The 283,396-nt window shown below is 36.7% G+C and overlaps 2 protein-coding genes and 1 pseudogene across 3 annotated transcripts; 1 reads left to right on the top strand and 2 right to left on the bottom strand.

Annotated features, from left to right (window-relative positions):
• Window positions 1–24,551: 24,551 nt before the first annotated feature.
• On the bottom strand, window positions 24,552–26,160 carry LOC123647449 (annotated as a pseudogene).
• Window positions 26,161–37,166: 11,006 nt separating this feature from the next.
• On the top strand, window positions 37,167–50,627 carry SRI (sorcin). The gene is made up of 8 exons (XM_045564911.1): window positions 37,167–37,262; window positions 38,221–38,304; window positions 40,523–40,592; window positions 45,926–45,969; window positions 46,761–46,908; window positions 47,451–47,564; window positions 48,335–48,393; window positions 50,380–50,627. Exons 1-8 carry the CDS (start codon window positions 37,221–37,223, stop codon window positions 50,404–50,406), a joined length of 588 nt encoding a protein of 195 aa, XP_045420867.1. The 5' UTR covers window positions 37,167–37,220; the 3' UTR covers window positions 50,407–50,627.
• A 7,055-nt stretch (window positions 50,628–57,682) lies between these two features.
• On the bottom strand, window positions 57,683–267,241 carry ADAM22 (ADAM metallopeptidase domain 22). 2 transcript variants are annotated; one of them, XM_045564912.1, is made up of 32 exons: window positions 267,083–267,241; window positions 266,465–266,625; window positions 234,815–234,891; window positions 168,838–168,904; window positions 141,718–141,800; window positions 136,323–136,386; window positions 134,630–134,699; window positions 128,978–129,048; window positions 126,100–126,174; window positions 124,385–124,456; window positions 123,394–123,560; window positions 121,886–121,970; window positions 120,770–120,860; window positions 118,483–118,534; window positions 114,044–114,143; window positions 112,011–112,082; window positions 111,702–111,794; window positions 108,100–108,180; window positions 105,275–105,325; window positions 104,985–105,048; window positions 103,195–103,300; window positions 100,430–100,549; window positions 97,680–97,848; window positions 96,757–96,871; window positions 94,304–94,394; window positions 90,887–90,904; window positions 83,716–83,823; window positions 81,241–81,341; window positions 80,817–80,883; window positions 78,450–78,560; window positions 70,817–70,940; window positions 57,683–60,214 (listed from the first exon to the last, which is right to left on the bottom strand). In XM_045564912.1, exons 1-32 carry the CDS (start codon window positions 267,165–267,167, stop codon window positions 60,194–60,196), a joined length of 2,832 nt encoding a protein of 943 aa, XP_045420868.1. In that variant the 5' UTR covers window positions 267,168–267,241; the 3' UTR covers window positions 57,683–60,193. The 2 variants fall into 2 exon arrangements, with proteins under 2 accessions (XP_045420868.1, XP_045420869.1); XM_045564913.1 differs by lacking the exons at window positions 70,817–70,940; window positions 78,450–78,560; window positions 83,716–83,823.
• Window positions 267,242–283,396: the final 16,155 nt, after the last annotated feature.

The following is a 283,396-nucleotide window of genomic DNA, read 5'->3' as shown; positions in this document are numbered from 1 at the left end:
CATCTGAGCATACTACCCCACGCTCGACCTTTATGAGAATTAGAAAAAAAGGCTTTCCTTCCCAGGGTAGATGTCACCAGGACACAGCTAATGGCTTGACAAGCAGACTTCAGGTTGGATTCAGACTACATGAGCAGGCATTAAATGCCCTACACAACTGGACACAGCTGCAGCCTTAATAGGTGTTATCATGCTTTCAAAAACAAAATAAAAATTGATAAAGAGAGGGCTGGCAACCTGGAGGAAACCAGAAGCAAATGGAAAAGCCTCCCCTCAAAAGCTACTTCAGTTAGAAATTTATTCGAGAGCCCTTCATGCATTTATTGTTCAGGTTTCACAAAGGAGCCATGATAACGATGAAAGTATATAATTCATTTCGCCTCTGGGAGCTCATGAGATTCTGGAACTCCTCCCAAAATCAAGGTGGAATGGCAGTCAAGGTGCTGGGCACAGAGCTTGCAATGTTCAGTCTTTATCACCACAGACAACATCCCCACCAGCACCTGTCCAACACACACACACACACACACACACACCATGAGAACCCATAAACCCTACAGGCTCCTACTCCAGTTTTCTACAATGAGTTAAGATTGCTCTAGAAAAATCTAGATTAATCAAGAAAAATCCTCTACTCTTCTAAAGATGTGTTCAGTAGAATTTAGGAAAAGAGAATAAACCACTCTTCTAAGCATTACCTTTCCTCAAGCTCCAGGCAAAGCCCTGAACTCTCAGTTAAGACCCCAAGGAGGGAGGAGAAGGATCAAGGGTGAAGGGGACAGGAACTGGTTTAGAGAACAGGGGAGTGTGGAAGAGCATCACAGTGCCCCCCGCCCAGCCAGGGAGAAAAGCACCCAAGCTTCCTCCTGCAAGGGAATCTTGACAAGCTTTTAATATTCATTATATAATACTATGAGCACACCCCATGCTAAAAACTTGACACACATTATCTTATTTAATTCTCATAATTTTCTAAGGTACTCTAATTATCTCTATATTTCCAAAGAAATTGAGCCTTGAAAAGGTAGTGCTTTATCTAAGTTCACAAAACTACTAAGAGGTGGAGCTGGGATTTGCATCCAAGCAGTCTGTCTCCAGGGCCATCCCCTTTCCACACAGCAACATAGTGGAGGACACCCATGCCACCCTCTAAAATGTCCCTTTGAAGCCACAAAGTAGCATACATGAACTGAATCACTGGTAACCTTTTTTTGAACCATTTTTCAAAACAAGCTCATTAGCATTTTAAATATTCCTGATATAGCCCTGTGCTCAACACTCCAGGTTTGCTTATATAGATTTCAGTGCATCCTCTAAGATCGTAGAAACTTAGGATCTATGGTTTCTACACCGAGTTCAACCCCATTACAAATGCCATTTTAATCTTCCCACTCTAGTCTGGCCGCAAGCTTTCCTAAACTCTGGTGGGAGCTTTGTTCAGGTGGAGGTAGGCTAACTCCCCAGAAGGGAGGACTGACACGGGCCAGGCTGTGAGAGCCACAGCCCTTCTCCAGAGCTTAGAGGCAAATGTTTTCTTTCTCTCTGGTTTCACCTTCGTGCTTTGGGTACTGAGCAAATGTATTTGTGCTTGAGATCCAGTGACTCACATAGGAAATTTCGTAATACTTTTCATTTAGTACTTTAATACTAGTTGAGGAATGTTAGGATTAGAGGGAAAAAAACAGGTTTAGTTCCATTACCTATAAGCTACAGCTGCCAGTTTCTCAGTTTTATAAAAGTAAAGGGCTGCTGGGCTGGAACTCAGTACTGCATATTAAAAACTACCAGAATGTGATCGACTAGAATTAAACTTGCCTCTGTGATTTTGAGAGAGTCAACAGGTTTTGAAGGAGCACAACCAGTGCGTTAGTTTCATTTTTACATCCTTTCTTTCTTGCTAAGATAGAAAGAGATGAAAAAGAATAGCAGAGTTGCTGTTCTCATTTCATTAGAGCAGAGTAGTAGAATCTGTTAAAATAGAAGAAATCTGTCACTAAACACAGGAATTTTCTATCAAGTCTCTTACAGACAGACTTCAAGTATGCCTAACTTTTCTCTTGATAGAGCACTGATCGCCACCAGGAGGAAATCTCTTTCATTTTTAGGTAGTCCAGGCAATTATTAGGAAGTTCTCTCTCATATCTAACCAAAGCTTTCCTAGTTGTACTTACACCCATTTTTCTTAGTGCCATGATATAAAGAAGTGCTTCACCCACTATCAGAGGTGAGGGCCAGTATTTTTTGTTTTGTTTTTGCCAGTTCATCACAGATCAACATGTATGTCTGTAAGACACAAAATCACACACTTAAATACCATGGCAATGTCAAATTGCCATAAAAGTTTCTAAACTTGTAATCTCTATTTCTGAATTTATCACAGACTGGTAACACACAGCTCATAAGACAGCACCATCTGCAGACCACACTTTGAAGGGCCCTCAAAGACAGGCCTAACAGCCTGGCTTGGCCTCGTTCCTCCAGAAACTGATCCAGAGGCAAGGATTCTAGTGCAGCTAGTTTATTCTGGAAATTAAATCATTAAATATTGGGAATGGAATGGTAAGGTAGACAGAGCAGGGAGGGACTAAAGTGTGGATTTTCAAGCTAGTTACCCCTGTGTGCAACTGGAGATCAATTCTACTGAGAAATTCCGGAAGACTATTAAATATAATTCAGAGTTATCACCAACAGGGAGAAAGGAAACTACTGTTTTCATCCACAGAATCCCTGCTTATCATTGGAAGAAAGAAGCTTCCAGGGCATTAACTTTCCAGCACTTCTGACTTTTCCTACGTACTCACTGTCTATGCCACCACGGCCAGCAAAAAAGGCCCACAGGCACAGTGTTGCAAGTGTTCACACAAGCAGCTTTCAGCTTGCAGAGGGGAACGCCAAGAGGAAGTTTGGTGCAGCACTAACAACGGCTGCTATGCAACCACATAGAAAATTGTGCAAAAGGTATGAACAAAGTTCACAGAGGAAACAAGGCTCTTCCACATATGAAAAGATATTCTACTTCGTTCATAATGAGATGCATGAAAAATTGAAAGTGTATTGAGATGCCATTTCTCACCTAACAGATGGGCAAAAATCCAAAACTTTGAGGGCACACTCTGTGGGTGAGACTATGGAAACACTCATTGTCATACATTGCTCTTGGATATGCAAACTAGGGCCACCCCTGTAGAGAACAATTAGCCAGTATCTTTCAAAATTAAAAATGCATAGATAAGTTTTGATCCAGGAGTCCCCCACTTCTGAGAATTTATCCTATGGATGTGCCTGCAAGCATTTGAGATGAAAAATAGGCATTGCTATTTGTTTTTCTTGTTTTTCATGAATAACATTGTAACAGCAGAACGTGGGCAACAATTCAAGCATTCATCTTTGGGAGTGGTTAAATAAACTATGTTGCTGTCACAGAATGGAATTCTTTGTGGCTGTTTAAAACAAATGAGGCACCGTCTTTTCCATACATCGAAAAATGTCCAAAATATATTAAGTAAAAAAAGGTACAAAATAACATATATGGTATGGTTCCTTTTGTATATGTGTACTTGCTTTTAATTGCTTAAAGAAACTCTAGAAGGATTCAAAAGATCCATATCTAAACAGGATAAGGGAACAGAGGAGAAGAAACAGGAGTAGAAGCATTGCATACCTTTTTATATCATTTTGATTTTTTAATTACATGAATGGTTCACCTAATTGTTAAAATAAATTTAATTTAAAAAGTAATTGGGGGATAGGGAGAGATTTGTTAAAGGATATAAAACTACAACCACATAGGAAAAATAAGTTGCAGTGTTTTATAACACTGTAGGATGACTACAATATATAGTTAATATATAGTTAACAATAATGCATAGTTTCAAATAGCTAGAAAGAGGATAATGAGATGATAAATGTTTGAGATGATGGCTATGCTAATTACCCTGATCTGATCACTATACATTATATGTAGTCTATAAACTCGTATAATTATTGTGTCAATTAAGAAGCTTTAAAAATTTGTTTTAAAATTTAAAAATTAAAAACAAAAACAAACAAAATCTAAAACAAAAGTCATTGATTACATATTCCTGCTAAGTCTTCTCTTATTCACACTAAACCTCTCCAGCTCATTCAGTCTTTCCTCTTGTAAAATAATTTCCAAATCTTTCATCATCCTCTTCTTTAGATCTCCTATAAACATTTCAATTTTCCCTTTAAAATGTAGTTCCCTAAATCAAAAACAGAACTCCAGCTGAGGAGTAGCCAGATTAGAGTATCATATGATGGTTGCTCCCTTATTCTGAATCATGAGTCTCTATTAATGTAGTCTAAGCTTTCACTACCTTTTTATTTATTTATTTTTGATAGCCACATAATATCAGGATCACATCAAATAATATGCCTATGTTCTTTTCACATAAAGCGTTAAGTCCAGTCTGTCTACAATCTGCCCCACTTAGCCCATCCACCTACACTGATTACTATTAATATTTTTAAACTTAAGTGCAAAGCAAAAACAAATAAGTACTCTGCACTATCTTTGCCATAATTCTATAAATCTAAAACTGTTCTAAAATAAAAGTCTTATTAAAAAAAACCCTATCCTTATTAAAGTTTATTTCATAGAAATTAACCTATCCTCCATCCAGGAATATTGTTTTAAACTTTAATTCCATTTTCCAAAATATGTGCTGTCCACACATTTCCTAAATATGTTTCCATGTCTTTATTTTATTTTCTGATAACAAATACAAAAACATTTTATCCATAACCTCCAACTTCAACTACAATATTTTATAGACTAGATGAAGCCTAGAGATTATCTAATCTTATAAACTCATTTCACAGATGTGGAAACTGAAGCCCAAGGGGGTGAAGTAATTTCCGCAAGGGCACACAGCTACATTGCAGCAAAGCAGAATTAGACCACAGATGACCTATTTCCAGGCTAGGAGTTTTTCTGGTCCTTTTGGAAGCAGGTGATTCGGTTGAAAACAAATTGGTTGTAGATAAAAATCGAAAGCATCAAAAGGACAGGCTGATCAGAAACAGGTATATCCAGTTACTACGTTTGGACTTTTCAATCAGTGATGAGTACTTTACATTTAAAAAATGACAAGACTAAAGAAACAGCATTATCTAACAGTATATTTATATTTGCCTATGATTATTGGAACTTTAAATAATGATAAATGACATTTTTCCCTCCTTTCACATTCTTTAATTAAAATATTTAAATTCTTAGTAAACATTTTAGGAATATTCAACAACAAAAGTCCATTATTTCATCTCTGTTGGAATTTTTTCTCCACACGAAAAAGACTTTGACAAAACTGCTTTAATATAAAATAAATGTACAATAAATGTAGTTTGATAAAACTGGCTAAATATAGCAAGTAGGCATCAGTGGCAGTCATGGAAGGTCACCTATTCATATGACCCTGCACGAGAACCTGCTACAAGGAAACAAAGTGGATAGACAACCTCCAACTGCAGCACCCTAGAATGCACGACATTATTCACACGATCCACGTTGGCCCTGGGCTTCTCCTGGCCAATGACTGTGCATGACAGAGATACCAGAACCAAGCCATCACTGCCTCATGCAAGCTTCTTTTCATGGACATTTGCTTGAGTATTTCCCGCTGGAGACAGCCAAGAGTTTTTCACAAATGCGCTGTGATCGGAATCTCTTCCTACCCAATTTTTCCCTCATCTTCATCTTTTGCAAGTGTAAGACCTGCATTGCAATATGAAGGCACCATCCTCCTTTATCCTTTAAGGCATTTCCTCCAATAAACCTCTTTTCCTATTTTGGTGTCTGCTTCTTGGAGGACCTAACCAACAAAGCATCATTGGCCAAAAAGTTACAAAATAAATCATTTTCATTAATAATATAATGATCATAATATTCATTGTAACTTTTACCCAAATGTACCCTTCAACAGTTTCACTAATTATTGTGTATTAAGATATTAATAAGTTATGCATAAATAAGTGAAAGTGCACATAACAGTGTGTTAGGAAAGTATACTTCCTTTCCCATCGTCCAATCCCCTACCTATAAAAGAGAAGACAATATGCATTTCTAAAGGTCTAAAGATATAAAATGCCCTTACAAACACATATGCAAAAGAAAAAAATGTGCTTCGGTCTCTCTGAACATTACGAAGCTGATAGTCTCAAAGAGGGGTGAGAAGTGGTGAGGAGGAAGTGAAGGGAAGACACCTGAACAACAAAAGCTGACAATGGTTGAATCTGAGAGAAAGGTCTGAATTTAGCCCCTTTACCACCCTGAATCTGAGGTAGACAAAGGAATGAGGATTGGGGAATGAAGTATCCCAAATGCTGAGAGATGTATTGCCATGTTTTAGTAAGACACAAATGTTTTACTAAGAATCTTCAGTCAATGTAGTGAAGTGCTCTGAGAAACATCTCTAAGGCCACCCAAAGCAAAGTGCCTAAATTGAGCCAGCAGTGTCGCTAGCCAGAGCAGCCAGAATGAAGATGTCAACCACCCTCTGGGCACAGGACCAGACCCTCCTTCCCCCATCTTCTAGCCCCAAACAATTCCTGGATTCTGCTCTGATGAAAGGGTGAGGGAGAATAAGCCACAAAAAGTTACTTAAATTGAATGTGAAATCGGCTAGGTATGGAGTAGCTCCACAAACAGCTAATCTGATTTAGAGAATTAAAGGATTGTAGCATTTCTTACACTCAGCAGTTGTGCAACAAAATTTATTGAAGGACAGAAAATGAGAATTGACAGATGTCAAGAAAGAATTAGGGAGGAAAACAGCAAACAATGAGAAACAAGGACTATATTAAAAGAAACAGATAAATGTGATGAGTGCATAGTAAGAAAAATGGAGGATGAAAGGGGGAAAGTAAAAGAACTCAAACTAAGATAAAGATTTTTTTTTTTTTTGAGATTCAGGAGAAAGTAATAGAAATAGCCAACAGAAGCTGGACACAGCGGTTCACTCCTGTAATCCCAGAGATTTGGAGGCTGAGGCGGGAGGATGCCTTGAGGCCACGAGTTCCAGAAATAGAAAGCAGACAAAGGAAATCCAATCTAAGTGTGACTGGAGAACCATAAGACAACATCTAGGAAACGTAACAAAGGAAACATTTAAAACTGTAATTTAAGAAAGTCTCCTGAATTTAAAATGTTTTAAGTCTACATACTAAGGAGGAGTAATGCAAACTGGTTAACACTAGACATAATCTTGTAAAATTACTGAATTTTAAAGTTAAGGGGAAAAAACCCATTAGACATTTGTGAAAGATGAAAATCATATTGGCATCAATCATCTAACCAGCAACATTTTATGAGAAAACACTGGAGCAACATTTTTAAGATTCTCACAGAAAATAAGATCTAAGGCATTTGTATGTCTCTGCTTCCAATATGGCCCCTGGAATACAATGTCCTCACATAACAGAAGTCAAAAGGGCAAAAAATGAATGCTGTGTCCTCACATGGCAGAAGAGAGGGAACCAACTCCCTCAAGCCTTTTCATAAGGGCCCTAATCCCACTTTTGAGGGCTCTGCTGTCAAGATTTAATCTCCTCCTACAGGCCTCACCTCCTAATACTATCATATTGGCCATCAAATGTCAACATATGAATTTTGGAAGATACATTCAGCCCATAGCAGCCTTATAATCTGGGCTGAGGAATATATTATTAATAACTCAAAATCTAGAATCTATGAGATAAAGTTGATAATAAATTATGTAAATTTCCTTAAAATATTGTCATGAAACAGAAACAACATAAGCAAAGTCAAAAGACAAGTGATAAACTAAGAAAAGATATTTCCACTTAAATGGCTAATATTCCTAATATATCATAATTTCTTACAAATTAAGAAAAAACAGACTAAAACCTGATGGAAAAGTAGCAATATATATGAGCAGACATTTCTCAGAAGAAACGAAAAGGCACCTAAATATATGAAATAATGCTCAAACTCATTATGGGAAACACAAATAAAAACTACAACAAGCTACAATTTCTCACCTATCTGATTGCCAAACGTCCAAAAGTCTGACAACATATTCTATCGGCAAGGTTGTGGGAAACGGCTGATGGGAACACAAAATGGCACAACCCTTAGACAAAGGAATCTGATAATGTCTAGGGCAAAAAAAAAATACTAGCAATCTATCTAGTAATTTCACGTCTAGGAATATACTGTCAAAAATATTGAGTATTTCAAAATAGCTAAAGAGGAAGATTTTGAATGTTCTCACTACAAAGAAGTGATAAATGCTTAAGGTGATGGATATGCTAATTACCTGATTTGATCATCATACAATGCATACATGTATCAAAATATCACATTGTACTCCATAAATATGTACAATTATTATGTGTCAATTAAAACTTTTAAAAAAGAGCACCAAATGTATGTTAATACTGCTAATGATAGAAAAACTTCATGATAGGAATAGGAAAACAAACTACACAATATTCATGAGCATGTAGATGGAAAGATTTAGACCTATAAAGGATACAGTAGGAATAAGAAAGAGTTAAAAGGATACATAGAAGAAAAAAATGAATAAAAAGAAATATATGAAGGTATATATAAACTATATGGAAGGACATACAGAGAATAATGGTTTTGTCTACAGGATAAAATAAGTTATTTCTCCAATTTAGGAAGACAAAGGTACAAAGGAAATAAAATCTATACTAAGATTGCCCAAATGCTGGAAATATATTATACAAGTGAAATTCTTCATATATAATTTAAAATAATTTTTAGTGCTGATGGTTTATTTAGTTGAATAATTCTTTTCCTTAAAAAATTAAAAGTCACAGATAGCCTGCAGGAAGAGATAGTAGTACATATGACTAACATAAAAGCATTAACTTCTAAAAGATAGTTACAGAAAGAAGTATGCTGTCTCCAGGGTGTCTAATCAACCAGATATCTCAGGATAGACTTTCCAAATACCTGCTTAGAAATTGGCTTTTTTTTTTTTCCAGATTGGTTCCTGTGGTTTTAATTAAGCTAAAGATCATATCAATGTTTATACTTGATATAAGCTATTCCATTTCCAACTGCTCTCTAGATCTCTAAATAGCATATGCATTAAGGGTAGAAGACACTAAAAGTTATATATCATTTCATGCAGTGAAAAACTTACATACCAATAATAAGAGATGATAGGGAAATGGGAGACGTGAGAAAATGAATACAAAATATGGACCTGAAAATCCGTGATGATTTTTCTAAAATATCTTCACACTTGACTAAATATATTAAATACTTTGAAAATAAGAATTTTTAATTAGGCAGCACCAATTAACAAGTATTTGAACAACGTACTATAGACAATACAAAGAAATACAAGAAATGACCAGTTTATAACCACCTGATCTACAACCAACAAATTGTACAGCTCACATTAATGTAAATAATCTGAATTACCTAACATTTTCTGAATATCTTACATAGGCCATAAATGAAAACAAAAATATATTAATATAAGACTTTCCCTCTTCAAGAATTTTATAAACGAGTGATTATTTTCTCCCTTACTCCAAGGCAAGACCAGATTGAAATTGCAGACTGAGATGAAGGGAAGTTAAGCAATTATGCAGCAAGTCAGCCTTGGGGGTTAGGAAAGGCCCTTCATGATATCCCTGGAGGGAGGAAATGAGAGCAGCATAAGGTTCATTTTAAGAAAAATAAAGGGGAAACACAATGCATACTGGATAACTGGGTTAATTCGAATATAGACTGGGTATTATAATCATTCATAATTATTAATATTAATTTTGCTACATTTTATAACGGTATTGTGGTTATGTAGGAAAATGTTCTTATTGTTTAGAGATGTATAATGGTATATTCAGGTGCAAAATATCATGAAGTTATTTATTTAAATCATTTCAGGAAAACAAAAGAAGTGAAGTGAAAGAGCACCAGATACTTTTGCCTATGCCAAATGTTTTTCTGGCGTGGAACTTTAATACATGAAATTGGAGGAATCTTTTGTCTCTGTCTACACATAGTTGGGTGCTGTACATATCCAACTTCTGAGAACCACAATGGCAGGTTGGAATTATAATTCACCTAGGAATTAAAGATGTTCTTAGGCTCCCATTCCACACTAAATAGGAAATGTTATAATATAATCCCATATTTCTCTTATTTGCAATATTAGTTTTTATGATGAGATAGATCACACAATTAAAAATGTATTTTTGTCTCGTATACAGCCCCCCCCAAAAGCACCTGGAATGAGATTGAAACTGTACAGTATATTAATTTAGACAAAAAATGACTTTTCAGTCTTCCTATTCTTGAAATTGGCATGGCTCTGCTTTTTATGTTTTGCTTTAATTTCTTTTTATAACATTTTATAATTTGTTACAAAAAGGTCTTACACTTAATTTGTTAAATTTATTCCTAGGCATGTTATTCTGTTACATGAATAATTTTTAGTTTTTAATTTTATATTTGATGAATATTAGTCTATACATGTATGTAGTTCTGTACATGCATCCAATGTATTATGTGAATCTTATATCTGGGAGCCATGCTAAGCCCTATTACTATCTTTAGATTCTTTAGGGTTTCTACATAAATAATCATATAATCTGTGAATCCATCCAAGTCTTACTGCACTGGCTAACATCTTTAATGTAATGTTAAATAGAAGTAGTAGTAGCAGGAATCTTTTTATGGTTCTTAATTTTAGGCAGAAATATTTCCTGAAGTACCTGAAATAAATACAGCTTGTAATGTATTGTTAATATTTCCCTTTTTATAGATACCCTTATAAGTTAAGGAAGTTACTGTCTATTAATAGTTTTAGAGCTTGTATCACAAATTAATTAAATTATGTTGACTATATAATTTTTATCCTTTACTACTATAGTGACTTAAACTAATAACCAACTAGATGTTAAACCAATCTTACATTCCTTCAACTTGGTCAAATTGTATTATTTCTGCTATATTTGCTGAATTCGATTTGCTAAGGATTTTCGCATTGATGTCATGCATGAGGTTAGTCTAATGTTCCTTTTTTATATTATCATTATCCAATTTGGTTTTCAAAGTAATGCCAACCTCATTAGATGAGATGAGGAATGTTTCTTTTTTATTGATATATTATGTAAATGGTTTTAAGATTTGAATTTTCTGTTCCTGATATGTTTGTAGAATTTGCCAATAAAACCCACTGGCTGTTTATGTATGGGATAATTTTTGACTGTTGATTCAACTTTATAATGCCTTTTGCATCCTACAAGTTTTCCAATATAATACTTTTATTTTCCAGTGTTAACTATTTTTTAATGACTCTTATAATCCCTTTTTTGATCAAAAAGTTAGTTTAAAATGTCTTTAACTTACTAAAAATACATTAGTTATCTTTCCTACTATTAATATTAACTTCTAATTCAATTACTCTGTGGTCAGAAAATGTGGTCTCCATGATATTAGCTTTTTGAAATTTGTTGAAACTTGCTTTATAAACTGACACTCTGTACACTTTTGTTAAAACTTCCATGTATGTTTGAAAAGAATGTGCGTTCTCATATAGGTAGCAGCAATGTTTTGCATATGTTCATTAAATTAATCTTGTCAATTTTGTTCTCTTAAATCTTCTGTTTACTTAATCATATCTGTACCCACTTGATCTAACAAATACTGAGAGAAGTGTTTTAAAATCTTTAACTAGGGTTGTAGATTTGTCTATTTTCCCTTGTAATTCCATTGGTTTTTACTGTATATAATTTGAAACCATCCTGATGGGGCATACACATTTGTAATTACATATTCTTGGTACATTAAACCCTTTATCAAAATTCTTCCCAACTGCAGTAATGTTTGTTTCTGAAAGTTAATTTGTCTGATCCTACTATAGCTACACCAGCCTTCTCTTTGTTAGTAGTTGCTTTTCACTCCCTGCCCACATCTTATTTTTAACTTTTAGCCTTTCTGGATCTCACTGTTTAAGATGTATATATTATCAGAGCATATATAGAAACTTTTCACATCTAATCAATCTTTTCTGATACATGTGCTTTTTTTCAATTGACAAATAAAAATCATATATATTTATGATATACAACATGATGTTTTAATAGATGTATATACACATTGTGGAATGGGTAAATCACACTAATTAAAGTATGTATTATCTCAAATATTTATCATGTTTTTGTGGTAAGAATACTTAAAATCTACTCTCTTAGCAATTATCAAGAATACAATATATTGTTATTAACTATCACCACCATGTTTTACAGTAAAACTCTTGAACTTGTTCCTCCTAACTGAAATTTCATATACTTTGACCAGCATCTCCCCACTTCCAGCCCCACCCCTGGCCCCTGGTATCCATCATTCTATTCTCTGCTTCTGCAAGTTCAACTTTTTTAGATTCCATATGTAAGTGGGATCATATGATATTTGTCTTTCTTTCTGTGGCTTATTTCACTTAACATAGTGTCCTCCAGGTTCATCCATGTTGTCAAAAAGGGTAAGAGGTCTTTCTTTTTTAAGGCTGAATAGTATACCCTTTGTATATATATATACCACATTTTCTTTATCCATTTAGCCATTGATGGACACTTCAGTTGGTTTCATATATTGGCTATCGTCTATAATGTTGCAATCTCCTCAACATATTGATTTCATTTCCTTTGGGGGGGGGGTGTATATCCAGTGGTGAGATTGCTGAATCATATACTAGCTCTAGTTTTAATTTTCTGAGGAACCTCCATACTGTTTTCCATAATGGCTGTACTAATTTACTTTCCCACCAAGAGCGTTCAACGGTTCTCTTCTCTCCATGTCCTCTCCAATACTTGTTATCTTTTGTCTCTTTGACAATAGCCATTCTAACAGGTGTGAAATGATATCTCATTGTGGTTTTGATTTGCAATTGCCTGGTAATTAGTGATGTTGTCCAGCTTTTTATATACCTATTAGCTATCTGTATGTCTTCTTTTGAAAAATATCTATTCAGGTCCTTTACCCATTTTTTAATCACGTTATATGTTTTCTTGCTATTGAGTTTTAGAGGTTCCTTATATATTTTGGAAATTAATCCCTTATCAGATATATGCTTTCCAAATATTTTCTTTCATTCCATTGGTTGCCTTTTCACTCTGTTGTTTTCTTAATGTGCAGAAGCTTTTTAGTTTGATGTATTCCCATTTGTCTATTTTTTATTTGTTGCCTGTGCTTTTGGGGTCATATCCAAATATCAGTGCTCAGACGAATGCATGGAGCTTTTCCTTTATGTTCTCTTCTGGCACTTTTACAGTTTCAGGTGTAACATTTAAGTCTTTAATCTATTTTGAATTGCTTTTGTAGATGGTGTCAGGTAAGGTCTAATTTCGTGTGGAAATCTAGTGCATGTGGATATCCAATTTTCCCACCATCATTTATTGATGAGATTGTCCTTTTCTCCATTATGTGTTCTTGGCATCTTTGTTAAAAATCAATTAAACATAAATGTGTGGATTTAATTTTGGTCTCTCTATCTTGATCCATTGGTTTATGTGTCTTTTTATGGCAGTACTATGCTGTTTTGATAAATCTATATATTTTAACTGAAAAGTTCCATCCAATTAAATTGATTGTGATTATTGATATATTTGGATTTATTTCTAATTTCCTATTTTATTCATTTTGTTTACGTTGCTTTATAACAATCCTTTTTTCCCATTTCTTACCTTCTCTTGGATTGATGGGCTTTTCTCCCTCATTCCATGTTTTTCCTTTTCCTGCTTTGAAAGTTATGCAGTCTATTTGTGTCCTTATTGTAGGTACCCTGGAGATTATAATATGCATATTTAACTTTTAAAAAGTTTAAAGATAATCGTTTGTTTTTACTCTCCTTCTAAATAATACGAGGACTCCAGCCACCAACCCATTCTACTTATATGGTATTGTTGCCTGACATATTCGTGCTGCGTATTTCCTTATTTTAATCCCTGTCAGCTCCAAGCCTTCTCTTTTCTACTCTGCTCTGTGCTGAAACTCTACAAACTGTCTTTCCCATACTCTCTTGACCACAGAGTTCCCATGTGTTCTGTTACTAGGGGCACAAAGCAGGGTGACAGATAAAAGGAGAAACGCATCCCTTCCAACTGGTCCAGCTCTGGTCAGCATTGCCCATCAGTAGTTCATTAGTCCAGCCCTCAGCTTTTTACAGAACTCCCAACACCAGCCTTGTCAATTTCCCTCAGAGCAACTAGCAGCCTCCAGCGGCACCTGCTCTGAGAAGTCCAAGAAAGTAAGAGTGAAAAAGCAAGAAAGGTTCCAAACCAAATATTATGTTACAGTGACACCTTGTGGATATTGACAGTATAATACGGACCTAAGCTTCAGTGAAATGTACCGTTAGATATACATACAATCACGAAAGATAAGATGCTAAGTATTTTGGAACAGAAAGGAAAGGAAAGAAAGGAAAGAAAGGAAGGAAAGGAAGGAAAGGAAGGAAGGAAGGAAGGAAGGAAGGAAGGAAGGAAGGAAGGAAGGAAGGAAGGAAGGAAGGAAGGAAGGAGGGAGGGAGGGAGGGAGGGAGGGAGGGAGGAAGGAAAGAAGGAAAGAAAGAAAGAAAGAAAGAAAGAAAGAGAGAGAGAGAGAGAGAGAGAGAGAGAGAGAGAGAAGAAAGAAAGAAAGAAAGAAAGAAAGAAAGAAAGAAAGAAAGAAAGAAAGAAAGAAAGAAAGAAAGAAAGAAAGAAAGAAAGAAAGAAAGAAAGAGAAAGAAAGAAAAATAAAGAAAGAAAGAAAAGAGTGTGGTGGGGGGAAGGAGAGAGAAAAGAAGAGAGGGGATAACAAATACATATAAGACAACAGAGAGTACAAATTGGTGAAATCTTTTTCATGTTCTCGTGTGAAACAGCAGATCACTCTTTAAAGACTGATTTTCTCCAGTTCAATTTACTGCCATTTTAACTTTCCCAAGTTTAAGGATCTCATTTATCTCTTCATATAAATCTGTGGACCTCATTCTTTTCTCAGAATTAAATTTTTTTCCCATTTATTGTATATTTTTTCTAGTGTCTTGCAGATTTGTACCATTTTACATTAAAATTTTCACTTTTTCAAAAAAGAAAAACTAAGCTTTTAGCAATATATCCTAGTAAATTAAGTCTGTCTTTGTGTGAGGTAATAAAATTAGCCCTGATATAATCATAGTGCATCCATAAATTTTTCTAATTTTTAAAATTTTCCCTTTTTTAATAACTCTGTCTTTAATAACCTTCTCTATTACTATTCATGATATTTGTGCCAGTAATCACTTTAGCAGAATTTAATCACTTTCATGTTTTGTAATTAAGTTAGTAAGGAAAAAAAATTAGTATACCATATAATATATTGGAAAACAAGAGATTTGATTTGAGAAGACCTAGATTCAAGTCTAGCCTTGCCATATATTAGTGAGACCAGGGGCAGATTACTTCAACTCAGTAAGTCTCAGCATAATCATCTGTAAAATGAGGATTACAAACATGACTCCCAAATTTAAAAATATTCAGTAGTAAAATGTATATAAAACATTTGTATACTGTAAATCATACAGATACAAGTAATCGAAGTAATGTATGCATTATGTTCAGTATTTTCACTTACAAGGGTCTACTTACTTTCAATTTTTACCTGAAACAGACTTAAAGTAGTTTGTTCTATGCATCAGACAAACAATAATCACATAATTACTGAGGATCTACTTTTTGCAAGATACCCTGAAAGATGTAGAGGCAAATGTTACCAGTGATTGCTTTTAAAGTTTTATAATTTTTTCAGGATTCACGTACTTGCTAAGCTGTTAATTAAGAAGCAAGAGTTGTGCTCTTGGATGACATCACTAAAGACATATTCAACTGGAATTGGGATAGAACATGGATGAGGAGGGACATTTAATGATGGAAACATGGCATGAGCAAAGGAATATTTTGATTTTCCCTGTCTTAGCACTGTTATAGTATTTACAGTTAATAGAATTCATTTTGGCTCCTAAATATAACTTGTATTGATAGTTTTATATGTGTAATACATGTGTAGATGTCATGTTTCCCTGTCTAGATTACATATTCACAAAGCACACAGATGTCTAATATATGCCAAGAATTGTGCCAGGTACTAGAAATTAATGGTATATTTGGTAATTAACTATAATACTATCTGAAAAAGCTGTACCAGAGCATGTATAAAGTACTTCAGAATCCCAGAGGAGAAGTGATTAATTGTAAGCCTCAGAAAAGCACAAAGCAATTCTTGCATTTTGTTTGCATCACCCCATAGCACCAAGATTTATATTAGCTTTATAACAAGTACTCAATACATGAATGAACAGATTAACTAATGAACAAGCAAAAAATTCAGAAAAGTTTTTGTTATATGGCAATATTGGAAAAAAAATTGTTTTAATTCAGACAAGAACAGGCTGACAATCCCATGGATATTACCCAGACTAATGGTTGGAAGGAAAAATAAGAAAGCAAATTCTTGCCCAATTTTTGGAGAAATGGGATCCCAGATGAAAAAGATTGGACTTGATGTTCTTCAAAGTCTATGGTAAGCACCACTTGCTTTTATGTACCTCAGAAGAAACAAGAGGTGAAAACAAGAGGATGATTCCAGAGAACCATCCCTCATGGAATTGAACTTCACAACAGCCCCGTACTCTGTGCCTGACACAGAAAAGACAGCCAGTAAGTGATTGTTTTAATTAATTAATTAGTGGATGGATGGATGGATGGATGGTTGGATAAATGAATGAATGAGAGCAGTTTAGACAACTGAGAAACCCAATCACTAGGTCACTGCAGAACGTTTACTCCTTTGAAAGCAGGAAGACTTCTATTTACCAGGGATGTTGTCACTTGATTTTTTTTAATTGATAACAATGGCTGCGTTTTGTAAAAGATTATGTATTTTATTCCAAGGAGCAATGTAATTTAAGATTGAATGACTGTACTCTTAAAGATGGTAACATTCACAAAACAAAGAATATGAACTGGGAAAGACAAATGTATGTACAGTTTACATCTTTTAAAATAGCAGTTGTGTCAAGAAAGCAGCTGGCCACCTCATGGGCAAAAAATATAATTCCTAAAGAAATTCAGTATTTCCAAATAATTTAGACCCTGGTGGGAGACTAGCTGATTATCTATCTCCCTTGAAAACATTGAGATCTTACAAATATACATCTGTTCAATGCATAGATTTACAACCATTAAGTAAAATAATAAGTACTAAATATTTAAAAAACAAAAGAATTCTTTAAAAATCAAAATATAACTTCTTATAAAATAGTAAAAAATAAAACAATTCAGGGGAAAACTTCTTGAAGAATATTACTAAAAAATATATATTATGCAAGTATAATTACTTCTAAAAGCCAGCCCACAAATTTCAAATTATTTTCAAAGTTAAGCAGAATAAACAGTGAGGAATCCAGTTCTATGTGGTTTTTTTCTTGTTTCCACCTTTATTGACTACTAGCTGTATAAGATTTAGGCACACATTTAATAAAATTATCTCCCTCAAAAAATGGGGATTGAGAGGGTGGTGGTATTCTTCATAAAACTCAATAAAAGCCAAGTTGGTTGGAGCTACCAAAGCCTTCTATTTCATGTAATGGAAGCACATCTCAGGCTACTATGTCCCATAGGTGTCCCTCATTTCAACAACTGCATTAATCAAGGTTAATTAAAAATTTTCCACTTCTAAATTAGATAAAATGAAACTATACTATACAGAGGAGAAAAGCTGCTTGTGCTTTAGCAGGCATAGTTGGAGAATAATTAAACATTGACTTAAGCAGGTGGGTGTAAGAGATCATTCCACTTAAAGAAAGAAAAATATATAAATATTTTGAGATTACCCTGTGAATTCCATTTGGTCTCTTCTATTAGAAAATAATACTTGATCATGGTCATTTGTGTTTTTTTTATTTTTTCTAATTTGGGCATATTATGGGTTACAAATGTTTAGGTTACATATATTGCCTTTACTCCACCCGAGTCAGAGCTTCAAGCATGTCCATCCCCCAGACGGTGTGCACCTCACCCATTAGGTGTGAATATACCCATCCCCTCCTCCCCCTCGCACCTGCCCGACACCCGATGAATATTACTACTGTATTGTGCACATAAGTGTTGATCAGTTAACACCAATTTGATGGTGAGTACATGTGGTGCTTGTTTTTCCATTCTTGTGATACTTCACTTAGTAGAATGGGCTCCAGCTCTATCCAGGATAATACAAGAGGTGCTAGATCACCATTGGTTTTTGTGGCTGAGTAGAATTCCATGGTATACACAGACCACATTTTGTTAATCCACTCATGTATTGATGGGCACTTGGGTGCTTCCCACATCTTTGCAATTGTGAATTGTGCTGCTATAAACATTTCAGTGCAGATGCCTTTTTTATAGAATGTCTATGTGTTTTTTTTTTAGCTGCTATTAGTGATTCTTTGGGTCTGTAATTAAGTATGTACACTTTCATTAATAGAGATTTGAAATGGATTAAGTTGTATTCAGTAGAATTATAGTATAAAGTATGTTGCATTACAATTCCATAGATTCTGCTAACCAAATTAAGCAGAACATTTTATTTCTTGAAATTTCCTGATAATATTATAACTTTGCTGGAGATACGATGCAATTCATGGTTCACATCTTACGTATTATCTTGACTTCTTTCTTCACAAATGTAAATATTTTTCCACCCAGAAAAGTGAATTGAAAGTAGTTTTTCTCCCTACAAATTGTGTAAGGTTTATGGGTCTTTTATTCACATCTCAATAGATCTTTTAGTTTTTTAAATACAAGGTAATACTGCTACATCATAGTTTATTTAGAAAGTAAAGAAAAACAAATAAAAAGCCACTCTTAACTGCATGGTCTTCACCCAACCATTATATTTTTGACATATTTCTTTTCAGTCCTCCCTATGTTTGTATTTTTCACACAGGTGTACTCATGAATATTATTTTGTATCCTGCTTTTTTTGCTTTTAAGTATGGTAACCAGTTCTTATGGTGCTGCTTAGGTTTCATAACCATATATATTAGTGGCTACATAGTATTTCACTAAAGAAATGTACAGCTGCATTTAATACCATCTCTTTAACCATACTCTCAATGGTTGGCATTCGATTGTTTCCAATGTTTGTCAAATAATGCTTTAATGTACATTTTCCTGTGTGGCTTCTAGATATGTGCTATCTGACCACACCAAACATGATATAGGGACTTCCAACAAAATGGACCAGCTAAAAAATCTTTTCGTGGCATTTGTATTTATATGAAACATAATTGAGGTCCAGTTTTCCTTCAGGACATCAGGGCCCCAACTAATTATCTTTTCTTCCCCCACCTCCCAGTATCCCTACATATTAATATGTACATATTAATATAGACAAACTGTTACTTCATAAGACATGCTCATTTTCTTTTTTTTTTTATTTCAGAATATTACAGGGATACAAATGCTTTAGTTACATAAATTGCCTTTGTACCGCCTGAGTCAAAGCTACAAGCGTGCCATCCCCCAGAGAGCACACACCACACGTTAGGTATGAGTTTACGCATTCCCTCTTCCCCACTCCCACCTGCCCGACACCCGATGAATGTTACTTCCATATGTGCACATAAGTGTTAATCCATTAGTACCCTTTAATGGTGAGTACATGTAGTGTTCGTTTTTCCGTTCTTGTGATGCTTCACTCACAAGAATGTGCTCCAGCTCCATCCAGGATAATACAAGAGGTAATTCACCATTTTTTATGGCTGAGTAGTACTCCATGGTATATGTATACATTTTCAACTTTACCAAATATGGGCAAATTGCTTTCCAAACAGGTTGTTAAAAATTATAGGCCCACTAGCATCAAATGGGAGTTATTTCCCCACATCTCTCCAATACTTGGTATAATATTATCAGATTTATTATTTTTGACCAATCTGATGGCAGAAAATAACTAATTTTTAAACTAGTATTTCTTTGATTACTAATAATATTGAATATTTTCAGGTTTATTATCCTTTTGTATTCCCCATGAAAATAACTGCTTACATGTACGCATTTTATTCCACTGTCAATGGTTTATACAAGTTTTTAAAAAATATACTCTAGATACTAATTACTTGTCTATTACATTAAAATGTCTATACATTAAAATGTTTTTCAGAGTTTGGCATTTTTCTCTTAATGTTGTTCATGCTGTCGTCTATCAGAAACAAGTGCCATTCTTGCACTTGTTGTTCTTTCAGTTCACTGCTGGATTTGATTTGTTGCTATTTAATTTGGGATTTCAGGATAGAGGTTCATTAAGCTTGGTCAATGATTTTCTTTTCTTTTTTTTTTCTTGTCTAGTCTGGCTCTGTTATTAATGTTATGTTACCTTTTCAAAAATGAATTGGATACTCTCTGACCTTTTTTCATGTTCTGTAATAGTTTGTATAAGATGAGAATAATCTGTTCTTAGAAGACTTAGTAGAACATGCCACTTGGTGATGGAAGAACTTTGCAATATCACTGATTTTTGTTTTGTGATAATTCCTCTGTTCAGATTTTCTACTTCTTCTTGGGTCTATTTTGTCAAAATAGTTTTCAAGAAAAATAATCTGTATTTTCTGATTTTTCAAATTTACTGGTAACATAGTGTACCACTTGGTATAGCTGCAGTAGTGCTGTGTAATAAACTACCCCAAACTTAGTAGTGTAAAGCAATATTTAATTCAGCTCAAGATCTACAAGACAGTTGGGCATTGGCTGAGCATTGGCTGGGCTTGGCTCCATAACTGAAGACATGTCTCATATTCTTGAACCAACTGGCTACCCAAGACATGTTCTTCTCATGGTGATGGCAGAAGTACAAGAGGGATAAGTGGAAATATGTGACATCCCTTAAGGCCTAGGTTAATAACTGGCACACTGTCACTCTGCTCCTGGTCAAAGTAAGTCTCATGGTCCAGTGTAATATTTTGAATGGAAGTGGACATACTCTGCCTTTACCAGGAGAAACGGCAAATGTACATGACGAAGGATATTGATATAAGGGAGGTAGGAATCATTGTGAACAATTATGCATTCTACCATAGATTGTATTGTGTTAAATGTATTTTTAAACTTACTCTGTGTCCCTTTTTTTGCTCCTATTGCTCTCTTCTTTTTGATAAATCATGCCAAACATTTTTCTATATTATTGGACTTCCTAAAGAACTAGCTTTGGATTTTGTTAACAAACTCAAATTGACTTTTTGTTTGTTTTATACTTCTTCAATATTTATTTCTGAAATTCCTTCATTCTACTTTATTCAGGTTTATTATGTTGTTCTTTTTCCCAGTTTCTTTGCTCATTTATTCTCAATCTTTCTTTAATGCAGACATTTAAGAATACAAATTGCTCACTGAACACTACTTTGTGTGCATAAAAATGTACTGCTTTCATTATCTTAGTTCCAAATTTTTAGAGTTTAATTTTTATATGCTATGTTTAACTAAAAAGTCACTTAAATCTATACTTTAAGTTTTACAGCTATGTATAGATCATTTAACAAATTTTTATATTGTTGATTCTTTTGCAAGTCCATGTGGTCAGTGAACAAGGTATGTATGTATGTACATATTTGTGGGTGGGGGGTGATTTGTGGACAACTTCCTTTGTAGTCTATTGCATGGTAAATTTTCAGAGATACCCTATGTTGAAAAGAATGTGCATTTCTTTTCATTGGTTGTATGGTTGTACATATGTCCTGCTTGCTAATCATGTCATTCTAGTCTTTATTCTTATTTTCTGCCTAATTGATCTTGCATTATCTGAGAGAGATATGTAAATGTCTCTCAGTAAGATTGCGGATTAATCCATTTCTCCTCATAGTTCTTCTACCAGGTTTTATTTTATAAAGTTTGAGACTGCGCTATTCCTGTATAAAGATTAATGACTCTTATGAATTCTTGATAAGCTGGGGTTTTTTTCAACGTCAAATGTCTTTAATCTCAGGCAATAGTGAGTATATAAGTTGGCATTTACTTAGAGGAACAAACCCTGACATCTGTAAGCATCTGTATTGAAAGCTGTGAAGGGTGCAGGGGACTAGGAGATGACAAATAGTGGCCTGGAAAATCAAGGAAGAAACTTTTCAAAGAAAAAAAGATTTAATAAATGAGACCAAAAAAAATCAGAGAACTAAAAGATAAGTCCAAGAGATCTAATACGCAAACAGATGTTCCAGAAATAAAGGAAGAAACAAAGGAACAGATTACAATTAAAGAAACAATAGAAAAATTTTTTTCAGAGCTGAAGAAAGACCTAAGATCCAGGAAGGGCTGGTATAGATATAACACACACACACATGCATGCACGCACACAACAAGGTACATTCTAGAAACTCCTAAACTCCAAGATAAAGGGAAAACCTTTTAAGAATTTGGACAGAGGCCAGGTGCGGTGGTTCACGCCTGTAATCCTAGCATTCAGGGAGGCTGAGGCCGGAGGATCGTTTGAGCTCAGGAATTCAAAACCAGCCTGAGCAAGAGCGAGACCCCGTCTCTACTAAAAATAAAAACAAATTAGCTGGACAACTAAAAATATATAGAAAAATTAGCCGGGCATGGTGGCACATGCCTGTAATCCCAGCTACTCAGGAGGCTGGGGCAGAAGGATCACTTGAGCCCAGGAGTTTGAGGTTGCTGTGAGCTAGGCTGATGCCACGGCACTCACTCTAGTCCGGGCAACAGAGTAAGACTCTGTCTCAAAAAAAAAAAAAAAAAAAAAGAATTTGGACAGAGGAAACAAGTTTCCTATTAATGCCATTGGCAATAAATGTCTCATCTGCAACAGCAGAAGACAGAATGGTGTCCATAGATGAGTGAGAGAAAAGACCTATAGCCCAGTTACCCCATGTTGACAACAGATTTGTGCATATGCAAGGATTCAGAAAATATATCTGATTTAAGGGATGACTTAAGGAAAGATTCCCAACAATGAATGAATGTGAACAGAGTGCTCAAGATAAGGGTCTATGAAGAAGAGAGGAAAAGACTAACGAGCAAGGAACTTTGTAAGACAAATGTATTTAAATTAAAATTAATAATGATAAATTGTCTGAGCATATGGAGAATATGTAAAAATAAGGAACATCGAAATAGAAGAGACTTAAAGCCAGGGATATTTTAATACTAGTCCTGAACTAAAAGCACTAAAGGTGTTCAGCAATTCCTAGGAGCAGGTGGTTGGGGATAGGAAAAAAGTAAAAGCATCTGGAAGGCCATCAGAGGAAGCTAAGAGAAGAGCAGGGATGGAAAAATATTCTAAAGATCTTGTCTTATTGGGAAGGGACAGTGAGGAAATTGAGCATTCTTGGTGGGAGAAATATTGGGCATAGTGTTTTCAAATAATAGAAGAGAAATAGATATTTAATTATAAGTGCTGAAAATTGAAAAGTATCATGGGGCTTACAAATTAACTGGGGGGAAAGAAACAGTAAACAATCAAGTAAAAATAAATAATAAAGGATTATGGAAGGAATATCAAGATATCGATCAGTACGTAAGACTCCTACAAATACTGTCACGAAAAGACACACTGCCAGACTCAACTGAAACAAAACCCAGCTATAGGCTGTTTAAAAGGTAGACAGGAAAAAAGATAAAGAAAGCCTGAAAGTGAAAGAATGGGCCAAAAGATGCCAGAAAAATACAAATGTAAACAAAACAAGGGTAGGAAGGACAATATTACAATAAGGAAAAATTAAATTTTTCAGGGAAGATGTTTCTGTGCTGCAAGGAACAAAACACTCTGCTGGATTGAGTAATAAGGAGATCTATTTCTCAGAAGTATCGCAACTTCAGCACGGGAAGTCAGTGGTCTGGTTTGTTTCCTATGAGTCTGTTGTGTGTTAATCCTCCGATTGGTAAGAAAGCAGATGCAACGGTTCCTGACAACCATTTCTTAAATCACTTTCCCAAGAGCAGGCAAAGATTTCCTACCCACCTGGCTGACTTCCCTTCCAATCTTACTGGCTAGAATTAGGTCACATGCTCATTCTTTTTTTTTTTTTAACGTGGAAAAAAACACAACATAAATTTATCCTCTTGACAATTGTTAAGTGTACAGTTCAGTAGTGTTAATTATACGCACGTTGTTGTATGACAGATCTCTAGAACTTTTCCAGCGTGTATGACTGAAACTCCATACTCATTGAATAACTCCCTTTTTCCTTCTCCCTCCACACTCAGTAACCACCGTTCTACTTTCTTGTTTTTGTTTTCATTTTTCTGTTTTGTTTTTATAATAGCACAATGATTTTATTTATGGCAGAAGAAAAAAATTCTTCATTTGTAAAAGGTATTTGATTTATTTCAGTATTTTTTTTCCCATTCTCTGTGGGTTGAACCTTTTTTCCACCCTAAAATCTGCTTTTTCTTTCTTCACATAATAATATCCATTGTGTCTACTTCTTATTCTGAAGGGAGAATAGAAAGTCTATCAATAGGTTTCCACCAGGATATTTCAGTCAATAGCTCCTTTCTTCACAAAGACTTGTTTCATACTAGTTCCAAGTCTGGGGAGGTTGGCAAAATGGCTAGGTTGGCTGAGTCTTGGCCGGCCATCACCTCCTCTATGCAACTCAAGTCAGAGGTTGGTCGCAGGTGCCTTCTTCCTCCCATGTCTCTGTTTGAATGGGCTTGATGTTGCCTAGTAGCACCTCTTCATAGTTTCCATAATCAATGAATTTAACATCTGCTGTCATACCCAAAGAATGGAAGGCTTAAACGTCTTCCTGGTAAAACTTGTCTTCCCAATAAAGTGCAAAATGTTTCATCTCCAGGTTTTCACATTTTTGCATACTCCACAGGAACAGATGATTCTAGTACTTTTTCTGGCTTAATGGGCCCGGATCTTCTTTTGGGCCCAGTATTGTAAAATATTTTATCATCACAGGGTACAGCTGTGACGGGCCCTGCTGGCTTAATAGGTCCTACTCGTTTCCTTTCAGTGGCATTTCTGTCTCTCTATTTGGAGCACCAATGAAACTATTACTTCAAACAGGATTCAGGCAGTCAGTATTTATATTTAAATGTTTTTCAATTTTTATACCACTGAAAGCTTCATTACTTATTGTTTGCGATTTCCTATCATAAAAAATGATCAGGATTAGCTGTTTGGTTGTCTCTTTTTCCACGTTTCTGATTATTATAATCGATGGATTCTTGAGGAAGTAGACTTTCTTTTGCCTCTCCATAGGATGGACCTTTTTCTGATCTGCTTATCATAGAGTTATCTCTTTTTCCAAAAGCACCATCATTGTGCTGAGAAACTAAAGGATAAGAAGTATCTTGAGTTCTGTTATATCTAGAATATGGTCTATCACACTGGACTCCCTCAGTCTATACTTCAGATCCTAAAGAAGTATTCGGTCTCTCAGAACCTCTATTTCTAGGTAGTCTGCTGCCTTCTAAAATTGACTTTGAGTGTTGGGAGTCTCTTTGAAAATGAGGAGGTTTTTCATTTCTTGACTGCCTGGTATAATTTTGAGGAAGATGTCTTGGTTGATTATTTTATTTTACTCCATTTTGATCAGTATTTGACAACCTATGCTGTCCCTGATGAAGCTTCTGTGGCTATGACTTAGGTTCTTCCACACTCAAATTTCCCATTTTAGATTCCAAGAAATCAAATAACGTGCTTGGTGCTGATGGCCTGGCATTTCCCAGGTCGTCTTCATCTTCAGATCTTACTCACTCCTGCCTTTTCCTCTACCTCTCAAAGGTGGACCCCATAACAGGTTTCTGGTTTTTGCCGTTAAGAAGTACATTCAATGCTGCTTCTAAGTTGTTGCCATTATCCATAAGAGCTTGCCTAGATGCTTCCTTGCTGAAGCCCATTTCCGTTATGTGCTTCCGAGCCTTCTAATCAACCAGTTCATTATAAAGGCCTTCATATTTCCCCTCTGATTTGGTTGACTTTTCTTTCAGTGAAACTTCCCTATTTCAGTTACCAGCAGCACTCATATTGAGAGTACCTCTAGCACCACTACCACCTCCTCCAAATGTCTTGGTTTGTTTGCTCTTTGCAACATCTGCAATAGCAGAAGTTCTTTGTTTTTCAAATTCATCATTATCATTTTTAGGTTTGACAGGCATCATAACTTGCAATGTTTTTCTTCTATCATGTTCTCTCCTATCTAGTTGGACATGAGATACACACTTCTGTTCTACTTTCTAGCTCTGTGAGTTTGATTACTTTAGATACCTCATATAAGTAGAATCATGTGGTACTTGCCTTTTTGTGATTGGCTCATTTCACTTAGCAAAAAGTCTTCAAGGTTCATTCATGTTGTAGCATATGACAAGAATTCCTTTTTTTTTAAGGCTGAATAAGATTCCATTGTACATATATACCATATTTTCATTACCCATTAATTCGCTGATAGACATTTGCGCCACTCCTACATCTTAGCTATTGTGAATAATGCTACAAAGAACATGGGAGTGCAGATATCTTTTCAAAATCCTGCTTTCAATGCCTTTGGCTATATACCCAGTAGGAGACAGTTGGATCATGTGGTAGTTCTATTTTCAGTTTTTTGAGGAACTCCCTACTGTTTTCCATAGTGGCTGCACCATTTTAGAATCTCATCAACAGTGTGTAAGTGTTCTCTCCATGTCCTCACTGATGTTTGTTATTTTCTGTTTTTTTAGAGTAGCTATCTTAACATTCTACCAGGTGTGAGGTGATAACTCATTGTGGTTTTAATTTGCATTTCCCTTGATGATTAGTGACATTGAACATCTTTTCTTCTGTGTGTCAGCCATTTGTATGTCTTCATTGGAGAAATCTCTATTCAAGTCCTTTGTCCACTTTTAACTGTTTTGTTGTTGCTGTTGCTATTGAGTTGTAGGAGTTCTCTACATATTCTAGATACAACGGCTTCCCTGATATACAGTTTGCAAACATATCTCCCATTCCAAGTAGGTTGCCTTTTCACTCTGTTGATTGTCATGCTTATTCTTAAACCAGTCACTAGCAAGGCAGGATGGGATTACTAGTTCTAGAAAACCATCATCATCTAAGGGGAATGGTTGTTGGGAAATCTATCACTTTGGCAATAAGAGGATCCATCTGCCTCAATTTCATATTTCACATCAATTTTATATTGAGAGAAGAGTTTAGGTTTTATTCAGATAAATGTTTGTAGACAGCTGTGGTGTGAATGAGAGGATATTGGACAGAGCCCCAGGTGACCTGGGTTCTTTTTAGGACTATTAGAAACTGCTAGTTGTGTGACCTTGTTCAGTTGCTTCACTTAAAATTTTATCTGTAAAACCAAAGGGTAGTTTAATAAGTTCAGACTAAATCATGATTGTTTTTTAAAGTAGGGTGTATGAACCCTTCTAAAGTGTGGCACCAGACTGCTGGGTAGGTAGTTGTGGTCGGGTATGGATATGTGTGGATGTAGGTTTGTGGGTGAGAGTGGGTATGCATGGGTAAAAGGTGTATGTGTGTGTGTCTGTGGGTCTGTATGTAGGATTATGGGTGAAGGTAGGTGTGAGTGCGTAGGACAAAGGTTTGTGTGTGTAGGATTATAGGTAAGGATGTGTATGGTGGGTGAGAGCAAGGTTTGGAGTGGAGGTGCAGGGCTGTGAGGATGAGTGTGAGTGAGTGAGGGCAGGTGTGTATGAGTGAATGGGGGTGGATACCGGATTGCAGTAGGGGCAGCAGTAGTGGTGGTGGGCTTAGAGAGCCTGCCCTTAGGGCATATGCCAGTGTGTGTCTGCTGCTGGGGAGGGCGAGCTCTCTCTGTTTCTCTCAGCAGCACTGGTGGCTGCAGGTGGAGGATGTCAGTGGAGCTCCAGGAATGTGGAGGTGCGAGTGCTGTTGGGCCCCAGGGCAGGATGCAGTCTGGTGGGCTTTGGGTCCTTGAAATGGTGCTGTACTGTAGCTGCTTAGGACTGTGTAGAACCTGGCATGAGCTCTCTCTCTGGAACAATGCCATCATGAAGTCTCCAGGAAGCTCTCTCTGTTTCTCTCAATGTCTGTGAGGGTCAAGGGGGTCTCCCACGGCTAGGATTGCAAGAGTCTCCAGTGGAAATCTGGACCACTAAGGGCCTTTCACTTACCCTTTTCCCACACTGGGGAATCTCTCCAGGCTCCCAGCCCATCCTGGCCAAGCAGGCTGCATTCCTTCTCTCTCCTTTCTTGCCTTAGAGATGTTTCCTCTCACTTTTGTTGAATTCCAGTGTTCTCTCTTAGATGATCTCTTCCAAGTGTGATTATCTACTTGCTATTTTGGTTCTTTTTTGTGGAGGAGGCGAATGCCAGACACATCTAGTCAGCTATCTAAGCCCCTTCAAAATATATGGCCCTTTTTATTGTCAAATTCATATAGTCAATTGGTTCTCACAGAATACTTTTGTTGCAAAACTTTTGTATCCATAACCAAACTGTGGTTGGAATTTAACCATAATTTGACAAATGGAGTTGCATCCCAAACCACCAACACTTTCCAATAAATTTGTTGGGAAATTAAATCTGATATGTAATTTACTGTTAAACTATTTCTCCACTTCAAAGTACTTTCATTAAACTAAAACCTTTCAACTTCGAGACTACTGATTACAGTTGTGTTTTGTTTTTAGCTTTTTGCTGAGATTGGAACATGTTTGATTCTATATTAGTATCTGTAAACTCTTGTAAGTTATTCAAATCAACTTCGTGTTTTAAAATTAAACTTAAATAATATCATTTTTTCACAGCTAGTTATGGTGAAATTACGTCTTCATAAAGCCAAGTAGATGGTTATAATAAATCAAAATAATTTAAAACACTGGAAGAATATTTCCTCGACTATGCAATTAACAATGTTGCAGCTGCAGACACAGCACACTTTTAACTCTAATCTGTATTTTTATCATTTTCTCCATCTCAACTCTAAGTTTACAGTACACAATGAACAAAACAATAAATCAATCTCTTATTTGTAGTGCAAACTGATTTCAATGGTGTAAATATTCCCACGATGGCGGGATAAGCTACTAACTTATGGTGAGTTCAAGCTTCTAACATGGTGTGACTGGGTCTGGAGTTGGGAATTCATGTCCAGCAGCACACAGTCTCAATGTCACAAAATCCTTAAAAGTTGACATAAGATTTTCAGTAAGTTTTTAAAACAATCAAGTTATAATATTAACAGCGTTTAACAACAAGCTGGAAAAATTCCTGAAAATTGGCTTTCACTGGCTAGTATGAACCAGCTCCCACACACCACTCATGCAACACACAGATCTGCAAGTCTTCAGAATCCCTGGCAGAGCTAATAATGTCAAAAGAATGTCAAATGACCTGTGTGTGGGTTTGATATTGTTGCTGTTGGCTCCTGGCTGCCTTAGCCAAGGTCATTCTTTCTAATAATTAAATAAGCACATTTCATAGAAGGCCTCTCTGGGGCCTACTGGAAATCTGCCTACACTGTTGAATATGTTTATAATTGGTTATTGGATTGCCAAGGATCAAGAGGGCAACGTGATTCATCGGCTATTACAGTTTATCCTTCTTGATTCTCCTTTCTGGCCACCCTGCAAGCACACATTCCTCCAAGAATCACCAGCTCCTACCTATAAGACTTCACTTAAAGATGCAGGCAAGTCAAAGATATATACGTAATGTTAGACAGTTTCATACAACTCTAATGTTCTAATTCTACTAATCAGAAATAAAGTTCTTGGCCAGGCGTGGTGGCTCACACCTGTAATCCTAGCACTCTGGGAGGCGGGAAGAGGGCGGATCATTTGAGCTCAGAAGTTTGAGACCAGCCTGAGCAAGAGGAAAACCCCATCTCTACTAAAAATAGAAAGAAATTAGCTGGACAACTAAAAATATATAGAAACAATTAGCCGGGCATGGTGGCACATGCCTGTAGTCCCAGCTACTTGGGAGGCTGAGGCAGTAGGATTGCTTGAGCCCAGGAGTTTGAGGTTGCTGTGAGCTAGGCTGATGCCACGGCACTCTAGCCTGGGAAACAGAGTGAGACTCTGTCTCAAAAAATAAAAATAAAACAGAAAAGAAAAGAAAAAGAAAAAGAAATAAGAAAGTTCTTAATCTGTGCAATTCTACTGACCCATTGTTTTTCAGGCTGAGAATATCTGTAAAGTTTATTTTTTTAAAATATTGTCTGAATGCTTTTTTAGGGGGGGCTACAATTTGAGAGAAGTCTAGACATTAATACATTTAGTAAAGGAAATTACTAAAAATGGAAAAATATGTTCTTAACTTTGATATTTTTAAAGAGTATACAGAAATGACAATTGGATTTCCCCATTGAGAATCTTAGTATAGACTAATAGAATATTAAGCTCTTACGTATAGCTTCAGCTTCCTAGAGAATTCAGTTCCCCCAAAATTTCTCTCATTTACTGAGAGAAAAGCCTCTCTTTTTTTCTCTTTTGATCTGATAAAATCAGATCTAATTTAAAGTTATCTGCCTCCCCATATTTTAATAAAATGTAAACAGTACAGTTTGCTTCATAGAACAGCAATTCCAGAAAATTCAACAAAACATGTAATATAAAGCTAAAATAGCTATAGCTCTTCTGATAGTATGTTTTAGACTACGAAAGATTGTGGCTCCCATATAGAGTTTTAGATACCTGATAAACCATTGCTTTTTAGTATAAAATAAACTCGTTTTGAATAAAGCATTAAAATATAATATAACTAATCCTTTGCTTACCAGAATGGAATGTCACAATTTGTGGATTCTCAGACAAAATACAGAAGTGGGAATTAATTAACCCAGTTTCCTTTCTCACCTTTGCCACTGACTTCTCATTATGAAAATTGGCAGGTAATTTCCTAGGGAAAAAAAATATATGAAGTCCCTGATCATCACCTAAGTGCACATTTGGGAATAACACCAACTGGGTATCGGACAGAGGTGGGGGCTGGAGGGAAGGGATGGGTGTATACCTACTTGATGAGTGAATGCGCACTGTCTGGGGAATGGACACGCTTGAGGTTCTGCCTGGGGGGGATGGGGGGAGGAGATGGGTGCATACCTACATGATGAGTGCGATGAGCACTGTCTAGAGAATGGACACTCTTGAAGCTCAGACTTGGGGGGATGGGGGGACATGGGCAATATATATAACTTGAACTTTTGTAGCCCCATAATGAGCTGAAATAAAAAAAAGAAAAAGGGGGAAATAAGAATTACATATACACATATTTGCTTGTTTTTGAGGAAAAAAAAAAGAATGATAAAAAAAAACTCTTGCATTTATCCTTCTTTCTTTTGTTTTGTTTTGATTAAGCCTTTTTGTTCTTGCAACCAAACTTTACTTTTAATCCAGTGCAGCTGCCAAATTCATTATTTACCCCCAACCTTGTACTTCCTTTTCCTTTTTAGGCTCAATATCATGGAATATTTTTTGGCATCTCTTTTGCCCTGAGCTGGAAAGAGTAAGCTTTGCTTGTGTTGGGGGAGGGCAGAATGCATCTATGTTAGATGACTTAGTCAGGTTCACATAGTGAACTGTGAATCAAATCCAGGTCTTCTGAAACACACTCCAAAGTTCCCTTCACGTGTCTACACATTGTATCTTTATTTTTAAATAAATTTTATTAGGGTATCATTTATATAAAATGAAATGTACACAACTTAAGTGAACAGACTGATGAGCCCATGTAACCACCCCTATATTAAAGATATAGAACATTTTTATCACCCCATGGCACCATCCAACCACTTTGCAGTCAGTCCTATCCCCATTTTGGCCTCAAGCAACCAGTGATCTGTGGACTTCCACCTCTTATTCAGGTCCTAGTGGGAAATTTCAGCAAGCCGAGGTCCCTGCAATGTTCTTCTGGCACTTTTTACTGAGAAAACTTAACACTGTGGTCACTTCATTTTTATTTCCTTTTTACCCTTAATAAAAACTCCTTTATTCTGAATAAGTCAATTCACAATTTGTCTTATTTTGGCCTGAGCTGAACTAAAGTTCACTTTTTTACAGTATTTGAAGGTTAAGTTTGCTCAGTATTATTATTTGTACAGATATGTATAACTTACATAGAAGTATTTCAGTGACATTTGCACATGAATATGTTAAATTGATACTGTTACAAATGAATCATTTGTTTTAAATATGAGTGCATTTTTCACACAATAAAATCCTGTTTATAATAAATTCCCAAATAAAAAAAAATATATATGAAGTAAAAGATATCTTACTTTTAATGGAGAAGTTGCTAATTTACATATGACTAACTTATGTAAAAACTTCATTCGGTTTTGGCTTTCTAGAGTATCTAAGTCATCTAGGTGCCTAGGAGACTAGAATAGTCTTATTCTTTCTTCCCTGTGGCTAAGTTGGAATTTTTCTTATTTTTCCTCTTCCCTGCTTGTTGAACAGATGCAGACTGTATCAGCTTCTCCTCCCTTCTCCCCCAAGCTGGCTGCCCACTTCACCTCTGGTTCTGTGTCCACTTTGTGACATAGGAGTAGCAAGATAAAGGGACTGAGATGCAGATGAGGATGGGCAGAAAACAAGCCCTAAATGATTCTTCCCTACCCTACTCTACCCTGGTTCCAGGATTAGTTCTTTTCAGAAAACTGAGGGCCTTAAAGAACCTTTGAGGGCTTGCCTGGGAACTAGTCATAAGGTGACTTTTATGGGAGAATATACCCAGGTTGCAAACAACCAGCTTCTAGAGTTGAGGACACCTTGCAATATACTAATCCAATGTTCTTAGGAATATTCATCCTCAGAGAACTCTGGTGCTGAACATGGGTGATTCTCTACCTGGGAAGACAGGCCCAGTATTCAACATTTTCCTCTCTAACCTGTCACAAGTAGAAGTTGTGGAGGCTTGAGAATCAGTGTAAGCCTCAGAAAAGACTAATTGCAGCCAGTTCTTGCATTCGTATCTTGACCTCCCTTTAGCCATGCATATTTACACCTTGTTTGTCAAAAACGTTAATTGTGCTAAAGTTAACCCTTATAACTGATATTCTGATTTCTGAAACACATTCTATTTGGGAATAGAAAAAAAAAAAGTGTTCCCGGTTTCCTGATCCAGTGGAATTGCAGAATCTTAGAAGGAAGAGTCCTGAAATAACAGTGTGAGATTCAGAAAAGATTTGAAGTGAGAAGATGAGCATTTAATACTTGGGTTGCTGCTATTAGTCTGGTAACCTAGAGCAAGTCACAGAGCCTCAATTTTTTCATCCAGCAAAATGGGAATAATCTAAGTGGTATAGCTGGGTAAAATCAAAAGAAGAGTATTAGAAAATACTTTGTAGCCTATAGTATTAACTCATCCAATGCACTACGCAAAGTAAAAAGTTGCTCTTTAGCATAACTGACAGCTTTTTATGATCACCCCCAGTGACAGGGAGTTCATCTCTGGAAGGTCATTTTAGACAGCTCTAATGACTAACAAGTACACACACACACACACACACATATCCTTCAAACTCTGCCTCCTGGTTAACCCTGATCATCCATTCTAGCTAAGAGCTTCCCTAAGGGAAGGAACTTCTTCAGTAGGAATAGGAACATGGGAGCATTTGCCACAGTACTTATGACCAACTGCCCTTGATGTGTTTTGTGAACTGATTTATTTTGCTTATCATGCCTACTCTAGGCAAGAAGAGTGAATTTGCTTTCTCTGAGATCCAGGGAGGAGGCAGCCAACACAGATAAGCAGTTTCCTACACTGTGCAATAGGGTAGCCACTAGCCACATGGCTATTTAAGTTTAAATTAAATAAAAATTTTAGTTCCTCATTTCACGTGCTCAATCGCCACATGTGATCAGTTATTGGATGGCACAGATATGGAAAGTTTCCATCATGGCACGAAGTTCTACTGAATAGCAGTCATTGATGATTCATTATCCACTATAATGAGTCAGGAATTGATTAAACACTTTACGTATGTGCATATCAATCAATAATGAAAGTTTTATTATCCTTTTAAAATGATTTCATAATAGTATGATTAACTGAACTCTTACTCTGGACAGTTAGAGAAAAAGAGTGTCTTTTATTCCCAAATGAAGATCCTAGTCCTCACACTCCTTCCCAACAATCTTAAGAAAATAGAGATAGTATATACTGGTAACCTATGTGGTTATCAAACACCCATTTCCACTCATATATGGAGGTATGAGCATCTCTCTAAGGCAGAGGTCTTTAAATTATGAGGTGCAACACTGAGATCAGAACTAAAAGAAAGTTGAAACCTTCATCTGGCAAATGTTATTGCTCATTTCTTCCTAAAACATAAAGACTTCTCATTAATTCAACTGCAGGACATGGTGAAATAACTGCAGTTAGTTACACTATTTCTTTTACCACTTATCTGAGTAAGGAAGTTCTGCCTGGATACGATACAATATGTACTTCTTTGTATTAATTTTTCTCCAGGGACAAGAAAGAGTGTCCACACTGCCTGTCTTGAAAATAGAGATGGACTGAGGAGGGTGTACCACAAAACAATGAGATTCTCTCTGAGAGGCATATTCAGATAATGTCACAGCTTTAATTGGGAATGGTGAAACATTTATATCTGGCTAGGTTTGCCCTTCAGGAACTTAGGCCGGTCATTTGCCTTCTTGGTTTCTTCATTTATAAAACAGCATCATTGGTCACAAAGGTTTTTGTGATTCCAATGACTTCCCAAAATAACTCTGACCCACATCCTATCTATAAACCTGGTATAGCTTTTGCCCTAACCCACGCTTCTGCCACAACCCTCAATCATCGCGGCATGACTGTGTCACTCCTGCAGTCTTTTTCTGGGACTTAGTAAATTGTTAGGACAAATAATAGTATTCTATCCATAGGCTTTCTCTTAAAGCCAGCCAATCATTTGCTAAAGTGCTAAAAAAAACTCCCAGAGTCATAAGCTAGCATCCTGGAGGGGTTTCCAGCAGTGGTTGGTAAACTGTTAAACAGCCAAATCTAGCCCCCCAGGAGGTGTTTTTGTACACCCAGGAGCTAAGAATAATATTTACATTTTTAAATGTTTGGAAAAATAAAGAATAATACTTCGTATCATATGAAAATTATAGGAAAGTCAAATGAGGAACCCAGCCACACCCATTCATTTATTGTCTACGGATACTTGTGGGTTACAACAGCTCCGCTAAGCAGTTGCTATAGTGACTATATGGCCCACAGTCCTAAAATATTATATTTACTATTAATATTTGGCCCTTTACAAAGTTTGCTGGCCCCTGGTGTAGAGCACAGATGGCTTGGCAATGTATCTTAGCTCGTGTTCCTTCCAGTTTGGCAAATTCTCTGAGATCCTCTGTTCTTCAACTGTTTAATGAGGATGATAATAGCACCTATCTCATGGGGTTTTATGAAGATTAAGCAAATACATAAAATGCTTAAATGAGGATCTGGCATATATTAAGTACTATATATGTTTGTTATTATTATTTGCCAGGATTTTTTTTCATAAACGAAGGCAGCAGCAGCTAACCAATTTGTTACCAATAATTGTAAGAATTTCATTTGCAGCACTCCATTAAAATTTAATTTCTTTAGCAGTAGAGCAGTAGAAAGATCTTTAAAGAGAAATGACAATTAGCATAGTCGTTTATCCACAAAGCTACTTCTGTATTACTTAAAAATATTTTATATGCTATATGCTTCTTTCAAACTTGAGTCTTGAGATTATGCTGAACTTTGAGGTTACCCCTCACCATCTATTCTTATAGTTGGTTACCTCTTTCTGAAGAAACAGGCTTCAAAACAGAGGCTAAGGGACTCATAAAACGCCTAACCTACCTTGATGAGTGTTACAGCATTTGAAAACAATAACCTACTTTCTGAATCCAACACAAAACAGGCAGCACATTATTTTTCTTTGCTGTGAGACAACAGGAACTATTAGAATCTTTCTCACAATTTAGGACTTTCATTTCTGGAGTTTGGGTATCCAAAATGAGGACTTGAGAGGGAAATTACACATAAGAGGAAAACAATGAACCACATAGCCCAGGAACTTGGAACACAGAGGGGCCCTTTCTACCGTAACGAACAAGTACAGCACCACACTGGCAGGTGCGCCAGTATTTCTTAAATGCTGATGCCTCTTTCAATGTTTCTGAGCAACCTCGACAGCAAATACTGTGACTCTTACTTATTAATCCATTTCTCAAACGTTAAAATTCAGGAAATCAGTAAGCCTAGTCCTTAACAGTCAAGGGCAAACTAAAAATTTTTGTGCGTGGTTGAAATTACACAAAACCAAACGAAAATCTCACACCGAATTGCTTCACACCGTTCAACTGAATGAAAAAGAAAAATGTCTGAAGTAAAGAAAAACACGTTCTGAGTCATCTAAGTGAAGTTCCGATCCCTCACCTTCCTAAATTTTTACCAGCACACAGTTTGTTCTAAACTTTCCTTGTATAAAAAGCAGCTGAATAATTTGGGGGGAAAGAGATTGCTTTTGCCTGAATCATCCAGATAATTCAAACAATTCATTTTGCAAACAACGACCTGGGCGAGGCCGTCCTGCCCAGAAAACGCCGTCCATCCCGCGCAGGCCGCATCTGAGCTCCGCCCGGATTAATCAGGCGACCAACTGTCCCCTGGCCAAGAAATACGCTGCTGTCGTTCAATGAACTGTGCAACCGACCACAAGCCAAACCCCGCCTCGCACACAGTTCCTCAAGTTTATTCCTGTTTTCCAAGGGCGCTTTCCTATTTTTATCTTTCAATGTTTCCTTCGCCCCCCGGCGTCTGAGACTTGCTCTAACGCATCCAGCCCCTTCTCCGCAGTACCGCGCTCTGCTCGCGGAGGGTCCGCCCTGCCCAATAAAGTTGTATAAATAATAAATGTGCCCGAAAATAGCCAAGGAGGAAGGAAAAAAAGAATTCCCGGGGCGCCGCATTGGTGTTGGAACGTGCCACTAGTTTCGAAGGGAGGAAAGTCCCTGGTGTGAACTGCGTCGCCGCTCACAGGCCACGACCGGACCTTCCCTCACGCCCGGCCCGGGCACAGGACAGGCAAAGACCCGGAAGTGCGCGGGCCGGGCAGCGGCGGGCGGGGGCGGAAGCGGGGCGGGAGGCGGCGGCAGGCGCGTCCCCCACCGGCCGGCGTGGAGCGCTCGGGGGCGGCGCCCTCGCGGCGGGGCGGGGCGGGGCGCGCGGCCGGAGGCTGGGCGCGCAGGGCGGCGGCGGCGGCGTAGACTGCACCATGTCTTACCCGGGCGCGGGCGGCGGGTACTATCCAGGCGGGGTAAGTGCTGCCCACGCGGGCTCGCGGCCCGGCGGCTCCCGGGACGCTGAGAGGTACCTTCGGAGATGCAGCGGCCAGCGGGGCCGAGGCGGCGCCGAGCGGCTCCTCCTGGCTCGCTCGCGGCTTCGCCCTAGGCCCTGCGCTTCCGCCTCTCGCCTCGTCTCCCTCCGTCCTCTCTCCCCTACGGGTGGGCCGCGGGGCCGAGCGCGGGTAGATCGGGACCCGGGAAGGCCACCCTGTGGCTCTCGGATACGCGAACTGAAATAGTGCTAATTGGGTGCTGGCTTCCTCCGCTTCCCTCTCGTTTTCCCCTCAAAGCAACAACAGTTATTTTATTCTAGAATGGTTCAGCGATCTACCTACCTCCCGTAAAAAAAAAAAATTAAAGGAAAGAGGTCGCGGAAAGTCCGCTAGAGTAAAAGTCCTGTAGGAAGGCCGCCTCGCCGGGCGTCCGGGATGCGCGTTGCCGTGGGAACTGTTTCCCAGACAATGTCCCCTCGCCACCCACGGTGTACAGCTGGCCAAGGCGCCTTACTCTCCCCTAGCCTACACCTGTCTCAGTATTTTACCAACTCCTGCCTTCCGTGGTACTTAAAGCGCTTTTCAAATACCCTAAAAGCTATAAAAACAAAACGAAAACATTTCTGAGCTCTGCCCTTAAATTGCTTGCATAGGTTGCTTTTCACCTCAGTAATCTGCAAGTTAGTAGAAATTTGAACAGTTGCTTCACCAGTGCAGATTTCGCTTTCTTGACTACTATTTTTGGTCCAAGTAGCCAGTTTTAAAGTACAGTGTGAGAAGGGAAGAAAGGCGTGGGGTGATGGCAGTTGGAGAGTGCCGGGTGGTGGGGAGGTAAACTTTGCTGGGTCGGTTGCCTGGCTTTGCACAAAAGCCCTCTGTGGTGAAAGAATAAAACTCGAATCAGCAGATTGATGCGTTTGTGTTTCTTTTTTCGCAGTATGGAGGGGCTCCTGGAGGGCCAGCCTTTCCCGGACAAACCCAGGATCCGCTGTATGGTTACTTTGCAGCTGTAGCTGGACAGGTTTGTTTGTCCTTTAATATTAAAGAGTTGTCATATTCTGCATTTGTGTTAGCTTTTGATACAGTGACACAGAAAAACGGAAAAGAGTCCCTTTGTGTCTGCAAAAGAAAAAGAGAAAGAAGGAAAGTTCTTTATTATTTTAGTTTTTATTTTTGAGTATTCAGAACAAATTAGGACAGAGTGTTATCTGTATTGTGTTAGTCCGGTTCAAAACTAAACTTGTGATTGAATTAGGGTTAGATTGAACAGAATAGGGGATTATAAGTATACATCGAAGATCTGTAAAGTAGAAAGATGTTTTTAGAACAGAAATGTCAGGGCTAGGGTGGTTTCAAAAGAAGGAAGTCGAGATCTGGTGAACATAAACTTCTGTTTGTACCGCTTAAAGACATGTACTAGTAATTCTGTATCCAGATTCTGATGGACACTTTCTTCCAGTTGAATTTGATTGTTAATCATTTACTCCTCCTAGAAAATAGGTATGTATGGTAAAAACCCACTATTCTCTTCTTGGTATAAGGAAGTTAATCTTGTGAACAATTTAGTTTCTCTTTGATGCAGATGCTGTTACTAGATCAGTTCTTTCATGTCCATACTAGGTGTTGTGGCCTGTTGATCCAGAGAAAGAATTAAGACCACCTCCCCAAGACCTTATATTTTTCTACATTCTGAGTTGAATGACAGGTGCTGACTTACCTTGAGGGAGGAAACTTCCCTAGCTTATGAGGTCTCTGTGTGTAGTAAACATACTGTTGGTATAACCCAGACATGTCCAAAGGGGATATTTATTCTTTTGAATTCAACTTAATCTTGTTTTGATCAGAAGCTAGAAATAGCAAAATCTTAATGTGAAAACTCTTTAGAATATTATGGAATAAAAACCTAAGACCACGTTTTAAAGTAGCACTCTAAGAAATACAGCTTGAGAAATTGAATGGAAAATCGAGTCTAAAACTGGAAGACTTTCCTTTTACGTATCTGCTTCATCTATTAAAGATCTGTATCTTTGAAACCACAAGACATGGCAAACCTCAAGACTAACATTATTAGATTGCTGTGCCTCCAGTGTGTAAGTGACCCCACCTACTTAGCTTTCAGCAGCCCTGGCCTGTATTCAGCATACCCATCGTCTTTCACATTATTGATCCTGCTTCTCATTTATCATTATAACACCCATCAATATGAATATTTAGGTATTTGTTTTCTTTTTTATTTTTTTAATAGATACATCATGATAAACGTATTCAAATGTCATACAGCCTCAAAAATGAAGACATTATGGCTAGTCATAACAAAATAGTGAATCTTACAAACATAATATGTGAAAGAAGATACAAAAATACATTCAGATTTAGTAAAAGGGGGGGGAATAGTACAGTTATAAAGCGTGGTACACAGAAGACATTACCTCTCCTGCTAATATGCCTATATGATACCCATACTGCTTATTCAAGAGGTTTTTGTTACACTATCAAAACTACAATTTTTGAATTTCATCCAGCCTACTTTTCTAGCCTCAGGAAGTCATATTACCATTCACTAAGTTTCCAGAAATTAGGGTTTTTAAAGGCTATGCTGTTTAAGTTATAACTTGATTGTGTTGTGGTCAGACAATAGTCTGAACTTTTTATACTTTATTTAATATATAGGTACATTTTTCCTTTTATTATTAGTTATAGATATTTTATTTTAAAATCCCTAAAAATAACATGTATCTAGTTCTTACCTAGTTTAGCCAATGAATGGGTTTTGGGAACCCAACCTGTATCTTCAGATATAATTGTGCTCTGAAAAAAAAAAAAAAAATTGACCATATCATAAGAAATGTTGACCAAAGGAGGCCTCTTTCTGCTTGAACCAAGCCTTCTATTTACTGATGTCTACTGTGTACCTATTCTCTTTCTCCCTCCCCCCCCCAAAAAAAAAAAATAGAGGAATATGATTTTTAAGCAACTCCATAAGTAATTTAAAATGCTTAGCTTTGGCAGTTTCCTAGCTCAGACTAAGAGAAGAGTAGTTGACAAAACAGACTCTTTCATCATTAAATTATTTTTGGAAGTAGGATGAGGAAAAGAATGCCCACTTTTGGAAAGCATTCTTAAAAAAAAGTCTCATGCATGATACTCATGTTCTTTGTTACTATTGCTGCATTGAATACAAGAAATAACTTAAAAGTACAAATCACTATTGTGATTCATATTCCTATTTTTTTCAAAAGGATGGTCAAATAGATGCTGATGAACTGCAGAGATGTCTGACAGAGTCCGGCATTGCAGGTGGATACAAACGTAAGTTGACAGTCCCAGAGCTCTCTAAAAGTACTCTTGTATTTCATATTTTAGCTGTTACGTGTGATTATAGCCTTCAAGGAAACAGCTTTTCTGACCCAGCAAAATCTAAAATTTCAAAAGCTAAATTAAGTTATTATTTCCAAATGTTGATTTGAAAACAGTTCTTAATATAAATCATTCCACTCTACTTGCCAGCTTAGTGGATTTCTTGGATTTGGATTTTATGTATCTGGAAGTATTTGAACCAGTGAGAGACAGTTTGGGTGGCCTCCTTCACAGAGGACAAGTAAAGTGCTGAAATGAAATCTGCCAGGTCAGGTGTCATTAATGATAGGAGCTACATTTACTGCTATTTGCCAAGAGCTTACTCTGCCGTGGACCTGGTGGCACTTAGTGCCTTGAGTGGCCATTCCTGCACTCCTGGTCCTTGGAGCCCTGGGTATACTACTAGCAACATGGATGGTTGTCATGACATTTCCCAGGTCTTCCCTCTTTCTTTCCGCTTACCATTTCAGAGAATGTGTTCAGGATAAGTAGGAAGTACACTTTCTACTTTCTGAAATTCCTTGCACTAGTAGTTCTCCTCCCCTTTCTCAGTTCCTGGCAGGCTAGACTTGATGCCTTATAACTCAGCGTTTACCCCCTTCCCTGCCCCCCAGCCTGCTCTTCAGCTCTCGGCCATGAGCTGCAGGTAGGGAAATAGTGCAAAGATGCTGCATCCCATGCACACCACATTCCCCCCACGCACACCACGGGGGCTTTCTCTTCACATCAGATCTTGACCACGATGGAATTCCAGGGTAGAGAATAGTGTATTACCTGCCAACTTCTTTGCCAGTTGTTTCGGGACAGAACATCGCATTGAAGCCCCAATTTCATGGTAAGCTAAGGATTAAAATGCTCAAACTAGAATTCACACCTAAGAAATTATAGTGGCATTTTTTGACTGTTTGACATTGACATATTTACTAGATGGCTGTCTTTGAACTATTTGTGTTTCTATTTTTATCATCCTTTGTTTTATGTGACTTCAGTATCCTACTACTGATTCCTAATTGGCTGAATTAATACAAAAGAAGAAACTTTTGTGTTTCTGTCATTTAATCTGGTCCTAAACAAAAGCAGCATTTCTAGACTAGGGATTTTTTTTACTGTTGTAGGCAGTACATTTAAATTGTTAATTGTTACTCTTAGGCAGTTGAGATGGTGAATGAGAAAATTCTAATGGCAGGGTTTGCCAGAATGAGGTGAGGCCATAACATAGACTATTATACTACAGCCTTTCAGTAGAAGAGGTGTGGCAGATTTTAAAACCTAAGTGGGTTACATATTCTTAGAGTAGTCCTTTTAAAAATTTTATTTGAGAAAGCCACTTTAGTGATGGCCTTAGATGGATGCATTAAAGAGAAGACACTTCCTGAGTCATGGGGACCATGCCATTGAGTTGACTTGCTTAATCTCTTCTAGTGACTGTAATGAACCACAGAACCACCCTTCTTGTGAGGTGCCAGAGTTTTGTAAAACAGAAATTATACAGCCATTAGTCTTTTAAACCCGGTCCCAGCTTAAAAACCAAAAAGTACAGATCCAAAGTGGGTGGGTGGGTGGGATACTCCAGCCTAGTACCTACAGGTCCCTTCTTAACCTGTTTAAAAGGAAGCAGTTACACCTAGAGGTAGAGTTTATGAGAGAAGTTGCTCTAGTCTACAGGATAGTAATTCAGCTTCTCTTCTTCCCTTGAATTTAGTTGTTCCCCTGTGGTAAGGTTGAGAGAAACAACTAGAGATAGGGCTTTCCTGCTAGGCCTATTATGTTTCTACTAGGAGAAAAGATGTTTGAGGCATTCTAGTAGAGTGAACAGAAAAGAGGAGAAAGAGTAAAGGTAAAATTACAGCAAAGATTCTTCTGAAATTATTTAAAATAGAAATAGGGCTAATAAAAGCTATTTGGGAGGGGAATACAATTAACAAAACTGAGCAAGAGGTTTCCTCATCCAGACTTATTGGGCATGTGTGTTGTAGTTCATTAGAACTGTCTGGAATGATAAATTGTCTGTTTCTTCCCTTTTGTTCACTGTCCATTGCCTTCCCTCCCTTTTAGATCCTTCTCACAAAAAGTGACCATATTTTGATCTTCCTGACACACAGCTCTAACCTGTCTCTCTCCTCCCCCAACAGTCTTTACTTGGTGCCCATAAAAGAAAGGGTAACAGCTTAGAAGAAATTCAAGATCCTCTGTAGTGCAGGCTGATCTAACCAGCCATGTTTCCTCCCACTTCCTCTATGCTCTCTGCAGGTCGCATTGAGCCGTTCATATACTCTTTGCCTGCCCTGGACCTTCTGCTTCTCTCTTACATTGGTCCTGAGCTGTCACCAAATGCCCCCTCCCCAGTCATTTTTGTCATTCAGGGCTTGGCTTAAATGATACCTCTTTTATGAAATCTTCCTGATTTCTTACCTTCCTGAAATCTTAGCTTCTTTTTATGGATTTCCTGATTACCAGAAGGAACCCAGTACCTCCTGGTGCTTTCTGGTACCTCCGTTAGATTTACCGCTCTCTGCCTTCATTAGAGTTGTATGGTGTGTATGACTTACCTTTTCCCTAGACTATCAGCAGGGCAGTATCCAATTTCACATTTATATCTCCAAAGTTCTTGGAACCCTGAGTCCTGTACCTAGTAAGTACTTAATGGGTGGCTGTTGAGTTAATTTGGGTATGGAAAATTTTCTAAAATGCAAAAATCGTTGCCCTATGCCCTCATTGGTATTTTGATTTCAAATTATCAATTACTTTGAAGTATCAGTGAAAATCAGAAAATTTTATTCAAAAAACATTCCTCCTTACACTGAGAGGGGTATACATATAAAATGCAGGGTATACAGCTTCCTGCATAGCGATGAGAATTCAGTCTCATCAGCACATTCATTTGTCCAGCCAACAAGTTTTTAATGGGCACCTTCCATGTGCCAGGTCCGGGTGTGCAGCCACAAACAATGCCCGCGGGGCATTATAAAAAGCACTCAGATAAGCAAGGATAGAAGCTGTGGGACCACATAGGACGGGCACATAACCCAGACAGGAATCAGGAAAGTTTTCCTTGCAGAATTGATACCTAAACTGAGGAGAAGTGAAAGTAGAGCAGAAACGAGGCCAACTGAGAAGTGAGTGGGATGGGGAAGTTTTGTTCCAAGCAGATAGCGCAGCACATGTGCAAAAGACCCAGAGAGAGCATGCTTCAGCCAAGGAACTGAGAAATTCCTGTGCAGATAGTATAGGCAGTTGCATCAGTAAGAGACTAGCTGGATGGTTAAGTAAGTATATGGCCTTATGCCAGTCAAGGTGTTTGACTTTATCCTGAGGACAGTAGAGCACTGACACTGGGTTTCACGTAGGACAGCACATACCACTCCTGGCTGTGGGGCAAAGACTAAATTGGGGACTTGGGAGTCAGGGATACCCACTGGGAGCTGTTGGTGTCATACAGGTGAGAGAAATGCTAACTTAACTAGGACAGTGGGTCTATTTAGAGGGTGATTTGATTATGGGGTGGGGAGGGAATTGAGGATGTTTCCAGGTTTCTGGCTTGGGTGACTGTTGAGTGGATGGTGGTGCCATTCATAAAACTGGGAGACACTGAAGCTGTCTGCCTCACAGCCTCTCGAAAACCTTGATATGAACCAAACAATCGGCTCTGTCCTGTGATTGTCAAACCTCCTCGAGAGTGGTTCTTAAAACTTGAGCAGCATCAGCATCACCTGGAATGCTTCCAAAAACCAGATTGCTGGGACCCTCCCTAGAGTATCTCATTTAGGAGGTCTGAGGTGAGACCTGGGAATTTCACCTCTAACAAATTTCCATGTGATGCTGGTCCAGATGCTTGAACCAGCTGCTTTAAAGTGAATATATATCACTTTAAAGGGATCTTGTTAACATTCAGATTCGGATTTTATTGGTGTAGTTTAAGGGCTGAGATTCTTCAATTCTCACAAGCACCCAGGTGATTCTGATGTGGCTGGTCCAGGAATCACACTTTGAGTAGAATGGTGTTCTCAACTTTGGCTGCTCATTGGAATCATCTGAAAAGCTTTTTAAAAATACTGATACCTGGGTCCCACACTCAGAGATTCTGATATAATTGTTCTGTGGTGCAGCACAGTGTCAGGATGTTTTAAAGCTTCCAGGTGATTCTGATAAGCACCAGGGTTGAGAACCACTGGTCTAGGTTAGAGGGACTTCATGCCTCCACACAACTTAAAAGAAGGAAGAATGGACTAGCTTTTTACCAGTGTAGAAAAGTATTGCCTCCTCCTCTCACCTCAGAGAATATTATCTGTGGATCACATAGAGATTGAGAGACCAAATTAGAAATAGTCCCCAGTCTTTTATTTCTGGTAAAGAATATGCCAAACACAGGAATCTGTTAAATGTGGAAAACCTATAGTTTGCACTATTTGGAGACATTTCAGTAATTAGCTAGCTCCGCTGTGTTTTAATTTCAGTTTCATCAGAGAAAAAATATGAAGCTAGAAAGAGCCATAAAAAATGTTAGTTCTGTGTGCATCTTAACTTAGAGAATTTATACTATTAATAGCTTTTCCCACATGACCCTTGTCACATCTGCCTTTTAGCTTCTTTGTACCTATGCAGTATTTCTTCTTGATTTGCATTATTACAATGTAAGATACAAAGGGATCTTTATTTTTAATTTCTTAATGCTTAGACAACCAGTAGGCTACAACCATTGGATGTGTTCTGGTTTGGTTGCATAAGTGGGGTACACAGATGCTCTCAGAATGCTCCCCAGCTATAGGTAAACGAAAAAGGCTTCTGAACAATGGCCACCACTGAATTGGTCATTGGGTCTCACTCCAGAGTGCTCTTAATTAACACACGATTCTAACAAGCATATTTGTCTGGTTTCATATACAAGTGAAGAGGAGACTATTTGAGGTAGAAGGTCACTGCTCAGTGCCTGACATTAAAGGGAAAAGACAGAAAAACAAATGATTGGTACAAAATTAGCAAAACCAGCTATTTATAGTCATTTATGAGCAGGAACAAAGCAACCCTACTTTCCCATCCACCATGGTGAATATAATACATTATGGTGAATTAAAGATCTCTATGTCAAAATCAAATTTGGGTTCTAGAAGGAATCTTATTTAAAAAATCTGAAAAAAATCTACTTGGAAGCTCCATATAATTTAGTCACATGTAAATTGAGTAGTATATAAAAATAAAAGTATAAATAATCATATTTCTAATTAATTTGAATGTATCAAATGTGAATTTTTGAAATTAATATGTATGTACTTTTCTTAATTTAACAGCTTTTAACCTGGAGACTTGTCGGCTTATGGTTTCAATGTTGGATGTATCCTTTATCTTGATTGTTGTCTAGAATGTTTTTTTCTTGACAAAAAATTTCCTAAAGGAATTAATCTCAGCAGTAATACCTGGTAAACACAAAATGACCACTAAAAAGCCTTCTGAAAATAATTAGCTTTTAGATTGTAATTTGGTGTGAAAAAAGGAAGTTTAGTAAGTGGAATGTTAGTTGCTCAGGAATTCAAGGAAGCACCAAAGTAGAACGAGTATAGAAACCGGAGTGTAAGGGAAGCTTTTTCTTTAACATTGATTGCACTGCATGACTCACACCTGACCTTCAAGTGATGGGCTTTTTCACTTCCCAGTTACTAGACTCAGTTTAGCTAGTGCTGACCCTGTGGTGTATTCCATCCCACCTCTTTCTCCAAAAGTGAAATCCTTGAGTCTTGGAGGACTAACCAAGAGAACGTTAGTGCCAACGATGACGCTAGGAGAGAAGGGTAAACAGAATAGCCTGGGGCACCCAGAAAGTGCAGCCCAGTTCCAGTAACCAGACTGCTTTTTACAGGTGGCTTACAGTGGTGATGTTATTTCCTTGTAATCAGATCACATAGGTTATATTTTATTCACAGTAAAAATAGGTACTCAGAGCTTTTTCTCCATAGCTGCTTTTTATTTTTTTTGTCATTGCTCTTTTTATTGTATCATACAAAGAATACACAGTAACTACTTTTTGACTAAAAAAAAGAACATTAAATTCCCCTTACCCTTGATCTTTCACTTAATCATTAGGAAATGTTCCAAATAAAGAAGCTCTGATCCTTGATCCTAGTTCAGAGAGATATGTCTGGCACAATGGGTTTCAATGAATTTAAAGAACTCTGGTCTGTACTGAATGGCTGGAGACAACACTTCATCAGTTTTGACAGCGATAGGAGTGGAACGGTGGATCCTCAAGAATTGCAGAAGGCCCTGACAACAATGGGTGGGTATGGCCAACTAGAACTGTCCATCCATTGGTAGAAGTCAGTTTTTTATCTCTAAAAGTAAATGCTACTTGAAGGCAGTTTCTGTTTTCTTAGAAGGTGTATATGTTCATAAAAATTATTTCACAGTCTTAAAAAATTGCATTTGGGCCGGGCGCGGTGGCTCACGCCTGTAACCCTAGCACTCTGGGAGCCCAAGGTGGGTGGATTGCTCAAGGTCAGGAGTTCGAGACCAGCCTGAGCGAGACCCCATCTCTACTAAAAATAGAAATAAATTATCTGGACAACTAAAAATATATATAGAAAAAATTAGCCGGGCATGGTGGCGCATGCCTGTAGTCCCAGCTACTCGGAAGGCTGAGGCAGTAGGATCGCTTAAGGAGTTTGAGGTCGCTGTGAGCTAGGCTGACGCCAAGGCACTCTAGACCGGGCAACAAAGTGAGACTCTGTCTCAAAAAAAAAAAAATTGCACTTGATTCTTTTTAATGGTTTGGTTTTTGTTTGCAGTCCTTTTTTGCTGGATGATTGTTTTTCTTTTCAGGATTTAGGTTGAGTCCCCAGGCTGTGAATTCAATTGCAAAACGATACAGCACCAATGGGAAGATTACCTTTGATGACTACATTGCCTGCTGCGTCAAACTGAGGGCTCTCACAGGTATGTTCTGTGGGATCGTGTCATCACCACAAGCCAAGAAGATAGTTTTTATGACACCCATTTCATTTTTCAAGGCTTCTGAACTTGTACTGTTTCCATTCAGTTTTTTTCTGCTTTGTAGATTTTTAACATTACTGTTAAGCATAGATAGCAAAATAATTGTTTTTTCAGAATTTACTTTAGGTTAGTTATTAATCTGCCATTAAAATAAGCTTAACTAAATTTTACTAAAATGTTCCAAAATGTAACCAGGTAATTTTGTGCATTTTGGTCAGATTATGATTATGAGTGATTTCTCCCTAGAATGTGAAATATTTGAAAAGAGTGAAATTAAAGTAAATCCTTTTCAACAGGTCATAGCTAAAATGGGTAGGATATTTGATCACAGCCCACTTGTCCTATTAGGGACACTATCCAACTATTTCCTAAGTAAGCAATATCTGTGTTATTAAGAAGTTTGAAATCCCATATTTTCATCACAAGTAATGGCCTCAGAAATTGCACAGCTTTTACTGACTTTAGGATAAGGTATTTTCTTCCAGCTCCACATTGTAAAAGATAGCTGGCCGACTTCTGCCTATATTACTTTGTTGCATATTGAATCTTTATTTATATAGTTGGCTGCTTTGCTTTGGTCTTTTGTTTATGTTGACTGGTTATACAATTTAAATGTTACTGCAATTTCAACCCAATGCCAAAATAATTAACTATAGTGATTTTAGAAAAGCTATTTAAAGAAAAACCATACATTTTTCTGTGTTGTTTTACAGACAGCTTTCGAAGACGGGATACTGCTCAGCAAGGTGTTGTGAATTTCCCATATGATGATGTAAGTCTCAGTAAATTAAGAGCTAAGTAGATGGATAAGATGCACACAAGAAGGGCATTCCTTTTGAAGTTAGCTGTTAAGAACATCTAAAAGATGCCAGAGAAATCAGGGATTAAATGATCAGAAGGACTTATCATCCAAAATTCGTTAATCTCATTCATTAATCTTACCCAAAGTTATACCACTATTTGATTTGTACTCAGAGACCTGGGTTCAAGACCCAGCTTGTCATATTTATTAGCTGGGTCATTTAAGCAGGTTTCTTAACTGCCCTGACTGTTTGATTAAAGAGGATGTAGTAATAATATCATCCTCGCTGGCCTGATATAAGATTTCTATCAGAAATATCCTTGAAAAACACTATGCAGATACTGTGTCTGCTTTTGCCTTCTATAAACATACCATCTCAATCATTGAGAAGCAGTTTTAACAGCTCAAAGCTGTACTTTGTACAACTGTGTTCTTCATTGATAATGTAAGGCAGGTACCAACTTAAATCCCAATTTAAACCAAGTTACATACTAAACAGCCATGCTAACTATGGTAGGTTAAAGCCAAATAGCCAGTATGAACATAACCAAGTGCCATCTTTAATGGCATTAGTTGGACGTACATAACAAAACTAGGGAGATATTTAGTCATTTGGTCAGTTTTTGCCTAGCCATTGATTTTAAAAAATAACCTTTAGAATTGAAATCACTGTAATCACTGAATATTCTAAAATGTTTTTCCATTGCAAAATATTAAAATGCACATATTTTCGGTTTAGCAACTGCTGCAATTTTAAGTACACTTTTAAAAGGCTTAGTGTGTGTGTGAGTATGCTTATTTCTTCTGCTTAAGGGTGTGATCTCTTTAGTGTTACTTCTCAGTTGACAGTCCCGTCACTGTTTCCAGAGATCGAGAGGCTGCCTGGGGAATAGAAAGAGCATGGGCTTCAGCCTCAGATGGAGCCACTTAAAAGATTTCTAAACATCCTGATCCTTAGTGTCCTTTTCTCTAAAATAGGAATAATCAGCTTGGCCTTGTGGAAGAGCTGCAAGGATTAGCAGTACCTTAAGAATTTTACGAGTGGCCGGGCACAGTGGCTCATGTGTGTAATCCTAGCATTCTGGGAGGCCGAGGCGGGTGGATCGCTCAAGGTCAGGAGTTCGAGACCAGCCTGAGCAAGAGCGAGACCCCGTCTCTCCTAAAAATAGAAAAAAAAAAAATAGCCAACTAAAAATAGAAACAAAAAATTAGCTGGGCATGGTGGCTTGTGCGTGTAGTCCCAGCTACTTGGGAGTCTGAGGCAGGAGGATCATTTGAGCCCAGGAGTTTGAGGTTGCTGTGAGCTAGGCTGATGCCACGGCATTCACTCTAGCCTGGGCAACAAAGCGACTCTGTCTCAAAAAAAAAAAAAAAATCTTACGAGTATTGGGGAAGTAAAAAAAACTGATACAAAGTGCAGAATCTATTGCTGTGTGCTTAGTGGGGAAGCCCATATTTCAAATACCAATGCTTCTAAACTCAGGTTTCTGAGTTGCCAGTGACTGGTCAGCTGTTCTTTTTCTGTGCATACATATGTTTGTATGGCAGGATTTAATTTAATAAAGCAGATTTGAAGAGAAGAAACTGTTTAAAGATGCTTCATTAGAGTAGTCGGGTAATACCGTACAGTTTGGAAGTCCTCATGTGATACAACAGTATAAACTCCAGTTAATTGTATTTTGGGTACCTTTGACCACAACCATTTCTAGAGTCTTAGATATTATTTGGAATTTAAATAATTCTTTATCCATTGCATTAATATCTGCTTCCAGTAAGAAGTTTTGATGTGAGAATCCCATTGGATTTTATATTAGACTCCTTCCCTAAAAGAAACTTCCCATCTATCATTTACTCCTACTTTAGAAAATTGTTTTTTTCTTACCCACAATTCAAATGAGTAAATCAAAACATAAGTGTTTTGAGGTCAGTAGAATAACACTGACTTTTCTCTTTCAGTTCATTCAGTGTGTCATGAGTGTTTAAATCAAGAAGCTGCGTAAATATAATCGACATTCCAACTGGATTTCTCCTTCGCCCTTACTCTTTGCCTTGAGTAATGTGTGTAAACTTGCATTGCCACTTTCCCTTAACAGCTAGTGTAAAGGTTTATTACTTTATGTACAACTGAAGTTTTGTTGTTAGTTTTGATAATAAATTCTTTGGAACTTTAATACTATAAGATTAAAGGTCTTTTACACCATTTAGAACTTCCTTGAGCCATGATCAATCAATCATGCATTTTCTTGCTAACCCTATTTTATGTAAATTTAAGTATGCAAAATGTTTAAGGCACATTTTTCACTGTGAGATACTAATAGAAACTTTTACCCAGACTACAGCTGTTACCTTCCCTCTCTTGGAGGGGCTCTAATGTGGTATTGAAAGTTTTATGTGTATTCTTATGTAAATGATTTAGACTCACTTGGATGAAAAAAAATGGTAATCTCTGTCAGGCTTCACCTTAGTAGCCATTTAGCACAGGCTTTAAGACTTACAGGTATTTTAATGGCCTTATGAATGAACAAGGGAATGTGAACGATTGTTTTCTGCCTCTCTAAAAATCTGTTGAATGCTTTGAGTGGCAGATACTGTCACCAGGGCCCTCTTTGTCATCATACATTTAAATCTTTATTAACTATACTTAAAAATTTTGTACATTATAAACTATATAAAAAGAAAATGAGTAAGAAAAAGACTAAGGGAATATATGAAATATTAACTGTGGTTATTTTTGGCTAATGGTATTCTAGGTGACTTTAATTGCCTTCTAGATATTTCAGCATTTTCCAAATTTTCTTTAATGTGTATGTTTTCCTTTTAAAGTTAAAAGATGTTAATTTTTAAAATACTAATACATTTTGATATGCCATGTGTTCACAAATTAAAAAATATACACATCAGGAAGACTGGAAAGAGTGTACCAAAATGTTGATGTAGCTACCAGTGGGAGTCAGGATCATGAGTCCATTTTCTCCCTTCCTGCTCCTCTTCCAAATATTCTTTCATAAGCAGGTATTACATTTGTCATGAAAAATTTTTTAAAAAGTTTAAAGTAGGGGTTTTCAAGTAAGATCTGGATTCTAATGCTGGCTGTGCCTCTTACTATATGGTTTGGTCACTGTGGATAACCACAAGAGACTCAGTGTCCGCATCTTTGAAAAGGAGAAATACTTACCTCTTGGGGTATTTCTGAATTTGAAAAAGTGTGTCAATATGGCAAGCACCAAAAATGTTTCAAAACTCGCCTGGTTTGGTTTTTGTTTTTTTTTTTTTGCAAGAGTTTAACAGATAAAAAATAAAATTAGTCTGTTAGTCTGTTTTCTCCTTGCTAGCAGTGTCTGTCTTACTCTAGGACACATTGTGAGTTACCATTCATATGAACAATTAGCTGTGAAGCAATGAAAATAAAACATTTTTCTAAGCATTTTTAGCATCATTTCACTAATATATTTTTTCAAATATTGCTAAAATATATTCATTGAATATTTATTCAGCCCTAACATATAATTATGTAGTTAATCCCAGAGTATGTATCAGCATGTGAAGCAGCCTGCTGTATATTACACAGTGACTCTAGGTTTCATACCTGTATATTGTCTGTGAGGCCACAAAGCTTTGCTTAAGCCTAGGCTGTCCAGAAATGGGCCACAAGGGGCTCAGAGGATCAGGATGCAGAGAGCTCACCTTCAGAGTCCAGCACCTGCTGTTTGGTTTCAACTCACCAGGATCCTCTGAGGAAATCATAATTTAAGGAAATGGTAATTTCCTGGATGAGGATACGTGGTAGGGAAGGAGGCCCTTGCTGATCCAAGGTTATGGGCCATATTGGAACTATCCTAATGCTCTGATAAGTCCCAAGGTATGCTGCATCAATCACGGTTCTGAATTCGCTTTTGGGTAAGTGCTAAAGTATTACAAAACCATGCCTCTCAAATCATTCAGTTAATTCAATTTAATTATTGAAACCTTGAAACAAACCTCTTTATCTCCTCCACGTCTGCTTTCAGTTTCTTTCCAAAAGCATGGAACATAGTCTTCAGTAGGTTTCTGCAGTTAGTTTCCTTCCCCTTTAATTTCAGCCAAAGTCTCCCTGACAGGTGAATCTCATGTTGCCTTATTTCTATTTTATGCTAGGTTCTGTGTTTCATTCATTGTATACTTCTAGTGTAGCCTTGCTGGCTACATTAAAACCGTTTCCGGTCTGTTTATTTTTTCTTAAGGCATCTAGTTGGAGCATGATAAAGCTGTGAGCTCAAACTTGAATACTTCAATTATTTAAGAATTAAGTTCCTCAAATCATTCCAACTTGGGATTTAATTTTATCTTGGAGATGTGTGCTTTAGTCTTGTGCTTCAAGAGAATCATGATTTATAAAGTACTTACAGCACGTTGCACGCGCTTCTGAAGGAACGTGGCTGCCAGAGGCCTGGTGCTTCCTGGGCATAGTTGGCATACGTTTGTCCCACCACAGTCCTATTGGATTAAAGCTCTCGCCCCTATTGAGACAAACTGGAGTTTAGACTGTACTTCAGCATGATGTTCCAGGGGTAGGTACCATCAGTCCGTGAGATGTCACGTGAGCTAAAACTTCTGCTATCCGTGAAGTAGACTTTGCTTTGGCACAACTGAGTGTATTGCTGTTTCAGTGTTCATTAAATTATTATATGCCTAAAATATTATAAATACAAGAAATGGAGCTATACGTAATCACTATAAGCTTTTTAAATCTCATAATAAATGTACAAACCCTTCGTCAATGACTTCCTTCTATTTTTCTCACATTAAAACAGCACCTTGACTACTTTTGAGCTGAAGGCAAGGAAACTGCAAATACCAGAATAATGACTGGCAGGCGTGTTGTTCAGGCAATGAACTCAAGAACCTAATCTGAACCCATCCAGACTCAGTGCTTTAGAATCCAGCACAAGTGAGCTTGTTAATTAAGCACTGCTGCCTGAGCAATAGGACAGGATATAGGAAATGAATCCTCCTTAGAATGAGGGAGAAAGTTTACTAGGAGAGGCAAGTGGGTAAGTGGAGGAAACTACTTTTGCCACTCAGATGAAGAAACTGTTCAACAAATTGAGCACTCAGACTTTACTAACGTTTATATTTCTCATCATGTTAAACAGTCCCTTCTGGAACAATGTGGAACAGAAAAGAAGCCCCAAATAGGCCCCCCACAAAGCTTCTAAAAGAGAAACTGGCTGGGAGAAAAAAAAAGAAAGGGAGTCATGCATCAAAATAACATAAATCTTTTATTGAAAGTCACTTTATTGATGTTATAATGAGAGTTACATAGAAAACTGTGTTATCTTATTAGGGAATACTAATAAAATTGTGCCAGAAATTTGAATCTCAAGATACAGTGACCTTTAAAAACAGCAAGATTTTGTTTACTTACAATGTGAGAACAGTTTTATAACTTGAACAGCCATAAAACAAATCACGCTCAAGAAAGCAGTTACCATATACATTTCTGTTGGTGTTTGCCAAAACCCACTAATTTTTAAAATAGCTTAAGAATCTGAAGTGCAGAGTAGCAGAGAAATGTTAAAATGGTGTGAATCTAAATATATACACATGATTACCTGATTACCGAAAGCGAAACCATGCTACAAGGAACACTTCCATGGGGTGGCTTCCACTACCTGCAGATGGACATTGCCTGTTGAAGGTGATCTGATCTACGTGGAAAACACTAGCACAGACTTACACTGGCCAACAGAAACTGGTAGAACACACAGTTTCTGAAAGAAGTCTTTTTGAGGTGCTAGTTCGGAAGGGCAAGTCTCCCAGCAAGTTAAAAAAGGAGTTCATGCTTAGTTATTTTGAATAAACCTTTTGTTAAGCATTTTTGTAGTGTTTTTAAAAAAAACAACAAAAAACAAAAGTTTTCCGTACAAAACAAAGGTGCTGGGTCATTATTACACTTTAAAAAGACTGGCTTTAGAATCACAGTTTTTTTTGTGCTGGATTAGAAAACAAAAGTGGGGTTTCTAATCAGGCAGTGATAAACATGTATAATTTAGCAGGAGCTCTTGTATTATTACTAAGCATTAATTCATTTCAGCACTTTCTATATTGAGTTATCTGGTATAATTTAGCACCACTATATTTAAAGATTTGGGGCTGTTTGCATTATGTTAGAGCTTAACCATCAAAACACAAATCATAGTCGAAAATTCTTAAGAGGCTAGGCCATAAGGTGAATGCAGATTAGTACTGTACATGCATTTTCTAACAAGAGAGGAAAATACCCTCCATAAACTCTTTGAAACTTTATTGATGATTTTGTATGTGCATTAATTATCTTAACAAGATCACTTCGTCTCATTGTATGCCTTTTTCTAAAACAAAACGCAACACACATTTTTGCCTGGTTTTGATTTCAAGAACATGAAATGATGATCACCTGACCAAAACCCTGCCAGCCTTGAAGCACCTCTCAGTATTATACAGGTTCTATGAACAATGCAACAGGGACACTCGAGGAGGAGTGACTGGCCCATCATGGACTGCACCATGAAGTATTTACAGAGCCAACACTCAGTGAAAATGCAAAGCACACAAGTCTGTCTTAGGCACCCAGCACCTCTCTCCCCACCACGCCCCCAGTGACATTCACTTGGCTTCAGAGACCTTCATGTGGCTGTCTACCTTGTGCCTATGCCAGGACTAAATGCCTCACGACCTCTCAAAGGTTACTGCTTCTTATCTCCCCCTCTGAAATTCGCACTCTTAGAACCCCTCTGTCAGTGACTTCCAAAGTTGCATAATCCATGCCAACGTGCCAATTGGAGAAGACTAAAGATGGCTGCCACCCCTCCTCTGCACCCCTAGGGTCCTCCCAAGTGCCAGTTTAGCCAAAGTAGGGACTGGTCTCCACAACAGTGAAAATTCCTAATTAGGAGGAAAGGGCTGCACAGTTACTGAAGGGGGAGCTACTTTAAAAGTAGGAAAGTTCTGAAAGCATCTCTCAACTCTCATAGTGAGGATGCTTACTGTTTATCAGGCTATGGATATAAAGGTCCCAAATACTAATGCGTCAGGTTTTTGTTTTTGAATGTTTGTTTTGTTTTTCTGCTTACAACCACCCACAAGATAATCCATTTTGGGGAATCTAACAAAGCAATGAGTACAATGTGAATAGAAATACTATATTCTGTTTTCTAAAGTCTTGTTGCATCTTTGGTCTGCATCTGCAGGTGTGGCAGAAAAGCTCCTCTTGGAATTAAAAGCACCTGCCCCACAGAGCATATGCTACCAGCATGTGCCAACAATTCCCAGCAGGGGTACGTTAACAGCACAGTTGCTCACATAACATCAGGATCGGCCACTGCCTCTCAGCTGATCTTCCTAAGAGCAGACTGGGCACCTCACAATGCAGTAAACAGAGGAAGCCTTAGTTCTCTGACGCTGGGAGAAAAGCTGCTCATCCAAAATTAGAGTACTCTTTTGCATTTGGAAAATATCTCAGAGAAGGGAAACAAAGTGTGAGCCCCAAATTAAGCCCTATTATTTCATAGAAGTGTTTGCTTCTTATACAAAGCTAGTAGAGCAAGAAGGAGAAATTCATCTTGACTTCATATATTTAAGGGGGGGACAGCAATTTTGGAGGAAAAGATAAAAGGAAAAAGATACTTGAGCATAAAAAGTAGACATTATATTGCAAATGGGAGTCAAAGTGTTTTATGGAAAATTCATGCCAACTTACCAACTGGTGGGATGGTATTTACAATATGCTGCCCATGTAGGGAGTCCAGTGGCAGCAGCCAGTGGTGCCCTAATCAGGCCATGCAGGCAGCTGTCTTGCCTCTCTCATTCCTGTTGGTTCCAATCTTCATTCTCCTTTCCCATATACTCTGCAAGCTACTCAATAACCTATCAATAAATTCCCTTTCCTTTAAGTAAAATAAAGTAAATTAGTCTTTTCTTTAGATAAGGATTTATTATCATGTTGAATATAATAACATAAAGAAATATTTAAAGCACTATATATATAGGTTAAAATAGAACTACATGACAACGGGAAATGAATGGATGAAATGAATAAATGAACAGTTTTGAAGCACTGAAAGAAGTGAATAGAAATACCATATTTCCTCCGGCTCAAAGGTAACTGTATAAAGTAAAAAACAAAATCCAAAGAAAGGTAATAAATAGGTAAAGTAGCCACAAGAGATTTGGGACGATGGGCAGGATTGAATTATGCAAATATATAAGGGAATCAACAGAAAAGAAAAAACAATTAAGTCTGTTATGAAATTCTAACATAACTAGTCCTCTGGAAATGCACAGAATATCTACTTTTATCTTTCTAGCAACTTCTTTTAGAAACCCTATTAATCCTATGTTCAGAAATTCTTTGCTGGACTAACTATGTACAAACACAATTTTAAAAGCCTTTTTAAAGCAAGAGGGAAAAAAAGAGAAACTAGCATCACTTAATAAAGCAAAGTGAAATTATTTTGCAATATCAAACTGAAAAATAAGTTTGGCATTTTAAGCCTATATTTGCTTTATTAGTCAACATTTTTTTAAGGAACAACTCTAATGATAGGTTATTCCTAACTGAGGTGCTGGGTTACTTTAAAAATACATTTTCTAGCTTGCAAAGTTCAGAAAAGGATGCCACTTCCCATCTAAAGAAAGAGTGGCTTGATGTGGAGGTCAGTTAGTCCAGCTAATCTGTTCCTTAAGGGATCCCTGCTATCCCACACCTCCCTTGTGGACACTTGGGATGATTAAATGTTCCTTTAAGTCAGGGTATGCTGCACTGTAATGACTGTGGATGAATGGAACAGCTCAAGCAATCTGCAGTTTTATGGATGCACAAAACTTTAGAAAGAGGAAGAAAAGGCATACAATGGAACATAAAGGCCAAATAACTGCTCTGCTCTCCTTATTAATGATCCTGTAGTGGATTGGGAAATATAAATATTAGTTGCATGATACAAACTGCTATGTGGCCTCAAAGTTTCTCTCCAAAATAGCTATTTATAAAGAAATAATGCTGTGCTTATATTTAGTGCCATGGGTCCATTCTATCTATCTCAGTGGATGAAAAGTCATTTCGATATAATGCCTCTAGGACACCAACCATGAGTAGACATATAGACACTTCTTGAAACTATCCCTTGAAACTATCAATCTGTGAAAGAATTCCACAAATGGCTCTAAGAATGTTTAAACATGGGAGAATAGATTCCCAGAATAGAACATTAAAGTGACTGTATTTCTAAAATCATAAGCTCTGCAAATAAAACAAAAACATTTTTCATTCGGGTCCATATGAAGGTTATTAGCAAGGAGGACAATTACAAACTGTTAATATATACCTCTAGAGCAACCATGTCTCCCCCAAAAGGCACATGATAATGATTTTCATTTGAAATAATAACTTCATGTAAAAGATAACTGAAGTGAGGAAAGACGGATGGATGGATGGATGGATGGATGGATAGAGATCTGTTGACTACTTAGCTAGCCATTCGTGGATTCTTTCAAATTAGGGCTTGTGTAAACTACAACTAGGAAGCATATTTACATCAGGCACCTTACATTCAAATCTATAAACTCTTTTATAGTCAAAATAAACCTCATAACATTAGCCTTTTATACACTCAATACCAGAAAACATTCAGTGCACATTAAAGTGTTCTTGGCCAAAAGTCACTTTATTTGCTACATCTTTCAATCTGTCTGCCCTTCTGTCCTTGGCTTGAGCTATGTGGCAATGTGGTCCAACACTCACCCAAACTTCGGTCTGATGGATTTATTGTTGTGTCAACAATCACATCCCTTCCTGTCATGAAAAATGCTGTTTCATAGTGTATCATTTTGGATGATTAAATTGCTTTTCAAACATTTTCAAAGACTTTCAGAAGAGAGGTCCATTACAGAAGACATCAACACACAGAGTGTAAAATGCTGCCTTCTAATGTGGCTCTTCAGTTTGGGCATCTAAGATGATTACAGATGGAGATGAAATGGATTTTGTCCATGGACACCACTGGGATAGATCAAATTTAGAGAGTATTTCTGAAATCTTGTCTGCAGATTCCATTTCTCTCAAGAAAAAGCAGAGAAGAGGAGGACATCAGAAGTACATTTCACAGCAGATCACATGATCGATCCCATCAATTTCAGACCTCACTAGGGTAGTTTTCTTTCAGAATGATAGGGCTGCATTATAACTGCTATCAAACTTTGGTTTTAAAGAAGGGGCTTTGAACATAGAATTCTCACTTTCCTATGGGTTAAAAACTACACAATATATGGTTCAAAACATCAGATTCTTTCCCCTGTCAGCAGTTTGTGTAACTTCACAGTTGCTGAACCTTTGTGGCTTTAGATTTCATTTAACCCTTTAAGAACTTTTAAGGCTTCCCAGCTCAGAAAGAACCTTCCATCGTCTTCATTCAAAGTCAGTGCAGAATGACTTGCTGGGACTCACATCCCAGTGATAAGTATACTTAATCAACAATGTAACAGTTGTTTTTGTTAAAACAAGTCATTCATTTCACAGATAAGGGTGGCTAAAAAGGTTCCTTGAAACAGTTTTGTTTCAAGGAACAAAACTTCAGGCCACAAAGGGTTAGAGTATTGGCAAGTTGGAAGCTACCTGTTCACCAGCATCCGTGGTTTCATGTGTCTTTGGTGCACTTGCTTAATCTCAGCAGGTCACACCGCTGAGGGGCTCAACAGCCTCCAGGGTGAGATTAGCAGATGCGCTCTGGTACTGAAAGGTAATAGCTGCTGAGGCAGGCACTGTATGCCCCAAGAAAGGAAGGGGGCAGGCTGGATGATCCCCAGGGAGCAGCTGCACTACTGGACTCCTGCTTCAGCAAGCTGTGGGAGCCAGAAGTTTTGCTGGGCATTTTGTTCTCTCACTCAATTACTCAGTAAAACTGCCTCCAGACTGTGCACAGTTTAAAGGGATATCACATGTTTTGGACAAATACCAATTATAAAGAGACACATTGACAGCACTGACCACTATATTTACAACATCATCTGCTTAAAATCTTTGAAAACCATTGGATGGATGACAATGATGTGATTGTGACTGACTGTTTTTAGGCGTCTGGCAAAATACACTTGTGTGTAACAGCTGCTTTTTTTTAAGATTTAAAAATGTTTACATATATACAATTGTCCTTGTATGCTGATATAAATATGAAAAGTAAAAAACAAAACAAAAATAAAAATACATGTTTAAAGTTAGCATTTGAGATATTGGCCTCTCAAAGCTTTAAAGTCCTGCAGAAGAATCCTATATGCCTTAGCCCTGCATGCTAGTTTCTATTATAAGATGTTGTTTCCTTAAATATGGAAAACAATAAACAGAAGCTTCATGCATATAGCATTACTGTTTACAATGAGGATGTGCTTCAGAATGTCAAGTTCTGAATCCACTACTGTCCCTTAGGAAACTTGCTACATGTGGGTCTTGTGAGTTAATTTTATTGATATTTCTACATATTATCTGTCATGCAGATTATCCATTAACATACCAGTACCTTTACTGTTCCATGTTATAGTGTAACATTTCAGTAGTTCTTTTCATGGTTCAGTTAAATCCTAAGCCAATGACAAAAAGAAAATGGTATCTGGATGTGAGGTTTGGCTTCCTCTCCTCTGTGGCATCTCAGAGGGCCTTCGTATTGTCTGAAGAGCAGATAGATTTGCAGTGATTCCATGAGGCTGGGTTTCTATAAAAGTTGAAGTAAACAGTTTCGATTGGGTCACATGTAAACAGTTGATCTTAAATGGATGTCTCCCATAGCTGCATAACAGAGAAAAGCAAAATTGCAAAATGTAATATCAGGAAGCAGATGTATTCTGAGCTATAAAGATGAAAAAGATTTGGCAACTCCATCTACATATATGTGACATGGATGAACACTCTTGCAAAGTCTGATAAATGGATAAAATAAACACTCCTACTTGGAGCTCTCTCTTTGCTCTAAACCTGTGTCTCAACTTTTTTAACAACTGCCACCATTTGATACAAAAAACATCACATTCTCAGAGCAGTAGTTCTCAACCCCAGCTACATATTACCCTGATCTGGGGAGGTTTTTAAAATCCCACTGCCCAAGCAACACACCAGACCAATTAAATTAAAACCTCTCTGGTGGGACTCAAGCATGGGGATACTTTAAAAGCTCTTTAGATGATCCCCTTGTGCAGCCAAAGGCAGAGAACCACTGACATCAGGCAAGTGCGATTCCGTCAACACTACCACCACCCACTTAAAAATCACTGCCCTGGGCCTATGACTAGGCCATGTACGCCAATTCCATCACTACCTCCTAGAAATGGTTCTCTCTCAGGAGCTGACGTATCAGAGTAGGATGCATTCAGGCAGGAAGTCTCTTCTTTAACTCCCTCACCTCTACCCTCTCCTTGCTTCTGCCACCAGTTCTTTATACTGGTCCTGTTCAGACCTAATTTCTATAGTGTTCAATAACCACCTTAATGGACTGAAAACAAGTTTGGCATAGTAAGATATGAACACAACTCAGTTCACCAGAGTAGGAAGGCCAATCTTTTCAAAAAAGTCAAGCTGATGAAACATGTTTCCAGGCAATATATCTTCGGTGTAATTATGATAAACATGAACACAGAAAGCCTATGACCAGGGTGACTTAGGTTGTCTACTTTCCATTCAAATCCCATTTTTACTGGACATTTGGGGCATGTCACTGTATATATAATGAGTTTCTGGCGGGATAAAAAGGAGAAAAAGCCAAGTGACTAGGTAGATGTTTCTACATAGGTTCCCTTAATATTTCTCTCAAATCCTCATGGAAATCTTATTCTGAAGCCCCATGTTGGCTTACCCCACAGGACTATGGTGAAGCCACCTGTGCTATCTACCTTAGCTATGCTTTACAATGTCCTTTTCATTAAAAAGACACCCATCTCCTTGTCCTTTGGAAATCAAAGGGATCTCTCAACTGTAAGGATTTTTCTCTGTGGATGACACCTGTTGATGGAAAGGAGTTAAATGGGGAGCTTGCAGGGTGTCTGAAGCAAGGAAGATCCGGATTGATGCTCAGATAGCAGCTGGAATGGTAAACGGATTGAACTTTGGCCTCGGAGAGCCAGAGTTTCCTCACTATGGTTATGATAAATATTAATAATAAGTGACAACCTGCCAAAAAAAAGGAACAAATGAATGACATTGGGAAAACTTGAAAGTCCTGATTATGCAGTTGATAAAAAAGGAGCAAAGAATTGCCAAGCCACTACTTTTAGTACTAAGCATGACTTTGCCTATGTTCGTGTGGCTTTAATGGGGGGGGCTGCTGAGAGGAAGATCTGCTTGTTCTATTCTCCATGGCCCACAAAGACAGCCCAGAGACAGGGGCCTCGTGCTCTGCAGGATTCTGCCACATGCTTATGTGGCTGTTCCACTGTAGGTGGAATAAATGAGACCTTTCACATAACTATCCCAGCAGCCCGAGTATCTATTGTCACCTGCTCAGAGCAGGGAAGGGGCCGTGGGCCAGCCATTTCTTCCGGGGAACTGTCATGTTCATGAGCTCTTGCACAGTAACATCTCCAATAACCCACACCCTGGCGTGACAATAGCTGAAAGAATGTCCCTAACTTGATGGAGCAAAACAGTGATGCAGCCAATTTAGCAGGGGAACAGAAAGTGGGTGCTTTACTTAGACAATTCTCTGAGGAAGGGAGGCATGACATCAGCCTAAGATTTCATTATCACATTCACATCATGAACAACCAGATATCTATAAAAAAAGTCTTTCGTTTTTTAGGCCAGAAAGCTGAGAGCTGGGAATCTGAGTTAATCTTCTTTTCTTCTTTTCTATCTCTTATCATTTCTCATATTAATTTAATCACATTAAATTAGAAAGGTAATTTCCCACAATTAATAAAACAATACTGATTGTTTTTAAAGACTTTTTGGGTATAGTGATCTGATCAGCTTTTAATGATTTGTGTTTTCTTCCTGAGTCTGAGTTGACTGAGTTAAACTCTGAATGGTCCATTTTTACCTTGAACCTCATGAGTTAGTTTTAGGACCAAAGAGGCTCTGAAACATTTTTCAACACCCAAAAAGTCTAGGAACCCAGGATCCACCAGTAGCTAAATCTGCCCTGGCTTTTAAAGTTTTATTTTTTTGAAACATTATTTCTGAGAAGATCAACATTACAGTGTAACTGGCCACAACAGAGCTTGGACATCAATGAAGGTAATTATTCTTTGGTTGTATCTTTCACTAAAGCCTCTGAGGGCTGGTCTGCCTCTCTAAACTCTACTATATCTCAAATTTCACACAATGGACGTATTTTAAGAATGTTGTGAGACAGAGTGGTAGTGTGATTAAGATGTAAAAGGTGACAAGATTTAAAATAAAACTTTTGGTGCATTCTATTTTTACAAAAATACTCAATATCTCCATATTTGTTTTTAAATTTGGCTTTTTAAAATATAAATATAAAAGGCTGTGAAATTGTGCCAAACCTTTTGCTATATTCTTTTTTTTTTTTTTTTTTGAGATAGCATCTCACTTTGTTGCCCGGGCGTCAGCCTAGCTCACAGCAACCTCAAACTCCTGGGCTTAAGCGATCCTCCTGCCTCAGCCTCCCGAGTAGCTAGGACTACAGGCATGAGCCACCATGCCCGGCTAATTTTTTCTATATATATTTTTAGTTGTCCAGATAATTTCTTTCTATTTTTAGTAGAGACAGGGTCTCGCTGTTGCTCAGGCTGGTCTCGAACTCCTGACCTCGAGCAATCCACCCGCCTCGGCCTCCCAGAGGGCTAGGATTACAGGCGTGAGCCACCGCGCCCAGCCTATATTCTTTTAATATCATAGATTTTCAAGTGTCCTTTCCTTGTATCTGAATTCCACCCCCATCTCCAAGACACTGATCTGATTTTCTGGCACAGGTTCCTATTGCTAAAATCCTACTGGGTCCTATAAGCCAGTGAAGGCCTGAGTAAGCACACTAGGCATGGAAAAGACGCTAATTTACTTAATGTCTGGCATTTCCAGGTATGTTAAAAAAAACTGACATGAGGGGGCAGAGCAAGATGTCCAAGAATTGAAACGTTCAGCCATTAACCCTCCTCAGGAACACCAAATCCAACAACTATCCACACAAGCAAACACCTTCAAAAGAACCAAAAATGAAGTGAGCGATCATACTACCTGGTTTTAACGTTCTATCAGGGAGAGAGGCACTGAAGAGGGCAGAAAAGACAGTCTTGGTTGCCTACACCACCCTTTCCCCATCCCCCGGCAGAGCCACAGCCTCCAGTGGAGAGAGAATCTGTGTGCCCAGGGGAGGGAGAGTGAAATAATTGTGAGACTTTGTATTGAAACTCAGGGCCACCCCATAACAGGGGAAGATAGCGCAGGGTAGAATTCTGCCAGTACCCACAGAGAAACCATTTAGACCAGCTGAGCCAGAGAGAAATTCTCTGCACTGAAACTCAAGTTATAGCTAGCCCCACGACCGGCTGACAAAAAGCAGCTGAGGGCTTGGACTAAATTTGTAAAGCACTTGGGCCACAAAGGCTGCAGTCTGGGCAATTCCTACAGCTGTGCTGGCTCAGAGCCAGTAGACTTGGGGTTCATGTGACCCAGTAAGACACCAGCAGTGGCAGCCAAGCCAGTGCCTATGTCACCACCACCGCCCCCAACTCCAGGCAGTACAGCTCAGGGAGTCTTCCACTTAGGGAAAGGACAGGGAAAAGTTCAGGGGACTTTATTTTGCAACTTGGGTACCAGCTCAGCCACAGTAAAATAAAATTCCAGGCAGACTCCAGAGGCCTCTGAGTACAGGCCTTAGTTCCTGGAAGGCCTTTCTGGACCCACTCTGGGCCAGAAGGAAACATGTGACCCTGAAGGGAAGGACCCAGTCCTGGCAGGATTCACCACCTGCTGACTAAAGCGCCCTTGGGCTTTTAATAAACATCAGAGGTAGCCAGGCAACAGTCACCGGGGGCTTTGGGTGAGACTCAGCTGGCTTCAGGTGTGACCTGGAGCTGGTAGACACAGGGGAGTGCCCATGTCACTCCTCTCCCAATTCCAGCAGCCCAGCACAGAGGGTGAGGGAAGAGAGTGAGAGACTCTGCCTGGTAATCCAGGGAATCCTCCCATATACCCAAGTCCACCAAGGCAGTACCATCGAGAGTCATCATTGGGCTTGGGGCACCCCCAGTGCTGATACTGCTGCAGTGACCAAAGACTTAGATCACAATACTCAATTCCCTCTGAATACCTGGAAAGCCTTCTTATGAAAACTGCAAAGATTAAAATAAATCCCTAACTCTTCAATGCCCAGACATCAATGAACATCCATAAAGCATCAAGAATAGCCAGGAAAACATGATCTCACCAAACAAACTAAATGAAGTAACAGTGACCAATCCTGGAGCAATGGAGACATGTGACCTTTCAGACAAAGAATCCAAAAGAGCTGTCCTGAAGCTCAGTGAACTTCAAGGCAACACAGAGAAGAAGTTCAGAAGCCTATCAGATAAATTTAACAAAGAAAATTAAATAATAATTTAAAAAAATCAAGCAGAAATTCTGGAGCTTAAGAATTCAATCGACAAACTGAGAAATGCATCAGAGTCTCTCAACAGCAGACTTGATCAATGAGAAGAAAGAATTAGTGGGCCTGAAGACAGGCTATTTGAAAATACACAGAAGAGAAAAAAGAGTAAAAAAGAATGAAGCATGCTTACAAGATCTAGAAAACAGCTTCAAAAGGGAAAATCTAAGCATTACTGGCCTTAAAGGTAGAGAGACTGGGGTAGAAAGTTTATAGTTTATTGAAAGAAATAATAAGGAACTTTCCAAACCTAGACAAGGAGATCAATATTCAAGTATAAGAAGTTCATAGAACACCAAGCAGATTTAACCCAAACAAGACTACCTCAGGCATTTAATAACCAAGCTCCCAAAGGTCAATGATAAAGAAAAGATTCTAACAGCAGCCAGAAAAAAGAAAAAAATAACATATAGAGGAGCTCCAATACGTCTGGCAGCAGACTTCTCAGTGGAAACCTTACAGACCAGGAGAGAGTGGCATAACATATTCAAAGTACTGAAGGAAAAACACCTTAACCTTAGAATATTATATCCTGCAAAAATATCCTTCAAACATGAAAGAGAAACAGACTTTCCCAGACAAACAAAAACTGAGGGATGTCATCAACACCAGACCTGTCCTATAATAAATGCTAAAAGGAGTTCTTCAATATGAAAGAAAAGCACATTAATGAACGATAAGAAGTCATCTGAAGGTACACAACTCACTGGTAACAGTAAGGAGACAGAAAATATTCTATTGCTGTAATTTCAGTGTATAAACCACTTACAACTTGAGTATGAAGACTAAAAGAAAAACCTATCAAAAATAACAACTTTTTGAAAGATAGTTTAAAAAGATATGGATGGAAACAACAAAAAGTTAAAAAGCAGGGGTGGGGGATGTAGCAAAAGGGTAGAATTTCTGTTAGATTTCCCTTTATTCATTTATTTATTTGCTTGTTTGTAAACAGAGTTGTTATATGCTTAAAACAACTGGTTATAAAATGTTTTTTGCAAGCCTCATAGTAACTTTAAATCAAAAAACCTACAACAGATATACAAAAAATAAAAAGCCAGAAACTAAAAAACACTACCAGAGAAAATCACTTTTAACAAAAGACAGAAATGAAGTAAGAAAGATGAGACCACAAAACAACCAGAAATCAAATAACATGGCACTAGAAACTCCTTTCCTATCAATAATAACAAGCAGGGGTGGGGAACCAGTGGCCTCAAGGCCATATGTGGCCCTCCAGATCCCCAAGTGTGGCCCCTCCACCAAATCCAAACTTCACAGAATAAAAGGATTTGTTCTGCAAAATTTGGATTCGGGTCTCGTCAGAGTGGCCAAATGGATAAAAAAACAAGAGCCAACTATATGTTGTCTGCAATAAACACACTTCACCTATGAAGACACATATAGACTAAAAATAAAGGGATTAAAAAAGATACTCCATGCAAATGGAAACCAAAAAAGAGAAGGAGTAGCTATACTTCTAACAGATAAAATAGATTTCAAGACAAAAACTGTAAAGAGACAAAGAAGGTCATTATATAATGATAAAGGGGTCAATTCTGCAAGAAGATGTAACAATTCTAAATGTATATGCAGCCAACACTGGAGTACCCAGATATACAAAGCAAATATTATCAGAGATAGACCCCAATATAGTAATCGCTGGAGACTTCAATACTCCACTTTCAGCATTGAACAGATCATCCAGACAGAAAACCAACAAAGAAACACTGCATTTAACCTGCATTATAGACCAAATGGACCTAATAACAGATATTTACAGAACATTTCATCCAACAGCTGCAGAATACACATTCTTCTCCTCAGCTCGTGGATCATTCTCAAGGACAGACCATATGTTACACCACAAAACAAGTCTTAAAAAACTCAAGAAAACTGAAATCATACCAAGTATTTTCTCTAACCGCAATGAAATAAAACTAGAAATCAATAACAAGAGAAACACTGGAAGATATACAAACACATGGAAATTAAACAATATGCTCCTGAATGACCAGTGGGGTCAATGAAGAGATTAAGAAAGAAATTTAAATTTAAAAATTTCTCAAAACAAATGAAAATGAAAACACAACATATCAAAACCTATGGGATACAGTAAAAGCAGTAATAAGAGGAAAGTTTACAGCAGTAAGTGCCTACATCAAAACAGTAGAAAAGCTTCAAGTAAACAACCTAACAATATATTTCAGAGAACTAGAAAAATAAGAGCAAACCAAACCAAAATTAGTAGAAGAAAAGAAATAGTAAAGATCAGAAGTTGAAACAAAAAAAAATACAGAAGATCAATGAAACAAAAAGTTAGTTTTTTGGAAAGATAAACAAAATAGACACACCTTTAGCCAGACTAAGAAAAAAAGAGAGCAGACCCAAATAAATAAAATCAGAGATGAAAAAGGAGACATTACAACTGATACTGTAGAAATCCAAAGGATCATTTAGAGACTACTATGAGCTACCATATGCCAATAAATTGGAAAACCTAGAAGACAGGGATAAATTCCTAGATACACACAATTTACCAAGATTGAACCAGAAAGAAATCCAAAACCTGAATAAACCAATAACTACTAAAGAGACAGAAGCAGTAATAAAAAGTCTCCCATCAAAGAAAAGCCCAGGACCAAATGGCTTCACTGCTGAATTCTACCAAGCATTCAAAGAAGAATTAATATGAATCCTACTTAAACTAATCCAAAAATCAAGGAGGAGGGAATACTCCCAAACTCATTGTATGAGGCCTGCATCACCCTGATACAAAAACCAGTCAAAGACACAACAAAAAAAGAAAACTACAGGCCAATATCTCTGACAAACATAGATGCAAAACCCTTAACAAAATATTAGCAAACCAAATTCAACAACACAGTAAAAGGATCATTCATACTGATTAAGTAAGATTCATCCCAAGGATGCAAACATGTTTCAACATATGCAAATCAATCAAGGTGATACATCATATCAACAGAACAAAGTACAAAAACCATATGATCATTTCAATTGATGCTAAAAAGGTATTCAATAAAATTTCACATCTCTTCATGATAAAAACTATGAAAAAACTGAGTATAGAAGGAACTTACCTCAATATGTAAGAGCCATATATGACAGAACCACAGCAAGTACCACACTGAATGGGGAAAAACTGAAAGTCTTTCCTATAAGATCTGGAACAAGACAAGGATGCCCACTTTCACCACTGTTATTCAACATAGTATTAGAAGTTCTAGCTAGAGCAATCAGACAAGAGAAAGAAATAAAGAACTTCCAAATTGGAAAAGAAGTCAAATTATCTTTCTTTGCAGATGATATGATTTTATATCTATAGAAACCTAAAGATTCTACAAAAAAAACCTATTATTAATAGAACTAATAAAAAAAATCAGGAAAGTGGCAGAATATAAAATCAATATACAAAAATCAGTAGCATTTCTACATGCCAACAGTAAACAATCTGAACAAGAAACCAAGAAAATAATCCCATTTACGATAGCTACAAATAAAACAAAATACCTAGGAATAAACTTAACTAAAGAAGTGAAAGATCTCTATAATGAAAATTATAAAACACTGATGAAAGAAATTGAAGAGGACACAAAACAATGGAAAGATATTCCATGTCCATGAATTGGAGAATCAATACTGTTAAAATGTCCATGCTACCCAAAGCAATCTGCAGATTCAATGCAATCCCCATCAAAATATCAATGACATTCTTCACAGAAATAGAAAAAATAATCCTAAAATTTATATGGAACGAGAAAAGACCCACAATAGCCAAAGCCATCCTCGGAAAAAGAACAAAACTGGATAAATCACATTACCTGACTTTAAGTTACACTACAGAACTGTAATAACCAAAATAGCATGGTACTGGCATAAAAATAGACACATAGACCAATGTAACAGAATAGAGAATCCAGAAATAAATACATACATCTACAGCAAGCTTATCTTTGACAAAGGTGTCAAGAACATACAGTGGGGAAAGGATAGTCTCTTCAATAAATCGTGCTGCCAAAACGATATCCATGTGCAAAAAATGAAACTAGACCCTTATCTCTCTCCATATACAAAAATCAAATCAAAATGGATTAAAGGTTTAAATCTAAGACCTGAAACTATGAAACGAGTAAAAGAAAGTACTGGGGAAATGCTTCAGGATATTGGTCGGGGCAAGGACTTCTTGAGTAATACCCCCATAGCACAGGCAACCAAAGCAAAATTGGACAAATGGGTATCAGCTAAAAAGCTTCTACACAGCAAAGGAAACAATCAACAAAGGGAAGAGACAACCCACAGAATGGAAGAGAATATTTGCAAACTACCCATCTGACAAGGGACTAATAACTAAAACATGTAAGGAGCTCCAACAACTCAATAGGAAAAAATCAAATAATCCAATTAAAAAGTAGGCAAAGGATCTAAATGAACATTTCTCAAAGGACAACATACAAATGGCAACTGGTATATGAAAAAATGCTCAACATCATTAGTCAACAGGAAAATGCAAATCAAAACTACAATGAGGTATCATCTCACCCCAGTTAAAGTGGCTTTTATCAAAAGGCAGGCAATAATGAATGCTAGTGAGTATGTAGAGAAAAGGGCACCCTCGTAAACTGTTGGTGGGAATGTAAACTAGTATAACCCCTGTGGAGAACAGCACGAAAGTTCCTCAAAAAACTGAAAATAGGGAATGTAAACTAGTGTAAACCCTGTGGAGAACAGCATGAAAGTTCCTAAAAAAACTGAAAATAGAACTACCATATGACCCAGAAATCCCACCACTGGGTATATATCCAGAAGAGGGGAAATCAGTATATCAAAAAGATATCTGCACCTCCATGTTTATTGCAGCACTATTCACAATAGCCAAGATTTGGGATCAACCTAAGAGCCCTTCAAAAGATGAATGGATAAAGAAATTGTGGTACATATACACAATGGAATATTATATAGCCACAAAAATAATAAAATTCTGCCATTTGTAACAATGTGGATAGAACTGAAAAACATTATGTTAAGTGAAATAATCTAAGCACAGAAAGAAAAATCTCGCATGTTCTCACTCTTATGTGGGAGGTAAATATTAGAAACAATTGATCTCATGGAGACAGAGAGTAGAATAATGGTTACTAGAGTCTGGGAAGGGTAGCGGGGAGGGGGGATAAAGTGGGGATGGTTAATGGGTGTAAATATAGACACATACAATGAACAATATTTGACAGCACCAACAAAGTGACTATAATCAACAATAAGTTAGGGTATACTTTAAAATAACTAAAAGAGTGGAATTGGGATGTTCCTAACACAAAGAAATGATAAATGCCTGATTTGATACCCCAATTACCCGGATTTGTTTAATTCACACTGTATGCCTGTATCAAAGGATCACATGTACCCTATAAAGATATGCAACTATCACGTATCCATAATAATTAAAAATTTTAAAAAAAAGAGCAAAATACACTCTTTGTTTTGCCTACTCCATAGATTTACTATATTAGCCACAGTGCATAATAAAAGAAATAAGTACATAGCAATGAATAATTAATATATAACAAATACCTCCAGAATATATCAATGCAGATTAAACTATTTTGCAAATATAAATCTGAACCCAAAAGCCCCAAGAATCTTCTAATATTCAAATTTAATTTTTTTCATTTTCTTATAAACAAAAAAAGGAAAAGTGGCTCTTTTAAAACATGAACTCATAGATAAATGATAATGACCGAGTATGTAAGCACATGACAGATGTTTCCACATACCCTGGCACTTTGTCGGTTCACTTTCTTCTCCTCATCGGGAAGTGGAGGCATTGGGTAAGGGTATTTTCTGCTGGAGGCAATAGACCCAGTTGATGAAGAAGGAGACTTGGCAGGAGATAAAGTCCTGAGATGTTGAGAGCATACAAAATAAATATCATGTGATTGCCTAATATCTTTTTCAAACATCTGAAAAGTGGGTTCAGAACAAATCCTCTAATTTCTACTTTCATAAGCCACTACTACAAAGATTCAGCTACTGGGAAGATATTGTCATTACCAACACTGGAATGCTGGAATTTTATCTTCCTAATTTCATGACTGCAATGGATTGTTTAAATGTTAGGACAAAGAATCATACTTTTCAACTAGACAGCCAATAACAAAATCTCCTATAGAAGAGATGAAAAGCTAAAATGGAGAACAGATAAAATTATTCTAAGAGCTCATAATGGTAAAGGAAGTGTACAAAATATCAATACTCTGCCTTATTTTTATCATTTAATGTAAAAATGTTTTTTAAGTATAATTCCAATTATATCTTAAGATCTTAAATTATATTACAACTGATATATTTATTAGTTGCTAAGTCACACATCAGTTTACACAAAAACTCATGCATTCAGAGGCCAGTGTGTTAGTTGTGAAGAAACAAAGGCAAATATAGGGGTTTTAATAATAAATTAGTAAACATGCAAGCAGTAAGGAGTGCAGAGTTCCAGCCAAACAAAGTCTGATGAGAACATACAAAAATGGTCTGATTAGTCCCTATAATCAGCATTTCTATGTAAGCTACTGTATTATTCTGTACTTGATTTTGCATGTGCAGTGGTAATATTTGAGTAAGCTAGATTCACTAAAATATCTCATACTTACTGCTAACTTGTCTTTAAAGTGAAAAAAAAACTGAGTAAAAAATATCTACTCATATCAATGGAAAACAGATGTGATAACTGCAGCAGCTATTCCATTCACAAAGGTCACCACTATACATCCATGACTCCTTAATTCCTGGTGCAAGGTGCTAATGACCCACATCGCTGAACTGGTTATGCGCCACAGAGAGCACAGGTACTTAATGGTCCAGTCAGATTCACTTCATCTGCTGTGACTGTCTCAGCCTGGGAGTGTTGTTGGGGGAGAGGATGGTGGCACTGGATAGATCAAGATCCACTGCTTACACTGCATTCAGCATGTAGATGTCTTTTTTCCTCCCTTGTTTTAAATTTTGGTTCCCATCCACAGAATACCCTTTCCTGTGGTTCTGCCACAGTTTTCAAACTAGTTTCCATTTATGGACACTAAATTCAAGATAAAGTTTGAAAATAATTTTCCTATCCATCCTGAGATCCATTGTGACCATTCTTGATGGATTTTAAGACTCAAGAGTGTTTCAGTTCACTTTTAATTTGTAACTCCTAACATTTCCTCTATTTTTGAGGAATGGCCAGGACTACTCCTTAGCATGAACATAGCAGCTGTTTGATTTCTCTTATGTTAATGCTCTCCATTGCTGAGTGGATGGGTTAAATAAGATTATCATTATTTCAAAGCCTCTAAAGTTCTATTAAAGCAACGTACTACTCTAATTCAGAAATGAAATTTATTTTAGAAAAGCATTTTAAATAGGACTATAATCTTTAAAAAACAAATTCAGTATGTGTAAAACAAGGGCAAACTTTTGCATTTAGATTATTTAAATGCATCTTTCTAAAATGAGAGATATTGGCCCGGGTTCAGCTTTTTTAGCCTGATCATTACTGACAAAATATTCAAGTTCAGGAAAGCTAGTCAAGGTACACAAAACTTGTTAACTTCAGAGGGATCACACAAAACGAATCCTCTTCTTAATTTGCTGTAGTGTGTGTGTCCATATGACCAGCCTGGGACATAGATAAAGCCGTTCTAATGAGGCGTGCTCAAAGTCCAGTCTTCCCCTCACATATCTTTTCAAGGGCAAAGCCAATCATGAGTTAAAACAAAAACCAGAAGTGTTCTCCAGAACCCCAAAGGAACTGTACATATACTCCTCCTAAAAATTAACATGCTAGGTAATTGACACCTTGGACCCTGAGGGGAAGCTGAGCAGGAAAGTTTTAGTAGGGGAAAGGGGCAACCGGTCCTGGAGGTCGGGTGCTGTGTGACAGCATAAAGGTGATTATCTTGGGGGATGGAGAGCACCAGAGCAGGAGTCAGAACAGGAGTAGACAACAGGATAAGTCAGTTTAGGGAAAATAAACTCAAAAGTGTCTCCAAAATCTCTAAGGAAAACATTTCTTCAAAACTGCCTCCAGACTCTTTTCTGACCCTGGCTACTTGCTTGGCAGTTCCAACCCAGCTTTCACTTAAAGCCAGGCACTAGCTCAGCTCATTCACTAACAAAGTGAAGTGTGCCTTTGGACACGTTAACCAGTATCGTTACTACATTTTAAGAAACTATAATAACCACAGTGGGTGCCATATTCGAACTACACAATAAAGGTATTTCTGGTCCCAGTGGACTGTGGCACATCAGACTGGGGCTACATCAGACTTCCTGGGCTCGCCTTTTGTAGACAGGTCTGTAAGGCCAACCTCAGTTCAGTTCTGCCCCCCAGGACAGGCTAGACCCAGGTCAATCACATGAGAGGGACACACCTTATTCACTTTTGTTCATGTGCAAATTTTTAGTAGGCTGATACAGAAGGATTTATTAAGTGTCCTAGGATAGGATTTAAGTAATCAATACCTATTGTGCTACTTTTAAGCAATTACAGTGAAATGGAGAAGGAACAGATTTTAGATTAGAGTCTAAATCAGTTAATTCTGATTCTGACTCAAAAACCACTGATGAAGTGAGTAATCAACTGGATAATACCCAAGAGTAAGGATACCTTCTAAGAGCTTGTAAAGGACTTTCAGCAACAGAATGGCACCCAGATGTGGGTGTGGTGAAATAATGCTCTTGCCCTATCTTGCTTCTTCCTGATAATCTGACACATGCTGAGGACAATTTGAGCAACCACTGTCACATCAGAACTGGACAGGGAGCAAAATGGGACACTCCGCTCAAAATTTTTAGGCATTTGCCTGGCTCTTTGTAGTGATGTGGACACTGTATTTCAAATGCTGGGCTATATTTTGGACCAGTTTGCCGCAGTCACAAAGTCCTGATTGCATTTTGATAAGCATGTCACAAATCCAACATCACATGGGTGACTAATATGGTGACCTTTGCCCTCATTGATGTCTTTGGCAGGAGAGGTAATCTTAAATGATCTGGCTACGATGTAGCAGATCTGAGCTTAAGCATAGGGTTAGCAAAGCATAGGCCAAGGTGTGGATGCACGTTAGGCCTTCTATGTGAGGCTTGGCTTGGATGGAGAGTGCATGAAATTCTGTTGTATTGGAGTCATTGTGTTAAAAGCTCTGGGCCATCTCAATTATGCACCCACTGCCACAGAAATTTTGTGTTGATTTTCAAAGTATTACCAGCATTACCCTTATAATTCCAAAAACAACAGTTAAATTATAACCATCCACTTAACTTTAGCTTTTAAACATCAATATGATTTTTAATAATTCGTACTGTGTCACCTACTGTAGGAATCGACATCTCACATTAAACGAGGAGATAAAGAAACCCTCTAGAATTGCCCTTGCAGCTTGGCACGTGCAACCGGGGGTGCTAAAGCATTTCCCCATCCAAACTGCACTTAGTCATGCAGCTTCTGGGCAGACCTGGGTGCTGACTTTAAGAAAGGTGAACTCTTCTCTGGGAGCCACATAAACTACTCAGCTCACCCAGGGGAGGTGAATCAACTCTTCCGGGGTACCATTTCACAAATTATTGCTGCAAAAATGCTAAGTCCATTTAGGAATAAAAGCCCTAACCCACACAGGACCAAAGTCATTCTGTTTTGATTCTATGGCTGGTACAAATTACAATCTGCCCACAAGCCAGAGGAAAACAGAAAAGAGAAATAGGACTGCAGGTGAGCCAAGATTCCAAATAACATTCAAAATCATCTTACCTGTCTTCCTGACGTTGGCCGTCTTGGGAGCTACAGGTGAGGGTGGGATGTTTGAATGTGAGTGTATGTGTATGAGGTTCAGTGTGGTAAAAAGTGTGGGACAAGCAGAGGGACAGGGCAAAAGGGCAAGATGGGGTATAAAAGCAGGATATATTTTTGTGAGCAGGCAGGAGTTACGCTTTCCTTAGGGTATATGCAAATGTTATGAATCAAATCAAATAAAATGCAGGTAGGTCTAATCATTTTCTCAAACTGTACATGACTAAACTAAATGGTACACTGGAAGAGAGAGTCCACCTTATATGGGTGCTGAGAGTTAAATACACATATATATTTTGATATCTGTTCAATGTTGACCCAAGTCATGGCAATAATATGAAAGCTTATTGTTAAATTATGTTCAGAAGAGGTAGTAACTGAGTCTGTATTTCTTCTTCACGTTACTTGTCCACAAAGTAGTCAAGGAAAAAGTGGACATTTATCTCTAGGAAATCACTGTGATACTATAAACAGTGAAAAAATACCATTAAGAACTCTTGGAAATTCTCTCTGACCCCTAATATTACACAGACCTACAGTGAATTGAGTAAATTTGATCATTTCTAAAATGTAGGAATACCCTTCTCTTTTGTGAGTCAAAAACAGCTGTTTTCTGTTCTCTTTGAAGTATTAGACAACATTTTTATGAGGATAGAAAATTCTTTAATGCTTTGTTGAGAATCTGTAAAACACTCTTCTCAGCACAGCCCTTCTCTGGTAGCAAATGATTATTCTGAACAAATAGAATCTAAACTCATTCCACATACTCTCATGTGGTCAGTATTATTTCAAGGATTTTCCAGTTAGATCAAATCATTATTTCTACTTGAAGTAAAATTCCACTACATTTCATTTAGTTTCTTTATCCGTTTTTCTTTGAGTTTTCATATGCACTATGCACTCTTAGGCAGTAAGTAAGAAAAATGCATTATGAAACTGCTCAATTCTGGAAATTAAACTGTTTGGGTTAATAGTGCTTCTTTATTAGTGGAAAGTATGTTTCATGCCCATAGAACACCACACAGCATAAAATGAAGAGAAAGCTACTAAAAAGCTCAAGATGGTGATAGGGACATGCACTAAATGGTGACCCTTTCAAATGGCTTCATTTGAAACATTCAGAAAAGAACTAGACTTGCTTATGAAGCCAAAAACAGATCAAAAGGCAGCAAATAAACAAGGACCTTTCCACCTATGGGAACTTGTATTGGGAGATACAAGATAGAGAGCCAGTCACACTACAGTATTTGTATGTGCTGGGAGAGTTTGAAAAGGATATAAAATTAATTTATAAAATACCTAAAGTATGGTCCTTCAGTGTTTTTATTCACATCTTCTACCCACTTAGCTACATTATAGTCTCTTTTGAACCATGGGTTTAAATACCTGCAGAAAGCAATGGAAGGAACAAAGAAAGCAGAACAAGATAGAAAATCTGAAAATACACAGCACAAGCTTAGCAAGGATGTCTTCACCCTCCAAATGCAAGTGACCATGGCAAATAAACCAGGAAGGATGCTGGGTGATTATGAGGCAGTCTATACCATGACATGAAAATAATCTGAGCTACAACAAAGCTCAAGGCATTCTAGAATGTATTCAACACTGCTGGGAAAGCCTTTTCCAGTGGCTTCCCAAAGTGAATCAGAAGTTCCCTTTCAATCACAGTACTGTCAGCAGTCCAATTCACCCACCTCCATAGTGGCTTTTTCCAGGCCACCTCTCATTTGGCTCCTTGGTTTTTAAATGGTAACAGTGCTTTTCGAAAATATTCAGTTGGCTCCAATTCCAAGCTATATTTGGGCATATAACATCCCAAGAACTTTTAAAAGGAGCAAAGTTCTCTCCAATACGAGAAGGCTTTTACATGGCACCTGTCTTACTCCCAGTAGTGTATCCCAAACTGGAGTCAACAATAAAGTATGCTCCAGTTGGCTCTGTAAGGAGCAGAAAGGTTCCCACCCTTCTGATCCTGGAGCCTCAATGCCTATTAAGTGTAGTCCAAACAGGTCTCCATGACTGTCATGAAGCTGGGTTTAGTAATTTCGTTGCAGCTGTAATGTTCCTTCCTTCTCTTTGTGCACTCCAGACTAGAGTGTTTGTGTTTCCATTAGGAAAAGACCCTCAGAAGTTGCCTTCCAAGTGTTTGATCGTGAATTTTGTGAATGACTGCCAGAAAGGTAATGACCTTAGTGAGCTTTCCCTGATGGATCTGGCAAATTCTCCATCATAATTATTGTGCATTTTTAAAGGCAGTAAAACTGGAGGTGAAAATTGTTATTTTTTCCCCCAATAATTTTTCCTTTGATTTTTTACTCTGGGAGCCAGGCAAAAACATATCCCTTTAGAATGTGCCCTTGTAAAATAATACAGATTTAACAAAGCAGTATTGGAAGACTTTAGAGGTTTTACTGGGTTTTCCCATTTAAAAAATAACTTTCAGAGATATCATACACAATGAAGAACAAGCTCTATAGAACTTATTTGGAAACAAACCAGGGAAAAATATAAAATACATTATTTGTTTTTGGTTAAAGTTTGCTTCTTTCCCCTGTATTTAGTTTTCAAGCTGTTCATAAATACATTTAAATCAAGGCTACATTTCCACAGTGGCATCAAAAAGTCAGGTTAATTTTTCCATAGCCCTTGCCTTCATTTTTAGTCATAACCAAGGCACTCTACAAAATAATATCATGAAATTCCCCCCTGAAAGAAGAGTTTAGTTGCTTTTTATGCTTGTAAGACCATTTTTGCTAAGACGATGTGTCCTGACTCAGGAACAACTCACACTAGTTTTGCCTTTAGCCACAATCATTGCCAACTTGTGCTTTCACAGAGATAGCCAATTAAAACTTGCATAAAGATTTCCACTGAGACTCCAAACAAAAAGAAAAAAGTCAAAAAGCAAGTGCAGCCGCAGATGAAGGCTAGTGGATGCTCCGGCCTGGGGAGAACTGTAGAAAAAGCCCATGCAGCTGTAATCGGGTGAAACGTCGCCACACAGCAAACTGAGTCACCCACAGGCAGACTGCCACTTCCAGGAGGGGACATTTGTTCCTTTCACTGACAATCTTAGAAACTCAAAGGACTGGTGCCACGGAGGCTCCATGACAGCTTACAACCACATGGCGTGACTTGCACCGGATGGACTTTTTCCTCCATTTCAGGGAGCACTTCAGAAGGCTGTGATCACGTCACCAGAGGTCACTGAAGAGAGCTCTCAATTGTTTGCTCCTGCTGGGGATCTGCGCATGAAAATATCTTCACAGTGGGCTTCCTAACATCTCAGGGTTGTGGTGGCTGGAGTGACGGGATTTTATCAAACTACAGTAAATCTGCGTATGTGGCTTAACTTGGCTTATAGCGCGACATGCAAAAAAATGCATTAGACGGGAGAGGGGAGCTCTTTGTGTTCTCCAGGATGGAAAGGCAGAGGAAAATTAGCTGGTGCTGGCTGGACCAGGAGCATGTCCAAGCAGACATGAGGCTTGGTCAAAGATCATATGACCCTGTTCTCAGCCAAGGAAGGGACTTGGAGGGAGATTAAGTGGCAGCCCAGAGTGAACGGGCAGGTGGAGACTGACCTGTGATCCAGACTCCCTGTCTGGGGGCTGTCAGAGCCCCCTGGGCTTATGCCTTGGGATGGGACTGTCTGGGCGAGGGAGTGCCCAGGCTCAGGTGCTTGGGGCTCCCTCCTGTAAAAACACAATATATAATACACAGTCTAAGCCAAAAAAATTTTTACATCATGTACAACAGTGAGGAAGATGCAAAAGCTTTGAGTGGAAAAACAATACAATAAACAAGGACATTTTATTTTGTTAATTAACAGAGCATGCATTTGTGGTGCATGTTTTAATTCATGTCCTGATTTTTCATCATCTGTTGGGATGATGAAGTACTAGAGGGAATATTGAAATAATGGACCTGAAACACCTGTTATTCTAAAAAAAAATAGATATGTTTGTCTGTGGTCATTCTGCTCCTCTTATAGTCACACAAGTGGTATTAGTACATCAGAAGCAAATGGGATTACTTAAATATGAAAAGTATAAAAAATTTGCCAACATAATTCTTGACATGCTCTGTATCAGGAATCCTTATAAGAAAATGTGTGTGTGTGTATGTGTGTATGTATATATACAGACAGTTTCTATACAAGGTGGTATATGAGACTAGCGATCAGCTTCACAGGCTTAGCTTCATTTAATTAACATGAGTCATGTAAATAAAATCAGAAAAGCCTAAAAAATCTGAGGGAGTCCTTAATACTTCTCCCTCACAAAGATGATTCTATTGTGATCTTATTAAATATAACTTAGTTATCTCACAGGCAAGATTTCTCAAAGTCTATCTGTGGTATTATAATTTGTATTACATGATGTGTATAGAAATTTAATGTAAAATTAAAAATAAGTGATTGCTCTAGAAAATATTGTGTGAATATTAGAACACCAAATGTTCTTTGGGTCCTAAAATCATAGCTTTAACATAGTACTGAATTTTTTTTTTACCTAGGAGTTTTCAAAGCTTTGTTATAAGAAATACTATCAGAACACTAAACAGTAAATAAATGACTGCCATATGTCTTATTACACGGTATTTCAAGGAATATCTAAAGACCATTTTACAGTTTTATTTGTACTCTTGTGAGCCACTAAGTTAAGGAGCTTTGACTAGGTGACCTCATGCAAAACAAACCAAACAACATTCCAAGAAGAGTTTATCAACAATGAGCCTTAAAGCATCCAAGCACTTTGGGAATGTTTAAGATAAACTCTAACAGATAAGTTATTTAGGATGGAGTTCTAGGATGCCATTCTGGACCATGCAATGTTATCTCTTGAAATTGTCTATTGTCTCTAAGGTAAAGTACCCTCTAGAAAGCTTTGACAAGCCACTTACAAAACAATACCACTCAGGTGGAAGGTCCAAATTTCAGGGCAATGAATGCTATTATTCCTGGATTGGAAAAGGCAGGGTATATGATGGAAAAGCTAACATAAGTTTTTGACAGGCAGTTGATAAATACCTACTATTCAGACTTTTTAAGTGTTAAGGCATGAAGAAGCAATAGAGATCCTGAAAATAATAACCACCAGTATAGTGAGAAATAAGTAATAATTTTTAGGTGGGTTAAAAAAGTATGGGTAATTAAAACCAAGTGGCAGGGTCAGTCCAAAAGGATACTAAGAGTGTGGAAAGGAAAGGAAATTAGGTTTGAGGAGGTTTTGTTTTGCTTGTAATTTCTTAAGTGGAGAAATAAAAAAAGTGCCTGGCATTTACTTTATTATTAAATGTAACTTCTGACCCCAGCCCCACTAAAAGAAAGGTGTGGCTATCATTTCAAACAGATAATGTTGCATTTAGTGACAATGATTCAGTTAAAGAGCAAGTTTAGATAAATGCCCTTTTAAATGTTCTCAGAAGGAAAATTTAAAAGGGAAACTTATTCCGTTAGTCTGAGAGAATGCTTAGATTGCAGCTATGAAGACTTCGGAGTGGTGGTTTTAGATTGTGAGCAGTTCATGCTCTAGTACGATGAGAATTTTTCCCTGATGCTTCTAGGCTGTGTGAGTATTGGGGAGCGGAAGGGTGACCCTTTGAAATGGCTGGACCCAGTGATGAGAAGAAAGGAATGTTATCAAAATTCCCTTCAAAAGGAACCAAAACACCGCAATGGCAGGTGACTGGAGGAAAAAGCCTGCAGCAAGGGAGCGACCCCCACTATCAGTGAATATTGGTATGGGCACAGTTGCGGAGATGCCTATGTAAAAGAGAAAAGCCATGGTTAATTTTTAAAGGGCAAAAAAGAATTAAACAAAACAAAACAAAACAAAACCAAGACTGGAGGCATGGTTTATGGTTCTTTGACTATCTGCTTAATTAACTTTTGACACTAATTGCACAGGACCTTAGAGTGCCTTTTTCCGTTAGAGGTTCAGACTTACTCAGTTGAATTAGACCGAGGTCTAAATCTTTTCCCTCTGATTTTCTTTCTGTTGCCTCCCATGTTACCTGAAAAAGACGGTTTAGAGCTAGATTTCCAAGTAAAGAAATGATTGCCCTTTGTCTAATTACATGGTATTTCAAGCGGGTGTAATGCACAAGCAGCAGCACCCTGGAACACTGGGCTTTCCAGCACCGTACAGCCTTCTCAACGTGTCTAATGTGCTGGTGCTACCGAATCCCATCATTTCCCATCCAAGGAAAAGACAAAAAAAAAAAAAAAAACCTCCTATTCTAGATATCCTCCTCTCTGTTGGGAGAAGAGCTAAATAGCTTTCCAGAACGAACAAGGCTTTTAACACCAGGGACCGCAGAACATAGAACTTGGATTGTGTGGATAGATGGATTCAGAGTGCTGGCCTCTACCTTGCCAAGAGTTACTTCGAGGTCGCCCATTTTCACAGATGTCTGAAATATGTTTTGTGTCTGGAATCCTTTCACTCCAAGAATGAGAGAGCCCATTTGACCTGAAATTGAAAATATTGATATACTGTTCAAAAATGTAATCAAATGGATTTTTTGAAATCAGTAAGCAAAACTTCTAAGCATTACTTGCATTAAATAAATCAAAGAAAAAATCTGAAATGAAAGAATGAAGAGAACATGAAAGTCTTCATGAAGAAGGCAGAATTACACAACATTCAATTTAAGAAAAGTCAAATACAATGGAACCCCATTACAATAGTCTATAAATGAAAAGTATCAGGACAGAATGCAAGCCAATTTACATTCCCCAGAACAGAGCAAGCACATGGCAAATTCACTGTGTATATCGTTATATAACCCCAATGCAGCATCATAATGGGGTCCCACCATAGATGTTTCTTAATTGTAAAGCAATGGTTTCCATTCAAGTACTATGAGAACATGGACTTTCAAGAGATTACATTACGATTACTTTATCAAAGTAATATTTAGGTTTTCTTAAATAATAAAGTTATTTTCTGAGAATTGGCATTTTTCTCTACAAATATGGTCCAATAAAGTGTAGTACATGTTAGTTAATTGTCCAATAACTGAACTGAATCAGGAGTTTTTCAGGGAAGTGTCTCTCACAAAGCCCATGTACCATTGAGCCCCTCTGCTATTTATGTCCTACCTCCTTCACATGAATTATGTACAAGAAGCAAAATTTACACACCTACCTTATATCACACAAGAAATGAATTTTGACAAATTACATATACTTAGGAGTCTAACAGTTTGATAGAATTTTTAACTGTTTAAAATCATAACCCACTGAGATTTTTCTAAAGTCTGGAAATTATTCAAATGGATATTTTAATCTCTTTTTTAAGGTACTTTAGAAAATAGCACTATACTTAAAAAATCTTTTCCAATATCATTTTGGTTGATTACTAATAATGTCTATTTTAAAAGGAACCTTCCACTGATGAGTGCAAATAAATGGAACTCAGCACAATTATTTCATATTCATTCCTTAGGCTGGAACTTTTTCAAGATCATTTGCTACTTACAGAATGACTCATATTTTGTACAAAAGGACAACAGAAATTCTGCTGGAACCCATTGAATTCTCCACTTATTTGCTGTTACTTGACAGTTTAATATTTGATCAAGAAAATATTGATATGAGAGAATTCAAGTAGTTCCCCTAGTTGTCTTCCTCTTTCAGCCAACAAGTCTTCAATAAATTAAAAGAATAAACTTTTAAAACATCCTTCTACAGAACTGTACTCCTTGGCCAAAACTAGTATTTCCACTTTTGCTTTAAGCTTTGTTTTCTAAGTGAAAACTATCCTTCACACTTAAGAAGTTCCACATAGAGTTCCTAGATCTCATTAATTCCTTATATTCTCCTTTCTGATTAACATTTATTAAGATTGAGAGCCATTGCAGAATTTTTACAGATGATTCACTCTCTACAGAACACTAGAACTGACGTTTCCTCTCAATAAACTAGCAATTTCTCCTTCACTCTACAAAGTAACTAACGTGTCCAGTCATAAGAAGGGTCACCAAAACTTTTTTCCTATCCATTATACCCCATTGGCAACTTTAAAGAAATTTTTCCACAAGAACATTTTAGCTTCCTTCAATATGAATATAGGTCTCATTCCCTAAAATATTCCAACTATTTATTTCTTCTATCCATTTATTTTATCAAGCGATTATAAAGCATGCAGAATTTTAAATGGTGTGAAACACCTTAAGATGCTAGAATAAGAAACAGTATCAGAGTTTAAGACATATAAATATCAATCCCACCTGTACTATTATAAAACTCAGGCACATATTAAGCGTACCTAATTTGTCAACTAAGGTGTAAATTATAAAGTCTAAAAACAATCATCCTCCCCAAAAAGGCAAAATCATAATGTTCAAATATATGATTCACAGAGAAGCAATCTTTGTCTCATAGCAAGCTTAGCTTTAATATATATAAAATTAAAAAAAATATTCAATGCGGCACTTATGTTACGACTTTATGTTAACAACTGCTTTTACTGAAGCATGACAGTAACCTTTTTCTTTGACTACCAAACATGACATAAAGCTCACCATTTAAAATACTATTAAATACTATGATACTTTCTTAAGCCATATAAGAGCAAGACTGGAAAACTCTGGGGTTTCTATGTAGATTTAGAGTTACTGTTTGTTTTGTTTCAATTTTGTGGCCTGATTTGTACAACAAGTGGTTCTGAGCATATGGCATTTTGAAGTAGAGTAATCAAAGAACAAAGGATACTATTTTTCAACATTCAAGAAAGAAGGAAGAAGTAATCAAACCTGCTGCAAAATAATGAAATGTTCTGACTAATGGAATAATGTGTGATGGAACAGGTAGAAATCTGAAAATGCGACAGAAAAGCAGACCTCTTCTTAGAACTAGATGCTGAGTTTGTGCTGACTCCAGGAGGAATGTCGCTATAAAAAGAGTCACCATCTCCAGGCTTTTTTACATAATCTCCCTGGGGTAACTGTCTAAGGCATAATAAACATTTCAGAGTCAGAAAACAAGACACACACATGAACACAGACATATACAAACATTATATCAGAAAAAAAGAGAGGTAGGGATAATGATCTACATGAATCCAATCTATAACAACACATAAGATTATTAATAAATGTGGCAAGTTAAAGTCATTCTAATTCTAGAGGTTGAAAATGCAGTCACTGAAGTCTATAGTTTGGATGAATAAAGCCTTGCTTTGGGGGAAAAATACGGAAAGGTGAGTGTTTTCACTGTAATTTCATTATACTTGGAAATGTTAACTGTAGTTTTGTCTTTAAAAAAACAAACAAAAAAAAACTTGTGTAACAGGACATGTGTTAGGATATACAGTTCTTGCCCAGATAAAGCATAGTTTTGTTTCGCTGTGGGGAATAAACTATTCATGATTTCTAAACATTATATAATATAACCTTGATTTGGTCTAAAGAACTGATTGATTTCTAAACTATTCTATAACTTAATCCAAATAAATCCTTATTCGAGCGTGGTGTTCAATTTGGAACTTCATTTAACAGAAATATGAAGAAACTGAGAAAGATTCCAAGTTGAATCAAAAAGGTAATTTTATAGCTGGTCCGTTAAGGAAGATAATTTAGCAAGAAGAAGAAAGGGTTCAAAAAAGTAACTGAATTTTTGTTGAGACTATAAATAACAAGGGACAATCTATTTAATCTGCACTGTAACTGACCTTTACTCATCTGATTTTGAATTAACTAAGATTGGAACAGATATTTATGACTTCTCTTAAGGTAATCAGATAGAAACTTCTAGATAGGGTCCCCATTCAACCCTCCTGCAGTAGCTAATCTGATCATTTGTCAACAGTGTGGCCCCCAAACAGCCAAATTCATCTAAAACTTGATTCAGTTCCATTCAGTACTATTGTTGGAAGTGCCACAAATTTTAAACAGAGCTACATTTAATTAAATCTCCAACATAAGCAAAAACTTGCTAACTTTTTTTCTTATGTGGTTTCTCATTTACCATTATATTCTTGTTTAATTGCTGATGCTAAAAATTTTATCCAAAAAAATGCCACTTTCAGATGTTTACTTGCATACTGATTCCACGTTGTTGTAAATGTTTGAAATGCTTTGTTACTCATTCTTTTGAATGACTGAATATCCTCTCATAATATTTCAATGCTATAATATATATTCACAGATCTCTACAAATCTCAAAAAAAATTTCAATTCATATAAAGCACATATTTTGTGTGACTTAATCTACTTCTCCCCTTTATTTTAACTAAAGAAAGAATATCTCACAAAATTAGTATGTAAGACTAATTTTACCTCTAATTCTTTGATGTAGGTTTCTCCAAAATATTTTTAATTCTGTTAGTGACTTCAGCTCATAATAGGTATCTTTTATTTTTCCCAATCTATTATGAAATGTTAATTTTTACAGAAAAATAACATAATACCTCTATCATTTATAGTGTTACATGACAAGGATATATTTGCCTATGCAAAGAGATCTTTGATCTCTGTAATTGTATTTTCTGTTTTCTCACATCAATAAAACATTCCATCAATGCTTGGAAAAATATTTGCAATAAAATCAGAGTTCTATATTTTGCCTCAAGGAAAAAACTTCCCTTTTGTATCATATTAATATTTGTAAGAGAATCCCATCAATACTGCATTTCCATTAATGATCTTTATGGTTAACAAATCCTTTTTGTCATTACTACCTTTAATGATAATCTTCATAAGCTGATGAGATATGCCTCACCAAATTCAAACTAAATAAAGACAAGCTCTCCAAACTACACATGACCTTTCCCATTACTCTATTCCCCCAAATGACCTTCTCTTTACATAGTTCTGGCATTCAGGCATGTACTCTGGCAATTACCAAGGCCTCATGTAACCGATACCAAAGATGTAAATGCACTGCCTTGCACAATGGATGGGTGCCAGTTTTGTTTTTGTTTCTCAACAGAACACGTTTTACCACTCCTTCAATGTAACTTCTCTGTAGCCCAAGGTCATTTTTCACAAAGTACCCAAACATCCTAAATGCTAAACATTCTAAACTGTGGGCTTCAGTCAAGGGGTTGGAAGGGAGTTTCAGTTTAAGGTACCTCTGGGGCACCACTTCATTTTTATCACTGTGGGCAGATTAGATTCTTACCCATCTCCATTGCAAATCTCCAAAATACAGAAACTATTTCACTGCATTCTCCTTAAAATTCAACAAGAAATGCATATAACTTTCTTCACATAGTAAATGTCAACGGTAGATAATGAATTTTGTTAAAGATCTCTTAAGAATAACATTTAATATCCTTCATTGTCTAGAAATTTATCCTTTTTATAATATTTACTACATATTATAGCAAACCTATTTCTTCTTGCTTTAGTGAAAATGGAGAATATCAGGTCCCTGTGATCAATAAAATAACATTTCATCATTTGTTACCAAAGATCATAAATGACCAACTAGATGACCCCTTTAAAATGTTTAAATTGAACTTCTTTTTCTAGTCCTTTATTATCTTCATGGCTTTATTCTTAAATCTTGAGTGTTTTTATTTCATCAAATTTTGGACACTAAAAGTGATTACTATGGTAGGTGGCCTGACCAGTGCTTAGTTTTATAATGGTAATATTACCTTATAATTCTCAAAATATATGCAAATACTTTAGACATGTCCATGATTTTTTTTGTAAACAGTAACCAAAAGAAAAGAAATACTTATGTAACTAAATTTTTTTTTTCCTCAAAAAAGATCCCTTCCTATATTAATTACACGTTGTCTTTTTCTTCCCTACACAACCTTGGCATTTCATTTTGTATTCTGAATTAATACACTCTATTGAATAACATTCTTTTGAAGGTAATGCCTATTCTCTAAGACAAGGACTACTCCTATAACTTAATGACTCTGGAGGAGTTGGTTCATGCAAACTGTAATTACTATTTCTCTCCAGGTCTATAATACCCATGCTTATTGCTTGCTTATTCTTATTCTACTTCAGAACACAAAGTCAGCCCAACTCCTGATGTGTTCATAATTACAAATCATCTAGTTGGTGTGTTAGCACTCTAAATTTAAATATTAAGTAAGACTGTTTCTTGGGTCACCCCAAAACCCTTAGGGAAATAAATAGTTGGTCCTGTTATGAGAGATGTCTTATCTTTCCTAAAAGTATCCATTGTATTATAATATTTATCTTAATGATCCTTATGCATACTTAGAATGAGAAAAAATTTAAAAACCGCATTTAACCAAGTCTTTAATGCTGAAGGAGGCATTTCTCCAATGCTTGGTTGGTGTCTGGGCTGTCTCATATTGGAACTCTTATTTTACTATTTTAAGAAATATTGAATAATGTGTACCAAGTCACATGGACAGATGCAATGAATATCACTGAAATAATAATATAAAAACAAACTAAGAAAGGCTTGAAGAAAAGTAGGAAGTTCACAAGCAGAAAATAAAGTGGCTAAAACAGGTGAGAGAAAAGAAATGGAGGGAAGAGGATTCTGCTTAAACCCACAGATCAGAAAGATATGATCTCATTATTTATTCTATTTCTCATTAGTCATAATGGTGTGTGTTCATTTCAGACAAAGGAAGAGAATAAGATATCAGCTGAATGTGGGTGTTTTATAAATCTAAATTCAGTTAATGTTTCTTATTCTGTAGCTATTTGTGAACCTTCTCTGAAAACTAAAACCCACTTAATAAGTCTTGTTACAAACCACACAGCTGCTAAATCTGAAAGCAATTATGTTATAAATAACAACGTCAACTGAAAAAACTGTGGAAGTTTTCTTTCCTGAAGATTTTAAATAAAAGGATAAACAGCCCTCCTCATTACGGGATGTCCAAGGCTTCTCCATAGCTCCTTGGTTCCATGGTTCTACCCTTCACAAGATGACACTGGCAGATTTAAAGTCGTGTCTTATCTGTGTGGGGTTCTGCCTCATCTATGACACAGAATGGGGCTTCCATTTTTTTTTTTAAATAAGAGTTTGTGAACAAAAAGAAAAAATGAGTTTGCTTCTCATCTATCTGTCAAACTTGCAAGTAAACATATAACATAATCCTTCAATATACTGAAAACCTTGAGGACACAGTCTCAGGAGGGAAAATTTGCCTGGTTATCAGATTCAGTCACAGAGTTACTTGCCTGTCCTCTCCAATAATTTGAAAGTTATGCCCAATTTGGCATTTCAAAGCCATTACAACACTAATAAGAATCGGGTAACTAGCTACATATTTATTATCTGCATTTAGTGTCAAAGCAAAACTTTATGTTCACCAACACTTTCACCAGCTCAACCACTTGTCTGGGCCTCATTCATATCAATGTATGCTGCCTTCCTCTGGGAGAACAACCACATCCACCTCTTTCATCCGAAGATTAGAGAAACACAGTCTTCAGAGACCACAAGCTAATAACCTTCCTTCACCATAATGCTTTACAGAATACAAAGAACCTTATTTGATTGATAGTTCAGGAAACTTAAGTGATTTCTCAACACCACATTTCTGATTCCTTGTCGATTGGTCCTTCCACCATAGACCCTTAACGGAAAACCTAATTTAAAGGCAATAACAACTCAAAATTCTTAATTCTACTACCTGGCATCTTTTGGAATTGAGCAGATCTTTGTTTGAGTGTCTGTTGATATTTTTATAAAACTAAACATTTATTAATGCATGCTTTGCTCTGTTGGCCTTACCACTTTCACTATAATCACTAACATATTTTTAAAAAGGAAAATCTTTTAGAAGATACTTACACATTCATGACTTCCTTTTTTTTTTTTTTTGAGACAGAGTCTCACTCTGTTGCCCGGTCTAGAGTGAGTGCCGTGGCGTCAGCCTAGCTCACAGCAACCTCAGACTCCCGGGCTGAAGCGATCCTACTGCCTCAGCCTCCCGAGTAGCTGGGACTACAGACATGCGCCACCATGCCCGGCTAATTTTTTCTATATATATTTTTAGTTGGCCAGATAATTTCTTTCTATTTTTAGTAGAGACGGGGTCTCACTCTTGCTCAGGCTGGTCTTGAACTCCTGACCTCGAGCGATCCACCCGCCTCGGCCTCCCAGAGGGCTAGGATTACAGGCGTGAGCCACCGCGCCCGGCCCTTGACTTCCTGATCTAAAGTCTATTCTTTGTTATTTCTCCATTTTGAGAACTATTGTATAAACCTAACATAAATTAGCTATGGGCAAGGGCAAAAAAAAAAAGGTTGTGTTGAAATATATCAAAATATATAAAATAAATATTCTGAAGATGTGACAACTCTCAAAATATGGACTAGATTCCAAAAGAGTCGCCAGACTAATGAAATGATGACTCAGTAACACCAGGAGACATGAAATTATATAAGGCACATAAAGGAGATTCTTAGTGTGAAATGTTCTTAACTATATCTACACATATATTGAGTTAGAATAAGAAATTAGTATACACTTTTAAATATTAATCAGTTTTGTATAGTGTGGGCAATTCCCTTATTCTGGATAGTATCTCCAGCGAGAACGCATCTTACAGCACTGTTCTAGCTTTGCTTATGTTACATATTTGAGATACTTATATTCAGTAATATTACATTGTAGCCTTAGCACCTATGGACGTGGAGCTGAATCATTTATTTTTTTATCTTATTCTCCTAATTCCATTTTTCACTAAAGAAAGCCACCAAACTTAGATTTCTGACATGACTACTAATCAACTTCCACCCAACAGAAAGCCTAAATGGCTCTTGTTTTTCTGGACAAAAGACTTTAAAACATGTCATAAAGAAATCTAATTGTTTTTAAAATGTAATTAATTTTGTCTCAGTTTTACTTTTTCCCTTAATGATGAGTTAGTTACTCTAGGGCAAGGTCAATTTTTCTGATATCCATACTGACCAGGATTTCAATTGGTACCCCATGGGCACCAGACATTTACAGAGATTCTCTAGATTCTTAAGGCTGAAGCCTTGTAGAGATTTTGAATTATAAACAGAAAAGTTTAAAGTTTTGATTTGTGAAAAAATGAAAGTTGTGGTTGGGACCTGAAGAAGTATCATGTTTATATCTTATTCATAACCAGGCATGTAACTGAACAACGGAGAAAGCTAAATAGGAATCTGCATAAATACCTTGAGTGTAGGACTAAATACTATGTGATGTGCAAGACCTGGTCTGTGCTATCAATTTCCAGGGTAATATTTTAATTTTTTTTTATCAATAGCTAATAGCATTAGTAACTTTTTAAATGTGAAAAGTGCAGGGTGAATCCCAGTATTATGTGCCAATTTAGATTTAGATAAAAATAGGCAATTGTTATAGAACAACACGAATGTTTGTACCTCTTTTTATGCTGTTGGTTAAACATGGATTTTAAGGTTATGCTGAACAAGATGCCTGACTTTCTCTAGGGGCATTTTTATTCAAAAAAAGTACACAAGACAATCAGAGATTCCAACTATGCAAATTCTTTAACTACCTGTGTGATTAACTAATCAATAAAAAATTTTTTTCCTTTTGTAGAGAGAAACAGGCTCATCAAGTGCCAGAACATTCCCTGATAGCAACACTGCTCTAATAGACTTTGTCACTTATGAATGGAAGTAATATAACTGCTGTAACAAATAAAAAATAAATTCCCTCAGAAAGTAATAGGCAATAAGAGTGTTATAAACATAAAGAAATGTCAATACTAATGTAAACAAATGTGACACTTTAACATAGAAGAAGTTTGTTTTGGATGGAAAAAAATCAATTCCTACATACATTACTATAAAATAACACAAATAAGAACCTGGACTAACTGTATTATTGGATAAAGGAATCATTAAAATTAAATAATGACAGATGTATTTTAAATTAATATAATTCACAGCACCATCACTAAAATCATTATTTCAAGATCATGAAAAACCAAGATTAGTGTATGATCATTGTAACAGAAAAACAAAGTGAACTTGATTTATAATCACATGTATGAATTCCAACAATGATGATAGAAGTTAAACCTTTCAGTTATGTGTTCAGTTTATTCTTATCACATACCTCTGTTCTCGATAGTTTCTTTTCACGGACAAGAGAGGGGGGGAAAAGCACAAGAATTAGTTACCTATAGAAGGACATTAAGAGGGAGCACTAAATACCTAAATAGCAAAGCTTTAGCATTCATCGAAAAGGCTTTCCTAGAGGATTTTGAACTGAAGAATTAAAATAGGGAATACACATAAAAATTTCACTTCATCATTAGGACAAGTGACAAAGAGTTAGTGACAATGTTATCGAATAACTATCCCCATTTTAAAAGTATAAATAAGCTGTAATCATTAAAGAGTAACTGTCTTCTCAACATCAATTGTATTGCACTAAAGTCAATCTTATTTCAAATACGAGTTTTCAGATATATGCATTGATTTAAGTAATGAAATTAATGAATTAAGTTCCTTATACATATTAATTGTGTTTTCATAGAAATAAAATCAATTCATCCGTATTGGAATATAAACCCCGAACTATAGCTGTTCCTAAGAATATCAAATAGGAGACTATAAATGCACATCAGAATGTTTTATTTCATCATTCGTGATTAAAAAAAGTGAATTAATTCACGGCTGTCAAGGACCTCCTAAGTTATTACTACTTACTCACTGAAGCTCCACATTGGAAATATTTGTTCAATATTTAGTCTCTGTTTTTTATTTGACCATAAACTAAAATAAACTTAAATAAGTTTTAAAATAAACTGATTTTAAAAAATATTTTGCTCTAAAGGGTATGATAGTACAGTACAAGTGACTTTTTTCAAGAGTTAACTGTTAACTTTCTATCTTTACATAATTGTTAATATTTTGAAGACATATTAGGAAGGTCAAGCAACTGAGTGGCTTTGGGCTCCTTCCTCTAATATCAAGGATAATGTTTCCATATATGGAGTTCATTTGTAACACCTTCACCTTCCAATCTATTCCATCCACATTGTAAAGTATCATGTTTAACAATAGGCACATGAGGGTAAAAGTGCCAATTTGTTATTATTTTTCATTCCAGAAACTATCAGATGGGGGAAACTAAACCTGGTATCTTTCTATTCAACAAGTTTTACTTTTTATTACCTCAATCTGATTACTTGGGCCATACAGTTGCAAACAAACGTTCGTCTTTTCTTATTCCTGCTACTTCCCACCACAAGGTTTAGAGTAGGAGTGGAAAGTTTAATTGGGAGACTAATGGAAAATGAGCTCTCTCGTTCTAAATCTGCTTTTGAACTTCAAATAAAATATGTGAAACATCATATTCATGAGTTTAATTTCTCTACTAAAATTTCCACATTTTCATTCTATTTTTAAACATATTCTGAATAATGTTAGAAACACTAAAACTTTAATCATGTAGATCCACATTATTTATCAAGAGGATACAGAAGCATGAACAAGATTTGCCTTTTTCGTTAATCAATCTGCAAAGTATACATATTCAGAAATGAAGAACCTCAAAAGAATGTCATAAAAATAAGAAATCACGTAAAGAAGTACTTTTAATTCTAATCATTAATTTCATAAGTAACAGGAATAAGTGTTTAGGTTTCATATTTTCTGAAAAGTAAGGTCCTCCAAGATTGTAAAAATGAAATATCCACTTGCATCAGTAGGTGGCAGAAAATCACACACTCCAGAGGTAACAATTTTCCTTTCAGTTTTCACGTGACCAAATGAAACCACTGAGCTACTTCAAAACAACAAGGCTTGTGATGGCAATTACTATGTAAGTCCTGCATCAGCGAAGTTGAGAAAATAGCGTGACGCCAAGATAGAGCTAATTTGCCTGAGGTGTGAGATGAAATCAAATTATAATCAGAAAAGCCTTCCTTCCTTACTTCCTTCCTTTTCTTACTTACAACTTTATAAGTCCATATGTTATGCTAAAATCAGACTCTGTGAATCTAAGTGTGCAATATACATAATAACCAGCACACCAAGGAGGCCCATAGGTACTGAGCATCTGCTATGGACTGCTACAGGGTACTAGGTACTCATTTAATCAGGGCAAAGCTTACTTCCATGCTGTGTTCTCCTTCACTACGTTATGCCATGTCAGCTATGCTATACTAAACTGTACTATGCTGTCTGCGCTACTTGTTAATATGGTTTTTGACAAATGTCTCTATTCTTATGCTTGTAGCATACAAAATTTATCCTGGCAATAAACTAACTGTTCTCCCTTTTCAGTCAAAGACACTCTTTCAAGGTTTTGATTTCACAACAATTGGCTTAAGACCACATCAGGTAATAATAACGGCAAGCAATTACACAGTTATGTCCCGTGGGCCAGATACTCCTCTGAGTGTTTGACATACAGTAACTCGCAGAACTAAGATGAGTCTACTGAAAGGTTTGGGGTAATTTTAAAGTCGAAAATATTCTAATTCCCAAAACTTTTAGCGACCTAAATTTGATCCACGAGGAAAAATATGCCATGGGGCAGTGCCCAGAATGCCTAGCAAAAGTTGCCTTCCAAGTGGAGAAAAACCCTAAGCCTGCAGACTACAGCACCATCATCAGAGATCAGAAGAATGTGACTTTAGGTTTAAGGTTTACCATATTTCTGTTTAACTTATTAAACTTAAATTACTTATTTGAATGCTAATGAAAATTTTCACATCATAAGATTGAAGTACTTAAAAAGGAAATTGTACACATTAAATATATAAATAAGTCTAGAATGTTCAAAGGCATTTACTTAGTAAAATGTTTAAGGGTATAAAATGTTATACAAAAGTTACATAACATGATTTTTTAAAATTTATATATGGAACCAAAAAAAGTTGTAAGTTTAACTTAGAAGCTTAAGAGAATTAGGCTTTTAAAATTTGTAACTTGAAGTTGAATTTTAATTTTAACAAACAAATTAAATCTTGCAACAGTCTTTTCTTCACACAAATACACTCACATATTTAACAAATAATAATGCCTCCTTCATACTGGTTATGAAAATAAAGAGGCTTTGCCCTCCCTGTGCATGATATATGACCACAGCAAACACTCACTGACAGATCTGCTGCCGCTGTTCTTGTTAGTACTGTTATTACTGCCATTGTTATTAAAGTACTAAGTTCTCTGTCTTGTCTAGATTTTGGGATACAGGTTTAAGTCAACCCTGTGTCACGTAAGGGCAAACCAACTCAGCCGTTTTGTAAGACATGATTTAGATTGATTTTAATTCACTTCAACAATTTTAAAACAATATTCAGTACTTTTAGAATAGAAGGGCATTGCCTCAAAATTTTAAAAAATGGTCAATTATTATTATTTCTAATCGTGCCAAAAAAAAATCACCGATTGCTAAACAAGACCGATTTTCATTGCAAGTGTATTTATGGAATGATACAAAACTTTCAAGAAATTTTCATTTAATGAAAATATTTAGAAGTCTATTTTGATAGTAAAAAGACTGAGACATTTCACTTACTTATAACCCCACGCAGTGATTCCTAATATGAGGGCCAGCACTAAAATGGTGCCGGCAATTATGCCTATTATGATATTGGTGCCAGCAACACCTGCGAGGAGAAAAAGAAACAAGGACGATCAGTGATATAAAATTCTTTCAGGAACTTTACTTTTCAGATTTATCATCATCACACTAACATTATTTGTTTGTTTGTTTGTTTTAAAAATGGGTATTTTTCAAAGGAAAGAAAAATCAACCATAATTCAGCAGTCCATGCCAATTTTTTAAAATGACTTTTTATATATGTTCCTTTTTAATTCTTGTCCAAGTACATTTTGCACAGTTGTATTTTCCATCTATTTATCTGGAAATTATGATGTCATTGAACAAAAAGAGGGAAAAGTAATGATACCAAAAAGCAGGGGAGGGATGCTAGTATATTTATTTGCATAGTACCCTGCAGGGAGGAATTTGTAGAAAATCTTTGTTCCTTCTGACTCTCACCACTTTCTCAGAAACTCTAAAAATGTTACTGAGCATATCACTCCATTCTGACAACTAATGCAAGGTCCATATTGCTCTTACTGTCGTGTGTTTGTGTGTGATATTTTGTCTCTCAAAGTGAATATAAACTACTTAAGGGGGAAAACATGTCTACAGACTAATATGACCAGTGCTCAGGTGGTATAATGATAAAAGCACTGGGCTTGTAATTCCCAGTCTGGGCAATGATGGCCGTGGCATTCTAGAAGAGGAAAACCCAAATGAAAAAAAAAAGTCTGGTGAGCTGGAGATTGGTGCTAATACAGCATGAGAGAGAGGTGGTGCCAGACTGGCAGAGAGACAGGCAGGCAGAAGCCAGGGCAAGGCCAAAGCTCAGGACTGTGGGATGGCACTGTTATGTCAGCATCCCTTGTCAAGCAGGCTGAGATACAATCCTTAAGGGGATCACAGCAGTGAGAATGGTGCAGTGGGTCAATTAGTCAATAAGCTCAAGTGAAGGCCCAAGAGCAGAAAAGGCTGATCTGAGTGAGGTCTGGCTTTGAAATCAGGAGGCCTGTTTTGTGGATAATGATTTACACCACATGTTTAATTGCAGGGCTTTCATCCAGAGCCGCTCAGATCCTTCGTCTGCTCCACTCCTGAGGCATTCTGCTAGACATCAAAGGTCAGTAATTGTGGGCAACTGAAGAAAGACTCTAGGTCCCCATGATGGAAATGGCAGTCTCTCTGTCCCTTAGTAGTCATGTCGGACAGTAGAGCTAGGACATGAGCAGACTGGTGGCACTAACCTGCCAGGTCCTCTGTGAGATGGGTGGATGCAGATGCCAGAGGATCTCCTGGTTACTAGGATTTTCTTACTCTAAAATCTAGCATGTCTGGTCCTCTCTTCCTTTTCTTCCAGGGATTTAACAAGGATCAATAAACTTAGATGCTAGTCTTAATTATTTCTAAGTAATTGTAAGTGACTTTTGACAAGTCACTTAAATCCATGTACCTACATATCCTCATCTCTGCATTAACTGCTGCAACAAGCTCCATACTGCTGAGACTTGGGGACTGCAAAATCTAAGTCATACTCTTTCTTTATTAAAGTTGTATTAGATGTTTTTACCTGTCTAGATGGTTAGAATGAACATATTCCTCTTTTCTCCGCCTTTGGAAGTAAATAGACTTCAGGATTTGAGTATTATTTCATGTGAAAGAACTCAGTAATAAAATGGTGAAATAGTTTAAAAAGGGGACATTTGCCTCCAACATATGAGTTCTTTCAATTATCCGCATTTAATTTCTACTTCTCCACTTGGGCCACCTTAGCTTTTATTTATTTGTTTTGATTTTTTAAATATTTTAATAGATTTAGGGGGTCAAGCTGAATTCCATTACATATATATATAGTATAGTAGTGAAGTCTGGGCTCTTAGTGTACTCATCACGGGAATAGTGTACATGCTGTTTCTTATCCATGTCCTTAAAGTCCTTCCAGTCACCTTGGCAAAGATCACAACTTCTAGTTCAGGCTATAAAATTGGGGTTGAATATCAATGAGAGTCTATTAAAATATTTTAAAAATTCTTCAATTGTTTCTTTTCATATTTGTTCAGTCCCAAAATATAAAATTCTCCCTTTAAATTCACACAGTTAAGAATTATTACTACTTTCTTCATTTGAAACAAACGGAGTTTGTTGACAGCCCTAGATAAGTACAATACTTGAAAAATCTCAGTCTGAAGTAGGACAAGATAAGGCCAAATCCGTAGACTACGTTATACACAGTATTATAGGTCATTACATTTTAATGGAAACGATCAGTTTCACAAAGTGGACCCCAGTTGTACATTAAAATTCATTATTATGAGGATATGATTTATGAGTTATCATAAAAATAATTCAAATAAAAATGTCTGAAGGGCAGTTTTCTTTTTCCTTATGTATAAAGACCACACAATGATACCAAATTAAGCACCCACCATTGCCAGACAGAGTGATACCAGTCTTTTCATCATCATTGTGAGGGAAGTAAGTGTTGCAGTCGGCCCCTATCCAGTGTCTGTTACACACACACTTCAGCTCATTACTGCAAACCTGAAATCCAAAATCAAGCTAGAGTAAACATCAACCCTCTGGTACAGAGACATGAAAAATAAACACTAATTTATAATTATTAATATTATATGCTTAGAATCTGATAATATTAAAAAACTGGTACTTTCTTAATAATACTAATTACGTTATTTCTCACTCCAATACCTAAAAAAATATTTGTTGACCCAAAGGGAACAATGAATCTCAACAGAGGAATTAATCTATATGTAAAAGAAATCCATGAAATTATTGTTTTGATTTTCATTAACTTAAATTTTATGAGGGAGATTTTAAAAACTAAGCAGAAAAACAATCATCAGTCCATTATGCAATAGAAAGGGCTTTTTTCTTCCAAAGTAAGGGTCTTTAGGCAAAAATGGTATTAATTTTTTTAGGAAGCAAAACAAGATAAAGAGAAGCCCAACAAACAAGCGGGAAGGCCTGATGTTCTGCAGCAGTCTGAAAAGAAAGCTTCACAAGGCTGTAACCCTGGCTCCTCGACCCAAGCCACAGAAGCTAGCAACCTCAGGGTCACAGGAACTAAGAACTCCCACAGATAAAGCATAGAAAAAACTTCACATAGAAATAACAATTTTTTTAATTATATGAAAATAGTCTCTCTTCATTCGTCTACGCAGGAAATAGAATCTACACCCCCGATCTTATAATTCAAAACACCTTTGAATGTAGTAAGAAGTAGGAGAGTGTTAGGTTTCCATTATTAGAGAGATAGCTGTTTAGGGTCATATCTATTTCTATGCTATAAAAGAAATGAATACTTCCCCATGATGAGGTACTGAATACTTACTCCATTTCCGGAACAAATAGTGCCTTCTTTACTGCTTAAGCAAGTACTAAAGTTGAAGGAAGCCATGGGAAGACACCTGTGTTCTAAACACATCATTTGGGGACCACAAGGTGTCCCATCTTCCACATAGCCAAGATCTACATCTTCTTCAAGCCTTACATGCCCGCCACTAAAAATAAATAGGGAGCAAAAAGAAAATGAGATTCCATTAATTCACAGTCATCTTGAGAACATGCTCAAAAACCTAAAAGTGGGCAATATCACTTCCCCCATTTTCTACCTGTTATTTAATAAAAACCAGTAGCATAAGCATGTTCAAACTCTAAATGGAGAAAGCAATTGAATCTTTTAATCTAATTCTTTTTGGAAAAATTGATATAGCTTAATATTTAATATCAACATGATGATTATAACAAGGGCCTGAACTGAAATAGCTTTATCATTTTGCCTTGGCTACCACATACAAATTAAGCCATTATTTCCAGTATTTGATTTGCTAAGTCGGTTTTAAGATTTCAAATGTGTTTCAAACAAGGAGAATTGGTTTTGGTTTACATTACCCAAAAAGACTGCATATGTACAAATTATATTTGAGAATGACTAAACTATTGTAGCTTCACTAGTCAAAAGAGCAAGCCCACACATTATGGAGATGCTATGCTCTCCTGGAGTCTCTGACCTGCCATCTGTCCTGATTGTCTCCATGTGCCTGGCATCCTAGAGCTACAAATCTTGGAGCTCCCCTATCAGTTGAGGAGGATTGCTCTCTCTCCATGATGGAGATCTTGTTTTCTGTATTTCCTGTATTTCTCTTCCTTGGTTTACTCCTTCATTTTGGTAGAGTGCAATTTCTAGTAGCTTCCTGAGAAAGGGTAAATTTTGGAGAAACTTACATATCTAAAAATGTCCTTATTTCCTACCCTCACACGTGACAGATATTTGCCCAGGGTACAAAATTCTAGTCTGGAAATAATGTTCTCCATTGTCTTCTGACTCCAGGGCTCCTTTTGAAAAATCCTAAACCATTTTAGTTTCTAAGTCTTTGCTTTTTTCTCCTCTCTGGAAACTTTCAGGATTCTTTCCTTTGTCTCAAGGTTCTAAAATTTCATGATGATATATTTAGATGTGCCTCTAATGTCACTCCTTGTACCCAGTACTTGGTGATCCTGTTAATATGGAAACTCAAGCCTTTCAGCTCCAGATAATACTTTTGAGTTATTCATTGATAATTTCCTCCCTGCTATTTTCCCCACTCTTTATTACTTCTAATTTGGTGAGTTTTTCTCTCTGTTCCATTTCTTTGCTTTTTTAGCTCTACTTTCTGGAAGATAATTTCAACCTCTGTGTTTTATTTGTGCCATCATATTTTTAATTTCCAACACATATTGGAATGATCCCTGTTTCTTTTTTCTTCTCTGAATGTTCCCTTTTTTTTTGTTTAAATAGCACCTTATTTTCTTGTTTGAAGTCTCTTCTCACTCATAAATATTGAGAGGTGGTTTCCCTTTCCCCCTTGTTGTTTTTGTCTCCTTTTTCATGTTTGAAACTTTCTTCACATGTCTGATAATCTGCTCATATTTGAGGTAAGGAACCAAATAGATGATTAGAAATTCTAGGGCTTTCTGACTGAACATCACTGAGGCTGGACCACTCCCATTCAACACTGTCTGCTGTCCTCCAGCTTGGAAACGTTCTCTATTATTCTCTGCAGAGTATAAAGCTCACATCTGCCATAGGAGGGTGGTCATCTTCCAAACTCAGTTTCCCAGTTTAGCTGAGTCAGGGAAGTAATCTGTGTATCTAACAGCTTCTTTAGCAGACTTTCACTTACTTTATTTTAGCCCCTTCACCACCACACCTTCCCTCCCCCTTCCAAAAGTAGATGCTGCTGCCAATTTCTGAGTCGTTTGAGAAGTGACAATATATCTTGGGTTGCTTCTCAGTTTTCCCCTTTGCTGACTTAGGAATTCAGCTTTCTTTGCTAAGTCATGTGCCATACATTCATTTGCTTTATACATTCCAAAATTTCTTTACTATTGTCTCTTCTCCCTTTCTATACTTCCCTGTGGATACATGAACTCTAAAAAAGATCCATTTAGTGTCGTTTTAGTGGGATTTCAGAAGGGAGCAAAAGCAGATGCATATATTTAATATACTAATTTTACCCAGAAGTCCTCATTCATTTTCCTTAGTAAGAATGAGCTAGGCTGGGCACAGTGGCTCACGCCTGTAATCCTAGCACTCTGAGAAGCCGAAGCCGGAGGATCACTTGAGATCTGGAGTTTGAGACCAGCTGAGCAAGACTAACACCCTGTCTCTACTAAAAATAGAAAAAAATTAGCCAGGCGTGGTGATATGCACGTGTAGTCCCAGCTACTTGGGAGGCTGAGGCAGGAGGATCACTTGAGCCCAGGAGTTTGAGGTTGCTGTGAGCTAGGCTGACCCCACGGCACTTTACTCAGGGCAACAGAGCAAGACCCTCTCTCAAAAAAAAAAAAAAAAAAGAGCTAAACCCAACAAGATTTTACTGAACAACTACACATAAATCTATCAACCACATAATATTCCACATTCTTCTATTTCTTATCTTCTTTTTGTCTCTTTTCTGTCGGGATTTACTCAATCACCTCTATGAACTATATTCTATTTTGACTTACTAAATGCACATAAACTGAAAACAGATGTAGTCCTAAGCTGCATTCCTGGTAAGTAAGATGACTAATGTTCTCACAAAATGGTTAGATAATTACCTGCAGTTTAATGTTCTTCCCTGCTGCACAACTAAAGTAGATGTGATTTCGCCATCGAGTTCTCCAAGCCTTGGGATATTACCAATATTGGTACATAAAAGGTAGCCACATAGTACATCCCTGTGTCAAAAGAGTACCAATTATTTATTTTTTTCTCCAAAGGTTTAGCAAACCACACATATAGCTGAACGATGATCTATCGTTTTAGCATTTGTTTTTCATCAACTATATTATTTACTCATATGCCAAACAAAATAAAATTATTTTAAACTATTACTGGTACACCCAAATCCCAATTGTTTTCTCGCTTTTCCTTTACTGTCCATTAGTTCAAGTATTTAAAGAAAATTATCCATCAAACGGACTTCTATCAGAATCTGTTTTTCCATAACACATCACTAGATATGCCCAACTATTTTTTAATATTTGTTTAAGTGAATGAATGACCTTTGGATGAGCATTTTTTTCTGGAATCCAGATGTTGCTTCAACCTGTCACCCCAGAATTAAAGAAGAAATTATATATTGTGTATATTTTATTGATTTCCAACTACAAAGGCTCAACACCCTTTTTCAATATATTTCACTACTCCCAACTATCACATATGCTTCTAATTTAACTTATAAAATATTTTTACAGGTCTTAAATACTATCTTACATATTCTTTATTTCTAATACATTTTAATTATTAATAGTGATAATGGTTAACATATATTTTAATAAATGTCTTATGAAGACTAATCAGTAGGCCAGAAAGATTAGATATGGAAATATCAGACTTTATCAGATGAAGAAAAGAGAAAAATTAAAACCTGCATCTATCACCAATATAGAAAAATATTTAGATAAATAGAAATTTATTCTTTAAAATAATTTTTTAAATTGTATCATTTTACTGTATCTATCATAAACAAAAGTGCTTTCTCAACACAGAAGAGATATTCATTCAAAATTTTTTTGGGGCCGGGCGCGGTGGCTCACGCCTGTAATCCTAGCACTCTGGGAGGCCGAAGTGGGTGGATCGCTCAAGGTCAGGAGTTCGAGACCAGCCTGAGCAAGAGTGAGACCCCGTCTCTACTAAAAAAGCAGAAAGAAATTATCTGGCCAACTAAAAATATATATAGAAAAAATTAGCCGGGCATGGTGGTGCATGCCTGTAGTCCCAGCTACTTGGGAGACTGAGGCAGGAGGATCGCTTGAGCCCAGGAGTTTGAGGTTGCTGTGAGCTAGGCTGACGCCACGGCACTCACTCTAGACCGGGCAACAGAGTGAGACTCTGTCTCAAAAAAAAAAAAAAAAAAATTTTTTGCATTTCATTTATGTATATGAGCTTACTAAGTAATTTAGAATATATAAAGAAAATTAGACAAGCTCTTTATCCTCAAGGAAATTATATTCTGGATGAGAAGATGAATCACATACATAAACAACTTTAACTGAGGACAAAGGCCATAAGTAAACAGGGCTGTGGGAGTTCAGAGGAGAAGGGAAAGATGATTTATTTCTAGAGTAAATCAGGAAATAATTTATAGAGAAAGTGCCTTCCACTTTTTTTTCTGCTTTGAAGAATGTGTAAATTTTTAACTGCCAAAGGTATGAGTATAAAGGAACCTTCCTGAGGAATAAATAGCACAAACACAGGCATAAAGGTAGGACAGTGTAATGTACATATAAGGAACGGTTAAGGTCTGCTAGATTTGGAAGGAAAGAGAAGAAAAGATAAAAAATGTAGTTAGGGGCAAATTGTGGAAGAGGTATAGAGTCAAGCTATTTTATGTATTAAATGAGACTATGTCATTCAGCAAACTGGTGAAGAGAGAGTTCTCAAATCAGACTGCCTGAATTCTAATTTGACTTATTATTAACATCCTATGTATATGACCTTGGATAAATTAACCAACTGTGTCTCAGTTTCCACCTCCCTAAAAATGGGAAGAGTGCCATAAAGATTAAATGACATAGCTAGGCATGGCAGTTCACATCTGTAAGCCCAACACTTTGGGAGGCTGAGGCAGGAGGACTGCTTGAGGCCAGGAGTTCAAGACCAGCCTGAGCAACATAGCAAGACCCTGTCTCTACAAAAAAAATTAAAAAAATAAAAATTAGCTAGGTGTGGTGGCATGTACCCATAGTCCTAGCTACTTGGGAGGCTGAGATGAGAGGAGAGTTTGAGCCCAGGAGTTTGAGGCTGCAGTGAGCTACGATCGGGCCACTGCACTCTAGCAATGGGCAACAGAGCTATACCTTGTCTCTTTTTTAAAAAAGAAAAATAAATATTAAATAGCATAGCTTATTGTGAAGTGTGATACAGTACTTAGCACACAGTGTGTACATATGAACAACGTGCAGAGGGAAGACAGAGTAAGGATCACTCTGAGGCTTCTAAAGAGAAGGACAGTAAGATATTGAGACCTTTGGCAAAAGCAGGTGGTTTAGGAATGTTAGAGCCAGTTAATTCAATTCAACAGCACTGAGTATGTGTTCTGGTAGCTTCATTTCTGTTGCTTTTGAGATGGGCTAGAGAATGTCTTCTAGGTAAGAAAGTCCTACACCTGCTACAGGTGTGACCTGGGCCTTAGGAGAGAGGTCAGGATACATGCTAAGATTTGGAAGCCCTCTGTGTGGGTGATGCTGGAGCACTGGGAGGAGATGAGGCAAGCAGGCAACGCACACTTCGTGGGATGCAGAAAACACGATCTTCTGGCCACTCAATACTTATGCTTATAATTGACTGAGGTATGAATTCCAGGCTAACTTCACCTCACCGTTTGTTGCACTGTATCCACGTGTCTTTGTCCTTCCCACAGTTACCCTTCTCGGTCCCTTCGATATTCAGTTTCTCATAGCAGTATTTGTCTGATGCTGTCACCTCTGCAGCAGAATAAAATTTTCTATCAGTGAGGGAGGTAATGTGTGGACTGCTCAAAATGTTTTCAGGAACGGAAAACTGCAACTTAAGAACACTTCTTCATTTCAGTATAACCGACTGCAAAAATTGTACCCATGGTTCACAAGAGTTTTCTTATATCATAGACATTCACAACGCAGGTACAGTTTTCATGAATGCTCACTTGAAATTTGGAAAAATAAAATATATTTAGATCTGATGAGACTCAGGCTATAAAAATAACACTCCTCAGGATCTGGACAATAATTAGGGGAAGATGATACCAAATGGTTCCTTAAATAAATATTCTGTGCTTTAAACTCAGTGCCAAATATAATGCATGAATTTCTCAGCAAATTTTAATTATAAAGACAATTTTATTAAAATAGTTATGTACTATAATTAGATTCAAGAAACAGTGATATGATTTCTACTTTGCTCACTAATTCTTAACAGCTATCAAAAACAATTTTATTTTGCTTTTAGACAAGCTTGAATTCATGCTAAATCTCTGAGAGTCAAATAACATTTTAAGGTATGTCAGCATCTTTGTCAGGTGTTTATCTTTTCTGAAGCCAGGTTGGTTGATAGAGTTATCTAAAAATTAAAACAAAATGACTTTTCCAAGCTAATCAAAGGACTGTGTGTGTGTGTCTGTGTGTGTATTTAAAAACCAATTAATTATGTTGGTAGTTTCTTTATCTACTTCGTGTTGTCAGCTGATACTTTTGCACAAGTGGAGGAAACAAAAGCGATATGTCATTGTTCAGAGTACAAACCTGTAGGACTAAATTTTTGCCCCAACTAGTATTTCTAGTTGTTTAAAGAGGGCATACACTTCCCCTCCTAAAAGGATTGTAGTCCCTACCTATGACTATAGGAATTATTATTATTTTTATAGCTTTTTTTCTGATACAAATTGTTGAAAGAGTTTAGAACAAAAACTGCTTTTAAAAGTTTGGGCCAGTCATACTTCCATTATAGAAAACAATATATTACTCAAAATTTACATATAAATTTAAATAGAGTATAAATTTAAATATAAATGTTATATATTTTCTTCTGAAAATCTGACAAACTTTGAAGGCAATAACATTAAACTTTCTTTCCGATATAAGAAAGTAACCTCAGCAGAAGTTCACCTGCAACTAGGAAAGCCAGCTAGAGTTTAAGAAAGACAGCTGAGGAGGAAAAAACAACTCTAACTAAAATGCTACAGTTCTAAGTCAAGGATGCCCTATCCAGGGTCCACGTCCATCCCATATGGTTGTACTGGTCTTGCTTAAGGGCACTCAGCTGAGGAGAGTATATGTGGAGCTGAAATCTAGGTTTGTCTATTCTCCAAGCTGTGCACCCCAGCATGGGCTTCACCTGCCTGGCAGCGAAGGCACCTTCTGATTTGTCCACAGGCACCATCTACTGGTGAAGATGTGTGAGGCTGTGTCTTCTCAAAGGAGGTGAATTACTCTAATTTCCAGAAACATGTCCCTTCTGAGACCTGCGGTGCCTTTAAGAACCTCCCAGTCATAAAGTAGTCAAAAATTTACTTCTGTGCTGGTTTCAAGAATGTATTATATAAAAAAGAACATTTACGTCTAGTATACATGCCCATGAGAAGTCTGCCTGATGGCACATTTTAAAAATTATTAAGCCACACTATTTACTTACTTTGCCCCCAGATGTATTTGCATTGTCTATCCCTGGTTTTACATCTTCCTCCAAAGCAAATTCCCTAAAATGGAAAACCAAATACCGGTTATCGATGCAATGGCTGCTTGTGTCAGATAACTGAAAAAGAAAATATGATTGGGTAAAATAAAAGATCAATATTATAAAGGCCTTTAATCTGCAGAACTGATTACAGAACATTTACAGTGATCCTCCTATTTTGGTAAGATTTCAGTATTTCTTTCATGCCAGTACACATGAAAAATTTTCGTAAAAATGAAGTGACCTACCTGAACACCATCACATGAATATCCATCCATTTTATGAATATTAGGGGCACACTAGGGAAAGAGAACAAACTATGAACCAAACACAGAGCAAAATATCAGGCTGAGCTAATCTCTTCAATGCTTTCATTTTAAAAATCACTTCTGGTAGTATGGCTAGTCCCTTAAACCATCTAAAAATAAAAACAAAGATCAAGAGAAAGCAAGAGGAACTACACCAATTGGTGTACTTTTCCCTAAAAATGGGTAAAAATAGTTGATTACATAGCAGCAAATAAAAGAACTGACTGCAATAGACTCAGCTAATGGTTCAATTAAGAGCATCTTGCTTCATACAGATACACCATTCTTCAGAGCAGGGAAAAGAAGAGCACAAAAGCAAAGAGTGTGTCCACATACATGGACAAACAACAAGTTTTCTCTCTTTTGCCATAAAAAGCAATACAGCCCTTATGCTTAAAATAGTAACATTGAAGCAGAAGTCTACTTTGAGAATATTAGAAAAGGACATGCTTTATAACCCCATTTTTTCCCTTGCAGCAATTACAGAAAGTTACAAAGCATTATTGTTTATGAACAGACAGTAATTTTCAAATTTATTATACATCTTTTCCTATCATTATAGTAATTATATAGTCATTTGAGAAAAGTTGGGAAATATGAAAAATAGAAAAAAAATGAAAGACAGAAGTCATTCATATTCCCACCATCCAAAGGCAGCTACTTTTTATATTTTGGTACATTTTTCTCTCCACATTTTTCTGTAAAAATTGGTATTTTTAAACACAAGTATGATCAAATTACAGATAATATTTTATATTCTGCTTCTTCCTTTTATTGTCAGCACACAAATTCCTCAAGTCATAATTTTTTGTAGTACCATTTTTAATGGCTGTAACACAATGCATTGAGCTAACCATATACTAAACAATCACTTCAATCTCTAATTATTAATAATTTATGCTGCTATAATAATGCAACAAGAGTATTAGTAGATGTGCACAAACATCATCTTTGGATTTAGGACTATTTTAAAATTCCTGCTTATTTATAATCACATTCCAAAGAAGTTGCTCTGAACACTTTCTGCCTAGGAGCCTTAGCGGTAATCATTCATTGAATCCTCATCATCACTAGGTGTTAGCTTAGAAAACATTGCCACTTAGATAGCAAGAAAGGAAAAATACTTCAACATGGAAGACCTTTAACCTCTTAGGATGACTAATTGAAAAATAAAGCATTTTTAATGGTCAAGAGAGGTATACCACTATTGAATCCCTCTTCTCTGAAGAAAAAAATATGTAGGCAGTCCTCACTTTGCACAGCGCTGGTATGCATGAATTTCAGTTTTCATGGTTTTGTTAAAAAAACACCAGTCCCCCAGCAACACAGTTCCAATTTCAGTTACCACAGTTATTAACTGAGAGTAACTGCATAAAGCCCAGCTTTGCTTCAGTCAACTGATCCCTAGGCAAATAACAGGTGCCTCTCATGATCAGTGACACATCTTGTCACTTCTTTCAAAGTTGGTCAGTGATTGGTCACTCCCCATTTGTTTATCCAATTCATGCACAGACAGCAAACTGTGTAGCTGTGTTGCCTTTTTGTCTTCCAGTGACATCATGTGACATTTTACAAAAATGGGTAAGCAGAAAAGGGAATAGCCAACAAAGGTGGAAGTGCAGCAAAGACATGAAAAATGGTGACACCAGAAGTGAAATTCAGTTTGGACATAAATGGAGTTATATGAAAAAATAGCTGCCTGTGGGAACGTTGACACTGTTGTTCAAGAGACTCTAGATATGCAGACAGAGGAACTTAGTGACGGAGGACTTATTGACAAAAATGAATGAAGTAATTGTGAAATAATATAAATGAAGATGTCCCAGAGGAGGTGATGCCGGCAAGAAACTTCACCTTCACATCTTCACATCTCTCAGAGATATTGCATGACATTGAAAGCACAAAGAATAAAAAATGTTGAAAGCTGATCCAAACTTAGAAAGGAGTGTAACAATTCAACAAGGCATAGAAAAGATGCTTGCTCTGTATCATAAGGTTTAAAACAAGAAGGCAAGCACAGTTCAAACTACTGATAAGTTTTTTACAAAAAATAAAATATTTCAGTTCTCAAGGTTTAGGTTTTAATTTATAGCATGCTAAATAAATATTAGTTTATTCTTTTCCTGTGCATTTAAAACTAACAGTAAGAGAGCTTTTAATAGTTTGACAGCATTTTTTAAAAGATATAGAACAACTACAATATTTTTCTTTGATTATTAAGACCACTTTGCATGGTTTTAGCTTGTACGATCATTTTTATGGTTTATCATTACCATGCAAAGCGAGGACTGCCTGTATGTACACCGATCCTTCTGAAATCTGTGAACACTAACCAAAGTTTATACAATTTCCCTATCTTTTCTATCTATAACTAAATGCCATTACATTCAAGAAGAGCCATTAACCGCTGAGGTGGTGCAAGCAAGAGTCAAGAAAGAGAAAAGGGTCCCTTCTCTTCAACCAGCTGAAGAGAAAGAATTTGTGTTTCTTCCTTCACTGAGTAGATAAAAAGAAAAATATGTTATACTCTCTACCTAAAAACAAAATAGTTAAAGGCATGCATGCAGTCTTAGGTTAGTTCAACATTGAGACAAGATGATGCTGATTATTGAAACTTAAATTCCTAAAAAATAAAAAGAGAGTGAGAAGTGATGTGAAAGAGAGCCGTGAGTAGTTTGTCCATTTACATGTCTCCTGGCAGTCAGTGCACTGAAGATTCCCCCAATTTTTCCCACAGCATTGAGAGTAATTATTTTATAAATTACCTGGCTTGAATTTCCTGAACATGTTTCACGAATATCACAATCATTTACTGCTTCTCGGCACACAGTGCCCATAGGCTGAAACTAAAATGAACACAAATCAATGTTTAAAACTGTAAAAGGGGGAAGAAAAAACAAAGCTTACAATATCGCCTTTAAAAAACCAAAATGAAAATTGTTTGGCTATAAATACCTTAAAAACTATTTTAAGATGGTAGTCTGTGAAAATCACAGTTACTGGATAAAATGTTATTTTAACAATTGTAAGAGAGTTTCTTGTGTATGAAGTACATTCCCTAGTCATCACACATAAACCCTACAGTATCCTGCAAAAATCGGCTAGTGCTTGATGGTGCCTCTCCACAAGGACAAGCTAGTCCAAGTTCTATTAATAGTAATGCTTCCTTCCAAACAGCTTTTGGATTTACACTTTACTCTTCATTTTTACTGACACCTTCATCATGTTACTACTCATTTTTTGTCTTATCTGCCAAGAATTTGAAAGTTATATTTCGGGCTGAATCACACACACACAAAAAGTTAGATTTACTGGCAAAGCTATTTCCTCCCATGCTTTCCCTTCTTTTCTTCTGCCTCATGTTCAGATAGACTTAAATGTTGGTCTTTTATTCTTTTCTAATGTTTCTCTCATTTATGATGTATAGGAGTTTCGTTTTTTTTCTTTTTTCAACTATCTCAAATACTTCTAAGTGTGGGAGTTGCACAAATTCATTTTTAATCTCATTAGATTTATAAATTGCAAGAGTGCTCATTATAATAATATGGAACAGAGATTCATAGTTATTGTACTTCCCCTTCCCTCTTCAAGCCCTCTCTTTTTCCCTCTCCAACATTTGGAGCTGGATGCTACTATGCTTGTGTTTCTGCTCACAAAAATGTACATATTATTCAGTTTCCTCAACTTTCTGTATAAACAGCATCTTCTCTCCCTGCTCAGAACCCTCCAGTCATTTGAGTTTCCTGCTGTTCCTAGAACATGCCCAGCCCACTGACAACTCCAATCAGGATTTCAGTGGACTGTTTTTTTTTTTTTTTTTAGGAGATTTGAACAAAATCTGTGTTCATTCACCCATTTATCAAGCACTTACGAAGCACTGAGATCGTGCCAAGCACTGTTCTAGCCACTGGGGAAACAATGGAGAATAAGACAAGAACCTTGTTCACAAGAAATTTGCACCTTAAGGGGGTAAATTGACCATAAAAATAAAAAAATAAGCAAGACAATTTAATTGTACATGTTCTCATTCTCTTCTTCCTTGAGATTCGGACAAGCCACAATTTTAGAACATCTAGGGTAGAAATATGAGCAGATTTGGGGTAGAGTTTAGAGGAGAGCATAAATGTACAGGAAACTACTGAAAGAAAACATAATGAGGGAGGACTTGCTCCAAGTGCTGGGATAGAATGGTACATGAATAGATCAAAATCCTGGCCCTAGTGGAACTTACATTATAATGGGAGGAGAAAAATAAACAAGTAAACAGGCACTATTTTACAACAGGGGTTGGTAAATTACAGCCTGATGGCTAAATCTGGCTTGCTGCCTATTTTTATTAATAAAGTTTTATTGGAACACAGCCATGCCCATTTGTCTCTGTATTTTTAATGGCTGCTTTCAAAGGCAGAGCTCAGTGTGACAGAGTCTTCATGATCCGCAAAACCTAAACTGGCCCTTTACAGATAAAGTTTGCCAACCCCTGGCTTATAGTCATATTATAATAAATATATGTAGAAAAAATACAGATACACATGAGTTCTAATCTTGTTCTTCTAATTCCCTCCCCTCCATTCACTATCCTGATGCTGGCCCCCCTAGGAGTCCAAGGTGGTAGTGCGATTTGGGGATCTGTGGTAGAGGACATGGCAAAAAAGATCTTACTTGACTGGGACAGTTATAACTTATTTTGTAGGATAGCAGTTAATCATGCCATTTTATTTTATGTATTTTAGTTGTATTATTTTGTACTTGTTCCTTCAAATGATTATATCACGAGGAGTCCGATTCTATAAATAAAATGAAAAAAGGTGTCATTAAATGCATTTTGTAGATGGGCAGACTTAAAACATCGAGGACTAAGATAAATGAGTCACCATCCCTTGATGTGGCAGTGGGAGAAGCTGAGAGAATAAACAGTTGTGGTAGCCAAAATGAAAGAATGTCTATTTCACGTTTAGTTTAATCTTCCTTTTTAGAAAGTGCTTTCGGAGATTTCTGCCAGTGCCTGCTTGTCTTAAAAAGCTGCCAGGAGTCACAGTGGTAGAATGGAAACAACAGAAATGGCAGCCAGCAGATCTGGGGTACAACTGCACATCCATTCCTTACGAGCGGAGTGAGCTTGCACAGGTTATTTCACTTCCTTGACACTGGGATGTTGCTTAATTGTAAAAATGAGGACAATAATGCCTATCCAAAAGTGTGCTATGGGAGTGGTTAAGATAGTCTCAACCAAGGGTGATTCTGCCCCCAAGAGGACATTTGGCAATGGCTGGAGACATTTTTGGTTGTCGTGACTAAGAGGGGTGCTGCTAGTATCTAATGGGTAAAATCCAGGGATGCTGCTAAATATTCTACAATGCACAAGACACCCTCACAACAAAGAAATATCCAGCCAACAGTGCCAGGATGGAGAAATTCAGATGTAAGATGATATAAATTAAAAGTGCTTAGCACAATCTCTGGCACACAGTACTTTTACTGTGATAGTTGCCCATTCAATCCTCCTCTAACTCATTAGACTAAAGTTACCCAACCAGAAAATCATCATTAAGAGAGTGCCATACACATTTATTCATTCATTCAACAAATATTTACTGAGAACCTGTACCAATTACTGTGTAGGTGCCTAGCTCTGCTCCATGGAATGTACAGACTGGAGGAAGAGACAGATATTAAGCCTTAGAAATAATGTAGAATATTATACCAGATTTTATATGAGAAGAGAAAAAAAGAATTTGATTTCTTTACAGAAGGTAAGTCCCAAATAATTATTAGTCTTGATGTGAAGGCTTAAATACTTGGAGACGGGTATCAGGATGCTGGGTGGGAGAATGAAAATAAATAAAGTGTGTAAAGATGCATTCTAAAACTTTCATGCACAATAATGTAAGCAAGGTATTACCATGCCTGAAAGTATACTCTTGCTCCTTTAACAACTAATGCAAGAGATATACTAAGCAGAGAAATAAGAAAAAAAGATCTATTGAATATCTGCTTGGCTTTACAAAGAAAATTAAACATCAGTCAAAGATTAGTAACACCTAGTTTCATTTAACTTGCACGCTCCTCAGGGAGGCAGTATGGAGGGACAGCCTCTCTGGATTCAGAGGGTTCCGGCCCTAGACCTCCCTGACTCACCTGGTGTAAGACCTTAGGCAAACTACTTAACCACTACAAGCCTCAGTGTCCTCATCTGCTAGATGGAAATAACAATAGCAACTACACCCCACAAGCTTTAGTGAGGATCCTGTAAACTACCTGGCCCTCAGTCTTTTAATACGTGTTAGATACTAGTTTCATTATTAGGCTTAATGATTTAATCTAGTAAGTCCTTCTTTCTGTCAAATGGTCATTAATCAACGTTTACCTTGCACTTTTTACAGCAAAGACCATCACTGCACTGAGAGTCTTGAGTCAAGGTGCATTTCTTACAACACTCTGCTCCTTCAAGGACACATTCCTAAGGAATATAAACATTTGCAAAACATCAGTAAGTGGTGTCGTTTTCCTGAAAGTACCAGCATATTTTCTTAAATAAATATACAAATTCACAATAATAATCTTTCTTCCATAATCTTATAAAATGTCTAGGCATGACACTCTGTACGTCTCAGTGTGTGGAAATGGAATGACCCTGAATTAGCTAAAAACCATCATCATGTGTCGAAACACTTACAGCAGGGGTCCCACAGTCACACTCCTCTCCAGTTTCAATGAACCCATTGCCACACTCAGGAGGATCGAGAAGCTGTGGGAAGAAATAAAGGGAAATGTAGAAAAATCAACATCGAAGACTGTGAGAGACCGTAAGTGCCACACGTTGTCATACCAGCTAGTCATTCCAAAATATATTTTTATTTTCCTAAACAAGAAAGTATGACTTTAGAACTTAGAACTTCAGAACAAAAGTGTCTACTTCTGTTTCTATTTCATATTTAATATACACAGTATATAGCTTTACATACGTATTTATATAAATATATAATGTACATACCAGGTAGGGTCTGGTAAATGTCACCAAAATAAAAGACGATCTAGCTATTGCCCAAAACAAAGCCAGACTGATTCCTAAAATTTCATTTCAAATAGTAGGCAAGAGATTTAGAGTCAGAATGCCTAGATTAAAATCTTGGCTCAACTATTTATATTGGGAAAACTACTTATTATCCCAGAGACTTTATCTAAAACAGGAATAATAATATTAGCTATTCATCCACATCAAAAAATTGTTGTGAGGATCAAGTTTAATCATCTGTGAAAAGCCCTTTATTAACTATATCTCCTTTTGAAACAGAAACTTATTTCATAGACAATGAGGAAAGCACCACAAAAACTAATATATCCATTGATCTATTTAATATAAAATATAGCTCCTCCTATTAACATAGCTTTGCAGAGAGCAGCAACAATAATTTTTCCCAGAGATCAAAGCTATTTTTGGCCTGTCCAAGAGCACATTTTAGGTCTGTTTTATTTTTTAACTCTCCATTAATTTTATCTTTTGAGTATAATTTATCCTATGGTGACTGGCAAAATTAGTAAACAGTAAATAATTGCTATGTTCCAGATACATGATAGTTATTCAGAAGTTAATCAAAGATTACATATTATAGAATGGAAGTGTACAAACACCTGTAAATAGATTCTCTCTCTCTCTCTCTCTCACTCATAACTCACTAGAGAAGAAAAAAAACAAAATAAAGGAAACAAACAAATAAAAAACCTCCACCAGATTTCAAATACCCTCTCCTCTCCTACAAAAGAGTTAATTCTTCTCTGTATTTCATTTGCAGCTGAAAGTGATCATGGCAAATGAAAAAAAACAGAATGGAAACTTATCCAGATGAAATACAAATTTATTCCCTTACTTTGGGTTTAGAATAATCAATTATTTTGGTAGAAAGACTTGTATTATTATTATGGCAGCAGTGATTTAGTTCAAGTATCTCTTCCAAGCTTTTGCAGAGACTTAAAATTGTCAGTTTGCTTTTCAATGCAATATGACACATTTCCTGAATTTCACAGGAGTGAACAGAGAATGAAACGAGGTAAAATTACAAAGGCAATGCCAAGTATCACTGTGGTGCACAGAAGCATTTCATAGTTCACATAACTAACAAGGACAAAGCATTCTTTAACATGCAAAGGCTTCAAAATGCAGGAGGAAGACCTGCTTTCTAGTCAGTAACCAGAGGATGCCCTGCAACTTGTAAAAAGCCTATGCACAAAGTCCAAGTACAGAAAGATTTTCTCCTTTTCCACTTTAAGAAGTCTTGCTTTACAAACTGAGAAGCCTCTATAATTTTAATCACACTGCTAATTCTGAAAGGCAGTAGTAGAGAGTGATGAAGGGAGATTCGCGCCCCCCTTCCTCCCTGTATGAGTTGTGATTAGGTAACCAAAGGGAAAAAAAAAGCATCAAGAAAACGAAAAAGAAAGGTAAAATAAAACCATTTTTGTATGCTCACTCAGGACTCACCATTTCACCATATAAAAAGAAAATGGAAACTTTTCAGACAGAAACACTCTTATTTCTACTTGCTTTCTATCCCCATCAAAATAGCCCAAAATGACTAACATTAAAGCCGACTTTGAAAATGCAGATACTTAGCATACTTACAATATGTACCTATAGGCCAAGTTGAAAAGTTCTCTAAGATTCAATGGCTGGAAATTTGATAATTAGTAACTCTTGATCACACTTATTACCTTAGAAGGTTTGTTGAAAAGGCAGGCACCACCTCCACTATTGAGGAAATCATGATACTCTTCAATATTACACTGGGTGAACTTTTTAGGAAGATAATAGCTATAAGAGAAGAAAATCAATAGCTGGGTAAAACTTGTCTCCCTTGCTTGTGAATTAGTCTTAAAACTGAACTTTGTTAAAATTGTATATTATTCTTTAAAATGAAATTTACTTATGCACAACATTTATATACAATCCATGAGTTTTATTCAATCAGTGTATTTCTAAATTGTTGATTTGCTGACTAACAGTGACTATGGGATGTTCATTATTTGCATATGCATTCAGAGGAAACACACATGTACAGTACCTGTAATTTTAATCAAGGAAAGTCAGGAAAAATTTAGTTCATAATGGGTCATTCCTAAATATTAGAACTGGGCTAGAATCCAAACTGTAGAGAATTCTATGAAACAACTGACCTATAATCTATAAATATGTTAGGTCGTGAAAGTCATAGAAAGACTGAGGAACTGTTCCAGACTGAAAGAGGCTAAAGAGACAAAAATGCAATGTGATGCCTGATCTTGAACCTTTTGCTGTAAATCACATTATTGAAACACAGGGACAATCTCAAATGAAGGCTAAGAATCAGATGATTTTACTGTTTGTATGGTGGTTATGTAGAAGGATATACTTTTTTTTAGAAAACGCATACTAAGGTGTTTAGGAATGATAGGGCACACCAAGTTAGCAATTTATGATTCAGGAGACAAAAAGATTCTTTGTTACTAATTTTGCAACTTGTCTTCAAGTTTGAGATTGTAAAAAAAAAAAAAAAATGTATGCCAAAAGAGTCATAAAAGGTCAAAAGAAAAAAGGAACTTGGTTAGAGAACAATTTGGCAATATGCATTAAGAACCTTCAACATGAGCACACTCTTAGATCTAATGCTTCTAACTTGTAGAAATTTTTCTTGAGGAAATAATTAGCCATGTGCACAAAAATGTACGAACAAAGATAAGTAGGATAGCACAATTTATAATAGCAATAACAAGAAAATAACCTAAATGTTCAATAGTGAGAGAACTGTTAACCGATGTATTAATAATACAATACCATGTAATCATTAATAATCATACTGTTGAAGAATAGACTAAAAAATGCTGACTATATATAGTGTTAAGTAAAAAAATAAATATTCAATAGGAACCAAATTTTATAAAACAATAATAAAATAGAAAGAGAAAAAATACTGGCGTAAATCTAGCAGTATTATATACCTACCTATCATGTCAAAAAAGCAATAAAAATTTTTTCTACATCTTTCAAAAACTGTTTTACATTGAACTTTGATCAAATGGAAAAAACAATTAAAATAATAATGAATAGTTTTTATAAAGTCTCTCCCACTAGCCTGCAAAGACTGTGTCTATTTATATCACCATTTCTTTCTCACACAGTGGTTAATACTTCCTTTATCAGTTACTGGAATTTATAATGATTATTTATCCTAACCTCATTTTTGAAGTGCTTCATGTCAAACTCTCCTTGTAAAGCTAATGTGGGTTTAAGTTGCCTGAACTACTTGACTTACTTAACTTGCTTTTCTTAAACAAGAAAAAAACTTCATTTGAAAAGTTTCTTACATACATTACTGCTATTTTTCTTTCCAATGCCTACATCCCACCCAATGTCTTAATCACCTTCCCCTCTAATCTATCCTACATATCTCTGCCAGAGTCATTGAATTTAAACTGGGCTTTCTTCAAGCTCCTTTCCTTATTACTGGTCAAAATCTGAGATGGTTCCCTGCTGCCAAAGTAAAAAATCACTAACCCTTAGTGTAGAACCCTTAGGAGTCAAAGTCTCCTCTGGCCTCCTACAAAGGCACCCCACCACCACCACCACAGGTGCCCTCAGGGGTCACAGCCTAGCCCAGCCTCCAGCTCACAGCACAGGTAGAAGGAACTCAGTCTGTGCACCAACACTTGGCAGTGACAGTAAACTCACTCCCCCATTGGAAAGCTTGTTTTGTACACAAACAGTTGAAATTTGTGGACTGCTCTTTCCTTTATTTTGCCACATCTTATTTCCTACAACTTCTACACACAGTTCTGTGTTCTTAACTGTATCAGATAAGCCTTATTCCTCTACCTTAACATAGCCCTTCAAGCATCTGAAGGCAGGTATCATGTCTCTCTCCTGCTTCTGCCCCCACAACTTTTGCTTTATGGAGTAGCGCATGTATTGTATGCAGTTAAAAAATCTTAGTTTTTATACTTTTAAATAGGACTGAAGGTATTAATTTCAACCACGCTTTCCAACATTTAGCAGTACAGAGGAACTTTAGAAAACAGAAATGGGAGGGAATGTACCCATGGAAACATATGTCCATAATTAGTGCTGTTAGGTGGTATTTGGCATAGATCAAATTTAGTGTTATATCAAAAAAAGTTGCATATAAAGTGCTTTTCTCTCTCATGCATCTATTTATTATAGGAAGAGTTTCAATGCATACAGCTATACATAGGTAAGGGTAGCCATTTGATTTCTCTGTATATTATGCTTACTGCTATGAAAATTATCTATAAAAAATGTAATAATCAGAATAATCAAATATAGTAAATAGCTTTTAAAAGAAATTTAGTAATTACTGGGAAATTGCAAGCACAGGACAAGAATGTTTATCATTTTCTCTCATTACTGAACAGAAAGTCCAAGGATATTTTGAAAAATATTTTAAATACATACTTGCATATACATTCCCTCTATCACTTATTTTCCTTGTTATACCATATCCTGTGAGTTCAAAATTCAAATATAATCAGTAAATATTTATTGAAAATCAAGTGTGTAGAAAGGATTATGATGTGAGGTCTGCAACACAAGTTAGTGTAATACGTAATCCCCCAAAAATTTACAACTATTGGGTCAGAGGAAGCATAAGAATTAATACCTATAGAATAAAATTATAATGCAGGAGTTAAAAATTATAAAAATCTCAGATAGTTAGAAATATGGTTAGAGGAAAAGGGGAAAGACATTCCAGATGAAGAGAATATACTGGGGAAATCAAAAGAAGTTGGAGATTTATTTACAGTTATAACGCACAAATTTTTAAGAAGCTGAAAATCTACGTAGGTAGGTTTATAGTTAGCAAACCAAGAAAGGTGAAAACTCATGTACAATTATGGTAAGCTAGAATAGTAGGGGAAAACAAGGTTGCAAACTAGGATGAAGAAAGGTTATGGACATATATGTATTAGAATAAAGAATGTGAACCTTATTCTTTAGACAGTGGAGACACAAAAGTTCTTAGCAAGCAAATAGCATTTAATAAACTAGAGCTACATATTAACTGAGGGATAAATCTCACAGATATCATGTTGATCAAACAAAGCAAATCACAGAAGACTACATACATTATGATGCCTTTCAAATAAACTGAAATCATGCAAAGCAATACTATGTTTTACTTCAACACACAAACACATAAACAGTAAATGTATAAAGAAAGACCTGTGAATTTGAATCAAATTGAAGATAGTGGTTACCTTGGCTGGGGATCAATAAGGGAGAACACAGGAGGATTTAACCAGGTAGGCAGTATTTTAATTTTTATAAGCTACATAATAGGAAATAGCTGTACAAGTGTTTGCTGTTTTATTCTTTACACCTTTGTGATGATGATGGAAGTGGGGCTCAGGAAGAGAGAGAGAGAGTCTGCAAGTTGCCTGAGTATTTGGAATGTTACCGAAATAGTAACAGCACAAGATGATCAAAGGTTAAAGTAGGGCAGTCGTGAGAAGCTAGGAATAAAAGGATTGATTATCAAATTTATTTAGACCCCAAAAAGGCAAGAACTGATATCTCACAGTGTGTGACGGGTAGGATGGTATGAAAATGAAAACTGTTCTCAAGAGAGCAGATTGTACAGTGCTCTTCCCAACGCCTTTTTCAGTGACACCACAATGTGAAGCCATCAGCGATGGTGTGAAATCAGCCCCTGTGGGAGTATTTACACCATGGAAATCTGAGAAAGCTACAAATCCAGGCTGTTTTCTTATTTTTGTTTTTGAGAGTCAACTTACCAGCACACTACTGTTTATAACCCATTTAATTAGAATTGAAGGAGATAAAAGGAAAGAGAATTAGTAGGTATGCCATCAAAAACAAAGTTGTTCCTCATTTCTCATATTTCTAGGTTAGATTCAAGGCTAAAAAAAAAATCTCTGAAGTCTACTAATTTAATTGACATCAACCGTTTTCATAAATAAAAGACTATTTTTGTGAAAATATTTTATATACAGGGCCATTAAGAATATTTACTTCTGATTTTCTCATAAATGCCTGTGCTGATTTTCCATGCACTAAGTTATCGAGTGTCATATTCCTAAGAAGACAATGCACAGCAGGGAAAGGAAGAGGGGGTTATTTTCAAACAGAAGTGGCTCACCCGGTGTCTCCCATTATGCATCCGGACCACGTGTCCTCACATTTACACTCACCTAAGGGAACATGAATACACATGCCTTGTTATAAGGTGAACACAGCCACAGTAGTTTCTATTTTCAAAATACTATCTTTACTTTGTTCCTTGAATACCTTTTAAAAGGTAATACCTGCTTTCTAATTCTTCTTACACTTGAAGTTTTTTCTGCAATGTATCACAAAAATATACTTTGAACCTATCAAGACTATATAATTTTTACTGAAAGAAAAGTCTTCTGATGTTTTAACAAATGGCCATATTTAAACCACTGAAAATGACTTAAATGAAAGAAAACCAACTACCAATGAAATAATGAAGAACTTATGGCACAATTGTAAGAACCCAGTTACACAGGCCTTTATCGGAATTATTAAAATTTCTTGTCCATTTTTAAAAGCCTCTGCACCAAGGCTTCTGGCAGAAGGCAGTTTAGGATTTTGGTTAAGCAGAAGGGCTTCAGAATCATAAATATCTAATAAAACCTGGGCTTGGCCGGGCGTGGTGGCTCACGCCTGTAATCCTAGCCCTCTGGGAGGCCGAGGCGGGTGGATCACTCGAGGTCAGGAGTTTGAGACCAGCCTGAGCAAGAATGAGACCCCGTCTCTACTAAAAATAGAAATAAATTATCTGGACAACTAAAAATATATATAGAAAAAAATCAGCCGGGCATGGTGGCGCATGCCTGTGGTCCCAGCTACTCGGGAGGCTGAGGCAGGAGGATCGCTGAAGCCCAGGAGTTTGAGGTTGCTGTGACCTAGGCTGATGCCACAGCACTCAGTCTAGCCCGGGCAACACAGCAACACTCTGTCTCAAAAAAACAAAAAAACAAACAAAAAACCTGGGCTTGCCACTGAATATATGTATAATCTGAGAGAAATTATCCTTTTAAGATCTAGTCACTTCATCTATAAAATGAGACTAAAAATGAGTACCTTGTAGAATTATCTTGAGAATTAAATGAGACCTAGATGTAGGTAATACTGGCATTCAATCATCTGGCATATAACGGGTACTCTATAAATAGCAATAGTATTATTTTAAAAATCATATTTATAATATTACTAGAATAATGAAATAAATGTTTATAATCAAATTTTTACTCCAAATAGATAGTATTTGACCATTCATGGTGAAGTAATAACTTCACCTATTTGGGAGAAGATCTTCTTCCCAGATGCTAAACTTTGCATATTTTACCAGGGTATTTTACTAGGCTTTTTATCAGGTCTGGTCCTGACAGGGAAGTTCTACTTCTGTGGCCACATTTAGAAATGTTTTAAATAAACCATGATAAAAGAGAATGCCTGAAACCTATATGCCTAGGATTCTCTACTAGACCATTTAAAATCACCAAACTGGGCTTATTTTGCCCCTTTTTAGGTTAAATTCAATGATGAATTTATTATTACATAGATTTTGTTGTTCTGTTTTGTTTCATTTTGTTTTTCTTCTTTTGAGACAGGGTCTCACTCTGTTGCCCAAGCTAGAGCTCAGTGGCATCATCATAGCTCACAGCAACCTCAAACTCCAGGGCTCAAGCAATCTTCCTGCCTCAGCCTCCCAAGTAGCTGGGACTATAGGCGTGTAGCCACCATGCCCGGCTAATTTTTCTATTTTTTGTACAGATGGGTTCTTGCTGTGTTGCCCAAGTTGGTATTGAACTTCTGGCCTCAAGTGATCCTCCTGCCTCAGCCTCCCAAAGTGCTAGGATTACAGGCATGAGCCACCACGCCCAGCTTGTTGTTGTTTTGGTTTTAGTGACAGGGTCTCACTCTTGTCACCCAGGCTGGAGTGCAGGGGCACGATCATAGCTCAACGAAGCCTCAAAGTCCTGGACTCAAGAGATCCTTCTGCCTCAGTAGTTCAAGTAGCTAGGCTATAGGTACACACCACCACATCTGGCTATTTTATTTTATTTTATTTTATTTTTTAGAGATAGGATCTTGCTATGCTGCCCAGACTGGTATCAAACTCCTGGCTTCAGTCCTGCCTTGGCCTCTCAAAATGCTGGGATTATAGGCATAAGCCACTGCACCTGCCCTTACCAGGCTTTAAATGGTTATTATACATGAAGAAATTTTCATGTATAATGTAAATATTCCCTTGTATTACTTTTAAAGACAGTATTTTGTGCTCTAGCTCTTTACTTGGTCATTCTTGTAAGAATCTGAATCAAAGAATCTCATTCGCCAAGACATTTCCAGATAGTGTATTTTAAATACAACTAAATCACACATGTACTAAAACTTACCACTTGCTAGCTTTCTTTTGTCTGAGATAATACCAATATTATGGGCTAATGATTGGGCAAGTGTAACTGCCATTAAATCAGTTTTCCCAAACTGAAAAACAGAAAGAAAATATATGTAAATGCAAATTGTATTTCACTTAAGATGGGCCAGAGAAAAATGTCACAATATAATTGAAAGTAAGAAATTTCTGAACATTTTCTTTAACAGAGGCTAAACATATTGTATCTAGAGCTGAACATGCAGTTGGGAAGAAGTAGTAAGAAATAAACCCACGTTTGATTAGGCCTTATAGGGAAGACCAGAAGCCAGTGAATCATCAACTTTTGGGTTTGGTAACTTAAATCTAATTCTGAGTCCAAATTTCACCAGTGACATTCCTGAAAATCTTAATTATTATATATGATTAAAACATTCTTCTAGTTAATACAAAATAAAAATACATGTGTAAAAATTATTTGCAACTTATTCATCTTTATGTGTCTACTTGCACTCCTGAGATTCCCTCCAAATGGAATAGAATGTGGCTTCAAAAACAAATGGAATGGGTAACAGCAAGTAGTGATGATCTTTGGCCAATAGAAACAAAAACTGAGGGTATTTCTTTCTTCGTAGCCTTCCAAAGATTCAAGTATTTTTCTTTTAGATCACTTATATCATGTTTAGTGCATTAGGAGTAAAGGGAATCCTTTGAAAAACTCATGCTATTTCTCCTTCCCAAAAACGTTGTCAAATACTGAGGAAAGAAGAAAATATCCAATTAGGTTGTAAGGTGACAACCCAATGCTTCAAGGAATTGCCCAATTCTCTGGAAAATCGTTCAAAGTAATAAATAGGATCTATTTTCAATGAAGGTAAAGATTCTCTCTATATAATCTGTAAATAGCCTACTCTGGAAATTGTTCTGAGTAGAACATGAACAGAATTATCACATATTATCTTCCATTATTTCCCTATCCTGTCCTCTGGTCACTTATAGTATTAGTAACTATATTGATTGTTAATAAAACAACCTAATATCTGGAGTTATGTGGCATACTGAGAAATGAACTCTTAAATATTAGGAAAACATTTTCAGCCATCATACCACTTGGTATTGTACAGATGTTCACACCTACTTCATTCACGCCTCCTCCTTTCAGCAACGAGCAAATCCCACCAATATAAGCTGCCCCGCTCCGGCTACTCTCAAATTGACTTCCCCTTTTAGAAAAGGAAATGAAAAATGCTTACTGCTCACAGCTCAAACACCATAGCACCTGTCATTATTAATGTACCACATTTATTTTCTCAATATACATAACATTTCTACACACTACATTCATGAAAGGAAGAATGTGAAAATTGTTTCCACACATAACCAAAGAAAAAGGTTTGTGAGGGATGTTTTCCCACATAATAAATAATTTAAATTGAAGTGTACTTATTAAAAAAATTGTTGACATGATATACTCTGAGTAGAGACAAAAATAACTTCTATGGTATCAAAAATACATAACTTGAATCTCATAATGAGAAGACATCAGACATTCCCACAATGAGGGGCAGTCTATAAAATAACTGGTCTACACTCTTCAAACATATTAAGTTCAAAACAGATAAAGTCTGAGGAAATCTTTCAGATTAAGGGAGACTAAAGAGACATGATGATTAAATGCAGTGTGTGATCCTCAACTAGATCCTGGATGGGGGAAAAATTAGCTATAAAAGATAACTGGTGAAATTTGAATATAGACTGTGAATGACATGAAAGTGTTGTGTTGATTTTAAATTTTCTGGTTTTAATAATTTACTATGGTTAAATAAGAGAATCCCTTTATTCTTAGAGAATACATACTGAAGTATTCAGTAGTAACTGCACAGTAAGTGTCTTCAACTTACCCTCAAAAGCTTCAGGAAAAAAAAAATCGATAGATATATCAACGGATAGAAGGAAGGATGGAAGGGAAGGAGGGAGGAAGAAAATCATAAAAAAAATGAGAGAAAGTGTGAATAATTGATAAATCTGGATAAATGACATATGTAATTTTCTTGCAGTATTCTTGCAACTTTTCTCTAAATTTGAAATTATATGAAAATAAAAAGTTGCCCTCAAATTACATCTTTCCTTCATTTATTTCTTCAGTAGCTCTCACTTTAGACAATAACTTTTAAAAATGCCACTATATATAATTTGCAATTATAAATATGTATGTTACAAAAAAAAAAAACTCTAAGAGTGAGAAAAAAATTAAAAGTAAACTCCAGAAATACTAAGCTCTCACCTGAGAAACAAAGACAGAGAAAATGTAAACATTTAAAAGACGGCAAGTTTAAAGAATATAATTTATCTGTTGTTAAGAATATGCTATATGAGTATTAGTAGTACTTTTATTCAGTAAATGTTCTGATTAAATCTCTCGAAAAATTAAAACAGGTATGAGGTAATAAAATAAATCAGAATTAAATCTCTTAAATTTTCATGACAACTTCAAAGGATCTATACTTTAAAACTTCTTCCAAATGTATCTGCCATGCCAAATCCTAACTGTGTTATGTAGTAGAAAGGATACATTTCAGTAACAAGTAACAGAGCATTCAACATGGAATCCAAAAAAAGTGATAAATCATTGCAAAAGTTACGTACGAAAAAAGGTGAACTGCATCACTTTTCTCTTTGATAAAATCCCTCCTGTATTTCATAAACTCACGTAGGGTGATCAATGGATTTTCAGATATGGCAAACTTGTTGTCAGCCGCCCAGGTTTCCATGGCAACCAATACTATCCTGGTCTTAAGTTGGTCTTTATATATCTAGTATATTAATAAAATGAACATATCAGCTGTACATGTGGTAAAGTTAAATCATTTATGAACAGGACTATAAAGCTCCTTTCATGGGAACTTCTTGAGTTTTAGTTAAAGGTAGGAAACATTACTGCTTTTAAGGGAGATAAAATTATTTTTCTAATTTCCCTTGAGTAACAGAATCAAATTGTTTTAGGAGTTATACCCAAAGAACAGAGTGCTTTTTAGAAACAAATGATCCCTTTTTGACAAATATTTGCACCCTACTCAAGGCTCCCCCAACTCCATTTTACGGCATCCTGGAAAAAGAATTGGTACGTGCTTGGTTCCCCTAGCAAAATATGAAACGATTTCTCTTTATTATTTTTATTTTCAGTACATCCTGACTAGCTCTGATTAAATTTGTGGAGAAGGTACCGGCACAGCTTTGTTGAGGGAAGATTTGGAAAATATGGAAGTACAGTGGAATTACTTAGTTGCATCATTGCCATAGCACCAGACACTCTTGAAAAAGGCACAACTATAGTACTGTTTCACCAACACTAAAAGGCACCCTGAGTATCTTCTGGGGGAGGATATGGCTCAACCTTTGTCTTTACAGTATAAAAAACACAGGAAGGAATTTCAGGCAAATCTGTGGATAACCTTCACCACTTCCTCTTCCCAGCCAGAGATCAAAGTCAATAAAGTCTACTTGGCACCAGGGACTTAGAATATCTTGGCTAAAGTGAAACTTAGAGCAGTGAAAATATAAGAACCATATTATCATTCTATTAACAACCAGGAGATCAAATTCCTCTAGGGCAATATTGAATCGGGTTGATACTTACTACATCTGCCATGTTCACCACAGATTTCGCATAGGTATTAGTATGTACAACAGAAAGCCGATGTTTTTTAAACTGAAAGCGAAAGAAAACAAGTGAAGGGCTTTCAAAGTTATCAGGAAATCAGGAAATAATCATCTCAGCAAAGAAAACATGGTATAATTGAAAGATTCCTAAAAATGTAAAAAATGTTTTTTCTGTAAAAAATGTCAAAGTTGAGACCAAGTTCATTTGCTGTGTAGTTTGAGGCAAGGCTCTTAAAAGCTTGAGGCCTCAGTTTACTCATCTGTGAGCTGAAGTAAAACATACTCCATTTCACAGGTTTATTTTTATCAGGATTACTATTCAAAATGATAAAATATATGAAAGTTGTCTATGAATTGCAAGACTCACAAATCTAAGTAGGAATCTAGCCAGAAAAAGTGAAAGTGAATACTGCTAAAAGTATAAAATTTGTAAGTTCTACAAGACTTAACCTAAGATAAAGGTCACAAAGGGGTGGCCTATAGGCTAGATGTGGACCACATAAGTATATATCTTTTGTTTGGCCTCAATAGTACTTTAAAAATGGAAAAACATCATCATTTGTGGCCTCACTTAAAATTGGCATCCCCACATGGTATAACTGGCAAGTACTGAGAGGCAGCTGCTCCCTTTAGGCACCATGTACCTTCCCTTTCACCATAGACCTCACTCCTTCCTATTGTCTTATACTTACCTGGTTCACTTCACTTGTGTTACCTGTTTACAGATGTCTATAGACATATGAATTTGTGACTATCTGAAGTGTTCAAAATGTGTATCAATGTGTATTTTTATAGCTTATTTTATAAAAATCCCAGGGAACAGTAACATTCACTGGATTCAAATAGGTAGAACAATAAAACTTAAACTTAGACTGACCAAGGAAGCAGCACTCAATCCTGATTGTATTATTATTATGAGCAATACTAAAGATCAACATTATTTATTTGATTATATATAAATAAATGATACATTTTCCCTCAAATCATTCAAAGTAAATTAAAATGCATTTGTACTTGAAATTAAGTAAAATTCAGCAATGTGCATCACTTGAACATTTTTAGTTTAAAACTCTGGTTACGTGGAACAATTAGCATTATAATTCACTGCTGTGTTATCAATGTAACCATACTGACTGCAACATGCCCATGAATTGAATATACATACTATGGGTTGAAATAATTTGACTCAACAAGAAAGAAGTTTTGCTAAATTCTTATCCTAATCTTCACTGCTTAGCCATGTGAGCATTTCCACATGGTTTTTTGGGTGGCAAGAAAGAGAAAAATTGCTTTTACTAGGATAAAGATGTACATTGCAAACTAAATTGGCACATAATTGGTGCCTCACTTAACTGTTTCAATATAAAATAGAAATTTCCACTTTTCTTAAACGTTGTCATTTTAGTAATTAGAGATTCAAATATTAGTACTTATGTTAATCAAGCAAATTCAAAGAGTTATTAGCATTATGAGTCACAAAAATATTTTTGGAACCTCAAAAATTATTGCTAGTTACTTCCACCTAAGAATGTTTCCTACTTGCAGGTTGCCGCTGGTTAACAAATGTGTTTGGTTACACAAATACCTTCCCCAGGGTGCAGCTTGATGGGCTTGTGTCTTCTAAACATATTTTTGCACCCACCAGTTTTACTCTAGGCATGGACAAGTTAAAAAAGCAAAAGTAAATCCTACCATGAGATGATCATTCACAATCATCAGTTCAATGTATTTGGTTTCTTCTTCTACGTTACGAGGATATCGACGAAGCTGCAACATAGTAAAGGAAATAGCACCAAAATAAGCCCTCTAAACTGGGCTATGAAAAACTAAAAAATACCTAAGAAATCAACAAAACTTCCCTTTTTATTCCTTTGGCATTTTAAAAAAAAATTTCAATTTACTTAGTTTTTAAGGTAATAAATTTACACATTTCAAAAAATTAAAGAAGTATAAAAAGGCATAGGATGAAAGGTTTCTTCTCACCTCTGTCTCCCCCATATCTACCCATTTCCTACTCCTTCCCTCACAATGGGTATAGCGAGTTACTGGTTCCTTCCAGAAATATTTATGCATATAAAATTAAATATGAATATATACTTTATGTTGTACTTTCATTTATTTTACTATCTTCTGCATCAGGCTATTTTCATTTAACAGTATATCTTGGAAACAGTAATACATGAAGAGTATTCTTTGAGTTTTATTAGGTCCTGAGTATCTCCGAGAGGGTACCAGGAGTGAGGTGACTGGTACCTATATTCTACAATCTCCAAACTGGGAATGAGACATGCCCTTCCTCTGCTACAGTTCAGGGCATCCTCCACATGACAAGGGGGCTTTGTTAGGATAGCTTTGAGAACCCTCAGGCAGTCTTGGGTTAACCTACTACAGCTAGGTTGCTCCTGCTCAACAACAAATATTCTCCACCTTCAAAATCATGACCAATGAATGTTACAGGTAAGAGCCACTAAGGCAGCCATTCCCTTTGTTCTTTGCAGTTAGTCTAAAACACAATCATAAATAAAGTTTGTAAAATTAACATTTCCCTTTATGCCATGGTTCAATACATATTTTTTCAGTAAATCTTTGGTTCCCTTGTCTAAGGGCCATTTTTGTGATGAGGGTATAAAATCAAACCTAAATCAATACATACATATGTCTTGAATGCTACATGTAAAACAAACTAAAAAAAAAATGTTCCACATGGATTTGTCTTGTTGCTAATTGCATTCCTAAACTTAAAAAACTTTTTTTCTCTAAAAAAATCTCTTATGACATTAAGTTGATAGGGAATAACAGACTATAATTCTGAGGGTGGAAACCAAAAAGTATCAGTAAATTGCATCCAATGACAAGAGTCTTTTTAAAAAACAAAAAGGAGGGGGATTTTTTAAGATGATAGGATCTGCTTTGCTAACTGTGCGAGAGACTTTACTAGTTAATATACTAAACTTCCCAACAAGTCCCAACATTTTCTCAATGTCAGAGAGTTGCCATATCAGCCACACAGTTTTATAGCACCTCACTTCCATGTGTCCACAGCTATTTCGGAAAGAGCGATCAAGGGTTTATCTGCTTAGCAAATGACTGGATGTCGAGATATTTATGAAGAACTTCAAGGAACACATCAAAAGAATATTATCCTATTCTCTCAGTTAATACTTCACAAAAATGGTATTTCAAATTAAATCCTGATTATAATGATTTTTATCTAACTGGGCTTTAAGATATATATGTCTCTGTATCTATTTGTGTGTGTAGGGTATTCACAATATATGTAAAGTTCATGGCAATAATCTGTGGAACACATGGGCTTCTGAGAGGCAATATATAGAGCGAATGTGATTATAAACACCTGAGACCAGACTTCCTAGTTAGAATCCCAGCTCCACCACCGGTCACCCTATATGACCATGGGCAAGTTTCTTAAGCTTCTTAGGCTTCACTGCCCTAATCAGTAAAATGGGAATAAGATAGGTTGAGTATCCCCAATCCAAAATCCAAACTGCCCCCAAATCCAAAACTCTTTGAGCATCTACATGATGCTCAAAGGGTAATTTCATATTTTGGGTTTTTGGATTAGGGATGCTGAACCAGTAAGTATAATGCAAATGTTCCAAAATTCAAAAAAATTCAAAATCCCAAACACTGTAATAATACCTTCCTCATAAGGTTTTTATGAGGATTAAATATATTAATAAAGTTAAAATTCTTACAATAGGGCCAGGCATGTGGTAAGTATTCAATATAATTTAGCAATTATTATCCACAATAAAAATCTGTAATTTTATTTCAAAGTCATAAAAAGAAGATACCTGGTTCCTTCAACTGCTTGATCTTACTACAGATTTCCTTCATCTTGTGTTTTTGAGGTTTTATGCACCCACCACAATGCACACAAACCACTACTACAGTGGTGATGACATCTTGATTCTGACGGCCAGAGATACTACATTGTCAAAGGAATTTACCAGCTCTATGATTCTGGGTAAGTCACTGTCACATGTCAGAGCCATCAGTTTTCTTTCTGTGAAAGGGGAATAATAGTACCTACCTCATTTGATTTAAAGCACTACATATACAGTTATTATTATTACCTAGTCCAAGATCCAGTTGAATAATCATAAAACTTATGTCCTGATTTTATATCCTGGACTCCAAAGTAGTTCAAGTGAGGCTTTAAAACCTGACATATTCACTCTTAAGGCGTTATCTTCAAGGGGATAAAGACAAGGCTATGTCCCATACAAGATTCCATGATGTGGGGCATATCTGGGCAAGAAAAGAGGCCTACGGTAGAAAGAACTTGAGATGCCACAAGCAGGAGCCTCTTAATACATAATATGATGATGAGACATGGTATCTCCACTATCCTGAATCCTTTTTGAGTTTATGAAATAATATGTTCCCATTTCTAATGTTCCTACAGATCTGCCGCCCTTTGTGTTTTCCACACCTGACAAACACCTGAACTAATATTCATCCTCTCACAGAGACTTAATGTAGATTCAAATCATCAGCAGTTGCCAAGTGTTTTAAAATATTGTGACATATACCTGTGAACACATACCTGCCGTTTACTCCTTTTTGGTCTTGGCTTCAAAATGAATTTTGGTGGAGTGATATTTACTTGTTGGAATTCTAAAAGAAAATTAAATTTAAATTAATTTAACTTAGTGCATTTGCCAGATTTACTTAATATAGGGCAATTAAAGTTTTACCTGCCCTTCCTGCTTATGAATTGTATAATATATAATGTTGTACTTAATGCTCACATAGAACATTAATCTAAGTAACTATATTATATTAATACTAAACATATGGTGATTAATTATAATTAATAAATCCCAAACTTTCTTTTTGTTCTAATTTATCTCAAATTCTTTTTCATATTTCTCCTATAAATACCATCACATTGTTTATCAAGAATGGCAGCACAATTCACTATTACAAGGATGTGGAAACAACCCAAGTGCCCGTCAATTCATCAGTGGATTATTAAAATTTGGTATATGTATACAACAGAATATTACTGAATTATAAGAAACAACAGTGATCTAGCATCTCTTATATTTTCCTGGATAGAGCTTGAGCCCATTATCCACAGTGAGGTATCACAAGATCAGAACAATAGGCTCCCCACATGTACTTGCCATCAAACTGGCACTGACTGATCAACACTATGGTGTTCACACGGTAGTAATTTTCTTCAGGGATTAGGGGGTTGGGAGGGGGTAAATTCACAACTAATGGACGCGGTGAGCATTGTAGGGGGAAGGGAATGCCTCTAATCCTTGCTTGGGTGAGGCAAAGGCATAAAATGTAATCAAAATGTTTGTACCCTCATAATATCCTGAAATAAAAAAAAAAATCTCCTAAATAGCCAACTTGACCTTCACTTCCATTACTTACCTTCTAGGGGCGGCAAAGTAAAAGCAGCAATAAGTAGAATAATCACACATTTATTGAGATATTATTATAGGGCACCAAAGTTTTGAGTTAATTTTTTCCAATTAGTTAATATACCCCCTTGCCAATAATCAAATTTATCTCAGGCTTTGTCTGCTCTTAGAAGCAGGTGTGAAAATCTGAACTCCTCTTAACCTGCATGTCAGAATTATACATCAAATGTTTATGCATATAGATTCATCTCTGGATATATGATTAGATTACTTGTAAGGGAGGACTTTTCTACAAAGTGAAAGAAAAACTGCAATTATTCCCTGTAGTACAGATTTTCTGAAACTCTGATGGTTGATTAAACAGCATGAAGGAGTCTGATGTGGTGCTTCCTATGGGAGTAATGCTACACAACACTAAGGGTGAGCCATTATCAATATTCTTAGGTACTGTTTATATAAACTGAAAAGTGCTTTGAAATTACACCACTGTCCCAAAATGTGATAAAATGTATTTGCTTTTCACATGAATGAGTTATTATATTAGTAGGAAAATCACCTTATATTATCAACCTATGTAATTTCAAAAAAAATTATGAAGGATTTGACAATATACAAAAAATACCATAAACAAGTGGGCTTCATCGAAGAATGCAAATTAGTTCACATTCAAAAAAATAAATGTATACAATTTACCATGTTAACAGAGTCAAGAAGAACATTACAGGATCATCTCAATAGATGCAGAAAAAGTATTTGACAAAATTCAATGCCTATTGAGCAATAAATATCATCAGGGGAAAAGAACACTATTTCATTATGATAAAAGGATCAGTTCATCAAAAAGACACAACATTTTCTCTTTCTCTCTCTTCTGGAACAAGCTAGCTGCCTTATTCCAAGGGAGGCAGTGCGGAGGCAGGCAGCCCTATGGAGAGGCCCAAGTGGTGAGGGAACGAGGCCTGACAACAGCCCTGTGAGTGAGCTTAGAAGCAAATCCTTTCCCGTTGAGCCTTTGGATGAGATTATAGTCCCAGAGACCTTGGGCCAGAGGACCCCAGCTAAACCAAAGCCAGGTTGCTGACTCTCAGAAACTGTGACAGAATAAATGCTTGTTGCTTAAAGCCACAAAGTTTTCGAGTAATTTGTTACACAGCAATAGGTAACTATTAAGAATACAGCCTCTACACTAAAAATGATCAAACACTGGGAGAAATTTTAAAGGTCCTAAATAAATGAGGAGATATGCTATGTCCATGAACTGGAAAAGTCAGTACTGATAAGATGTCTCTTTTCACCCAGTTAATCTATGCATTCAATACAATTCTAATCAAAACCCCAGAAGAATTGTAGAAGTTGACAAGCTGGTTATAAAATTTGTATGGAAAGGCAAAGGACCTGGAATAGCCTTAACAAATTTGAAAAAAAAAAAATTGGAGGATTTAAGATATTTGACTTCAAAATTTAATATAAGCAAAAAAGCATGGTAAGGGTAGCCAAATAGAATAGAGTTAAGGAAGAGACCCATATTATTAATAATACTTTTTGACAAAGACATCAAAGCAATTCAATGATGAAAGGAAATACTTTTCAACAAATGATGTTTGAATAACTGGATATCCACACACAAAAAATAAGATAAAATAAAAAACTCAATCCCTACTTTTCACCATGCACAAAAAGTAATTTGAAGAGGACCATAAATCCAAATATAAAAAATAAAACCATAAAGCTTTTAGAAGAAAACATTGGAGACTATTTTCATAACTTGGGGCCAGGCAAAGATTTCTTAGGACAGAGAAAGCAGTAATCATAAAAAAAGATGTTAGACTTCATCAAAATTAAAATGTTTGCACATCACAAGACACCGTTAGATAAGTGAGTAAGCAAGCCAAAGACTGGGAAAATATTCATAAAGCATATCTGACAAGGCCTTATACCTTATATCCAGAACACGTAAGTACTCCTACAACTCAGTAACAAAAAGACAAAAATTCTGATTAATTGCCAATAAGCATATACTACACATCATTAGCCATAAGGAAAATACAAATTTAAACCAACATGAGATCCATAGCACCACACGCAGCAGAACAGCTGAAGAATGACACAGCTAATTGCTGGTCAAGATGTGGCACAATTAAATCTCCCACATAGTGCTGATCAGAGCATCCAATATAACCATTTGGGGAAAAGGTTCAGCAATTTCTCATAAAACAGTGGTTCTCAAAGTGTGATTCCTGCACCAGCAGCATCAACATTACCTGAGACTTGTTGGAAATGCAAATTCTCAAAACCCACCCATGACATACTGAATTAAAAACTCTTGAGATGGGGCCAGCAATCTGTGGTTACCAGCCCTCCGGGTGATTCTGATACATGCTAAAGTTTTCGAACACTCTTACACAGCTAAACATAGACCCACTCTATGGCGCAGCAACGTCATTCCTAGGTGTTTACCAGGAGGATGGAAATAAGTGTCCCCCAAAGACTTGTACAACAATATTCATAGTTGCTTTATTCATAATAGCCAAAAACTGGAAACAACCCAAATGTTCATCGACAGAATGGATAAAAAATTGTGGTGTACTCATACAATAAAATATACTCAGTAACTTAAAAGAATGAACTATTGCTATTGCTGGCAACATAAATCTCATAGGCATATGCTAAGCACAAGGAGAGCTGGACATAATATATGATTCCATTTGCATGAAGTTCTCCAACAGACAAAACTAATCTGCAGTTAAAAAAACAAAAAAAGTCAGAAAAGGGATTGCAGAGGTGGAAGGCAGTGATTGCGAAAGGTATAAAGGAAGTTACTGGGGTAATGGAAATGCTCTGTCTAAAAATAAGTGTACATAAGTCAAAATTCATTGAGTAGTACACAAGATTTATGTATTTCGTTACATATAAATTTTAAAAAACTAGGTGCTAAGGGATCCACAGGAAATAAGATTTTCCCAAAATCTGTTCTTAGAAACACTAGTCCTGAGAGATGTGCCATGTAAAACAAAAGGTTCTACAGGCAAACAAGTTTGGGGAACACCTGATCATATTTCTATCTCTGGGAAATACATAACCTATAGCAAGATAATTGTGCTGATATTGCATAACCCAGTTAAACTATTTATCCTAAAATAAATAAGCTTACTATAGAGTATATTTCACAAAAATTGCCTTTTATTTGACTATTTGACATTAATCTATTTCTTATTTTCTTCTAATTCATCATGGTAAATCATAAGTCATCTTGGGAGACAAATATCACCTTAAAAATGACAGTGCCAATTTCTATGAGAAAAGAAAATTAGAAACTAATTCAGACAGATCCGAGTTTTCAAAGAATATCTCTAAAAATCATTGTCTAATAATAGCAGCAAAACTGCCGAGTCATCTTTAAGGTTTCTACCGAAAAGGAATCCTGAACAAAGTCTTGAAAAAATTATAAGGTTATACAATAGCAAGCCTACAATCAAGTCCTTAGAGGGGATCTTTATTTATTACTTTAAATATTAATTAATGTTGATTGCTTCCTGTAATACCTATTAAATTGTAGCTTTATTCCCATACAGCTAGTCATGATTTATTTTCTTCCCATAATAGGGATTGTAAAAAGTTTCATAAGGTCACTGTAGAAACAGTCTAAAAAGTCTGTGAGAAGTAAAAGCACCTAAATGCCAATTTGCAGATTTTTCAAAATAGTGAATTCTATAAAATCTTCTATCCCTTTGGCAGCAAGAGACAGGAGAAGAGAGTATTCGCTTCTCTTTAGGGGCACTGCAGGAGAACAAGAAAGTTATAAACTTATTTCAGAGAGGAAGGGACATTAGAAAATACTTATTCCATTTTCTGATGAAGAGACAATGTAAACTTCTAAGTGATTTTCTAAGCAGTAGTTTAGGATTTGCTCTCAGGCTAGCATTTATTCCATTTCCCCTTGTTCCTCTTTCCCAGAGTGTATTCTCACAGTATCATAATCCAAAACTCAACTTTGCCCCTTACTGGCTGTGGGACCTTGGAAAGGACAAACTAGCTGAGCTTCTGTTTCCCCATGCATGAAATGGAAATAATATCAATCTTACAGAGCAGTTGCAAAGATTAAAGTGAGATTCAGAATTAGTATAATCAAGCTCTCTAAATAGGGGAGGAAGCATCTCCACACCAGATATTTAGTGTGCCCTGTCTTCAGAAGGAGAAAATGAATGAGTTCAGGAAAGTCAAAGACAAATGCACCCTGCACAATCACGGCTCCACTGAGGCCAAAGTATTAGTGCACTGCTCTTCTTGTCATGTGAAGACTTGGATGCAACCCTCAAATCAGTGTCTATATATAAACTGACCCATAAACATACATGAGAAGAAAAGACTAACTTTGCAAACAGCACATAATAATAACAAAGGTAAATCTAGAATAGTTTTTTCTTAAAATGCTGAAGCAAAAAAGATGACGAAAACAAATGGGGAAATGATTGAGTTCATCCCTCAGTGAACCAGCATTTCACCAAGAGTGAATTTTTACATTTTTATCTATATAGACCAATTCTTACTCTAACATTGTTTCTCTAGTACCTTACTTTTAATCTTAAAATTTATGAAAGTTTTCTTTCAGTGTGCTTAAGCCATATCTTTCCGAACTCATCCACTATAAAGATGAGGCCAGTTTGCATTTTATTCTCCCTCTTGATATGACTTGGCTTTCCCTCTAAAATTGCCATGAGCAGATGTGGGCTAATAATATCCCACATATAGATTAGTTCTAAAGCACTAAAGGAATTGTTGAAGTTGTCCTTTAAAGAAAAGCCACTATATGAACATCATACCAGATGGAAGATCGTCCAAGGGAAATTCAAACAGTCTGGATTTGTAAACCGAATGAAAATGGAAATCCTCCTGAAATGACACAAGCAACAGGGATTAAGCATGTACAGCCAGATATCTCCAGCCTCAGGCAATCATAGCTGGAGACCCTTAAGAGAACTGTAGCTTGACTATGTATTCTCCTGGGTTCAGAGAGGCAGTGAGCCATGTCACAACCCCTCCTACTCACTGCTGTGTTCTCCCAGCACCAGAGCAATATCCAATTAGAAGCAAAATGCCTTCACAGACGGAGAAGCCAAAGCCTGCAGTAATGGAAAATAAGTGAGTGGATCTATTCCCCCTAGTGGAAGTAAGACATCTGGGAAAATGGGTTAATGTTTCTTATGAGTGGTTCCTTTCACAGATTCCTGCCCCCTTTTAAAAGTCAGATAGCTTTGGTAGGCAAAGACTACAGCACTAACGATCTTCCTGGTATTGGGAAGCAGGATGTCTGATAGAAGCAGATGCCCAAAGTGGACCCTGCTCCAAAATTCAAGTGTCATACAAAGTTCTATTAAAAAGCAACAGATAAAAAGTCATATTTTTCTTCTAAGAAGAATTAATAAACATTTAAATAATGTAATCTCATCTGGCTTCATCCAATTACTAAAAACCAATTAGAATATCATAAATAGTTAAGTTTCATGATATTATTGTAAAAAAAAAAGTCACACTGTCAAGCAAAGTGACAGGACATATCACAATGGGTACTCAGAAAATAATGTACAATAACAGATTCCCAGACAAGATTGTTTACGGGTGACAAAACAATATGCATTCCCTTAAATTACTTGCTTAAGTGTTTGACCAATGTTACATGATAAGAGGAAAAACATTTGTATGTGCAGAGTTAGAATAAAAGTGTATTATATTTTTCTGTAGTCTGTAATATTAATTTGATCTTTTGTTTTTTGGGTTTTTTTTTTTTTTTTTTTTTGAGACAGAGTCTCCCTCTGTTGCCCAGGCTAGAGTGCCGTGGCGTCAGCATAGCTCACAGCAACCTCAAACTCCTGGGCTCAAGTGATCCTCCTGCCTCAGCCTCCCAAGTAGCTGGGACTACAGGTACATGCCACCATGCCCCACGACTGGCTAATTTTTCTACATTTTGTAGAGACAGAGGTCTCAACCTTGCTCAGGCTTGTCTTGAACTCCTGGCCTCAAGCAATCCTCCCACCTCGGCCTCCCAAAGTGCTAGGATTACAGGCATAAGCCACTGTGCCCAGCCTTAAACCTTTTCTAATACCTGGAAAATGATGTTTCACCCAAAGTGAGGGAGAGAATTAAGAAGACCTAGGTTTCCCTAAACTTCATTTGCATAGGGCCTTAAAAGCAATGAACAATAGAGAAAAATCTGAAATCTGGAAAAGAGAGGATGGGTGAAAGAAGCATCTGGACATATGATGGTTCAACGTAACAATTTTTTTGACTTTAGATAGGTTTATTGGGATATTACATGCATTTCTGATTTGAGATATTTTTGACTTATGATGGGTTCATTGGGACGGAGCACCATCGTAAATCAAGGAGCATCTATATGTATATACTTACTATTCTCATCTTAAGAAATATGAAAGTAAAAGAGAGAAAAAAAGAATAGGAAAAAAGCTCTCAGAATAAACATTTCCATTTGCCATGACAAATAGAAGGAGCACTTACTTGAGAAGTGTCATTTTCTTCTGGCTCAATGAGGTATGTGTGGTTCCCATCATAGAACATCCCACTGCCAAGGACAAGAAAATAATCAGGCATGGCTATCAATGCTCAACTCAGAACAGGATCGTTTTAAACTCAGCAGCAGCCAGAGGACCAGTTTACTTCTCAATGCACGTTTCCCAGCCCCACTCATCACCACTGAACACACCACACACCACACACACTGCTGACACAGCAAGACCCCTCCCTCTGATTCCCCATAAATTGGGTCCCCTCCTCCTTTCCCAGCCCCATGCTCAGGACTGCCATTCTCTAGCTGTTGTCCATTACTCCCTCTAACATATAATTCTAACATTTTGATGTGCAAAAATCCATCTGGAAAGCATGTAAAAATTCAGGACCTTTTCAGATTTCTGGGCTGTGCCCCCAGGTGATGCTGATGCAGGCTGTCAAGAACTGTACTGAGAATGGCCCTACCTACCACACACCTGACAGATGCTGAAGTAAAACAGTTAAAACATTAGAACAACCATGCCATGAACTAAATACCTTACACTCATTTAATGTTTTCTAAAAATCTGTAAGGGAGATACAATGACTATCCTTATTTTACAGGTAAGGAAACTGAAGTCCAAAGAGATGAAGTAAGATGAAATAACTTGTTCAAATTATATACCCAATAAGAGGAGAGGCAGGAGTGGAGCCCAGGCTGCTGGGTCCATGAACTGCTCATTTGCAGTCTGCTACCCATTCATTCATTCATTCATGCAGCAGGTATTTATAAAGCACCTACCATGCACTGCTCTAGATGCTGGGGATACAGTAGCAAACAAAACAGACCAATTCTATGTCCTCATGGTGCTGATGTGCCACAAGTAAAGCGATAGGACTTGTTGATGGATTTGAAATGGAATGTGCAAGAAAGAGAAGAGTCAGTGAGGACGCCAAGGTCTCGACCTGAGCAGCTGAAAATATGGAGTTGCCATTTAACAAGATGGGCCTAACCAGGTGGGAGGACAGACAATAAATATATAATAAACAAGTAAATACATATTAGACAGTGATAAATTCTAGGGAGGAGAATAACATAGGTTAAGGACAATAAATAGTGTCAGAGGACAGAGAACCAAAGAGAACTGCTGATTTATACAGCAGGCTTCACAGAGAAGATGACATACAAGCAAAGACCTGAAAGAAGCAGGAGATTAGCCCTGAGGATACCCACACAAAGGGCATTTCAGACACAGCCCAAGGTAAGAGAATCTTGGCATGCTCCAGGAACAGCAAGAAGGCAGTGTGGGTGGAGTAGAGCCGATGAGGGGCAGAGTGGGGGCCACAGTAGGTAGGCTACCCTGAGGGTCTTGGCTTTTGCTCTGAGAGAGATGAGGAGCCACTGCAAGGGTCTAAGCAGAGGGGAAACACAATCTCCCTTAAGTTTTAGAATGATCACCCCAGTGGCTCTGTTACAATAATCTTTAGGACTACAAGGATAGAAGCAGGGAAGTTATTGTAATAATCCAGGCAAAAGAAGATGGTGGCTTAGATCAGAATGGTTATGATGGAGGTAGTGAGAACTGGTCAAATCTGGAATACATTCTGAAAGTAAAACGAACAGGACTTGTTGGTGGATTTGAAATGGAATGTGCAAGAAAGAGAAGAGTCAATGAGGACGCCAAGGTCTTGACCAGAGCAGCTGAAAATATGGAGCTGCCATTTAACAAGATGGGCCCAAGGAAGCAGGGTGCAGGGCGCAGGATGCAAATCAAGAGTTCAGTTTTGGACCTCTCAGGCCGGAGGTGGCTATCAGCCATCTGACAAATCCTCTGGAGAGCATTTAAAGCTACAAATGGCCTTGGCTTCCACTTGGAGAAATCCTGATAGTCACTCGTTGTAGGAAAACATGATCCTTCTACTGAGATCAGGCCCTTTACAATGCTGAAGAAACTTATTCAGGCATCTAAGGGTAGCAAAGGTGTGATCTTCTGTAGTAATTTTTCAGTCTTAGGTGGAAGTGACTGCATGACAGGTCAAGCTGTTAGACACAGAATAGTATTTGTCTTTCATTCATGCCTTAGTGAAATGTTGGTTTCCCTGGGCTATAATTATAATGGCCTCCAGTTCCGCCTCTATCCAAATTCTTTCATTCCTGCTGTAACATCTTCCACATGTCCACAACTTTTATATATGCATAGAATGGCTATTCTCACATCTGCACAGTTTTAAACCACATGTGCTTTCTGAATCTGGATGACACTGCATTTGAAATTTAAAGACAAACAGATGCAGTTTGTAAGATATTACTGACAATATAGCATATGCCTAAGGAATCAGAGGGGGCAGCCTCTTCAGAACAGTAGACCACATATGGCAGTGACATTATCTCTACCCCTGCTGAGAATGGGCCAGATTCATCCAGAAAATCATAAATAACCTTTGCCAAAGTTTACATGGCAACACCAACAAAGTAGCAAGCAGATTATTTTGTTTAAATAGTACTGGGTGTTATTCACCCTTGTGTTAGGTTAATGTCCAATGGGAAAATCATTTCTTTTTATTGGGTTTAAACACCATGTACATAGTGTAAAGAAAACATATTCTGACACCATCTACACCTTGGAAGACTCTGGATTGCTATATGGTAATATGCCATTATTGCTTAATAATTAAAAAATACACGCTTTATTTACTTTAAGAATTGACAACTTGTTATATTTATATAAATTATAATATACTGAGTCCACAATAGTGTGTACTTCATAAAAACCTATAACTAGAACCAAGTCATCACAGACCAATTGAGTTAAAATTTAAAAAGGCTGCATCAAAACAAGATTTTGAAAGGAAACAGCCATTCTCAGACATTTCCACAAGAGGGCAATAAACTCACATTTGATTCTTCAAGGTTCCCATAGTTACAGGATTTTGTCATAACATCAAACATATCAGGACCAAAATATTGCCTGTTAGTCCTTTGAATCTAAAGAAATATGCCTTTGCAGGTTCTTTACAGAAAATACATATGGACCCAATTTTTCCCCTTTTATGTCCTTCAACTGAATTCAATAAATCAGAAAAATGGAAAAAACCTCAATATGCATTTGGTAATTTGTAAAAGATGAGTCATGGATGAAATTATATATATATATATATATATATATACATATATATATATATCATATCATATCTAAATCACTGTAAATGAGACAATATAAATTATTTAATAACATACCCCAAAATATTTCTATCAGCAATTTTTGTTCAGAAGGTCAAATCAAGATGAGAATTAAAATATAATAAGAGGTTCAAGAATTTATTTACCCAACATGCTCATGAAAGTCTAAGAAAGCCCAAAATGGCTGATACAATTCTTAGTGTTCCTATACACACAGTAAATTTTGTTTGTTTTTGTTTAAATTTTAAAAATAAAAGTAACATTTACTTAGTTAAAACAACTGAGGCAGGATTCTGAGTTCTACTCCTGATCCAGTTACTATAAATTTCCTAAAAGTTATTTTTCCATCCTTCCTTAAATGACTATATTAGGATTAGTAGCAAGGTATCACTCTTAGGTTCTCAGGTCAATTAGAACCCTCAGAAGGCACTAATATCATCTCTCTGATTGTCACAATACTGATTCCACTGGGAAAACCAGAAGGCAAATTGGAACAAGTACTGAGCAAGATGCCCACATTCTGACTTTGGATTGAGATTTTAAAAGGAAGAGAGAGGAAGAAAAATAAATCTTATTTTTTATCTCATTTGTCTCCCAAGTATATATTTGCTGTCACAAATGTCAACAGGTACAGCTGTACTATTCCTAGGTGACAGCTGTGCTTGTCTTGAGATCAGATAGAACAATTTGACTGCTGAAAAGGATATCAATGTTTCTTTTTCCTAATAAGAAAACAGAAGCTGTCAGATATTAAGCATGGATTCTAAATTTGTAAAAATCTCTGTATTCAATGAATTTATTTAAAGTAAATAAATTTATACATTTATTTGAAGTAAGTAAAATTGTCTTTTAGAATAAACAACAAGCAAATGGAAGTCTTCCATGCTCTTAGGCACATGGCCTCCCTTCTCTGGTTATTTACCAAATAACTCATCCTTATACTCTCTGTGGCTAACATCCCTAATCCCAGATCCTGGCCAGAGGTGCCACTTAGGCAGTCTAGCTAGATTTTCCAGTCTTTCCCAATAGATGTCTTTTCTAGATTTAAGATCTGCCAATCTATCCTCCCTCTCTTGGGTAATTCTATCAAAGCCTGTTGTATTCCACCTTCTTTAGGTGACATATCTTGAAAGCTCTCAAGTTCCACTTCTTCAGTGCCAATGCTCAGCTTGCATTTTTTCCAGTTTTTTTATTCTCTCTCAAAGAAAACAAATATACCTGTCACATTCCATAGCAGGAAGCTAGGCTACATTTGCCCCCACCCCATGAAACTGACAGCTCTCAACACTCATGTTTCAATTGCCTTAATATGCCTAGTGGCTGGCAAACGGCAGACGCTCGATAACTGCTTGTTGGATGAAAAAACACATCTCTAACTTGGTAACAGAAAGGAAGTATTTAAGTTCCCCAACAAAAATTTAGCAGAACTAAAGAGCTGGCTTGTTCTGTAACAAAAAAGTAAAACAAACAAGAAGGAAATGAGATCATTTAGTCTACTAATAGAATGCTGAGGAATGACACAGTAGCTTCATAAGAGGTTACAAAACAAATAAGAGACAGCCACCTGTGTATCACCATTATCGACAAGACAGAGGAAGTAATCTATTCCCATGGTAAACATCAGCAAACATTTTTTGATAGTGAAGGTTATGAGAAAGGAAGCAAGGCCCCAAGGAAGGATGAACTCTGTGCCTTGGAGAACTCTGAGAATAGACAGATCCTCCCAAAAATTTGCTGTGAGTTAGGTGGGATTCCAGCTGACTAAAAGGCCTAAAACACATGAGCTCTTAAGGTCACTTGTAGCCTTTTGTCCTTGTGCAAGAAGCCAAGAGTTTCCACCTACTGAAATTTCTACTATTCCAAGAAAATATAAAAATGAATATCAAGGAGAAGTAGGAGTAGAACTGTTATCAAGGGGCTAAACATCCACAGAAATAGAAGCTAAAGTTATCCAAACCGCTCCTTTCTAAATTTGGATGAAACTAGAAAAGTGCTTCGAATATCACTGTAAGATATCATATTAGAATTCCAAAGCTTCTGGTTTCTGCAACTCTAATTTAAAAATCTTCTCAGTTTATAAAACATAAAAGAGAAACAAATCAGATCCATCACTGATTTAAAATTATTCTTGACACAAAATAGGGATTTCTATTCTAGTGCATTAAATATAAAGAAAGTTAAGTTATTGAAAGAATGAATGGTACAAATAATTTTCTAAACACTTACTGAAGTCCATGGCATGTTGACAATGCAACAAATGAGGCAGGGTTTCCTCGGATATGGCCCTGGTAGTAACAGTGCTCTCCTCCCTGAAAGTAGAAATAGAGGACATAAGCCTTTGTCATCACAAGAATTAGCCACATCATTTCACAGGAGGTTTCTGCTAACACTGCATCTCCATATCTAAAGCTCTGAACAATATTTCATTATTCAGATTAGCGTTATCAAATCATTTCTAACAGAATTATTCATAAATACCTCAAGTGAGCTGAATCCAAATCAAAAGGCAGGAAAATAAAAGTTGACTTAACTTTCCTTTTATGTAGGTGATATTAGAGGAAAAAAGAAACAGATATTGAAACAGGCATGCGGTCCTTGCATAAGAGTAAGTTGAATCATCTATTTCCCTAGTTATAAGATACTCAACCTTGAGCAGCAGCAAAGCAATGCTCTCTCATGTAGAGCTAAGTAAAAATGAATATAAATCCCTAAATTATACTGATGGAGGAAAATGCCTGTTTTTACAGTGTTGTATCAAAACTTGACTGTCAGACAGAAAAGTTTATACTATTCTTTTTTCAAACCAGGAATGGCTTTACTGGTAAGCAGGGTAAGCAACCTCGGGTAGGGTTTGAAATTGTGAAGTATCTTATAGCAGCCAGTCATATTAACTAAATCCTACTAAGAGAAACCCAGTGTTGTTTTTTAATTACATATGCCTGGAAAAGGAAATAAGGTAAATCCTCTGCCATCTTAGGGTGTCACTTTTTAATACTTGCTACTCAGAGTGTGGTCCACAGACCAGTAGCAATGACATCACCAGGAACTTGTTAGACATGTAGGATCTCGGGCCCCACCCCAGACCTACTCTACCAGAATCTGCATTTTAACAAGGTCTCTAGGTGATTCATGAGCACATTAAAGTTTGAGAAGCTCTGCTTTAAATGGCCTTTTCCCATTCTTCCACTAATCTTCTATTTCTTCAGTAGCTGAAAGCTTCTAATTAAATTGACTCACTGAGATGTGAAAGTGAGATAGGAAGGGCTGATAGAATGGGTGGTGTAAAGGGGTAAATGTTACTTACTTCAGTTTGGCTTAAGGATTAACACTACTTAAAATATTCAGTGCTTCACAAATGGAGGGGAAGGAACAGGAAGACATCAAGATGTATAAGGGCCAAAGACATTTTCTCCACCAGAATTCCAAGGAAAGCAGCACGGCCTAAAGCTGCTGCTCCTCATGAGATAATCCCACAGAAGCTGGTGAATCTCAGCTTTGGGGAGGAGGTAGAGAGCATGTAAAATGGTATACAATGTAATCCCTAACCTTATGCCACCCCTCCCAAATTCCCAGGGGAGTCACTGAACACTGTGAACTGAGGACTGTGGGTAGATTTGATGGAGGAGGAGAGGATATGATGGTACTTCACGTTGGAGTTGGACATGGGATGGAACCCAGAAGGCTGCAGGGACTTGGGGGCAGAAACAAGTCTTGGACACCAGGACATGGGGCACTGACTTCATGGAGAGGGTCACCGTAGCATAGATGTTAGTGACGCATGACCTCTTGGCTCCTTCCTTTACTAGTGTATAATCCCAAGCAAGTTAGGGAATTTGCCTGTTTGTATTGGTTTCCTCATCTGTGAAATGGGGGTAATTATCTCATAGGGTTGCTATGAGGATTAAATGAACTAATAGGCATACAGGGTTTAGAATAACGCTTGGCCCTTGGGAAGCACTCAGTAAATGCTCACTGCTGTTATAATTACTCTGTTGTTCTACTCAATTTACATAGATGGTCACATTAAATCCTCACATCAGTCCTACAAAGAAATATGTTATCCATCCCTATTCTACATAGGAGGCCACAATCTCGAAGTACCTGGGAAGTTTACGAGTAGAGATGAAAACTTTCTGAAATGAACACAAGGCCTGTGTCCTTTCCCCTACACTATTTATGAGTTTAACCCAGACCTGTGGGTTATGCAATGCAAATCTAAATTTTCCCCTAAGCAGATGTGTTTTATTATTTTATTCTATTCTGTTTTGTTCTATTCTAGTCTAGTCTAGTCTAGGTTACTAAGTATGAAATGTTCGATTTCCTTCAGTACTAAGTTTGACAGTTAAGATATCCCTTACATTTCACTTTGACACTTCTTATTTTACTTTTGTTGTTAAAGTACATCCTCAGTCTTACAAACACACATTTTGGCTTGTAATTATCTGTCAAATTTTTTTACAGCAATTTTTGTGAAACTAAGAATAAGTCAAAAATTCGTGTTATTTTCGAATATGAGTTCCATCATGGAATCAATGCAGCACAGACAGCTCAAAATAGCAACAAAGTGTTTGGGAAGGATGTGGCTAATGAACACACAGTATATTGATGGTTTGAGAAGTTCCGTTCTGGTGATTTTAATCTTGAAAATGAGCCCGATGGGTAACCTGAAACCAAGGTGGATAATGATGAGCTGAAAGCTATAGTGGAAGCAAATCCATCTCAACCTACATATGAATTAGCAGCAAAGTTTGACATTACTATTCCAACAATATTGGACCATTTGAAACAAATGGGCAAGGTAAAGAAGTTGGATAGATGGGTTCCACATGAATTAAACGAGCGTCAGAAGAGAAGTTGTCTCAAAACTTGCCTTTCTTTGCTGTCATGACATAAAGGTGAACCATTTCCACACCGTATTGTTACATGTGATAAAAATGAATTCTTTTTGACAATTGCCAGAGTTTGGCACAATGGCTGGATAAAGACTAAGTGGTAAAACACAATCCAAAACCAAATATCTGTCAAAAAAACCCTAATGATGTCTGTTTGGTGGTCTAGTGCTGGTATTATCCACTGCAGCTTCATGAAACCTGGTCAATCGATTACAGTGGATGTCTACTGCAACCAATTGGATGAAATGATGAGGATGTTTATGATTAAGCAACCGAGATTTGTCAATAGAGACAGGTCAATCCTCTTGCAAAACAATGCTTGACCACATGTCACACAAACAACACTCAGACTACAGAGGCTGGACTTGGAAACTCTCTGTCATCTATCATATTCACCGGACCTTGCACCAACTGACTACCACCTTTTCCAGGCTTTGGACCACTTCTCACAAGGAAACATATTCAGTTCTCAACAAGCTGTGGAAAACACCTTTCATGATTTCATAGCCACTCGCTCTCCAGGCTTCTTTGCTGCTGGCATAAACAATCTACTGTTAAGATGGCAAAACTGTGTCAATAGTTTAGGCGCATACTTTGATTAACTGAACTGCTTCTTGTTTGAGATATATTAATAATAAACTACACTTCTGATTTGAAATCGGACATTTCATATTCAATCACCTTTTTTTTGAGTAGGGTTAGGGGTAAATTTAACAGAAGTTAAAATATCTTCTGTTGGGCTGTTGGACTCTCAAACTGTGCACAGATTAGATTCTAAGTGCATGAGTGAACATTATGATTCAGATGACCCTGATTTTCTGGATACATCTGATTGAACCAGATATCAGCTTTTTATGGGCCAGGCATGAAAGATTAACAGTCAATGAGGTGACATGGATAGAGAGAGAACTATGTGTTTCCTTATACTGGACAGTGACTGACCCAATCAGACCTTCTCCTCTCAGAAGTCTAGGACTCATAGTGAACACTAACACATAACGATAGAACCAAAGATAAGAAAGTAGAAACAGAGAGAAATAGCAACAAAGAAGATAACTGCAAGAAATATGGTATCAGATTAGGAAACAATGGAGGTTGACGGTCATTGAATGTGGGGGAACTTTGAGAGTGGCAAAACTACAAGAATTTTTATAAATTACTGAAGTTTTCTGTAAAAAAAAAAACAACTCCGGAAACATGTCATATTAAATCATAAGAAGGACAAAGAATTCATTTTTTAAAACATACCTCCATTATATTTGGGAGAGTCAAATAGGTGATTAGATAATCTTTGTGAAAGATTAGATAATCTTTAGTGAAAACAATCTTTCACTAAATTCCAATTCTGAAAAACAGGAGTCAATCCAAACACAGCATATATGATCAGGAGCCATCTGCACAAAAGCCTAACACTGCAAATGAAGAGCTCAATGTGGTTGAATCAGTATCAAATGTTTCCATGACACTTCATGAGAAGCATAAACACCAGGGGGAAAAAAATCTCAATTTGGGCTACTATAATTCAAATTTTGAGCTTCTCAACTGGTGATATAAGTAATTCTTATAAATAATGGAGAAAGTTCAATGTTTGTATTGTGATATTTTTCCGGGATTATTCACCGTAAGTCAGTAAGTATTTAAACTAAGCAGTAATGAAGGATTTTTTCTTTCCTTTAACATACCTGGAAATATTTTTTAGTCTAAGGTAGAGGCTTTAATGTTAAAGGGCTTCCTTAATTTATTTAACTATTATTAAATATTAATGTAAATAAAATAAATTTAAAAGATTTTTACATAATTATTTTACTTATTATTTTAATACACACAAGCAGTAAAATTTCTACAAACTGACAGGGCAGATGGTGAAGAATAAAACTATTCCCCTCATACATATCATTCAACTGTAGTTTCCTTCTAAAAGATAAGAAATTTTGACAGATTTTGTGCACCATGTCAGGAATGGTCTGCATATTCGAGTAGATGTGCATATATCTTGAGAAAGTTGGTTTTAGCGGTCTTTATTGAAACATATAATTTTTAATAAAATTCAGTTTATTACTTTCAAATGCAAGCCATATTTTAAAACAAATATAAAAGCAAAGAAATACGACTATATTTGTCCCTTTAACTATCTATTAAAATTTAAAATGCACCTATTTCACTTGCCAGGTCCATGTTTAGTAGTCTCTCCTACATGTATACTGACGGAATAACACATATACCCTTTTCAGTGTACAACTGGTTTCACACTATGCACACTGGCTACTTGATTTTTTTTCCCTTAAGTTTAGCTTGGCATCTTTTCTATGTCAGTACCTTATTTTTTCTATAATGGCATAATATTATATTATAGGGGTAAACCGTAATTCATACAGTCCTGTACTACAGGACATTTAATCTTTTTTTTTTTTTGCTGTTATAATGTTGCAACAAACATTCTTTCATATGTTTCTGTGTGCTTCTGTCAGTATACATGTAGGAGAGACCACTAGACACGGACCTGGCAAATGAAATAGGTGTATTTTAAATTTTAATAGATAGTCAAAGGGACAAATATAATTGTATTTCTTTGCCTTTATATCTGTTTTAAAATATGGCTTACATTTAAAAGTAATAAACTGAATTTTATTAAAAATTATATGTTTCAATAAAGACCACTAAAACCAACTTTCACAAAGTCTTATCAATTATAAAGTTTCTCCATATCTTCATATGACTTTTGAGGAAGCCAAAAGATGCTGTATGGAAGTAGGTATTATATATAATAATCTAAGACTAATGCTGTAGGAAAAGAGAAAAGCCAACACCTCCTAATAGAGTTGGGCTCTTTATTAGGCTGCCAGTCATAGCTTTATTCCTTATTGTCTCCTTTGTTCCAGAAATAAATCCATGTCCTTGAAACTTTCTTCATACTCTTTGATTTAATAACATAGTCATAATAGTACAGATGCTTATTTTTAGCTAATTAGTTATCGCTAAAAGAACATCCACCTCTATAAAAATGAACTATATGATAGTTCATATGTCTATTTATTGGTTTATCATCTCAGTGGGGGTGAAGAAGCTTATTGCAATTTTTATTCTAGGGAATTCAAAACAATCATTTATTTGTACAATTCAAAGACATACCACATTCTTATTAAACAGCCAGCAAAATCTCAAAAGAAAAATGGAACTTAATACAAATATGAGATGATAACACAAAGTCAGTTACACAATCTGGACTATAAAATGATGAAAATCCAGTAAGGGGAACCAATTGGAGTAAAGCTGTGAGGCCACAGTTATTTGCCCCTTATCAAGATCCTCAAAGGAAACTCTGCAACTTTAACAGCTCTAAGCTAGGCCAGGACCACTTCCTCCAAAAAGCCTTCTCAAATTCCCTCCTTCTTACAAATTACTTCCCACTAACCCCTCCTTTGAATTTTCATACTATTTTTTAACTGCAACATCTCTCTACCTGCATGCCTGTTTCCACCTTATTTCTAAACTAGACTATGGTCTCCTTTCAGAGAAGCACATTTGCCTGGTTTATGTTCATATACTCGCATGTTCTGTTGGAGAGAGGGCCTCTCTGAATCTCAGGTTCCTCATCAATAAATGGAGATAACGTCTACCCAAGCTGCCTCACAAGGGTATGCAGGAGATTCCATGAGATAACAAACTGAAGTACACTGTAAACTGCCATAAATACTTGAGGGGGTGCAGTCAGGCAATATTTACTAAATAGGGATGCTATAGTGTCCTCTAAGCTATGATTCTCATACTTTGTTCAGACTAACAATTCAGGGCATTGATTTATCATGTAGATTGCTGTATCTCTTGCCTAGAGAGTTTGTTTAGGCAGCTCTGAGGTGAGACCCAAGAATCTGCATTTTAATAAATATTCCATGTTTTTCATACTCCAAGAATACACTAAAGCAGTGTTTCTCAGCCTGGGAGCTTTTAAAACCCCAGGCTATACTCCAAAACAATTAAATCATAATCTCTGGGGATGGGACGCAGGCATCAGCATCTTTTTAAGTCCTCCCAATGATGATTCAATGCAGCTGCAGTGCTCGAGAACCCCTGCACGAGAGAACTGCTGCTCAACAGCAGTTTCCCTAAGCTGGCTCTCAGCATCCCCACGGAGGGCTTTCTAAACCGACCGATTCCCAGGTTTTCCCTCAGACCTACTTGATCAGAATCACCAACAAGACAGGCCCCCGGGTTTTTTTATAGTTGCAAAAAGTTCCCCTGGTGATTTTGATGATCGTATTTGGAATTGTTGAACCTAACAATGTTCAATGCCAAACCATCCTTGTGCAGACGAGACCAGAAAGATCGCTCTTTCAAAGAATGAGAGTGTCTGCCATATCCTGGGCATTCTGCTTGGTGAACTATGTGATAGTTCATGATGACTGATGAGGTGAATATTATTTTCTCCATTTTACACGTGAGAAGACATATTTAGAGAGGTCTTTCACACCCAGGTATGCCTGAAGCAGAGTCAAGCCTCTTTACACTGGGTGGTTCTCAAAGGGTGGTTTTCAGCCTAATAGCATCACCATCAGCTTGTTAGAAATGCAAATTCTCAAGCCTCACCCTAGACATCTTCAGAAGCTCTGAGGACATGGCCCAGCCACTTACGGGTTAGCCAGCCCTCCAGGTGATTTCACTGTACTGTAAAATTTGAGAACAACGCTTTAAACTTACACCTGCCTCGCATTCTGAAGCTCCTCACGCCTGAGCCCACTGAAATCCTCCACTAGTTCCCGAGCTGATCCTTCTTGGAGCAGAAAGGATATAAGCAGCCAAAGCTGTTCTCTACTTTTTCTCATGTTCCTCAAAAACCAGTGGGCTTCATCAGAAACAAAATGAGAGGTAAGAGGTGAGATAAGAGTATGTATGAATTTTGCCTCAGATACAACCAGGAAGAGCAGGACAGTTTTTTGTAGGTGCTGGTCATAGGATACCATACAGGATGCTTTGGACTGGATTAAACGGGCTAGAGCGATCAAATGTCTGGTTTGCCTGCCTAAGGGGTTTCCCAGGATGCTGGTCTTTCAGTGTTACATCTGTGAAAGTCACAGGCAAACAGGGATGATTTGGTCATGCTAAAAGGGCAGAGCCAGTGAAGATACCTCCAGATCAAAACAGCCCCCTGCAACCCTTATCCTCCTACTCTGCTCCCTGAGTTACAGCCCTCTCACCCTCCATGGGCACAAGTCTTAGAGCCAGGCTTTTGCCATGCAGATTGGGGCTCATGCCAGTTACCCTTCTCAAGTGGGACCGTTTCTCACCCTGCTCTGGTACCATAGTTCTCAACCCTGGAAGCACATTAGTATCACATGGGAAGTTCTCAGAAAAAAATACACAGCCTCACCCCATACCAATTACATCAGAACCTCTGGAAGGTGAGACCTGGGCATTTGTTGAATCTGCCCAGATGATTCCAATGTGCTGCCATGGCTGGGAACCTCTGCTCAGCCAATGCACCTTGCAGGAACTCCAGCCCCACCCTTGAACACTACTGCACCTGGATTCCTCCCAGGGTTATGCACTGCCCAGACTTATGTCTGTGGTTGTACGGCTGCAGTCTATTCCACCAGGCGCTTGCCCATAATCCATTGATCTATACTAATACCTGCCAAAATCTTTACCAGTGTATGCCAAAATGAGAAAAGTAAGTACAACATAGTCACTTTTTCATAAAGCTACATGTATTTAATTTTTTTTAACTGTGTGTCATTCTAAGATTAGTTCCTTTGATTACTAAAAATATCCATTTTTTCTTTTTTAAATAGACTTTTTATTTTGGAATAATTTTAGATACACAGAAAATTTGCAAAGATGGTACAAAGAGTTACAGTGTATCTATCACCTAGTTTTTCTAATTGTTATTGTCCTATATTTCCTTAAGTACATTTGTCAAATCCAAGAAACTGACATTGGTATGTTACCGTTTACTAGACTCTGAACATTTAGATTTCACCAATTTGCCTATTAATTTCCCCTTTCTATTCCAGGATCCAATCCAGGGTACCATATTGCATTAGTTGTCATATTCATTTTTTAATTGGTTGCAATAGTAAATATTATAGTATTTAGATGTTTTGAGAGGGTTGTTTCCATATATGGCAAAATAGTAAGACTGGCAACCCTACATTAATCCTCAAAATCTGTTTTGCTAGTATATTGATCTATGAAACATAAAAGTCTAAGACCAAGAATACAAATGAATACTTTCTAAACTTTAATAGAGCACTATAGATTTTCAAAAGACTTTAAAAAGAAAAACTACCCTTAGGTTTAATTTAAATGACTGATTAAAATGTAATTTTTAATATAACCTGTGGAAATAAATTCTGAAAAATTATTCAATAACATTTCACTATAATAAAAATCTAAAATCCCTTGTTGCCTGAGATTGTTCTGGTCTATCCTTTCAAGAATTTTTATATAGTGAACAGCCTTGAAAGATAGAGATAGTCTCCTTCCAGAGCAAAGGGAAGGCATGATTACTCCTCATTATGAAAGACTCAGGTTGCCTAAATTCAGAATTTTTTTTCTAGTAACACAATGCATGGTATGTGCAGGTGTCTCCTGGCTCTTTCCTCTGTTACCTTCTGGGAATCAAGGCTAACAGTACAAGTGTTAAGAAAATGTTGATACTCTGGCTACTGATAATGCCATGAGTAATTAAGTCCTCTGTTTCTGACCTAGTAGTCTCCTGTCTTCCCCCAGCATAGAGGAAATAGCAGCAAGCTAACACTTTTTAACTTGCATGTAGGATATAATGCCAGACCTTCACAGTTCTTGAAACTTGAATTTCCATTCTCCCCTAAAAATTTCGAGATTTGTTAAAACGCAGGCTCTATTCCCACATTTCCATTTTCCTACAGGACAAAAATCAGCTTAAGATAAATAAGGCAAATATTTTTCCATTGTATCACAGCTACCCTAACCCTCATTTATACTACTGCTTGACATCTTTGGTATCTGTGTTTGCTACCCCATTCCGGTGTATAATTGCTCAAGCAGCCTCCAAACGATCCTCACTCCAATATCTAAAGCTAAATGGTCATCCAAAATCTCCATACTATTTTAACATTCATTGATGAGCACTGGGATTTTATAGTATAGCCATCAATCAAAAGGACATCTTAAAAACTAAAAAAAGATAAATCTAGCCAATTAAAAAGAAAATACTTTCATTTAAAAGATGCATAGTTTCTAAGAGAAAAAAATGTGTAAGAATATTATTACAGCAAAAGTTTCCACAAGAAGAAAAAAGAACTAGTAAACCACCGGATATAAAGAAAAGTGATAAGAAAAGAGTTAATCTGATGAGAAAATGGTGAACACCACAAAATATAGATGCTATAACTTTTTGATGAACTCATGAGTTAAAAATAATAATACTAATAAGCCCACCAAGAACACAGTGAGCTTACAAATCTGTTTTTATTGTTGTACAGGAGTCTTTCCTTACTGATTTCGCCTGGGTAATGACAACTGTGGAAAACAAAGTATGAAAAGTGATACGGAGGTTCCCAGGAGTTACAGCTCACAGTACCCTAAGTGAGCAACTGTTAAAGTCTTTTGAGACGCAGTGCATTTCCAAAAGGTACAGACTTTCTCTCCTCTTGTATGTAGGCTTAAGTACCACCAGCAGATACTCTAATGGCTTTTATATTAGTTATAATAAAATCAAATGCTTTCTGTATTAGTTTCCAGGGGCTAAAGTAAAAATTATCAAAAACTGGGTGGCTCAAAACAACAAAAATTTATTCTCTCATATTTCTGGAGGCTAGAAATCTGAAATCAAGGTGTTGGCAGAGTTCCTTCTAAAGGCTCCAGGGAAGAATACTTCCTTGCTTCTTCCTAACTTCCAGTGGTTGCCAACAATCCTCAGTGTTCATTGATTTATAGGCACATCCTTCCAATTTCTCCTTATGTCTGTCTCTGTGTCTCTACATCTAAACTTCCCTCTTATAAAGACACCAGTCATTCGATTAGGGCCCACCCTAATCTAGGATGACTTTGTCTTAACTTTATTACATCTGTAAAGACCCTATTTCAAAATAAGGTCATATACACAGGTACCAGGGGACATGAATTTTGGGGGAGACATTATTCGACCCAGTAAAACCTCTCATCACTTTAAACATGGCTAAGTGAATTTTCATAATCACAACCCCGGGATTTTGTTTCCAAGAAGCTTGACTCAGTGGTATAAACTGGAGGTATCTACCATGGCATCATTCATTTAATAAGATTAACCTGTATCTTAATTACCTATAACCAGCCATTCTAGTTTGCTACCAAACTCATTTGAAAATACTCATTATTTTTACACAAATAATATGGAAAACCTGATCTTCCACTTTATTATTAAGTTAAACAGAGGTTCCCAAATAGTATTTTTTTTTTTTTTTTTTTGAAACAGAGTCTCACTCTGTTGCCCGGGCTAGAGTGCCGTGGCATCAGCCTAACTCACAGCAACCTCAAACTCCTGGGCTCAAGCGATCCTCCTGCCTGAGCCTCGAGTGAGTAGCTGGGACTAGAGGCATGCACCACCATGCCCGGCTAAATTTTTGTATATATTTTTAGTTGTCCAGTTAATTTCTTTTTATTTTTTAGTAGAGATGGGGGTCTTGCTCTTGCTCAGACTGGTCTCGACCTCCTGACCTCAAGCGATCCTCCCAGAGTGCTAGGATTACAGGCATGAGCCACTGCACCCAGCCCCCAAATTGCTTATTTTTAAGCAAAGAATAGTTAAGAGAAACTATTTTTCAGCTGTCAGGTAATCATTATATATGCATTAATATAACAAATGTCTTATCAGATTACTAAAAAAATTTAGGTTCTCACAAAATGTTCTTCAGCAATAAATTACTGTAATGCAGAGAGTATTTATCAGGTTCTCTGAGATGTAGTTCTAAATTGGGAGAATGGAAAATCAATGTGGACCACATACAGTGACTATGTAATTACAAACTCATAAAATTATAACTCTTTCCAGGAAACCACTACATCATTGTACCTTTTTACAAATAATAAAATTTCAATGTGTTGCTCTATATGGATTTTTTTAGCATAAGGAATGTATATTACCTAAAAGTAAGAAATATAATTGACCAAAAGACAGTTGCAGAAAAAGAAAACATTTGGGCATCCTTAAAATGAAGAAAGAATAAGATTTTTGATATAACTGAAAAGATTTTTTGTTGTTTTCTTTTTTTCCTTATTTATTTATTTTTCTTTTAGCATATTATGGGGGCAATCTTACTTTTTTTTTTTTAAAGAAAATATAACTATATGAGGGTTTGAGGTAAGGAAAAAAAGAAAATTGTTTTTTCCTCCACCTTTAACATAAACTTCTTCCTATTTAATTTCACTTCCATTCTATCACACTTCCATGTATGTTTTTGAAGAAGGATAAACAAAATTTCTAGCTGCTAAAAGAAGATCCTATTGCAGCATCTCTCTTCTCTTACACTTTGAGAGCCTTGTACACTGTGCTTGAGAACTCAATACTAGCTAGCATTCAGTGATCATTTTTATCTCTCCATGAATGCTTTTGGATTAGACCAGGACTGATTAAAAGGTACAAAGAGTTATCTTACTAAAAAGGAACTTTAGTAAACAACATCCTTCAGGGAAGGCAAATTTGCATTTAAGGTTCTATCTGATAAAAAGTGATGCTAAGCATATAAAAATGAAGTACTTTTTCTTTCACCAACTGTTTCTGTAGGCATAAGCTGATCATTCACCATTTCTGTTACTTATTTTCCTATAAAATAAAGGAGGGAGTTGAACCAGAGTCCCTTCTGGTACTATTATTTTGCAACCTACTTTTTTAAAAAAATCCAAGGTTGCCAACTTTCTTTTTCCTTTTAAATACCAGGCCAACTTCCAAAGAATCAATATCATGTACATGGCACTTATCACAGAGGAATAAAATTTATAACCAACAACAAAGATGCACATAGTTTGGAAATCATTTAATGCTAAATATAAACATTTTTAAACAAAAAATTATTTCTAAATATTTAAATAATTTATGAGTCATATAAAAGTCATAATATAAATTACAGAATATATATACCTACACAACAAAAAAAAATTTGTGTAGCGGAACTTCTGGGATGCTGCTAAAATGGTACTTAAGAGTAAATTTTACATTCTTAGATGCTTATAGAAAAAAAGAAAGATTGGTAATTAGTAAGTTAAACATGTAACTCAATGAATTGTGAAAAGAACAGCGAATTTTTTTTAAAAGTAGAAGAAAGGAAATTATAAAGAGAAGAGTAGAAATTATTGGAAAATAAATAGTAAAGAAAGGAAAGCTGGTTCTTTGAAAAAATGTATTTTAAAAAAACTCTAGGCTGGGCGAGGTGGCTCACACCTACAATCCCAGCACTTTGGGAGGCCAAGGTAAGAGGTTAGCTAGAAGCCAGCAGCCAAAAAAAAAAAAAAAAACCACACTCCAACAAGATTTATTGATCAAGTAAAAGACTGAAGACACAAACAAGGCAAAATAGGAATGAGATAGGAGCCATGCTGATACAGAATAAGACTTTAAAAACCACAAAAATATTTAAAGCAAATATAGCAAAATAGTAACCTATGTTAAATCTACACATGGATGTCTGCTTAAGATATTTTACACAATTTTTGACCTGTTTGAAATATTTCAAAATTACAGAAACTTTTATTACAGATCAGTTGCTGGTATTTTGTTAACTTAAAATTTAAAATTGATTTAGAAGTGGCCCTAAAATATCTTAGAAAGGAAACAACATGAACGTGAGCCTCTGCACAGAGGATAACTTACCATTAGGTGAGCAGATATAAGGCTTACTATCTGGTTTTTATTTTTCCTATTTATATTTAACACACATTTTTATAGCAGGGAGAATAATATGCTCTCCAGACCTGTCCAGACTGGACTTACCCCTACACAGTGACACACTGTTGGGTGCACAGGAGAAACCACTCCATTTCCTCACATCAGGATTAATTCGTTCACTTATTTTGTCATTCAACAGATATTTATGTCTTCTAGAAACACACATTATGCTAAATGCTGAAATTAGAGTACAAGTTCCCATGGGAGTGACTCTTGGAATAACTTCTTACGAAATTTATAGTCTGAGGGCATAGAAGATTGTCTTATGAAGCAGAGAACGAAGGACTGCTGTTGGTGATCCTGACATGATTCCTGTGTTATGAACAGAATCAGAAACTAGCAGTAAGAACAGGCAGAAGCCACCAAAGACCTAGCCAGAAATTCTTTACAGAGTGCCACTTTACCTCAATAATGATATCAGAACCCATATTTATGGTGTACTTCCCATATCCAAAGCTCTAGGCAATGTGTTTGTCTTGCTTGCCTAACAAATGAGGAAAATGAAGCACAGAAGACATAAGTACATTGTCTAGGACCACATGGATATTAATTGGCAAAGTCAGGATTTGAGTTTAGGTGTGTCTAGCCCTAACAATATTCTTGGTCTTTCAACTTTACTGTCTCCAAGTCACAAATCTGTCCTGGACTTAGAAACAAAAGAAATGACTGGTCTCATCTCTTAATGCTACTCAAGAAATTTTTAAACATTTTTATTGAATCTGAAAGGTAGCATGACCTCAAGAAGACAGCATTTACTCTGTCTAAAAATCTAATTGCTACGGGGAGTATGTATTGACCCCAATCAGAATTACCAAAGCAACCACTCTGCCTTCCAGAGAAAGTTACAAATACATTTCCAGATTTTGAAGACTATTGAGAGAGAACATAGGCAGAAAGTAATCAATGTGTGAAGCCCAAAGGCTTTATTAGTCTTACTTCGTTTAGGTTGTACCAGATTTTTTTGAGTTGAGGCTCTGGTCAAAGACTGTACTCCCTACTTTCATCCCTCCTCCTCCTGTGCCACTTGCTCCACCTCTGACTCTGTCTACCCTCCCTGGTTTTTCTCTGTTCATTTCACACAGCAAGATCCTGCTTCAGGGGGATGCCTTTACACATGCTAATTCCACCCTGAAAAGTTGTTCTGCTCCCATTTCACCCGCCTGTTAACTTCTTTTAAACTTCAGAATCAATATTATTTCCTTAAGAAAGTATCCCCTGACCAACCAGATGAAGCTGGATCTACCAGCAAATGCTCTCAGGGCAATACGCAAACATTCTCTTTTTGGCACTTATCATTTCTGTAATTTACAAAGACTTTTTGGTAGTTACTTGCATCATGCTTGTCACTCCTACTAAAGGACAAGCTTCATGAGGGCAAGAATTCCATCATCTATTTTTTATAGCTGTATCTCTATTCCTGACCCATGGCAACTGCTCAACTCGTATCTTTTGAATGAATGAGGGTTGAGAACACAAATAGGGTATCTGAGACTTAGGGCTTTTTTCTATTCCACCATAAATCCATAATGTCAGATCTCTAGCCACTTAAACTCCACATGCCTGAGTTTTAAGGAGTTTCCCATAGGGATTAACCAAGCCCATCTGCATTATCCCCTTTCCTAATTCATAGGTGCAAAGAAAAGGCTATGATAAAACATCAAATGGAAACTTGATGAATTCCCCCCCTCCCAAAAATGGCTGTAAACACTCAAACTACTCAATACAAAGGGTACTTATTCTATGGTCTTTATTATCTGTCTTTATTTTTATAGTGGCCACTTATTTACTGGAAAGAATTTTTATTAATGAATAAGAAAATACTACCATTTGGGACAACACCAAGGAATAATTTATGATTTGTTTGTTTCAAACCAGTTAAAACTTGTCCAGAACAACATTTATACTACTTCCTGTTCAATTATAATTACTCTAATAATTCACTCTGATTTCAAAAAATATTCAGATCATAACTTGGTAAGAAAAACAATTTATAACTGTAGATTTGGAAAAGACATTATATAACTAAAAAGTTAGTTCTATAATTAGAATCAAAATAGAAAAGATATTCTATTATAAAATAGTTAATTCATTCCATACACAGAAATGCCAATAGTTAGTGCTACTTTGATTTTTTAATTTATGGCTAACTATGTCTTTTAAGTTTATGGATAACATCTTGAATATTAACAGATTAAATAACCCTTTAGGTACTTAATTGGGAGAAAAAAATTTATACCAGAAAGAAAGAGGATCTTCTACTGAAATAGGTTACAAACAGAGCTTAGGAAAAGAACTCATGCTGACAGCAGCTGTCACTTTTCATTTTTCCTTACTCCCAGCACTAAGATCCCTGACCTGTATAAACTGGTAATGGGCCAATGTATTTTCTTCAGAGTTAAGACCACTTGCAATCTTAGTGCCATTAAGGCAGCTGATGCATTATACATGATGATGGACCTAGAGCAACCTTGCTTCAATCCCAGGGGAAAGCAAAATTTACTTAATCCCCAAAGAATTTTTTCCTATAACGCAAAGAGAATTAAATGATGAAATGTGAGACCTGCCTGAAACCACGCTGATTACAAGATGGCAGAGGAGCATATGTCTACATAAGCCTGCCAGAGTGAAAATGCACACACCATCAAGCTCATCAAGAAGGTAATAAACAGATTCCTAGTGGTGGATAAAAAATAAAGTTAGGTGGCATACCTGGAATAACTAATGTTACATGTGAGGAAGAAATACACATTTTATCAGTTTGTTTATTAGATTTGTGTAGTTCCTTTACTGTCTTCCTGTGGGAGGGAGGGTGAGGAGAGAGGAGGAGAGGAGGATGGCGATTTTTAATCACCTTGGCAAGGATACAACCAAATATCTTCTACTCTTTTGACAGGATGATGGTATGTTTCAGCTTAGTTACTCTTGCCCATAAAACTTCACATTTCCTCCAGATGCAGATAAATTTATACATAGGCATATGATGGGCATAAGAGCTGAGCCATGTGTTTGCCATGTGCAAGACAGCAGCATATTTCAAATGCTAATAGTTTAGAAGCCATGGTGCTCCCCTGTGCTGAACCAATATACAATCCAACTTCTATGGAGAACAAAGAAGGACTGAAAATAAACCTCAAGAGAAAATGGTTGAAAAACAGGGCATCCTCAGAAGGCACTCCATCTTTTTTGGATTAAAGGAAATTTTATATTGGAATAATTGAGACTCACCTGAACAAAACAATTACATCTTCAATTTACAGCTTATTAAACAGCAGCTAAAGGAGATACAATTGCAAAGGGTAAATTGTAGGAGTGCTATAGTTAAAATATTTGCATTCTAATTCCTCTGCTATTATGATTCTTTATTTCCATACAGAGGATAGACTACAGTGGATAACAGCACAAATTCTGGTGCCAGACTTTCTGGCTTCAAATTCTTGGGCAAGTTAGTTGTGAAATAAAACTGTAAAATAAGATCGCAGGCTCTCCAGACAAGATGAATTCCCTATGGCTGGTAGAAACATTCTAAAAGCAAAGCTGGCGGGTCGCGGTGGCTCATGCCTGTAATCCTAGCACTCTGGGAGGCCGAGGTGGGTGGATCGCTCAAGGTCAGGAGTTCCAGACCAGCCTGAGCAAGAGCGAGACCCCCGTCTCTACTAAAAAAATAGGAAGAAATTATCTGGCCAACTAAAATATATATAGAAAAAATTAGCCAGGCATGGTGGCACATGCCTGTAGTCCCAGCTACTCGGGAGACTGAGGCAGTAGGATCGCTTAAGCCCAGGAGTCTGAGGTTGCTGTGAGCTAGGCTGACGCCACGGCACTCACTCTAGCCTGGGCAACAGAGCGAGACTCTGTCTCAAAAAATAAATAAATAAATAAAAATAAATAAAAGCAAAGCTAGGCAGCTATGGCAGGGTATGACAGAGCAGTAACATGCCCTGTGTTTTGGGGTGGGGGTAGCTCTTGACAAACACCGAGCATTGTGCCCCTGGGCCAGAGCACTCCCTGTGACTACAGCCAGGAACTTACCCTCGACCCCTTTTACCTCCTCTGCCCCACCCCTGCCCACCAGCGCTATGAAAGAAACATCTGACAGAGACTTCTGGTTTTGGGCTTGGAAACCAACCACCAATAAAGACCTGACTATTTCAACCAAGCAGAACTGAACGTGTTCGAATCCTTCGTGTGCCTAAATGGACCTGACTGAGAACCTGGCCGGGACCCTTCCCAGACCCTCCCTTCCTTCTTCAGTGAGCACTTTCCTCTTACAGTGAAAGCTGTCTCCCCAGTCCGCAGTTGTTTTTTTTTTTTAAATAGAAAATAAAGTTCTCTTTTTGCTGCCACACATTTCATTGGTCTTTTGTTAACATAAACTTTCTGTGCCTCAGTTTCCTCATCTGCAAAATGAAGGTAACAATGGTATTACTGGGGGATAAAATGACTTAGCATATGTAAAACACTTCAGACTAGTGCCTAGCACACAGTAAATACCATACAAGCGTCTGCTATTACTCCAATTACGACCCAGTGTTTTTACCCTTATTATTCCTCCGTCCTATCACTAGTATTGATCCAATGAGGGTATCATATGATTCAAAGAGGTCCAAATTGTGTAAGACAGGAAATCCTTGGTAGTAAAAGAAGCATCTATGGAGATATACTATTTATTTGTAAAAATACAAAACTTTTAAGAATGGTGTAAAACGGAAGTGCAGCAAGTCATATTTTGATTACATTAAGATGAGTGTTTCATTAACTGGAAAGAATATTCCACCAGTATCCTTAAGGAAGAAAAATGAGTTTGAATTTGTAAAGAGGAGGTTAACTCTTCCAAATGACTAGCATTAGATCACTGGCAGCAGTTATTTGCCCCTAAGGCTTGGTCATAGAGCCTGAGTTAATAGCATATTAACTCAGCATAATCTTCCTATAGGACAGCAATATATAGTAATTATCAATCAATGAAACTAGCTTACTAGGACTCCATATCCTAACCATCAAAGGTATGGCTTTTCCAGCTATACTTTTGTGTTCATGATTTAAAATACCTCTGTGAGAATATCATGGCTCCTGCACTATAATGGAGAAAATTAATGAGTCCTCTTATAATACAATTCACTATTTAAAAATGAAAGTATTTAAACATGCAGTAGTTCAAACCCACAGGACTCAAAGGACAAGGTTTCCTGTGCTGGCCCTATGTGCAATTCTTATTTAGAGATGAATCTAAATAAGAAAATTCTAAAATTGACTCCTACCACTAAACCCAAAATTCAATTATTTCTTATTAAATTACCGTAAGATTAACCCTACTTGCATATTCATTTTTTGAAAGTCTAGATCTCGTTCTTGTAGGATCTTTATATCCTGAGGTTAAAAAAAAAATCATTTTATGTCAGTAACTAGGGGCTAATGAAGTCATTAAAATATAATAGAATTTAAAGCTAGTCTAGCTACAGCTAATAACTATGTATGAAGAAAATATATTTATACTTTTTTAAAATCATTTTTGTTTTATTACTTGTCAGATTGGTATTAAATCATGGCTAAACTATTTCAGAAAATGGACTTGAGAAGAAATTTTTCCAAGTCATCTAATTTTAAAATTTGTGTATATGTGGTTAACTTGGCTTTAATTAGCATCCATAGCTATGCAATTTGAAATTTTCTCTCCTGTCAAAGAGAACCTATGTGAGGTACCCGTATGCTCACTCATGCTACAACCTGTAACACCTGTGCCTGAAGTGTCCCTTCATGCTGCACCAAAGTTTCTGCTCTCAGAGTTCAGGTTCAGTGGCAAGAGTCCTTAACCTAAATATCCCAGAAGGCAGCAAGAAAAACATAAATACAGATTCTAACATATAGTTAGTTTCATCTGCCAAATATTTCTATCACTGCTTCATTAATTGTTTGTGAATATTTTAAAAAACTGTTTACACATACTCTGTTAAAGAATCTGTGTTCCCTAATGGACAAAATGGTGAACAAAACCCATCTCAGCTTATAGTACGTAAACTATACCTCAACAAAGTTGTTTTTTTAAAAATCCCGGTTACCATGGCAGAAGGAGACCCCTCTGAGGACTGGAGGTCTTCAATTGACACTGCCCATCAGCAGGCCTTAAAATGCACATCACTGAGTTTCTTTCCTTGCATAGAGGCTTCCCCATCTCCACAGAGCCAAGGAAAATGCCTGAAACTTGGATTTGAAATTTGGTGATAAAATTAGGAGCTTAAGTGACAACTTCTATAAATAGATCCATTAAAAAAAAAAAATTCCTTTCTAAAGCCATCTCCCCAGGCCATGTGACTTAATTAGCTAGCATGTAGGTGACTAAGTATTATCCAAGAGCCTTATCCAAGAGTCTCTGGAAAAGGTACTCTTGTGAGAACTGGAGACAGAAAGCATGTTTCTAAAATGTAAGGGAAAGCTGTAAATAAAAAAGGCATTTTGGAAGAGAAATGCTGTTGCTGAGTTGTTCTACTAAAAAAAAAAAAAAAAAGGAAAATGAGACAAAAAGAAATAGCTTTAGTATAGATTACCTGGCAACAGTTGCTGTTGCTTGCATTTATCTCAAAGACAACCTCCAAAACAAAAAGATAGCCTAAAAAGCTACTTGAAAAACACACAAATCTCTACTTAAGAAGATTCATCATTGATGCAATGGTATAGATTGCTCTGCACTAATGCATGCAGCAAAATGTACTGTCCACCAAAGCCTGGTTTTTCTTTTCTTGTTAATCCCTTATTCTTCTTGCTCCCATAGAAAGAACCAGGATTCTGTATGGTAATGAAGTTTTAAAAATCAATAAGGAAATTTGATATCCAGGATAAGCAAAAGATTAACCTCTGTGTTCATCTTTACTACTGCAAGACATACAAATGAGACACTTTGGCAGTTTAAGAGCTATTTGTGTTCCCCTTGGCCAAAAAAGGGAAAATTCAAGCATTTCTGTGCTATTCAATTATTTTGCAATGGAATTTGAGAAAAATATGTTTCATAGTAGGGTATGTTATTAAAGGTACCATCATTTTTAAAAAGTAGAAGAAACAAAATGCAATCACTGAACTATAACCTACATCTTAGACAAACTAAATTCTATCACTAATAGCAAACTGAGAACATTTTTTTACTTAAGAATCCACAATATTATATAGCACCATATGGTTATTTGTGGATGGTGTTTTGTTTTTTACAAAAAAAAATCTTAAAAGGTATCTTAAGAAACATTATTCCTTAACTAATTGTGCACCTTTTTAATTATTCAAGTCTAGAGAATTGTGCTCCTTGTGGAGAAATCTAGAGAAGATGACAAGAGAAATCTTGAATACAATTCAGATCACAAGCAATTTTCTATCAATGCTGTTCAGGTTCACAGGAACTACAAAGTTAGCCATGGAGTTAACCGTTGTCCTGACAGTCACCATTATTTAAAATTTTCTAAGTGATTTCTTACAGCTGTCCTCTACTAGGATTTTTTTCCCCTCATTGACACATTCATTGGGAAACCAAAAAGATTAAGGCAGGATTTTTAAAAAGTATCCCTTTTTTAAGAAGAAAGAAATGAGCTGGAAATCTGACTTAGACAAATGAGTGCAAAGGGAATCTAGAGACTGCTGTAGCACAGGTGCCTGCTGGGAGATGGGACTGTGCTAGGTCAGAAATCTATCATGGAGCTCCATCCCCAGGGAGGGAAGACAGATGTGAACAGCAGGAGAAAAACTGCTCTGTAGCAAAACTCAGGCTTTCTCCTTGCTTGCAAATCAACTACCCTGTTACTTTCTTTCCAGAAATGACAGTGGCCATTTCAGTTTGTCTACAAACTATGTATTTTTTAAATGTAAATTCCATTACCATTCCAACAGAGTAAAAGTTTCCCGAGTCACAATAAGCTCTCCCACCTTAAAGTAGACACTTTCTCCTCTGACGCCTGCTCCCCAACACACAGCACTCTAATTCCTATAACCATTTCCAGACTGCAACCTTGACCCACATTCCCTTGCTTTCTTATCCATCTTCTTACTGCCACTATGAACATAATTAGACTTTGAGACAATGATTTTTGAGTGTACTCAATTCAATCAAATGGCGGGCAGTAACCAGTTAATTGCCAGTCAAAAGTCAGTACTGTATAATATATTTCTGTACATACTCATCCTCAAGGATTAGGACCCTACAAATTGGGAATGCTCTAATACAGTGGTTTAGAAATAATTTGAGATAATAAAAAGATAATAAGTAGCCATTACTTCTAATTATTATCATAAGAGATCAAACAATTTAACAAAAAAAATAGCTATAAGAACTATTGCTGACTGGTCATGATCTTTCTATTTTTACTATTTGACCCGAAATAAATCTGCTCCCTTCTCCATCTATACATGTTCCTTACATGTGTGAAGGTTTTACCATTCCTCTTTTAGTGTTATAAAATTTATACCACAGCTAAATTCCTGAGATGTTCATTCAAAGAAAAATAAAACAGGCTTTGGACTGGAGTATGTCTTTACCACTTTTGCCCAAGGCAACTGATATTACAGAAAAACAACCCAAATGCATAACCAAATCTGAGAGAAACACCTAAAGGGTCTTTACGTAGACCACCATTTCACAGTTTAAGGATTAGAGACTATAAAGGAGAAATTGTTAGGTACTTCCAAAATGAATTAGATATGTATACAATAAGTATAAATAAACTATATTTCAATTTTTATGCCTATCTTATTTTACATAATATAGAATGTATGGTAGATAATATGGCAAAAGAGTCAGCTCTGGAGTTAGATAATCTAGATTCAAATTGCAGCTGCACTACTCCTTGTGTTACTTTCAGCAAGTTAGGTAACTTCTTTGTGCCTCAGTTTCTATAAAGTAGAATAATAGTTATAGTTACAGGATGCTCTGAGGCCTGAATAGTACAGATAAATTCATGTGCCTATCACATCATGCATTATATATTGGTTAATACTAATATTAGTAATAAATGTTGATTACTATTATTAATGTTATAATACTGATTAACGAAAGCCTATCTAACTGGAATTTCAATTAACCAGAATACTGTCAGCTTTCGGTTTCAAGACCAAAAAAGCTAGCTAACTATAAAATATGGAAATGCACGGTTTAGTCTCTGTTGACATTATTCATCAATTCCAGTTTCCTTTGTCTGAATCCAGAGCCATAGTCCTCCACAATCAAAATTAAAAATTGCATTCCCAAGGTATTCTTATTAGTTGAGGTTTAGATCTGAAATTATTTTTAAATTCCATATCAAACACATAAAAGTACTCCCTAAACAGGGGTAAATTTAGAATTTCATTTTTAAATGAATTGAAAATTAATGTAAGATGAGATTACTATGTCTTACTAAAGGAACAAAGAGTATGTCTCTTTTTTCCCCTGCATAAAGACTTTATCTTCATATTCTTTGAAAAAAAGGTTTAAAAAAAACTTTTAATAGAACTTTAAAATCAGTATTATGCACATCTATCTGAATAGGGTAAAACTGACTTGAATGAGGCATATAATGTCCCTGTACATAATACAAATTTTTATGCTAGGGAACAATCACTAACATATTTGTTTTTACTCTAAATACAAAAGTGCAATCAACATCAAAATCCAGATTATAGGAAACTGCATAGGATAAACAATCTGGTTTCTTCAACAAATAAATTTTAAGGGGGAACAAAAGAAAAACACAATTTTTAAAACCTACAGGTAAAACAAAACTACAGGGGTACATGCTCTGGTGACAAACCTATAAACAAATTAAGGAAGGGATTACCACAAAACTCAGGAGAATGTAAGTTTTAAAAGAAGAAGAGGGAGGGGCTTGGGCTTAGGCAGCAGCAGCAAGTGGAAGAGATGACCAAGCTCTATTTCTTGAACTGCATGGTGGTAATGAGAGTGTTCACCATTAGTAATATTTCATCAACCCACACATTGTTTTATGGGAGTTTCATGTCCCTGGTCTAATTTACAATTTAAAAGGTTTTAAAAATAAAATTGCATTCTAAAAGATTCACCAAAGCAACTATTTAAATTTTTTTTCCTGCAAATGTATTCCTTTTTCCCACATTCACACTCACACCCTTAAATCAAATGCATTACACCTGAATTTTCACAAGTTAAAAAGTTCAATGGCACCTGGGGAGAGCCATTTATGGATTAAACAGTTGGTAGCCATTGTTAAATGTGGCATAATGATTTTGATTTTAATTTTTCATCCTTAAGATATATATGACCATGTTTGTGCCAACTGACACAAAAAAACGTAATTTTTAGAGTTTAGATTTGATTTCATATACTTTTTTGCTTACTTCTGTCCCAAGAGAAAAGACAACTTTAAGAAAAAACAAAGAAACTTTATAGGGCTCTTAAGGAAGGTGTCACTGGCTGGATTGTGTTGCCCCAAAATGCACATGTTAACGTCCTAACTCCCAGTACCTCAGACTATAACTGTATCTCTAAATAGGCAAGTTAAAAGGGTGGGCCCTAATCTAATATGAACAGTGTTCTTACAAGAAGAGATGATTAGGACACAGATATGCACAGAAGGAAGACCATGTGAAGACAGAAAAAAAAATTTACAAACCAAGGAGCGAGACCTCGGAAGAAACCAACCCTGTCAACATCTTCATCTTGGTCTTCTAGCCTCCAGAATTGTGAGAAAATAAATTTCTGTTGTTTAAAGCAGCAACCCAGTCTGTGGTACTGTGTTATGGCAGCCCTAACAAACTGAAAGATATGTTAATATATCTTTGTATCTTTTAGGGTTTCTTTTTTAAAAGGTAGTGGAGGGAATGGAAAGAAAAAATATGAAATACTGCAATTATATTTGATTCATAATGTAATAGTGAAAAGAAAAGCTTAAGAAAATTCTGAGTCATTAATAAAGAAAGGAGAATACTATCAGATTTCACGTAAAAAGAAACATTCCAAAGAGCTAAGCACAGAGGGCAAGACAAGAGGGAATCTGCAAGAAATAACTGGCTACCAACTTTGGATTAATGGGCAGGATTCAACACTTCAATGTAGTTTCTGGAAAAAACTCAGGGGGGAATTTTGAGTTAGATTTTTAAATGGACTGAAACAAAGGGAGGTGATAGGTGAAATCAAAGTGGTTTTCTTAAAGGTAGAAAGAAATGTCCTCTGCCCCTAGAGTTTGAATGAAATCTGTATTTATCATTTCCCTAGCTTGACAGGCTTATGAGTTAGGAAACCATCAACAAGGAAATGCAATTCTCAGGTTGGAAAATCATCAAACATTGTGTGGCAGTCGCTGCTCTGTGTATTCTGTATTCCTATGGAGCATATCAATCTCAGAGCGGAGAACACTTTGCTGATTAAGTACAAGTTTTCTGAAAAGAGATATTACTATAGAGATAGCAGAGAGCTGTTTGCTTCATCCACCCTCCATGCTGGTATTTGCATTCCATCATTCCACTGACAGACACAGATGCAAACAGATAGTGAGCTGCCTATTTCCCTCCTTCTTTAACAAAGGAGTAAGAGATACTCTGTATTCAGAAAAATATTATCATAAAAAATAGAGAAGCAAAGCCAAATAGACAGGGATGAGAATAAAACGAGCTGGAAATTCTAAATCTAGGTAATTTTTTTTCACAACTATAAGCAAAATGACTCCATTCTCCTGTGTCATAACTAGAAGGATCCTGATATCCTTTTTTCAGGAAGGTAGTAACATAAATCAATCAACCAATTAGTCTTAGGTTTAGAGTAACTTTCTGAAGGAACTGGAAAATTTTTATATCTAGATCACTTATAAAAATTAACAGATTTTATTTTAAGTCTCTCTCAACGAAAGATGTATAGATATACAGAGATGTATTTATTGGAAAAACATCCTAATGTCTCGGATTTGCTTTAAAATACCCCCCCCACACACACAGACACTAGTAAAGAGAAAGAGAAAAGATAATTAAAATGTTGATAACTGTCAGTGCTGGATGATGGGTATGATGGGGTTTATTACAGTATTCTTTTTATTTCTAATACATGTCTGAAATTTTCCATAATAAAAAGTTTTCTTTTTTAATTAATATATATATATATATATATATATATAATTGAAAAGCCCAATTTTCTTCAGCTTGTCATTTGAATGGGGATAATGTAATTTATTTTGGTTATTGATAAAATTTAGCTTTGAACAAAAAGCTTTATTGCAGTAATATAGGTATGTATGAAAACAATGAATACAGGCTTTATGGGAAAATAACTCAGAAAAATGTTTACAATATGATAGCAGATACAATTTTATAGATATGATATTATGTAAGATACAATTTTATAGATATGATACTATGTAAAAAATATATAAATATATGCATATGATAAAAAACACTAAAAGGAAATACAACCAAATGAAAACAGAGTTTAACTTTCAGGGATGAGTTTAAGGATAATTGCTCCTCTTTTGTTATACTTTTCTCTGTTTACAAGTTTTCTAAAATGAGAAATTTTATGAGAAATGTATCAAATTTATAATTGGAAAAAGGAAATAAATATGAACAAATGGTATTATAATTCAGATGAGGTAGAATAGATAGTCTGAACACTATTCAGAAGAAAATTTAAATGCTTGGCCAAAACTCACTACACTAAACACTGATCAACAAGAAGCCCTATACTTGGGTGGCTTTTAATCTTGTATGCTCTCAGATTACATCATCAGCAGACTGGGAAAAAACACACATTCTTATGCCTATAGTTGGAGGAGGCTTTTATTTGTGTTAATATTTTCAGAGCGTACCCTGTCACGACCAGTATCCAAAGATTTCTGTCTCTAGGTTTTTGTTTTGTTTTGTTTTTTTGAGACAGGGTCTCACTCTGTTGCCTAGGCTGGAGTGCAGGGGCACAATCACAGCTCACTGCAGCCTTGAACTCCTTGGCTCAAATGATCCTCCCATTTCAACCTCCCTGGCTACCACAATTGCACGCTACTGCGCCCAGGTAATTTTTTTTTTTTTTTTTTTAATTTTTTGGCTCGTTCTGTGGCCCAGGCTGGTCTCAAACTCCTGGTCTCAAGTAAGCCTCCCAACGTGCTGGGATTACAGGTGTAAACCACTGTGCCCAGCCTGTCTATAGGTATTTTAAACTCCCTGAGACTTCCCTGTAGTAGATCTAATAATTTTTACATCTTACCAGGGGAAAGTCTTTCACAACTGAATGCAAAGTCACACACCTATCCTGGACACAAGATTTCACCTCTTAGTTCTCAGTGCTAACCTTAAAGGCAAATTTGAGAGACTATTTTTTGTGACATAATCTAAAAGGAACTATTTGTAGCTGTATCAGTCCTATAAAACCTAAGTCCAGCAATTCCTATAGGACACTAAAAATTCTTTTTCTAATAACTAAAGTTTATTTTTCACAAGTATGTGATAAACTTTCATAATAAATTATAAAATATTCTTTTAAAGCCCACAAAACTGTACATTAGAAGTATCACTGAAAATTAAAATCATAATCAGTGGTATTTAAAAGGTTCTCAATTAAATTTCCCCCAAAGGTAGGAAAATTTCACTTACTTTAACTTCCACAGTCTTGCCTCCACGTTCAATATGTCTCTCTATATACTCAGAGGACAGCAAATCACTGCAACAGCAAAAAGAAATGATGATTAAAGAGGACCCTGAAAATGTAAACCATTTACACGTATCTGTTTTAACAATTCTTTAATCCCCCAAATCAACACTTTATAGGTCTCTCTCTCTCTCTCACACACACACACACACACACACAACACACAACACACATACACACACCCCCAGTATTTCAAACAGGATATGAGGTTGAACTGACTACACCTCCTGCCACCTTACTGCTTAGCAGAGCTGATTCCACTGATCCAACCAACAGTTTTAGGAAACTATCATAAGCCTATAAGCACACAATTACGTTTAAGACATCTTATTCTTAATTTTCTTACTTTTAGCCTTTTATCCAATAGTTTTAGTTGTCTATCATACTTTATCATTTCTTCGTGTGTTATTTTTATCTGAGAAAATATTAGTTCCCATCATAAAAAGGGTGCAAAGAAAGTTAAAAGAAATGAAGAGGAATATATCATCAGCATTTGAAAATAATTCTCTTTTGAAATATCTCCTAAATAATAACCTTTTTATATTAATTTTAAATGTTTCTACAATCTTAAATGTTTCTCTTCAATTTCATATATATGAAAAAATTTCCCCTTTAATGGAGGTGCCTCAAGACACAACTTCCATAAAATGTCTTTAATCTTTTAAAGCACTAAAATATAAATCAAATTATCATTAATAAATAAAAATACAAGAAGCTATAAATTTCTAATTTTACTCTATTAATAGACATTGAGCCAACTGAAAAAATCTTTTAAAGTGCACTGAAGTTCACCAAACCAAAATTGTCCCAATCATAAAAAACGTGAATTTCTGAGCACATTGACCCATTATGATAGACACCATGCCTACAGCTGCTTGAATGTAAACAGAACAATCAGACAAGCATAATATTAACGTAGGCACCACAATCCTGTAGTCTCTGATGCTTATATTACCATTTAGGAAACTTATAACTGTAGTCTAAGTTCATGCTTCATTTATCTTTAGAATACATTTTCCTATTGACTTTATGTGGGAACCAGCTAGGATATTCTAAGCTGCAAGTTAAGGAAAATACAACTGAAAGTAGCTCCAATAATCAGGACATTTATCATTTTATTTCTTGTTAGAAATTCCAAGGCAAGTGTAATATGAAATTGCTTTTGAGAATATTCAGTCCTTTCAAGATGTTTTAAGTATATATGAGTTCAGTAAGCAAAATTTTGTTAAACATGCAGAATTCATAAGCTATGCAAGTATAAGAAGATTGTGTATGTGTTACACATTGATAGAAAGACATGTAAGATCAAGAAATACCTAATATTTGTAAGGCACCTGGGTAATAAATGTTCATGATATACTAACTATGCAAGAGACACTAAATATCCAATATACACTAAATATGCATAAGCACTTCATATCTGTGAGGTCTTAATTCAACCCAAATTTCTCAACTTTGACACTACTGACATTTTGGGCCAGATAATTCTTTGTCTTGGGAGGCTGTCTTGTTCATTGTAGCAAGTTTAGCAGCATCCCTGGCTTCTGCCCACTAAATGTCAGTAGCATGCACCAGTCATGATAGTTGAAAATGTCTCCAGACATTGCTAAATATACACTAGGGGACAAAATAGCCCTGGTTAAGAACAACTGCTGACACTTATTCCTGCCCCATGTGTTCTCCAAGAAACACAAATAGAATTCATGACTGTTTTTTGGACTAAATATCAAGCCACAGCCACTGACCAGGCATATTTGTCCCAGTGTCTCTCAGATACAGCAAGGGGGTGTCATTAGCTTGGGGCACCTGCCGTCTCTGAGACTTGCCCAAACCTCAACTTTGGTCCTAGTAACCACACCATCAACAGGGAAGGCATCTGCAGCAGAAAAAGAAGCAGGACATATGAACACTGTGCATGCAGGATTAGCTGGCGTGGCCCCCTCCACCCTGCTTGCACCTATCCCAAGTGTGCTAACCTGCCAAACTCTTTCCTTTTGCTTCTCACTGTGTGCTTCAAATTGACTTAGCAAACCATGTGATTTGAGGATTTGAATTTGGTCTGTGGGAACTTTTGGTTCCCTTACCCCTGGGATAGCTTGCCTGGTAGCATACTTGGGGGCTGCCATTGCATCCATGTAATTTCCCCCCTGACATCAGGGCAGTTCCAGGGTTGGCTCATGTAGTGGCTCAGCATCACTAGTAAGACCAAGACTGTGTTCAACTTTCTGTCCTGCCAGCAGCATGGTGGATGGCCTGTTCTCTTAACTGATTTCTCTCATGACCATAACATGACTACTATAATTCTAAGCACCTCATGCAAATAAAAAATATCCCAAGGTAAAAAAGCCTTGTGTTTCTTTTCAAAAGCAAGCAAATGCTTCACAAAAAAGCTCCTAGCATTCATCTTCTCAAGCATCTTTTGCCAGAATTACATCACATGGCCACACCCAAACCAATCCTTTGACGAGGACATTTGTCTTTGGAACAAGATTCTAGCTGGCCCCCCCCCCGTGAACATCATGACTCTTCAGAGAGAGCTGAACAATACTAGGGGAAAGGAGAGTGGTGGAAAGAATAGCTGTTGTACAGCCAATCAACAGTTGCCTTTTTTTTTCATCACTGTGTCAAATATTTCACAAATTTCCAAGGCCTTCTAATAAAATAGTGAAGCTGCGTGGTAAAGACCTGCTTCAGGCAAAACTGGTAATTGTTCCAGCATCCACATCACACCCTATTACCCAAAACAAAACGGGTATTTGTTTGTTTGCAAAGACAGATGTTTGCAAAGGACTGTCTGTCTCCCAGCCTTGCTCTCAATCTGAAACAACTTCCCCAGAAGTAGGGGAGAAATATTACCATACAGAGGTATGTTTCTTAGCAGAGGCAGCCAGGTTCTCTCTCTTGGGAATATGAACTAGTAAATTCAGAAAAAAAATCTTTCAACTGATGAAGGAAAGAGAAACAAAGTCAAAAATAAGCAGACACTTAAAACAAAGTGAGTCATACCAGCGGTAAATACCAGAGTGAAAGCCTCAAATCTCTGCTGCTGAAGTCCCCGAATCCCGAACAACCTATCCCTATGCTGGATATTCATGGGATACTTTCTCCACTCATGTCAAGTTAGAAAAATTCCCCATTACTGGAGCTAGCATGAGTGAAATCAAGTCACCTAAGTAAAAGACTCCTCAGAGGACTAGTAGTTGTAGTAGTAGTAACAGTAATAGTAATAACAATTTAAAAAAAAACAAACAACTTTTGAGTCTTCCAGGCTTTCAAATTTCAAGGGAACATTTTCCTTTGAATTATAAAATCTAGGCATTAAGAGAGTATGAGTCACTGCACGAATGTAATTACACCAAAGAAAAACCCTCTGCTCAGGAATTATGTAGCTATTTCAATCAAGCCTCTATACACAAGTACTGCTGGAAAGGGCTCCATGTAATTAAAACCAAAAACAGCCCATGCAGTTTGGTTTTGTTTGTTTGCAGTATTGTGAAAGTCTGCTAAGTATTGTTATTTTAATTATTAGGGTGAAAAACCTTCAATTTAAAATGTCACATTTCCCTCTAACTAAACCATAAAATCCTTACTACAATTCAAGTTAAAATCTAAGTAAATTTTCTTGAAGCTTCCTGAAGTAGAGATAATCAAAATTACCTTAAGTTCTTTACTTTAGAACATCATTGTTTATCATTAAGTAGAGATCAACTTAAATCATTTTAAGCGTAGGAAAATGAAGGATCTCCTTAAAATAGACAAAATTTTATTTTACGGTAAATGGATCAGGTGAAATTCACTCCATGCTAACAGCCTACTCAATACTGACATGTGAATGCTTGTGGACTTCAAAAGATTAAAGTAAAAATCATTTAAAACCACACTCTGAAGCCCACTCGTTTTTAAACAAAGTAGATGTTAAAATTAGAAATGCTTTCTGAGTGCTTTTTTAAAATTTGCATGCCATAATAAGCCTGGAAATGCAAAACAAATAAAATACAAACATTTTCAGTCATAATAATTATTATCCTTTGTCTAGGGGAAACCATCATGAATCAGAGGCAGCTGGTATAGGACAAAGGCTTTGGAGTTAAACACAAAAAATAAATTTAATTTTCCATCCAAACGCTGCCGTTTACTAGCTGTATGCCCTTGGTCAAGTTATTTAATCTCTATGAACATAATTTCCCCGTGTCTAAAATGGAGAAATCAAAAATAACCTCCATAAAGTTGGTATGTTATTAAACCGGAACATAGGTGAAATGCCTTCCAAATCCTGATTTCAATTTTCCCCCACTGCCTATTCACTATCTCCTACCTATTCATCTTTCTCTAGAACTCACTTTTACTGTTTTGGGCCTTTTAAACCATTGGCCCTACCTACCACTTTTTCACTCTCCTTCATCTCACTTTTGTCCACCTAATCCAGTTTATATTCCATGAAATGTTATCATAATCACCCCCTTTGACACAGTCTGAACTTCCTTACCCCTCTCTGTACTGACTTGGCCAAACCTCAATCACAGTAAAGCTTAACTTTAGCTGACACTAAGAAACAGAACATCAGAATGGCCACAGGCTGATTTATGACCACATTTATCAAGTGATCCTTCATACTGTTATTTCTCCCATTTAGAAAAGCAAACAATAATTCTATCCACACTATTTCCCTGTCCAACTACTACTACATTTTCTTTTTTTTCAACTGCAGCATTCAGTACTTCTATTTTTTACTAGTAGATTTTATTTCTACTATTTTTTCTAGTTGTTTTTCTCTGGATACTTAATATTACTTTCTTGCTTCATAGATGCTGTAATTATCTCTCTGAATACAGGCATAGTTTGTTTTATTGCACTTCACTCTACTACACTTTGCAGATATTGCATTTTTTAAAAATTGGAAGTTTGTGGCAACTCTACATCAAGCAAGACTATTGGTGCCATTCTTCCAACAGCATGTGCTCACTGTATGTCTCTGTGTCACATTTTGGTAATTCTGGCAATATTTCCAATTTTCTCATTATTCTTATATCTGTTATAGTAATTTGTGATCAGGGATCTCTGATATTACCATTGTAATTGTATTAGGGCACCACAAACCACACCCACATTAACACAGCAAACTTAATTCATAAATGTATGTGTTCTGACTGCTCCACCAACCTGTTCCTCCATCCCTCTTCCTCTCCTTGGGCCTTCCTATTCTCTAGGACAGCAGTTCCCAACCTTTTTGGCACCAGGGACTGGTTTCATGGAAGACAATTTTTCCACAGACTAGGATGGGGGGAAGGTGGAGCTCAGCTGGTGATGTAAGCAATGGGGAATGGCTGTAAATACAGATGAAGCTTTGCTTGCTCACTCACCCACTGTTTACCTCCTGCTGTGTGGCCTGGATCCCAACAGGCCACAGATCATTTCATGGCCTGGGAGTAGGGGACCACAGCTCTAGGACACAATCAATATTCAACTTAGGCCAATCAATAATCCTGCAATGGCCCTTAAGTGTTCAAGAGAAAGGAGGAGTTGCATGTCTCTCACTGTAAATCAAAAGCTAGAAATCATTAAGTTTTGTGAAGAAGGTATATTGAAAGCTGAGATAGGCCAAAAAGCTAAGCCTCTTGCACCAAACAGTTAGCCAAGTTGTGAATGCAAAGGAAAAGTTCTTGAAAGAAATTAAAAGTGCTACCCTAGTGAACACACAAATGATAAGAAAGCAAAACAGCCTTATTGTTAAAATGGAGAAAGTTTTAGTGGTCTGGATAGAAGATCAAACCAATCACATTTCCCTAAGCCAAACCCTAATCCAGAGCAAGGTCCTAACTCTCTTCAACTCTATGGAGGCATATAGGTAAGTAAGCTGCAAAAGAAAAGTTTAAAGCTAGCAGAGGTTCGTTTATGAAGCTGAAGGAAAGAATCCATCTCTATAACATAAAGGTGTAAGGTGAAACAGCCAGTGCTAATGTAGAAGCTGTGGCAAGTTACCCAGAACATCTGGGTGGCTACACTAAACAGATTTTCAGTGTAGATCAAACAGTCTTATACTGGAAGATGCCACTAAGGACTTTAATAGCTAAGAAGAGAAGTCAATCCCTGGCTTCAAAGCTTGAAAACACAGGCCCACTCTCTTGCTCAGGGCCAATGCAGCTGGTGACTTTAAGCTGAAGCCAGTGCTCACTGACCATTCCAAAATCTTAGGGCCCTTAAGAATTATGCTAGGTCTACTCTGCCTGTGTTCTACAAATGGAACAAAGCCTAGATGACAGAACATCTATTTATAGCATGATTTAGTGAATATTTTAAGCCCACTGTTGAGACTTACTGTTCAGAAAAAAAGATTTCTTTCAAAATATTACTGTTCACTGACAATGCCGCTGACAACCCAAGAGCTCTGATGGAGATATACAAGGAGACTAATGTTGTTTTCAGGTCTGCTAACTCAACAACCATTCTGCAGCCCATAGGTCAAGGAGTCATTTCAATTTTCGAGTCTTATCATTTAAGAAATAACATTTTTTAAGGCTATAGCTGCCATAGATAGTGATTCCTCTGATGGGTCTGGGCAAAGTAAATTGAAAATGTTCTGGAAAGGATTCACCATTCTAGATGCCATTTAAGAATATTCATGATTTATGTAAGGAGGTGAAAATATCAACCTTAACAGAAATTTGGAAGAAGTTGATTACAACCCTCATGGATAAGTTGGGAGGCATTCAAAATGTCAATGAAGGCCGGGCGCGGTGGCTCACGCCTGTAATCCTAGCTCTGGGAGGCCGAGGCGGGTGGATCGCTCGAGGTCAGGAGTTCGAGACCAGCCTGAGCAAGAGTGAGACCCTGTCTCTACTAAAAATAGAAAGAAATTATCTGGCCAACTAAAAATATATATACAAAAAAAAAATTAGCCGGGCATGGTGGCTCATGCCTGTAGTCCCAGCTACTCGGGAGGCTGAGGCAGTAGGATCGCTTAAGCCCAGGAGTCTGAGGTTGCTGTGAGCTAGGCTGATGCCACGGCACTCACTCTAGCCCGGGCAACAAAGTGAGACTCTGTCTCAAAAAAAAAAAAAAAAAACAAAATGTCAATGAAGGAAACCACTACAGATGTGGTGGAAACTGCAAAAGAACTAGAAGTAGAAGTGGAGGCTGCAGATATGACTGAATTGCTGCAATCTCATGATCAAGCTTAAACAGATGAGGAGTTGCTTCTTAGGATGAACAAAGAAAGAAATTTCGTAAGATAGACTCTATTCCTGGTGAAGATGATGTGAATATTGCTGAAATGACGACAAAGGATTTATAATATTCCATAAACTTAGTTGATAAAGCAGTGATAGGGTTTGAGAGGGCATTGACTCTAATTTTGAAAGAAGTTCTACTCTCAGAAAATGCTATCACACAGCATCACATGCTACAGAGAAATCTTTTGTGAAAGGAAGAGTCAATCAATGAGGCAAATTCCATTGTCGTCTTATTTTAAGAGATTGTCAAAGCCACCTCAACTTTCAGCAACCACCACCCTAATCAGTCAGCAGCAATCAACATCAACTCAAGCCCCTCTACCTGGAAAGTGATTATGACTCGCTGAAGGCTCAGATGATCATTAACATTTTTGAACAATAAAGTGTTTTTTAATTAAGATATGTACATTTTTAGACATAATGCTACTGCATACTTAATATATTACTACAGAATAGTGTAAAAAATAACTTATATGCACCGGGAAACCAAAAAATTTGTATGACTTACTTTATGCAGTATTTGCTTTATTGTGGTGGTCTGGAACAGAACTTGCACTATCTCCGGGGTATGCCTGTACATTAATACAGGTTTGGGTTTTTAAAGATTTTCTTCTGTTCCCCACATTTGCTTTGTTTCAGCCATATTTATTTCATATGTTTGCTTTGCTCTCTTTTTTGTTAGATGCTTTCCTCAAATATCGGGTAGTACTTGGCTCTTCATGGTTGTTCACAGTGAAATCCTAGAAAACTGCCTGGAAGCTCTATGAAGAACAGAATGGTTATGGATAGGTGGGCCTCTCCAGAGGGAGGCAGAAATTTCATTCAAGAATCACAAACATCAATGTTCTTAGATTCTTTACCATGGGTTGATCAGTTTGCCCAGAGAGTGAGCCTCCTATCTACTGTTTGCATAGTATAAACCTAGTGTCAATGTTCAGAGACCCAACCTGGATACAGGGACTATGGATCTCCAACTCAACATGCAGATATCACTGTGCCCTCCCATTTTCAGTATAGCACTGGCCCTCAGCTGACTATGTCCCTAAACCAGAGACTTTGTTTGCTTCTCCAGAGGAAAAAACCTCCTGCTGCTTTTGCCAGGGGAAGAGAGAAGCATTTCCCTGATTGCAGGAACTTACAAAAGAGAGCTGGGCTTCTAACCTCTCCTTATAAAGATTCAAACTTTAGATATAGCACATTACACGTTTTATATTCCATTTATTAAAATTCTCCTTCTGAAATTTCCATATTATAAGCTTTATGCCTTTCAAGCCTGCTTTTTTTCTCTACCTAGTGGAATTCCAATGGTTTGCTTTAATACTGTAGGCCGTTAGAACTGCTGGGGAAAAGAAGTCCATCAAGATGAAAGAAAACATCCCTTCTTTTAGAGCACAGCAGGAAAGCAAGTACTAATCTATGTCACAAAATAGTCTTTGCAAACGTTACTTCCAACAATGGATCCTTGTCCATAATCCAGACATGAAAATGTGTTGTTATGTCCTATGAAAACAAGTGTAACCTCTAAAAAGTCTGTAATTCTATTTGGTTTCCTTAATAATCTGTTATCCTATTAAGAGTATTTAAACAGACATCTCTGTTTTCTGTAAAATATAAATAATTGTTAAGCCAAAAGAGTAGAACTGGCACTTCTCTCTTCTCCCATATGTTTATAGATGTGAAACTAAATAAAATAAAACTACAACTGTCAAGATTTCCCATTTTAAAACAAAGCTTTTTAGAATTTAATGTCTTTTAAAATTAACATACCTGCTTCTCTTTTCAGACCCACACTGTACTCCAGTTTTCTGCAGTATCTGATACGTTTGCTTCTAGAACCTTTCTCAGGTTCTACTTATTGAAATTAGGAGTCAGCTTTTTCTATTCTTAAGTCATTTACTACTTGCCCATTCTTGTTATATCTTCTAAACTTTTACTGATGTATCTCATATGCTTTGTTCTTGTCAGTTTATTATACCTTCACTATCATTACAATGGAGTACAGATATATGTAAGGGTTAAATCTGCCGTATCTAACCAGAAATAACTAGCCATTTTAATGTTTATTTTTGTATCATGAGCATATAATTTTTATGATGAAAAATTATTGGATTAAACCTGAGCCAGAGAAATTTAGGTAATGTGGGCATGAAATAGATACCAAAGAGTAGAAAATTACATCTCACCATTTGTCTCAAGATTCTAGCAGTAAGTCCTTAAAAGGTGACCTCTCTGCTTTCTCACATTTCAGTCTATTCCATTAGCCGTCATTTCCTGAGCTATCTTTCAATTCGAAGGGCTATTTCTAGCTATTATCAGCCAATTTACAATTACTTTTGATGAGCAAATGGTCAGCACACCAAGTCAAACTATTTATTTTGGTTCCTCTAAAATGTCTTTGTTTCTTTGCAATACCAGAATCCTACAATAAATAATGGGATGAGTCTTTTTTTCTTATTATAACAGAACTGAATAGTCAGCCAAGTGTTATCACTTTCAAAACGGTCATCTTGAGATCTTCTTCACTTATGTCAGTAATAAATTGCTCAAAATTATGTTAAAATTTCCCTTTTGGAATTGCCTTCAGAGATAATTTATGTGACATGTAAGAAAACCAGTCTCATTATTTCTTAACCATATTTTGTGAATAACAAATAATTAGGTTAATCACCATACTAGTGCAGATGATTGCAAATGGCTGCTGGCTGCTTCTGAAACTCAAATAAACCCATCTATGTTATTCTACCCTTAAAAGGTTCAAAAATGTGGTATAGGCCTGGGCACGGTGGCTCACGCCTATAATCCTAACACTCTGGGAGGCTGAGGCAGGAAGGTTGCTTGAGGTCAGGAAATCGAGACCAGCCTGAGCAAGAGACCCTGTCTCTACAAAAAAGAAAAATTAGCCAGGTGTGGCGGCAGTGCCTGTGGTCCCAGCTACTCAGGGGGCTAAGGCAAGAGGATCACTCAAGCCCAGGAGTTTGAGGTTGCAGTGAGCTGTAACAATGAAACTGCACTCTAGCCGGGGTGACAGAGCAAGACTCTGCCTTCCCCACTCCCCCCAAAAAAAAGAAAAAGAAAAAGAAGAAAAGCAAACAAAAGCTATAGACTTTAGTAGTAAAAACCCACCAAAGATCTAACACTGGTTTGAGCAATAGAGTTTTTATTCTAGTAAGTGCCATGCCCTCCTAGGATGACGACTTTAAAGGGATAACTCACTTGGCTATACAAGCTTCAAAAATCTTTTTAAAAAGCCTCATAATCACTCCTAAAATTGGCTTAAATAAGCAATGAATGGAAAGAAAACTAATCAAGATCTTGACACTATTACCTACCCTGAGTTAGCTTATATATGTTAAGAGCTAATAATCACATCAAAACTACAAACATAAAAGTTAGATACGCTTTGCTCTCCCATTCTCTCAGATTTTATAAAATTATCTCTGGGACTAAACTTTCTTGTGGAAAATTACTGAATTTTTTGCATTGGAAAATATACAAAAGAAGAAGGAAAAGGAGAAAGTACGATATATATTGACTGTGAATATAGTACAGACATACTCCAAACAGAGGATTATCTAAGGCCTTTGGATGTGACATCTCTTTTCACAATTATCTGATGAATCATTGTATTCCTCTCAATATAAATTCAGCCAACAACTCAGCAAAAGGAAAAACAGTGTTTTCATTGCTGCTCTGAAGCCAGAAATTTCGAATTACATTTTTACAATAGAGAAAGCAATGCAAAATGGTAAGGCTTCTTGTTCAGCTACTAGGGAAGAAGAGATTCTGAAACAATCTCTGTGCAAGCATCCAACTGAAAAAGAAAGACCCAAGATATAGCTACATGACTGACATATTCCTCCCATGGCGCTCTCGAGTTTTTGCTCTAATTTTAGATTTCAGTATCAAATGAATTAGGCAATTGGGGGAATATTTTAATAAAAATTAAGCATTGTCCTTGCCTATTAAGTAAAGAGAATGAAGAAGAAAGAACCTATGAATATTCTATGCAGATGTACCAAGAAGTACAAAGCTATAAGAGTTAACAGGGGCTCCATAAATATTTTAAAAATTGCAATGAAATTAAATTAAATGGAAGTCCTGATATTGCACAGGACTAAAGGAATACTTCTCAAGATGCTTGCAAATCATCTAGGGTATTTCTTATCTGCAGATTACTAGGCTATGAGAAATAGTATCACAGCTGTGAAAGTCTTGGATGATGACCAGCAATCCAAAATAGCAAGTAAAACATATGTCGTGATAGAGGTTGGAGACTAAGAAAACTGGGCATTCAAAATTTAAGGACAGATACCCAAAGGATGTGGGAAGAACACCAAAAACACAAAAAAGGTATCTGCAATTTTTAAAAAGAGCACATAACTAAATATGGGAAGAGTTCAGAAAGATGTGTTGGGGAGTCTCACTTTCCCTCCAAAACTCCTTGTTTTCACATAGAGAAACTGGCACTGCATTACTTAACCTCCCCGTGGACAGGGACTGAGTTACCTATGGACACTGGTCCACATTTCTGAACTGGGTGCCATTAATCTTTAAAAAGTTTGTACATATTGAGGACTTTCTTTTCTCTCCCTCTCTGCTCTAGACCAATGTGAATACAGAGACTGTGAGAAACTGTGTCTGCTCTATACACGCAAATTGTCCCTAAACATCAAAGTCTAGACTACACAGGAGGAAATGGGGACAAGGAACACTAACAGGCTCACTTGGCCTTCATACTAAGGCACAATGTTTTTTAACAGTTTTATCAGTAAAAACAGAATTATGTGCTTTCCAGCTTCCTGTCTATCTCTCGGTACTTTCAAACTTGGGCAAGTCCTGGGAATGAGGTCCTGAGAACAAAGGATAGTTGAGCAATAGTAGAAATGGGAAGAAACAAAAGATGTACTTTTGATATTTGTTGAGCTTGAGGAAACAACAGAGTATTCCACTATAAAAACCCTATAAATCAAGGACTATTGTACTGGGGTAGTGATTTGAACCCAAGGAGAAAAGAGTCACAAGCAGGTAAAAAACTACTGCATTAGTTTTTTTTTTTTGTTTTTTTCCACTTAAAGAAATGTAAAACAATGAATTGCCTAATTTTAAATTTAGACATTAAAATTTTAAACTCTGTTTTTCACTAATAAAGTAAACATGTTGGATTAAATGATCATTCAGCTCCTGTCCAACTCTAAAATTCTGACATGGATTTATGTTAACTCATCCAAAGACACATTTATAAGAGAGGCTCCAAGATGGAGGATCACAGACACCACTAGCCAGAGCATCTTCATAGCTCACTGCAACTGCAACTGCAAACTCCTGGGCTCAAGTGATCCTCCTGCCTCTGCCTCCTGAGTAGCTGGGACTACAGGTTCAGTGGATGCCACCACGCCCAGCTAATTTTTCTATTTTCTAGACAGATGGGGTCTCACTCTTGCTCAGGCTGGTCTCAAACTCCTGGCCTCAAGTGACCCTCCTACCTCAGCCTCCCAAAGTGCTAGGATTACAGGCATGAGCCACTGCACCTGGCCCATATTTCATTATTAATGGAAAAGGGTAAAACTAGATTGCCAAGGATTTTATATTATAGCAACAAGATGGCTAATGAACATGAAAGGACTCTTCAAGATGATAGTCCTATTAAAAATAATCTAACTCCAATGGTGTTGGAAAACTGGATATCCTCATGCAGAATAAAACTGGACTCATCTCAGAACATATAAAAAAATCAACACAAAATGGATTAAATACTTAAATATAAGACCTGAAACCATAAAACTTCTAGAAGAAAACATAGGGTAAAATCTTCTTGACATTGGTCTGGACAATGATTTTTTGGATATAACTCCCAAATCACAGGAAAGAAAACCAAAAATGAACAAATCGGATTGTATCAAACTAAAAATCATCTGAACAGCAAAGGAAACAATCAACAGAGTAAAGAGACAACCTATCAAATGGTAGAAAATACTTCTAAAACATACTTCTGATTATAAGGTTAATATCCAAAATATATAAGGAACTCAGTAGCAAGAAAACAAATAACCAGATTAAAAAAGTAGGCAAAGGACCTGAATATACACTTTTCCAAAGAAGACATATAAATGGACAGACAACAGGTAAATGAAAAAATGCTCAACATCATTAACAAGCAGGGAAATGTGAAGTACAACCCCAAGGAGATGCTCACACCTGTTAGAATGGCTATTACCAAAAAGACAAAAGATAACAAATGTTGATGAGGAGGTGGAGAAAAGGGAATCCTTGTATATTGTCGGTAGAAATGTAAATTAATACAGCCATTATGGAAAACAGTATGGAAGTTCCTCAAACAATTAAAAAGAGAACTACCATATGATCCAGCAATCCTATTTCTAGGTATATATCCAAAGAAAATGAAATCAGAATGTCAAAGAGGTATCCACGCTTCCATGTTTATTGCAGCATTATTGACAAAAGCCAAGTTATAGGATCAAACTAAATGTCCATGGATCAATGAATGCATAAAGAAAACGTATATGTACACAAAGGAATACTATTCAGCCTTGAAGAATGAAATCTTGTCATCTGCAACAACATGGATGACCTAGAGGACATTATGTTGGGTGAAATAAACCAGGCATAGAAAGACAAATAATGCATGATCTCACTTACATGTGGAATCTAAGAAAAGCTGAATTCACAGAAGAGAGAGAATATTGGTTGCCTGGAGCTGGGGGAGGTGGGGATAGGGAATGGAGGGATGTTGGTTAAAGGGTATAAAATCTCAATTAGACTGTAGGAATAAGTTCTAAAGATTGTATATCTTGGCAACTATAGTTAGTGATGTATTATATACTTGAAAATTGTGAAATTTTTTCACCATAGAAACAAGTATGTAAGGTGAGGAATATATTAATTAGCTTGATTTAACCATTTCACAATGTATACATATATCAAACATCATGTTGTACACTGTAAATATATGCAATTTTTTTCAATTATATCTTAACAAAGCTGGGTAGAAAGGCAACAATAAAAAAATAACCTACCTACAGTAGGGAGAAAGGATTAGCAAAGGAGATTCATGATACAAATGTTTCTATTAATTTATATTTGAGAGTTTCTCTTGGAATTGATTTCTTCTTTTATTCCACTGTGGTCTGAGAAGATACATGGTATGATTTCAATTTTTCTGAATTTTCTGAAACTTGCTTTGTGGCCTAGGATATGATCAATCTTAGAAAATGTCTCATGTGCTGATGAAAAGAATGCATATTCTGCAGTTTTCAGGTAGAGTGTTCTGTAAATGTCTGTTAGTTCCATTTGTTGTAGAGTTCCATTTAAGTGAAATATTCTTTGTTGATTTTCTACTTCGGAGATCTGTCCAGTTCTATCAGTGGGGTGTTGAAGTCCCCAACAATTATTATGCTCTATTTCTTTGTTTAGCTCTAGCAGAATCTGCCCTATGAATCTGGGTGCTCCTGTGTTAGGTGCATATATATTTATGATTGTTATGTCTTCTTGCTGAATTGCTCCATTTAACATTATATAATGTCAACCTCTGTCCTCTTTTACTATTGTTGATTTAAAGTCAACTTTATCTGATTTGAGAATGGCTTCACCAGCTCACTTTTGGTTTCCATTCACATGGAGTATTTTTTTCCATCCCTTTACCTCGAGTCTGTGCCCATCCGTGCTAGTTAGATGAGTTTCCTGGAGACAACATATACTTGGGCAATGATTATTCAGCCAGTCTATGCCTTTTAATTGGAGCATTAAGACCATTCACATTCAGTGTTAATGTTGATATGTGGGGTACTGTTCTGGTTTTCGTATTGAATGATACCTTTTTGTTTTGTTTTCCCACTTGTGTTACTGTTTTATAAGAGCTGTGAGCTTTAATTTTGGGGTGTTTTTACACTGGTGGGTATCTACTGTGCTGTTACACATATAGTGCACTATTGAGCACTTCCTGTAAGGCAGGTGTAGTAGTGACAAATTCCCTTACTGTTGGCTTGTCTGGAAAAGGCTTTATTTCTCCATCATTTAAGAAACTTAGTCTTGCAAGATACAAAACTCTTGGCTGCCTATTGTTCTATTTAGGAAGATTAAAAATGGGGCCCCAAATCCTTCTGGCTTGTAAGGCTCTGCTAAGAAGTCTGCTGTTAGCCTAATGGGTTTTCCTGTGTAGGTTACTTGTTGCTTTCATATTAAAGCCTGTAAATTTTCTTCATTTTGACCTTGGCCAAGTTGATGACTATGCGTCCTGGAGAGGTCCTATTTGCTATGAATCCTTCCAGTGTTTGATGACCATCTTGCATCTGGACATCTGAATCTCTGGCAATACCAGGGAAGTTTTCCTCAATAATTCCCTTGAACAGGTTTTCCATAATTTTTCTTATTCTTCCTCAGGGATACCTATAATTCATATATTGGTTCACTTTTCATACTCATGTATTTCCAAGTGATTATTCATTCTACTTTATTCTTTTTTCTGCATTTTTTGACTGACTGGGTAAGTTCAAAGCTTTGTCTTCAAGCTCTGAGATTCTTCTGCTTGGTCTAACCTATCGTTGAGGCTTTCTGCTGTATTTTAAAGTTCCCTAATTATTTAAGTTCTGTTATATCCTTTCTTGTGTTGTCTTGCTGTTTTTTATTTCAGGATATTATGAGGGTACAAACATTTTGGTTACATATTATGACTTTGCCACACCCAAGCCATCATTTGAGGCAGGCCCTTTCCCCTCTACAATGTTCACCATGTCCATTAGTTGTGAGTTTACCCACCCTCAACCCCCAAAGAATATTACTACTGTGTGAGCACCTTAGTGTTGATCAGTTAGTGCCAATTTGATGGTGAATACATGTGGTACTTATTCTTCCATTCTTGTGATACCTCACTTCAGAGGATGGGCTCAAGGAAAATACAAGTACTAGATCACCATGATTTTTTATAACATTCCATTTTATACATATAGCATCTTTTATTAATCCACTCATGGGTTGATGGGCACTTGGGTTGTTTCCACATCTTTGCAATAGTGAATTGTGCTGCCATAAACATTCAGGTGCATATGTCCTTATTATAGAATGTATTTTGTTCCTTTGGGTAGATGCCTAATAGTGCTATTGCTGGATCAAATGCTATTTCTATTTTTAGCTCTTTGAGGTATCTCCAAATTCTCTTCCACAGAGGTTGTACTAATTTGCAGTCCACCAGCAGTGTAAGAGTGTTCCTATCTCTCCACATCCTTGCTAGCATTTGTTGTTTTGGGATTTTTTGATAAAGGTCAATCTCACTGGGGTTAGGTGATATCCTATTGTGGTTTTGATTTGCATTTCCCTAATAATTAGAGATGTTGAGCTTTTTTTTATATGTTTGCTGGCCATTATTCTGTCTTCTTTTGAAAAGTGTCTGTTGTCTAGTTTTTTTAGTGACTTATTTTTTATATTTTTTTTAGGCTTCTTTGTGTTGGCTCTCAATTTTTTCTTCAATTCCATTCATCTTATTTGCCATCCATATTCTGAATTCCATTTCTGACATTTCAACAATTTCCTTTCGGTTGGGGTCCATTGCTGTAGGTCTATTGTGATCCTTTGGGGTATCAAATTAGCTTGGTTTTTCACATTGCCAGAGTTCTTTTGCTGGTTTCTTCTCATCTGAAACCTATTCTTTCAGTTCAAGGCAGACAGGTTACAAGTGTTCCTGTTCTCCTTTGCTAGGAACTCTCCTTCTGACATTGGCGAGTAGATCTCCCTATCCCTGTCTCCTTCATTCTGAATGTCTCTGTCACCTCTCTGATGATTCACAATGTTCTCTCCAAGGGGGTCCATCCACAGGGTATCTACTTGCAACTTTCCATCCTCTCCCGGAGAGTAGCATGTGCAGGCTGCTTCCAGTGCACCATCTTGGCCCCTCTCTCCTATTACATGAGTGTTTTTTTTTTTTTTTTTTTTTGAGACAGAGTCTCACTTTGTTGCCCGGGCTAGAGTGAGTGCCGTGGCGTCAGCCTAGCTCACAGCAACCTCAGACTCCTGGGCTTAAGCGATCCTACTGCCTCAGCCTCCCGAGTAGCTGGGACTACAGGCATGAGCCACCATGCCCGGCTAATTTTTTTGTATATATATATTTTTAGTTGGCCAGATAATTTCTTTCTATTTTTAGTAGAGACAGGGTCTCACTCTTGCTCAGGCTGGTCTCGAACTCCTGACCTCGAGCGATCCACCCACCTCGGCCTCCCAGAGCTAGGATTACAGGCGTGAGCCACCGCGCCCGGCTACATGAGTGTTAAGTGAATTTCTCCAACTCAGAGTAGACTTTAACGAAAAATTCTACATATCCATTCATTTTTGTATTATTATTATGAAACCATACAACAGAACAGATAACATGGTAGTTCATGAGCACTCTAAAAAAAGCCATCATCATAATCACAGATGAAATGTAAATGCAGTACCTATTATCTAAAAGGGAAGAGTAATTTCTAAGTTAATTTTAAATCACTTTCTTCAAATAATTGAATTATAGATAGCTAAATTAAGAATGAAACTGCAGTGTAATTATTTGAGAGTTCTAAAAGGCAACTGTATGACTACAATATTGAAAAACCATTAAAAAATATCTACTTTTTAATAAATGACATTGTTTAGCTTCCCTAATTTCAAAAACAAGTATTTCTTTTTTCATTTAATGTATGCCATATTGTAGAAATGAAAAGAATAGATTTGATTTATATAATACACATACATAAAAACAAGAAGTATCTTTGATGCTAAGGATGGAAATTATTTTCCCTGAGGTACTTTGTACTTTTAAATGGTATGCATACTGATGAAAAACTCTCCATAATTCCCACCCACATATGGACTTGTGTGGATTTGCGTGGATATATCTAAAATAATGTAAATGCTCTTATTTTCCCTATACCTTTTTTCAGCCTTTTCACTTATTTAAATGGGAAAAGAATGTAAATTTCTAAGCACACATTTTCTTTTCATTTCTTTGTTTTTTTAAAAGACAGTGTGTATCTCACTATGCTGCCCACGCTGGAGAGCTGGAGTGCAGTGGCTATTCACAGTTGTGATCATAGCACACGACAGCCTCGAAATACTGGGCTCAAGCAATCCTCTTGCCTCAGCCTTCAGAGTAGCTGGGACTACAGGTGCACACCACTGCGCCTGGCTAGCATACATTTCCTATTATATGAAACGGTATAAACCCTACCATGAAAAGTAGAATATTCTTTATTCATATGCTCATATATCCGAACTAATCTACACATTTAATAAATTCAATCATTTTTATTACTTTTCTAACAGTTACTTTCCTGACATCTATGTTTCAGATAAGAAATGGCAATATTGTTTAAAGATGCAGATTTGAAATATGCAGATAGCTTCATGAACAGCTAAAACAGGTAAGCTACTTGAAAAGTGACCATTGTGCAAGGAAGTTTATATCATCCACTTTCTTGGTACCAGAAGCAAGAAATGTTTCCTTTTACTACTATTGTATATTCCTTTCCTTAGAAGACTATCAGTATATTCAGATTTTAATCTGGTATGCCCAGGAAATAGGAAGAAACATCACTGCATGAAAAAGACAACTAGGACACCTTGAGATTGGGTTAGAACAGGGGTGGGGAATCTACGCCTTAAGGTCCTTCTAGGTCCTTAAGTATGGCCTTTTGACTGAATCCAAATTTTACAGAACAAATATTTTTTATTAATACTTTTGTCTTTTGTACTTTGATGTTTAAAATGAATGTACTTAAAATAACAAAGAATAAATTTCAACAAAATAATTCTTCCAGATTGACCAGCACAATTGAAATATTAGTAAGCCATAAGGGCTAAATTGATAGCTGCTACGCTCATGATTTAGTTCTAACTTTCCCCGCCTGACTAGCGCAACTACTGCACGAGGTTGGTTGGCAAGAGTACGCCAGTTTGTTATCAGCTTTTGACAAAAGTGCACTGTGTTTCTGTTTGAGGTGGAATGTGTGAAGTTGCACAGCTCAACAGTATTTTTTAATTATGTCTGCTTAATAGCCCATGATGTCAAAAAGGACCAAGAGAATGCTGAAGAAAGAAAACAGATTTTTTTAATGAGGATTGGGAACAGCAGTATTATCTTGTTTCTGCTAAAGATAAGATGCTTTGTTTGCTTTGTGATACTGCAAATATCAACAATAAAGAAATTCAATGCTCCTTAGCTTATAACACTCATAAGGACCACAAATATTTTAAATTAGAGGGAGAGGCGCAAAAGGTTCTATTCCAGAAATTAAAAGATACAAAGCAAAAGCAAACACAATTCTTTCAAGTGCAATAAGACCTGAAAATAATGCTATTGAAGCAACTTATAAAATAGCTTATATACTCAGCAAAAAGGGGAAGCCACTCAGTAATGTAGAAACTGCGAAAGAATGCATTGCCGAAGTTGTAGGATACTTACACCCAAAGAATGTTTCCAAGTACAAATAACTGCCTCTTTCAAGGAGAAGCACAACTGATTGGCAGCATGAATTAGCCTTCAAGTTAACAGAACAACTTCATGCAATACTTCAAAAGGAAAATATATATTATTCAATCACTTTGGATGAATCAATTGATACTACTTACTTGGCATAGGTTTATACTATAATTCAGGTCATAACAGAAGATTTTCTTTGCTATGGACAGTTATTCGCTTTGTACACAGAACAGGGTGTATAGATATCTTCAGTTTTCAAGATAAATGTTGAAGTAGGACTGAATTTGGTAAATTTAGCAAGCGTATGTACAGACTGTGCACCTTCCCACGCCTTCAGCAACATGCCCAAAAAATGCTTTCTTGTGGTTCTACCACTTATTGCTGCAAATCTACATTCTCTTACCTAGCCCAAATCAAGAAGCCTTTAAGGTCACAAATGACTGATACCCATCTAGATGATCAACTGTAACTTTGGACCTCCATGCTACAACTAAATATTCAAATGCTTTCCAACAAAAAAGCAAACATAACAGTCATTAGAATGGTTAACTTTAAAATTAATAAATAGTTTTCATATTTTGAAATTATTAAGTACATAGTAGTTAGATTTTTACAAAATAATGTACATTTTAAAGTATATCTATTGGAAGTTTCTTGAATGTGGTCTTATTTGATTGAGCTTTCAGCAAAATTAATGCAGCCTTCAACATGAAAAGGTTCCCCACCCCTGGGTTAGAAGCATATTTTAGTTACACTCAAGAACAAGACATTATATTGTAGATTCATATCTATCATCAAGTCTCACTTAACTGAAGGAGAAATGTCACCCTAACCAGAACAAGTTTCGGAAATACTTAAATTGGAGGATGAATACAATTACTGACTGATCCATGAATCTATTATTTTATTTCCTCAGAGAAGAGACATGCTAAGTCAATTGAGAGTAATAAGGATTGAATATGCATGTGGGTAAAAGTAAAAATGTTAATTTCAAATTTCACTTTAAACTCCTTCAGATGAAGTATAAAGCTAGAGGGCCTATAGCTGAGTAATCTATGAAAACATATATACAAGACTGTTCAACATAATGGTCTTGATATCGATAAGCAGCTCCAAATTAAACAAACAAAAAAAGACCAGTTAAATCCTCAACTGTCAGTATTTAATTTCATATCAACTAAATAGCAGATCAACATAACCCACCAATTTGAAAATAAAACCAAAGTTCACTTCCTTTTTTCCTACAAGATGCTCTAGCTAATACACCATATTTGGAAAAACTATATAAATTTTTGAATCCCCCCTCTGTAAAATGGAAGAGTGAATCTTTCTTACATCTTACTAAAGAAATAGCCAAAAATTGGCAATAGGCACTGATGTATTTAAAATCTTGAAAAACAGTGAGAAAGCCAATCTTTGTACATGGGAGGAATGGTTTAGACAGTAGAGCAAACAATACAAAATAGATATGACTCAAAAGCTCTATCACCAATTTTAGCAACAGCAGCAGAAAATAATTAACAACAAACGCTCTATATTTACATGGAAAGAGATGCTATTTATAAATACATTTTAAGAAACCAGAACAGAAACACTATTCTCTTTACTCAAATAAGAAATCTACATTTTTATTTTGTTTTTTAACAGATTTGTTCACCAAAAAAATAGCATTTCAAAATGTGGCTTCGTTCACACATACACACAAAAGCAACTTAAAATAAGAGGAATGATATTCCTCCAAAGGTCAGAGGATGAAACAGAATGAAAGCCGTAATTTGATTATTCACCAGATGCCATTATCCTTATCTAGAAAGACAGATGAAGATAGTCACTTTACATTACACCTTACCCAGGCTAGGGAAAAAAAGCATGTAAAATTGTCCAGAATTTTATAACAAAGAATAACGGCAAAAAGTACTGGCATGTATCTCTCAATAAAAACAATATTTCCAAAATTATTCTTAAATTTACATTCAAATATGGTTGACTTGTGGGAAATGTTTACCAAGAGGCATCAAAGATCGATTTATGATACAAATAGTATATATAGATGAGTGTTTATTAAACTATTTTGTAGGTACGTTTTTAAATTACTATATTTTATATATGGAGAGATCAGTATGGATTTATAATTTTTCTCATTCACACAAATATAAAACCCCAACTTAGCACCCCTATTGGCACCACCTATGTTAATATTTTTAACATCCTCACTTACATGACTAATGATGGCACTCAATGCCATTCTTGCTTCCATTTGTCCTATGGTAAGCAGAATTCTAAGATGGTACCCACGGCCCCATGGTGTGAACACCCTGCATAATCCCTTCCCCTTGTGTGCAGGTGGGACTGTGAATATGATGGGTTACCATTCCCATGGTTATGTTACACTATATGGAAAAAGGGATTTTGCAGGTGTAATTAAGGTCCCTTATCAGCTGAATATGAGTTCATGAAAAGGGTGATAATCTTGAGTGAGCCTAACTCAATCAGGTGAGCTCTTAATCAGGTCAGAAGCAGCAACAAAAGCTGTCCTGCTAACCTGGAAACAGGCAGTTGCCATATTATAAACTGTCTATGGCAGGGGCCATGGGGCAAAACCTGAGGATGACCTCTAAGAGCCGAAAGGTTTCCAGCCAACAGCTACAAGGAATGCTAAATTCTGCCAACAATCTGAATGAATTTGAAAGAGAGTATCTTCACGTCCCCAGCCAACACCTTCATTCCACCCTGAGCAGAGGACCCAGCTAATCTGAAAACAGACTCCTGACCCACAAAGACTGAGATAATACATTTGTGTTATTGTAAGCCACTAAGTTTGTGATAGTTTGTTACACAGCAAAAGAAAACTAACCCTAAGCAAAATCCTAATTTTCTCTTTAACACATCATCTGCAACAGATATTTAATGAGCCTGGATGATGGGAAAGTAGTAAAGACACTTACAGATAGGTGAAAATCTGGAAGACTACCTGCAGTGGGAGGCAGGGGGGGGGGGGGAGGGGGAGGGCAGTGGCAAAGGTTAAACTGATGAGTTTAATAATGAACATGCTGATCTTGAAGTGATAACTGAAAGCCTGATCCATTGAGGCGTATGCAAAAGGAACTGGATGCGTGGGGAGAAAATTCATGATAGAAGTCAGGCTCAGGAAATATCTACAGAAATACGGTTGAGCTACGATGGTGAGCGGGAGAGTAAAAAGGACACTGACTCAGGCTTGAATATGCCCACACTTAGAGAAGGAAGAAGTGCTATAAAAAAATAAGATAAAAAAGGAATTAGTATTAAGAGTTTTGAGGGCCAGGCACAGTGGCTCCCACCTATAATCCCCAGCACTCTGGGAGGCCAAGTGGGAGGACTGCTTGAGCCCAGGAGTTCAAGACCAGCCTGGACAACATAGCATGACGTTTTCTCTACAAAAATTTTAAAAATTAGCTGCTCATGGTGTCATGTGCCTGTAGTCCCAGCTACTCAGAAGGTGGGAGGACTGCTTGAGCCCAGGAGTTCAAAGCTGCAGTGAGCTATGATAGTGCCACTGCACTCCAGCCTGGTCAACAGGGCGAGACCGTGTCTCTAAAAAATAAAAAAATTTTAAAGAGTTTGGAGGATGACAGAATCAACCTTTTCAAGTATCTACAATGAATCCCAAAACAAAGAAAGGTCATTAAATTTGAAGACTAGTTATGTTACTGGTAACGTGGGTGAGGGCATATTCAGTAGAGTATGATTGGCAGAAACAAGATAGTGAGAAAAAGAAAAGTGGTTCATTTTTTTTTCTTTTTTTAGATAGGCAATAAACACCTAATAGTAATCATCACTGACTATTCTGAACACACACAAAAACTGAAAAATATTTCAACTATAATTCTATTATCTGTTCCAGTCCTTGAAATCTGCAATATTTGGAAAGATGTAGAAACAAAATCAAGTTCAAATTGTAGCCACCCTACAGAAAATTAATTAAATATTTTCTTAATTTAAAATTCCTTCTCATAACTTGATTATGGCTACCATCCTTTGCAGATCCATTATCCTGGAAAAATACGGAGCTTGTCAGATAGATTAAGAAATGTATTATGCTTTTATCTAAAAGACATTATAAAAATAAATATTTAAATTTAAAAATATATACATATTAGGCAATTAGTATGTAGAATAAGAAAGATGGATGTTTCTGTTTATGTGACTAGTTTTTAGAGGATGCTTACAAATGATAGCTCCAGTCTAAGTTTTCATCAGGGATTTTGCAGTTTATAAGGCAATAAATATGTCTGACAACCATAAGCCAACACATTCTAAAATTTACATTATATGTTAAAAATCTGACAGAATTTTTAATAATTTTTAAACCTAAGTCAAAATAAGCCAATTATTCACGCAACTTGTCTCTCCATAGTCTATATTCTCTGCCACAGAATGAATAGAATATACTTATCTCTTCACAGGACAGGGGAATACTCAAGACATAACTGCCAGGAACTGAGCTATGTTCTAAGGACACAAAAAGAAATAAAAGATGTTATCTGATTTCCCAACACTTATAATCAAGCTGCTCACAACTCCCGAACATTTCCATGCCTGCTGAGATATGTCATAACATCCATGGGCACAAAAAATTGCTTATGGGATAGAAGTTCAGAGTCAATCCATTATTTTTGGTTTTCCAAGCTGTTGAACAGGCATTTAAGACTTCTCTGAATATTGGCCACAGAAAAATTTAAAGAGATAGTATATGTGATTACCTTATCACAGAAAATTAAAGAGATTTTATGAAAAATTCCCAAGAGAGAGATAGAGGGCAGGGGTAACCATCCAAAAGCTTCTTGTGAAGGGAAGGATGGCATGGAAACATCAAACCATCATTCTTCATTGACCATGACTGGGTTTAAAGGTTAACACACAGATACAGTCATGAAATAAGCTCTTATCCATGGGCAGAAAAGGATAAAAGACATCAAGGCAGACCTAATGAAAATTAGGTAGCGGACAATCCTAATGGAAAATGGTCAGCCGGCGACTTAATGAAAATTAGATGGTAGGGTGAAAAAAATCAATACATAGCCTCTCACCTTTCTCTCCCTTTTCTTTTTTTCACATGTGAATCTAGGCTTTAGGTTTTCATTTTTTCTTCCAGAATAAAAAGATCACTTGGTAAAACGCATAGGATAGGTCCAATAAAGAATAAAAAATTACATTCTTATGAGCTTCAGTTTTCAAAAAAACTACTGTAACATTGCATCTACATATTTCCAAATTCCAAAAACATCTCAAACTCTTTGTAAAATTGAGTTATAAAGAATGCTTCTACCCTTTCTTTGATCTGTAACTCCATTACTTAGAATTTTTCTTGAGGAAAGAATCCCAAGAAAGAGAGTCTCTACTGCACAAATACATTCATAATAGTGCCATTTATAAAGCTCAAGACTGAAAATAACATAAATGTCCAATAAAATGTGAATTCTTTTGCAAATCATGGAACATTGGCAAATAAGATCTTATACAGCCATAACTGAATGTGTAATATATGAAAATGTTTATGACAAATGTTGAATAGAAAGGGCAGAATACAAATTCTACCTAAGTATGATCACAATGATATAAAATACTTACATCTTCATTGGGAAAGGAAAAGAAGGAAATCAAAGAGGAAACACCAATTCTTTTCTTTGCATGGTAAGACCAAAAAGGAGGCTCTTTTTCTCATCTGTTACTGTTGCTCTTTTTCTCATGTGTTACTGTTACCATAAATTGCAAACTTTTTTAAATAATACTGAAAAATGAGTGAATAAATCAGGAGAGTTTTTCATTTTATCCTAATTAACTAATTTCCCACAGCTTGGGTGGGAAGAAAGGATAAGGGAGAACAGTTATTAAAAAAAAGGAACTAAGCATGCACTCAATTTACCCACAAATTTTATGTCAAAGAAGGGGAAACATGTATTGTCTATTCTAGTGAGGTGCTAAAGGAAACTTCCTCATACCTTTACTCTGTGTTATTTATATAGATGATTGTATTGTTAATGTATTAATGTATTATAAGCTTAATAAATTATACTAAATGTGATGAAATGGATGCCTATATTAAAACTGGAATTGTGAAAAATATTTTACATCTTTATTCCTGTTAGTGTCTTTCCTCAGCCCTAATTAGAATGCTGCAACAGAAGAAAGGTATTATTAATTTTTTCCATCAAAAGAATTTCCAAATTCACTCTAGAGGATTTCTGACTTTGAAAATGGCAATAAGCCTTGCATCAATTATAATTCTTGGTTCTTTTCATTCTTTAGTGAAGATTTTCAGCAATTTCTGAAAGAAAAGGGAGAGAATATATTCAAAATGTCCATGCCAGAATTATTTTCAAATGAGTGGGAAGAATAAAACTAAATGTGCTACTTATTTTTCATTTGCATGCATATTTAACTTTGCTAGCTAGTCAGCATCTTAAAAGCTTTCTCCAACAATAAAGATTATATTTAAGTATTATCTACTTGACATTCTTCTACAGAAAGACTAAGAACATGTGGAGATCAAACAGATCCATATTTTTCCAAACTTTGTGTTTTATAGTTAAAATAGAACAAGCAGCTTAATTCTTAGCTTATGGAACCCAGAGGATAGCATTCTAGTTACTAATTTGGTAGCAGCACTTTCTGACACAACTACAGTCTCCCTTCATATCCGCAAGAGATTGGTTCCAGGACCCTGTGGCAGATACCAAAAACCACAAAGCTCAAGTCTTTTATATAAAATGGTGTAGTGTTTGCATATAACCTATGCATATCCTCCCACAGATACAGAGGGCTGACTGTATATACAATATATATGTATCTGTGGACAGCTGACTATGTACCCGGCACCATGCTATTAGCTTGGTGCAAAAGTAATTGAGGTTTTGGACTATGAATTTTAAATCATTATAACTAGGCTCAAACACATCTTTATTAATCAAAATAGGAACCATTATAATGAACATATTTTTGCCAACAAGAAATAAGTTTGTTTATTACTGTAGCGTAAAAATCCTTGCTTCAGGATTCCATGAACTCTTGGAAAACATTTTCTGCATCCTACTGGTTGTGGAAGCATTTTCACTGCAAAAAGTTGTCCAGATGCTTGAAGAAGAGGTAGTCAGTTGGCAAGACGTCTGGCGAATATGGTGGATGAGGTAAAACTTAATAGCCCAATTCGTTCAACTTTGGAAGCACTAGTTGTGTGACATGCAGTTAGGCATTGTCAGAAAAGAACTGGGCCCTCTGTGTTGACCAATGCTGGCTGCAAGCGTTACAGTTTTCGGTGCATCTCATTGATTTGCTGAGCATACTTCTCAAATGTAATGGTTTTGCCAGGATTCAGAAAGCTGTAGTGGATTAGACCAGCAGCAGACCACCAAACAGTGACTGTGACCATTTTTTGGTGTAAGTTTGGCTTTGAGAAGTGCTTTGGAGCTTCTTCTAGGTCCAACTACTGAGCTGGTTGTCACCAGTTGTATATAATCCACTGTTCAGTGAACGTCACAATCCCATCAATGGTTTGTTGTTGCATATAAGAAGGGAAAATGATACTTTAAAATGACGATTTTTTTTTTTTATTTTCAGTAAGCTCATGAGGCACCCACTTATCGAGCTTTTTCACCCTTCCAATTTGCTTCAAATGCCGAACGACTGTAGAATGGTCAACATTGAGTTCTTTGGCAATTTCTTGTGTAGTTGTAAGATCGGCTTTGATGGTTGTTCTCAATTGGTCGTTGTCAACTTCCGATGGCCAGCCACTGTGCTCATCTTCAAAGCTCTCGTCTACTTTGCAAAACTTCTTGAACCACCACTGTACTGTACATCGTTAGCAGTTCCGGGGCCACATGCGCTGCTGATGTTGCGAGTTGTCTCTGCTGCTTTCTGACCCATTTTGAACTCAGATAAGAAAATAAATCGCTTGAATTTGCTTTTTGTCTAACATCATATCCATAGTGTAAAATAAATAGCAAGTAATGTCATTAGCAAAAAACATAAAGCGATAAACATGCATTAAAATGATATATAGCATAACCACATTTATTTAAGAAAGTATTCCACTATCAAATGGCAAATGTCAACAATGCTAAAACCGCAATTACTTTTACACCAACCTAAATATGTTGTGCTGGAAACCAGCTAACTAATGGTTAGGCCACCTCAGTAATCTTACCCTCTTTCTCTGGAAATCCTACCCCTCTCCCCTTCCTTTGGAAAATGGCCCCACCATTCCATGAACGGACTGCTAAATATGTGATAAGCTGCTGCCTGTAGCAACTGACCCAACAACTGGACATGTGACCCAAGACAGGCCAACCAACTCCTTTCTCTTGGATTTTTATATATTCTTAAATGAGAAAGAGTTTTGTTTCCTACATCGTTTGTTGGCTGGAATATGATAAGTCTTGGCCTTTCTCTTTCTCAGCAAGAAGAAAAAATGTATTAAAAGAGAATGAGGCCAAAACAAACACAAGTAGCGTCAAGAAATAAAGATAAAGAGCCTTGATGTAACTGAGGCCCTGGATGCAGGCATGCCTGAGGCCAATTACACACCCATTGTTCTAAGTAAAAATAAATTTCCTCTTTTGTTGACATTAGTTAAGTTTCATATACTTGTCACTAGAGTTCTAAAAGAAAAGTGAAATAAAAGAATGACTTATCTAATCTAGCCTAGAAATGTTTTGCAAAGTGCAACAAGAATTGTATTGTTCCGTTAATAGTTTCAATAGTTTGTGTGTGCCTTATGAAAGAGGAAAAAATCCTTTAAATACTGCTAGAATATCATATATTGAATTTACTCAGTGATTTTTAACACTAAATTATAATTTTTTCTCAGAAAAATATTTGGCAGAGGACAGAATACATAGAACAGAAATCAAAAATATGGCAAACCTTTAAAATCATCTACATAAAAGAATAATTTTATGACAAAAATAAGGTAATCAAAGCAAGTCTTAACATGAGTGTACTTAGTGTAATTTATCAAATTTATTTACAGGTATGGAAAAAAAATTTTTATACAACAAAACATTATTCTGTAGGGAAAAAAAATGGTATGCACCTTTTTTCATTAACCCAAATCCTCTTTCTGATCACTTAAGCAAAACATTTTTCTCTCAGTAAAATCCAACTGAAATGTTCCTATTGAACATAAATCTAAATCATCTTGTTATAATGAGTCAGAGAGATTTCTTGACCAATATCACACTGTTTTATAAGAATCATTTAGCACATGTCAATCCACTACACTACAGAATTTCTGTTTGCAAGTTACTGAAACATATAAATTTCAATGTCATGAAATATCTGATAATCATTCCCTGTGTCCAGCCTATCGAACACTAGGAAAGCAGACGTCACATTAAAAATATGTAATAAGAGGAGGAAGAAACTTCAAATCAATTAAACCTCCTTTATACCAATGCTTCTGAGTCTTTTATGATTCAAAAATCTCTATGAGAATTTGATGAAAGCCACAGCTCCACTCTCCTGAAAAATGCACATAACATTTTGATGTTTGTATGCAATTTGTCATTCCCGAAATTCAGTATCCATTCATGGTCAGTGGGTTAGGAAACTGTGCTTTGGACCATTGAAAACTTCACCTAAGGAAAAAACATTATGATCACTTGTCTGAAAAGAGCCAATATATTTTGAGCCAGATCACTAATAGAAAACACATGACAATAATACAAAAAACTTAACCTATTTAGTATTTTTAAGGCAAAATGGACCATACAAACCAAAGTACCCACAATACAGGAACAGGGTATGTGTCGTATTGTCTCAAGTGACCCTCAGCAAACCTTTGGCACATATGAAGGCTCCTTCTCAGCAACAAGGTTTGCTTTAGGCAAATTTAAAAGTCCATAAAAATAGTTCCCACTCCTCTGTTTACTTGCAGCAGGAATGGATTAAGATCTCTGGAAGGCTCTGGTAAAAATGGGTGTTTTTGTAGAAGAGAACTAGGCACTGAGGTGAGAAAGAGACTTGTCCCACACTCTGTCTCAAAAAACAAACAAAACAAAACAAAAAAAAACTAGTATGTGGCCCCAGTTGTGGCATAATTTTTCCCTCAGGATTATAACTTGTACTGATATTTACATTGAAATGTTTCTGATATTTTTTTTGAGACAGAGTCTCCCTCTGTCGCCCCGAGATAGAATGCAGTGGCATCATCACTTGTGGAGACTGACCTGTTCCACTCTCGCTGGAACACATTTTCACTTTGTGTAGTTTCCTTCTTTACTTTCATTCTTTCATCTGATAAACAAACTGTTTGTATAAAATTGCTCTGTGTTTGTGATCACTCCAGCATCGGCTCCACTCAGTACTATCTCATTCTTGACACTGGGAACCAGGGGACCAGGGAACATCCACACAGACAGACCTGACATTAGCACATAAACAGGATACCCTGTGTTATTTCTCAAGTCCTTTTCATTAACATGGGGTAATAAATACTGACCTTGGACAACAGATCTTTGTTAAAGTAAAAGGTCCAGTTTGGAGACCTGAAACAAGAAAGGACCTAAGAACAAGGCGAACTAGTAACTCAATGGGACCATCTCAGAGTCATTGGGGAGTTGGGGGAAAACCGGTGGTTTGCAAGGGCTCTCCTTGATATCTAGGTTATATCATGTGGATAAAAATGCAGACTATATTTTACATTTTTGTAGAAAAAAAAGAGAAACAAAAATATATATACCTATATGCTTGCATTTGTAAAAAGAAAGAATGAAAGGAAAAGCCAGAAATTGGTAAGAATGGTTATCTATAAGGGAGGAGGAGGTAGAAACTAGATGGAGGGAACAGGTGTAAATGAAACTGAAACTTCTGAGTTTTGAATGTGTATATGCCTTACGTATTTCAAGAACTAAATTAAATCAGAAAGAAAAAATGCCAGCCCTATTTGAAAACAAACTGAAACAAACTTGCATATTAATATATAACAAATTGGTAATATAACTAAACAGAAATAAATAAATATTTAAAGTAACTTCAGAGCATAGTATTTCTTTTTCCTTTTATTTTTTGTTTATAGTAATAATCATACATATTTATGAGATACAGAGAGGCAGTTTGATACATGTATACACTCTAATGATCAAATCAGGTTAATTAGCATATCCATCACCTCAAACATTTATCATTGTGTTGGGAACATTCAAAATCTTCTCTTCTAGCTTTTTAAAAATATAAAGTAAATTATTAACTATACTCACCTTACACTACAGTGTTATAGAGCACTGAAACTAATTCCTCCTATATAGGTGTCATTTTATATCTGTTAAACCAACCTTTCCTCCTCCTCCCTTCTCCCCCAACCCTTCCCATCCTCTAATAACTATTATACAATTCTATTCTCTGCTTCTATGAGCTCAACTTTTTTAGCTACCACATATGAGTGAACACAGAGCATACAGTACTTTGACTGTATTTCCTTAGTGGGAAATACTCTAAGACCCAAAGGAGATGCAAAGTAGTATTAAACATCATTCAACACCTTTACGGTTAGCAGAAAATAATTGTGTTACTGTTTTTAGGAAGTATAAATTTTCATATAAGAAAAAAAGACATAATTTAATAAATTATAATGTACCTATTGATAATTATAATTAAAATATCACTCATAATTTTTAAATCTGTCCACTCAAAGGACCTAGAAGCAATACCCCAATAGCAATAAGCATATCTAGAACCCAGATTTCAGTCTCTCGAGCCATTTCCCACTGTTCTAGGAGGGGTGAACTTACTATTTTGTGTTGTTTGTATTAATATCACTGATGACAGTTATAATCTTTGTTAGGTATAACCCTAACCACATGACAATGGCTAGGAACACAGAAATACAATTAGAAGCTTTAGGAAAATGACTTTCAAACTTTAATTTGCACAAGAATCACTTAGAGACTGTCTGAAATACAGATGCCTAGGCCCCACATGCCAGCAAGTCTGATTTATTAGGCCTGGAATGAGACCCAGCACTCTTCATTTTTAATAACCCTCCCAGTCAATTCCAATGATGGTAACCAGAGAATATACCTTGAGAAACACAATTTTAAGCAAAACCACAATGGAGATTTTCTAGTTCTGTCATTCTTTCTACATTTATTATGTATGAGGAAAATTTCAAAGCAGTTGCCTCATAGGAAAAGTGTACAACTGTTTAATTCATTTAAAATGTACATACTTAACTTTGATCAAAAATAAAAACTCAAAGGGGAAACAAAATAAATGCCTCTGCTCCACCCCACAAATTTCACTAGTGCAAAATGAAGCATATGTTGTTAGATTAGTAGTAAAAAGACAATACATGAGAATATTAAGCTTGATCATTTGCTGGAACATAATGCTTCAAGAAAAATCCAAGCTGCCTGGATTCCAAAGCCAAGCTTTTAGTATTTTCTGGGCTTTGCTTGGCTTTGGTAAAAAGACATTTAATGTACTAAGATGAAATGCGAGGGTTGGAGGTCTGGTTCCATTTCCTCCTCCGGTTTCATCAATACAGCTTTTTTATTTGATCCAACCATATTCCTTTTACCACTTAGCTTTTCTGAACCTCTTTCCTGAAACCAAATGCTTGCAGCTATGCATGCCTGTGATGATTGATTCCAAATGTACAACCAAGGAAGTCAGAGATGTCGGATACAGTCTAGTTCCATGAACAGAGACAGAATCCACAGTTGCTTTATTTTGTTAAGATATAGCATGATTTGGGCCCATTATATAGGCATTTTACTACTCTCTTTCCACCTCTGTAAATGTAAGATAAAATTTATCTACTTCATAATTAATGTTTATTAAGTGCTTCCCAATACACACATAACATTTATTAGGGTTCAAATTAACTCAACCAACTTTAACCCCTATCCTTCTGAGATGGTTTTTAAAGCTCTTTTGATGTCTTCTTCAGAAGAATGGCCAATTCAGTATTCGCAATGCATTTCTTTTTCTTTTTCAAATTAAATTACTGCTACTTTATTTAGAATGAGAAGAAAAATTGTCAAAGCACATGCTGAACTCTTAAATAAGGTCTACCCTATACAGTGATCATTGCACAGACAGGCACACACATTGTCATGCCCTAAGTCAGAATCTCCTAGGGAGCTCTACAAACCTGCGGATTCCCAACCCCTCCCTGACCAGATCTAAGCAGAATCTCTATGGGTAGAGCTGGGCTTGGGAATCATTTACCGAAAGTTCTCCAAGCAATTCTGCTGCAGCCAGTCTAAGGATCAGCATTTGGGGATCACTGGAATAACACATATCTGATGATGAATCAATAGATGTTACCTCTGCTAATCTCCTTCTGCCACAGGGCTCTCAAGCAACTTCTGGGTTTGATGTGGGAAATTCTTAGAAAATCCAATGTTGCCAGAAAGTGTATAACTTCTTGATAATGTTCCTGCTGGGAAAACTTCCTCAGCTGACTTTCAGATTTAAAGAACGGTGCAATGAAATGTTCTTATGAAAAAGTATATGATGGGAGGTTGGGAGAAAGGTGAGCCTTCTTAGAATAGAAGCAGCACAAGTGTCCATTACATTCTCATTCCTATGCAGAGTCTGAGAAACTCCAAGTGTACTCCTGTTCTACTTGGGGCAATGTGTTTCTGTTTAACAGCTAATTTTTGAGAGAACTTGTAAAAAATCAGTATTTTATTTGTATGTTACTTACTAGATTAAAGCAGTGTTTTCCATATGGGTACACATGCCACTAGTTGGACTTAGGATGATTTTAGGAACCTTTTATTCTAATACTTAGGAAACTGTGTCAATATATATCAGAAAAAAAATACAATTAGCATATTAAACCCATGGTTTCACAGATGTTACTCCTTAGAAGGAGGGTGCAGTAGGTATTTAAGATTTTTAAAGTGAACCAATTTTAAGAAAAATATTAGATAAAGTGGTACTCAGACATAGCTAATATTTATTCTTTCCATGATTATTTATTGTGTACCTATAATTCATGTGTTTTTGATAAAGAATCTAGATAAGTCTCTGTCCTCATCAACCTTTCATTTTAGTAAAATTGAAATATGAACATAGGAAACACTGTATACTGTTTTCCATATGAATATAAATATATAGAGTCACATCAATGAAAATCATTCATCACCATATAGCATTTAGAAGGTTTAGGAAAAATATAATCTATTGAAAATACACAAACTTCTGGTTTCAGTTTCAATATGTGAAGAGCTTAGAAGTTATCACTCCCATCTTTACAAGAAAAAAAAGCTGTACAAACTGAAAATCTGTCAGTTTTTCTTGGACTTCTCAGAGAACAGAGGCCACAGGATAAACTGCCACCCCAAAATCTGGAGAAATAGATAAATATAGAGAATAACAGCTGACATTAGCTTATCTGGAACAAAAGCCACTGGAGCTATAAATTGATAGAACACTTGAGTGGTTGCTTTGATAAATTGCTGGGAGCTGAGTGCAGGACAGTGAGAAACACCCAGGGGTCACAGTCTTAAGGGCCTCCCACACTTTTGAAGGTTTTACCCCCAGGAACCTCAACAGGTTCTCATGGTGAAATTCTTCTCCAACCCCACCCCCATGACTCTGGCAGGGCAGGGGGTGGGGTGGGGGAGCAACCACTGTGAAATATGCCAAAGCATTCCCCAGAACTAAGGTCTACTCTGCAGGGGAAAGGACTTTACCAGAACCTTATCCCATCTGAAATAAGGGCATTTCCCCAACTCCAGACTCCTCTAGCCTTTTAGTCTCACCTAAGGGAGTGAGGGGGTTATCTAGCAAACACTATGAAGGTGACAGCAGAAGGACACAAGCCTACCAAAAGACAGATTTAATCATAAGATAATAGAACACTTCCCCTTCCCCCACACCTTATCACCATATGAACAGGGCTCCAATATAATAACAATGGGTTACAGCTGAAAGAGCTGCAATAGACTATTTTTAAAAGTTCTTAGGTTTTTGCAAAGACAACAGGGACAACCAAAATAAGGACATTAGAGGAATTTGAAACTTCTGGCACTTACAGCTAAAGCAATCATTAAAACTGCACAATTCCTAGCCAGGTCCCCATCAAACCAAACATTTCCAGGCCTGTTTACCTCAGTTCCTATTACCTGATACATCATATCTAGCTTTCAACAAAAAAAATCACAAGGCATGCTAAAACACAGGAAAAAACACAGCCTGAAGAGAGAAAGCAAGCATCAGAACCAGACCCAGATATGACATAGATTTTGGAATTATTAGGGAATTTAAAATAACCATGATCGATAGGTTAAAGGCTTTAATGGAAAAAGTAGACAACATGCAAGAACTGAGGAGTAATGTAAGCAGAGAGATGAAAATTCTAAGAAAGAATCAAAAGGAAATGCCAGCAATCAAAAACACTGTTAATAGAGTATGCAGAATGCCTTGACAGGCTCATCAGAACACAACTGAGGAAATAATCAGTGAGCTTGGAGCTATGTCAACAGAAGCTTCTCAGATTAAAAGGCAAAGACAAAAAATAATGGAAAAAAGAAAAAAACAAAGCAGAATATCCAAGAACTATGGAGAAATTTCCAGAGGTATAACATATGCATAATTGGAATACCAGAAAATAAAACTAGAGAAGAAATATTTGAAATAGTAATGGTCAAGAATTTTCCAAAGTTAATGACCAAACCACAGATCCAAAAAGCTCAGAGAACACCAAACAGAATAAATACCAAAATATCTACACCTAAATATAATATATTCAAACTGCAGCAAACTAAAAACAAAATCTTGAAAGCTAAAGAGAGAAAAAACACCTTACAGAATGATACCGAAGGAAGGGTACACATTTTCAGGGTTCCCTACCCATCTTTCCTTTAAAGACACATATTATCCAACTATTAATGTTCTCCAACAAACTGACTTAACAAGAACAAAAATGCAGTCTTTAATTTCAATGTTCAATATTAGCTGTCTTATTTAATGAGTTTAAATCAATAATAGTTTAATTTAAACATTCCATTTTTTTACCATTTTAGCATAAACATTAATGATGTCGCTTCTGAAAGTTTCTTGGCCCTCAGATCCCTTTGTTTCACAACTACCAGCTCTCCTGAGCTGTTATATTCCAGATTAAATGAGCCAGAGCCCTGAATGATTTTTAGAACTATTTAGTCCCATTTAACCCATATGTTAATGAAGGATTATGTGAATTAACTCTTATTACACCATGACACATTCTAAGAAGCACACATTTCATCATGGAAAAGACACTTTCTGAGATGTAGAATGAAGGTTGTGCCTCAGTTATCATCAAAATGGGTGTAAGTTACTGGTCTATGTGAAGAGTGGCACATCTCACATAGTAGATTTCATCAGTTGTATGACTTCCGTACCCACCTCCACACCAAGCCCTACCCTCAGCTACTGTAGTGGACAATTATGGTTTTGTCTGACCAAAATGATACCTTGCTTCTCTGGGGGACCTAATCCTCCCTTCCAACCACATGTCAATCACAATGCCCTATCTCTTGTTGGCCCCATGAGGAGGCATAAAAATGTCAGTGGTCCAAGAAATGAGCACATCACCCAAGCTATGCCAGAGTCATTCCCAAGGACGTTTCCATAGAGGAACTGGAAAGGAAGTTCCTTTACTTTTCAGACCATAGAACTCCACACTGCCTGCAATTTTTTCTTTTTAATAGAGAAAGGCCTTTTGCAGGAGTAGAGAATAAAACTAACAGAGAAATAGAGATGAGAAAAGAGAGAAACAGATGAACAAATATGATGCCATTCAAAACCTTAAATCCAGGTGACCCCTAGACTACCTCTAATCTGCTCACCTTTCAGTAGTTTGTTACCCAAGCCAATAAATTCCTTCTACCAAAGGTAGGACTCGTTAAAATTGGATGTCTGTCACTTGGAACCAAAAAAATCTTGAGCCAAATTCATAAACGTATGATTCCGATGAGAAATCTCTGATAATTTCAAGAGACATTTGAAATTAGGGCAGTTCTAGTGCCCTCTATCCAGGGTATCTTGTGGCCTGTTCTTTCATGGTTCTCCTAAGTGATTTGTTCCAAGTGAAGCAGAGTCAGAAGTAGGTTTACCATGAACATTACAGCCTCTTCCAAGCACAGTTCCCTTCCAAGTTCTATGGAGAGACCCCAGCAATATGTTCACGTGGTCTTATATTTTTTATATTTGAAAAAAAAGATATTTAACCATAATGGATTGGAGTGGCTATGGGCATTTCTGGCATCTGGACAAAGAAGAAGTTAGGGAAACACTTAATGTGGTTCATATCATTTTGGTGTATTGTTAAGTTACTGCTTTGCCTTAGCAGGCAGGAATGGCATCCAGGTATGCTCTAGGAGCCCACCCTGCTGGCTCAACAGCCAACACAACAAAAAGGTGCAGAGCCAAAGTGCTACCGCCACAGGGATGTGCCCTGTGATGGCTCATACTGAAGGATACGGGTAGCGGAGATAAAAAGTTTAAAGTAAAAGCTAGTCTGTGGAAAATTTTTCTAGTCACCAGATGTCTAGGATAAGCAGAGGATTCCATTATCACTGATGCCTAGTCAAAATTCAAAGTACTCTACTGTCAGAAATATACTCCATATAAATGCATCTTACTTTTCTTTTTTGATGAGAATAGCATATTTAATAAAGTTTGAATAGACCATTTTAACTTAAATTTGGAAAGACATTTCAATAAAACTAGTGAAAAATTATGACACCTGATTTTGATATATATAATGGGTATATTCTTTTGTCATTTTTAGATTTATTAAATACCTAAAAGAAAATTCAGATGAAAAATGAATCTGAAAAAGTGACAAAGAACAGTCATGTAACCGACTGAAATTATTTTGACACTGAAACACAAATGTTATAAATTTTTTTTACAGATTGTACCAAAAGTAGCAATCTATCAAGAAGAAATAAAAATAATGAATAGGCTCTTGGGTTAACAATTACAAAGAGAAGTTAATCATATGAACATACTAGAAAATTTAAATTTCTTACTGATTTATCATGAAATACTGGTATCAATGAAGATAATGCAAAACTCATATGATACTAAATGAGGACATTGATGATAAATCATTTAATGAGGGACATTAATTCAGAATATTTAAGATTAGTCACTGTCCCCCCCAAAACTTAAAATGTCATAAAACATTAGAGCTAATTATGATAGAAATTTTCCCAAATTTGACCAAAAATCCACAAAATTTATAGGACATTACTAATAACAAGGTGAAAAGCTAGAAGAAATTTTTCTGACCTACCAATAATTGAAAATAAACTTTAAACAACCATGCTACTGAAATACTGAATTATCTCCATATTCTCAGTATAGAAAATAATAATATTTCACTCTATCTCTCACCATATATGGAAATCAACTCAAGATAGATTAAAGACTTGAAAGTAAGACCTGCAACTATAAAAACAACAGAAGAAAACCTAGAGAAAACTCTCTGGACATTGGTCTAGGCAAAGAATTCATAACTAAGACTTCAAAAGCACAGGCAACAACAACAAAAATAAACAAATGGGACTTAATTAAAATAAATATTTCTTTTGCTGTGCAGAAGCTTATCAACAGAGTGAACAGACCACCTGTAGAATAGGAGAAAATATCTGCAAACTATACATCCAACAGGGGACTTACATCCAGAATTTACAAGGAATTCAACTCAGCCAAAAAAAAAAAAAAAGCAACTAACCCCATTAAAAAGTGGACTAAGGACATGAACAGATATTTTTCAAAAGAAGACAAACAAATAGCCAACAAGCATAGGAAAAAATGTTCAACATCACCAATCATGAGAGAAATGCAAATTAAAACCACAATGAGATATCATCTTACATCAATCAGAATGGCCATTATTTTTAAAAAAATAACATGTTGGCAAGGATGTGGAGCAAAGGGAACTCTTATACACTATTTGTGAGAATGCAAATTAGTGCAGCCTCTATGGAAAACAGTATGGAGATTTCTCAAAGAACTAAAAATAGAACTACCATATGATCCAGCTATCCTACTTCTGGGTATCTACCCAAAGGAAAAGAAATGAATATATAAAATGATACCTGCATTTGTAAGTTGATTACAGCATTATATGCAATAGCAAAGATATGGAATCAATCTAAGTGTCCTCCATCAGTGGAGGATTAAAGAAAATGTGGTATCTATACAAAATGGAATAGTATTCAGCTGTAAAAAAGAATGAAATCATGTCTTTTGCAGCAACATATTGGAACTGGAGACCATCATCTTAAGTGAAACAACTCAGACACAAATACTACATGTTCTCACTATAAGTAGAAGCTAAATAACGTGTACACATGGAAGCAGAGTGTGGAATGATGGGCAATGGAGACGCGGAGGGGTAGGCAGGTGATAGAGGGGGCTGGATGATGGGAGGTTGCTTGGTGGGTACAAGTTGTGTTGTTTCAGTGATGTCAGTGATGTATGCACTGCAGGCCCTGAATATACCACAAGGCGATATATTAATATCAATGTATCAAAACTGCATTTGTATCCCATGAATACATACAAATAAAAAATAAGTGGAAAAAATATATAAAAAAAGAAAATGATATTTCAAAATGATTGTCACATTAAGAGAAATGATTAGAAAGTACACATCCACAATATGTAGGTTAACATATTACAGCAGTGTATCACATAATTTTTTAAAAGTCATATTTCTGCATTTTGTGATGTTTGTTGTATTTGTCAGCTTTTTAAAATCTATCATTTTTCTCATTTGATATAAATATTCACGTTCGTACCTAACTTTATAATTATAATTTTGCATTTTTTTCTTAGAAAGAACCCTTAAAATTATATAACTTTTAGGCCTTATGAATCTGGATCCAATCATGGACACAGCCCTATATCATGTTACTAAAATTCCAAGTTAATGTGGCAGATTTAGCATCTCTCTCTGCCAGTTCCCTTCACCCACCCATCTTAGCATCCATGTATAATATGTGTTCACTGGCCCCTATGAACTCCATCTAGTTCTAGAACCAAGATCTGAGCCTGTTAATATACTGATACAAACCTACCCAAGAACAGTTTGGGTCTGGAAATAGTACCTTCTGTTGCCTTAAAGCTCAAATTGTTTGAAAGTAGTGGATCCCATGGTGATGGTGACAGCATTGGACCTATGGCCTCCAAAACCTGCCTACTCAGTAGGAACCATCTGCTTATCCAGAGAGCTTCTGCCACTCCTTCCATGCCCAGAATGCTCCTTGCCTCCCTTGCCCCTGACATCCAAATGACAGCTTTCTACTATATTCCAACAAGTTGAGGAACTGCCCCCTTCCCAAATCTCTTTCCTCCAAGCCCTGCCTGGCAACCAACTCAGGCAATCTCCTATCCTTATAATATATAAATTTAATGAGGAGTGAGTGGGGGAACACAGGGCATGAGGCAGGCCTCAAACTCCTGAGCTCAAGCAATCCTCCTGCCTCAGCCTCCTGAGTAGCTGGGGCCACAAGTGTGCACCACCATGCCAGGCACACCTGGTGTTTTACAATAACAAAGCATACAATTCCCATATTCAGTGTTGGACTATCCAAAAGTAAACCTATACTGATACTTACGGCTCTAGAAATGCAAGACTCCTGCCTTCAAGAAATGAGAAAAAAATTTTTTGAAAAAAAGAAATTGGCAGAGCATGGTGGCTCACACCTGTAACCCCAACATTTGCGAGGCCAAGGCAGGAGGATCACTTGAGGCCGGAAGTTGGAGACCAGCCTGGGCAACACAGCAGGACCTCTCCTCTACCAAAAAAAAAAAAAAAAGCTCAGCATGATAGCATGTGCCTGTAATCCTATCTATTCAGGAGGCTGAGGCAGGAGAACCTCTTGAGCTCAGTAGTTTGAGACTGCAGGGAGCTATGATCATGCCATTGCACTCTAGTAGACAGAGCAAGACCTTATCTCAAAAAAAAAAAAAAAAATCATTATTTTCAAAAGCATGCTAATGTGAGAGGCAGAGCATAAACTCTGGCACCAAACTGCCTTAATCTGAATTGCAGTTCTACCACATACTCCAAGAGTAGTATACAATTTAGTTAATCTCTGTGTGTCTCAGTTTATTGTCATGAGTTTTGAACATATTTATACACTTAAAAATGCTTAGAATGGTACCTAGCATAGTAAGTGGCAAATGCTTTCATTATTTAGAAAATTAGAACATTGTGGGACTTCCTTACCTTGCTTTATAGATGAGTGTTCTTTTATTTTAAGTTATATTTGACAAGGTGACAGTCCTCACTTCAATACTTTGGGCCTCAAAGGTCATAGTCTGACCTTGGTCACATCTTGGGCCTTCATTCCCCTGTCATCCAGAAGATGTTAATACATGTTTCCACTATATAAAATACGTAATTAAGCAAGTTTGAGAAATGCTGGTTAAGCAAATTTCTTTATCTCAGGAGTTCTCAGGGCCTTTAACATGTGGGCATTTGTCCCTGAGCTGACAGGCTAACAGATACCAAGTTACAGGGAAATAATTCCAGGACTCCAATGCATAAAGAGACCTCTTAGTGCAGGTGACGCAGCAGCAGTTTCAGGGAGAGACATCAGCTTCCTGGGACTTCAAATCCCCAGGAAGGCTCCACGCCATTGAAGTTTCTGTCTAAATAATTAAAGATCCATTTCGATTTTTGAGTCTTTTTAATATATCTCTTTTGAAACCCTCCTAACTATTCTGCAGACTCAGGCCTTGCGTCTGCCCGTCCACCAGGTGCAAGCAACCAATAACAACCCAGTTCATTCCTGAGTGCTCACTTGAGACTCCTGGAGCAGGGCGATTTCCTAGGTTCCATATGCTCATCTACATACGAGTCCAAGAGGCAGACAGAATGTAGAGCTTTTCCCAAACTTCCCTGGCCTTAGAAACGTGTTTTTTAGGAACACTTAAAATTATCTCAAGAAATGTCAGTTGCCATTAAACAGTGACAAGTTTTTTTTTTAAGGTTTCTGGAAATACTTGTCTTTTGACTCAGAGTTTCCTTTTCTTAAAGAACAAGATTTCCCTCCATTTGAAGACTATAATCTGTCCTCTCTTTGCTTCCCAAATTTAAAATAGCCAAATATTTCACAGTACTTTATTTAATTCTGGCATGTAACTCTGTATTTTGGAAAAATTCACAAAAAGTGATTCTCAGGATATATCAAATTTGAGGGAAGAATCGAAATAAATAAAGTTTGCTCTAATTTCCAGGAAGTTCCATGGAACAGTTAGGTTAGGGCAGCAGTACCACTGACCCAGTTAAGCCCCACTTCTACTACTCAGCCGTTGTAGAACCCTAAGTTATTCAATTCCTCTAAGCTTGAGTCTCCCCCTTTGTAAAATAAAACTACCATAAGGTTTAAATGAGATAAAGAATATAAGTTTCCCAGACAAAGAAGGCATTTTAAATTGACTATTTCTTTCTTGAGTAATAGCTATTTAATTTTCTGCCTTTCTACGTCTCTTTTAAGTTTGTTTACTTCAGATCTCCTAAGACTCCTTGTTCTCCTCAGGGGCAGCAACAACATGCCCCCTGCAGCTGTGTGCCTTTTCCAAATAAAATTTTATTGGAGTTTTCATAATTTTCCCTGCTTCAATTCTTTTCATTCTGACCCCACTTAGGCACTGAAAATTAGAATCAATTTCACAATTTGGGTAGCTACTTTTTTGGCAATAAATGTGTACATTTCTAACTAAAACTTGCTGGTTTTAACTAAAGGTTCCAACACTTCACAAATTACATCCTATCATTTCATCTAAGGATGAAGCTTTTCTAATCTTATTCCTTTGGACTGAGCCCAGCCTTCCTAAAAATGAATTATATCTTGGGTAAGATCAAGAAGGAAGTGAAAACAGTCTTGTAAAACGGTCATCTAATATGGTGGAGGTTAGTGCCATTAGCTATGATGATTCTCCTCCAAATTGCATGAAGAAAAAAGTTCTGCCTCACCCAGATCCTCGTACTGATCTGTCCTTATTAAATTTCTGGTCTTTTTACTCTCTTAAGTAAAATCTCCCTTTGAAATTTGACTTTTATGAATGTCCACCAACTATTTCTTTCCATTTCTTTTAAGCCATTAAACATTTTCTTCACAGAGTGGAAAATAAAAGTATCTTGTTCAGTGGTCAGTTGTTCTTGTGGCACAATATTCCCTGATGCTGGCAAAGTGTGCCCTGAAGGACCTCTGGGAAATCGCACCTTTCCCACATTCAGCTCAGATGGTTTGGGAGGGATGGATTCCACACCAGTGGGTCTAGACTGCCCCCAACCAGCTGCCATGCTGTATTTCCCAATTACAGTGCCTGGTTCAGCGATGGGCCTGTGACTCAGTCAGAGCTGGTTCAAGACAGAGAGACTCAATGAGACAATGAGACAGAGGCAGGCAGTCTTCCCTACTGGACTGAACTTGAAGGCCAGATATCATGGCCAGCAGTTTACATTGGGTTAGAAACTAAAGATAGCAGCAGAGCTAATAGTTGGAGAGCAACAGAGTCCAATAGTCAATAAATGTCTTTTTCCTTTGCAAACATGAGTTAAGTTTTTGTAATTGCAACTGAGATATTCCCACCTGATACACATCACATTTGACTACTTAGCAAAGTGGACAACATTAGCTTTTCACAACTCTGCCAGGTCAAGCAAAACAAGAACATTTGCCATTTTAAAAATCAAGAAAACCAACCTCCAGAGAGATTATACAGCACGGCCCAGGTTATATAACTAGTAAAGTTACAGAATACAACTCAAATGTGTCTTTTGACTCCTTGCTCTATCATAATTTTTACTTTTCTAAAAGCATAGAAACTTCCAATGGGCTTGCTCCTGCTTGTCTTACCTTCTTAGTTAATATACCCAAGTGCTCACCTGCTGGTAGTTAAGAGAATTATAGACATTATTAGGCCACCATGCCAAGGGGGAAATGATCACTGTCTACAATACTGTAAGCTTGGTCTTAAAAACAAAGTTATTAAGTGGCAGCACATAGCATATCACAAGTCAACTCTGGCCTTAAAGCTCAAAATGCCATCCTCCCATTTTGGAATGAGCACATTCCCCAGGAATAAACACAGGCCTATAAAATCAGGGAGCCTTGGCCCCTATCTAAAGAGACAATGACATACTTGATCTCTAAACAAGAAAGAATTGTTTACTCCTAAATATTAGCTTTTGAGTTTCTACTGCCTTTCATGCTGTCTTGGCCAAAAGCTTATACAGGTTGAGCATCCTAATCTGAAAATCCAAAATCCAAAATGCTCTAAAATCCATAACTTTTTGAGCACCAGCATGATACCAGAAGTGTAAAATTCCACATATAAGTACTTAACATAAACTTTGTTTCGTGCATAAAATTATTTAAAATATTGTATAAAATTACCTTCATGCTAGGTGTATAAGGTATATATGAAACATAAGTGAATTTCATGTTTATTCTTGGGTCCCATTTATAAGATACCTCATTACATATATGTAAATATTCCAAAACACAAAAGAAAATCCAAAACACTTCTGGCCCCAAGTATTTTGGATAACCAATATTCAACTTGTATATTATTTTTCTGTATTATGTTTCTATATCTTTCAGCTGAAAGAGATAACAGAGTATGAAGTGCCTATTTTGCAGGATATCACATAAAAGCTAACCAATCTCAATTCTTCTGAGCCCCAAAAGATATAAACATATTAATCACTACAAAATAATACAATCTTGGTGACTGATCTGGAATGTGTCTATAAAAACAAAAGCAAACAATAAACGGCAAGCAAAAAAGATAGAGAGCAATCTTCCTCAACACCAGGGTCCAAACAAAGCCTAGTTCTCTTCTCAGCCATTCCATTTCTTTACTTCCGAGCATATCACAGTTCATTAAAATTGTATTGATTCCTGCTGAAGGAAATATGAATTTTCCTAAGCTTTAGTCTAAATGGACAAATATTCTCCATTATCATCATCAATGTAGCCATCCATCTCAAAGCTTCATTTGTAAAGTCATTTTATATATTGATGACTGCTTCTGAATATTTAAGGAATTTGTGTTATAGAAGCTGGAATTTATTTTGTTGGACCATAAAGTTAGCCCTTAAAAGTCAAGATATTAAAAAATTTATCATAATAAATACAAAACTAGAATATTTTCTTTGTGTATATAAAAACATTCTTTGTGGATATAAAAATACAGTAACAGAAACAGAATGAAGACCCTAGTAAAATCATTACTTCACTTTTATTTTTCAAAATGATGCATGATCCTGAATATGCATGCCTACTCCAGTTTTTTTAATCTTCTGTAACAATCATGAAATGAAAAATAAAATACAATTTTAGCAACAATTCCAAAAAAATTCCTATTCAGACACTTATTACAGCTGTGTTTCTCATGCTCTAACTAAAATACTTAGCTTGAAAACTGCGCTGTGATTTGCTGTTCTAATTGATGTGTATTTTTATCTCTCTGTACTGGTGCTTTCTGTCAACACTTTACTACAGAGAGAAAACAGACACCAAAACAGTGAGGAGGAGGTTAAACATAAAACAGCAGGGGAGCTGTTTATTTTTCAAAATAGAATATTTCATGCAGAAGGAATAACAAACTGTATATTTAAAGAATAATAAGAGATTACTTAACAATATTGAATGTGAAGAAATGTTTTAGTATTGGAAAAGTGTATCATTATTTCCAGCATTTAATAATGACTGTTAAATTGGTAAACTGTGTCATTTTCAGAGATGGCATTTTGTGGTAAATAATTTCTTTTTTCTTTCTTTCTTTTTTTTTTTTTTTTTTTAGAGATGGGGTCTTGTTCTGTTGCCCAGGCTCTGGAGTGCAGTGGCTATTCACAAGCACAACCATATACACTACAGCCTTAAACTCCTGGTCTCAGGTAATACTCCCACCATAGCCTCCCGAGTAGCTGGAGCCACAGGTGTGCACCACCATGACCAGCTGGCAAACAATTTTTAATAAAGAATTTATCAAGGAATAAAATATTCAATTTAGAATCTAATCTTAAAGTTTAACAGATTTAAAAAAATCTGAAAATAATGGAAAATATTAATCCCCTATAAATGATATCCTAAATCCAAATTACTTCTGGTAACAGGTCAGGCATCATAAGATTTCCCTGTAAGAAGTTTTAATATGTTTTAAATATTTCAAAAGGCTCTTGGAAATCTGCAATTATGAATTAAAAACAACTCTCTGGGCTGGGCACGGTGGCTCACTCCTGTAATCCCAACACTTTGGGAGTCCAAGGCAGGAGGATCACTGGAGGCCAGGAGTTCTAGATCAGCCTGGATAACATAGCAAGACCTCATCTCTACAAACAAAAAAAAATTTAAATCTTAAAAAAAAATTCTTTTAAAAGAACAACTATCTGGGTGTTTTTAGGGTGAGAGAGGAGATTAGAGTTTAAATTTCAGATCTGCCATCATTCTTTAATGAACAGAGAAAGAAGACTAGAAAGTCAGAACAAAATTCAAATTCCATTTCCACATACTGAGTAGCCACGTGACTGAGCAAGTTAGTCTCCCTGATTCTTGATTCCGGCACATGTAAAAGGGGGAAAATAATAACCTATATAGATTATAAGAATTAAATTACACATGTACCCCACACACACGTGTTGTATGACTATGTGTAAGGTGAATAGTACGGTGTTTCATAAATGATATTATCTCCCATCCTTTCCCTTATGTGTAATATTGATGCCTCCTTCTGAATCTTTAAAATAAATCTGTCTTCCAAGTCCCTTTTAGTTCTCTAAATTTGAATTTGGAGAGCACATTTACATCCTTTCTCTCAAGCAGTGAGTGCTACGCATGTACCATTTCACAGTATTTTAAAATATAAATATAAATGCTTTCAAAAATAGCCAGTAGCTTTACATAACACATCCACAATCGCTTTAACAACCCTTGGAGCCAGATGTGTTTTGGAGTTGAGAAATTATTTAATTTTAGAAAGGCAACAATATGTATCATATATTACATAATGTTCCCAGCAGGATGAAGGACAACAGCTTACAATCAAACTTATTGATATTTCTGTACCAAGTGATATCCATATTAAGTGGGGTAAAGAAATACTATAAATAGTCTAATGTATTCTGGTAGGCAGAATTCTCAAGATGTCCCCCAAGATTCCCATTCCCTGGCTATTCAATCAAACACTAACCTACATGCTACATGAAGAGACTTTGCAGATGGAATTAAGGGTACAAACCAGCTGACTTTAAAACGGGGAGATTGTCCTGAATTGTCTGAGTGGGCCCAATGCAATCACGTGAGCACTTAAAAGCAGAAGGCAGCAGCGGAAGAGTTGGTGGGAGAGAGATGGTGGAAGAAGATAGCAGGGTACAGATGAGGCAGAAGGGGAGGTCTGAGAGATTCAACGCCTGAGAGGGGCTTGACTGGCCATTGTAGCCTTTGAAGGTGGAGGGATGGGCTACTAGGCAACGAATGTAGGCAGCACCTGGAAGAACAATCCATCGCCAACAGCCAGCAAATGGGTGGGAACCTCAGTCTTAAAATCTCAAGGAACTAAATTTTGACAACAATCTAAAAATGTTGGGAAGTATATTCCTCTCCAGAACCTCAACAGAGGAGCACAGCCCAGATGTCATCTTGATTTAGGCCTGTGAGATTTTAAGCAGAGAATCAGGCTGAGCCTACACTATACTCGGACTTCTGACCCACAAAAACTATGAGATAATAAATGTGTGTTGGTTTGAGCTGCTAAATGTAACAGCAGCAATACAAAACTAATATATGTATATAAGTGAAGTTTTTAATGCCAAATGAGCATTATAAGAATATTTGGGGGTTTTCACGATTGCACTGAAGGGACTCAGAACTATTTATTTCTGTTATTTAAATATATTCAGTAAGTTTACCAAGTTAATAAATGCTAATAAGGGTTTGGAACTTTTACTAAAACCTTATTAAATATGCCTTTTAGATATAAACTCCAGTAGTAATCTCAGTGCCTAACTCACCTTTGGTCCTAAAGATTTCAAAGTTAGCCAGTCCCTTTGAGATGGCTGACCTCATGGCAATCCTTTAAAGGAAGTGCCTCTGTTAGCTAGTAAAAGTAAACAGTTACTGAGTACCTCTACGTGCTAGGCACTATTCTGGGTGCCTAGCCCATGCATTAACTCATTAAATCTACCCACTATCCTATGAGACAGGTACTATTACCATCCCTATTTTATAAGTGGAGAAATACAGGCACTGAGCAGTTAAGTGAGTTGCCCAAGGTCACACAGCTAGTAACTGGCATAGATTTTAAACCTAGGCAGTCAGGCTATGAAGTCCATGCTACCAACCACTTGGCTACATTGTCTCTCTTAGTACAGAGACGATCTAATCAAACTACAATAAATGCAAGATACCTTGCAACCCTAGAATTTATAGGATAAATCTCTATCTGCACAAACTCTTGCACTGATCACTTTGTTAGTCTAAAAGTCCCAGCAACATTCCCTTCAGTGTTTCAAAATGAGTATTTGTGTCCCCTCAAATTCATCTGTTGAAATCCCAATCTCCAATGTGATGGTATAAGGAAAAAGGGGCCTTTGGGAGGTGATTAGATGTGAGAGTGGATTGAGACTATTGTCCTTATAAGAACAGACATGAACACAAAGAAATGATAAATGCTTAAGGTGATGGATACCCCAATCGCCCTGTTTGATTAATTCACATTGTATGCCTGTATCAAAAACTCACATTACCCTATAAAGATACACAACTGTATGTACCCACAATAATTTAAAAGAAGAGAAGAGACATGAAAGATGATTTTCTCTCTGCCATGTGAGAATACAGCAAGAAGGCAGCAGATATAACCTGATGCCATGGCCATGTTCCTATTATTGCAAAATAAACCCATGGCCACCGGCTGAGTGGCCAATTTACAATTTTCCAGCTCAATAGTGCAACACCTCAGGTCAGGGAAGGTTAAAGAGGCTCACTAGGAATATTCTTTGATCTAATTTTCATAATAGTCAAATATGTTTAAAAAACAAAAAATATAAATAAATAACTGGGCATGGTTTTTAATAAGATTTATCCATAAAATATCTTTATTAGAATATGAAAAGTTTTTAATTAATGAAACTTAAAAAATGTTTCTATTAATATATGTAAGGAAATGGGTGGCATCTAGGTTCAGTGTTGAGGGTTGGACTACATCAAGATAATGAGAATAAACTGTAGCGATGAATATCAGGCAGGAAACACTGTATCAGTGGTTCTCAAACTTGAACTGAATCACCATGCTTCTTAAAACACAGTTGCTTGAGTCCCATCCATCAGAGATTCTGATTCAGTAGTTCTGGATGAGGACCTTAAATATACATTTCTAACAAGTTCCCAAAATGATGATGCTGGTCCAGGGACCACACTGGGAAACCACTGCACTATTTGGTCTAGAGTGGGGCCAGGTATTGGTAGTTTCTAAAACTCCCCAGATAATTGTAATACACAGCCAGGATTGAGACCACTGGGCTAGGAAAACAGTTAATAAGGAAGACACAGTGGAAAATGACTTTGTATGACTAGGATAACCTGTCACAAAAGATAAGATGTCCTTGAGTTTGCAGGCTAATTTATAGCCCGTGAGAAGAGCCCTTATGGATATCAAAAGGAGAGCCCTTCTGGACATTGCTCAATAGCAATCAACAGTGTACATGAGGGAAAACCCTATGCCATTCTATCCAGGCACGGTGATTTCCAAGATCATTTTTGCAAAGGGAGTGTTAGATCAACATCTGTTATTTCTCTAGAAGTTTCTGGTATTCATATCCATAACCATGTGTTACTAGTTAACTGAATGGCCTTAAAAAAAAACAGCACCAAAGAGCTGTTTCAAAGCCATTTCACCACATAGGCTTTGAAGAATATCTACTCATGTGATAAACTTTATTTACGAAGTTTGTGTGATTATGCACTTCAAATGCAAGGTACACAGCAAAGTAAGAACTGAGATTTTCTGTGACCTCTATTAAGCTCTGTTGTCTGTTATAACAAACAAAGCTGAGCTACAAGCTTTAGAAGAGACATCAAGGTAGGATTAGAGAAAAAGAACATTTAAAAAAGAAGAGATATTAATGAGATCTACATTAATTAGATCTAGAGAGGCAGAAAGTAATGGGGGAAAGATTACTCAAGTAACAACAAGGATACAGATCTCCACAGACAAACTGAAGAATGACAACCACTTTCACAATTGTGGAATAGATTTCAATTAATACAAAACTACAAGATAATTTTTGTAAAAAAGTTTTTTTAGGTATGTCATATATATTAGAAAATTTCAAAGCTTTCATGATTAATATTATTAATACTTTCATTAGTTATTAATAGTTTGATTTTGTTCTTTCTCTAAGTGACTATTGCTTGAGTGTTTGGGAATCTTTCCAAGAAGTCTGGTGTAAATATGGGTTCACAGGCTCAAATCATCCTTTGAGTAGGGCTAGTTCTGTGCATATCATGCTTTCTGCATAGTGAAGTTTAAGAGATATCAAAGTGCTCAAATCCTACTTTGTCTTCCTTCCTGTCCTGAAATACCACCTTTTAGAATCAATCCTTTGAGTTACCCCAGAGAGGCAAGAACATCTCTAAAAAAGAACTTATACATGGACTAAGAAGGGGGCTAGAACCCACCTATGCATCATCATGGATTAGTTTATCAGAGAACAGATGATCAACAGGATCAAGGTAAGTGGGTGACCACACTGCACAGCAGGGGCAAGGACAGAATGTACATGATAGTAAAGTGATGGAAGGGGCCAAGCAGGGGCTGGCCTGGCCTGAGACATAGCAACTTCCTCAGAGGGAAGTGACTGGCTTAGGTGGTGTCCAGAGTCAGGTAGCTAGACAGCTAAATTTCACAGTGTGCCCAGAGCTGTGTTTGGACAACCTGACATTCAATATTTGTAATCGATTATTCTTCTAGTTACAGCAGAAGTTACTAAAATGGATAAAATTTAAAGTAATTTATTACAAGATCTCAGTGGAGAAGAATAATAAGAAGATACACATGAGGCCGGGCGCGGTCGCTCACACCTCTAATCCTGGCACCCTGGGAGGCCGAGGCGGGAGGATGGCTTGAGGTCAGGAAATCAAGACCAGCCTGAGCAAGAGCGAGACTCTGTCTCTACTAAAAATAGAAAGAAATTATCTGGACAGCTAAAAATATATAGAAAAAATTAGCCAGGCATGGTGGCACATGCCTGTAGTCCCAGCTACTTGGGAGGCTGAGGCAGAAGGATCGCTTGAGCCCAGGAGTTTGAGGTTGCTGTGAGCTAGGCTGACGGCACTCTAGCCCAGGCAACAGAGCGAGACTGTGTCAAAAAAAAAAAAAAAAGAAGAAGAGGAAGAAGAAGATATACATGGATTAGTAATGAATAAAATTCAATAAAAATTCCCAGGTTTTACTGTTACGTGACTCATTGTTTTTGATAAAGGCGGCCCCTGTTGGATCAAATATAAAGGGGTACACATTTAGTAGAGAGAGGGTTCTCATTTTAGCAAGTCTGTGGAATGAACTAAGCAGCAGTATTACAACAGCATTCAAATCTATTTATTCTTTGAAAGTTGCCTTTATCCAAAATTATCTTTGGCAGACCCTGTTGGCTATCACTCCAATATCTACCCCATATAGCACTAGCTAACAGAACCCCAATTCTCTCTTACAGATCGTCTTTTATCCCGTATGACTCAGGGGAAGGGTGAACTCACCCCAGCTCCAGGGTAATCTTGATTAGTATCAATTAATCACAGTGGTACCTTTTCCTTTCCTTTGTTTAAGAGGAGGTTTGGCCCAGTTCTGGCCAACAAGGCTTCCAAAGTTTCTATTAAATGTTCTCTGGTTCTCTACAGTGATAGGAAAAGGTGGTCTTTTTGTCTTTTCTGGACCCGAGAATGACAAAGCAGCATAGCTGGAATCACATTTGGGACTGCCCTGCCTCTGGATTTAGAATTATATGAGATAATCAATCTCCTTTTGCTTAAGACCCTTTGAATCAGACTTTTCTGTTACTTTCAAGCCCAAAGCATTATAAAAATGTGCTATAGGAAAACAATTTACAAGTAAATAATAATACGAATAAGTAAAATCATCACTTACAGTAGACCTAAAAACTAATACCACCTATGGAAATCAGGAATTATTTTGAGAACAAAACAACTAATCAAAGTAAGCTTCTTATTAAATAGTTCAAAACATATCAAGTGTTTGTTTTCATGATGAATCAAACTTCCATACTACTATCAAAGTTATCTTTCTGAAAACAGTACTAATTTTAACACTCAAAAACTGTGACAGTCCTTCATTACCAATCAAAGTCCACATTCATTTGTGCGGCAATCAAGACCTCCCTTAGGCCCCAATTTTACAAAGTATCTTGGTCTCCAGCCCTCCCCACCTCCCTGAGCTTTATACAACTCTCCCCTGAAACACTTTGGTATCACCACATCACTGCTCCAGCTTTCCTCTGCTTTAGATAACCCTGCCACAGCAAAATCTTACACAGCTTAAAACCCAGAAAAATATCAACTTTTCTGTGAAGCTTTCTCAGAAGCCCTTTACTGGGCAAGACTGTTCATTCTTTCTCTGGGTTGATACCACTAGAATAACAGCTTTTATCATCTTGTGCTACAGATCACTGGGTAACAACTATTTCCTCTACATGTTCAAGAGCAACTTCAACACAGAGATCTTTTCTCTGATCTGAGTTGAATCTGATTAGAGTTTACAGATCTCTGATCAAATGTCTTTCAGTTGTGAGAGAAAAAGACAGTAAGTATTTCACTAGTGGGTTTCAAAACTGTTTCAATCTTGGGGACAGTAAAAATTTATTCGCTTAGAATTTTAATGTTTCTTTAAAATCCTATTATCTCAAACATTACTTAATGGGTAACTGCCATGGCATTCTAAAAGGAGCTATATCTGAGATCTTATATCCACAATTAACATGTGTAAGGCAGTCCTCCCAAAAGTCAAAGAATTGAAATGCTTGTCATCCTTTTCTGTGTTGGTTCAATACTTGATTAAAAATAAGAAATAGTGGTAGTTGTCAATCTTTGGCTTTTTTATGTAATAACTTAAAATGATGATGACATACAACTGAAACAGCAAAATTAAGATAAGAATCAGTTTATAAACTAGACACCATAAAAAAATAGAAGTCAATTCTGAAGTACAAAGTCAACCTGGTTGTCCCAGAAAGAAAGAAGACTCTCTTGCTGTCCCAGAATGCACAGAAACACTTGAAGATTAATAGAGTCAGATCAAAACAACACAAGAACCAAAAGGGCTCTTAACTAGCCAACTTTAGGACAGTTTCAGCATCACAAGGAATAGAGACTGTAATTAAATGTAAATATTGCATAAATAAAAATCCACAAGTCCATCCTACATTCAATTTTTTTTAAAAGAGAAAGAGAAGTATACCTTTGTGTTTAGAGATGGCTATATAGGTGATAAAACCATAAAGAAAAATCACTGAAACGATTATCTCAGAAGTCAGGATAGTTGTTTCCAATAGTGCGGAAGGAGAGTATACACTGTAGGCTTGTGGGATACTGGTAATGTTCTATACCTGGGAAGGACTGTATAGGTGTTCTCTTTATAATTATTTTTAAATTGTTCTTATTTGTTAGATTGTTCTGTATGTACATTATACTTTAATATTTCTAAAGCATTTAAAATAAGAGTTTTCATCAGTTGCTATGTAAAAATATCCAACTATCAAACAAAGCTTGGTGTCTGCAGAAAAATTATCCATAAATTATCTCCAGCAGATAATATACTTCTGTTCAATAAAGTTCTGTGACACTCCCACTGCCATTGGCCATACCTCTGCTAGCCACCTTCACCCTGTAGCATTACTATTTGCATTTCTTCTCAGACCAGACTGTCATGTCCTTGTGGATAAAGGTCCTTATCTTTTTGTAAGGACTCTAACAGAGTGTGCAGCATGTGGTAAGTGCTCTACAAACTCGATGGATGGATAGATGAATCAATTATGAATAAAGGAGCAAATAAATGAACAAATGATCAAGTACTATGAAACAAATTCACTTCTGATACTTTGAAGCTTCAAGTTACTTACTCAAGCAACAATTAGCACTAAAGTGTTGAACTGGAATATAGAGTTTTTAAATTGCATATCACTCTGACAATGATGTTAATAACAGTAGCAAAGAAAAATAAATGCAATTAGTTCTCTATTAACCAGGATAGAGCATGTTATGTGTTTTAATATAATACTATATTATAGGAGGATCACTGGAGCCCAGGAGTTCGAGGGTATAACATGCAATCATCATACCTGTGAACAGCCACTGCACTTCAACCTAGACAACATAAGGAGACCTCTTCTCTAAAAAAAATTAATTAAAATAAAGAATACATAATAATATAGACTAAAAAATTTAAGTATTCAAGAAAATGCTATATATGAGTATAATAAAAATATCCTTGTACATAAAAGAGTCTAATTCCTTGTTTGTCTCTGAAGACATCAAAGGATCATAGAGTGCTCCAGGCTAATCATTATGAATAAGAATTATGACTATACGATGCTGTAAATATAAAATGTACAGAAGATTCGGCCCAGTCTGTACTGGTCCTCTGAATGTACGATGGATGTTACTTCAATTAAATTGAAATTCTTTATATCATTTTTCCTTTCTTTTTATTTTTCTTTTATTAATCATTTGACAAAAATGAGGATAAAAATTAGTTATTTAAACTTTCCATCTGTTCTATTCTATACACATGGAAACTTACCACAAATTGTTTTTATTTAGGAAATAATGTTTTCATTAAACAGCCCATTCATAAATAAAAGCATGATTGCGTATCATAAGCTCATTCAAATATCCTGTATCTTAAATTTCACCTTAAAAAAACCAAACTTAAACTTTTGTGTGGAAACATCTCTGATTAAGGAATAAAGCTCGATTATTTTTAACTTTTAACTCTGAAAATAAGGCATATGCCAACAGTAGAATTGTTAATTTGCTAATTCTTTTTCCCTTGGGACATTAACAGAGAAAACTAAATAAATTGATTTTTTAGGGGAAATATTCCATTTTTGCTTCTGCCCACTATAATTTCTCTTTTAAAAGAATACAGTGGCAATGCTGATTCTCTAGGGTAGAACTAAAGGAAGTTTCCTGTAACAGAGTTATTTTATCATGCCTACTGGAAAGGGGTATGTATGTGAATTTAAGAGGCTCACCTGCTGCTTCTACCATTGCTGACTGGGACACCCAAGCCCCTGAGAATCGGGGGAAGAGAAAAGGCAGGTACAACACAAAGAATAACCTCAAGGTCTCTACTGACCCCACCTCTCCAACATCTCTGAATTGGATAAAATTTAAATTGAGATAATTATTGCAGTTAGTCATCATAAGAGTTTCTTAAAACAAAATGTGAAAATATGATTTGCTTTAAAATACTCAATTAGTACGCAAATACATTTCCATAAAACATTAACTTAATATGTATCTTCCTTAAGACAAGTTTCTAATTTTTTATCCCTGAGAGCGAGGAATGTGGTCTGGCAAATGGCACCAATTGAATGGGTCCTGCATGGGGTTGTCACAGCAACATCCTCACAGAGGTGCATCACAGTGCCTTTCTCTGCAAAATCTCAAAGCTTTGTAACCGGCACCTAGATACCAGTCACACAGCTGTATTCAGGCTGCAATAATGCAAATGACACCTTTTGTAACATCAAACCATGATGCCATCTCTTGCTGCCTGTGGATTCTTATCCTGTGCTTTTGGGACCATTTCTGTGAAGGAAGTTCAAGCTGATCTTCCTCCTCTACAAGTTTCCAAGAAGAACCTTGAGCCCCTTTAAAATTTTCATTTCAATAGCCAGGATGTTAATCTTTCTGCGTTTCTTTGCAGAGTATCTAGCATTACCACCTTTACACCATTATAGGTCAAAACTTCAATTTTAGGAAAAATTAGAGAGTCAATTGAGAATAACACGGCCACATTCCCTGCCTGAGAATGGTTACAGTTAATGCGCATGGGACAAGAATGTACAGTATAAGCTGCCACACCAGATTTCATTGGCTGAAAAAATACGCCAACAGGTGAAGCCCGAGAAAATATTCAGAGTGTACATTATCAATATATATATATGTGTGTGCATCACACGCACACACACACACAGCGAGAAAAATATTCCAAAGACAAAGAGCAACAAGCCAGCTCTGTGCAGATGGTATCACCTGGAGGTCAGCACACACTTTGTATCTCACTCTAAAACATGTCTTTACTATAAAGCACATATAGCTATTACAGAACAAGTTTCCGATTACTCAAATTGGATCTTTTACACCTTGCAAAGATTCTGTTCAACCAATATTTTAATAATCATATCATAAACTTAAATTATATTAAATATGTCTAGGGAACCCAATTCTCTGTACCTGGCAAAGTTCGCTATGGTTGGGCTATATCACTATCGGTGCTAGATAATTTAACAGAGGTTCAATAATTTGGCACCTGGGAGAAAAATAGTAGTGAGCACTGATGATTTAATCTTCAACATATCTCCTAATCACTGTAAAACCTCAAAAGAGTTTCCATGCAATTAGGCAAAAACATTTAACTACAAGTTTCATTTTTGCACATTAAAAGTGTTGACTGTATCTAGGAAATTACATTTTTAGTTCATCTAATAAATCTGAGACAAAAATATACAGTAATCATTTCAATTATAAAAATATTAATAGTATTTATATGATATTTCCTTGAAAGGACCATAAGTAGTTTAGGTTATATTAAATAACTCTGCAATTATTTTATTTATAATTTAAATAATATGCTTATAAGTGTGCTAAAATCTCCAGATTCTCCTATTAAAGGAAAAGGTAATGCTAAAAACATCTAGAGGTCATATGAGAAAGATAATGTGTCTGCACTAAGGATGTCCTTTTAAAAACAAAATATCAGAAAGATTAAATAGACCATTAATATTAAAGTGTATAGGGGCCTGACTTCCACTCTGCTCAACTCTGATCCATCATTATAAAAGGGCAAACTCAAGCCACGCACAGTATCCTCCCCACCCATGAGTTTGGCTTTCTGAACCCTATAAAAGGCTACAGACCCTGGGGTCCTGTTGCCTCTAGGATTCCTTCCAGATGTTCCTGCAGAAACAATTTCCCACATCTTAGCTTAGTACTGGTCTCTTCCTTGGATCACTCTCTAGCTCTGTGCCAGACATATCCATGGACCTTCCAGTGCCTTCCAATCCAGTCTCCCTTTGCGCTGGGCTTTCCAGCCAAAGGCTGTTCTACGAACAACCAAGGTCACCCTGGGCTGAGCCCAGAAGACTTTCTGCCTATGAGCGGAATTTAGTTTGGGATTCACAATTTAAAACTACCACTTTTCAAATCAGAACACACTGGAAGAAATGAAATATGTCTCAGGTTAAGGTATAAGAAATGTGAGGTCTACATAAAGTTCCTTAGGGTATTATACCAGTGGTAGAATCTTGCCCCTTAAAAAGTTTCAAAAGTTCAATACAGATTTCAAAGGTAGAGTTTTATTATAAATCAAAAAACATAAGATCATAGTCATGGCAGTACAGAACTCTTTCCAGACTTGCAGCAGACATGAAATTGAAAGCCTTAGTAACTATTTATACTTGACATCATCTGTCTTGCAAGATAGAATTTATAGAAAAACAGCTGTTATAGTACCATTAAAAAATCAAAAGTCCACTTTGGAAAACAGTTTAGCATTTCTCACAGCATAAAACTACCATATGATCCAACTATTCCACTTCCAGGTATGTATCCAAGAGAAATGAAAACATATGTGCACACGAAGACTTGCACATGAATGTTCATGGCAGCATTATTCATAACAGCCGAAAATTAGAAGAACCTAAATGCCCATCATCAGGTGAATCAATAGTCACCATGTGATAAATCAATATAATCACAACATTCGGTAGCAAAAAGGAATAAACTGACACATGCTACATCATAGATGAACTTAAAAATATGCCAAGACAAGTGAAAAAACCCAGACATGGGAACACATATTGTATGCTTCCCTTTATAAGAAATGTCCAGAAAAGACTTATTTATAAAGACAAAAAGTAGATTAGTGATTGCGTGGGGCTGGAGGTAGGAATAAGGAGGAAGTGTAAATGAGGATGACAGATATTACTGGAGGAATAAAAAGTGTTTTAAAACTGAATTATGGTGATTGCTGCACCACTCAGTGAAGTTACTAAAAGTCATTGAATTGTACACTTGAAATGGGTGATTATGACATACAAGATAAAATTGTTTTAAAAAATCAAAAGTATTTAATTTTATGGAATAAGTATGTTCCTAAAAGTTTCTAGGTTATATTGGAGGTTATATTTGATAAGATAACCATGAATAAAAATAATATTTAGAAAGAAGATATAACAGATAACGGGAAATTTTAGAATTTTCAGAAGAGTACACACAGAGAAATATGAACAAACGTGAAATTCTTCATAATGTGGACAATTCCTTGCAAAAATACAATTTCCCAAAGTTGGGCTCAAAACAAGCAGAAAACCTGGATACATCAATCACCATCAAAAGCATTACTTATCAAAGATTTCTTTAAAAAGGTTCCAGGACTAGTCAGGATAAAGGCAAGGATTTTAAAACATTAATATATATATATATATGTATATCATATGTTTAAATATATATAAAACATACATATTTAGCTCTGAACAGTATTATTTGGTGATAATAGTTTTTGTTGTCTTGGTTCTTTCGGCAATAGGAATATCTCTCGTATTCACTGTTAAGTAGAATGTTGATAATTGACTTGAGAGAGCTGGCCTTTATCATGTTACCAGTTGAACCAGTATATGTATTTTTAATTTTATATAGATGTATGTGTGTGTGTGTGTATGTGTGTGTGCATAATTCCTATACTACTCAAGATGATGTTTTAGGGAATTTTTTGTAAGTGAAAAAATTCATTTCATATAGCTTTTTAATTCTCATACAAAAAGATTAATATCAATCTCATTTATGATTGTAGATGCAAAAGTTCTAAATAATATAACAGCAAATCTATTTCAGCAGTTAATACTGGGGTACCTGGAGAGACTGAATCTTAAAAATTTAAGCTACAAACTGCCTTAAAATACAGTAAGTTGCAGCATTATACAACAGAAACTAGAATTTGCAATTGGGCAACCCTCCCTTTTTTGGATGCAAGTCCCCTAGTTAAATCCTCTGAGTTCTCCAAACCTCTGGGAAAGCTTGAAGGAGTAGAGAAATGCAATTGTACTTGCCTTAAGAGGCCAATTGCTAAGTTGTGCTTCTACACAAGTTTGTTGTTTGTCAGCTTGCCCCATTCCTGAAAACTACTGTCTGTCCTTGTTTAGGCATTCCATCAGAGAAAACTGGGAACCAGAGCTAAAGCAGGAGGGTTGTGCAATCTGATCCATTATTCATTTCATGCTGGATGAAAGACTGTAACAAGCAAATGTATTTTGGGTTCTGAGCTGTAGGCATGCCACATGTGATATCATTCAAAGTTGAGTAAGCCATACTTTGGGGGAAAACTACTATCAAGCCATGGGAGACAGATCCTAACTCTGAGAGAAGAGATCCAATTTCACTTTCTAGGAGTAGATGGCCCCACTGCTTTTCACCCTGAGGCAGAATGGAAGGTGTCCTAAACCAGGGAAAGAAAGGACTTGCCCTTTTCTCTGCCTGGCTCTGAGCAGAGGATACGCCTTTGCTCTCCCACTGGTGACACAAACCCTCCACAAGAAGGCCTCTGGATGGGTATGGGCTTGTGGGTTCTTGGCAAATGTCAGCTGCCATCACTGATGAAGGGCAACTGTGCTGAGCAGAGCAGCTGTCATGAGAGTCATTGCAGGGATCTATCAGTGGCATGAATGTAGTGGCAAGATAAAAGGCTAGAGACCAACTCTCAGAGATAGCTAAGGGAAACATTTGGGGATGGAAGTCATTTACAGCAGAAAGGTTAGCAGGGACTTATTTCATAATAATTTAGATAAAAACAAGAAGTGTAATTTCATTTTATAGTTACAGCTAGAGAGGCCAGTAATATATAGAACGCAACAATGAATTATCCAACATGACAAAGTAGAGTTTATCCTCTGTAGTCAAGAATAATTTTTTAGCAATAAGAAATATTAATAGATCACAATGGGTCAAATAAGAAAATTAAAATGTTCACTTTAATTGACTAGAAAGACATTTGATAAAATCTAATATCCATTCCTGTAAAAAAAAAACTTAATAAGCAAGATACAGGATACTGCTTTAACATGATAAAGACGAGCTCTCACAAATCAGTATCAGCATTCTACTTACAAATGAATACTACAGATATTCATATTACAAAAATAACCAAAACAAAATTGCTATTATCACCAAATTATACAGTTCGGAAACCTTTAGGAAAAGCTATGAGGTAGGAAATAGCAATAGGTATCATTTTGAAAAGGAAAAAACCTCTCCTGATTTGCCATTCATGTTATTGTCAAACTGGAGTGTTACTGTCAAACCCAAGAGAAATAATGAAAGCCACGAGTAACAATAATAAAGTCCAATAAGATGCAACACAAATCAATGGCTTTCCTAAATAACGCCAATAACATTATAAAATATGATTGAAAACTATCATATCCACAATAGCAACAAAAACAATTCCCAGGAAAATACTCTAGATGAAATGTGCAGGGCCTATAAAAACCAAAATACTAAATTTTACTGAGAGATATAACAGAATGCTTAATTTCTTTTTTGACAGTTTCACTCTGTCACCCAGGCTGGAGTGCAGTGGCATCATCACAGCTCACAGCAACCTCAAACTCCTGGACTCAAGGGATCCTTCTGCCTCAGCCTCCCAAGTAGCTGGGATTACAGGCATGCGCCACCGAGTCTGGGTAACTTTTCTATCTTTTTGGTAGAGACAAGGTCTAGCTCTTGCTCAGGCTGGTCTCAAACTCCTGACCTCAAGCAATCCTCTCACCTCAGACTCCCAGAGTATAGGTGTGAGCCACCATGCCCAGCCAGAATGCTTAAATTTTTTAAAAATATACCATGATGTTGTATGGAAAGACTTAGTACTATAAAAATGTCTTTTTTTCCAAATTAAAATATAGGTTTAGTAACAGTCCAATAAATTCCAAAGGAGAAGTGACAAAATTATTCTTAATTCCCATTTTAGAAAAGGCAAAAATATCTAAGAAAATTTTGCAAAACTAATGAGAGATTTTTCCATATCAGCTATTAAAACACATTATAAAGCTACAATAATATGATGGTACTAGGCTCTATAATTAGTGAATAAATCTTCAGAAGATATTGCTTTAAATATATATATATAATAACCAAATCTAATGGTTTAAATGAAATGATCATAAGCCAGTAGGGGTTAGAAGTAAATAATGCAACAAATGGTGTAGGAGAAATCAATAACCTCTGCTTAGACTTTCATCCAAAGCCTTTCTGCTGCCTATCAGGACTTAGATATTTTGGCTCCTTCTACTTTTCCAACTTCATTTAATAACTCTTTTGGTTCTCCCTGTTCCAGCCTCCTGAGCCACCTTTCCGTCTGTCAATCATGCTAAGCTTTCTCCTGCCTCAGGGCCTTGACCCTTGCTGTTCCCTTTGTCTGTGGACCCCTTAACATTCCAATGTCACTTCCTGACAATCATTGCTCCAACAGCACCCTTACTCTCACAGGAGGCACTCTCTATTAATGGTACTGTCACTCTCTGAAACTAACTTATTTAACATGTTCATTGTTTGCCTAACTAGATGCAAGTTCCCTAAGAATGAAGTCCTTACTACTTTCTTTCTCCTGAGTCCTCAGGAGCTAGAAGAGCTCTTAGCAATTACTAGGGGCTTAAAAAATGTATTTATATATGTGTGTGTGTGTACACACATATCTGTATGTATATGTATCTATATATACATATACACATGTGTATGTATGAAGGATCCCAAATTATTCACAAATTTGTCTTTCACACAATAATTTTGTATTAAATGTACATACGAACAAATATTCACCATAATAAATTTAGTGGAACAAGATATTCAGTTACAGATTTATTAATAACAGTGAAAAATCTATTGTTATTCATTATCATCACATAACATCATCATTTAATTATAATCTTATCCTCATCACTTATTTTTATCATCACCCACACTGTAAATAGAGCATGGTTAAGTAAATGAGACTCTTCCAGAGCTAACTTTCAATTCTAATTGAATTCATGCCCTGTCTTTTACCCACTGTGATTCCTGCTTTCCCTGCAAATCCAAGGGCCCCAGAGGGGGCAAACGATTCCACTAAATGAGGGAAGACAAGACTAAATTTGCTCATTTGAACAGAATTTGGGTGTTCCTTGTCTGACCTTGTTCCTCCTTCCCCCCTACCCCCACACCACCTCTCATTCTGCATGGGCAACCCCATCTGCTGACATCTGTCATGTTTGAGATCCCAGTTGTCCTCCCACTCCCCTGCTGTGAAATAGGAAAAAAGAGACTGCTGTAAAGATCATAGAGTGAGAGAAAGCATTTTGTTGATATTGAAATAAGATGATGAAAGGGTGAGAATCTATAAAATACAGGCAAAATTTAGGAGTTGGATCATCCAAGATTTCAGAGCTGTACAACAGAATACCTTCCAAAAAAGTAGGCTATAAAAGATGGGTTCTTTCTAATTATGTTGTATGTTTCACATCATAAAACAACCAACCATAGTCTACATGTAGTGTTTCCTTCTGTGATTGTGTGTTATGTGTGTTGTGGGGGGCGGTTTCAGGTGCCTGTTGTAAAAGGTTTAAAACTGCTGAAACGAAATTTTTTTCAATATTCTTGCATTGCTTTGGGCAGTTTAATTATCCACTTCTTGAATAATAGAGAGATTTACAAGAAAAACTTGGGCCGAAGTGCTCAGATAATATAGTTAAACGTCTTTATTGAGGCTTTTTCCTTTCTGAGGAATGTTTTGCATTAAAGTATAATGCTGGTTCCTGACCTCTGGAAAGGTCTGATGGAGCCTCAGGACTAGTTTGGCCAGGCCAGGCCATATGTTTGGTTTTATTAATACATCTGTCCTAAAGAGTGAAATTGCACAACTATAACCCCATGAAGAAATATTGCTTCCCATCCTTTTCTTCATAATTTTGACAAAACAGAAATAGGCTGAGTTTTTTGTTTTTAACCTTTCCATCTTTTTTATCTGCCTCCTGTAGAAATTACTACCCAAACATTGAACTCTTGTATCATCTATTTATAGATAATCTTATTTACTGAACATTAAGAAGGAATATTATGTAATGCTACTTTCCCTTCTATTCCAATCTAAAAATATGTATTAAAGGATCCATTCTGCAACTAGAATCTGGCTACAAAAAAAAATTATTTAATTTTCCTCCAATTAAAAAAAAATCTACATGTTTTTCATCCCCAGAATTGCTTAAGAAAAAAAATTTTTAAGGAGCATAGTCGATTTTTCACCTTCCTGCTCCTTAACCAACAGAACCATAAGACAATACACAACATGAAACCATAAAATAAAAACATTCTCCATAAAAATAAGATAAAAACTTTTGTGTCCCATCATGGTTTTTATAGCATAAAGAAAAGAGTCTATGTTTAATATAGATTGCAAGCAAAAAATGAGCACACTTTGGTGGGACTGCAAATTAATACAACCTCTATGGAAAGGAATATGGAGATATCTCGAAGTACTAAAAGTAGAACTACCACTTGATCCAGCAATCCTACTAGTGGGTATTTACCCAAAGGAAAAAAAGAGATTCTATAAAAAAAGGTATCTGCACTCGAATGTTTATAGCAGCACAATTCTCAATTGCAAAGAAGTAGAAAGAACCCAAGTGCCCATCAATACATGAGTGGATTAAGAAAATGTGGTATAGGTATACCATGGAGTACTACTCAGTCATAAAAAAAATGGTGAACTACCTCTTGTATTATCCTGATGAGACCATTCTTCTAAGTGAAGTATCACAAGAATGGAAAAACAAGCGCCATATGTACTCACCACTAATTGACCAACACTTATGTGCACATATACAAATAACATTCATCGGAAATCCAACAAGTAGGGGGGAGGAGAGAAGGGGTCAATTCACACCTAATGTGTACAAGGCACACTATCTGGGTGATGGACACACTTATAACTAACCCAAACAGTGCAAAAGCAATTTGTGCAACTAAAACATTTGTACACCCATAATATTCCAAAATTTAAATATATATATATCAAAATGAACACACTATAAGTTTCTCAGCTCAGGCAACCTCTATTTATGCTATTATTTTATTCTTCATATGTCTTATCATTTCAAATTTGCATAGAAATGAGAAAAATGTCCAATAGAGAAAAAATATCTCAGAAAAAATTCTGCTTTATCCTCAGTATCCTAAGCTTCATGCTTTAATAAGTATGGCCATGCGTTTTTCCTTCAGGAACAGAAAATTTTTGGACTCAAGATTTCTCTAAAGGAAGTGAGGCAGTTTGGGCAGAATGAACAAGAATGAATATCCCTTCTTTGTTTGAGTGCTGAAAATCAAGGAGTTACAAATATCAGGAACCAGCAAACACAGGGGACTATCCAACAGGAACAATGATTGAAAAGACGGATGGAAAAGAATCATTGAAATACAAACCTAGGAAACTGACTTTCGAAATCACACCATGCTATATATGCTTAGCTTTCAGAAGCTAGTCCCAAAGATTTATCATCCTTTTCTTTTTTGCTGCTCACTCTTCTTCATCCCGTCATCTCACCTCTGTCTGCTGGCTTATCCTAGCCTCTGGTTTCTGAGTCGACATGAACTCCCAGCCTTAGTAACTTAGCCCTTCTGCTATGCTCCCGGATATAGTAGTCAAAGAGAGAAAATCTCTGCCCTTAGGGAGCTTACATTCTAGTGGGAGGAAAAAGGCAATAAACAAAATAAATAATTAAAATCTCAAGTATTAGATGACCCCATGTCAATGCTGGTAGTCAAACTTTTTTGACCTACAAAAATGGCAATGCCATGAGTCAATATATATATACATTAAATGGTGATAAATATTATTTTTAAAATGAAGCAGAGGAGAAGAGGTAGTAGGGTAGACGGGGGAATGAGGGCAAGGAGGGTTACTGAGCATTTGAAATGTGGCTAATGCAACCAAGGAACAGAATTTTTAATTTTATTTAAATTAATTTAAACATAAGTAACCACAAGTGGCTAATGGCTACCTATCCAGATAGCACATACCTAAGTCCTACCTCTTACATCCTTTTTAAAATTAACTGGCAGTCTTCCACCTGGCTGGTTCCCCAATATAAATGACTTAGGCTCAGATTCTCACTTTCAATCTACTTGTCTGAACTTCTGGCCTCAAACTTTCTTCCTGAGCTGTTGTATAGTTGCTTCCAGCAAAGCTATGGCCCAATGCTGCCCAGCTGAAAAACACAGACCCGGGAGAACCCTGGTCTCTTCCCATTTGTCCACGATAAGAGTGGAATAGACATCTTTTTTTAAAAAGTGAACAAATAACTAACCAGATTTATTAAACACTACACTTACCCAAAGGCAAGAGATTAACTCCAATGATTTATCAAAAGCCCTTTCCAAATCTAAAATTCTAGGTAGACAAATGACTATTTCCAAAATTATATTGTATGTACAGACTAATCTCAGTACCCTAAACCTCACAGAAATCCACACCCAAATCAAAGCATCTAATGGACACCAGGTGTTATTTAGCATCACATATCATGCAGCCAGTCCTCTGAATCATTAATCAAAAAAGTGTAACTTTCTCTTTTCTTCTGTTCCTAAGAAAGACATTACAATACCCAAAGTATTATTTTCATAATTTATTGTCATTCATAGGAAACTTAGGTCACACATAGTCTTATACAAAATATTGGAGTAACTCTTGCCTTCCATTTTACATTCTTAAATCTGTTACGGCTATTCAATTTCAAATGAATATCTATTATTTGTCAGACTTTATAACACACAGCCAATAGATATAGTTTTAAATGTAGTTTTTAACTGCTATAGGAAGATGAAGTGAAACATAGTAAGAAAAAAAACCTTACAGAAGGATAAGAAAGTGGATTCAATGTGCGTCTGACAAAAGTGAGCGCAGCTCAACACTTACTGGTTTAGCACGACATCGAGAACGAATGAAGTTCCAAAGGCATCAACCTGGAAGCTTGCCTGGTCAACGTGAGTCAACTACAATATCAAAAAGATAAAAGGTATTTATTACTCAGCCATAGCAATCAGACGATAAGTATTTCTTACGATTATTCTAAAAGATTTATAATATCAAAGCCAATTCAACATGGAGATTAAATGACAACGTATTAAAGTAAAATTTGCACCTTCTTAGAAGCCAAGCACTCACCAATCTAAAGTAAATTACCACCCAATCAAGAAGGACAAGTGTCTTATTTTTCTCGTTTATCTCAAGTGGTTAAACAAGACAACTGCACTTCATCATCCATCTTATTCTATTTTAAATGACTGTCCCCTTTAAAAGTAAGCTTTAAAGGAGTGGGGAACCTGCAAATCCAAAAGGGCTTGTTCTGTAAAATTTGGATTCTGTCAAAAGGCCACACACTCAAGGATCCAGAAGGCCACACGTGGCCCCCAAGGCCACAGGTTCCCCACCCCTCTAAACTAAAAAATGTAGTGTTACCAATAACATTAATATTAGCATATTGAATAATCATGTACATTAACCGAAAAGAAAGGAGGAAGCAAAATTGTCTATTCCATTTAACTCCCCAAACGCTAACAGTAGTTACATCTAAACAGGCCTAAAAATTAATGGAATTGTTGTTTATGTTTCTACAGTATACAAATTTCTAAAACAAACATGTATAATTCTTACAATGAGAAAAAAAATAACATGTTTTACAGATAAAAACATCCGAGCAACTATACAAAGTATATGAGGCCAATGGTGCTGCTGTCCCTGAGAACCAGCCCATCGCAGAAGAGACATCCTAGGATTCTGTGGGGCAAAAAGGGCTCCTCAACCATCCTTAGGGTTTCATACACAGCAAACTATGGGATTATGTAAAAGGAGAGAGTTGAATTAACAATAATAAGGCTTTTCGGAAAGAAAGGCTAACTCTTCTGTTTTTAAAGCTTTGAAAGCAGGGGTGGGAGAATGCTGTACCTCAGTTCCTAACACATTCCAATCCTCATAAAACCCGAAAGATGAAGAACTATCCGGATACCTCTCAACCTTATTAATCATTTAACTATAATTTCCAACTCTTCCCAATTAGCACTTAGGCCCAACCAAATTTTATTCTTCTTTTTACCTTTTTTATGATAGTTTTTGGAGCCACATCTTCCTCTTCATTTCTGTCTCTGCCACAAACTATATCCCCCTGATCTTTCTAAAGCTGACTCCTTACCAAAACTCCAAATGTAAGTCTCAGATTTTCCACTTTATCAAATGCAAACCTCCTCTCCCTGGATTTCAAGACCCTCCACAATCACCTTCCCCTCTCCCAGCACCATGGTTACTAAGTCTCCAAACACCCACCTGTACCCCATCCATGCTCAGTTCTCTCTTTTACTCTTTAATTCAAAAGCTGTGTCCATTCCAACTTTTTCTGTGGCTTTTATTCATTAAGCTGAGCCCTTTTCTGAACCAGACCCTTCATCAAAGCTGTTTCCCAGAAATGGCCCTACCCATCCTTCAAGACTTGGATCAAGTTCCTCCGATGGTCTGCTAGGGTTGCCATAACAAAATACTACAGACTGCTGGCTTAAACAACAGAAATTTATTTTCTCACAATTTTGGAGGCTGGAAATCCAAGATTAAGGTGTTGGTAGATTTGGTTTCTCTAAAGCCTCTCTCCGCTTGCAGATGGCTGTTTTCTCACTTAGTCTTCACAGATTTTTCTTTGTATGTGCACGTGCCTGGTGTCTCCTCCTCTTCTTATAAGGACACCAGTCAAAATGGACTACGACCCCACCCTTATGATCTCATTTAACCTTAATCACCTCTTAAAGGACCCACATCCAAATATAGTGAAATTGGTTAGAGTTTTAACGTACGAATTTGGGGGGTAGGAGGCACAGTTCAGTATCTAACATTACTCTTTCACGAAGTCTTCCCAACCTCTTCCTACGGCCCCCTCTCCTGCTCCTCACTACAGGTCGGTATCATATCAGGGCCTCACTACTGACTAGCATCTGGTACTCAGTATCACCTGCCTGAATGACTCATTTGAGGGTTGTTTTATCAATCACCTGGATGCATAAATGAACAACAGCTGAACAGCTATAAATTACCTGCTTAAAGAAAAGCACTCTTTCCATCAGGGTTGCTCTTAAAGCCATGTCGATGGATAATATTATCCCTTCTATCTAAAAGCTCTTTGAGTTTCCTGAAGTGCTAAAGATCATGTTTTGGAAACAGCCCGAGGAAAGCTCTGCTTACAAGAATTGATGTTTCAGTTAAAATGAACCTTTCCCTCCTCCATTCTTCCTGGGCACTTGTACAACTGTTAAAGCTCTTATCTCAGTTTCTTTTGAATTAAAAATATTAATGTTGCCAATTTGTGGTGAAAAGGGCACAGACCAGATGTTATTCACCTTGGATCAAGGTAATACTACCATTCTTTTTTGGCAAGGTATTTACTGTTTGCATTAATTGTAATTCTTATATTTTCTTTTTCCTATAGCTCCATTTTACATCTGATATTTTATTTTATTGATCTTAGCCATGTCCCAAGGAGAAACCCATATACTTAAATTCAAAAGAAAATCCATTGACAACATGCTTAACTGCTATTCAGTAAATATGTTTGCATTATTGATAGCAACAGGAAGAGGAGTTATGTTAATATAGTTTTAATGTAAGGCAAGCTTCCTTAGACTGTATACAGAATGTTTCATTCAACAAACTTCTTTTGAGAGTCTTCCAAGTGCTGGGAACTATTTAGATGTGGGGGACAAAGTGGTGGAGAAGACTGGCCATGTTTCTTTTCCAGCACAGTTTATTTTCTAGTAGAGGGAGACAGAAAATGAACAATTAAATGGAAAATAACTTTAGAAAATAAGTACACTATTCTCAGACTTAATAAAACAGGGAAATACTGTCAAGAATGACCAGGGAAGGTGGGTCTCTGAGGTAGTCCTGGAAGGCCTCTTTTAGCAGGTGACATCCAGGTGACAACCTTAATGACTAGAAGGGATCTCTGGTGGGCAGAATAATAATGGCCCCCACTTATGACCACACCCTAATCCCCAGAACCTATGGACATGTTACCCTACATAGCAAAAAGGGCTGCACAGATATGATTAAGTTAAGGGCCATGAGATGGGGAGATTATCCTGGATAATCCGGAGGGACTCAACCTAATCACATGGGTCCTTTTAAGAGGGACGCAAGAAGGTCAAAGTCAGAGCAGGAGATATGATGACAGAAGTAGAAATCAGAGTGATCTGAGGAAGAGAACACGAACCAAGGTATGCAGACAGCCTCTAGAAACTACAGAAGGCAAGGAACAAATCTCCTCTAGAGCCTCCAGAAGGAGCACAGCACTGCCAACACCTTCCTCTCAGCTTCATAAGACCCAGAACTGTAAGACTGTAAATTTTTGTTGTTTTAAGCAACTAAGTTTCTGGTAATGTTATAGCAGCAATAGGAAACTAATACAACACCACTGGCACTGTCTTTGAACATTTAAAAGAGCAGCTCCAAGGACAGGAGTGGTGGCTCAGGCCAGTAATCCCAGCATTTTGGGAGGCCAAGATGGGAGGATCACTTAAGGCCAGGAATTCAAAACCAGCCTGGGCAATATAGCAAGACCTTGTCTCTACAAAAAAAAAAAAAAAATTAAATTAAAAATTAGCTGGGCACAGTGGTGCGTACCTGTAGCCCTAGCTACACAGCAGGCTGAGGCAGGAGGATTGCTTGAGCCCAGCAGTTCCAGGTTACAGTGAGCTATGATCGTACCACAGCACTCCAGCCTGGGAGGCACAGAGACCAGCCTGGGCAACATAGCAAGGCTCTGTCTCTAAAAACAATTTTTTTAATAAAATTTAAAAAAAAAGCAGCTCCAATAGTAAGTTGATCACACTAGTGTTCAACGTCACTTTCCTCCACAGTTTGGTTAAAACTAAGGCACCTGCAGCAGCAGGACCAAAACCTATGAGGTCACAAGGATCAAATTCCAAACTTTCCAGACAAACCAAACTTGCAGTGGTGGTCACTAAAATAAACGTGAGCATGGTTTCCACGCATTCTGTGTGGTCTTCCAACATTCTAACATGCCTTCCCCAGGTGTCTGGCTTATACATCCACCAAAGAGAAGAAACATGGTTACTTCTTTAGGTATTTCTTGGAGAAATAATAAGCAGAATTACACTGAATTCATGCTATATTAATAATCATGCTTATGATTCAACACTATTGAAGTAAGCTACGATGGCTCTCAAAAAGTTAATGGTAGACCTTGCCTTTTTAGTTCAAAGTAAAACGAAATGTTTGAGAAGAAAAAAAACAAGTATAATACCAGGATTTTCCTTTGGTGGGGGGAGGCTAACACATATTGCCAAATAAAAATCCTAATATTTATTAACTTTAAGTTGAAGATTAAAAAGTAGCAATAACTCTTAGAGATATTTGAAAAATACAGTTTTACAGAAATGCATTCTTTCAAATTACTACATAGGAATGATTTATCACTTTAAAAACTATTAAGCAATCACTTTAGTATCATCGAAAAATATTGAGAGACTCCCTAGAGCTCACATAATATGACTTCTTTATTTTACAAGTAGGGAAACTGAGGCCAGTGTGGGAAAAAGTCACTCCCAAGGTCACATAGTTAGTAGCAGAGCAGGTATCTCAACTCCTGGCTTTTTCATATTTCAACTCCTTCCTCTCATTCTGCAGCTCCGAGGTGCTTGCACATTTTTACTGAGTTCTAATTATTATAATAGAAGCATTTTTAGAGTCATGAAAATGCTCCATAGAGCATTTTTAGAGGATAAGAAAATCAAAACATGAAAAAAACAGTCTTTAGAACTCTGTTTTCCTCAGAAAAGTCAGTGTTACCACATCTGACACACAGCACATGTTCTAAGATCAATTTGATTACAATCTTAGAAACTGAGAATTATAGTTAAAATTATACATGGAAATCCATCTTGTAAGGAAAAAAATTACATAGGTATGGTAAAGTATGTGTGTGCAATAGGTGTTTTAGGGATTCAGACAAGCAGTGAAGCTGACGTTTATAAAAGCTGTGAAACAAAAGATTCAGGGGAAAAATGCAAAAATATAAAATAACTACCCAGATGGCAAAAACTCTTAATCAATATAATTACACACAGATAATTCTAATTTCTAAATTCAAAAATGAATCATTGAATTTTAAGACCAGAAGAACCTGATACAATCCCCAGATTGAAGCCTGTTTATTATTCATGAGCAATAGCTGAAATTTAAATATGAAATTAATATAACCCTCATGCCCCTTAAGCATTTTGCTTCTTGGCAGCCTGTTCTTTTCTTCTCATATCTTCCAGTGTCAATGAGCCAGGGCAAACCTACATATCCCAGAGTGCAAACACAAACAAGCGTTTCAAGATTGCCTTATTGATAACCCTTATTTAAAGCAAAGTTGACACTAAAACATTCATGATAGAATCAGAACTTTGACACAAGGAGAAAGATGAAATAGTTTGGATTTTTAATTAATTCCAACCTGAATAATGAATCAACATTTACCTATAGAGTATTATCAATTAAATGGTATTATATAACATAATTGTGAAAGTAATTAACATTATTTTAAAAAAGTGTTTAATGCACGTAACAGAATCTTCAACTACTATCTCCTAAATACTTCTTTGCCATTTGACTGCTTCAACTCAGTTTTTTAAAAATACAAGTATAATTCTTAGAACTCTAATATCTTGAGTTTAATAAAAAACAAAATCCCAATAGCAAAGTATCACTTGTATATATTATCCCTCTTTTCTATATCAGAAAAGGCAATTAAAAATCACCATAGCCTCACTGTGATTACTCCATTGCCTCATGTGAACTTCTGGCAAAAGACCTAAAAGAGATTGATATTCTATCTCTATTAAGATTCCTCATTCTAGAATCTGTTGTGGCCATATCAGCAAGATAGTTTTCCTGTGACTAGTCAGCTAAGGTATGGGACTAATCTTGCAAAGCAGAACTGTATTACAACGGCGTTTGTTAACAGAGGGTTCTACCCAACAGGTCTATCCAATATGTAAATTTGGCACGATGTATGTAAAAACATAAGTGTTTCTATCCATATTTCTCTACCTATGACTCTATGTTAATACCACTCCCTTTTCCATCTGGTCAACTCAATGACATCTATAGTTATCATAAGCTGTATTTTATATTGCATCTGATTTATAGTAATACATTATCTTTAACCAAACTGTTCTTAGAATCCAACCATCTGCGTTTATTATTACAAGAACCAGAAAAGTGCCCAGCAGCAGGACATTTTAAAACAAAGTGAAACAAAACAAAATATCAGCATTTAAAGAATGAACTTCAAAGAGCTGAGCTAGGTTTCAATTCTTGATATTCCTTTTACTAGTGTTATAAACAAGGGGAAGTTGTTTAATGTCTTTGAACTGAAAGTCCTCATCCCTGAAAGAGCAAAAATAATAATACACACTTCGTACATTTATTATAATAAATAAGTTACAGTCTGTTCAACCTTTGTGGTTGCTGACCATGTCAGATCCTGGGAAAGAAAGATGAATTGGATGGGGTCCCTATACTCAAAAAACTTCTGGTCAAAAAGGGAACCTCCTAAAAATTTATTACAAAATATGTGTAAGTCCAGTAATAGATACATGTACAAGATACAGCAGCAGCCCTTCAATTGTAGGGCTCTAGAGGGATTGGTTGGTGCTCCTCAGACTGACAATGCAGGGGAAAGCACTCCAGGAAAAAGGACCAACAAAGGCACAAAAATGAGAAACAGCTCAGCATAATCAGGAAATTATAAGACATGCAATACTGCTGAGGCAAAAAATGTGAGACATCTATTGTGGAAGATCACGCTGGAACTACAGATGCCGAAGAACTTCTAAACCAATTATTCTCAATCCTGGCTGCATCTTAGACTTGCTTGGAAAGCTTAAAAAAAAAACAAAATACTTAGCACTCTGCGAGGCCAAAGTGGTCAAGGACTGCTTGATCTCAGGAGTTTGAGATGAGCCTGAGCGAGACCCCATCTCTATCAAAAATAGAAAACTTAGCCAGGCATGGTTGCGCACACCTGTAGTCTCTGCTACTTGGGAGGCTGAGGCAGAAGGATCCCTTGAGCCCAGGAGTTTGAGGTTGCAGTGAGCTATGATGAAGCCACTGCACGCTACCGAGGGCGACAGAACAAGACTGTGTCTCAAAAAAAAATAGTAATGCCTGTGCCCCAAATTCAGATATTCTGATTCATTTGGTCTGCGGTGGATCATAGGCATCAATTTTTTTTAAAGAGTTATCCATGTGATTCTAAGGTGTGGACAAGGGTTGAAAACCAATATTCTAACCAACCTAGGAAATGTACTCTTATCCTAAAAGCCACAGAAATGTATTTGAAGACCTTTGTGATAATAGATGTTCAACAAACAACAGCTCCCTTCCCCTTCCTTCACTATTTATAACAAAGTATGTTTAACTTTGAAAATCGATTATTAACTTACTAAATCCCTGCATATTTCAAACGCAAATAAAATCTATCTTCTTTTGACAATTTACTACCTAAATTTTGTTGTTGGGTTCAGCCAAAATAATAGAAGTTTTTAAAAGTTTTTTTTTAAGTGGGGATAGTGAGTAAGAGAAAGCCAAAAAGGAGGAAAAAGAAATGCAATCTAATAGCCTTCCGAGGGCCACTTGGTTTCCAGAAACATCTCTACAAGCACCTTGGCATTCTGTCTCACATATGGTAGCCTCTCGACATACTTTTTTTTTTTTTAAATGAGGGAAGGAGAGCAAAAGATCAGAATTCTCTTGGTATTTTTTAAAGAGCTACCCTATGTGAGTCTAAGGTATGGTCGATTCCCATGGAATTCTCCTCTAGTCAAACCTGCTTTCCAACTCAAATTTCCATTCTTGTTACTAATTTTATTTGATGTGAAAAACTTTACAATTCATGTAAACATAATCTATGGCCCTTGTTTTGGGATGTCCTGTCCTAGGACAGAGATTATATCATGTAGATCTCAGTACGCAGGAACCCCTAGGTAAAACCATACATGCCACAAAAAAAATGACTTTCCTTGGATAAGATAAGCTCTTGAGAGGCAATCCCTAAACTTGCCTTGTTGAGTTTCCACTTCAGAGGGCACTAAAAGCCCTGGATTCTGTGATTCCCTGGCTGTAATGTCCCCTTCCCTCCAATGGCCCCTGATCCCAAGCCAGAGGCAAAGAGAGATTGTGCCAACACTGGCACCAGCTCCCATTTTCTCATCTCCATTCAGGAAGTCAGGCAGCCTCATTACCTATTTATGCTTCTGCTATCTTCTAATAAATCAGTCTCTCCATCATCTTGGCCATTAACTGCCCATTACTAGGCCTTCAATTTAAGGCCTGAACAAGAAAATGCTTACTCACATAATCCTGAAAGTCAAAGCAGACCTTTAAGATACTTAGTGGCCTGAGAACAATACAATATCATATGGTTATATCGAGCTGTAATTAAATCCAAGTGCAAGGAACCCCAACATTTAGATGCAACAAAATCAGCAGACAGAATTCCTCAGACAAATCAGCCCTGAGAAACTGATACTCTTTCTTGGTACAGGAAAGGCCTGGGAGAAATGTGATGAGAGCTCTTCCCAGCCTCACTATTGGCTTGATATTTGATTTAGAGTTAAAAAAAAACTTTCATCTTGTTTTTCCCCATATGTGAACTGTTATAGAATGCTGTGAGAAAAACACTTAAAATTTTTTGTTTATGGTGGAAAGAGTATATAAAAGCTTGTTGCAGAGAATAATGTAACTATTGAAAGCTAAATAAAAGGCAAAAAGAGTAGAGAAGGAAAAATGGTTAAGTGGTTAAGCCACCACACTCTCAAATGAATAACTAGTCAGTTTAGCTCTAAATCAGATAATTTTAAAAAGTAGACTTCGAAATAAGAGTTGTCTCTGCCAGCTAGGTCACAATCTCTCCTGGAGGCAACATCAGAAATAGGCCATGTCCAAAGAATAAAATTAAGAATGGTGAGCTCTTCACATCAAGATTTACTTCACTCAGTTTTCAGTTATGTCAATAGAGTTTTCTTTGCTTGCTTGATTTCATATTGCTTATTGTATATATACATTAGAAGTGTCTGAGAGTTAAGGCTCCCTTCTACTAAAGCATTAGCTCCAAGTGTTTATGGAAAAGAAATAAAAAGGATCACTGAACAAAAAACACATGATGATGAATAGCTGACACATATGAATCCCATAACATTTTCTTTGGGAAACAAATTCATAAGGTGTAAAAAGGCCTTTTCTATCCTAAAACTAAGAACAAAACCACATAATATTAGAGGACTTTCTGTTCATGTATATACATATGTATATAGTAAACTTTAAAATGACCAGATTCCTTCTTTACTGACATATCTCAACCATCCAAAAGTTTCCCAAGAACACAGTCAAGAAATAATCTAAGTAAAATATTACAAGAGCAAAGTACCTGCTTAAAAGAAGAAGAAAAAAGCAGTTGTCTCTAACATCAAGGACATTCAAAAGATCATTTTTCACCCACGACTTGACAGTCAACCATGAAAGGTTTTCTGTCTCTTTTTTTTTTTAATTAAACCAAAGGCTTTATTTATTGGAACACAGAATGAGAGGATTCTAGAGACAAGAACCACCGCAAAAATATTTCATTTTTTTGTTTCCCAAGTAGGTAGAATGAAGATTGGTAGGAGGAACACACCTATAGTTATCTTAATTACCACATAATGAAAGGAGAAGATGAAAACATATGGTATGCATGTGTATGTGTGTGAGAGAGAGAGAGAGAATGAGAGAAAGAAAGAGGAGGGGAGAGGGAGAGAGAGAGAGAGAGAGTGAGAACAGACCACCAGCTATCTCTGAGAAAACTGTGGTCTTAAAACCATGGAATCTTGCAATGCATGCATAGTCTAGAACATAGAAAGAATCTTCAACAGCAATTCAATGTGACATAAATCTGCCCCCAAATTCTTAAACTCATGGGCTTTCATATACTACCAGCTGGCATATCCAAGGTGCTTTGAAGGGTGACTCTTTGCCCTTGAGTTACGGGAAAACAGAAAGAACCCATCCATGAAGCAAGTTTGAGAGAAAACAAACACTCAATAAGAAAATTTTTGTTGCATGTACTGCATTACATATATGTGGTATATAGTCTTTTTTTGGGATTCTAACTGCAAAAACATCTGAATCTAAAATAACTAAATGAATATAATTTTTCAAAGATGTTAAAAGAAAAAACCTAAATCTAAGTAGCAAAATAATGAGATTATTCTATTCGATAAAGGTAATGAAAAGTGCTCTAGAAAATAATTTCACTTATGCTTCTATCACTTATTGGAGCCAGTCACTATTAGCCCCTGCAAAGAAAAAGATTGATCTTGTCACCTAATCCTTAGTACTAAACTCTTTCTCTAAAAAGGTGAAACATCTTTTTAAAATACACTGAGTCTAAATCATCTGTGAAAGTAGGAAATCCTAGGAGATACTGTTATTAGCAGATAAAAGAAAACTCCACAAATCAAGTCATATTACCCATTGTATATCCCATAATGCTTACATGCACGTGTGAGCACGTATGTCTATACATTATGACAGGAAATGCTTGGAGCCAACTGTAACCTGGAAGATAATTATTACTTGAAACAAGTAAACTTTCTAGTGCTAATAGGTCATCTCTGAAGAGCCAGGAATAGAAGGAATAACTGCTGCTCTAAATGAGGGAGATGGGATACACATCATCATTGAAGGGTCCTCTAGACTTAAGACATGCTAACAGTAGGCTGGGCGCAGTAGCTCACGCCTGTAATCCTAGCACTCTGGGAGGCCAAGGCGGGTGGATTGTTTGAACTCAGGAGTTCGAGACCAGCCTGAGCAAGAGCGAGACCCCATCTCTACTAAAAAATAAAAAGAAATTATCTGGCCAACTAAAATATATATATACAAAAAATTAGCCGGGCGTGGTGGCGCATGCCTGTAGTCCCAGCTACTCGGGAGGCTGAGGCAGGAGGATCGCTTGAGCCCAGGAGTTTGAGGTTGCTGTGAGCTAGGCTGACGCCATGGCACTCACTCTAGCCCGGGCAACAAAGCGAGACTCTGTCTCAAAAAAAAAAAAAAAAAAAAGACATGCTAACAGTGTCTAGTAAAGTCAGAATCACAGGCAGACTATACCTTAGTTATGAAATATATCTTAATACAAGAAAAAACCCATAAATGTATAGATTTCTAGTTAGTTTTATAACCTCGTGTCTAAATATAAAAAGAGACTAAAACCCTTAATCTCACAACTCTTATCTTCACTGGCATGAACTCAGCTCTTAATAGAAACAATTTCATGTCAAAGGCTAACAGAACTTGACCCTCCCAGTATCAGAAACAGAAAGAACAAGAAAATAAAATCACAGGAGCCATCGCAGGATGGTGGAGCCCTAGAGCCACCAGCTGTATTAGAGCCGTTCACTTCCTCCATCTGATCAGATGCTCAACCTTAACCAAACTGGATACTGTGTGCTGTGTATGCCATACGTGACCCAGGTCTCTACGCTGCTGCTGTGTTTTGATACAAAGCTGAATAAATTCTGTAGTTCTTTCCTCTATTGAGGCAAATTAGGACAGTTTAATGAGATCTTTATGCATCTGACACGCTAGGTTAAAGAAAGGATTCCTACAAGACGTCTTAATTATTTTTTACAAAGGAAAAATGCTGGGCACAGTCATTCTTTCTGTGCTTTATGATAGTTTTTTACTTGTTGCTTTGAGGCAAATGAATACTTTCAAAGTAACATGGAGATCAGTTTTCATTTAGTTTATTAAATGATACCCTAGAAGAATTTATTCATGTCCTAAAAGTGTGTAGGTTATAGCTCTGAATTTTCCCCACTGGGCTTCTGGGAAGCTGCCTCCTAGCAAGGGCTCCTCACTGAGGCATTCCCCAGATTGGCATCCTTAGCAACTCGCCACTGAGCTCTCCTCTTTGTCCTTTGCTGGCCTTCCCTACATGCTCTTCCATCTCCATTACCACCAAGTCCTAAGCCCCTACTGTGTGCACAAGACTCCATAAAAACCACAGGGGACTCTGAGGAAGATATAGTCTCTGCCTACAGATTTCTATTATCTGGAAAAACATGTTACTATTGTTCAAGGCAGTAATACAACCCAGTACTAATTGTTTTGTCCAAAAGAGTTTTCCCTCTGTTTTAAAACTGTGAGAAGTTACTTATGAAAAGATGCAGAGGATAGTGGTTAAAACTCCAGATTCTGGAATCAAATTTCCTGTGCTACATCTCTTCCTAAACTGAATGATCTTGGGCAAGTTATTTAAGCTCTCTGTGCCTCAGTTTCTCTATTTGTTAAACTGAAACAACATTACCTACCTCTGAGGATTGCTGCAAAGATTAAATACACAAAATGAACTAACTCCATAAATGTTAGGTATATTATTCTACCACACGAACAATAAAAGTTCAAGCACTATGAACAGAATTTTATGTTGTATTCAGGAATCAGAATTGTTTTTGCTTTCCTTGTCACTTCCACATGACATTTCCTCTACCTTTCTCTCACTGAGGTCCATGCCTGATAGCTACATCACCTTCCACCTTCAACCCTATACCACATGCCTCTGTATCCCCAACATTTGGCACCTTGCTTGGCACAAAGTATGTGCTCACTCTACAAATTTAAAACAAATCTAACAACTGTTATCTGACAATAACATGGACAAAAGTTATTTTGCAAATTGTAATTAGCCAAAAATGAAAAGTAGTTCTCAGGACCATAACATAATAAAGGTTGCTTTCATATAAACTACTTTATTGGTTTCTTTGTGAGTTCTCTAATAGTTATAAGCACTATCATTGTTATATAGAATGTAAGCTTTATCAGTTTATGCATTCCACTGATTCTCCTTAAATACTTCAGACCTGTGTTCCTATGTCATTTGGCTACATGACTTGAACAGGCTTTACCTACAGGTCAGAGGGAGAAGAATCGAACTCTGAGCTTTAGGGAACATCAATGAGTTATGTGATCCATTCCCCACTGTGAGGAAACCAACATCTACTCAAAATCATTTTGAAAAATAGTTGTTGCACCTGTTCTATTAGTTCTTGAGACAGTTCTTTACCCCCATTTGTAGTCTGTTCCAATGCTGAATCATCTGATTTTCTTTTTTACATAGCTAACAAAACTCTTTCCTAATGCATTATAGGCCTATTTCCTCCATTTGGGAAACCAGATATGTTCAAAGATGGCTTGGAAGTACGCCTCTCATCTCTTAGGCACAGTAGAAAGTATTTACTACTTAGTAAGCTTTATCGCAGGCTAGCACTAAAAATATCTAGCAACCACATAGGATAAAACATCCTGCAAAATGAGTAATTTATAGTCATGTATGTAGCAAATATAAAACAGAAGTACGTTTAAGTGCATGGAAGTAATATTGTCTTACAAAGAAGAATCCAAATGTATTACACTGTGGGATTGTGGGAAGAGGAGAGGGATGGATTACCTTCAAACACCATAGTTTAAAAAGTGAAGTATGCTTTTCCTTGGTGAGATAATCTAATACTGAGACTGCAGGATGAAACCAAAAATACTGCCAGAGATGAGGATGATTCCAAATATTTCTTCCCAGTACTGCTTCCAGTAAGACCTTCCATCACCAATCTTCTTTGGAGTAGTCATCTTGTTCTCCATACTGGACACGCACACTCTGGCCTTGGGGTCATCATACTACTGGTTGTTCTCCTGTCCTGGAATACTCAGTTCCTAAGATACCTGCATAGCTTACTCCCCACTTCCTTCAAGTCTTTTCCTAATGTCACCTTCTCTGAGGCCTAATAGACTACCCTACTAAAAGTCACAACCTATGCCACCTACACTCACCTGCACTACCAATCCCCACTACCATGCTATATTTTTTCTTTTCCATAGTACCTACCCACCTTCTAATACACTGTATAATTTATCACTTACTACGTTTTTGTCTATCGGCTAGAACATAAGCCCCAGAAGAAAGAAAGAAAGAAATTTGGGGTTTTCTTAACTCACTGATGTATCCCAAGGACCCAGAATAGTGCCTGTCACATAGTAGGCACTCAATAAATATTTGGGGAATGAATTAAAAGGATATCAGTTCACAAATCAAATCACAGGAAATAATTCCATTACATACATACACTACATTAGTGTTACCCAAAACAATTATCGAGCCTTACCTCAACTATAAAAGAACCCACAGAAAAATTTTAATTATAGAGCTGGCAAGTTTAAATTTCTTAAGAAAAGGAACAAGAATCAAAGTCTATTAAATATTTGCCAATCCCCCCAGTTCCTCATTATTCAAAGACAGAACAACAAAAAGAATCAAGAATCTCTAGTTTTAGTGAAAACATGCTGCAGAGAACAGGAGCTATAAAAAGGCATGATTAATAGCTTAAATATAACGAAATACCCAATTGTACAAGGGCGAGAAGGTTCAGAGAAAAGTATAGCTGTTTCTTCTCTCATCAAGTGAAATGTAAGGACTAAAACCGACTCAGTGGCCTTATGGAGATGAGATGTCCCACAAATACTCTCTCTCTCTCTCTCTCTCTCTCTCTCTCTCTCTCTCTCTCTCTCTCTCTCTCTATATATATATATATATATATATATATATATACACATACACACACAAACACACACACACACACACACACACACACAAACACACACACCCTACTACCACCAGCAACAATACTATCTGTACTTGGAGCTCTTTTCTTCCTGAACACTTTCTGCAGTGAACATATGATGCTAAAATAAAAGCATACGGACTTCTCCTAACCTAATTATTTCTTGAGGAAGAGAAATAACACAAACAACTAACTTTGGAATAACATATTTTGGAAAGACTGTTGAAAACTGTTAGAAATTCAGGAACACATTGTTGATTGATTAAGTGTTAAAATATTTATTAAATACGAGAATCCACTGTAAGAACATGGAAGTTCTTCCACTGAGCTAAAGGTTAGATCTAATGCTGGGCCCACAGTCATCTTACTAAGAAGCTGAATAATTTAAGGTCACAACTAGCTCACAAAAAGAATACAATGATAAAGAGTGAAGATGCTGGGTGTGGTGGCTCACACCTGTAATCCCAGCATTTTGGGAGGTGGAAGCAGCAGCATTACTGGATGCCAGGAGTTCAAGACCAGCCTGGGCGACATAGCGAGATAGCAAGACACCATCTCTGCAAAAAATTAAAATAATTAGCTGGGCATAGTGGCACACATCTGTAGTCCCAGCTAACCAGGAGGCTGAGGCAGGAGGATCACTCGAGCCCAGGGGTTTCAGGCTGCTGTGAGCTATGATCCTCCCCTTCACTCCAGCTTGGGTGACAGAGTGAGACCCTGTCTTTAAAAAAAGAAAAGTGAAGAGCCAGAGTAGAAAGGGAAAAACAGTGAATTGAAAACAACAAAGTTTTATTAAAAACCATATTGAAAACCACTGAATTGTATACTCTAAATGAGTGAATTTTATGGTACATAAAGTATATCTCAATAATGCTGTTATTTAAAACCACATTAAAAAATCAGTATTATTAGCATAAATATGTTTCAGATGTAAGGCAATTTTAGTTTTCACAGAAGAAGAAGTGATTTTGTTGTAACTGCTACCTTCTGTAAAATTTTGGAAGCCCCTTCTCCTTCACCTGTCTGTTCCTTTTAATTTACATTTTGCAGTCTTCAGATAAAATCTGTTTTATTTAATAAAAATCTGATTTATTTTTAAAAATCTGCTATTAAAATTGAGCATTTTATCCACTAATCTGGTAGTTATGCTTTTGGGAACATCTGTAGTGAGCCAAAGCTGGAATCCAGAACTAGCACCAGAGTCCAAATCATCCTATTCTCCTGCGGTATATGATGCAAACCACAGCTCTTGTGAACACAGAGAAATCTAGTGATTTGTATATATAAAGAACTGGCTACCAGTTTTATAACAAGAAATGATAATTATGGGAGCTAAAAAAGGAGCTAACATTTATTGAGCTCTTACTATATGCCAAACGCCCAGCTACAGCTTTATGTATATTATCTCTTTTAATCCTCACAACCACATATGAACTGGCTACTATTCTTATTCACATTTTATTGATGTAAAAAGTCAGCATTAGAAAAGTTAAGTGCTTGCCAAGTTCACACAGTTAGCCAGTGGCAGAGGTGGCCTTTGAATCTATGCAGTTTAATTCCAAGTCCTCTAACTCTTAGTCATTATTCTATACTGCTTTTTAAAGAAGAAAATCACATCAAGGACTTACTTTATGAAAAATTAAGATATTCTAAACTATAGTAGATTCTGCAGTACTAAAATAATACATAAACACAAAGAATTATTAACAAAAGGATCGATATGGATAACATTAAACATTTTTTAAATCATCTGTTATAACAAAAGATACCATGGGAAGAATGAAAGGATAAGCCACAAACTGGAAAAAAAAAAAAAAACCTGCAACCCATGTAACCAATAATAGAAAAGAAACCAGAATATTTTTAAATGCCAAAAATCCATAAGAAAAAGGCAAAAATCCCAATAGAAAAATTAGGGAAGTCTGAACAGGTCAGCCAGAGGAGAAAATGGAGATCAACAAAGGTGCTCCACCTCATCAGTCACAGGGAAATGGAAAGTAAAATAATTAGATACCATTTCATAATCATAATATTGTTAAAAATTTAGAAGTTCTTCCGATTCCAAATAGTGATGAAGATGGGATATAAAGAAATTCACATGCACTACTGGCAGAGTGTAAATTGCTATATCACTATTTGATTTGGCAGTGTGTGGGGAAGTTGAGAATGTGCAAACCCTAGGAATCAACAATTTCACTTCTAAATATATATGCCACAGAAACTCATGCAAATGTGTGTATCAATGGCATACACTGCTTATAACAGCAAAACACCATAAACAACCTATAAATACTACTAACAGGAAAATGAATAAATGATAGGTTTATAAAATAGAAAGCCAGGAAGCAATAAAAAGGAACGAACTCTATTCTTTTACCTGTATCATCATAACAGATCAAAAAACAATGTTGAGGGGCAAGAGGATATGCATGATACCAAACACGTACATTTTAAAAACACACAAAGCAGTAATATATATTGTTATGGATATATATTTATGTATGGAAACAAAACCAAGGAGGATGCACACCAACTGCAAGATAATGAGTTCCTCCGGGAAGGAAGGGGAAATAGAAGGGCAAGAGAGCATCCATTGAATCTGTAATGTGTATTTCTTAAAAAAAAAAAAATTACTAAATTTTGTTCATTCTGGGTGATGAATCCAAGGGTACCTGTCACATTATTCTACCTTTGTGTATGTCTGAACTATTTCAAAAACTCAAGCTTTTTACATTTAAAAGAGTAACTCAAGAAATTTTTACAAGCATCTTTACACAATTTCACTGATACCATAAAACAGCTAAGGGATGAGTAAAGAACCACAGTGATGTCTCTACTGTTGCTAGGAAAACTACAAGAAGCAAAAGATAATGGCTGGAAACAGCAAGGAGGCATATGTTTTGGTTTTTTTTTCATCTCATATTGATAACCTTTATTTTTTTTTAATATTATTTATTTCAGCTTATTATGGGGGTACAAAAGTTCAGGTTATAAGGAAGCATATGTTGATTCAACCTTTGAAACTCTTTTTAAACCAGACCTGTCCAAATGAAGGGCTGCCTCATATGTACTGAGTACTCATCTGTCAGGAATCCTGTAGCGCGGTTTTTAAAACTATACAAAACATCATGAGCCTTTAGAGGGCTCTGCAATCATTTTAGTGTACCATAGCCAGGATTTTTTAGAAAATGAAATAGAACACAGCAGAATGAAACATATACCATTGCATGTAATAAGGATAAATATGTTTTCATGACACACTTATTTTGATCTTTGGTGTTTCCACATGTCTACACAAAAGCTTTTACACAAATGTTCACAGTAGCATTATTCATAATAGCAAAAGAGTGAAAACAAATGTCCATCAAGATAAATGGATACATTTATCCAATGGATAAAATATTATTCGGCAATAAAATGAAATGAAGTACTAATACATGCTACAACATGGTTAAAACTTGAATACATTATGGTAAATGAAAAATGCCTGTCACAAAAGACCAGATAGTGTATGATTTCATTTGTAAGAAAAGTCCAGAATTAGCAATACTATAGAGATAGCAGATTAATGGTTGCCTAGGGCTAAAGGCAGTGGTGGAGGGGTGGGGGGGATAGTTTGGGTAAATGGGTATGCGTTTCTTTTTGAGGTGATGAAAATGTTTCAATATTGATTGTGGCAGTGGTTGCACAACTCTGAACACTAAAAAATTTTGAATTGTACAGCATTTTTAAATGGGTAAATTCTATGGTATGCAAATTATATCTCAGTGAAGCTGTAATAAATGTGTAAGTAAAACATGAATTATTTTGTTCCTGAGATTATACTAGGTCAACTGAAGTCATGAAAATTGTTAAAGATTTCATTTCTGCAGGACAATCACTTGATCTGTATCTTTTAATGTGGGGCCTCCTCTCCATTATATGTCCTTACTTTTCTTCTGGTCTTAAACCTATTTTCAGATCCTTCATTCACACTAAGACATAAGTGCTTGAAACTACTTATACCTTAATGACTATTCTCTACTTTTTGCTCGTTTAAATCAGCATGTTCAGATCTTTTAGAGGCATGGAGATTTCACAGACTATGGGTAACATTTACCTCCTAAGAAACAAAAACATTATAAAATAACATAAATACTATATATTAAATTGTTATTAATCAATATTATAATCAATAAACCTATATAATTAATACATCTTCAAATTTATATATTTTATTATAATTTATATTTTTAACTATAAAATGAAGTTTATATTTGTATATAAATTTAAATAATTCATTCATATTTAATAATATAAATATCTTATACATTTATTAATCCATAAAAGTGAGTAAAAATTAGAGAAAACTCAAATAAAAATTATTAGACAAGAAAATATCTGGGGCTTAGCTACAGGGGGAAATAAATGAGGATACTGTCCTTATTTCGAAACCATAGTTTAAAAAAAAAAATCAAAACCCCAAGAATAAATATCAAGGGAAATCCTTGGCTGGATATGTCATATGAATTCAGATCCATCAGAAATACTGTATGTCACTCTCTCAGAAGACATAAATCATTGTCTTAAAGAAAATGCAGCTCCAGGCAGCAAATGACAAAGTGTGATGAATAAAGTCACATACAAAGGTTAAATAGCTTGGATTTATTTTTGTTGGAAGAGTCGGGGCTATAAACTGACATGAATGATTTTGTCACAGTGATTAAAGTGGTCCCGAGACAGCAAGGCGGCTTTATGTGGTAGAATGTCAGTATGCCAATCATCGTCCACCTCCCTGCCACTTTCTCTGGCATGCTCTCTCCGCTTATCACCGTGGCCCTGCCTTTCTTAATAAACTCTGCCTCAGATTTGAAGCAAGAGGGACAGCTATTTCAGTTCAGACACTCACTGTGAGGGGATCCTCACAGAACCTGGGCACGCTGTATACCAGGTGGCTCTGCTGGGCCAGCAGGAGTCTATGTGGGGAAACAGAAAGAAAGAGCTCAGAGTTTAGGAGTAAATGTGGAAGGGGGCCCAGGATCTTCTCCACCCCATCCTACAAAAATTTGAATAATCCAGAGAAGAGAAATACTGTAACTATTGGAAATATCTCATAAAATCACTAACATAAATGGTCACAGAACTTTTTTTCAAAACTTTGAAGCAGAAAATTAAAACAAAAATAGACCATAAATATTTACTGAGCAGAGACTGTGGGTCAAACACAGTGCTAAGCAATGAACATTAGTGAATATGAATGACCAACTTTAAATTTAAGACTATATGTAGCTCATGAGAACACCCAAGTTATCAGTGCCCTATGCCCCTCTCCTGACACACACATAAGCATGCACAATTTTATGCCACGCCTACAAGGTTTTACGCCACGCCTACATGGTTTTACTTTTAGTATACCTGCAAAAATGCCTCATCATTCCTTCAGACTGAATAGGAATCCCGTAGCAATGCAGCAATGGATCGCTATCCTGTAGCAATGGATTACTGTCAAAGACTTTGAGAAGTGACATGCTCAGCTAGAGTGGAAGGTGAACTAAGCACATAACTCAAAGCTTAAACCCAGGGGATTATGAGCCATGAGAATTAGCAAAATGATTTTAGGAAGGAGATTATTCCAGCAGTAAAGAGCAGAAAGGGACCCTACAATCCACATCCAAAGAAGAGAACGAATGAGGGACAATTTAAGGGGAACAAATGAATGAGTGAAAAAAAGAAAAAATACAGGTTTAAAAGTAAGTAGTTAAATGGAAAGCTTGTTGAACTATAACACATTTTCTAAATCCCAAAATAAGTTAAGTCCAGCAATGTGCAACGGGGATGGTTCCCAACACTGCATGTAAATAACCTTTCAGAGACTTGTTTTTATTTTAGTTGCTAAGAGAAAGAGAGACACTTAACAGAAATAGAGTGGGGGGGAAATATTATAAAATAAGCCAAACGTAATAGGGAATGAAAACAGAGGAAGGTTATAGTCACAGGAAAATGACAAATGGAAAGAGGCTACGGGAAAGTGATAGAGCCTGTTCTGAGAGATGAGGAAAGAAAGAAATGAAGAGAAAAGAAAAGAAATAACTGAACAGAGAAAATATAAGAATAAAAGTAGGGGAGTATAAAAATGAAACAGGGCTCTCTGTAAGTCATGGCATCAACAAATTCATTCAGTCAACATTCGCTTGTTGAGCTCTAGCTACTAACAAGGAAGAAATAAAAATGAAGATGAGCGTCCATGACCTTCACTCCATGTTATTCTGTACAATTAAATTCAAATAAAATAATTTTTAGCCCATCACCCTACAACTGCAAACTTTATGATTTCATAATCAGAACACTTAAATGCCCTGAACAACTCATTAATCAATAACCTCAAGTAGATTTCACATTAAATTAGTTATGAATTAATAGTACTTTTCCGTCATTAACTGTGAGAGAACATTGTCTATGCAAGATCATTAAGAACTGTAAGGACATCATACTAAACTTACCTCAGAAATTAAATGAGAATTCTCAGTATCTAAGCACCAATATTTTTTCCCTTTTTTTAATCCTAGAGGATTCTGAGAGTGAACAAAAATTGCTATACACTGTAGTTCGAAATAGTCTTACCTCTAGTCATTTACCCAGCCAGAAATGGCTTCACCTTTGGTGACAGCAATGAACACTTCTTAAATTTCACCCACCTTCTTATCAATCAATATCTGCCCAAGTTAAAAGGTACTTTTATGATGAAATAAGTTAGAAAAAAAGCAATGTACTATTTATAACTAAGCCAGTTGTACAGGATCATAAAATATGAGAAAAATTTTATAGTCCTGAATCAAAACTTTTATCATCATCAATGATGTTTAAGTTTCTATCAAAGTTAATAAAACTCTTCCTAAGAAATGATTGGCTTCATCATTCAACATAGCAGTAAATTTATAAATGCATCTATTTTTAAAAAATCCTTAAAGTCTTTCTGGAGGGCACATCACCATACTTCTAACTATTGCTGAGCTGCAATACCAAAGTCTCCTTGAAAATTCACTATCTATGGTAAACAAAGACTGACAACAAAACCGTCCATCTCAGTAACAAATTTTCCAGACTCCAACTTAGAGAATCTTCATTCACTCAACATACATTTATTTAACACATAGCACATACCATTCAAAATGAGACTGTTGCTTATTTTGTACAACTAAATATGATTTTTAGAGTATCAAAAACTCCCGCGTAAGTTAGGAAATCAACCTTTAACTGGGTCTCATCTCCTGACCCAGGAGAGGCACAGTGTCTAGAGTTTACATTACAAATGGGAAGAAGAGTAGCCCCCTTAAAGTCCTCTCCCACTAGCCTGCAGACTTTAGAAAGGAGAAGGAGGAAAAAGAAGAGGAGGAGAAAGGGAGAGAGGAAGAAAAGGAGGAGGAGAAAGAGGAGGAAGAAATAAGGAGGAGAGAATAAAGTAGGAGGAAGGAGAAGAAGAAGGAGGGGAGAAGGAAAAGGAGGAGGAATTCTTCCCGCTGAATCAAACACTTAAAGTTCATGGGGAGGAGGAAAATAATCCCAGGGACCATCAGAGCAAGCCTGGCTATAAAAAAAAAAAAAAAAAACCCACAAGGTTCTCTTTAAAAACTGAAGACCTAGATCAAGAGTGGAGCCAACCAATAAAACCTTGTTGGCTAAGATTAAAAACTCAGAAAGTGCTTCAGACTCTCCCAGGCAGCTCTCTGTAGTTGAGCCATGAGGATACTGTGCTGACCCAGCACAGTGGACCTAGTATCTTGTTAACTGCTCTCTGATTTCTCTGGGCCTCACCTCCCACCATCCTTTTACCCAGAGCCTGTTCCTGCCCATATATGCTGATCCTAGATCACTCCTGAACCATCTGCCTTGCTCCTCCTCCAGCCTACCCTAGATTAACACCACCAGGCTATGCATAACCTCGACTGCCACTGATGTCTGCTGAAGATGCACAGCCGGGTTCCTGGGCAGAGAACCCTGACAGGATATTCCAAAGGTATTAAAAATCCACTAGGGAATTCAAGGAACTCTGCAGAACCAGGTTCTGTCAAGCGGCAGCTCCTCCAGCAGCATCTTGCTATCTAAGCCAAAGAAAGAGAAACCACTTCAAGAAAAAGCTTGAGCTATGACCAGGAACAACAAATTTTTATTTAACAGCCTAATCCTAACATCCTAATCTCTCTAGTAGAGGAAATGCAGGCATTTTCTCCCAAACAAGCCTACTTACAAGGCATACTGGGAAAAAAAAAAATTCAGAATAGAAATTGACCAATTAGAGGCAAAAGCTAGAGACATGGGGCATTGCCAAGTAGAATTAAGCAGTCTAACAAAACTGTCAACCAAGAATTCTATGCCTCAGGTAGAAAACAAATATTTTTGATGGCACCTACTTTATACTTTATAAGAATTTTTTAAATTTATAAGTAATAATTGTACATATTCATGGGATACACAGAGATGTTTCAATACATATAATGTATAGTGATCAGCTCAAGGTAATTAACATCCATCATCTCAAACATTTCAGGTAGAAAATTGTAAAACCACTTACAAAATACAAGCTCTTGAGGCCTATCTCCAGGAAAGCATCATTGATTTCTCATCTTCAAAGAGTTATCTAATCATCTTTACTTGGGACAAAAAATGCAACAAAAGGGCAACTATTGCTAAGTGGCAAAAATCCCCTGGTACAAAATTAATTTTTAAAAAGGTGAAGAAAAATGTTCATTTATCCTTGCTGACACACAAAGATTCTGAAAATCTCAATAGATTTAGGGGCCAAGGAGAATGATTGAGTTCTTTACTCCTTCTCTTTCCAGTTAGAATTGCTGAGATTTCTGGATCATGGTACAGCATTTTTGATTTTATTTTCAAAATCAAGTTACATATAATAGTCTGTCTTGGGGAAAACAAAACAGATTTCTATTTTAAAAGGAACTCAAATGCTGAAATCAGAAGTAAAGAACAGCTAGAAGTCTAAAATCATTTTTATATGAAGTATTTCTATTTTTAAAAAAACAGTATGTTGAACTCTATTTTGATTATGTGCAAAATAATTGCAAGTCAGCCAGAGAGAAGACCTGGGCAGGGCCAAAAGTATCTTAAAGAAATAATGTTAGGTATGGTCCAACACAGAGATGAATGGGAAAGCACGTGTTAAATAAGCAAAGATTACAAAAAGATTATTTTTATGTTGATTCCTAACATTTTAAGAATCCTATTTCTCAGTTTTATCACTCATTATCTGTATGACCTTAGGTAAGTTAATTAGCTTCTGTAGCCTCAGTTTCCTCACTTATAAAATGGGTATATTATTATAATAGTATCTACCTCATAATGAGAGATAATGCATGTAAAGCACTCAGAACAGTGCCTGGTATATGGTAAATAAATGTTACATATTATTTATATTTTTATATCTAACAATATATATTATTATTCATATTAATTCTTATTTTTTCAACTCTTTCCCCCAATGTTTGCTTTCTAGTTCTTTTATTATAAAAGTAAACACATCCAACTAGAGGTTCACAGAAGCTGTTAATTTTTGCTATTATTGATTATGTATCTCTTTTACCTGAATGATTTAACATTTAGGACTCTGGAGCTACTAATTTCATAAAGACAGAGAAGACATTTTGTACTTTTTCTTTTGGGGAAAGATATATGAATATGGATCTCTGGTTAGCACTTAATATTTCTGTTTATGGAACTTTTACCACAAAAGAGCATATATAATTTTGGTATTGATTGCTGAATACTAAAATCTTTGATTTACAATGAAAGAGTATAGCAATCAATGTACATATCTAGAAACAGAAGACATGTTCTTCTAGAGGTGTTCTTTACCTTTTAAATATAAAATATCTTTACAAATTCCATTTTCATTCTCAAGATCATAAAAATGAAGCATTCCTGTTGTGTTCTGCGAGCTTCTTCACTATTGTATAATTCTAAATATACATATATACATTTTCAAACATTCCAAGAAATATTATCCTAAGTGAAGTATCTAAAGAATGGAAAAACAAACACCACATGCACTCACTACTAAATTGGAACTAACCGATGAGCACACACGTGCATAGAGGGAAGTAAAACTCAACGGAAATCAACCACAGGGCAGAGGGGAGGAGGGGACAGGCGAAAACCTAACTAACGGGTACAATGAATAATATCTGGATAATAGGCACTCTTATAACCATGACTCAAGCATTATAAAAGCGATTCATGTAACCAAAATTATTTGGACCCTTCAATACTTTGAAATTTAAAAAAATTGCAAGAAATATACAATTCCAATCGGATAAATGTAAGAAATCTTTGACCCCAGTGCCACCGAATGACATCTAAAGAACTGCTGGTGGCCCCTACCATAAGACCAGTTTACATAATGGTTAAGCACACAGGCAGGGCAGTGGAGCTGAAGTGCCTGGGTTCAAATCCCTTATCAACTTTGTGATTTTACAGATGATAAGTATTACCTGTCACACATGATTTTTGTGAGGATGCAATGAGTTAATGTACATCAAGTACTCAGAAGACTCTTTGGCACATAGAAAGTAACGATGTAAGTTACCATATATTTAAATACTTTAGTATTAATATATAACATATACAGTAATATTATTACAAGTATTTTTTTATTTTTCTCTTTTCCTTCCTCCTTCTCACCACTCCCCTCAAGGTCTCCTCCTTTTCTTCTGCTCTCTCTCCACCCAATTTCATAAACATCTTCTTTACCTTTTGGACTTATCCATGATACTTAACGATAAATGTGGCCCTATCTTATGGAGCTGTTTAATACTACTGACCTTACAGATTCCTGCTCTGTGTGTCACGAGAAAAAAGCAGGCCTCTCTCCAGGAAAGGAGAAGCTCTAATTGTTAAAAACGACAGAACTCTTGGCACTCTTTGCCAATATGAGAAAGCAAATAAAACTATGAACAATGTTTATCAATCCATAAAGTCTTAAAGCTACTCACAGTTCCCTGTGTGTAGCTGTAAAGTAGTGATGAAAGACTGGTTCCTTTTGTGTACAGTAAAATCACTAGGTAGAATTTCAAAGATACTCCCAAAAATATATATAAATTGGGATCTCATGGAAGAAGACTTAAGGGAAACTCCTATAATTCTGAATTTTACTTTAACTATTTAATTGAAAGAGAAGATGGTTGGTAGGAAAATCAAAATGCATTGTGAAATGTCTCCATCCTATTTATAGCAGTAGAACAAAGTTTTGATTGGTGGCAAAACTTTATCAGTATTGAGCTATGTAGTTTAACAAATGCACATTAAAAAAAATGTTTGTGCTATCCTTGCAAAATACTTCCAAAGTTGTAATTCCTAGGAGCCCTTTTCTGCCAGGGAAGCAGTACTGCAATTTACCGTCAGGCTGACTCAGTGCTCCCAAATGAAAGAGCATAATGTTAAGTACAGCTCATCCATGCTTAGGCATATGTATAAATCTATTCATAAAAATGGAGCACACCTACTGCTCCCATCTTGCTGCCATCTTTCATTTTTCCCATTCATTACTGGTTATCAAAATGATGATAAACTGTAGATCTATATCCTTGGCAACTGACTACTTCAGAATTTACACTTTACAGGGAAACAGGGAAAAAAGTAGCCCATCTATTCACTGACAACGAAGACTTCTGACGAAAAGAAATTTTGCTACTTGTAAAGAAATATAATCACTGGGTGAAAAACAAATTATTCAAAATGTATGGGGTGACCACACAACAAAATAAACCACAAAATAATCTATCCTTGATGCTACAGTAAATCTGTGTGATGCTTAGATGGCAAAAAAGAAGTCATCAGTGAGGTGCTTATTGAATAAAATAGCAATTATGTGATTATCAGTTATCAAACCATCAGTAAGACTCAGTAGGTGATATCTTGCTGATATACGAGGCCAGTTAAAAATGTAAGTATCATCCTTTTACCTGAAAACATACAATTCTTTTAGCACAAATAATTTCAAGACAGAAGAAAGGAAGACTCTAAATATTTTGGAGATTCTAGTCCTGTGTGCTATTTTCCAAAACTGAAATTACTTCAGACTAGGTAAACAACCCTGGGGATAGCAAGGTTACCCATAATCAAATATGATTACTCTGACTACCATTTCTAGGACTTCGTAGCATAATAAGCTTTCAGTATGGGTGATCATCCCACTTGGGATAAAAATAAAGTATGCATTGAAGTTACTGAACATACAGTAAAGAAATCTTTTACAATAGGTACTCATATCAATAGAATTACTATTTCACACCAAATTGTCAGCATTTAAACAAAACTAAAATGAAAATTTCTTCCAAAATTTAAGTTTTCTTCTGGTCTCATTTAGGGTCAAAAACTGAAAGAAAGATACATTAAGAGTAAAATTAAAGTGTTTTATATCATCATAGTTCTTGTGAGATTTCTGAAACATTACGTAATACATTACTCATTTCCTTACTTTTTAAAATTTAAAAAAATTTTAATTGACATATAATAATTACACATATTTATGGGGTACATAGTGATGTTTCAATACATATGTATAGTTATCAGATCAGGATAATTAGCATATCCATCTTAATCAATGGCTTGATCTTACCAACTGAAGAGTAATTCCTGAATTGGGTTAGATGACCTATAAGGTCTCTTCTGTTCCTAGGATTATTTGATCCCACTTACTTATATAAATTCAAGTAATGTGTAACCTACTTCTGGGAATGTGTTAAACTTAGGTAATTAAGGCACCATTTTGCATTCAAGTAATGTCATAAAATTTCTAAATAGTATTCATGCAGCCTGAGGGAGTTAATGTTATTTAACAAAGACTTATACAGTGCTTACTTATGTCCAGCATTGTTCTAAGTGCTTTATAAATATTAACTCATTTATACAGTATTTTCAGTATATTCAGTAACTAAGTTCTTATGAAGCTTAATGATTATGTGCACTGGCATTTACCAGTGAATTAAAGTAAACAGCAACATTCATTTACTCTTTGAAATTAAAATTATTCATTTCTAACAATTAGGATTATCCCACAATAACGTGAATCTGGTCAGTTAACTCTTCTTACTGAAATCCTTTGCCTTTAGGACAAAAGTTCAAATTCCTCAACAAGTTATAAATGTGCTACAGCATCTACTTCCTGCTTTCCTGTTTTGTCTTATCTGTTCCTTAAATCTTAACTACTTGCAATTAACAAAAACATGTCCTAGTTCCCACATGCCTAGGTACTTACTACCTCTCCAGTTGGATATGCCCACCTCTCCCTTTAATGTGGCAATTTCTAACTTACCCTCTAAACACAACTCAGACAGCCTCCCCAGAAAGCCCACCCTGACTGTTCACCTGGGTTAAGTACTGGGCATTCTCTGTCTCCACAGCTCTGTGTGATCACCTCCAGAAAATCATAGGGCAAAGTATCATTGCAGATTCACTCATTCCTCTTCCCACTTGTTTGTGAACACTTAAAAGCTAGAACTGTATCATTTAACTCTAAATTCCCAGCACCTTGCACAAAAATTGGCATACAGTAGGAGCTCAAGTAAATAAATGCTTCTTAAATAAACAAATCAACAAATGAACATAAGCTTTGTAAATTCACAGAAAATCACCCTGATTTTATTTCTGAAGTAGAAAGGAAGTTGCTAAAAACATCTATGGTACATAAGATGCCGTAAGTTACATCTATTTAATTATCAAGAAAATCGGCCGGGTGCGGTGGCTCACGCCTGTCATCCTAGCACTCTGGGAGGCCGAGGCGGGCGGATCATTTGAGCTCAGGAGTTCGAGACCAGCCTGAGCAAGAGCGAGACCCCGTCTCTACTAAAAATAGAAAGAAATTATCTGGCCAGCTAAAATATATATAGAAAAAATTAGCCGGGCATGGTGGTGCATGCCTGTAGTCCCAGCTACTCGCGGGAGGCTGAGGCAGTAGGATCCCCTAAGCCCAGGAATTTGAGGTTGCTGTGAGCTAGGCTGATGCCACGGCACTCACTCTAGCCTGGGCAACAAAGTGAGACTCTGTCTCAAAAAAAAAAAAAATAGCAAGGGCCATATAAAATCAACTTAAGTTTTCAGGTCCAACAACAGCTCTTAGGGAAACTAGAAATGCCAAAGTTTGAGAAAACTCCATAGTTTCCTACTTGTAGGAAAAGTTGGCCAATAACAACTAGGTCTTTACCATTCTAACTGCCAGATTCAGTTCTAGTTGTCAATGATTCCCACCTGTAGTTTAAGGAGGATGGCAAACTGCAGTGGCTCCCAGGTTATGTAGACATCAATTACTGCGTACCTTACTACGTGCCAGGCGCTGAGATAATTTCTTGTAGTAACTACATTGATAACAAGACAGTATCACTGCTTTCACTTCTGACTTGAATTAATCTATTCATACTCTTAAACCTAAATCGTACCAATTCATTCACATACCACCAAAAACCAGTCATTCTTTTCAATTGCGAGGTTTACTGCTGTAGAAAGTAGAAGCTGCATGGGCCCAAGGTATCTTCTGCCCCAAGCAAGTGGCCTATGAACTAAAAAACTGCAGAAGTGATGCTCCATAAATGGGGAGAACAAGAGGAGGACTGGTGGTCTTTCACCAAAACAGAGAAGGACAGAAGGTACCCTGAAGACATTACCAGCATAAGGCAGAGATTCTGACAGTTTCCAGGTTTAATCCTGTGGTTTTCTTTGTATTTCTACTTCTTCAGTCTCCTTTCCTCTCCCAGAAAGTCTCTGTGATCTGTTCTAAAGCACTGGCTAGCTATATCAGCAAAATCCAGACTACGAAACTCTACCAGATGGAAGACCTCATGTCTTCAGTGAAATTATGGCAAGGGAAAAAAAAAAAAAAAGAAATAGAAGCAGAAAATCATACATTAAAAGACTTAAAAAACAAACAAAACAAAACTAACTGGAGTCTACAGACATTATTTAGGTCCTGGTTCAGGCAAACAAACTTCAATATATACAGTGTATATATTTTTGATAGCAGTAAGAGAAAATATATCATCGTTATATTTTTTAAAAAATCTTTATATTTTATAGGTATATTACTGAAATTTTTTAGGAATGAAATGATATGATTTGCTTCAAAATAATACAGGAAGGGGAAGAAAATAGGTAGGGTATAGAGACAAAACAACACTGGCCATGAGTTGCTAATTGTTGAAGCTGGAAGTTAATTATGTTGTTCTATCTACTTTTATGTGTTTGAATTTTTTAATAATCAAAAGTTAAAATGGGTGTCAGAATATTTCTCCACAGAAATAATCCTAATTAATTGAAAAATAAGACAAGGAAACTGTATCCCCTTGCTTCTTCAGTTTTACCATGGAAACAAGTCAAAATGGAAAAGGAATAGGCATTTACCAAATATTAATTCAAATAAAATAATCCTTCATTAGAGGCTTAGCAAATTATATTTTCTACTACAATAATCTAAAACTTTGATAGATATTACTGTAGCCCTTTAATTTCCTACCTTACATTAAGAAAATTTTAACAGAAGTATTTGTCCACAAATACGGATTTAAGTAATATTTTTCTATTTTTTACATTTTTGTACATACAGAGAAGCTGGCATAATTATCACCCCATCAAGATATATATATACACATATATATATATACACACACACACACACACACACACACATATATATATATATATATATATATACACATTTTTTTTTTTTCGAGACAGGTCTACAGCTCAGCAACAGCACAATCATGGTTCACTGCAGCCTCAAACTCCTGGGCTCAAGACATCCTCCTGCTTCAGTTGCCTGTGTAACTGGGACTACAGGCCCTCACCATTTAGCCCAACTAACTTTTTTTTGTAGAAATGAGGGATCTCCCTATTTTCCTAGGCTGGTCTTGCACTCTAGTCCTCAAGCGATCCTCCCACAGTGCTAAGTTTACAGGCATGAGCCACTGTGCCTGGCCAAGATGTATCTTAAAGTATTGAACATATTTACACAAGTGAAAATGTATAAAACACTGCCTTTGCTTCAGTGAAGTTTACAAAAATTTTCAACTACATGAACAAGTCCAATATGTGCTTACAGGTGGGTGAACTGCCTGCCAGGCTGATGTATGTAAATACAAAAAATATTTACATACCTCCCCCCAAAAATTGCTGAAATTAGGCAATAAGTTCAAAATAATTTTCAGGAATATCTGCGGATTTGTGACATTGATCTAAATATGGGTACAATGATAAACTAGATTTTTAAAACGTTATTTATAAATGCTCAGTAAACACCACACCCCTAATTAAACCAAGAGAGCTGCTACGCACAAAAAAGGGGGAGGAGGACGCCTTTTCCGGAAGGCAGAGGTGCACGGGAACGTCTCCGGTGTACACAAATCAAGTGAACGGAGAACTTAGAACTCTGGCTGATTTTTACAGTTTGGGTTTTTTAGGAGGGTATAGCCTTGGTTTTTACAATTTTTCTACAGTACCACTGTGGGTTAAATCACTTATAAAGTCTTCTCTTTGAGGACCAAAACAGTAACAGTTATTATACTCAAACCCTGCCCAAATACTATGTCCCCTTCTCCCACGGGCCGGGCTTTTGCTTACAGAGCTGAGAGGGCCCCCGCCCCGTAGCTCAGGTTACCGCACCGCGGGAGGCACCCCGCGCAAACTCCCCTAGAGCAAAGCCCCTGGCCTGCGGTTCTTCTGGTGCTTTTTTGTACTCTTTTCCCTTCTTTTTCACCCAGGGAGCGCCATGCATAACTCGCATTAGGATTGCGCTCACTTCAGCCAAGACACCGCGTCTCCAGGGCAACCGAGGGCAAAGGCGGGGTCGCGGGCCGGCCGGCGGCGCGGGGGACCACCACCCGACGGCGCCTCTCACCTGCCGGCCGCCGGGGTCGCCCCGCACCCGCGTGTCGAGCGCGTCGTGCTGAGTTTCGTCTCCGCCACCGGAGCGGTAGATGAGGCGCAGTGGCACGATGCTCTGGCGCTCCAGGAAGCGGTTTTCGTTCCTCTTCTCCAGGTCCGTCACTGAGGCGTCTCCTCCACGCAGGAAGGGGGTGAGGAGGGAGTGGAGAGAAAAGGCGAAAATAATGACCCTGACCCACACTCCTCTATCCTGCGGTCCTATGTCTCCTCTGCCAAAAGCCGCTGCCCCCTCCTTCCCGGACCCCATCTGGGAAGGACGCAGAGACACCAGCCGGAGAGCTTTGGACCAGCTCATCTGGGAGCATCCAGGATCGGGGCCCAGAAGCAAGGCACCCCTTTCCCGTCCTCCCTATTCCTCTTCAAAAGAAGAAAAACAGGCTTTTGACCGGAGGCTTCCAATGCACCCGCTCGCCCCCACACATATATTTTTGCTCCACTTCTCACCACCCTTCCAGATAAAAATTCTCCCCGCGCACCCGGGAAATGGGGGCGCCCCATCCAATGCGCTGCAGGGCTCCAAAGATTCCCGGAAAATGGTACGTCCCGAAGCCACAGAGGGTGGCTAACTTACCTGCCTGGCCGCAGCGCGCCGGGGGGCAGGTCCCTAGGGCGCAGAGCAGCAAGAAGGGCACGGACGCAGCCGCCGACGCCTGCATGGTGCTGCCGTCAGCCCGCCTCGCCCGAGACGCTCAGCTCCTCATGCTGGGGCAGCCGAGTCCGGCTCCCTCGCTCCGCGCCCCGCGGGTCCGCACGGCCGCCTCCTCCCAGCCCCAGCCCCAGCCCCAGCCCGAGCCGGTGCTGCGGATGCCGCGGCTCTGCAGCCTCCACCGCGGCGCTGCCTCAGTGCTGCATTGTGCTCCGCGGGCGCTTCCGCTGGCGGGGGGAGCGAGCGAGTGCTGCATTGGGCGGTTGGCTGTAGCTAAGTGGTTTCTAGCGCCTCCCACCTCATCCCCTGGCAAAGGCTCAGGCGGGCGACGAGCGCTCGGCAGGGAGCGGGCGCCCGGTGCTCTCGCCCCCCGCGCGCCGGCAGGGCCGCGCGCAGGAGAGTCAGCTGGGAAATGTAGTTCTCTCCCCGCCTCTCGCTGCTCTCCACGACGGCGCGGACTGTCGTGACCTCGTGACCGCGAGGTCCTCCACATCCTGCAGACGGGAAGGAGGAAAAGGGCGAAAGAAAAAGGTCGTCGCTGGCAGGCCTTCTAGCACCGGAGGTGCACTGTGCATTTGCAGCAAGCCGGTGTTCATCCACGTTGTCCGCAAAGAACTGTAATATTTCCCACAAAGTGATAGTTCCTTAAGTTATTCTCAGGGAACCGTACCCTCGCGAGTACACGGTAAGTTAATCATTTAACAAATATTCATTGAGAAACTACTATGTGCCGGCAGTTGACAACCGGAAGGACATCGGTACAAGGCGTATGTTCTCGGATACAATTGAGTGTACAGACCATTTTTACAATACGGTGTGAAGAGTGCCCCGGTCGTACATAGAGGAGGGCCATGAGCTCAGTCGCGGGAGTCGGGAGAGCCTCCTGGAGGTCCACGCAGGCACTCGAAGGATGGTCTAGCCCAACTCTCCAGAACGTTTGTTCTTTCTTTAACTCCTGACAACCTCAAACCTATTATCTGAAAACCAAACCTGGGAAACTGCTTTCTCAGGCTGCTTATTCCGTTTTTCTCTAATTACAAATGATAGAAAGTCTTGAGGATAAAACAATAATAAGATAATTATCTAAATAATTAACATTTCTGTAGTAATTTTAGTTTTTTGAAGTTCACATATGTTATCATTTGATCCTAAAGTCAACAATTTGATCAGAATTATTATTCCCATTTCAGAGAGAAGAAAATTAAGGCTTAAGTTGTGCCTTTCAAATACTATAGGCAGTAACCACATGTGGCTATTTAAATTCAAATTAATTTAAATTAAATTAAAAATTCAGGTCCTCAGTCACACTATCCACATTTCAAGTGTTGAAATTGTGGTTAGTGGCTACTGTATTGGACAGGGAAGATGTAGAACATTTCCATCATTGCAGAAAGTTCTGTTGGACAGCACTAGCTTCCAGAACTTAAATAACTTGCCCCAAGGACCCATGGCTAATCATAAAGTAGACTGGGATCTGGATCACCTGCTTTCAGGTCTGAGTCTCTTTTCCACATCTGCGTGGGTGAAACCTGTGTTTGTGTAACCTTCAACTTGATCCTGGTTCTGTAGAACATACAGAAGAATCTTCCACATGATGTTCTTTGGAGTTGTTTTTCTCTTTCCCTGGGGAAAATGTTTTTTACCCCTGCCTCATGTAATGGTTTCAGGTTCCTTCACCATTCTGATGATCTGAAAATATACTCCATTGTGTCAGTGCCCCAGCTAAAGTGTGGTATCCAGAATTAATTATGTATAACTTAGCCATGATTTCACAAGCAAATCTTCTTCCTTGTCCTAAATCTTGCTTAAGAGGACATCCTATTGTATTTTGGTAACCACATTTTATTGAACTCATAATGTCATTTCCCCAAATCTTCAAATCAATGAGACACTTAAGAGACCAATATATGACATGCAACTGTAGCCTGAATGAGATTTCAATAATACACATTAGACCTTAATGCAGGATATTCCATAATAGTTACAGTAAAAGAGAATTAGAACCCAAGGTCCTGGAAAAGTCCTTCACTTTCCTTCTCTACATCATGGACCCAAATTCTTAACTCAGTTCTCTTAATTGGAAGAATGAATTGTACAGGTTTTATAATTATTGCACTGCTCTAAGTATACTCTATTTTTTATTTTTTAAGATTTTTTGAAATAGTTAATTTCAAAACCTAAATACATCAGCTGATGTAATAAAAATTAAAATAGTTTTTTAAGAGTTTGTCTTAGGCTGCTATAACAAAAATATCATAGACTGGGTTACTTAAACAACAAACATTGATTTCTGACAGTTCTGGAGGCTGGGAAGTCCAAGATCAAGGCACTGGCAGATCTGGTGTCTGATGAAAACCATTTCTTGGCTTCTTGCTGTATCCTCACATGGTCCAGAGAGGGCTAGCTCTCTTCATCTTCTTATAAAGACATTAGTCCCATCATGATGGTTCCACCCTCATGACCCAGTCACTTCCCAAAGGCCCCACCTCCATATACCATGACTTCAGGGCTTCAACATAGGAATTTTGAGAGGATTTGAACATTCAGTCCTTAGCAGAGGTTAACAAGATATCATTTGTCAGATTTGTTAGTCTGAATTGTTGGGTGCTTGACATGTTAGAGAAAACAAGTAATAAATTATAAATTTTTTTCACTAGTTATGTACATAGTGTTTAATGTTTGGGAAATTTATTCTGTCAAATTTATGAATTAATTGAATATGAGTCAAAGGAAATTGAATATGAGTCAAAGAACAAGTGAAAGTGATTTTTTTTTACAAAAAATAGGATTGTAAGCTGAGCCTAAAAGCTTAATAATAACTTTGTCTTAAATTTTATGAGTTACCAAATTGAATAACAATGAAATAAAATAATGGTAAGTATTCATTTTGTGAATTAATGCCCCCCTCAGGCAGAAAAAGCTCAAAATATGTGAAAGGGATGGCACATTCTAAGGATCTTAAATGTGGTTCTGTACATGGAACACACAGTTGAACCGCTCCATTACAGTGACCCTCAAGAAAAGAGTAAAATAAAGATAAATTCAGTCAGGAGAGGTAAAACACCTTTATTCACCACTATGGCCTCCGGTTCACCCCATTTCCTGCCATATAACAACATAAATGCATTAAGAAGTCTTTGTGATGTGGCTCCTACAGTGAGGCTAAATGAGAGGGGCACTTTTGAGGGCAATGGAAATCTTCTAAAATTGAATTATGGTGATAGGAGCCCAACTCTAGGAATTTTCTGAAAATCATTAAATTGTATGGTGAATTTTAAGAATTTTATGGGATATAAACTATACTTCAATGAACCTATATTTTTTTAAAGAGGGGCTCTGAAAAAAAGATACCTATTTTAACATAAGGCTAAGGTTAAGTGTAGGAGGGGACAAGCTTACAGCTGAGAAATCCTCTGTTTTCTCTACTCTGTAAAGGTATTGTGATATTAAGGATGGAATGAAAGACTGATGATATGAAAAAATTACAAGTTTTTGCCTATGCCAGTCATATGTCAGTTGTCATTTTAAACTGTAACTCTTTTAATATGGCTGAGTTAACCTTCTTATTTTTACAAATAAGGACTTGTTCCTTCTGAAAAGAGTCTGTGACCTCAGAAACTTGTAATTTCTGCAGACGAATCATAAGCTAATTGAATTTTTAAATGATATTTTGATGGCAAAATGTTTGTAATTATAAAGGCTGGGTGAAGAGCATATGAGAATTCATTTATACTACTCTATACTTTTGTGTTTTTGATAATTTTTAAATGATATTCAGAGGTCTTGCTGCCTCAAGTAAGTTTGTATAGAGAAATAATTAATTGAAAATATGAAGTTTTCATTGTTTAAAAAATATTTTTAAACTTAAAAGAATTCCTACTTGAAATATGAATGTATATTCTGGCCAGAAAGAATGAATCCATATAAATATCTTTGTATGAAACAATAAAATGTTATAGCCTTTATGATTTCTAAACCAGCAAAAAAAAAATTTTAAGTATTTTTAACAAGTAATTTTTAAAATATAGAGAGAATTTTTATTTTCTATGTTGCTGAGAACTAGCAGCAATCTATGAATATACTAAGATATGATAATGGTAAGATGCTAAGATGCTGAAAAGATAACATGTTTAATGGAAATATATACAATTTTTCCAAGATGTATGCGGGTGGTGGGGGAAGGGATTGAGAAATATTTCCCTATTTCTGGCTATATCTTCGCTATTTCATATATATATTTATGTCTACAGTCATGCATCACTTAAGGATGGGAAGACATTCTGATAAATGTGTACTGAGGCAATTTTATCATTGTACAAACATCATAGAGTGTACTTACACAAACCTAGATGGTATAGCATACTACATACTTAGGCTATATACCGTATAACCTATTGCTCCTAGGCTACAAACCTATATAGCATGTTACTGTACTGAATACTATAGGCAGTTGTAACACAATGGCAAGTATTTGTGTATCTGAACAGAAAGGTACAGTAAAAATATAGTAAAAGAGAAAAAGTGGTACATCTATAGGTCACTTACCATGAATGGAGCTCACAGGACTGGAAGTTGCTCTAGGTGAGTCAGTGAGTGAGTGGTAAGTGAATGTGAATGCCTAGGACATTACTGTACACTTAGGCTACACTAAATTTATTTTTAAAATTAAGCGATTGTGCTACAAAATTAGTACAGCTATGCTATCTTGAGGACATAGGAATTTTTCAGCTTCATTATAATTTTATGCGACCACCATTGTATATGTGGTTTGTCATTGATGGAAAAGTCATTATGGGGCACATGACCATATTTCTATACAATTAATTAAGCTAGAAATCAGTAACAGAAAGATAGCTGGAAAATCTCAAAAATACTTGGAGATTAAACAATATATTTCTAATTAACACAAGTCAAAAAAGAAACCTCAAGGGAAATTTTAAAATATTTTGAATTAAATGTTAAAATAAAAATACAACTTAACAGAATTTTAGAGATGTAGTGAAAATAGTGTTTACAGGGAAATGTATAGCATTGAATGCATATATTAGAAAACAAGAAATATTTAAAATCAATAATATGTGTTTACCTTAAGAAACTAGAAAAAGAAGAGCAAATTAAATCCAAAGTAAGCAATAAAAATTTTTGTAAGTTACAGCAGAAATCAATGAAATTGAAAACAGGAGGAAATCAGTAGAGAAAATCAACAAAACCAAAAACTGATTTTGCAAAAAGATCAATAAAATTGATAAACCTCTAGCCAAGCTAACTACAAAAAAATTGAGCAGACATATATTATTAATACTAGAAATGAAAGAGGCATTATCAGTACTGATCCCATTGACGTTAAAAGAATCATAAAGGAATATTATAAACAACATTATGCCCCCAAATTTGATAACCTAGATGAAATGGACCAATTCCTTAAAATATACACTATACCAAAGTTCACACAAGGAGAAATAGATCATCTGAATAGACCTATTCATATTAAAGAAATTGAATCAATAATTAATGACCTTTCAAAACAGAAAGGTCCCGACCCAGGTGGGTTTACTGGTGAATTCTACCAGATTTTTAAAGAAGAATTTAATATACCGAATTCTCTACAATCTCTTCCACAAAATAGAAGCAGAGGGAACACATCCTAACTTATTCTATGAGACCAGCATTACCCTAACACCAAAAGCAGACATTATAAGAAAGGAAAAGTACAGATCAATATCTCTCATGAACATAGATGCAAAAATCTTTAATAACATATTAGCAGATTATATCCAACAATATAAGAAAAGAATTATTCACCTTGACAAAGTGAGATTTAGTCTAGGCTTATAAAGCTGGTTCGATATTTAAAAATTCACTAATGTAATTCATCACATCAATAGGCTAAAAGAAAAATAAAGTGAGCATATTAATAGATACAGAAAAAGTATTTGACAAAATTCAACAACTATTCATGATAAAAACTCTCAGCAAACTAAAAATAGAGAGGAACTTCCTCAACTTGAAAAAGACCATCTATGAAAAGCCTACAGCTAACACCATACTTAATGGGGAGAAGCTAGATGATTTTCTGCTAAAATCAGAAACAAGGCAAGGGTGTCCACTTGTACTCTCCTATTGAAGATTGTAAGAAAAGAGTCTTTTCAGCAAATGGTTCTGGAGCAAGAGGATACCCACATACAAAAAAATTAATGTAGCTCAACTAGACTACACCTTACACAAAAATTAACTCAAAATGGATTATGGACCTAAGTGTAAAACATAAAACTATAAAACTCCTAGAAGATAATATAGAGGAAATGTAGGCAGCCTTGGGTGTGGTGGTGACTTTTTAGATAATGACATCAAGAGCATAATCCATGAAAGAAAAAATTGATAAGCTTGACTTCATTAAAATTAAAAACTTCTGCTGGGCATGTGGCTCAAGCCTATGATCCTAACACTTTGGGAGGCTGAGGTGTGAGGATTGCTTGAGGCCAGGAGTTCAAGACCAGCCTGAGCAACATAGCAAAACCCTATCTCTTCAAAAAATTAAAGAATTAGCCAGTCGTAGTTGTGTGTACCTGTAGTCCCAGCTACCTAGGATGCTGAGGTGGGAGGAACATTTAAGCCCAGGAGTTCAAGGCTGCAATGAGTTATGATCATGCCATTGCACTCCACCCTGGGTGACAAAGCGAGGCTGTCTCAAAAAAACAAACAACAACAACAAAAAAAACTTACACTGTGTGAAAGACATTGTTACAAGAATAAAAGAAAAGACAAAGACTGGGAAAAAAAACATTTGCAAAAACATCTGAAAAAGGACTGGTATCCAAAATATACAAAGAACTCTTAAAAGTCAACAATAAGAAAACAAACAACCCAATTAAAAAATGGACAAAAGATCTGAACAGATACCCCACCAAAGAAGATATGCAGATGGCAAATAAGCATATGGAAAGATGCTCAACATCATATGTCATTAGAGAATGAAAATTAAAACAACAATGTGGTAACATTTACACACTTACTATAGTGGCTAAAATCTAAAACACTGACAATACCAAATTCTGGTGACTATGTGAAGCAACAGGAACTCCACCTTATTGCTAGTGGGAATGTAAAATGATACAGCTGCTTTGGAAGACAGTTTGGCAGTTTCTTACAAAATTAAACCATACTGTTACCATATATGATCCACAATCATGCTTCCTGGTATTTACCCAAATGAGTCAAAAACTTATGTCCATACAGAAACCCACATCTTAGGTTTAGATCTTTCTTATTTTCTCATGTAAGCATATAATGCTATAAATTTCTTTCAAATTTGCTTTAGCCAAATCTCACCAAAAACAATTTTTTGAGTCAGGCTCTTACTCTGTTGCTCAGGCTGGAGTGAAGCGGCATCATTATAGCTCACTGCAACCTCAGCCTCCTGGGCTCAAGCAATCCTCCTGTCTCAGCCTCTCAAGTAGCTGGCAGTACGGGCACATGCCACCATGCCTGACTAATTTTTCAAAAAGAAATTTTGTAACAGCTTCTCACTACATTGCTTAGGCTGGTCTCAGACTCCTGGCCTCAAGTGATCCTCCTCCCTAAGTCTCCCAATGTGCTAGGATTATAGGTGTGAGCCACCACACCCAGCCTCACACATTTTGATATGTATTTTCATTTTCATTGCAAATGAGTTTTAATTTTTCTTAAGACTATGTCTTTGACTTTGTTATTTCAAAGTGTATCATTTTATTTATAAGTATCTGGGGTCTTCCTAGATATCTGTTACTTGTTTCTATAGGTTAATTCCATTGTCTGAGAATATATTTCATATGCTTTCTATTCTTTTAAGATGTTTGAGCTTCCTTTTATGACTCGGAATATGGTCTATTTTGGTGCTTGATCAAGAATATCTGTACACAATATTAGATAAAGGAGAGTTTCTTATTTGGGAGGACTCTACTGAAACAGGATTTAACACCCTGACAAGAAGCCCAGGATATAGTGTGAACTTGCTGATGGTATGGCTTTTAGAAGTATATAAGAATTGATGACTCATGCTAAGTAAAATAAAATTGCCATAATTTCCATGGTAGATGGTGGAGGAAGAGTAGTGGATGTACTTCAGTGACTATACTATATTAAGACCAGAAAACCCATCAGGTTATTATATTCTATGGGAAGTTCTTGACAATACACCATTTACCAAGGCCATAAAGAATGCCTTAAAAGGAAGGGTAACAATATTACTAAAATACACAGTGGCGGCCCTCCTCTGTGTGCCAGGGCCAGTGGTAGGTAAGGCCATGGTAGAACTAGGCTCACTACTAGCAGTGGGGTTGGTAAAACCTGAAACAATAAAGGCTAGATGGTGCCATTCAACCATCAGAAGCCAGGTGGACATAACTATCATAATAAGTGGTAATGTTGAAAAGACAGCCAGGTGCCGCCTGATCCTTAGAGAGTTACAGAGTTAGTTAATGGAACACAACACCTTTAGGAGCAAAATGGATAGAGAATCACTCAATATGTACCATTAATATAAATCAGCCTCAGAAGGCTAAGGGCGGTCACTCCAGTAAAAAGTCATGATTTCTTGTTCTGTTTCTAGACTTAAGTCAGTTTTTCAGTGCTGAAACCATTGACTGGGGAAGAGGCCATGTCCCCAAGAGAAAGACCCCACACACATTTCAACTACACATGGTAATTATTCCCTAGTTACTTGGGTAACTGTTCACTGAAGAAAGGAGAATACCCAAATATTTGTTGGACATGGGGTCTGAATTGATATTGATACCTGGGACTCAAAACACCTATCTATAGTGAAGGCAATATGGGAGCCACATAATAAATGGAGTCTTACTAAGGTTTGGTTCACAGTGAGCTAACTGTCGTTTGCTTAGTCCCTGAATGTATTATTAGAAGAGAAATACATAGGACTTCATATACCCCCTCGTACTGTGTTCCTGGTCTGTAGGGTAAAATTATTATTAATATATTGGAAAAGACCAAGTGGGAACCTTTGAAACTGCCTCTACCCCTCAGCCAAAATAATACATCAAAACGATATCTTAACCTGGGGGTGGTGATGATGATGGAGGAAATTAGTGCCACTTTTAAATATCTAAAAGATACAGGGATGGTTGATTCCCATTATATTCATATAGATCATAAAAATTGACAGACCACCACAAACTGCACTAAGTAGTAGCCTCAATTTCAGTTTCAGGGCCAGATGTTTATATTTTCTTTTCTTTTTCTTTTTCTTTTTTGTGAGATAGAGTCTGGCTCTGTTGTTGCCGGGGCTAGAGTGCAGTGGCGTCATCACAGTTCACAATAACCTCAAACTCCTGGGCTCAAGAGATCCTCCTCCCTCAGCCTCCCGAGAAGCTGGGACTACAGGTGTGCACCACCATGCCCGGCTAATTTTTCTGTTTTTTGTAGAGACTGGGGTCTGTCACGCTACTTTCCTCAGGCTGGTCTCCAACTCCTGGCCTCAGGTGATCCTCTCGCCTTAGCTCCCAAAGTGCTAGCACTACAAGTGTGAGCCACCGAGCTGGGCCTGGATATGGTATATTTTCTACTGTAAATGAACGTGGCCTTAGGTGCGTGGTATGCAACCACTGATTGGGCACAGGCATAATTTTCCATCCCTATCAGGAAAAAAAGTATCAGAAACAATTTGTATTCACAGGGAAAAGATTACAATATATGTTTATAGTTTTACTTCAGGGCTATTTAAACTTTTGTGTCCTTCGTTTTATTATAATTTGAAGAGATTTGGACCATCTGGATGCCATGGAGAATATCACATTAATCTTTTATATTGATAACATCATATTTATCAAATCAAATAAGCAAGAAGTTGCTAGCATATTGGGAACTTTGATAAGACACATATTCTCCACAGGTTGAGATTTTCAGGGACCTGTTACATCAGTAACATTTTTGGAGTCCAGTGGTCAGGGGCATGCCAGGACAGCATATCTAAAGTAAAGGACAAATCATTGCATACTTAACCTCCCAAACGTGAAGGGAGGCCCGCTAGGCCTCTTTACCTTCTGGAGGTAATAAATTCCAACTGGGAATGCTGCTTCAACCCAGTGGCAGGAAAGGCTTCCAGCTGTGAGTGAAGCCCCAAAGCAGAAAGGGCTCTGCAGCCATATGACAAGACAGGTCAAATGTTCTGGAGGTTCAGTGGTAGGAAATAGTGCTGTGAGGAATTTAGGGCAAGCCCTCCACCCCCAATAAAGAAATCACAGCACAGGCCCTGGGGATTTTAGAATAAGTCCAGACCATTCTTACTGGACAGTCATGCATTTTTTTGAAAACCAAAAATACTTTGTTGTATGAGATAATGATGATGTATGAAAGATGGAGCACCCAACCATAAGGCGAATCCTATCATGTGGTCACAACTACAAATCATGAGCTGGGGTTTTATAAGACCTACCAAGTTATAGCACTGGACAGGTGTAACAATAATCCATTGTAAGATGTAATTGGTTTATTTGGGATTGAGCAAGAGGAAAACCAGACCAGAGTGCTAAAGGAAGTTGCATAAGCAGGCAGCTCAGACTCGCATGTCATACATTGCTCTTGTATCAGTGCCTCTCCCTCAGGTCACACCTACAGATGTACAGGCCAGACCATCCCTTAAGACCAGCTGAGAAAAGAGGAAAAACTCAAACTTGGTTCATGGATGGGTTGCTTTGTTGGGTGCAAGATGAAAATATTAATAGATGGCAGCTGTCACATGGCTCTACTCTGGTGGCATTGAAAGCCAGTCACAAGGAAAAATATTCCCAATGGGGAGAGTTTCAAGTGGTGTACCTGGTCATCCCCTTTGTATGGAAAGAGAAGTAGCCTGTTTAGAATATATGTACATTCATGAGGAGTAAGAAATAATTTGACTGGCTATTAAGGAGCCTGGGAAGAGAAAGACTAGAAGGCTGAATACAAAGAGTAAAGGTATGTGGCATATATGGGAGTGCACATGAAGTGTGAGCATCTTCATATTGCATGTTAATGCCACCATGTTCACACAACAGGCATGTATGAGCAAAGTGGCCATGGTAGGCAGGATGAAAGCTATTTATGGGCTTGATAGCATAGGCTCCTATGATGGGCTCCTATTCACCAAAGCTGATCTAGTGTTTCTCTCACTACCAAATGTCCAAACTGCAGAAACAAGAGATCAAAGTTGAGTTCCTGATATGGCACAATCCCTCTTGGAGGCCAACTAGGCATGTAGTGGCAAGTTGTTTATATTGGGCACAGTAATAGACATGCCAGGTATGAGATTTTCTTTTTTTTCCCCCACACCCTCACTTTTTGAGAGCTCACACTGGGTTTCATTGTCATGACATCATATATAACTTTGGTTAGACCAGGGGATGGACTTTACAGCAAAGGAGATATGGGGATGGGCCCATGATCCTGCAATCCACAGGTTTTATCACATATTGAATCAACAAGAGGCTGCCTGAATGATAGGGGATTGGAATGGCCTAAGTAGAATCAGCTTGGAGGTGGTATTTTTGAGAATAGAGCATCATCTAGGATGCAGTATATAGTTTGGGTTCAAGATGTTTTTATGGTGCTATGCCCCCCATAAATGAGTGTATAGGTCTGGGAACCAATGGGTGGAAACAGGAGTGCCCCTACTTGCCATTACTTTTGTGACTTTCTTGGATTTGTGATTCCTACTGAGCAACTCCTGTTGAATTATAAGCTGCAAATACCACGGGGCCATTTTGGGTGCCTTGTGCCTAGAAACCAATAAGCAAAGAGTCACTATCAGAGGTAATTGATCTTGCTCCCTCTTCAATAATTTGTTGCCCCAGCTGCTGGAAGTACTGACAGTAGACTGCTTTCAACTTCAACTGTCAGCTCCTTCAGGGATTGTCTCAGCTGAGGAACCTCATCACCCATAGTCAGGCCCCTTCCTGGAGCAAGCCCACATTCAATGTCTTACCAGTCATCTTCATTTGGCTACTCTGAAAAGCTCCCTGTGGGGTCAACTAATATCCGTAGGCAGTCCTTGGAAAATATCCCGCATACCCAATTTCATCTCAGAGTGTGATTCCTTTGGGAACCCAATCTGTAATGAGTTACCCTGAGACCCTCATGGTACAAATTTTTTACAGACTTTTGTAACTGTCAATTTCAATTTTTATACTGGTTGAGGGTGCTAAAACAGTGTAAGGTAACATTTTAGATGATTACTATTAGGGGTGCCTAATGTGGTCTTTGCAAACTTCAGAAGAGTTTTTTGGGGGGAAAACAAACAAACAAACACCAAATCACTTAATTTTTTTGTCTCTTCAAGTCAAAAATGTTAACAGTATTAGTCAGGCATGGTGGTGCATGCCTGTAGTCCCAGCTACTCGGGAGGCTGAGGCAGGAAGATCGCTTGAGCCCAGTTCAAGGCTGTAGTGAGCTATGAACACACCACTGCACTCCAGCTTAGACAACAGAGACACTGTCTCTTAAAAAAAAAAAAAAAATTAACAGTAAGTAAATAAACTGCTTTTGTAATGGTCACAATATAGTAAGAGCATTTTGAAAATGGGTATTTGGAAATGTTTCCATTGTTACGTTGAGTTTATCACTGAAAATATATGTTACTATTAGAACCCTTATACTTGTAAATAGAATTTTCTATCCTGTCTAAAAATCTTTCAAAAGACTTTTTTGCTTAAAAAAATGAATAGATTACTTTCTAATTCATTGAAAATGGATTAATATTAGGGGTATAGAGACTAACTAGATTTCAATAAAGATTTGTCATTCTTAGAGAAAGAGACTGAAAAATTATGATTCAGCAAAAAGAGAAACCAATGCAATTCTTCCTTTAGGATCTAGGTATTTATATGCTTTTGTTTGAGCTATGACAAACATAAAAACCAAGTACTGAGATAACTGAATTTAATCACCAAATTTTTAAAAATGAGAAAGCATAAAGGCCTAGCCATCTGGTTACTTTATCTAGTTCTTTTATTCATGTACATTTTTTAAAAAACAATTTTTTATATATAGAATCTTTCTCTTTTGCCCAGGCTGGAGTGCAATGGCCCTAACCTCGAATTCCTGGGCTTGAGTGTTCCTCCTGGGTCAGCCTCCCAAATAGCTAGGAATATGGGTATGCACCACCATTCTTGGCTAATTTTTTTTTTTTTTTTTTTGAGACAGTCTTGCTCTATTGCCTCCCAACTAGCTGGGACTACCGGTGTGTGCCACCATACCCAGCTAACTTTTCTTTTTTTTTGTAGAGACATGGTCTTGCACTTGCTCAGGTTGGTCATGAACTCCTGGCCTCAAGTGATCCTACTGTCTTGGCCTCCTAAAATGCTGGGATTACAGGCATGAGCCACTGTGCCCAGTCATGTAAAATATTTAAATTAGCATATTTTTGTTGAGAGCAAAAAGGTATTGGTATCATAAGTAAAATGAGACATATTATTTTGCTGAAAAATTATTTTTTCTTCTTTAATTTCCCAGAGCTCTTCCTACACACACACATGCACACACAGAGACACATTTGGAATGGGATTTTAAGAAGGCTACATTCCTCAAATAATGCGTATAAAATTAATGCTGCTAATGAATGGTAAAAAGCTTGTTTGCAAGGGCCTAAGTTCTGCTTTTTAACGTAAGTTGTGCACAACTGCTAGTGTGCAGAGGTGAACAGATGGGTATAATGTTGCTTCTCTATGCAGAAAAGATAACTTCTCGGTTGGAATTTGTGGAAACATGATGCCATACTTTTTGTGTAACATCATTAAACATTACCTATAACTAACATAGCTAAATGCCTTTTCATTTGGCTTGTCTTTGTATTGTGCCATTCCTCCTCCCTACTCCCTGACCCCTCCACTATGACAAATAATGTAATCAAAGCACATGGCTCATGGACAGTATTTGTTATACCACAGACTTTGATACAGAGAAGTCCACAGTGGCTGTTATCTAAGGTAATTTGGGCCCAATTAATATCTCTTGAACATCCTACTCCGTGACTGGCATCGTTTCACATCTTTTTTTTTTTTTTTTTTTGAGACAGTCTGACTCTTGCTGGGGCTAGCGTGCTGTGGCATCAGCCTAGCTCACAGCAACCTCAAACTCCTGGGCTCAAGCAAACCTTCTGCCTCAGCCCCCTGAGTAGCTGGGACTACAGGCATGCACTACCATGCCTGGCTAATTTTTTCTATATATTTTTAGTGGTCCAGCTAATTTCTTTATTTTTGGTAGAGATGGGGTCTCGCTGTTGCTCAGGCTGGTCTCAAACTCCTGAGCTAAAACAACCCTCCCACTTTGGCCTCCCAGAGTGCTAGGATTACAGGCGTGAGCCACCGCGCCCGACTGGTTTCACATCTTTTTAGTTGGCAACCTCATGGCTTAAGATACAGGTAGCCCAGTGAGCATCTTAAAAATAATAATAATAATGTAAACTAAACAGAGTCTCACTCTGTTGCCTGGGCTATAGTGTTGTGGCATCAGCCTAGCTCGTATCAACCTCAAACTCCTGAGCTCAACCAATCCTCCTGCCTCAGCCTCCCAGAGCACTAGGATTACAGGTGTGAGCCACCATGCCAGGCCTAGTTTACATTACTGTGCTTAAGAATCTTCCCATCTACTATAGGAGGGGGCCCATCATTCTCACAGTTAACTTTATTAATGAAACAGCACTGGAATTATTTCTGATTGAAAAGTGGAACAGAAAACTATCTTTGGTCTCAAAACTACATTTATAGAGATTGATAACATTTAAATGAGTAACATTTATCAACTATTTTAATAAATCTTTTAGATAGCAGAATACTATTAACTATACATCCATCCTAGCAACAAAGTGTTTAAAAAAAAACTCCAAATTCTCATGATAACCATATAGTAATCCTACATTTGCAGAAATAAGGATTCAGGTTCAGTGGTTTTAGGTGAAATTCCCTTTTCTATTCCTCTTTTAAAGGTAACTGTATTGTTTTTACATTCATTCCGCTTCTCTACAAATTACAAACATTAGAATTAGAAACATCTATATATGGTTCCATAAATTATTTTAGTATTAGACATACTAAACAATCCATGCAAAGAAGTCATTGGCTTCAAAAACATTTAAGAGTAATATACTGATTTGTGAAAAATGCACTTTTTGCTACAATTGCATATTTGTCATATTGGAAAAATAAACATTCCTTTCATTTTTGAGTCACAAAATCACATTGTCTTCCCTGTTGCTATTTCTCTTAATAGCTACCCTTAGAAAAATAGAGCCACCACCTTCACTGCTGCTACTATTAATAGCCACCCTTAGAAAAAGAGTCACCAACTTTGAATGATGCTACCTGCTGCCCTTAGCTGAAATTTAATTAGGATGCCTTTTTTTTTTTCTTTCCTAACACCTTTCAACTTTAGTGTTTTTGATAGCACAGAATTCTGCATATCCTTTGCTTGCTGGGGATTTCTTGTTATTTGTCTGGACTCTTTTGGCAAAGCATGTCACTTTCTACCAAGGAAACCAAGAATTTCCTATTTACCCTGCTGAGGGATCTTTGAAGATTCCTACTTTGGAAGATACCTTGCTACACTAAAGATTAAGTGTCCTTTTATAAGCAAATCTGGGAACCAAACCAAAATTGATGCTGTTAGAGAATTAAAAAACAAACAAAAAAAAAGCACCCTCTGGGTAAACACAACCCCAAATGTCCCTTGGCAACAACTAGGAAAAAGTACTTCTACCTCTAGGAGGATGCAGGCTCAGTGCATCATCCTCTTGGCTCGGTGCCCATCTGCACAGCACACAACTTGTATAAACTCTATGTGGTGGTCCTACTAAAATTTGTAGAATTGTTCCAAATAAACTGAAATCTAAGCATTTTTAAAAGCCCAGTGTTCAAAATAATAGTTCAAAAATAGTGTCAAAATAAAGTTTAACAACTTTAACTACTGGAGGATTCATTCGGATTGAGTCTTTTTTCTCATTATTTGGAAAACGTGGGGGAATGTAGATAATAACTAAAGGGGAAACAAGCCTTTTACAAATATTTTTCCAAGTTTCATCTAGATATTTAGAAAGCTGTCTACAAAACTTGACACAGATTCACACACACACACACACACACACACACACACACACACACGCCTTTTTTGTGACAGAAAATGCTACAATAGTAGTTTACAGTGGAAACAAGGTTTGCATATATGCACTAAGACTCTTTCAATTGATCCTACTTAAGGTATTGGCATGAACAATAAAGC

Source organism: Lemur catta, chromosome 11 (assembly GCF_020740605.2).
Source record: "Lemur catta isolate mLemCat1 chromosome 11, mLemCat1.pri, whole genome shotgun sequence".
Classification (NCBI taxonomy): Eukaryota; Metazoa; Chordata; class Mammalia; order Primates; family Lemuridae; genus Lemur; species Lemur catta.
The sequence above is the reverse complement of the archived record's forward strand: the minus strand, read 5'-3'. Positions and strand labels throughout refer to the sequence as shown.

What these genes read in the sequence shown, in the direction of transcription:
- SRI (XM_045564911.1), top strand. Translation starts at nt 37,221, where the DNA reads ATGTCTTACCCGGGCGCGGGCGGCGGGTACTATCCAGGCGGG. An exon ending in GAAGGCCCTGACAACAATGG is followed by an intron (nt 46,909 to 47,450) that starts GTGGGTATGGCC and finishes TTTTCTTTTCAG; the next exon opens with GATTTAGGTTGAGTCCCCAG. An exon ending in CAAACTGAGGGCTCTCACAG is followed by an intron (nt 47,565 to 48,334) that starts GTATGTTCTGTG and finishes GTTGTTTTACAG; the next exon opens with ACAGCTTTCGAAGACGGGAT.
- ADAM22 (XM_045564912.1), bottom strand. Translation starts at nt 267,167, where the DNA reads ATGCAGGCGTCGGCGGCTGCGTCCGTGCCCTTCTTGCTGCTCTGCGCC. An exon ending in GCGACCCCGGCGGCCGGCAG is followed by an intron (nt 234,892 to 266,464) that starts GTGAGAGGCGCC and finishes TTGATATTGTAG; the next exon opens with TTGACTCACGTTGACCAGGC. An exon ending in TGAACCGACAAAGTGCCAGG is followed by an intron (nt 60,215 to 70,816) that starts GTATGTGGAAAC and finishes TCTGTTATGCAG; the next exon opens with CTATGGGAGACATCCATTTA.